Below are 278904 nucleotides of genomic sequence, written 5' to 3' on the forward strand. Positions count from 1 at the left end.
AACAACAGGGGAAGGCTTGGTTGTGGGCTTCCTGCAAGTGCCTGATGATCACTCTGGGAAACAGGATACTAGGCAGACCTTTGGTCTGATGTGCAGACCTTCAATTAGTTTCATTGTGTTGAAACGTAAGTGATTAATAACCTTAACTATATATTAGGAGGATGGGGTATGCAGAAGAGTCATAATTATACTCAATGTTAGTTTGTGGAGATAACCCAAAGTTCCCAACATTTTCAGAGGCAGCTAGAAGATCATCCAGTCCGATGCAATGGGCGGGATACTCCACATATGTTATCACTACAGATTGACTGATAAGACACCAACGGCCTCAGTGAGGTTTAGTTTGTTGAAAGCACAGAAAGTTCCACCGCTCACCCACATGGCAATGTGCTTGAGTACAACACTACTATAACTGGACTCCTTCCAGTTTGGCTGCAGTTACATTGCCAAGAAATTAATTTCTAATTGCTCAGATACAATGACCCAAATAATCAACAGATGCACGCATATTGTTATCTGAAGGCTTCATTTATTCTAGTGAAAATCTTTATATTTGTGCTAAGTTCAGAAACTGTTGGCAAAGTTGGAAACAAAGTAGGAGATGGGGGCTGCTTTTTTTAAACAGAAAAGCCTATGATCAGGATGAAGGTACATAACAGGGTGAATGCAGAGTGCTATGGATATAGGGGAACTGAAGCAGATTTAGAGTGAGGTTAAGCAATTGGTCACCGCTTTTTGTCTGAAGAGCACAGAGAGTGAGAGTAGTCCAGAAACTAAACATGGTAGAAAGAGGAACATGGTGTCAAGGTTATAGTGAGGATTAGAAGCCTCCTGGCCCCAAATTATCAGCAAACGCAAACATTAATGTCACTGTGAGCAAAGGATATCTCAGAGTTTTGCACATTATCTCAGATAATGGACACATACCGCACATATACATACTATTTCAACAATGCACGTTTCCTTACCTGCATGTTTCCATACACATGTAATGTGTCTTAAAGGAACTGCCTAAAAATGTGACTGATTGCCACACACATTGCACTTATATGCCTCCAGGAGTATGCTTTCTTGCATTTCACATGTAAAAAAATTGCAGGATTCTCATTGTTCACACATTTCTATAATATGCCCCAGTCGTGTATGCAAATAGACATTTACATTTGCCAAGAGTATCCGTGTGTTTTAAACACCACCACGCTGTATGGTTGCTGCATTATGTGCTTTGCACAAGTATCAATGCACGCGCGCACACATATATATATCACCAGTGTGTATCACATTTTAGTCCCATACAAGTAGCTCTGCAGTGCACTCACAGCACCCTTAAGTGCTACTAAACCTCCTTGATATAATAAGAGATTGCCCTTCCCTCCATGAAATTTCTGCTCAAAAATCCTTGGAATTGAAGTGTAATAATCTTGTGGACACAGAGGGAAAACAGATCAAAAGAGCTAAGCTGTAAAGAGCTCTCTAAGGTAGGAGTGTTATAGAGCTAGAGAAGAAACAGATGTTATACCACTCTGGGCGGTGGAGATCCATCCCATAGGAAGTCCTTTCTTGGGACTGGTCTCCTGATACAGCACCTGTTACAGAGAGAGAATAGAGGGTCCATAGGTTTTTGAGGAACAGGAAATGTTTTTTCAGTCCAATTCCAAGTCAGAGTCAGATGATAACCTCTCCTCAGATATCTGATGGACAGCATCCTCCAAGGAGGTTACATTGAGAGAGGTTAAATTGCCATCTGGATTGACCCCCATTGGTTGGATGACTCGTTGTCTGCAATGGAAAGGAGAAATAGCACAGTCAGAGAGGGGCTCCTCATGATAACATTCTTAGAGAAACCATCAAGGGGAAGCCTACATTAAGGACAGGCCAGTAGTATGCCCACTTTGAGAAATGTAATTCATTTGTTGATCCTAGCAGAAATAGTACAAAATAGCCATACATACCACCACCAGTAAAAACAGCCCCAACCCTTCCTCAGTTTGGCATCTGGTACATGTGCTGACACTGCTTTGCTCACATCCAGAATATAAATACTTGCACCATGGACAAATCCTATTTGCTCAACTACAGATGTTGCGCTATTAACATTTCTAGAAGAGAATTTGAAGCTTTTGGATGAGATTCAATTACTACTGGTTTTATATGACAATCTACAATAACCCAACAATCTACAGATCATCAGGTTGTTAGGCAGATTTCTTTTCAGGCACCTAAGATTGGAGATTGTAGGAACTGAATCTGGTGCCATTGGCAAAGCATGTGCTCAGTCACTGAGCTACCTTTAAGGAGCAAGTGGAATGACTTTTCCACTGCTTTTCTATCTCCCAGGGCCCTTTTAATCCATCAAGGGAACTTGGTCAGTAGATTCCAAATATGAAGAACATTTTTCAGTCATAAATATTCTTCAGGAGAAACTACTAAGCAACAACAAATGAATCCAATCAGAATGTAGATTTCTTAATCCCATTTAATCAAATGTAAATGAAATACTGTATAATCAGTGTGTCAAATCTAAGAGTTGTTTAGATTTCTTGGGTAGAGAGGATGTAATCATATTTGGCCAGAAAGCAGTTTTTCATGCTCAGAAACCTGAACAGAACTGCCTACATTCTGACTGAAATCATTTTATATGATGAACTATTTCCACTGAAAGGAAATGTGGAGACTAGCTTGCTAATGAAGGCTTTTCCTTCATTTTACGGTGCACTGGAGCTCTATTTTTGGCTTCATCACTAGTTAAAGGGCACATTAGCCATGCACCAAATGCTAATTATCAGCCTTTCTGAACCTTCATGACATACATCCTGGAAAAGTATATGGGTGTGATTTTCAGAGAAGTTAAGGTCCAAATGCAAGTTTGTAACAATGCTAAAATTACACTGGAAACCCAGGAAGCGATTGCTCCAAAATCTTTCTCCGCTAATCTAGCTGGAAAATGCCTCAGGGGTTCTTCTGATTAGGCCACGTCAGCAGCAAAAGAAAGTGACATTGTAGTGGAAATACCATTAATGAAATGCTCAGACTAGCATTTCCGTCTGTCTAATGCACACTGGAAACATGGGGCATCTGCATAAATAGACTGACGGCTGCTCAGCAAGATGTCATTTGAACTCCTTAGGTAGATCCTGGACTCCTGCCCGCACTACTCTTAAATGATGTATGAACAACTACTGTAGAGTGAATGCCTGCTGGGAAGGAGAATGGGTGGCATTAGCTGCCATCTGCCTTTGCAATAGTACTTCCTACTAGCAGCTAGCCAGAGTTATCACTACACAGCCTGCAGAATGAACTTTGTGGAGATGACATTCAAATGTATACTGTAGGTAAGTGGTGTGCAATCCCCCAGGGTGCAGATTTCCATTATTCCCAGTCATCACACCCAGTTTATCCAAGGTGTTCATTTCCCAGCACAGATGAACTGCCACCTAGAGCACTGATTTTGGGTTACACTTCCCCCTCAGGATTCTAGAAAATTTCTGCTTTAATATTAAAACAAATATTTCCAATCCTCATTGTTGAGGAAGAAACTTAATGATACATGGTCAACATTTTCCATGCCCTGCTACTCTAGTTCCAGTAGTCAAAAGGCCAGAATACCAGCACCCTTTTGGTATGGTCACCTAGCATTGCTTTCCTGTTGCTTGCCACTAAGTTCAATATAATACTTCTAGTCCACTAGCAGTTACAAAACAGTCTAAATGGTTTTTTAAAAATGAGATGCACACTATTTCATTCCAGCAACCACATCTGAAGCCAATGAGTAAAGCCCTACTGTCCCCAAATGATGGAGATCCAGTGTAGCTGTTGGTTACCATGAGAGAGGAGGGAAAGGCAACAGGGAGCTTGACACAGTGCATGGATTGGCACCCACACTGTGCTGAGCTCCCTGCTGCCATGCTCTTAGTAACTCGCAGTGATGCACAGCATTGGGAAGCCAAGAGAGCAATGCTACCCCATCAGCCACCACTGATGGCAGGGCAGTACTTCACTCCTTTCATTCTTTCAGACAATTGGTTCCACTTCATTCCCATTCAGTGACTGTTAACACATAATGGCTTAATGGACAAAATCATATTGATATCCTATGCTACCTAACAGGCTCATGGCTGTTTTCAATGGCCTTTCTCGATGTTAATAGTCCTCTTTCCTAGGAGCTCACAATCTAAGACAGTCCAATGATTTGGAGGATAAAAGAGGTCAAATGTAATTCAACAATTCAGAAACTATTTGTTTGAAGTCACAATGAGCTTGGAATTTCAGAACCTTCGATTTAAACTGGTTGACCTCTTTTAGCCTGCTCTTCAAACTGCTGACCCACTTCCAGATAAATCTATCTCATGGTACCTTGAGAGTTTGTCAAACATGTTCACCAGTTTCATTGCTTCAACCTCTTTCTGCTCATCTGTCATCCCCTCCATTGGGTTGGGAAGCTTCTCCTCCACACGTCCCGTTATAGGGTTAATGCTGTACGAGTCAATCAAAACAGCAACACACAGAAAGAAGGCAGAAGCATGTTCATTTAAAAGGCAGATATATTGACCACTGGCAGAATGACTGTTGACTGTACCAGAGATGTAGCAAACATTCTTCAACACTACATGCTACCTAAGACTAAATACTACTAAAAAATTGAAAATGGCACAGGATTCTTGCTAGGGCAAGTGGCAATCCACCTACTGACATGTATGCCAGTTTTGATCCCCATTTGGACTGGTTATCGTGGAAGCAGGGGAAGATGAGGAGGTTAGCAGTCCAGCAATCTAGTGCTATAATTTACATGCCTACCACAGACATACACCTTTAACTTGAGAATACAAGGTGCTTTTGTGTCTCTATCCCCAAAGTGTCCAGAATAGCACTCTTGACTCAGTTCAGTTCAATCCTATCCCTCTCACTGTCCAGGTTCTAATCTTCACCCCTTTCCCAGTAATGTTCACTTCTCCCTCCTCTGAATTGCAATAGTCCCTGCTTTAATAAATTTTCTATATGTGCAAATGCATTCACATGTAATGCATTCACATATAACTGATGAGCAGGGGGAAATGGGAAGGGGTAGCAGAAGGAAAGAACATTGACATGGGATTGTGAAGTTCGTGCTAATAAAACAGTTAACCAAAGAAATCCACAAGATGGATTTAATCATGAATGATGGAAATTCTGTATATATTTGGAATAGAAGGGAGAATCATCTGCTAATGAAGGGGATGGGACAAGGGATAGGAAGAGAGAAAGCTACCAAGATAAATGGGAGTGGGGAGGAGTCAGAACCTCTTTCATGACATAAAAGCTTTCGTACATACAGCCACCTATAAATGGAGTTCAAAACAAAGGTTTGTGATCCTCTGCAACAAATTATAGGGGAAAGCTGTTGGTCTAGACATGCAACTGTGAAGAAGTGGCAGGCAGTGAATAAGGCCATTAGGCATGGAAGCAGATAACCACAGTATTAAACACAGGGAAATGAACATCATGCCAATAAGAAAGCTGGAAAGAAAAAAATGAGTAATGGGTTGAGTGAGGAAAAGTTAACAAGAAAAGGACTTGTGCCAAAAGTAGAAGAAAAGGCAATACTTAAGGAAGCAATGCATACAAGAGGGTCCATACTTGGGTTTTGCCTCCTTGTATTCCTCTGTGTCAGTGTCTTCATCCTCAGAGTATTCTCCTTCTGTCCGACCTCCTGTCATGAGGCCCCGGGCTGCCAGGAGCCCCGCAGCATTCCCATATCCTGTGTACTTCACAAACCGTGACACTGTTGAGGAAAATAAAGGCAAAAGGGTCATGTTCTTCTGCTGCTACAAAAACAATTTGGGAAAGACTGCTGAATTCAAATGATCATAAAACCGACTCTTGCTTATCGGACCACCTTTCAAGGAAATGATTTCTTGCAAGCCTCTCAAGTCTGTAAGTCACATTCAGAGCTGTTTCACTTCACCTCTTTTGCCTCTCACTCTCCACTTGCTTTACAGGCCCAGGGAATCCCCTTACTCCTGTAGCAGCAGGGAACCCAGCTTCTTTGACCGTTAAAGATATTTGTATTACTTTTACCTCAAGCAAATATAATATCCACACTAGAAGAAATGTGTGAAATGTCATATGGGACTGGTTGTAGGCATCTATGGGCTGGTGCATATATTTGGAGGGAAACAGTCACTTTGCAAAGGAAAAATATGGAAAACTGTTGCCATTGTCCTAATATTCAGCAAAAGGAGTGATTTAATTGTGAAGCGAGGCCCTTTGATTCAACTTGAGAGAGAATATGTAAGTATGTGGCCATCAAAGCTTAAGTTTGGAATTTCTTCCTTTTTACAACAAATATTTTTCTTTCCTAAGTGTATCTCTAGTCAGTGAATGTTTAGGGTGAATTATTTGGTTCTGTTTCATTCCATCCTTACCCAGGCAATATGTAATTTTGCCTTATGACTCATAAGTGAATTGCCTCAGCTCTTAGCAGCCAAGCCACCATTAAAACATATTCTGTCTGTCTACCCCAGTGCTATGAATCTTTCAGCAGTTACGAAGATGGATGGATCAGTCTATTCACTCAATTGCTTTTTCAGACAGTCAATGTTACAAGACATTGTAACATACAATGTCAGACATACAATGTTACAAGACAACCTTCACTAGATGAAATAGAACATGGAAAGGCACACACCACTCTCCTTGCAGAGAACAAAGAGGAATTCCGCAGCACAGTGCTTGACATCAGTGTCAATGTGAGTCATGAGGCGCACAAGCTTATTTCTCAACAAGTTCCCCACCTCCGGTCTATTTTTCACATCCCGCAGTGGAGGGAGTACCTGCAATCCCATGGAAAGGGAAGAGTTATTTTAAAAGGCCTTCCTATTACGTTGGTAAGTATTGCTCCAAAAGTGCCACTACATCTTTGCAGAAGCTATCATGGTGACTTTTGCCACTTTTACATTAGGCAGACACATGCCCACTCACACTCATATAGCAAGGGAGCGCACAACTTCAAAGCATTTTTCAAAACAATAGGATCACACACAATCTTGGGAGACAATTTCAGTATTTCTGCAGTATATATTTCCAGAATGATGGCACAGGTGGGGCTTGCCTTACATTTTTTGCTGGATCAATGGAGGTATTATTGCTTAGGATCCTACGTAATTTAAATACAGTACCTTAGCTTTAAGGAATTTCCTGGTCTGCCGATGGGCTCGAGCACTCTCAGTCAGCAAGTTCAGCACAGGGGTCAGGCTCTCTTTAAGCTTGTGACCCTACAGAAGAGCCCACAAAAAGAAGAAGGTAATAAATCATCATCATCATCAACATCACAGCCATGTTGTTTCCCATGTAGGGAAAAAATACATCAGAGTACAATTTTTGTATGGAAGGATCTGAAACAGAGCAGGTAAATGGCAGCTCAGCTGCAGGCAACATCATAGTAAATCATCAGAGTAGATCAGGCATCCCCAACCTTCGGCCCTCCATATGTTTTGGACTACAATTCCCATCATCCCTGACCACTGGTCCTGTTAGCTAGGGATCATGGGAGTTGTAAGCCAAAACATCTGGAGGGCCGCAGGTTGGGGATGCCTGGAGTAGATCATAGGCAGAGCCAGAGAGGTGGGGGGGGGGGGCAGCTGCCCTCTCCAATCAAGTAAATAAATAGAAATACTTAACTAACTGACCAATTTCATTGCAGATATATCTGTTCTGTCCCCCCAACATAAAGTCTCTCCCCCCACAAAAAATAAATCCTGGCTCCACCCACGGAGTAGATATACCTTATAACTCATCCCTTTTCTCAGATGAAACTTTATGGTATAAGAAATTCAGGGTACCCACCAAAAACTGTAACACTCTGTAGTCCCCCCCCCCTTCCTCCCTAAGAAATATTACAGTGTATTTCATTGGCTGCAAGAAAAGAATCTGAAGTAAATGTGGGTGTGAGGCAATGAGGAACTTTTCACCCACCCTGTCAAGACGTCGGTCAAGGAAATCCAGCAGAACATTGACAGCATCCATGTTGACTCCCATATATTCAAGCGAGCCCGGATGCACCTTGGGGGCCAGCAGGACATCCAGACACTTGAGAGGCAGATTGCCCAGAAGGTTGACTGTGTGGCTGAAGATGCAATGCAAGACAAAATATGCAAAGGAAGTAGCCTCCACATCAACAAGGAACCATTTTGTTTTGTTGTTTAAAACCTGACAAAGATCTAGTTAATTTCCATTTTCAAGCACCACGCGAACAAAACCCAAAACTATCCTTTCCTTGGCATCGTGGCAAGACTATAAACACTCCTGAGAACATTTAACAATAGTATTTACTTCTCCCATGTACTGCCTCAATTTTCTCTTCCCTTCCTTTGCTGTTTTCTGATGTCCATTTTTAGATTATATCAAACTAATTCTTTATAAAGTGCCATGTACTATATCATCATCAACAACAACAATCAGTAGCCAGTGGCGAAGCAACATGCTGCAGCACCCGGAGTGGAGAACAGGCGGGGGCGTGGCGTGTCGCCTGTGGGGGCGTGGTGCACATCCCAGGGTTGCGCGTCCCAGGGGCAGCCACGATGGCACCCATTCCCCAAATGGTACCCGGTGTGGCACGCTCCCCTGCCCCCCCCCCGGTACAGAAGTGCAGGTAGCACTATATCAATCAGTATCAGCAACTAAAGTTCTTAGGTACTGTGTCAAATAGACCTGAACCCCAGATTCTTGAATACCCAAACTGTATGGCAGTCATGATAATGTTTTTGGTTTTCCCAGCCAATCCAAGTTTTTCACCAGGATAATCACCTGTGAAATTCTTCTGTCCGATCTTCACCATCTGCTGAAATCATCAGGCAGTGACGGAGGAGGGCACCCAGGCGTCGGTACAGAGCAGCATCTTCCTGGCCCCAAAACACAATGAAAAGCCTCCTTATGAGAAAGGAACACATCTCTCTTGTGCACAGTCTGTTTGTTGCAAAAAGCTACGCTTTACAGTACGTTCTCAAAATGGAATGGAATTCTAGTCCAAAGAAAAACTGTGCCCAAGGAAACTAAAAATGTCTGTAGCTGAATTACCCTGCTCAGAATACAGCCCTTAACAGAGAGTTCCTGGTACCATTTTGTGGATAAATGTGGGCATAGTAACCAAAGTAGGGCTGAATGAAGTAGTACGAGACTCCTTCATTCAGCATTTCTTTCTTCTCTTGACCCCTTATCCTTCTCTCTGGGTGTCTTGATTATGCTCCCACAATTTTGTCTAAGCTGTATTCTTCCTCCTCTTTCCCCACAATGTAAAATTATGCAAAACAATAATTAAATTAGGCAGCAAGAATATAACGGTTAAATTAAATTAATTCATACATACACAAACATGGCATATTGCAATTTTTTTTAAAAAAATCCAGTCATCGGATTGTCTGGTTGCTGAATCTGGAATATTTTCTTAATGCAGAACTCCAGATACAAATATCATTTCCCTACAGAGGTATCTATATTTCTTCTGTCACACTTTACCCTCTCTTCTGCTGCTTCATGTTTCATTTATTTATATTTTTAAAGGTTTATAAACTCACATCATAAAATATCAAAGCAGAATATATAAAACCCAAAGTAATTTTGTTGATGATTTCTACCATCAAGCAGTATATAAATTTGATGAAATAAATAAATAGTATAAAATAGACACCCAGAAATTTATTACTAATCCAGAAAGTGAGAGAGACTCTGGATATTTTAAATAGCTTGATCTGCTAGGTTTTCATCCCGATTTAGTTAGAAAACAGACACTGGCAGTACCTTGCCAACACTGCTGCTTACACCTCAACACCCACAATGCTAGGCTTTCTTTCTTGAGTTGCCATGCACTGCTGAAAAATAGATTCCACGAGATTGTAAGATATCTGATTTTACCATGTTTTAGATCAGGACTGTGGAAGCAAACACAACATAATTTTAGAAATGAATGTTTCCATTCATTTAGCCTTTCTTTTTTTATTGGCTTCGAGTGTGCAGGAATTTGTGCTTTTGTATGTTGATAAATAGGCCTGTTACAACAAGAGTCAGCCAGTGGGCATGAGCAGAATTGACCAAATATATAGGTGCTCCCACAGAACAAATGCAGGGAGGTGGGGTGAACTAAATCAGGCAACTTGCCCCCTACCTTTCTTAAATTGTGTCTATAAGCACAGGAATCATGGATGAAAGAAAAAGGTACATAAAAACAGAAACACATCACAAAATTGAGCTACCAAAAGCTCCCTCTGAGTATCTTACCTCATCTACCTCCCTCTTGCTGGTGTCAAATGTGATATTGAAGAGCACTTTCAGGATCTCCATGGCACGCTCCACCTCCTGCCGAGGTAAAGGAGCAGAAGGGTTCCCTTCAGCAGCTACCTCGTGAGGGTCTAGCCACTTGACTCCGAGGGTGAGTTCCAAGGTATCTGTCATCAGACCGATACCCCGGAGTTCCTGCGCAAGCTGCTGCCGGATGTCCACCCTCAATGCCGTCAGCAAGAAGAGAAGGCGCAAGTCAAAGAACTTTATATCGTGCGGGAGGTTTCTCTCGTTGTAGAGTTTGATGCGGTCTGTGAGGCCCACCACGAACCGGGCTTCGGAGGTCAGCTCCTGAGCCCGGGGACTGCTGAAGACAATGTTGCAGAGACACTTGAGCGCCTCCAGGATCACTTCAAGGTCTGGAACCTCCAGAATCTGCTCTTCTGCGTAATCAATCCCCGCGTGCCTGGCCAGCGTCTTCAGGCCTTCCATGGTTGTGAAAGGGCCAAGGCAGCTTTTGTCTCGGGACAGGATCCGTATGCTTTCCAAACAGGTGACCTGGCAGGATGGCTGCAGCACCCTCTCCAGAAACTTGATCAGAAGCGCAGCCAGTTTCTGAAGCATTACAGAGGTGGGGGGGGGGGTGGGAGAAGAAAACTAGTAGTGAAGCAATAAACGTCTATGTGAAGAAAGAAAATTATGTCTGCGCTAGTGGATTGCACAGGTTCAACAAGCTATGTTGTACCTCAAACCTGCACAACCCATCCAGTGCCTCGGGCCATATCCATCTTGGTCAGTCACTGCCAGTTTGGACCCCATTAGTACATCTGTGACATATGTTAATAATATACTGTACCACTTATTATTTGAATGTAGAACAGTTTATCATTTTTAAATAAATAAATATAGTTAAAATAAATGAGGCTTTTTTGCCCAAATGTGCACTGCTCTGCACTTGCTTATATTGGGCAGGTTAAAAATGTAATAATAAAAACAGCAGCAGCAGCAGCAACAACTGCATTTGCAATTTTAATGACAAGTTCCCTGCAATTTGCAGATATGCCTTTGGGACTCCTCTCAAAACCTCTGACGTTGTCGGCAAAAATCTAACTCTAGGTCATTAATGGGCAAGTTTAAAAAAGCAGGTTTAAAAATGATCCTTAAGAGGATTCCACTTTCTATACACACACCCTCATTGGTTTTAGTGATATGTAGTTCTTTGCTTTCTGCAGGCCACAATAAAGCAGCAAAATGATGCAAAAGTGAGTGGATGAGTGCCATGGTGGAGCTTCAGTGAAAACAGATACAGTATTTAAAAATTGACACATTTGTAGTTTCATAGGTTCTCTCTCTCTCTCTCTCTCTCTCTCTCTCTCTTGTCTTCTCTTTGTATCCTTTTATTCTGCAACAGGTAAGGTAAAGGGAGCCCTGTCCATTAGGTCCAGTCACGGACAACTCTAGGGTTGTGGCGCTCGTCTCGCTTTACTGGCTGAGGGAGCTGGCTGAGCTTCCGGGTCATGTGGCCAGCACGACTAAGACACTTCTGGCGAGCCAGAGCAGCGCACGGAAACACCGTTTACGTTCCTGCCAGAGCGGTACCTATTTATCTACTTGCACTTCATGCTTTTGAACTGCTAGGTTGGCAAGAGCAGGGACTGAGCAACAGAAGCTCAACCCGTCACGAGGGATTCTAACAGCTGACCTTCTGATTGGCAAGCCCTAGGCTCTGTGGTTTAACCCACAGCGCCACCTGCGTCCCTTTCTGCAGCAGACTATGGGCCAATTTAATCCAAATTCAGTAAAGGTACAGAGGTGTATCTAATTCTGGAGCATTATCAGCAAACACTTTTTAAATGCCTTTTTAACTGATGCTAGTGAACAGGACTGTTTATGCAAAGAACTACTGTTCTCCTCAAAGACTGGTGGCTTAATTATGTCAGAGTTAAAATCCAGAGAAGAGAAACTGAAAACAGCTGCAGGGCGGGGTGGGAGAAGAGAACAAGTCACAGTAGCTTTCTGCCCTGAAAGTGAATGCAATAAAGATACCAAGAACTAACTTAGTTGGTCTTTAAGGTGCTACTGGAAGGAATTTTTTTTGCAATAAAGATATCTGCATAGTCACTGTATGCAGTTACATCTTGGATGATCCCCCTTTTCTTTCTGCAATTTGGCTATGCAGTAAAACCCTAGAAGCTTCCTTGAAAAGATAAAATTATACTGGCTGGTGCACCTACTGAGAATGTGCTTGCCAATGTGTGACCCTATTTATTAAATTTATATCATGCCTTTCCACATAATGACCCCCAAGTTGCCCAATAACAAGTAAGATAAAAATATAACATAAAACAATCCCATACACATAAAATACTACTTATAAAGCAAGCAGGTAAAAAACATGTCAATAAAACTGCCCATTAAAAACTATCTAAAATAGTTAAATCAATATTTAATAATCAAATACTTACCTATCTATCATAATAGTATTAATAAGATTGGTTATACTTATCATTAGTAATTGTTCCTATTATTTTAACACTTAAATAAAAGTTAACTATATTATTTTAAATAGACCTTTTAGACCTATATCAACAGAAATGTTGATACAGAATGATCACAAACACTACAGCTTTACAGGACTTATGGTTTGATGTAATTGGCTTAGCACTGCTGGCTCATCAAGGAAACTTCATGAGGGAACTGAGCTCCCATTATTTATTGTGATTGTGCCTCCTCATAGAAAGGCCTTTCTGTATAAGCACACCACACAACCACTAGTCAAGTAGATTATTTGCTACTCATCTCACAGCTCCAAGACTGAGGTGGGGGGTGGGGTTAACAAAAGAAATGGGATCTGAATGCAACAGGTGCCTCGCTATCAAACTGTACTCTGCTTCTTACCCAGCATGTGGTTTTATGAGGCAGTACCATCAACCACCCTCTAGCTGCTACCAGCATGATTTCATACTTCTTGAGGACCATAATATACATGAAGCATGCTTTTGAACTAGACACTTTTGTTCAGAAGGAAAAGCTTCCATGCATGTAGGAGGAATTCCGTGCTTTCAATGTCTAGGGCAAGTCACCATCTCACAACCTCAGTGATCCTGATGGAGTAAGCAAAATAAGAAAATAAATACTTACCCTCCTTTCTTCCTGTTCCTCATCTTCAAAGGTGAAACACTGTGATTTCTGAGAATGAAACAGAGACAACAGATATGTACTAGGAAAATAAACTTACTCTAATAGCGCGAAAGGAATTTCTTCTGAACACCTAGTCCTACAGCATGCAACTCCAGTGAACACTATAAAGCAGTGAGAAGTTAAGCAAGAAACACGCTTAAACTGATAAATTCATACTGAGGAGCATATGAAAGCTATGATACAGTGGTACCTCAGGTTACAGATGCTTCAGGTTACAGACTCCACTAACCCAGAAATAGTACCTTGGGTTAAGAACTTTGCTTCAGGATGAGAACAGAAATCGTGCTCCAGCGGTGTGGCGGCAGCGGGAGGCCCCATTAGCTAAAGTGGTGCTTCAGGTTAAGAACAGTTTCAGGTTAAGAACGGACCTCCAGAATGAATTAAGATCTTAAACCGAGGTACCACTGTATAAGGAAACTGTGCAGCTCTGAACAATTCTACTGTTTCATATAAGGCTATGCTGAAGAAAACATCAAAAGATACATAGGAAGCAATTCTGAAGTAATACAAGACACAGAACAAAGCAACTTTGGGGTGCAGTCCTTAAAGTACTTGCATCTGGAAAGCCCTTTGAAGCCATTGAGGATGTGCTCATTTGAACAACACAAAAAAACCGGTTCTCCATTCTGATGTCTTCAAGAGAAAATAACAATCTAATTAGTTTCTCTTGACTTTAGAACAAGAAGTTTCAATATATTATTGTAGCCAATTTCTATTTAAGTAAAAATTCTTATGAGTCTGCAACATGGAAGACAGAAGAGACAATTTTCTCTAATTCTCCCTTCCTGCTGCAACCCCCTGCACTCTCTCTCATGCTTCTCTGGAGAGTCTTCCAACCTTCTAGAGCAGATTTTGTAAGGCATAAGGGACTGCAGGGGGAAAGTGAGGAAAGTTCCATCACCCATTCATGAGATGCTCCTGCCAGCAAAAGAGGAACTCTGCTCAAGGGATGCTCCCACAAACAAGCCTAGTTATGATCCAAGTTTTTGTTTTTGGAATGTGTATATATGTCACTTATGCAAATCCCTAGCTAGCCACTACTGATCATATTGTTCAAAAGCATGTTACATGATTTGTTTGATAATAAGGAGCTTAATAAACTAGAATGTACAGAACCTAGCATGTTAGGAATGCCTAGTAAGGGTCACATTAAATCCTACACAGAATTAGAGACACTGGGCACTGAAAATATCTAGAGTCCATTTTTAAAGTAGCGGGTGGCGCTGTGGGTTAAAGCCTCAGCGCCTAGGACTTGCCGATCGAAAGGTCGGCAGTTCGAATCCCTGCGGCAGGGTGCGCTCCCGCTGCTCGGTCCCAGCGCCTGCCAACCTAGCAGTTCGAAAGCACCTCCGGGTGCAAGTAGATAAATAGGGACCGCTTACCAGCGGGAAGGTAAACGGCGTTTCCGTGTGCGGCTCTGGCTCGCCAGATGCAGCTTTGTCACGCTGGCCACGTGACCCGGAAGTGTCTCCGGACAGCGCTGGCCCCTGGCCTCTTGAGTGAGATGGGCGCACAACCCCAGAGTCTGTCAAGACTGGCCCGTACGGGCGGGGGTACCTTTACCTTTACCTTTTATGCATACTTAAAAAGTTGGAAACTTTGAATTAAATTCATAGGGTCATTTCAAAGCATACCTATTCAGTCTTGAGGTACCAGGATACTGATATATCCAAACATCAGCAAAAGATTAATTGTTATGCTAAGGCAGGTAGACAGCTTCATCTCATACCACTATGTTTTTTCCCTTCCATTTACACTGTATGAATCTAAAATCTTTAATTCAGTCCTACACTCGCTACATCTTGTTCTACTGAAATTAACTGTCCTGAGATAACTGTACAATCATTTTAAGTGAGAGTAGATAGTGACATTTTTTCCACAATGAAGTGGTAGAGGAGCACACAGGGCTCTAATCTGAATTGCCAACTACCACTCAAAGATTACTACATTCAAGGGCAATCCTCAGTACAAGACAGTTCACACAGCCCAGCCAGCTTTCCTGAAGGAAGAACACATGTGAAATTGTAAATAAAGACCCAAAATTTGAGTTCATTTCAAGTCTTCTAGATTCTTTTTTAATTTTACACTACTATGTAAACATTTCATAATCACAATGTAATTTTTTTTTAGCAAATTCACTTTTGCTATATATGAAGATGATTCTCAAACAGACACAGGCAAATCACTGTTGACAGGCCTTGTTCACACTCATCTATGCACATTCCAAAATCATGTTCACCTCTCTCTCATTGCTATCATATAGAAATGAAATGGAATACTAAGATTCCAAATTTAGGAATGATTTAACAATGCATTTTGGCTGTATGAAGAGGATTTCTTTAATGATCAGGAGGCCTTATGCTTCAGATCTTGCAATATGTTTTATTAGCAGCAGCAATGGTTTCTGAAACTCTGTTCTATGGTACTCTGTGGTTCCTTGAAAACCTGTCAAGGGATCCACAATAGTTTTAATTTATTAGATATGTATTTCACTTTTGGACTGGAGTCCTCAGAGTGTCTCACATTCCATGTGGGAAGATATTGGGGGGGGGGGGGAGGATGAAGAACAACATTATCAATGAGAATACAGTGGTACCTCTGGTTATGAACTTAATTCGTTCCGGAGGTTCGTTCCGGAGGTCCGTTCTTAACCTGAAACTGTTCTTAACCTGAGGTACCACTTTAGCTAATGGGGCCTCCTGGAGCCCCGCTGCCACTGCGCCACCGGCGTGCAATTTCTGTTCTCATCCTGGGGCAAAGTTCTTAACCTGAGGTACTACTGTACTACTTCCGGGTTAGTAGAGTCTGTAACCCGAGGTGTTTGTAACCTTAGGTACCTCTGTATTGGTAATGATGGGCAAGTTTCTCTGAAAGACAGCCCTGCCCATTGAATCATACACTGTTTGCTATTGCAGACAAAGAACTAAACCATATTTTGTACCATCTTGATTTGCTGGGGTAAGGAGGAGGGAGAGATACAGGAAGAATGGCTTATTACTACCTGAGTAGCCATGTTGATTATGACTGTAGTTTTCAAATTTTCTACTTTCAGGGAAACCCACGCTAACTTTGCTGAAGGGAAACCCCTACAATGTAGAATATTATGATGCATGTCCTAAGATGGGCAGTCCATTCATGCAGCGCTCTAAGGCAGCCTACTGGATCTCATCATTGCCCTGTGGGAATTAAAAACACATTCTAGAACACACTAATGGTGGGCAAGCCATTCTTCAGGAAAGCTTGCCCACCATTCTTGATCTTCTGATTGCAGGATTCCTAATAAGTTTCCAAGGATCTCATGGGTTTCCCACACTACCGTTCAAAAACTCCTAGAAATATCTTGGTTTTGGTTTCATATTCTCCCAAGTATTCCTTCTCAACATTAGAGATCACTCATGTGTCGAAGAAACAAAGTTCTACAGCCTTTGCTGCTGCTTCTTATACTGTCTGATTTATATGCAAACATCATTAAGAAAAATAAAAATGAGCACAAATGTCACTGTTGGGTGTATAGCTTTTATATTCTTCTGTCACCATGCCTAATAAATTTTTTTGGTAAAAACTAAGAGGTTTTTGGGAAGCATGACTTTTGCTTTATCTGCTGTGCCTCCTCTTATGGAATTCCCTCTCATGAATTCTTAAAATATCTCAGCATTAAACTATTTCCATACTGAGAGACAACAGTGAAGCATTTCAGGGTGCTCAGAGAATGGCAGTCGCTCTTCCAAACACTGATGGAGAAACACCAAAAAGTGGCCTTTCTGTTTACAAAGCTCTTGTTCTCTAAACTTCCAGGTAGAATATTGATTTTCTCTATCCAAAATCGCTTACAAATGCATACATACAGTACATACACATATATCCTGAATGGAGTTCTAAACGTTTAAACCTTTTTCTCTGCTAATGAAGCTGATATTTTATCTACCAGTCTCTGCTTTATTCATGTTGTCATTGCTACAGCTGGAATCTTTGCCACAGCAAAACAAGGGGAAGGCTCAGCAGTGGAGCACAAGCTCTTAATGCAAAAGTTCCCAGATTCATTTCCCAGCATCTCTAATTAAAAAGCATCTCAGGTCAGGACTTGGAAAGACCTCTGGTCGAGGCCTCGTTGTGAGCTGAAGTAAACAAATGCTGGATTAAAGACCAATGATCTGACACAGTGTAAGACAATTTCGTATGCAAATAAATACATGCAGTTTGCCAACTCATTTATTTTTCCTCTGAGGAAATACCATTTGTGCTACATATAAAATATGCAGCTTTGCTTATTTCCCACCTAGTTTAAAGGTCTACCACAAGGGGAATCACATAGATATGTAAACCAAAAGTATTCCTGATGCAACTGCCTGTAAATTAATGACGCATTCACAGGAGTATCTGGTTCTTGTGTCATTTTGAAACAAATCTAATGGTTAGTGCCTTAGACTGCTTGTTCTCACCATGTTCATTGTTTTTCCTCTCTTCCCCATCAGTTTTCAAATGCCATATCTATGGCAATCCCTTCATTAAGAGATTTTTTTAAATTGCACACCGCACAGTAGTTCTATTCCACATACAGTTCCTCCTGGGGCTGCCTGTTTGTTAATACCACACATCTGCTTGCCACATAAAGCTCCTCCTTTCCCTTCTGCTCTCCAAAATCCGTCCTTCACTGCTAACATCGATTTTTCCAACACTGACTCTGGCCAAAGCAGCACAAGCTCCCCATTACATACAGGAAAAAAGGGAGAGTGCAGTCACAAACAATCAATATGCAAAAGACCTAGGCAAAAAGATACTTGCTTGCAGAGGTTAACAACATTTTGTTGAAGCAATGCAGGCAGATGAAACTGAAGGCAGCTTATGGGGAACAGCACCAAAGCACCAGCACAGATTCTCCAGCTGATCCTTCCGACTGACATCAGCCAAACAATTTCCAATGAATACTCACCTCCTGGTTGTAGATCTGCAGCACCTTGAGAATAGTATCTTGCTCCCCACTTTCGACAGTCTCTAGCACAGTCCGGAGCGCCATTGCTCCACGGTGTGGAGGTGGCCTGGAGTGCTGTAAAGTGTGGCAAGCGGCTTTGCAGTCTGGCTGGATAATTACAGATGCGCAGGGCCCTAATCACACAGCTGAGGAGGAGATGAGGAAAGCAAAGTGAGACTGCCCACTTCAATATGCCCAAAGCACAGAGCAGATGGATGATCCTAGTAAAACCAGCCAGCAGCTCACTCGCTCTCTCACACTAATCCTCTTCCCTCACTGAGCTTTGCAGCTTTTAAAAAATGCCCTCCCAGCAAAGCACCTACAAAAGCCTCCCCCTCCCCCAGTCTGAGGATTACCTCAGAAGGGATGCTGCAGCTCCCTGAAATAGCCTCCCTCCTCCAACTGTCCTGGTTTCTGTTACAGCACAGAAAAACCTAGAACCATCCCAGTGATATATTTAAAAAATGTACATAGCACAATATAGGCAAACACACACACACCCATCTAGGTTAAGGTGGCAAAATCATTTGTCAGGTTTCCACAGATCTGAGTACCTTTTAAATTGACTCCCATTAGATCCAAATACATGAACCTGGTTAAATGTATCATCTGCATTCAATTACCACAGAGTAACAAACATGGCAACTGTTTAAAGGATGTGTGGCCATGTTTGTTTCCCTCCAGTAGTCTTTCTAATCACAGCACATGATGTCAGCACACAGTGACAGGGTGAGGGAGATCAGTAGGCCATGCACACAAGCTGGGAGAGGCAACAAGAAGTCCATGCCTGTCCCATCTTGAGAGTGCTCAGCCTTATAATCAAGTGCATCCCATTTACATTATAGAATCCATCCTGGCCTTCAAAACTAAAATGCTAATCATGATGATATATGTCTCTTCCTGCAAGTTGCAAATTATGTGCAAGCCAGAATTACAGAAGCCTGATAACATTCCCAGAATGCCATGAGTTGTACTATCTAAGAGTCACGTCTCATTTTTAGAGGTGCCTGACCTTCACACTTTACATGTGTACTGAGGAAAACACTACCCAGCTGCCACAAAGTGTGAAATTGCTGTGAGCTACAGCTTACATGAACATAATTAAATACTTGCTATGAATTCTTTGCAAACCAGCAAAGAGTATGGCACAGAACAACATCCAAATAAAGAACTAAGAGATACGATGCTATATATTTATGACCAGATACAGGCAGGCATTGTCAATTCTGGCACAGCACCACCATTCTTGGATCCATAAATGCCTCATCTCATAAGAATTCAGCTGTCTTTTATACAAAATTTAATCAGCTCTCAGAGCTACAGGCATTGGAACAGTGGGGTATGTATGTGTGGAGACTGAGATGTAAACATAACCAGAGTATTAGAAACAAACTGCATGAAAATAAACAGCCTTCTGTACACATATTTAATGCACGTCCCCACCAAGGGCCAATCACTCAACTAGTTCCTCGCAACTGGAGCTGGATCAAGGTCTCTGTTGCTAAATCCCTGAAATCTTGTGGGGAATGTGGGCTTCTATGTTTTCCTGTATTCTCTTTTAAACACTGTACAAAAAGTTTTATGATAGTTCTCTAACAATAAAATTGTCCCTGATTTCTCCAAGCACCCTGGTGGATTTGTCTGGGGCCATTTGTCCCAAACTGGGACCATTTGTCTCAAGTACAAATTGCGATTTGGCATACTGTTATTCAACTGCTATTAGGAAGGTTTGCAATAGAGTGGCAACATGAGTTTTGTGTTTACAACAAATAATTCAGACCATCTTTTGCCATAAGGTGTAACCCATTTTCTAAGGGAACTAAAAAGGAAAATATAGAATCATTGCATAAATTAGCTCTTAATTGCATAACAGTTTTTTGACATCAAGCATTGTCAACAAGTGAAAGTTTATCAAAGAATGAGGCCAATAGCTCAACTGATTGTATGAGTTAGCTTGTAACAGCTTGCGAAACAGATCACTTCCTTTATCTTATACAGACTTGTGATAATCTGAAACAAAAGCAAAGCATTTTTAATAAGGTATATACCTTGAAATAGGAAACATCTGGCAGTACTTGCTACAATGATTGTAGTTAGCACTTCCACTACAGGTCCACACACATGCAAGGATTTTGTAATTTAGAAACAGCCATATCAGTTTATTTTTCACCCATTTCCAGTGCACAAACTGGAAAAAAAGATCAGCATCAAACAGAATATGCAAACCTTTGTATATGAATGAAAATGTAAAGCTGAAGTCAGACCTGTTTCTGTTTAGGCAAGCCATATATACATAGATTATGTTAATCATTTAAACTCCATCAAAGCCTACTGCCATCCACATCCCTCTGGAAAACATTCACAAGCTGGGGGAAATGGAAAATACAGTATCCCATTAACCTATATCCCAGCCTGTCATTCAACATGCAAGCTACATGACAGACTCCAAAATGGTTTAAAATAATATTGTTTAAAGAGCAAAAAAATCATTTTCACTATAAATTCATGCCTAGCTAGTCCTACTAACCTGAATTCAGAAATTTAAAAACCAAACTAATCAGAGGGTGAGGGGAAAATGTTACCTTCTTTTTAGTTAAGCTGCCTTTTGTGTGTGCGGTTTTCGATCAGACTTCCTGCTTCATTTCCTGAAAACAGCAACTCTCCCTCCTTCCCCCAACCCTACCAAATGCAGTTTTCAAGAGCAGGCAGCGGCTTTGTTGTCATTCTGCTGGAAATCCTGCTAGCAGAAAACAGAGGGCGCAGTGGGGAACCACAATGCTGGGCTGCTCATCCAGAGACTGTAGAAGAGAAAGAACAGGTCTCTTGGGAATTCCACCCCTTTCAGTAACTGTCTTCAGGCTGATGGGAAATGGTGAATGCAAAACCATACGGGAAGTGAGAAATCATGGCACAGAGCAGATGATTGGCTACAGTCAACTCTTGGCTTTGCTCCCCAGGCAGCAGTCAGAAATGGCAAACCAGCATCCACAGATTGGATATCCAAAGGGTAAAAAAGAAATCACCTGGATTTTGTTTTACTCTTGGAGATAACAGACTTATGGAAACCCTTAACCCAGCTTGTTATTTCAAAGTCCTACTTTGATTCTTCACTAACTAGATAGATAATACTTTAATCTTCTGTAATGGTACTTACAGAAGCTTGTGTATCCTCTTACTATTATTGTTTTAAGATTTTGGCGTTTGTCACCCTGGAGCCCTTTGAGATGAAGGCTGGGGTAGAAATTTAATAAATAATGACATAGATTAATGAGGTAGGAATAACTGCTACATCATTGTTCTAAATCTTTCTGGTCATTGACCGTATTAAAGATATTTGTTTTTATTTTTTGTTCTACATAAATATTGATCTAGATTCTAGACAAACATTTAAATGTATCACTCTTCTATGTATAAGCATAAAAAGTCAATTGTACCAATATTTAACTACCCTCGCTCCTGGGGGGCAACTTGTATAAAATATTGTGGGGGGGGGGAGGTAAGCCCTGCACCCCATAATCAATCACATGATACAGTGCATGCACACCATTTGAGGGCTGGCCCCCTCAAATATTTTATTGGGGTGGCCGAATACCCCTTGGCCTCTAGGGGTTTGTGCCTATGCCTCTCTCTATGATTATTACACTAAGGGAAAAGTAATCCATATTATCTGTTCCTATCTACGGTATGTAAGCACTGTCTTTAAACATATAAACCACACACCCTCAATCGTGTTCCGGTCAGTTAACATGTCATTTTAGACTACTTTCTTGAATGAGTTCACTAACTTCAGTTCCACAAGCGATTTACCTCTGAGTAACTCCCCTTTGGGGACGCAGGTGGCGCTGTGGGTTAAAGCCTCAGCGCCTAGGACTTGCCGATCGAAAGGTCGGCGGTTCGAATCCCTGCGGCGGGGTGCGCTCCCGCTGCTCGGTCCCAGCGCCTGCCAACCTAGCAGTTCGAAAGCACCTCTGGGTGCAAGTAGATAAATAGGGACCGCTTACCAGCGGGAAGGTAAACGGCGTTTCCGTGTGCGGCTCTGGCTCGCCAGAGCAGCGATGTCACGCTGGCCACGTGACCCGGAAGTGTCTCCGGACAGCGCTGGCCCCTGGCCTCTTGAGTGAGATGGGCGCACAACCCCAGAGTCTGTCAAGACTGGCCCATACGGGCAGGGGTACCTTTACCTTTACCTTTAACTCCCCTTTGTCCCAGCTCCTGCCAACCTAGCAGTTTGAAAGCACACCAGCACGAGTAGATACACTCTGGCACTCATCATGGTCTTCTGTGCGCCAGAAGCGGTTTAGTCATGCTTGCCACATGACCTGGGAAAGCTGTCTGCAGACAAACGCCGGGTCCTTCAGCCTGAAAGCAGAGATGAGCATCACACCCCATAGTCAAATTCAACTGGACTTAACTGTCCAGGGGTCCTTCACCGTTATCTTTACCTAAACATTTATTTATTTATAATAGTTGCAGGCTGCCTTTCTAGTAAAGAAACTGCTAATTTTATCAAATAAATGTCTTTGAGCACATGCAAGCAGAGCAAGTAAACATCTTGCTGGTGTGTTATTTTATGAATAATTACCGTAGGTGCACCAACTCTGCATGTGATTACACTGTAAGCAATCACAACACAAAGTTATCTGGCCCCTCAATATGAAAATCATCCTTGCTCCTGGTGTGTTGGTAAGTGCTTTTGGACAAGACTGGACTTGCCCCTTATAAATGTATTTGGGCTTTCAGCCAGAATCCCATTCCCTTCAAAGGAACTTAAGCAACTTGCATGCAGGATGCCAGCCTTAATTACCAATTATTCTTTTGGAGTTATATACCAGTTCTTGGCAATGTATTGTATCCAGTACAAGAAAATTAGTGTCCGGTATATTTAACCTGAAGAAAAACACATGAAGAAATTAGATGAACTGGAAGAACTAACATACTCATAAATTGTTTACATACACAAAAAGGTTTTTGTCAGCTGTTAGGTATAGGGACCCCTGACCATTAGGTCCAGTCGTGGATGACTCTGGGGTTGCGGCGCTTTACTGGCTCAGGGAGCCGGCGATGTGGCCAGCATGACTAAGCGAACCAAAGCAGCACATGGAAACGCCGTTTACCTTCCCGCCTGAGCGGTACCTATTTATCTACTTGCACTTTGACGTGCTTTCAAACTGCACAAAACCTGGAAGGTATGAGCGTGGTGGCATAAAAATGTCACACTTTAGCATTTGGTTTGCCAAACGCCCCAAGGCTCACTTGGAAGAATAAATAATCTTATAGACCTGCACTGCTCAGGAAAAAAGGGCGAGGAAGGAGTGCCACCTTTTCCTCCAAACGACTTCTTGCCCTTTTAACACCTGTGTGACAGGAATTCAGCCAACGAGCCTTTGTCGCAGCCCACTAGAAGCCAGAGCGGGCCCCTTACGTGGCGATCCTGCCCGAGAACGCGGACCATCCAAGTCGTTCCCGAATAACAAGGGCGACGAGGCCGCTCTCCTGAGGGAAGGAAGAGCAGGCGTTGCAGCGGCAGCCGAGGACAAGGCCTCCGCTCCCATTGCACCGCGCCCCCCCCCCCGCCTCCGCAAGAGCAGCCTGAGGCCGCCTCCCTCTCCAGCCGAGGGGAGGGCCGACAGAAGGGGACGCTGCGGCCGAGGAGAGTTTCCTCAGCTAACAGAGCCTTCGCCGCCGCTGCTCCTCCTCCTGCTCTCTGTGGGCGGAGCGGGACACGAAGGCAGGAAGCGGCCATGGCGGATTGGGGGCGAGGTGAGATCGCGGAAGAGGCTGGCGAGGGGGCGCCGGAGCGGGAGCGGGTGGTGGTGGCGGCGGCGCTGCCTTCCCTCAGGAGAACGGGGCTGGGGGCGCCGTTGGTCCGGCTCGTCGCGCTGCCTCAGTACCTTCGTGGCCTGTGCTGGGGGTGGGGGACGGGGAACAAAGGAGGCATTCTGATCTTCCCCAGGTCACAGTTGCCACCTTCCCCCCTGCTCGGGGCTCCTGTGTCTTCTGTAGTTGACTGACGGGCAAGGACGTGGCAGCTGTTTTGCCCATGCTTTGCCAGTGTGGCTTTCTGTTGTGGTGGTGGAATGGACTCTTCAGCCCACGCAGGGCATTTTTGTGTGTGTCTGCAGTGTGGGGTAACATCCCACACTAGCAAGTGGGGAGCCTGCTGTGCCCTGTGATGGTGAAAATAGGCTTTGGAGTGAGCTAGGCGATGGTCTGCAAAATAACCACGCATTTTACCATACTACCTTTTGTTTTAACAGCTGTTATGTTTTAGCTGCACTAAGTGGCATAATTATTTTATCTTAATTTCAGGTCAGAATGCCAATGCTGTGGATGATATGTTAGATGTGGAAAACAAGCGTATGACCGAAAACCTAGCCTCCAAAGTCACCCGGCTAAAATCGGTTTGTAGATTACTTACTTTACCTGGGACATCCACACCTACCTTTTGCCCTGTGCTTTCTAGGCACAGGGCTGTGCTTTGAAATGTCATCACTGAACATGTTTTCTTTGTTTTGCCCTGGCGTTTTCCCATCGAAAACTTGCTCTTTCACGCTGAATCAGAACAAATGGAAATTTGTGGCATTTGGGCAAAAAGGAAGTCTGGATGAGCCCTTCCTCTTTGATTGCTGTCTTGCTCTCCAGAAGACTTTGGTCTTTGAGGGTTTTTGTTTTTGTCCCCACCCCCCTTGTATTTAGTAATGTACAGAGAATTGTTGAAGAGCAAATGATATTCTTGTTTGCAGTTTTATTAGTTCTTGCCGAAAGTTGTCTAGGTGTCAATAACTGCTTCATTCTGTGTTTTCAATAGCTTGCACTGGACATTGACAAAGATGCTGAGGATCAAAATCATTACTTGGATGGCATGGTAAGCAACTGTTTGCACTCTTTAAGAATTACTGATGAAGCTCAGCATGAGCAAACAGGACAATTAGTTTGTATTGAAACATATTTCTGTACAGAGAAGAAATCACCCACAAGTCTATTGGTGTAAGTAGCTCTGTTCCAGAGAGTTAATGTGTTTTAGCCTGCCATTGTACTTCTGGAACATGCTCATGCACACGTATCTTTTTTTCCTTTCCAAGAGGGACCAAACTTGTTGGTCTTCTGTTGGTAGTGATCCCCTGAGAAACTGGTGCTCAGTGATCTGGTATCTAATGGCAAATATGCTGTGAAACGAAATTTTGTGCAGTAAGATTGAGGTTTGTGTCAAATATTCTGAATTTCTTACGCAAGAAGTACCTGAATGAACAATTGTGCAAACCTTGTGTGGACCTTGTACAGACTACCACGTTATAATGATCACATAGAAGTCTTATTTTCTCACTGGGTTATCGCAAGGATAAATGAGATCAAAATATGCACGCAGTAAAGTCATTTAAAATTGTTATTGACAAGATCAAATCTTGAATTTCACTAGAGTATTTTGCTGGTGTGGGATCTGAGCACATGTGTCTGTATTTGTTTGGGTTTTCTTTTTAAATATTAACAGTATTAAATTGGAATTCAATTAACTGAGTTAAATACGTTTCTCTCACTGATATATGCCATATGTATATATAATCATGTTGCTTCTTTCAGTAAGCAATGTCTTCTAAATACCTTATTATTTCTACTCTTTGCATTAGGATTCCGATTTCATGAGTGTGACAGGCCTTCTGACGGGGAGTGTGAAGCGTTTCTCCACTATGACCCGGTCGGGAAGAGACAATCGTAAACTTCTTTGCTACGTCTCTGCTGGACTGATTGTAGTCTTCTTCATCCTCTATTATTTGGTGACAAGAGCACGGACTTGAATAATTGTCAAGATTTTGTATTGGATAGTTGTTGAAGAGGGGGAAAAACTGATGAGGAAAATGGTTTTGGAAGATCTTCAGATCCTGAAAATATTTTTTCAAATGTTGACAGTGATCCAGAGGCACCTCTGTGGATTTCAGTATCATCTTTGGATTGTTTTGACGTGCTCTCTTAAAAAGAATATAATTTATTCTGTCACTGTTCCTTTGAAAATTTAAATGCAGCACAATTCACATCCTTGTTGAAACTAAGTCTCTATATAATAGCTTACTCTCTCTGCTGTCTGGGTGGGAAAGCATGCTGGTGATGCCACCTCTTATAATTTTGTGGTCAGCAGGAAAATCCTGACACCCATGTCAGAGATGTTCAAGTGCCCAATTTGAATGGAAAAATACTACCTGGAGGACTGTGATGCATCTCTTGAGAACTAATTGTGTTATGGACAACTTCTTCCTAGAAAAGTAACTTTGAATTTATTTCCACTTCTGTTAACACCAGCATTTATAAGTAGTCAAACAATCCTTTTTGCCTATTACTCTCAAGGACTTTATTAGTAAAACAGAGAATATTCCTAAACGAAGGAAGAGTGAGAACTTGCACAAATGATTCTATCTCATTTTTTTCCTTCTTGTTCTAGTCTGTCCTCTGACCAGATTATTTATATTTGTTTATTGTTATACAAACCTTACCTTATAGCAAGTTAATGTATATTCGCTTTTAAAAGCTTGTCCAAATCATCCTTTCTGTTAAAGAGTTTTATTGATTCATTGATTCTTGGTTAAGTCTTCTTTAGCTGGCTGCTGAATAATTATCCACTTCTCTCTGGAATCAAGTAGCATTTTGCAAAACTCCCCAGTTTTAATGTTTTTTACTAGGTTCTGACACCTGGAGTGCCAGAAAGGTATTAACAGCAAAACTGGAGTTAAGTTTGTGTGTGATTGAGATCTCTCTCTCTCTCTCTCTCTCTCTCTCTCTCTCTCTCTCTGTGTGTGTGTGTGTGTGTCCCATGCATGTATACTCACAACTTGTGTAAAGGCACATAGGACTGCAGCCTAGGTTTTTCATCTCTCGACTGGTGGTCTGACGTTCCAATTTCCCGGATATATCTTTCCATAATTTACTATGCCACAACTGAAATAATATAAAGAAGAAAGATTCTGGTACAGTTCTGCTGTGTATCATGGTCTAGTTGATACATTGCTGATCTTTGTCATTCAAAGCCTGACTTGATTTGGGTGAATCTTGCTTTTTTGTTTCTCATTTATTCTATAACATCTCACCATAGCAATAGTACCTTCACACTGGTTTTTAACTTAAAAATAAAATTAAAACAGGTTTTAAACACTTGCCAGTATTTTTCCCCCTGTATCCCTATCCCTAGTATAAATTCTGATATATACAGGTCCTGACCTAGTATTAGGCAAAGTGAGGCAGTTAGCTCAGCCAGTGCTAGGGAGATAGCAGCAACAATCCCACAATCTGTTTCTGAGCCTTTAGCCCTCACCTGTTAAAGCGCAGCTGTGCCACAGGATGTTACACACACCCCGCCCCACCAAAAAGAACAGCCTGCTGCCCTTAGGCACAGTAGAGGACACTCTCCTGTTGCTAGTAGTGAAGTAAGATTCAGCTGCATGGAATGGAAGGCGCATCATCATGTCTTTGCCTCAGGCAGCAAAACATGCCAGTCCTGGATATATATTAGGTAGTTTCTAAAGTCTTTCTTAGTAACCTTTGGCTGTTCTTATGAAAAGCAAATATTTGCTCCTGCATGTAAGACAATAGAGGCTGCTGCCCAAGGTTATAGTTGCTTCTTTAGATAGTTGCTTCTTTAGAACAAGTGAGCTAACTAGATCAGTATCAGGTTTTTGAGGGCAAGTCAAAAAATCTTCCAGGAGCCTGTCTTCTAAAACCTCTGAATGAGGGACAAGGCGGCAAGCTGCAGTTTGTGAACCCCTAAATGCATACTCCATAGAGACATGCAGGGAATCGTAGCTCTTAGACAAGTGTACCCATCCTGATACATGTGGTTGTAATAATGTTTGTCATATTCACCTCATCTCTAGGTGTACAGTACACCTAAAAATGCAATGGGCAAAATGAACCTGAGGTCACTGAAAAGCTAAGCAACCTTCAACTCAGGGATGCTGTCAAAAGATGCAGAATTCTTTAAAGTCACTATGATTTATTTATCATTTTTTAATGCCAGAAAATTAAAAGCACACTTCTCAGTTGGCTTCCAAGCCAGACAAACTTCGTAGCATGCCGTTCCTGTTCCAGACTTAAAAGTTGTTGGCAGGAGCCAGTGCAACTAGATCAGGGCAAAAATACTGCTCAAAAGCTTCCTCCCATAGCCGATAGCCTTGCTGCCTCAAAGCAGGGCTAACTGTTTCTGCGTCAAGGGAAAGGGTTAAATGCCCCTCCCCTTTTAAAGCTCTAAAAAGATTGGGAGATCTGATTGCAGATATTCCACATCATGTGCTAGGAGGCTTTTGAAAGATAAATCTAAATAAAGAAGTTTATTTTATTTGAAAGATATCTCAACTGACATTCTGTTGCTATAGCATGGTGAAAAATAGTTTATTTCCTCTTTGCAGCAAAAACAATCTTGTAGCACCTTTAAAGACTAACAGATTTTATGGACTGTAGACCATGAAAGCTTATGCCGTAATAAAGTTACTGTCTAAATTGTGGTCAAGTGGACAGAGTAGGGCTTGGAACAAGTTTCATCTGTGCTATGGGCTTATTGTGTAGCCTGGGGGGAAATAACAGGTGCAGCCTCATATACTCATCTGTGAAATGGCTTTCCTCACAGAATTGCTGTGAGGATGAACACAATAAATATAATGCACAAAGGATGATAAGGAGGGGGAACTGGCGAGATCCTGGTTCCCCCTCAACACATTTGTGCAGGAGGGGATGCAACCATTCGCAGTGTCAATTATTTCAGCTGCTGTACCAGTATTAATGGGTGAGAATCCTGACTGAGCTGCAAGACAGTATTGTTATCACTATTACTGCTAGTTCTCTATGAAAAAGCTTAACATTCTACTTTTCAAGTTCAGAATATTCCTACAGTTTTCGAGTAGTGAACTCTCTACAAAAGAACTGATGTTTTATTTTATAGCTAGGACATGAAATAAACATTTTATTCCTGATTTGTTTATTTATTTCAAAACACGTTTCTCAGCTGAAGATATGGAATATACAAAATACTTTTTATGTGAGTTATTGCAACAAACAAGTTCCATGAAATAATTCTGGATCAGGAACACAAGTAGCTTTTTACACAAATACATATATATATTTAATATATATTGGATCCTACTTTATGAAGAATGACACCGTTAATTGTATACTAGTTGTCAGAATGCCGACATGCATTTAGATATGTATTCCTTGGGCTCAAAGAGTAGGGCAAGTGTGAGCTGCGCTTTGTCTTCCTCACAAAAGGGGCTTATGGCCTATCCCTTCATCAGAGGACAGAACTTCAGTCTTGAATGGTAATCAGTTTCTGAATATTTTAAATGGTCCTTTAGCTCTGGTATTTGTAAAAAATGCAGTTAAACAGCTGGTGGTTAACTGTGTTAAAATGTGGAGGAACATGATATAGAAATATCAGTAGAAAAATCATTTTCTGTACAAGGGATGAATTCAGCAGACGTCCACAATCAGAGGTGTTGTGTAGTCGGAGTGTCTGATTCCAAAAGTGACAACTGGAGCACAAGATTTGAGCAATGATACCTAGAAGCAGAAGGAGTGTAAAATATATTAGGTGAAACAGGCTAGGCTTCTGCTAACAGATTCTTGATTTTGTTCTTTGATCTCTGTGTTCTGCTTAACAGAACAGGCTGCTTCCTGCTGGTTTACTGAGTAAGAAGCATTTTAAATGGAATGTTAAGTGGAAGAATTAAGTACAGATAATTAATAATTGCAGAGCACAACTGGGGCAGTGTTTCATGAAATACTGCTGGAGGAGCTAGATGAATATCCTGGGGATTGTGGACCCCTGGAGATAAACAGTAATTTCAACATCTTGTTTCTTCTGGTCTGAGTAACTTCATATGCAATTAAGTAGCACCATGGTTGATTCTGGAAATGGAGTGTATATAGTTTCAAGATCCAGCAGCACACACTTGCAAACAAAATTTCATGCGATTTTCATGTTCACCAGTTCACAAAACCCCCAAACTGGTTTGCACACACCTGTAGTAGTCTCAGGGGCTTACAAAGTGGGGGGCGGAGGGGGCGGATCACTCGGGGGGGGGTGTGACAAGATGGCCCCTGCCTCCCCCCAGCTGTAGAGCAGCTGAGGGCGCACGCAGTCAGTAAGGGTGCCGCTTGCGCAGCGTCCGTACGAGCTGCCGCTCTCTCACATCGTCCATATGATCGACCGTACGGGCTGCCTTTCACATGGCGACCATACACGCTGCATCGCATGTGCACTCTGCAAGGATGCCGCTGCATGAGAGCGGCAGCCCGTATGGACTGCACATGTGCGGCATCCTGTATGGTCGCCGCACATGCACAGTCTGTACAGATGTCGCATGTCTGTCGCTGGGCGGTTCGCCCCACCCCTCGGTGTCCTGCCCCGGGTGCTGGAGAGGGTTCCTCTGACACTGAGTAGTCTTACTATGTCTGTCAAACCATGTGTTTGGCAGCAGAAGAGACTGGTTTGTTAAACTATAGTTTGCATTACATCCAAAACAGGAAATTGGTCTAAGCACACCATGTAAACCAGGATTGCAAATCACTGGTTGTTCTCGGTTTACAATCCTGGCTTGTAGAGAGCTTTAAAGCTATACTTTAGACATCATGGCAAACTGTCATTCAACAATACAGAAAGTTTCTCTGACAGCCAGCTGCATAAGGAGAGGAGGGACTGCTCCAACCCATTGCTTGCTCCTGAGCCAACAAACCATGGTTTCTTGAAGCAGGAATGTGATGTCCCAATCAGACCCGTGTGACAAATGGACCAATCTAGATAAAGGATATCACTAGTAATTATTTGCGTGGGCCATAACAAGTTGATGGTTTGGTAATTACGTCAAACAAAAATGAACAGGGTTGCTAAGCTACTTATGACCAGCTTCTAACTTCTGTTTCTGTAATATTAGGACAAACATTTCCCTTTCCTCACATCCCACGATTTCAGGCTCTGTCGCCAGGAAAAGGAGAATATCCGTACATGGGAGTAATAATTGCTGAAAACAATTAAGAATGAAAGGAAGCTGCTTCTCACCTTTCCTACACTATAGTCTGCAGGCCCAGGTGTTTTCCCAGCTCTTAGACCCTTGCTTCGACTGCCCATAGAATACTTGGGCGCTCTCTTTTTGTAGATATCTGTATCAGGCTTATGATATGCAGCAGGACCAGGGGTCTGTAAGAGAAGGAACAGGATCCCCATAGATGAAGTAATAATACAATTCATATCTCCTAATTTCCCAGAAAAATTGAGGAGCTCCCTGTGTTACACCAAAAAACACATTGAATATAGTTCCTACCGAGGCAACACTTTACTTCTCTCACTAATTGTCTTCTGCTCCCCAATGATTTATCAGTGCAGTTGTAAAATAAAAAAGCAAATATGAAAATAGGACCTGCCATTGAGTTGTTGTTTTTTAAGGACACGTGGAAATTAGAGTAAAAGATGTTGCACAACTGAAGCTAAAAAGTAGGGGTAAAACAAGATTAAAGGCGTTGCAAAAAGTTTGGTAAAAAGACCATGGCAAGAGCGAACGGTGCATCACAGCCAGTTTTCTATCTGCTGCTGAATGAGTAATTTTAGCATTAAGACCCCCATGAAAGAGCACAAATTGGCTCTTTGGCACTAGCAACCAGCAATATGCATTAAACTGTTAAATCAAAATTAAAACAAATATCAGAAAAATGGACCAGAGCAGGCACAACTTTGACTATTGGTAACCAAGAGAGAAACAAGGCATGAAATGAAGCAGCAGTCTACCTTATGCAAGTCTTCATCGAAACGCCCAAGCTTACTCCTCCCTGTCATGGAGTAAGAAGGGCCGGCGGAGGTGGCCACTGTGTGCGGCCCAAGGACCTCAGGCATCGTGTAAGCGCTGGGACCTGAAAGAGGAACATGGGGACCATTGGGAGGAGCACCAGAGACTTCCAGCAGAGCCAGAGGAGGAGGGAGGTAATGGCTGGGATCCAAAGAGTTGGGAATACCACCTAGGAAACTTTTGACCATTTTCCTTCAAAGAGGTGTAGGGAACCATTGGTCCGCCAGATGTTGCTGAACTACTTATTTCTCATCATCGCTGGCCTTTGGCCATGCTGGAGTTGATGGTAGCTGTAGTTCAGCTACATCTGGAGGGCCAAAGGTTCCCCACACCTGTCTTAGAACATCGAACCATCGCAATACAGTATCTCAGAAATTGCTTTTCAGGGCCTCCTCCATTTCAAAAGAGTTTTCTTAATTTAATTTTCCTCCAGAGGCCATGTGCACATTCTCTCCAGCGCACAAGTTCAAAGGTCAAAACATAAAAAGCTGTTTCCCACTTCCACCATGTCTATCTTTTAACTGCAAAGGCTAGGCACTCTTCTTTTCATAATTTGTGAATGGTGATAGCTTAGCAATCTAATATTACTGGTTAGCATGATGCCAGCCACCCGCAGCCTTACCACCATGAGAGCAGATCTTTCTGAATGGCAGAAGCATAACACTACACCCCTAGGCTCAAACATGCACATGTAAGTCCTGCTGAACTTGCTTCCAAGTAAACATGCATAGACCTGAACTAATGTGCTGTGTTTCATCATTGATAAATTTCTTAAGACAATCTATCTTTGATGCCTTCCAACAACAACAGCAAAGCAAAAAACAAAACCATAAGGGATAAGCCTTACCTGGTGTGGCGTCTACTTTGTAACCACGAGTCCTGAATGACATAGAATGTGCAGGAGCATTTTGATAAATTATTTTCCGTGACTTCTCTGGTGAGTAAGAGGCTAGGTAGATGGGAAGGCAATGGATGCAATTAGGTTAAAGCTCATCTTTCACTATGCCAAAATCACTGCTATGTCCTAAAGCCTCTGAAGGGCTGTCTACAGTTTTGTTAATTAAAAAGTTAACATTCTGCGCGCAGGGAGGGTAAATCCCACATCACATTTTGACTAAGGCATGTGAATTAAAATGCAGGATGAATGTACATTTTGCATGATTTATTCTGATTGCAAATGAGACTGCAGTTGGATGAATATAAAACAGCAGATACAGAAGGAATAGAACGTAGTGTGGGAAGCAGGGATGCTGTTGGGAGTTGCAGAGACAACAGGTGTTTTCTGGATCTCCTGTTCTTAACTTTAATTCTTTGGCACTTGGGCCCTCTTCACCGTGTGGTGCTTGTAAGACCCCAGCCACTCACCATATAAATTACCTTATGCATATACATACCCACTGCCTTGTTTTCGGGAGAAGAAAAGGCTAAGGAGGAAACACTGAGGAAATCCTGAGTGGAGTCCCTAAGATGGTTGGACGGCGTCTTGTATGTCTCCTTCTGGCAATTCCTGCAGCCAAGCTGGTGCCAAACGTATTGCTCTGTTTTCCTTTGAACCACATCACTGAGGCTGAGAGGGGGGTCTTGTTTTCTGGGCAGCCCAGGACCTCCACACACACTGCCCAGGCTTGTACCCCAGGGAGGTCACTGTGGGGCTGCTAATGCAGCAAAAACAGCACAGGAGGCAGTAGTTACGAGTTACCGGTCTCTGCAACCACAGCAGGTGCTGTGATTCTCTGGCAGTTTGACTTCACCCCCTGAGGAGCATTCCATTGTCTCTCTAGACAGAAGGATGCCAAAAAAGTGTGTGTTTTGTGCAAATTTGTGCCACAGAACTGTCCCTGGTACAAAGGGTGTATGCACTGGTGTACGAAAAAGTATCTATGTCCCTGCGAGCTGGCAGGAAACTGGGTGTCCCTTCTGTGGCCAATGAGGTGAAGTGGCTGCCTCAGGTGGCTGAATTCGCCAGGGCAGCTGATGCTGATACCCCCCCCCCCCCGTTCTGGATCTAGATCTTCTCTCACCCCTTCTTCCCAGGCAGGGCAGGGGCACCATTTTGGGGCCTGTCTCAGATGCCAAAATGTTATGAGCCGGCCCTGGGAGGGTGCAGAGGCATGCAGGGAGAGGAGAGGGAGAAGTTCTGTTGCGCAAGTGGAAATCCTTAGGCTAGTTGAACTAGTTGAGTCACAACGGCTATCAGCCCCAGCAAAGCAGGGCCAAGTGACTAGAGACGATGCAAACTGTAGTTCAGCAATATATGGAGGGTCAATATATGGTCCCCACTCCTGCACTAGTGGAAAAACTTCTTTGGATTCTGCCCAAAGCAGCTTACCCAAAATTGACATGGCACAAAATAAAAAATACAACCAAAAAACAAGACAAAATGCAGCCTAAACTGAGAAATAAGACAAAATTCAACCTAAAGCCAACAGTAGCATACGAGATATGCCTGATGTTGTGGCAAGATTTGAGGACACTTTTGACAAACATCCAGATGCAGCCTTTGACAGAGCTTTTTTATTCTCTAAAAATAATCAGGCATGTTGAAACTTAACAAACTGTTGGATTACTATAAAAGATGCAGGAGGAAATTAACGATAGGACCCACAAAGGCGAGGAGGGAAGTCCAGGAGATTCTATGGAACCTTATGACGTATGTTGGATATGTCATTGTAAAACTTCAAATTGAAAAACCAAATAAATAAATTTACAAAAAGAAACTGAACAAACAGAATCAGTCCAGTCTCTGTCTGAGCAAGCAACTCATATGGATGATTTAATCTGAGGATGACACCGCATGTTTTTCAATGTAGCCATAAGAAATCATTCCAAAGGCCAGTTTTGGAACGATGCACCCAAATTCTACCTTAGTCTTGGGTTAGCAGATGCCGTCAACATATACCTTGGATGGGGGACTATTACTCACCAGGACCTGGGGTAACCTCCTTTTTCACTCTGAATCGACCACCCATTGTATAAGACGGAGCCGATTGCCTTCCTCTGTTTGTCATATAGCCCTGCACATCATAAGGGCCCGGAACTCTGTCTTTGCTGGATGGGGGCTTTGCGCCATACATACTGTAGGCAGGGGCTTTCCTTTTGGTAGGGATGTGCGAGATATAACCTGAAAAAGGACAGACACATTTCATGCCACAGAGCTCAGGAGTAAGGCGTTGCCTCTGACTGGTTGCAGTTCTACAGTATCTCAAAGACAAAGGACATTCCTGGCCCTGCTTCCTTAGATCATTTAGTCCGAGACACGAGGGATTGAAAGATATGTTCTCCTATGATGATGCAGCTGATCTCAGTCATTTCTAATTGTGGGGCACCAGGGCAGCTGAGAAGGACACGGTACAGAGGGGACTGGTGTCCCCGGCCAAGAGCCAGCAGTGGACCCAAGCTCTAAGAGTTTTCAAGTTTCTACATGCCCCCAAAGGGAAAATATGTACCGGAATATGGAGCTCCCCCACCCCTGATCAATTTCTGTGAGGTGGGCCAGCCTGGCAGACTGCTCCTGCTGCCAAGCACTTTTTTTTTGCATCAACTTTTTAAACCCCACTATACTTCTGTTTCTTTTGCTTACCTGTTGCTCCCGGTATGTTGTACTTGGGCCCAGGGCTGGAATACTGGGCCATGACTGGTCCTCGTGGACGATGGGGCCTCCATGTGCCCACCCAACATCCATTACTCATGATGGCAGTCTAGTTTAAAGCCTAAGAAATTAAGAACACAGAGCGAATTTGTGTAAAGGTTAGTTTGGATACATCCTCCTGGGGGAAAACTTAGTAACTCTATTGTACCCTGCACTGAGCTGGCAGGATCTATAGCTAGCTATTAACATGACTGTTACCAATTCAGTAGAGTCTCATTGTATTATCTGGGTTGTATTGGAGATAGAAGTACCAAGAATGGAAGAATTAGGCCTCCCCTGCATAAGAAGTGGCTACTGGATCATGCCAGCTGCTCATCTGGCCCAGCATCCTGTTCTCACAGTGGCCACCATTTATTGTGTGAAGGGGCTCTTCATGCATCCAAGATCTTTTGTAGAGTCCACATGGCATAGTTGTCGTCATCAAAATACCAGCCTGTATTTCTCCCTCTCTTTAATCTGGATTTACCTTTCCTGGGAGAAACCCAGTAAATAAATAAATAGAAAACCTTGTGTTGCTGATTACCAGTTTGCACTATCTAAGTGATCCGCTTACAGTATTAAACCCCCGCCCAGAATCAGCCATGGACTTCCAAAAGAGTCAGATAACTAACTACACATGAAACAGAGGAAAAAATGAATATAAACTAAAACAATTCTTAAATGGCCACTGAGTGCTAATTCACCTTCTTTTGCCCTTGGAGATTTAACTGATGTGGGCAACAGTGTTTTCTGCAGGATATTTCCTTGCTGTCTGTCAACAGGGCTGTGGACAGTTTAAGGAGAAGATGGAATTCTGAACAAGCAGAACCCATCTCCGTTTGCAGGGATTTATCCTCCCCTTCATGTGAAGAACCTTCATGAAATTGCCATAGAAACAGACAATTGCCCTTCATAGTACTTCTGGGTGTTCTAGAACACCAGGTATGACTCTTAGGAAAGCCTGGGCTGTGTGTGTGTCATGATGAGAATTAGAGTCAAATCACATAGCCTGTGGAAGATCCTTGGCTGGATCTCCAAATATATATTTCTTTTGCTAAAAGCAACCAGGGATTTTGATTGGCACACTGCATAGGAGGAGGGGAATTAATTCGCTCCTCTCCCATGCCAGCTACTCTAAGCAAGTTGTCTCTAATGATGCAGGCAGCCTTGTAAGTTAAAATTTCAGGTATGAAAATCTCTGAGAATGACTAGAATATCTGAAAATAGTGCACATTGAAAATACACAATCCTAATACAGGCATACCTGTCAGGGAGCCATAAATCAACAATAAATCACACAGAGTACGTAGCGTTTACTCTTTATTTGAAGAAGCAAGGCCTGCTCAGGGGAGCCAGGCCTAATGAGCACAGCAACTCTTCTCAGTAGGACTTGCCCTATGAGGCAGTTGTGGAGGCTGAAGGTCCCTGCCTTCCCACAGCTGTCTGAATCTCATCCTCTCCCTGGGTCCTTCCCAAGCAATCTGAAACTATGCAGGCATGCCTGTCTCTGCTCCTCTGTCTTCAGACCTCTTGTGGTCCTGGGAGACTGTGAGGAGGAGAGCTTGTTACAGCAGGAGAGGGAGACACCTGCGTTTCTTCACCAGCCTGACTCATCTCTGCCTCTTGGCCTCCCTCCTCTCCAGCTTCAGATTCTGATTTTGGACTTCCTCTGCCACAGCCTCTTCCTGCACAATAAACCATGTTACCTCTTCAGCTTCCGACACCCACTGGCAGAGGAAGGGGGTGGTGACATCGCCCTCCGCCCCCCAGGGACACTCACTGTGGGCGGCACCCCCGGGATGCTTGTCCCGCCCTCAGAGATGGGTAGCCCTGCCCCCACAGCTGGCTAGCCCCGCCCCTAGGTGCACAGCATGTGCGCCGCTCTGGGTGCCGGAGCAGCTAGCTCTGTCTCTGCCAACACCTCCTCCTCCCAGTCTGCTTCCTCTTCTCCCTCTGACCACTCATCATCATTCCACCACCAGTCCCCAGGCTCTGAGCCTTCTTCCCTTGGGGGTTCCCCAACTGGTGCCTCCCACCATTCCCGTGTCCAGCCAGTCCGCGACAATACCTCAAAGATCTTGTGGGTTCAGTTCTAGACCACCGTATTAAAGCGAATATCACAATAAAGCAAGCCACACATTTTTGTTTTGTTTCCCACTTTCAGTGGGGCCCCAGAACTCATGAGCAATTATGCCCCACGCAAAGTGAACATGATGGCATTGTTGACAAGATGGACACATAGCTTGCCTTTGGTTTCAGCAAATGCCTGTTGACCTGAAACCAGCCATGTTAGGATATTGGTTCCCCTTCATAATACTGATGGCTTTTGTTTCGTTTCAGGTTCACATGTAGTCATCAAGCCAAAATCACTGTCTCTGTCATTAGATTGCCCTACAGCTGCTCTGGATACATTGGAACATTGGATATGTGTCCAGGGCACCTGTTTATCAGCTCCATCTGGTATACAGGCTGAGACACTACCTGCCCGCGGACTGTCTCACCAAGAGAGGTGAATGCTCTAGTTATCTCTCGCTTGGACTACTGCAATGCGCTCTATGTGGGGTTACTTTTGAAGGTGATCCAGAAACTATAACTAATCCAGAACGCAGCAGCTAGACTGGTGACTGGGAGTGGCCGCCAAGACTACATAACACCAGTCTTGAAAGACCTAAACTGGTTCCCAGTACATTTCCGAGCACAATTCAAAGTTTTGGTGCTGACCTTTAAAGCCCTAAACGGCCTCGGTCCAGTATACCTGAAGGAGCGTCTCCACCCCCATTGTTCTGCCCGGACACTGAGGTCCAGCACCGAGGGCCTTCTGGCGGTTCCCTCGTTGCGAGAAGCCAAGTTACAGGGAACCAGGCAGAGGGCCTTCTCAGTAGTGGCACCCACTCTGTGGAACACCCTCCCACCAGATGTCAAAGAGAAAAACAACTACCAGACTTTTAGAAGACATCTGAAGGCAGCCCTGTTTAGGGAAGCTTTTAATGTTTAATAGACTATTCTATTTTAATATTCTGTTGGAAGCCGCCCAGAGTGGCTGGGGAAACCCAGCCAGATAGGTGGGGTATAAATAATAAATGATGACGATGATTATTGTGGAATGGATTCCATCACAAGTGCTATCATTGACATGTAGAAATAAATTGATTGACTTTCAATCGCCTTTCACCTTTTGGCACAGTAGGGAAACTGAGACAGCAGCACTTTCCCCCACGCTGAGGCACAAACAGAAGGCTCTCTCTTACCCCTGCCCCCCTTTCCCCCAGCTGGGGATGCCAACTGGCTGGGGAAAAAGACCTTTGCTGCTCCTCTGCTTTAGAAACACCTTCAGGGTCTGATATTGAGTTAGCTTCTGGTCCATCAGACGAGAGTCGAAAGAAGTTCCTGCTAATATTTATATGAGGCACTCATTTTTACAGTATTTTCCCATGAGATTATGTTTATCATAACTATGTTAATTAAACCTGTAAAATAACTACATTATTTAAACATGTAGAATTTTCACTGTAGTTTTTTTTTTGCAGTTGATTTTTATGCATTGGTTTTTTTGGCTGCTTCTGCTGTTTGCAAACCAGCATTCATGGGCAGTGGTCCAGACATGCAGGCTCTTCATTATGGGTACATCTGGGAAGCCACAATTGGTCAAATAAAAATAAACAATCATGAAAAAACCTGCACCTGCAGTTGTCACCACAAATGCAATTTCCATGCATGTTCCAAATCATTTCTCAAATTAAATTGAATGTGTTGATTCTGTGTGTTCATGCAGACAATTTCTGTATTTTACAAGGTTTGAACTGAAGTCTACTTTCACGTATTGCAGACTTAAGACAGAGCCAAGATGGTGAAGGAACAGTGGTCAGAATTCTCCTTTGTTACCTCCCCATGCTCCTGGAACTGGCAGAGTTACCCAGACTCACACCAATTACCCTCTTTTTCCATACTGAATTACTTGTAGTGGATAAGCCGTTGTATTGCCTCCGTTACTTGCAAGATTGAAAATGAAACTCCTTAAAAGTATTATCAGCCATACAGCACTACATGTTACAGAGACCCAAATTGCTGTTAAAGCTGCTGGAAAACACACAAAGATCGTTTGTAATTTACCTGAATGCAACAAAATAAGGAATTTTAATGAAACGTGAAGCTTGAATTATTCAGGAATATTATAAAGAGGTTTCTCATTGGTTTTATACAGCATGATGAATATACTCTAAAGGAAGGATAGGGCTTGATCAGTGAAAGCAGAAAGAGAAAAGGGTGCATCAATTAGTGAGCAGTACTGGGCAACTGCTGCTGGCAGATGGCCTGCAATGTTATTGAAGATTTCCTTCAAATTATCAGCACATCTTCAGTATATCAGCCTGAAATTAAAAGGGCAGAAGAAAATTCAGCATTAAGTCCTCTCAACATAGCAATATGGGATAAGTTCACATCTTCGCAGATTACCCTCACCATTGTTATGTTAGTCTTTTTAATGATTTTTTTATAATTTTCAATTTTCACAATTCAAAATAGACATTTTACAAACTTATTGATATCTAATGACTTCCCCTCTTCTCTTTCCGTGGTTCATTTTACATATCTTCCATTCCTGCATATTTTACTATAACCATTCAAATCAATTTTCCATTTTTACACCATTCAAACATTAATTACACTTTTGAATTTATCTTAACGCTGCCAGCGTTCCTGGGTTTTGGGACCAAAACTCACAATTTAAAAAAGAACTATTACAAAACAAGGATAAACTCTTGTTGAGAATGCATAACTTTCTATTGCAATGGGAAACAAAAGACGAACTAGTGAAAGCTTCAGTGACCCACTGGGCAATGGATATAGGACACAATATGGATTTAAACCTCTGGGAGAAACTCTGGAAAAGAGATTTGAAATTTACTGCATGTTACACATTGAAAGAGAACTATCTGAAAATGATTCATAGATGGTACCCAACTCCTAGTAGGTTGGCCAAGATGTATAAAGTAAAATCAGATATGTGTTGGAAATGTAAAGAAAAGGAGGGGACCATTTTTCATACGTGGTTGACATGTAAAAAGGCAAAAGAATATTGGGAAATGATTTATAACAAGTTGAAAAAAATGTTTAAAATTACCTTCCCCCAAAGACCAGAGTCCTTTTTATTAGGAATAACCCAGACAGAAATTCCTGGGTGTCAGAAAATCTTGTTTATGTATGCAACAAGAGCAGCCCATGTTTTGTTAGCCAAAAAATGGAAAATGAGCGAGGTCCCAGATAAAGAGGATTGGCAACTTAAGATGTTAGAATATGCAGAACTCGCAGGTTTAACACATAGAACAAGAGAGCAAGAAGAACATATGTTTAAAGAAGAGTGGAGAACATTGACTGAGTATACGGAAAATAATTGTACACCACTGTTGTGGTAGTTTTGATCTAGTGCTATTGGAGCACCATGCCTTGGGTCCAGTGGTGGAGCTTCTCTGCCACTGGGGGGCAGAGAGCCGGCGGGGGTGGGGCTGGCCACCTGCGAGCAGGCGGGGGGGGCAGCTGCGATGGCCGGGGCGGTGCGCTCGCCCCCCCCACTCCTCTTCCTCCGCTAGTGCTTATGTCTACATGACGGATGCTGGGATGGCCACACACCTGTTCACATGTTCCTTTACAAAAACTTGCTGATATTATATCTAACATAAGTGTGATACCTAGGCTGGCCAGATACAAAAGAGGACAGGCTTCCTGGCTCTTTAATAGTTGCGCAGATGAGGGGATTTCAGCTTGCTTGACAAGCCACCCCCGCTGGAGTACATATGCTCTTGGACCTCTGGTTACCCATGTTAAATCTAATATCAGTGAGCATCTGGGAGCCTAAGCTACCTTGGTGAGTGGTGCCACCTCATAAGCACCACTTTGTCTACCGAGACTGCCTCCACACAGCAATTTATTCCCTTTCCACATTTCCTTGACTGTTGATTTCTGCGTTATAAATGAGCTTTCACAGAATGTAAAAGCCACTTCTGGGAACGTAGCAGAATATAACGCAAGTTGAGTGCTCATTTCTGTGTTCATAGAAGAATAGAATTGCAGAGTTGGAAAGGATCCTGAGGGTGTTTCTAGCCCAACCACCTGCAATGCGGGTATCTTTACTTGATGTGGGGCTTGAACCCACAGCCCTGAAATTAAGAGTCTCATGCTCTAGCGACGGAGCGATCCTGTGTATTTGCGCCCAGATAAAGTCTATTTGCAAATACTGCAGAAATGAGCACTAAACTTGCACTGTGCAACTTGCAGGTGCAACCACAAACCAAAAAGAAAGAGAGGACTGAGAGAGGTTGAAGTTGTGGCAAACACAACTTCCAGTTTTCCTACCAGTTTTCCTGTTTTGAGCCTGGCACCAGCTCCTGCCAACGCCTAGGATGGCACTGCAGACCACATGGGGCTAGGTTGCACCCAGTCCAGTGGTCCAGGATTTCGCCATTCTCTAGTAGATAGAAAACTTGTTCTAATTTTTAAACATTACTCAAGTCCCTGGAAACCTGTGTGATTCTACGTTCTTTCATGTTCAGTATGTGGACATTAGCATGATTTTTCTTAATTGAATAGCATTTGTGAAAATGTTACGATGACCCGTCAGAGTTAAGGTTCAACTGCAAGAAAAGAAAGGACATTTTTAAAAAATAGAAAAAGAAGATTACCGCTAGATCCACCAGAGCCAGTTTGTGGAGCAAAGACAACTCGAATACACTTGCTCTCATTTTAAGTGCACCATTTATTGCATGGACGTCACTTGTGTACTTTGAAAGTTCTTCCTGAAACAGCGAATCCGATTTAAAAAGCCCTTTCTGCACAATGTTATTGACAGCAATACAAGAAATCAAGCCTAGGTTAAAAGAAAAAGAAGAGCTGAAGAGCAAGTGATTTGAAAATTACATTTTTTTACACATATTTTATTTCATACCTTAGGAGTGTAAAATTAATAACAGTGATGCAGTGGCTTAACAATTAATCCTTCTTCCCAAGGGACCTCTGCAAATTGCAGCTCTGTGCGGGATAATGGGGTCTCCTAATGACTCTCAGCACCTTTAATAAACTACAGCTCCCAGAATTCTTTGAGGAAAGCTGTGACTGTTTAAAGTGGTATCATAATGCTTGTATGGTGTGAATGTTGAGCCAGTCGCTTTCTCACACACTCTAATCTATCTCATAGGGTTGTCGAGAGAATAAAATGGTGGTTTTTCCTCAAGTTTTAAGGAAGGAAGAGGCTGGCTCTTCTTAAGGTTCTGTTTATTTTCACTGCCAATCTCTGGCTTTGATCACACACTTTTACCCAGCTGTCAAGCGTCCCTTATTTGACGGGACAGTCTCTTATCCCAGTGCCATGTCCTGCTGCTGTCCCTTATTGATGATGTCCCTTAAATAAGCTACTGAAGCTAATGGGGCCCTTTCTATGTCCAGCTGTCCTTTGTCAACAACAAATTGTTGCTGTTTTTTGTGTTGAATATATGCTATATGGTAATTTATGGATCTAATAGGTATCTAAAGCCATTTGCACACAACAAAATATGTATTTTATCAAAGTAATTGTTGATCCCTTATTTTGGCTGCTGATCCCTTATTTTCGAGGCTGCTGGTCCCTTATTTTCAAATCTGTAAGTTGACAGCTATGCTTTTACCTTCATCTTAAAGAGACATAAACATAAACTCTGGTGATACTTACCAGAGTTGCAGCCACATGGCAGGGAGAGGAGCAGAAAGACAATGGCTGCCTTCATAGCTGCAAGGACAAAGGAGTGCTCCCTGGGAATAGTCAAAATGCTCTGTGACTTTCTTCGGAACCTCAGACATGCAGCCGAGAGAAATATATAGGAGCCAGCCAGCAACACTGACTCCTCCCTCAATATGGCATGGCAGTTTACAAGGCTTCTTTGGCTGTTTTTGATTCTAAACAGCATGCACTCACTTTAAAAGACTGAAACCCATTGCTAACATGCAACGTAACATTTTGTTGCTTTGTAACAGTTATTGTTTAGAAACAGTTAATGCTTAGAAACCAAGTTCTGCAAGTAAAAATTTTTTTTTAAACTTATTTACTGTGGTGAAGAGGATTTATTTATACACAAGAGTCAGATCAGAGACTTTCTGCTGACGCTATGAAACAGGATCTTGGCCATCGGCTGATTAATGCAACACTATACTTTCCCTTCTAGCTATACTTTATATTTCACATGCAGCTAATCGTGGAAAAATAGTGCCTCAGCACTAGTAAAGGCTCTCGTGTTGAAGCAGCCAATATTATCAATTTTGTACTGCTCAGGTATGAAGCCTCTGAATTATTCCATTGCAGTACCTCAGGATAAAAATCAAAATAGTCGCATTTTTAATAATAATAATAATAATAATAATAATAATAATAATAATAATTTAAGACAATGCATTCAGCAGCTGGGCAGGATGACCCTCTGTTGTATGATATGATCCCGCAATGGTTCTTATATACTTAGCTCAGGGGTCGGCAAGGCTTACCGGGCATGGGCCGGATCACTCCCGTGGAGGTCCTCCGTGGGCTGGACCAGTGCATGACGCTGGAAATTGCGTCTGCGCATGTCCACGGCACCAGACCAGAAGTAGCTTCTGCACATGCCCAGATGCCTAAAATCGTGCCTTCACAGAAGCGATTTCCGGCGTCTGGGCATGCGCAGAAGCGATTTCTGGCGCCGCAGAAGAGAGTCCCTGCATCACGCCGTGCCAGTTTAGTGCAGCATGTGGGGACTCGCCAAGCAGACGGCTCGGTTCAGGGGCGGCTCGTGGGCTGGTTAAACAGCCTCCGTGGGCTGCTTCAGGCCGATGGGCTGCAGGTTGGGGACCCCTGATTTAGCTGGTGTTCAAGTCCCTGCTCAGTCCAAAAGGCTTACTGGATACCCTTGAATCAGTTGCTACAGCTCAGACAAACCTACCTTCCAGGGCCGTTGTGAGGGTCAACGGGGAGGAGAACCAAATATGTCACTTTCAGCTGCATGGAGGAAATTAATAAAAACAAGCACTTTTTGTTGTGTTCTCTGCAAGCGGAGGCCAAACAACGCATGTGCGCACATGTGCGAAGTGATGTCATGACATCATGTTGAGCACACCGCTGGGCACCCACAAACTGGGGCCCAAGTTGGTGCCTCTGCCTCAGAGATATTGTGGGTTCAGTTCCAGACCACCACAACAAAGTGAATGTTATAATAAAGACAGTTTTGTTTCCCAGTGCATCCAAAAGTCATGTTTACACTATACAGTGGTACCTCTGATTAAGAATTTAATTCGTTCCGGAGGTCTGTTCTTAACCTGAAACTGTTCTTAACCTGAGGTACCACTTTAGCTAATGGGGCCTCTCGCTGCCGCCACACGATTTCTGTTCTCATCCTGAAGCCAAGTTCTTAACCTGAGGTACTATTTCTGGGTTAGCGGAGTCTGTAACCTGAAGCGTCTGTAACCTGAAGTGTCTGTAACCTGAGGTACCACTGTACTATTAATTCAGGCCCTCCTGGCTGCAGAGGTGGGAGGGGAAAAAACAGCTCCAGCACCAACCCACTCCTCTACTGTGGCCAGAAAAGGGGCAGTGGTGGTGCAGAGGGGGGGGGATTTCCTTACCTTGGATGTGGCTGGGCTGCCTGCGGTTGCACCCCCATCCTCGTAAGGAGGACTAACTGTGACGTGCAATACAACGAGTCATGCCTGTACTTTGGCAACCACTTAATTGCCTGAGAAAAATTCATTTAAAGATGTTCAGAATAGATAAACTGAACTATGCATCTATGAAAATACCAGAAAACCTTTAAATGTATAGATATTGCATTGCAAAATGAGACAAGCTGGCTAGCAGATTGCATTTTTTGTTTTTAAGGGTCTTGTCCCCCCCCCACTCATATTGCAACATTGGAGAAAGAGAAGAGAAAAGTGTTTTTCTGGTTCTGTTTAGGTGGTGCTGGGGAGAGTGAAAACACAGCTATGTACCCCCCCCCCCAAGATGAAGAAAGGTGCACATGGTTTTTAAAGCGAAACGGGACTTTAACATTGTACTCAACATCCCATACGATCAGCACCCCATGCTTCTCCCACCATTTCTTTAAGGTAGAGAGGTTCCTTTATAGTCTGATTCAGGGCACGTCCCTATATTCCAAAGCTCTCAGCAGCAGGTGGGAGGAGCTTGACGGATTGCACAAGGTCCCAGAAACTTCACACAAGGCTTACACACATGACAAAATGGAGCTTAGCCTGACTCAGAACGGAGACCTTGAAGATGCATTCCTATTGGTCAAGTGCCTTGTGGTGATCTTGTAGAGGGGTCATACCATGTGGCCGTAGAGGGTCCATGTGGCCTTTAAACTCTTCCCAGCGACAAAAGAACAGCTGTTTCTGGAGAGGATGGTTGGAATTAGAGAAATGGCTGAAGGGAGGCTTTGAAGAAACACACCCACAGTCCCCAAATTGGGATGGTCTAGACATGAGCTAGACAAACAGTTGATAAGGAACAGTATGTTTTTGCCCTGGGTGACTGATGACAGGTTTCTCAACTTGCTTTTATCCAGCCCTTCTTATTTACTGAATGTAGTACAAAGCTGTTAAAATAAAAGAATTTTCCAGATTCAGCAGAATGGATAATTTAGTTTCCATGTTCAAAACAGTTTTTCCATTTCTATCATATGTAAAAGAAAATTTAAAAAATAATGCCTGAGAAAATAAAATGTATATTAACGTGGTACCTACAAAATAACAATGCAGAAGGCCCCAGATAAACTTCCCTGGAGATGGAATTCTAGAAACAATATTGACTACAAATCAATAGGAAAAAATATACTACTACTACTACTACTACTACTAATAATAATAATAATAATTTATTATTTGTACCCCGCCCATCTGGCTGGGTTTCCCCAGCCACTCTGGGCGGCTTCCATAGAAACCAAAAAACACTAAAATATCATACATTAAAAACCTCCCTGAACAGGGCTGCCTTAAGATGTCTTCTGAATGTCAGGTAGTTGTTTATCGTCTTGACATCTGATGGGAGGGCGTTCCACAGGACGGGCGCCACTACCGAGAAGGCCCTCTGCCTGGTTCCCTGTAGCTTTGCTTCTCACAATGAGGGAACCGCCAGAAGGCCCTCAGCGCTGGACCTCAGCGTCTGGGCAGAACGATGGGGGTGGAGACGCTCCTTCAGGTATACAGGACTGAGGCCGTTTAGGGCTTTAAAGGTCAGCACCAACACTTTGAATTGTGCTCGGAAATGTACTGGGAGCCAATACTTACAAATATTTTAATAACCTACATGATTTAGAAGCAGCATTTGTGTTAGCAATTCTAGACCTGTATTCAGAAACTCTATAAAACCCTAAGCTATACTGATTATTTGGATACAGGGCAAATTAACTGTGTTGTGGAATAACCTGCCTCTTTCCATCCCATTCCCCTACCTGCATGTGCTCTTTGTAACATTGAAAAACTTACAGTCACTGATCTGCAAAGTTTGCAGTCCTGTTGTGCAGCTCCTAACACAAACGCAGCCTGATCCAGCAATATTGTCAACATCACTCATTCAACTTCAAAATTGCACATATTGAGATGTATTGTCTTCAGATTTCATTTGTATATGCACATAATGAAGTACACATTTAGAATGTTACTACACTTAAAGAGAATTATGGAGGGAAAACTAATGAAAGACACCAAAGTGCAAAACTAAGGGCATCTGAATCAGGTTCCTCAGCTGCACAGAATGCACATTAAATTTGACTTGCGAAAGTGACATATTTCATTTCATTCTTTACGTGCGCATTTTCTCCTTCCACCAAGAAATACACAGTAACATTCCAGTCTCCTAAACCAGGCAGGCAGGCTATGCAAAGAGAGAGTTGTTTTCTCAGACTATCCAGTGAATAAATGGCCACGTAGGCATAGCCAAAGAAGAGAAAATGCATCAGAAGGTCAAAATAAGACACACAAAATTTGCACATAGTCATTTATATGTATAGATATATATTTAGAAATAAATGCAATTATTTAATGGGAAATATAATGCACTCCACCCTAGGGGTTAGACACTCACCAGGTGATCGGTGTGCTTGCTCTACAAGTGCTGTGTATTCACAGTGTGCTCTAGTGGTTAAAGTGCTGGACTAGGACCTGGGGGAGCTGGGTCAAAAAACCCCATTGAGCTATAAAGCTCACTGTGTGATCTGGGGCCAGTCACTGTTTCTCGGCTTAACCTACCTCACAGGGTTGTTGTGAGAATAAATGCAGATTGGGAGAAACATGTGTGCTGTCTTGAGTTCCTTGGAGGAAAAGGGAGCTTTCCCAACTGGATAAATGGCTCCTTACCATGAGTGTCCACTATGTTAAGGTTTTAGTTTTGTTTTAAATGTATTTTCTTTTGTGCTTTTAACTGGGTTTTTAAATGTGTAAATTGCCTTGAGATGGTGGTCTAGAAGGTGATTCATAAATCTACTGTAACAGCAGCAGCAGCAACAACAACATAAAATAAATGGATAAATAACTGTTGACAGGTGCTTCAAAACCCCTGCTTTCTCTTCTATGGCTTCTGCGGGTTTTATCTTTAAACTGGGAAACCCTTCAAACAGCAGACTGTCGTCTGGCAGTCTTTCAAATAGAAACAAGCAGTGCTACCAGAGAGCTCCATATGTGAGCAGGGATTTTCCACATTCAGATTAAACACTTCATAACACCATTTTTGCCCTCTTGCATTTTAAAACCCCATTTATATTCTGCACCTGACTCCACAGGGAGATGCACTTGCCTTGGCCTGGGGCGGGGAGGGAAATCTTTACTTATTTTGCAAGGAAATGCCTTACAGGGCATGCCACGGTGACCTACACATTAATTTTACAATGTTTGAAGCAGCCCCCTGTCTCCTTCAGATTTCATTCCCTGCCCCCTCCCTCAAGAGACATCAGACCGCCCATCTTTTCTCTCCCTCAGGATATCAGGAGAAAAACAAGGTGAATAAGGTCATATTTCCTCATTTGTCATTTTGTGGGCGGAGCCGGTCTTGCTACCAGGTGTATGTGTGTGTGTGTGTGTGTATACACACACATACATACATACCCGAGCTGTGCAGTCCAGGATCCCAAACAGCTTGCTGCTTATTGTAACCCATATTCAGAGTGTTCTTTGCCACCATGAAGCCAGTGCTTGTCCTTCTGCTCATCACCCTGGCATGTTGCTGTTCCTCTGGTAAGCATTACTAATGGCCTTCATTTCCTCAGCAAACTGAAGGAGCAAAAATAGAACAATTCAGTGTAGTGTCTTCAGAAGCAACATTTGTAAACAAAGTGCCAGAGAGCCTCAGTGAAATGAACTCCAAAACCAGGACCCTTCAGGCATCGGGCTCTTCAGGCAAACAGTACCACCTGCCCAAAGGTAGGTACACAGGTGGCCAAATGCAAAGAGTTGTATTCAGCTGAGTTCTACACAGACCCACTGAAATTCAGGAACCTAAATTCATCCTATCCATTAACTTCAATGGTTTTACTTTGAGTAGAGCTAGCGCTGAAAACCACCTGATATGTGGAAAGGGGTCAATTATGGATGGTTTATGAGGAGCAAGTTTATGAGCCTGGGTGGTTAGAGCGTGGGACAGCTGCATATTCCTGTATTGCAGGGGGTTGGATTAGTTGATCCTCAGATTCCCTTCCAATTCTCTGATTCCATGAAATTACTGGCTCTGACAGTGTTGATGCGGATTAACAAGGATTGCTTGTGCATCTGGAAGAACAGTTGGGTTCAGAGGAGTTGTGACAGCGGAAGGAGCGTGAAGAAAAGAAGTGTGTGGGTTCAGGGAGAAGAAAGAATAGTTTTCAAAAAGGCTGGTAGTAGTATTCTAGCACTATGACCCACCTACTTACTTCAGGAAAATGGGGTGGTCCTCTCAGTGCCCAGAACAAGGAGACAAGGAGTTCACCTGGACTAACTCTTGAGAGGGCCCTGCACTCAAGCACAACCCAACCCAAGGAGCAGATCCCATTGTGCTTCATGAGGCTTACTCCCTAGTAATTGTGTTTACTAATTGTGTTTAGTTGCTTTTGTGTTACTGCCTGGCTGCTCACAGGACAGAGCTCAGAAAGATCTGTGAAGGTGACAGTCAGTGAGTTACATGAGGCACCGCCAGTTTATGTTGGTTCTAGTAGTGACATCTGCATTCTGTGGTGTCATATTCAATGGCATCCAGTTTAGAAGTTACTCAGCTCACAGGAAAGCTGGGCCAAAGTGTTTTTTGTGTTTTCTGGGGGGAGGCAGTGCGACGTAGAGGAAGCTTAATGTTTGACTGTTCCTTCCTGAATACACCACTTCCAGTGAGTGTGCCACCCTTTCATCATGGCTTCATGTCCCTGGCATGCAAACATAGCAATGAGCGAGTAAGCATTACACTCTTCCCTCATGTAGTGTCAGCAGAAGGAATGTTTCTCCCACCACAACTCTACAGAGTTATAATTGGTATCCACATCATATCAGAGGTAGTGCATTCTCAGGTAAGCCACCACAAAGGGTTTAAATAAAGCATGCATTAAAAAAAAAAAATCTGTTTGGTTTTTATTTATTTTTTTCTTCCTAGCTTCTTTTTATCAGTGTGCAGTTGTTCAAGATATTATGTCTCTAATGCTTCATGGATCAGAGTCCGATGTGAAGAGTGCTCTTGAAAAATACTCTGCTTCAAAGCTTGCAATAACTGCTGTAACCACGTTGAAACAGACCGTCGACAAATTATCACAGGAGGAAAAAAATGGCTACAAGACACTGGTGGTAATTATTTTCTTGCTCGTTTTTCCCTCAGTTGAAGATTACAAACAGGTTCACAATTTTCAAACTTTATGTACAGTCTGCTTGTAAAAAACATTATGGTAGAGATCAAAAGTCAACAGCCCTCTCTGTACACAAATTCCTATGCATAATCTATCAATTTACACAGTATGCCTATAAAATTATGAGGAAAACCCACGTCTGCCACACTAAAGCTGGCCACCTGTTCCAATAGTTCAGGCAGGTGTCCCAAGTCACAAAGAGAAGGCAAAGCTATTAATTATTTCCACTTATCTGCCATGATACAATCTCATACATTTGGGGAAGATTATTAATACTTTTGTTCATCAAAAAGTACTCTGTGCTTTTGTCTCCTGCTTCTTTTACACTTCAGCACCTCTGTACTGACCTACATTTCATTTCAGGAAAAAGTGCTGGAAAAATGCTAAACTTTCTAGGAATTATGATCTTTGGATGAAGCCCAGATAATTCTACATCCTGACTGCCAGCATCAGTTGCGGAGAAATACTCCTCACCAATCTATTCTTTTCTTCCTCCTCTCTTGTATTGTCATTGATGAAGAAGTTTCATTTCCCCTGTGAGGCAATAATCATTATGCTACAGAAAACCTTGAGAAATCTTATGCCATGTTCTTGAATCTTTCATGCTCAAATCACTGCCTTGCATTCCTGTGCTCAGGAGTCATTTATAAATTTGTATGATGAATGCATTTTGTCACAGACAGTGCCGGATTTATGTATAAGCTAAACAAGCTATAGCTTAGGGCCCCACTCTCTTGGGGCCCAAAAAACTGTATACTTCTTCTTAATTGTATTTCACTATTAATATACTTCTTCTTGATTGTATTTCAGTTCAACAATTACTTTGATAAAATACATATTTTGTTATGTGCAAATGGCTTTAGATACCTATGAGGTCCATAAATTACCATATAGCATATATTCAACACAAAAAACAGTGACAATTTGTTGTTGACAAAGGACAGCTGGACATATAATGGGCCCTATTACCTTCAGTAGCTTAGGGCCTCATCAAACCTTACATGAGGCCCTGATTATGCTACAGAAAATCTTGAGAATTTTTATGCCATGTTCTTGAATCTTTCATGCTCGAATCACTGCCTTGCATTCCTGTGCTCAGGATTCATTTCTAAGTTTGTATGATGAATGCATTTTGTCACAGAGGCTACTTTTGGAGATCTAGAGCAGTGTTTCCCAACCTTGTGCCTCCAGATGTTTTTGGCCTACAACTCCCATCATCCCTAGCTAGCAAGACCAGTGGTCAGGGATGATGGGAGTTGTAGGCCAAAAACATCTGGAGGCACAAGGTTGGGAAACACTGATCTAGAGAACAAATCTAGAAGGGCAACATTCCCCCCGCCCCTTAATAGTAAGCGGCAATGGGTTCACATTGATGTACTAAAGGACACAAGCCCAGCTCCAGAGTATTGAGTGCCCAGAACAGACTGCCCTTGATAGATCCCACAGCAGCAATTGCTTCCTCAGTTCCCACCAGCATTTGGTGCTGTTGTGGGTGCAGCCACCAGCCTCTGCCTCCCCCTTGCATGCAAGCAGGCACATGCACAGTGACAGTGTTGCTGTTATGTGCTGGGCAGCCACGTAGCTCCCCCAGCCTCTGGAGGCAGCACAGCTCAAGCCAGGTAATCCCACGCCGGTGCTTTATGCATTAGCATGACAAGAACATGCAATGCAGCCCTGATGGGAGGGTGCTATTCTTGCTTGGAGTTGGGCAGGAAAGTAGGAACTTTAAAGTATTCTGCTTCCTCTGTGTAGCACTGGTCAAGCAAAGGTTCTTCTTACAACCACAAGGTCTCCACAAGGTTTGGCTGATATCTACTCTAAGTGCAATACCTGAAGTTGCCACAGGATCTAGATGGTCACTATGGAGCAAATAATAACTCCTCAAGTAAAATTGACCATCTGCGATGATTCTTAGAGCTCCATCTCGTGGCTTGCCAGAGAGATGCACAAAAGAAAATAAGGGAATTAGGGAATAAGCCCCGCGGAACACAACCCACAGCTGAGCAAATCTCCATGAGATTGTGCTGTGCTTGAGTGCAGCCGCACACACATACTCTTATGGCAGGCATGTACAAAGTCTGTTTCAGGGGCCTAATCTGATGGTCGGTCGGTTTAATGCAGCCCCAGCGGCAGCTTATTTCCCAGGATAAAATCATAAAAAAGCTCAACAACTTCAATCCTAAAAAAAGGTTAACAACTTTGGTTAGCCCCTCATGGTCCTTCACTTCATCAAATCTGGCCCTCTTTGAAAAGAAGTTTGGGCACCACTGCCTTTACATGTACATTTATGAATGAATTATTTTTATATATGAGACCTTAGAATTCCTATAACACCTTGTTCTGGGCAATGGGAGAACCATCACATTCTCTTGAAGAAAAGAGGCTGGTCATCACAATGCCAAAATATTTATACTAGAAATGAAGGAAGAGATGTTACATTCAGCTGCACAGGTGCATGTCCCAATGCAGGTGATACTATTCACATGGAGAGCCAGATGTCTGAAATGTCCTCATTTTGGAACCTGTTTTACTGTCGTTTACAAATGCTGTCTCTGAAAGCATGCACTGAATTGTTTTATTTTTGCTTTTTCAGTGACTTGCTGCGAAGAGCCATAAGTGATTCTTACCAAAGAAGTAGCAGCATGCTAGGGTGATGAACAGAAGGACAACTGTCAGTTTCGGGGGAGGGGGCAGACACTTTAGGAGGTGCAAAACTGGGCATGTAACTTATTTAATTACATAGTTCAGAAACAGGAAATAGCAACAGAGGTTCTACCCATCACATGAAAACGGAGGGCACTATAAACTTATTCACATCTGTTATCTTCCTTATTTTTTGAGGTGGGGGGAAGATGGATGGGAGGCGAATCCTTCCATTGGTGGAAGAAAAAGATGAAGAAATAAAGGCAATAAAAGGAAGGAAAGAAAAAGAATATATAAACAGCACTAACAAAAAAAATCATCAGTTCACAGGATGAATACAATAACCATCAGCACATCTTATTTTGATTTTTTCCTATCCCGTTCCTTTTCCTTCCCCTTTTTGTGAAATCTGCAGGTAAAAATTATTTAAATAATAATAATAATAATAATAATAATAATAATAATAATAAGTAAACCTTCCATTGGCTTGGAAAAGCAAATCTAGCAGAGATAGAGGGCTGTTTTAAACATTGCAAAATTTGTGGGCAACATGCTGAGTTTAGATATGGAAAATCCCATTCACATATGGACTTCACCAGCAGGTTTAGGGCAAAAAAATCACTCTCTATTTGCATAGCCAACTTCACAAGGTTATTGAGAAGCTGAGATGTGCCAGTTTTATGCGAATCAATGTTCTCTTTTGTCCTCATTTTTGGTAATGCATTTCCTCTAAGCAGTGATTTAATAAAGGCTGGATGTAAGGGTCAAAGTCCAGGTTCCTGCATCCCTAGGAAAATGAAAGGTAAAGGTAAAGGACCCCTGACAGTTAAGTCCAGTCACAAACAACTCTGGAGTTGCAGTGCTCACTTTACTGGCCAAGGGAGCCCACATTTGTCCGTAGACAGTTTTTACGGGTCATGTGGCCAGCACAACTAAGCTGCTTCTGGTGAACCACAGAAATGCTGCTTACCTTCCTGCCAGAGTGGTACCTATTTATCTACTTGCACTTTGATGTGCTTTCGAACTGCTAGGTGGGCAGGAGCTGGGACCAAACAACGGGAGCTCACCCCATTGCAGGGATTTGAACCGCCGACCTCCCAATTGGCAGGCCCTAGGCTCTGTAGTTTAGACCGCAGCGACAGTTCAGATGATGCAAGGAGAGGCAAACAGGCCTCACATCAGCACTTGGGTCAACAGGGGCATGTTGGAGCCCACCAAGGCTAACATCTTTTCCTTCTTATTTTTTAAAACATTCTATAGTTAGGGGGCAGCCAGCCAACCAGGCACGTGCATGGCTACAGATGTTCATTTTTAAATCCCCCCCATCACGTTTTATTCTTCTTCTTTTTTTTTTAGAACAAAATAGTGTTTATTCCCATTTATGTGTATTTAGCAACAGGGCAACAGACTCCATTTCATTCTTGTAGGCATGGTAGTGCTATGATTTTACATGATTTTAAAATGTGAAATTTCAGGTGCTCATAGTTGTTTTTACTTTTAAACCAGGGTTGACAAACAGTTTTAGTTTGTTTTTTGGCTTGCTTAAATTTATCATAAATGTAGAAACAGTTTTAAAGTGTGGAATTGGTGGTGGTGGTGGTGGTGGAGGAGGAGGAGATGGAGGAAATAAATGTTAACTGTGTGCTTCACAACTGAAGTAGTTCATGTGCTCATCGAAAGGGGGTGCTGTCGGACCACTAAGTCCAAAGCTTAACATTACTTAACTGTACCACTTTGCCACTCAGAGAAAACAACTCTGCCTTTGCATAATCTACTTCATAGGGTTATGGTGAGGATGGAACACTTAGAAACTCCTGCGAGTTGCTTAATGTATAAATCGAGCTATAACTGTCAGAAAAGCAATAATATCTATATCATCTGACATGTTTACATTTTTCATGAACATGGTTTGCAAGCGCTGTATCAGTTTCACATGCGCTCAGGCTTTAACGCCATGTCTCTGATTTCCTCCAAAACTCTGTATAAAGAAAATAACTATCTGAATATGTATTTGGTGGCATACACAAAAAAATCTGAGGACAATAGAAAATTAGGAATGAATGAAATTAAGTTAGTGATGCTGGAAAGATAGTGAGATCAGGGAGAGTTAGTGCTCATTAACAACAGCAGAATAGGATGTATAAAAATTTTAAAAAATTAAAAATTGTCCAGTAGCACCTTAGAGACCAACTAAGTTTGTTCTGGTGCATGCACACGAAAGCTCATACCAAGAACAAACTTAGTTGGTCTCTAAGGTGCTACTGGCGCTGTGGGTTAAAGCCTCAGCGCCTAGGGCTTGCCGATCGAAAGGTCGGCGGTTCGAATCCCTGCGGCGGGGTGCACTCCCGCTGCTCGGTCCCAGCGCCTGCCAACCTAGCAGTTCGAAAGCACCTCCGGGTGCAAGTAGATAAATAGGGACCGCTTACCAGCGGGAAGGTAAACGGCGTCTCCGTGTGCGGCTCTGGCTCGCCAGATGCAGCTTTGTCACGCTGGCCACGTGACCCGGAAGTGTCTCCGGACAGCGCTGGCCCCTGGCCTCTTAAGTGAGATGGGCGCACAACCCCAGAGTCTGTCAAGACTGGCCCGTACGGGCAGGGGTACCTTTACCTTTTTACCTTTAAGGTGCTACTGGACAATTTTTAATTTTTTTTAATATACCGTATATTTCGACTGCATCAGACCAACACAGCTACCTACCTGAATGCAGAATAGGATGGTAGATTTTGCAAAGATCAATAGCCATAAGGTTTTCATCATTATGATGTGGCAGTGGTGATGATGATGATGATGATGATGATGGGGAACAGAAAAGAACAGAGGGCAGACAAGCTAGAGCCTACTAGTAACCTTCTCCTGTGTTGGAGGTGACCAAGGGTGAGTGAGGAAAAAACCAAGCTTGAAGCCGAAGGTGGATAGGGGCAGAGGAAGGGCTTATCTGGACCCTCCAATATTTTATTCAAGTTGGCACCCCTGCCAAGATAACTAGTGGGTATAAATAGCAAGGAAGCATTTGTGTTAAGAACTGGTGAACAGGATCGTGAGGTTTGCAAAGATCAGTGGCTGTAAGATTTTCACAGTTACAAGGAGCAAATGGTTGGGGACTGGGCAGGGGAAGAGGCAAAGGCAGATTATTCCACAGCAAGGTACTGTAAATCGAAAATGATCAACATAATCCTAGGCATTGTAAACCGTCACAAATGTCTTGACTTTGGCAAGAACTGATAGAACAACTGCTGCTTTTAAATTATTCAGGTCATTAAGCGATTACCTAAATTAAAGGATTACCGGTAGTTTGTATACATGGATTTTTCTTCTTTGGGAATTGATTTGGATGGAGGCATGTGTGCTTTCACTCATTTATGCTTTATGGCCTCCACAGAAAATTAAACTAGCTGCCTCCATTTTGTTCATTGAGTGAGTGTGTGTGTGTGTGTGTGTGAGTGAGAGTGAGAGAGTGAGAGATATTAGGGGCTTCAGACTGGGCACTTCAATGATGGAGTAGCATTTGAAGGAAGAGGGGAATTAAGAGACAAAGCTTCTCCATCAGTCATCTACCAATAGGACAGATGCAAACATTCTTGCCCCCCCAACTAGGTGATCCTTCTGATGGGTGAGTCCAGCAACACTCTACACATCTTTTACTGTGGCAGGCAGGTAGCCAACAAGGTGGAGATGGAAAGAAATTTCTTTTCATGTTGGTGGAAATGCTGGAGAGAACAGCTCTCTCTCTCTCTCTCTCTCTCTCTCTCTCTCTCTCTCTCTGTGTGTGTGTGTGTGTTACAGGCCATAAGAACACAATTACACCTATTTGCATATAGGATGTTGTTCACCTTTGTATCTCCCAATGCAAACTTTTCTTTGAAATAATTAGAAATAAAAGCATTTGCAATGGTTGGAAAGCACTTTAACTTAGAACACACCCCGAATACCTAGGGTGGACAGCACAGGGCTCCTTTGCAGGAAGGGTGGAATATAATAGTAAATAACTAACTAACTAACTAGTGGTGCGGTAGTTTGGCACAATTAGCAACTGAATTTCAAAGCGTGCCAAAACCAGAAATAAAAGTAAAGCATGCCTGTGGCCAAATTAACTGCTCCTTCAGAAAAGAAAACGCATGCCAATATCAAGAGAAGAAATGTCAATAGCTAAGGAAATCCCTTAATGATAGAAACAAATCCCAAACAAAATCTGTATGAGGGGGTCTTTCCATAGGCATATTTTATTCCCTTAAGAACATTGATAACTTCTTAGATGGTAGTGGAGTCTGCTGGAGTCGTGGAACTGTTCTCCTGACACTGCTGAGAACCTGGATGGTGCAGCAGCAAGGCCATGGCAGCCCAATCACCTGCTGGGGCCAGCGCCATCAATGTGTGTCCTGGATTTCAGACAGAAAGCTTTTGTTTAAAGGCACACTAATGTTTAAAAGCCTTGAGATTGTTTTCTCTGTTCAGATTAGACAAGCTGCTACTGTGATTGTATTTTATAACAAAAATTGTCACCGAAAAAGTCCAGGTCTGAAAAATAATAGGAGACCTCCGCAAAAAATATAAGAACGCAACGATCTGGCAACCGCTTTGTATGAATCCCCATAGAAAGAGAGTAAACAAATGATGGCAGTTCCAGGAAAAAGAACACAGAGGTGACAACTGTAGTGTCTGTCACAACAAATTTCCCATTGCATACAGATTAGGGGTGTAAAAACAAATTACTCGGTTCAGAACCCACTTTGGAGCCTCAGGCTGAAGCCTAGTAATGTCCTCAAGCTTAATTTAAGATCTGAAGAGGAGCCTTGCTTCGGTTAGTTTTCCAAAGCTTCAGCTGTCTCCCCATAAATTATAATGGAGATATCAGCAAATGGGTTTAATGTGTCAAAACTGGATGAAATTTGCAGGCATAGTAGTCTTCTGAGTGGATGAAGCCTACTAAGTATCAGAGGAATGTGTGTAAGGTTTGGTATTGTCCTAGATGCTTTCCCAAGAAATTGTTTGAAATAAAACATTATCCTTTCTATGCTCCTGCTTTATTGTTGATGGAGTTAGTGGATGATGTTTTTTTGAAATATATCAGACACGAGGATTCTAGAGAAAACCCAACTCAGCAGATCTTGGTGTTGTTATTTCTCTTGGGGGATTTGAAACAGCTCTTGTTGTTAAAAAGGGGTTAGAAAATTCCAACTCATTCTATGCTGTGTGCAACTACGTCTGGTCATGGCTGTTGCCAGTGCAGTTGGCAGTCCTTGTGGCTGCTTGGTTTCCTCGAACTCTCCAACGTGTCATAGCTTCAGAGAACAGAACAGAGGCTTGCATATCTGAAACTGGCTGGAGGGCATATTTGCCTGTGCGTCCTTGCTAAGAAAATGCGCCAGGAAGACAAGAGCGAAGGAAGTCTGGTGACCTGCCATGCTCTGTTGAGGGAGGAGTCAGTCTTGTAGCCTCTTATATATCTCCTTCTTTCTCGGCTGTGCGCCTTAGGTTCCAAAGGAAGTCACAAAGCATTTTGACTATTTCTAGGAAGTGGTCCTTGCTGCTATGAAGCCAACCCTTCTCTTTCTGCTCCTCATCCTGGCATGCAGCTGCAACTCTGGTAAGCATCCGTAATGCCATGCACAACTCTCTGCCTGAAAACACTGTAGAGCAGGGTTTCTCAAGCCTTCTACCCCTCAAGGCCCACCTGACATGGCTGAAAATTACTGTCACAAAGTGGTGGTGCAGGGACAGAACCAGTCGCAAAAGGGTGGCAGGGAGACGCAGAGCTTAGCATAACCGACTGGCAATCATGGACGCCATTCTCTACTGATATGTAATTGATCTTTGGACATTTGCATTACATGCAATAGGTTTCAGTTTCAGTCTCCAGCACCTCTAGGCAGGGCTGGCAAAGACTCTTTGACTGAAATCCTGCAGAGCTACAGCCAGTCAGTGTAGCCACTACAGTGGTACCTCAGGTTAAGTACTTAATTTGTTCCGGAGGTCCGTTCTTAACCTGAAACTGTTCTTAACCTGAGGTACCACTTTAGCTAATGGGGCCTCCTGCTGCTGCCGAACCGCCGGAGCACGATTTCTGTTCTCATCCTGAAGCAAAGTTCTTAACCCGAGGTACTATTTCTGGGTTAGCGGAGTCTGTAACCTGAAGCGTATGTAACCTGAGGTAGCACTGTACTAAGTTAGTTAGTGGCTTGATTTGGTGTAACGCAGCTGCCTGTGTTCCTACTGAGATATTGCAACTCAGCCCCTGCATTTTAGGCAGAATTTGCTTATTAGGAAGCTATAAGCGGAAAAGGTTTTTTCTTTTATATTTCTTTCTTCTCATTCCCCGTTCCTGATAATATTCTACAGCCTTTTAAATGTGTTTGTGGGAGGTTTTGTTGTTTCTGTGTTAACTATTTATTTGTGCTTTTATTTAGTGTTTTTATCTTGTGAACTGCCCTGAGATCTTTTGAAGGACGGTATATAAATCTAACAAGGAATAAATAAAAATAATCAAGCCATACACTCTTCCCAGTTACCATTGTCATTATACATTTAAAACTCCAAAGATCTGAAATAAAATGTATGTGAAAAGTTATTTCTTAAATCGCCAGCTATTTAGTGTTTTTGTTTTCTTTGTTTGTTTTGCTTTAATGCAGCTTTCTCCATCTGTGAGCCTGTCAAGTCTTTCGTAAAAACGGTGCTTTTTAAATCAGATGATGAAGTTGAGAAAGAAGTTTCTAAGCACACAGAGGACAGTGATGCCAAGAATGCTGTATTTAAATTGAAAGAATGTGTCGGCGAATTAAGCCTTTTGCAAAAAGCAACTCTGCTTCCTGTGGTGGTAATTATATTTTGCTACAAAATTAAGCTAAGTCATTTGTGGGGAGTTGGGGAGAAGGAGAAATAGTTTTGTTCCCACTCTCTACCATGGGAAGCTGAGGTGAGGAGGGAGGCAGACGGACAGATGGAGGAGGAGGAAGGGAGGCACAGCAGACACACCCTAACCTTGATGTTCATGGGGGAAGTCAGCGGTGGGGGGTGAAAGGCAACAAAAGCAAACCTTTTGAGTTCGTGGTTCAGTTTCTCTCCTGGCCTCAGAGGCGCTGATGCATCTCCTTGCCAAAGGTGGAAGGGATTTGGTGGTGGGGATGAGGAGTCACTGATATAGCTCCTTGCCAAGGGTGCATGGGAGCCTAGGTATGTCTTTGCACGCATGCATGCAATCCTTTCACTTTTACATTCACATTTCAACTTTCATATTTCAGGTGGTGGACTACTTGTACAGCATAATTGTGTATCTATGAGATAACTGGCTAAGCCAGAGGTTCCACTGTTGAATTAATTCAACTAAATAGTTTTAACTGGATTTCAATAAGAATAGTAGTAGTAATAATGATAACAACAATATTTTTAATTTATATCCAACTCATCTGGGTGTTTTTCCCCAGCCACTCTGGGTGGCTTACAACATATAAAACACAACAAAATACCAAACATTAAAAAACAACTAAACATTTAACCAACACCAACCCAACAAAAATGAAGCAGAGCAACAAAAATTAGAACTATTTAAAACATTTTAACCAGTTGCCCCAACCCAAGAGTTGTTCCAGCAGTGTCCCAGGGTGTTCAGGGGGAATGTGGGCCCCACCCCCTAGGCCAGGTAGAAATGGGCCTTTCAGCAGGGAGCGGTCTGTTTTGAATAATTGTGCAATTAATTGTCACTGTTTTGAATTTTACTGCATTCTTATCTTCCTTAGTGGGTTGTGCAAAGCACTATTCTGAATGATGCTTTTTATACAGTAGGGGATGCTGGGAATGAGTTCATGGGACCAGGGTGTGTGTGCGACCCAAAAGTTTGATAACCACTGAGCTAAACAAAGATATTGAATTAATTATTGAATATTGAATTAATTATGACTGAAGGTTCTACCTCCATCTAATTCAATGGACAAAGTGCTGCTCATGAGGTGTAACCAGAGTGGCCACCAGGTGAAAAACAGGGGAGTGGCTCCTGCTCCTGTAATAATTGTTTAGATGAAGGAATTCCAGCAGTTGTCACTTGCTACACCTGCAGAAATTCTACTACACAACGGTTAAAGATACAGGAGTCCCGTCCTCTTTCCCAACTGATCAGCCTATTGACTCCCTTGTTTGGTATAACGCCATGAGTCTTTGGGTCGTATATAAGCTGCTGTTCAGCCCGTCCAGAAGACTTCCACTTGTGCAACAAAATTTCCCCTTCCCCTCCTCTCCCCTGTAGTCCACCATGCACGTGCCTTTAAAATCTTCTCCAGAGGATTGGAGGATCCTTCAGAAGAGATTTTGAGAGTGGGCTGGGAGGGGGAGGGGAAGCCCTGCTGCACAAACAGAATTCCATTGAAAAGTAACAGGTGGGTATCAGTGTGAGTAGTATTCTGGTTTCTAGTACGGTATATAAAGAAGAGGCACGGTGCTCCTATACCACTCAGATCAAGGCTAGCACCAGTATAGTAAGGATGTAAAAACTTTTATAAAAACTTAATCATCTTTCCAGACAATATATAGCCCATATTGTTAGGTTGGGATGACACTGGCACTTTATCCTGACCTTTCATCTGTTCTTTCAATTTCAGAGGAAGGTGATGAAGAATTGTGACTCAATCCAGTAGCTTCAGTTTTCAAAGGAAATCTACAGCAACCTACAGGTCAACAGCCAGACAAAGCCAACTGCAAGTTGCATCCCTTCCTTCTCGCTGATCAAGGAGCCCCATCTTTCCTTTAGAGTGCATCCATCATGATCTACAAAACTTGAAGAAACCTCCTATAATATTTCTAAATCACTCAAACTTCCTGTTTCATTAAAGTCATTGCCTTGCATTCAAACTCTGCTTCGTGTATTCTTGATGACAAGTGCTCTTTGCTCACCAGCTGAACTGCTGGGAAGGGCACAAACGTTTTGGTTGCAAAGCTGACTTTGTAGCAGTCACTTGGGTGTTTGTAATATGCCACACTACATGGCTGGTGATATTTGTAAGAGTTTCATCTTCAATCTGAAATAATTCTGCAGATCATTGGCCCAATGCAAGGGGTTATACTAACTAACCCAACACAAAGAAGTCAAAATAGAACAGAATAGTTGCTGGACTTCCCTAATTTCAGGGGCAGGATCAGTTGTGAGCTAAGCCTTCCATTCACTTACCACCTGATTTTGCAATATGTGAAACAGCTTCACTTCATGTGTTGTGAAATGTAGGAGTAATTAGAAACACATGGAGATTATAATTTGTGATATGCTATAGTACAGAGTCAGAGGTGTCCTCAGGTTTCCGGTAAGAACAGACAGTACTGCTAATGGAACTTGTTATGTACTGAAGTTCTCACCCTTGGCCAGCAGGGGGATACAGTAGATAGTTTTCACTCAGGTCCATATATGCAAATAAGGGATTGAAAGTGACATTCAGTGATTGGATAGTTACAGAAAGTGGTTACTGTTGCGTTGTACTGGAGCTCTATATAAGCAGGCTGGCTGAACCCTGCAGTTCAGTTCTGGCCTGGCCTGTGAATAAACAAGAGCTGTTTGAAGAATCGCTGTGTTGTCTGATATGTTCACCCACAACTTAACAGAACTTAGCCACCTTAGATATAAAATACTATTACACGCCATCCCAATCTCCACAGATTCCGGGGTTCCAGGCACTTACCCAGGGTTGTGTTTGCATTGGGCAGATGAAGGCACAGAGGAGGCTAGTGTCTTTAAGAAACATGCTTTAATAGCACATATTTACAACCTGAGCCTAGGATGGAGAAGTACACAGCATTACATCTCCAGGGTGTCTCTCCTTACTGCTCTCATAGCTTCAGCCATCTTGAGTCCAGAGCAGCCAGCCATCTTCCTCAGCCTCTGGGATACAGCCTCTCCAGCCAGCAGCCAAGATAGTTCTGCCTTTCAGCTCCTACATGAAGTTCTGACCCCTCCTTTCTCACTCCCCCAAGTCCCTGGAAACACAGCCCCTCCCCTTCTGCCTCAGGCATTCCAAGCCCAATTTTTAAAACCTGCCAATTCGCCTGTCTCTGTCCACTTCTCAGAGCCACATGGTTCCCCAGGTGATTCCTGGCCAGGAAGCTGGTTTAGCCTGCATTTTTACACTGCATTTATACTATTATTAAAAACCTTAAAATAAATCAGAAAGTTAAAAAGCCCAGTAAAAAAACAACTAACTTCAGCGTAGAACACAACAACTAAAACAATTAAACCCAGCATAAAACTTGGCGAATCCAATCGATCAGGAGTCGCCAGCATGGTGCCTCCAGATGTGCCCTCCGAGACAATTTGCTGCCTGAGGTGAAGCAGAAAATGGCAGCTCCCTGGGAACTGTATTTTGTTAAGGGTGCATAGATAGGGAATATTGGGCTCTGGGGACCAGATACAGCCATCCAAGCCTCTCTGTCGGGGCTCAGATCCCCCACCGCCAGAGTTGCTTTGCAGCTCCTTGAGGTTTTTGGTTTTTTTACTGACTGAATGTGTCTTTGGATGGTGAGAAGGCAGGGTGATGGTGGGAGAGTGTGCATCTTCCCTCCTTCCTCCCCCCCCCCAAAAAAAACATGCTTCATTTTTCCATTCCACAGAGTGGGCTGGACTAAGTTGTTTGCTATGTTCCCGCTTGCTGTGCCAACCATGAGCTGCACTGTAGAGGGTGCTGTTGCTTATGTAAGCAAACCAGAATGAATGCTTGATAAGCAGGTCATTTGCAGGATGTATAAGTCTGAATATGGTTACAAACTGTATATTAGAGTTGTGCACCACATTCAGACAGAATCCTTTGATACAGCAATGCTAGCCCTTTGCCATTTATTGTTTTTATTGTATTTTATCCTGTAAGGCAGATGCCTCAAGGTCTCAGGAAAAGCCACAGAGGCATGTTCTTGTCTGTTTTTCTGGTTAGACTAACTGATGCCATTTTGCTTCTGTAAAGAAACTGCCTGCTTTACAATTTCGGAGGGTGAGCCACAAATATGTGAAGACCAGATAACATTGCTAGGCAATTTTCCAGAAAACTTCCCTCTGCCAGGAAGCTTTTCCCTTCAAGGTCTCCAGGCAGGGTGTCCTGTTTTGATCAGCGCTAGGAACCTCAAAAGGGGGAAAGGCAGGGGGGATGCCTATAAAAAGTCTGAACAAAGGCTATTTGGGCATGGCTTCTCCATCACACTGGTGAGTGTGGATCACCCACTCTGTTTTACTCAGCTGAATAAACGAGTAATTATGGGACTCTGTCTATGGCATTTATTGGCCTTTCAGTGACCAAGGCAGCTTGCGCCCGATTAGCGAACCCCAACAATTCTTTAGTGTCCTTTTATCATCTGACCCATCTACTGCAATTATTAAGTTTGCAGATGACACCACCACAATGGGTTTAATAATAGGTGGAGACGAATCAGCGTATAGAGGGGAGGTCCTAAAAATATCTACATGGTGCCTAGGAACCACTTGCACCTTAATATCAGCAAGAATATTGGGCAGAAGATATAGAAGTATGATTAGTTGCACCAACAGGGTAAAGAACAGCTTCTATCCGTGGGCTGTTAGGCTGCTGAATGAAAAGATAACAACAGGGCAACTGACTTTTGGGTTTGGGGGGTGTGCGTCAGTAAACGAGGGGAATTAAGACTAAGAGTGCTGAGTGGGGGTTGCTCGTGTAATCTCACTGTATACAAGTTGTACAAGTGACAATAAACTATTTCATTTCATTTCATTTTATCTTTTGTTCTACCCTGCTTTGAGTTGGCGGTATATAAATATTTTTATAAATAAATATCGACAAAAATTAAATTCCCTTTCTAGAATTGTTCTCTAGATCCTTCAGGTAGTCTCTGGATTAACTGTGGCATTTATCATACACACTGAAAAATGAATCTTCAGCACAGAAATGCAAAGCACGGGTTTTAATAATGATTCAAGTAGGAATGATTGAAGAACATGGCAGGAGATTTCTCTAGCTTTTCTGCAGCATATGATTATTGCTTCAAAGGGAGGCAGGAGCTCCAACGTCAATGACAGGATCAAAGAAATAGAAGAATAGATCAATATTTTCCAGCAACCAATACCAGTAGTCAGCATGTGGAATTTGATTGACTTCTTCCGTAGATCAAAATTACTCGTCGCTGCTGCATTTGTCAACCATCTTTTTCTGAAATGAAATGAAACAAATGTAAGTACAGGCGATAAAGGAAATGAGGAAGGTTGTGGCTAGCTGGTTCTTGGTGAGCATTACTCAACAGCCGGCTTCCTGAACAGTAGAAGATCATGCCATGGTGAAAATGACTGAAAGTCAATAAAAGGCAACTTTGCCTCGATTCACTTGGCTGAACCATCAGAACAATTGGGCAGCTTTAGGGTTGGAAAATATGGGTCTTCCATATGATGGCACAGGCCTGCTGCATGCATATTAAACTAGAGTTATTACTGTATGACCTGAATTAGTCTCTGACATATGGAGAAGGCTCTGGTAATATAGATGGCAGGACAAAGAATTTAGATCCTTTTTAGATCATCAGATATTAACTTGTGGCCTTTGATATGCATGCTAAAATGATGTTTTTAAATAGCAGACTGCAAATAAAGTTTGACGGGATGAAATACAAGGTATAATAAATACCCAAACACAGGCAAGGAAAAAATGGCAAAATAGATAATTACCACAAGATCATATAACCCCTCTTTTTCCTTTTCTGTAAATTCATCCTGGGTACAACTTTGCACCTTCTGTGCATTGGTTATCCCATACTTTGAACGAGGTACGTGTTTTTTAAGCTCCTCTTTTAAGTCATCCGCTGTTCCAGAAAGGAATTCAGTCACTGAATTCTCGACAGAAGGACATAGCTCAGAATAAACTGGGATGGGGGGTGGGGGAGGAAACAAAACAAAAACAAAAACTGAATTTATAATACTTTATACATGTTTTATTTAAACTCTTTATTGTCATCTTAGAACAAAGAAATAATCACCTGATAACTGGATGGAAATAATATGATTCAGCTGAGCTCCAGCTCCAGCTTGGATGCCCATTTCTCTGCAAGAAAGCTCCATGGGAAAAGCACTTTCTTGTGCTGACACCACATGAGGATGGTTTAAATGTTCTTTCCTTACCATGTTTGTATGTCAGGGACACACAGCCCTGACCAGAGGGTGCTATGTTTCCTGGGGTCTGGAGATGCACGGGGGGGGGGGGGAATACTATACTTCCTCTGTGTAGCACTAACCAAAACTGACCTTTTCACAGCCAAGTAATTTCTAAATTGGAGGCCATAAATATGACCTCTTAACTTACCATAAAATTCACATGTCACTAGATCAAACTGAGTCCTGTTGTAGTCCACTTAAACTCACTGACTATCATCTTCAGTGATTTTTAGGGTGCCCAGGTTATATAAAAAAAGGACAGGGCTCTTGCACCTTTTAACAGCTGTGTAAAAGAGGAGATTTCTGCAGATGCACCTCCTATGCCAAACTATACCTGCTGAAATTTTTAAAGGTACAGGAGCCTTTTTTTCTTTTTTTTCCCTTTTGCATCTTGTTGCCATAATGATTTTTTAGAGCTCAGACTGTCACTAGGGATGTAAGAAAGCACCGTTTCTGTCAGAAACTATGTTACTCGTCTCACTGTCTGATGTGACAAATTTTACATAATCATGTAAATTATGTAATTACATTGCCATTGCATTATTCAACCTCATTCATTTCTATGTAATGGAAACATGGGGCAAATGCGGGGGGACGGGGACGACGACGACTCATCAGTCATGTATCATTTCCAGACTGAAAGTGACAACAGCTTATACCAATTGTGTTCAATCAACTGATTTTCATTCCAGACGTGGAACGAATAAGTGAACAGAGGCAATTTCTGCTTCTATTTCCGTCAGAATTCTCCAATATCCCTAACTATGGCCTGTGCAATCTTAAAGAAAGCATACTGGGAAGAAAGCCCCATTGGGCACAACAGGACTTACTTTTGAGTAAGCCTGCTTTGCATTGTGCTGCACTTGAGTGGAGGCCCTGCGGAGCTGGTCCAGGATGTCTCATTGCCTAAAATGTCCAGCTCTTGGAGTTCATTTCACTGAGATTCTACTGTATTTCATTTACAAATGGCATCTCTGGAAATGTTATGCCATACGACTAAATGTTTGCTTCTTGCGTCTATTGAAACCAAGAGCCAGAAGTCTCAGTAGTGATGCTTACCTGTAGAGCAGTAGCATGCTAGGGCGATGAGCAGGATGAGTGTCAGCTTCATGATGGAGAAAAATTCTCAGACGGGTTGCAGCCCACAGCAAAGCTATCTGGGATCCTGAGCTGCGCAGCTCAGGCATCTATATATATAGCTCTATGTGCCCACGAGCTGCTCCGCCTACAACACAACACATGCCCTAAATCTTATTGTTCTCCTCCTCATTTCTGATCATTTCTGATGGAGAGCTGCTGCGTGCATTTAAAATTCAGTGTGCACTGGGTTGGTTACTGCGGTGTGCCCTATTAGAGAGTTCCTTGAGGGGACAAAATCAATTTTTTGACTATTTGTCTGCACTGCAGATGGGGGAGAGAGCCAGTCTGTCAGCAAACTGATACGAAATATCATCTACCTGAATGTTTGTGGCAGCTTTTAAAAGAAAGAAAAAATCCTGTGGAAATGGGGTGAACTAAATTTAAGGTTGGCAAGATGAAAAGACCAAGATCAATTCCTACAGCACAAGGAGGGTCAGGTGTGGCTTCCTGTTGACCTATATGCAGAGTGTACGTAGGATTTAAGAAGACAAGAGAGCCAAGAGAGAGTTATGGCTGTACTCTTGAGTTTCGATGCATCAAATCCCTGCTCACATATGAAGCTCACTGGGTAGCCCTGGGAAAATCACTCTTTTTTGGTATAGCGTACTTCAAAGGGGTATTGTGAGGCTCAAGTGCTACACTGAGTTTCTGGGGACGAGAACGTAACAAAACAAAATTTCTCTCTCTCTCATGTGTTATACTTAATAGTCCCTGTGTGCAGTTGCTAAATCAATTACAAATACACTCATGTTTTCATTCTGTGACTTTGATTTGATTCCTGTACCCCAACCACTTTATAAATATATAGTAACCTTCCAAATGTGTATTCAATTATATGCAAATGAAATTTCAGGACAATAGATCAGTGGCTGTAAGATTTTCAAGGTTATAGAGAGCAAATGGTTGATGGAGGCAAAAAGGAAAGGGCAAGTTGTTCCATGGTGAGGTAAATGCAAATGATCCGTATAGCCTGAGGTTTTATAAACAGTCCAAACTATCTTGACTTTGCCAAGTATTGCTAATATGAATGTTGCTTTTAAATTCTTTAGGTCATTATGGGATTACCTAAATTGAAGGATGTGTATATATTGACATTTCTCCTTTGCGTATTGATTTGTGCCCAGGCCTGTGTGTTTTCTCTTATCCATGTCCTAATGGAACGGATTTAGGAGAGTGGCAATGCTGGGGACACCACAACTATGATTTAGAATGGAGCACAAATGCGGAGGGTGCTGAATTTTGAAGTTGCGCGGGGCTCCACTGAAATTTGAGACCCCAAGCTCCGCCACTGATGGAACTACTTCATTGGATACCACCTATTATCTTTGGGCTAGGCTAACTATGAATTCTGCTTTGAATTCTATTCACTCCCCCCAATTATCCAGATCTTCATTCATTCATTTCATAAGCAGACAGTATAGACAATATTGTCTTTACTAACCAGCTAGGTTTCTTCTGATTTCCTTCTTCTTTCCTTGTTATCTTTTCCTTGTGTGGAGGAATGTACTATAACTTTCTGTGGGCGAAAGGTCTGACACGGGCAGAAAGATTCCTTAGCTAAAAACAAAGTGAAAAGGGCCAAAGATTAAAAAGAAATAAATCACGAGACTTACGGTGAGAAGAAATCTGACCCATTTTAAAAATGCTGTATACTATTACAAGAGATCAAGAGCAGCTCACCTGGTTGGGTGGAGCTGCAACAACAACATTTGACAGAGGTAGCATCACTTCCATGTACTGGCAGGGGAAGGTGGTGGTGAGGTCAGGGCTGTACAGAGCCAATCTAGTGCTTACGCTAATACGTCTGTGTCGCCTAGATGGAAAATGATCTGAACCTGTGCAAAGCAGCTTTGTGTGTTTGGTATTAAGTGTCTGAGGCAAATTTTACACCTTCGTGGGCTGTAGAAGAGGAGTGCTCACAAGCATGCTATCAGGTGGATTAATGGATTGATCAACCCTTAAAACCTTTTCAGGAGATCTTGTCAAGGAACAAGAACTTATGGCCCTCCAGATGTTTCTGGAATACAACATTCCTATCCCCTGACTGTTGGTCATGCTAACTGAGTAGATCAGTAATATACGAGGTGGCTACAGCCACTTTACCCCAATGCTGCTGCTTGGAGGGTACATATTCCGCTTCTCTGGAGATAGGCACTGCTTTTTTCATGTACTCTTAAGAGAGATAGGCAGGCTGTTTGTACATCATCAAGAAGCAGAGCCAGCATGGCTTCTGCATGGACAAGCCCTTTCCGACGAAGCTATTAGATTTATTTTGGAGTGTCAACAAGCATATAGAACTGATCCAGTGATGTAGTGTACCTGGGCTTTCAAAAACCTTTAACAGGGTACCTCATGAAAGTTTAGTAAGGTTAGCAGTCATGGAATAAGAGGAGAAGTCTTCTTGTGGGTCAGATATTGGTTAAGAAAACAGAGAACAGGAATCAATGGACAGTCCTCCAAATGGAGACATGTGGAAAGTGGAATCCCACAAGGATTGGTATTGGGACTTGTGATCTTTGGCTTGTTCGAAAGTGATCTAGAGTTAGGGGTAAGCAGTGAGGTAGCCAAGTTTGTGGAAGATAAGAGATTGTTCAGAGTCATTAGCATGAAAAGATTTTGCAAAACTTTTCCCAAAAAGCCCTCTCCAAATTGAGGGAATGGGCAGTAAATGGGAAATGCAATTCAGGGTAAACAAGTGTAAAGTGATGCATAGTGTGCTGAAAAATAATCTTAATTTCACATATATACTCATAGGGTCTGAACTGGCAGTGACTGGTCAGGAATGAGACCTTGGGGTAGTAGCTGAAGGGATATTTGACCCAGAGTGTAGCAGCTGTGGAAAGGGCAAATCGCATGCTGAAGATGTAAGAAAAACACTAGGGCCTAATTTGAATAGTAGAGTGCTAGGTATCTGGTGGGAGGGGCTTGTGTGTTCTGCTTGGAATCAGCCCCTCCCTTCAGTGTGTTCCATTAAGTTTCAGTTAGGAGGGACCGACTGTCTCTTCTTGTTTCTTGCCTCAAACCTGCCTCATGTCGTCGTATTTGGTTTCTTTCATTATGTTATTTTGTTATAGTTTTCTTTATTATTAAAGCTGAGTTTACATATACGTAAGCTTTATTTTTCTCGGTGAACAAGAAACTCTACTGAGGAAAGGTGTGGAATGTCCTAAACTGCGTGAGTGAGGGGATATTCCCAGATATTGCCAGGAGGATTGATTTTGTTAATCACCCCCCACCTCCACAACAGAAGATACCTAAAAACAAAAAAAATTTCCTTCCAGTAGCACCTTAAAGACCAACTAAGTCAGTTCTTGGTATGAGCTTTCGTGTGCATGTTGGTCTTTAAGGTGCTACTGGAAGGAATTTTTTTTGTTTTGACTATGGCAGACCAACACGGCTACCTATCTGTAACTAGAAGATACCTAGAAAGGGAATTAAAAATAAAACTGCTGATATCATAAAAGCACCATTATACAAATCTATCAAGAAGGTGGAGTAATTTCTCTGTGAGGAAACACTGCAGAATTTTTGACATTTTAGTTCAGAGAAAAAAGGTGATGTGGCAGAAATTATGCATGACATGGAGAAAGTGTTTTTCTGCTTCTTTCATAACATTAGAACTCATGGGCATCCAATGAAGCGGAATGCTGGAAGATTCAGGGCAGATAGTTAAACTATGGAACTTGATCCCTCAAGAGGCTGTGATGGCCACCAACTTGAATGGCTTTCCAAAAGGATTAGACAAATTCATGGGGGATAAGACCATCAGTGGCTACTAGCAATGATACCTTTGTCCAGTGGCGTAGCGTGGGGGGTGCCAGGGGTGCCGGCTGCACCGGGCGCAACTTGGGCGGGGGGCGCACTCGCACTAGCAGCTCTCTGCCCCTACTAAAATCCACGGGTTAGGGAGCCCGCGCTCGCTCGGCTTGGTGAGGAGGTCGCAGAAGGGGGAGAGCAAAGCCTTCTGCCGCGGGCAAAAAAAGGAGAGGAAGCCGGGCTGGCGGGCTGGCTGGCTGGCGGGGGTCTGGCTGCGCCTGCTGCTGCCATTGCCGCTGCTGCCGGGCTTTGACAGCTTGGCGAAGTGGAGGGAGAGGAGCTGTATGGTAATTGCGGCTCTCTCTCCACTGGCCCCGCCGAGCAGGGAGTCTGGCAGGGGGCGGGAAGAGACTTTCCCCCCTTTTTTCCACCTCGCCTGGTCAGAAAGGAGAGCGGAGTCTCCTCAGGGCGCCCTCAGGCAGGGCAGGGCAAGGCAAGCAGAGCGAGGAGGAGAGAAGGGGAAGGGGGGAAGCAGCCAGGAAACGCCGCGGTGGGGAGGGGGAATCAATTAAGGAGAGAAAGCAAAAAGCCTTGGAGAAAGGGGAAAAAGGAAAGAAAAGAGGCAGCTCCGGGAGAGCGTGGGGAAAGAGAAGCCTCGCTGCTGCTGCTGCTTGGGAGAGCAAATTACTGTACTTGCCTTGCCCTGGGTTAGGGGGCGCAAATTACTTGCCTTGCCCCGGGTGCTGATAACCCACGCTACGCCGCTGCCTTTGTCCTCCTACCTTGGGAGCCAACATACATCTGAATCCCAGTTGCTGGGAGCTTCAGGTGAGCAGAGTGCTGTTGTCCAGCTCAAGTCCAACTTGCAGGCTTCCCATAGGCACCTGGTTGATCCCTGTGAGAACAGCAAGCTGGACTAGATGGGCCATTGGTCTGATCCAGCAGGATCATCTTATATTCTTACGTTATGTTAAGAGTCCTACCAGGTTCAGAGAAGTGCAGGATGCTGCTGTAAGACTTCTTAAACAAGAGTGCAAGCCTTGTGGGACTAAACTGAATCCATTTTTCTGCAATATCCAATTACAGTGGTTTGGCAAGAAAGAAGGTCTAGAGATGGGGGGCTGCTTGGAGGAAGGAGTGCCCAGCACCTTAATAAAGTATATTTCCCAGAATTCTTTGGGAGAAGCCACAACGGTTAAAGTGTTATGATAGTGCTATAATTGTATTGTGCAGATGAGGCCACTGACTAGAGTCACATGATACATTTGGCAGTCTTTGTTCCTTATTGAAATGTTTTGTTCATCATCCCTGGGCTAATCATATTGCCTGCTGAAAGGTCTTGTCTATTTTGAAAAAGTGGACAAATGAATGGTTTCCTCTAGCTTATCTTTGCTGCCTTCCTTTAACCTTGTAATATAAGCTCCTGACTGTCTAGCACATGTCAGTATCATGAGCGTGCGAGCGCATTTACTCACATTTGTGGAGTGTGTGTGTGTGTAGACATTTATTCACAGGTGAGCATATCAATTCTATCAGCTGCATTCCTGTTCCTTGGATCAAAGTTGGGGCCCATAAACTCTACCACCTGCTTCCATGACTTTCTGGAATCAATGTATCTGACTGATCATTATGGCAATTTGTCCCTAGTACTAGCCACTCTCCCCACCCCCCACAAAAAGGGTTTGGAAGTTAGGGAAGCACAACTGCCTGTCTCTCAAACTAGCAACACAAGGGCCCTCTCTAAGTTGTAGAGAAGGGCTGGGCCAGCAACTCGCTGTTCAGAACATTCCTTGTTCTGCTCTAACATAGTCTCTGGCTGGCTCTAGCAAATCTCAAGAGATCAGTGCAAATGGCACACATTTAACAGCCTAGAGGAATGAAACTTGAGCAAAGGAATGCAAGGCAGTAAGTTTAATAGCAAGTTGAATATGACTGATTGCAGAACAACACATGAGATTTCTCTAGGTTTTCCATCACATAAAGATTATTGTCCCACAGGGAGCTTCTTTGAACAAGGACAGTACAACCGAAATCGAAGAATGGACCAATCATATGATATTTCAGGAATTGGTAGTCAGCTTGTGGAATCAGCGTAGCATCATCCAAAGATCAGTTCTTCCAGTCTTTTTTGCATTTGTGCATTAAGTTTTTCTGAAATTAAATGAAATCCGGGTGAGTACAGAGTGCTGAATGACAAAGAGGAAGAAAATCACAGCTATGCAATGTAGCTCCAGTGACTTTATGTACATATTTTCATATACTCTTGTTCACCACTTAGATAATTTTTTTTATACAGGAGGGAAAGAAAGAAAGAAAGAAAGAAAGAAAGAAAGAAAGAAAGAAAGAAAGAAAGAAAGAAAGAAAGAAGGGCTGAAACTGTAGTAGGGTTAATCTGAAGGACCACCAAGGGCCGTACCACTGCCTTTCTCCTTGTCAGCAGGGCCTGCTGATGAAGAATGGCTGGGAGATTAGAAAGGTAATGTAAAGCTGGGAGAGGCACAGCTATTGGCCATGAGCTTCAGGGATCCTTATGAATGAGGAGGAAGGGAAGGGGTGAGGTAGACCGGGCTTGAGGGAGTTCTAGTTGAGCCAACTCAAGGGTGTTGGAAGAAAAAGTATTTGTGTCTTGGATTTAATCATCAGCCTGCTTCTCAAACAGTAGGAGATTGCCTCATGGGGTGGTATATTTGCCTCCTCTCTGTACCTCGGTTCGCATGTATGGCATAGGCAACCTCCGTAATGACCGCTCTCCCATCAACCGGAAGGCGCCCTTTGCATGGCCGCACGCAGTACCCTGATCCGTGAGACAATGGCAGAAGTTCCTGGTCCACCTCCCCACGTCACAGCTCTTTGAGGTTCCCACCAAACCTCAGTTCTAATAAATCTATCGGGGGGGGGGGGGAGGCAGAGCTCTTCACGTAGTTAAAAGGGGTGGAGCCTACCTGACAGCACACAGTCAGCTCCAGAGCTTCACCTTCCCTACCCTCCCTTTGTTTAATGCTCTTTTATTACAGGTTAACTTCTTTTACAGGTATTCAGGTGCTGCTATGGTCTTAGGATGGTTGCTGTTAAGGGACCGGGAAGGAATTTCCCTGCATTGGCAAGTTTAGCCTTCCCCGTAGCAGATGTCACAACTTTGGAGGTTTTAGGCCTTGGGTGGAATCCTTTAGTCTATCTTCCCTATATGGGGGGGGGGGTTAGCGGTGATGCTCCCCCTCTGCAGCGGCGATCCCAGGGTTCCCCGTTAAAGGGCCATAAGCTGAAAAGTTGTCAGGGCACTCCCCAGTGTTGCAGTGAAATGGTGGTGGACACTGCGTAAACAAATGTCTTCCAGAGCCAGCCCACTTCCCAGACAGATCTGATTACCAGGATGTGCTCCAGATCCCCAGCTGGGGACTGGGAGGGATAGATGCCCAATGCCTAAGCTAAGGTCTTCTTACATCTGAAAGTTTAAATAAAGTTGTGGTCAATTTAATCCCATAACACGTTGTCATGAGTCATTCATGAGTCATTCATGGCTCTTGGGGTCGGGAGTCTCTGCCTGGCCACGCAAACATTTATCTGGGATGAAAAGAGAATACAGATACGTGTGCTGTGGATGTAAATTAGTATGTGGAGAGTGCTGGGGTCAGGCAACGTATTTAAAACCGTTTTAGAGCACCAGATTTTGTCATATGACTTTCAATCTGCAGGGTAAGACACTCTCTTAAAACCAAGAGACTGTAATTGGTGGGATAGGTTAGAATATATACATCCCCGGGACGGAAGCCATTTGTAGACTACCTAAAAAACCATTGTAAAAATGTTAGAACTTTAGTCGGTTTGGAGTAAGCTCAGCAGTTATAGTTTATACTGGGAAGTATTTGAATGTTTAAATAGTTAGAAAAAATAGAATATGCAGCAGGAAAGGGAAACTTTAGGGAACCATGGAAGGATGGATGGGAAGTCGATGAAATAGAATTATGGGTTGATGTAATGTATCCCCCCCCTTTCTCCCCTTCCTTTTCTTTCACTTTTTTCTTTTATTTTTCAGTTCTGTATTTTGTACTCTTATAAATTCATAAATAAAAATGAAATTAAAAAATTAGATGGGGGGGGCGGAAACATATACATCCTGGGTTGGATTCAATTAACCCAGTGTGCTAGCAGACGTCAGTGCACAGGCTCCCACTAGTGCAATATGACTCCCCTTCTACCCCCCAATCCCTTCTGGGGTGTCAGGAGAACCCCCAGAACAGCCTGCGGCAGGAAGAGAGAGGAGAGCATTCTGTTTGACACTCACAATATCATATTCCTCCCCCTGTCTCTTGTTATGAGTTAGAAGCACAAAAAGCCAGCAAGAAAAAGGACAATGCTTAAAATTACCAGAAGTTTCAAGTATTCCGAACGTTTCTCATCTGAAAATGTTTCAATCAGCTCTTTTACTTCCATTGCAGCTTGGATGGCATCTTCATTGTCAGAATAACGTTCAAGTTCTTCCATATACTCAGAATCTGTTCCGGAAAACTTTGCACCTAGAAATTTCTCCATAGGTTTGCATGTTTTGTGGGAATCTAGGGAGAAGGAAAATAAAAACCCAAACAGGCTGTTAAAAACACTATTAAGAGCCATTAAGTGTCATGGTGATAGTTACCAGAAGAGTGATGCTTACCATGGTGATGCGCATCCAAGGGGCAGCATGCCAGGGCGAGGAGCAGAAGGACAAGTGTCAGCTTCATGGTGGAGAAGAAATCCCAGTATGGGTTCCAATATGCAGCAAAACTGTTTGGGGTGTGTGTTTATTTATACACACAGAGGAGGTAGCAAGAACCACTCCGCCCACAAGGAGCACACATGACCTTATTTACATTTCTCCTGGTATTTACTTACTTAATATATTTACTGATGGGGCAACCTAACCATGTCCTCTCATTAGTAAGTCCTACTGAATTCAGTGGTGCTTACTCCCAAGTCCCAGGTAAGTGGAGTTAGCATTGCAGTCATCCTTGCACATTTCTATACATGGCTGTCAACGTTTCCCTTTTTTAAAGGGAAATTCCCTTATTCTGAATAGGATTCCTCTTAAGAAAAGGGAAAAGTTGACAGCTATGTTTCTATACTGCCCAATAACCAAAGTTTTCTGAGCATTTTACATTAAAAATTATCTTCCGTGGGAGAGAAAATATAGACAAGAGAGGAATTCTCTTACTGATTAGTGTCTCTTGGAACATTTCAGTCCTAGAATCAGATCTGAAGGAGATGGAGAGTGGCTTCACATATTGCAAAATTAGTGGCCAGAGTATGGGCTGCTGTGATGTGCCCTATAAAGGACTTCCTTGAAAGACAGAAGCAGGTTTTTGACCCCTTCTGTGAACTGCAGGGGCCTAGCCCAGGTCAGCTCCTTGTAGGCATATATGCACACTGTATTCAGACCCTCCAAGTGTCCCTACTTTCCAGGGATGTCCCTGATTTAGAGAAGCCGACCCAGTTTTTGATTTGATCCCAGAATGTCCCACTTTTCCTTAGGATGTCCTTATTTTCATTGGAGAAATGTTGGGGGGTATGGAGTTATTTGACTCCCGAGTCATCTGAAGGCAATCCTGTACAGTGGTACCTCAGGATAAGTACTTAATTCGTTCTGGAGGTCTGTACTTAACCTGAAACTGTTCTTAACTTGAAGCACCACTTTAGCTTATGGGGCCTCCTGCTGCCGCTGTGCAGCTGGAGCACGATTTCTGTTCTCATCCTGAAGCAAAGTTCTTAACCTGAAGTACTATTTCTGGGTTAGCGGAGTCTGTAACCTGAAGCGTATGTAACCCGAGGTACCACTGTTTAGGGATTTTAAAAAAATGTTTAATGTTTTATTATGTTTTTATATATGTTGGAAGCTGCCCAGAGTGGCTGGGGCAACCCAGTAAGATGTGTGGGGTATAAAAAGTAAAATTATCATGGAATGGGACATCCCTATTTTCATCGGATAAAAGTTGGAGGGTATGCTGTACATAATAATTTTGAAAAGGCAGCTGGAATATTGAGATTGGATATGCAAAATTGCTATTGACATATGAAGCTCGCAGGTCAGTCCTGGGGAAATCACGCTTTTGGCATAGCTAACCTATTGTGAAGCTAGAAAGTGGCTCTGAGTTACTTGGGTGAAGAACAGGAGGCAAATGTGAAAAAAACCCTCACAACAGATCTCTTTTGGAAGTACAGTAATTCTTACATACAAGGTGTGTAGCTGCTACCTCTTTTTCAGATGCCCTGAGACTTGCACTCAGTGCCTTTAAAAATATGTATTTATTTAAGGGACAAAATATAACACATTTCATTTTACCAGGAACCATAAATTGTATACTTTAGTTATCAGGAATCATATTTATCCATTCCAAAGAGTTCCTTGTTGAAATACTACGTAAAAGAGAAGGATCTACCACATTTGTAGTTCTCTGTAGTTATTCTTGCCTCACATTTCTGCTTACATTCTCAACATGCATTACCAGTATTATTGGACTGAGTTCACTGTTCCAGTATGAAATAAATTTATACCAGATTTTCAGTTGATCATATTTACTGTACCTTACCACAATTATTCACAGGATATTTTGTTCCCTGGTATCCTGTGCCAGATTTTATGTGTGTGTGTGTTCCCACCTCCCATCCCAGTGCTTTGCTATTTATAATTGGTAAACTTTCCACTATTTTATAGCATGTTGGTATTATTATTATTTATTAAATTTCTATACCACCCTTCATCCTAAGATCACAGGGGCAGTTTACAATATAAAATCATAAAAATACATACCAGAACAACAACAACAGAATAATTACCCTCGCACACATAGATTGTTTAATTAGCCAAAGGCCTGGTGCCTAAAGATATGTAACAAAGCTGCCAGTTGAGTCTCCCTGAGGAGAGCATTCCACAAACGGGGAGCCAACACAGAAAAGGCCTGTTCTTGTGTTGCTGCTTTCTGGGCCACTCATGGAGGAGGTATGTGAAGGGCCTCAGATAACGACTGCAGGGTCTGGTCAGTTCATTTGTGGAGAGGAGGTCCTTGAGGTGGTACTACTTCTATGAAATTTCCTTTAAAAATAGCTATGGGATTCAGATTGAAATTGTGGTTTGAAATTTCACCAAGGCTTCTTTTAATATCATTCCAGAACACCCGTATTTTATTTTATTTTCACTCTCCTACCCTCTCTTGGATTAGATTTTCTCCAAAACTGTCTCTAAAGATAGCAATGTTCCAAATGTATAATGGGTGATTGGGTGATATTGCAAATGAAATTGAAGGCAATGGACATGCTTGAAAATAAACAAGTGGTGCGAAAAATCCTGCTGGATCAGGGAGCATTTTTTGTTAAGAATTGCAAGACACAATCATGGAATCTGCAAATATTAGTGACCAAAATATTTTCAAGGCATCCAAACAGCAAATGGTTGTTGTGTGGCAAGGAGGGGTGTAGGAAGGAAAAAGCAGGCTATTCCATAGCAGGCTAAATTCCAAATGACCAGTATAGCCTTGGGCTTTATTAACGGTCAAAAATGTCTTTGGCAGGAATCACTAATATAAATGCTACTTCTAAATAATTTAGGTCATTAAGGGATTACCTACCATATAGGATCTATTTGTATCTATTGACTTTTCTGATTTGGGGATTGATTTGGATTCAGGCATGTTTTCCCTTCTTCATGCTTGGATGGCATGCTTTGAAAACGAGTTGGCGATATCTCTGTGTTATTAAGATTGTCAGTTGAATGAAGGACCTGTATTAGGAGTGGGCGGGGGGGGGGGGAGATAAAGGGTTATATCCAGCACTGCATGCATGGAGTTCTACTAGGGCTGCCAAATGTCCGGATTTCCCCGGACATTACTGGGATTTCAAAGGCGGAATTGACATCCAAAAGGTGGCACTTTGTCCTGGATCTTAGGCAAGTCAATTGAAAATTCGCATTTTTTCAGTGTTTATGTAAATAGAAGAAGAAAAGTTTGGATTTGATATCCCACTTTATCACTACCCTAAGGAGTCTCAAAGCGGCTAACATTCTCCTTTCCCTTCCTCCCCCACAACAAACACTCTGTGAGGTGAGTGGGGCTGGGAGACTTCAGAGAAGTGTGACTGGCCCAAGGTCACCCAGCAGCTGCATGTGGAGGAGCGGAGACGCAAACCCGGTTCCTCAGATTACGAGACTACCGCTCTTAACCACTACACCACACTGGCTGAGAGACTTCAAAGAAGAAGAAGAAGTTCCTGGTTTTTCCTTTTGAAATATGGCAACCCAGGTTCTACTCACAGAGCAGGACTTCCCTTTCATTAACCTGTGCACCTTCAATATCTGCTGTAGAGGATCTTCCAACCCTCTGGAGCAGCTTATGATGGCGGTGGGCTGCAGGGAAGAGGAGAGGAAAGCTCTGCTGTGCTAGTGGAACAGCAGCATTGGATAGGGACCAAAGCTCCTTCCTCAGCCATCTAACAATATGGCACCTTCCAGTGACCATCTAGTGCCCTTTCTGCTTCTGAGGAGGCCTGTTGCCCAGAGATGGCATTTTCTACCAAGTGACACACCATTGTCCCCAAGTCCGGCAGCACATTGTGGCTTGCTCTTTCTTTCTTTCTTTCTTTCTTTCTTTCTTTCTTTCTTTCTTTCTTTTCTATACTACCCTTCAGATGCCACTTTACTCATTTCACTTAAGAATTGCTGCCCATGAAACATAGCTAGTGATTTAACAATCATAACATATAAGCTGTGGAAATCCCTGACCACAGAAGAGAGTCTGGCATCTTTGCTATACACGCAAAGGTTCTGCTATCCAAACACTTGTTATACAAAACATTATTCAAACATGAGTTATTAGTACCCAAACCTCGCTATAACACCACAGATTCAGATATCCCAACAGCCAGACCCTTGCGTTGTATTGTAAACAAAAAGAAGTCTTAAGTTTTTTTGTATGTCGCAACTGTTTTGCCATAAACCATGGGGCGAGGGGCAGAGATTGGACAAATAAGAGAGTATGTATTCTTTCCTTGTTTGTTCAGAGGGTTTTCTTGTTTTTTCCCATCAATTTGGGGTCAAAATTCCATAGTCACAAATTTCCCTGTAGGAATAATTGGAAATCATTGACCTTTTAAGTGAAAGCTCACATAACAAATGACTTCCTAAGAACACTTTGTGTTTGGATAGTGGGACCTGCATGTACAATTTTTGGTGAATGCTAACAACACATCTCTTTACCCTTTTGACATTTGATATGTATGTTTTCTGGGCTCACCCTATTCCTGCGACTGTGGTTTGATTTTAACTGTTTTTAATTATGAATTCTTAATTGTTGTGATTTTCTTCCTGCAGATATGCGCCTAACACCGTCGTTGTGTAGTTTCAGTCATATGCTGAAGACACATCAGTTTTCCTGACCTTTGATACCACACACACATACAGCTGTTTTTTGTTGTTTTTTTGGTACTCACTGATATGGAGTACTGTCACCAACTTTTTGCTGTTCATGGCAGCCATTTTTCTAAAGCAGCAATGCTGCAGCAAGCAAAGGCTCTAGCAGCTCGGTCTGCTGGTTGTGGCTGGAAAGCCAAACAGGAAGTATGTGACTGTTGCCATGGAAACGAAGGGGCAGTCCATTCTCCTTATTGAGCACCGGATGTTAGCTCAGTGTGTGTTATATGACCTGTACAGGATGTACATGGGTGGAGTTTGGAGTCTCTCTCTGTTTGTTGAAGAGAGCAGACATCTTTACTGTATGACTGCTAAAGACACAAATAAAGACATGTAGATACATTTCTGTCTGTGTCTGATTCCCCTCCCTGGGGATATGCAGGGAGGAGGAAAAGGAGAAGAAGCAGTTGGTGTGTTTTTCTCACAGCCTGAGGAAAATCGCCGGAACGGACCTCGTGTTGTTTCCTGCCGGGAGTCGCCGGAGGGAGGTCTAAGGAATTCAGCCGGTGCCTGAACAGATAGGCACATACCTCTGACCGGGCTAGAATTCCAACAGTGGTACCAGAGCTGATGGTTTCTTCGATCCATGGGAGTCTGCATCAATGAGTGGCAGAGCTGCTGTTTTCATTGCTCCATGGAGGCCTGAGGTGAGAAAGCTGATTCTCTGCAGCCAGAAGCTGACCAGAGGAGGCTGAAAGCCAAGCTACGGAGCCCAAGGTATGCGATTTTCGGGCTTAGAAGTGTGAATGCAGATTGATTCATTCTCTGCTTCGAGGGAGCAAGGTTTGGGAAAAACAGCTCCGAGAGACAAGAGCTCTGCATTCCAAACATTCCTGTGGTTAATCCTGTCCAAGGGAAGGAACGCTGTTGTTTAGCAACGTAGGCCAGTTTCACGAGAGAGCTGGAAAAGTCAGGCTTTGTCTCGGAGAGGCAAAAACAAGGTTTTGTTTTGACTTAGGCCCAAACAAACGACCTGTTGGAAAGGGACTTTCCAAAGCAGGTAGCGTTCAGAGCTGCCAGGTGCACAGAGTGTAAACAAGCCAGCTATTGGATTTTAGAGGCTTGTGTTTGAGAGTTAATGCAAGGACTTAAAATGGATGCCAAGAAGGGGGGAGGCCTCCCTTCTCCAAGCCTCCTGACCAGTGACAATTATGCATCTTGGTCTATTAAGATGAAGGCCTTGCTGCAGAATCAGAGACTGTTTGGGGTGATTGAGAACCCCATCCCTGCAGCACCAACGCGTGCTTGGGAGTCACAGAATGTGAAGGCCAGAACTGCTATAATTCTGTGCATGTCAGACTCTGAGCTTATCCATATACAGGATTTACAGCACGCGAAAGATGTTTGGGACACGCTGAGAAGGACACATCAGAGAGATGCAGGTTCTTCAGCGTTGCTGTATTTTGAGAAGCTGACCAACCTGAGGCTTGCACCTGATGGAGATGTTCAAGCGCACCTGACGGAAATGAAATTTCTGCGTCAACAGATGGTGGAACGCAATTTCTGTCTGCAGGAGGAAGTGTTTTGCTTCATGGTGATCAACAGCCTGAATCGGACTTACAAAACAGTTGCCAGTCAGCTGGGGTCTCTCCCAGCGCGAGATCTAACGTCGGAGAGGGTCTTTGCCGTCGTTCTGAATGAACATGACAGACTTGCCACCCTGGAAGTCAAGGACAGGGGGAGACAAGAACGGAGTTCTGACACCCCCACTGCTACTGGAGAAAATGCTGTAGCTTTGAACGTTGTCCGATGCTACAATTGTGGACAAACTGGGCATCTTCAGCGGTACTGTAAGAAGCCACGTCAGAACAAAGGAGCCAAGGGAAGCTCCGCAAGATCTGAGGCGTCAGACAAAAGTCATACCAAGCCAAAGGCAAAGACTGCAAAGGCTTTGATGTCGCTAAAAGCCACACCAGAAGCGGGGAATTTCTTTGTCATCGATACTGGAGCCACAGTTCACATGACAGGACACAGAGGACTATTTTCTACGTTAAAGAAGCAAAGCTTCGCGGTGCAACAAGCCAACGGTCAAGAGCTGGAAGCCACCGGAATTGGGACTGTGTATCTTGAAAGTCCACTTGACTATAAACAATGTTTATTTGGTTCCAGAGTTGAAGTACAATCTGCTCAGCGTTTCGCAGAGTGCCAAGAAGGGACTAAAACTGTCCTATGATGATCAACACTGCGAGATCTACAAAGATGGAGAGTTGTATCTTTCTGCCAAAGAGAAAGATGGACTGTATTTGTTGACTTTTGATCAAACAGATTACATGGAATGTAATTCTTGTGATTCTAACATGATTTCTTTTGCAGGTGTAGCCAAGAAGAACGCCAACCAGGTCACCTCGAGGGTCGACAAGACATTTCAGCGGGTGTATGCTGATGTGATTGGTCCTTTAGCACCATCTAGAGGCAATGCAAAGTATTACCTAATATGTGTTGATTCTTTCACAGGTTTGTCTGGATTTATCTTTTGGAGAGACCGAAGGAAGCCTTAGAAAGGTTTAAAGAGTTTTGTGACAAGGTTAAAAATATGCATGATGCTGACATAGATTGTCTTTGCACAGATAAGAAGCCAATTTTTATTTTACAGGAGTTCCAGAGGTTCCTGAAGAAGAAAGGGATAAGACACAAAGTTGCTAGTTCCGAAGAAGCTTGGAACAGATGTGTTTGTGTAAGGGTGAACAAAGAATTACAAAAGGGAATGGAAGCGCAATTGCTTAGTTCACATCTGCCACATGAGTACTGGGCTGAGTCGCTAATGTCATTTTGTTACACGTGGTTGAGAAAGTTTTCAAAAGAGTTGGGCAGTTCTACTTTTGAGAAACTGTTCCACAGAAAACCTTCTGTTGCCCATTTCAAGGTTTTTGGGTCTCATGTGAGAACAGAAGCTCCGGGTGGAGTAAAGAATGCCAGAGGCATTTTTGTGGGTTATGAAAAGGGTCTCTACAGAGTAATTTTGTCTGAATCTGGAAAGGTGATTCTCACAAAATTCCTAGAGAGTGCTCCTGAACAGGAGAGAGTGATTGTTCACATATTTCCCACAGGTGATGATGATGATGATGATGTTGATTTTATTGAGTTCAGTAGTACTGATGATGACAGCGATAGCTCAGACAGCTCAGTTGTCACAGTCATTGAGAGGAAATCTCAAATAATGACTAGACCCTCAGAAGAGGAGGATGAACCACTGTTTACAATTGGTACTGGTTCTCCAGAGAGTTCAAAGGTTGAACCAGAAAGCAGAGAAGAACAGCACCTCTTACGTAGATCTGAGAGAGCAACGAAGGGTGTACCACCCAAGAGGTATTCACAAGAGTTTGCTAACTTAGCTGTTGCTGTTGTAAACGACCAAGGTCAAATTGTAGCTGTGTCTGAGTCAGAGACAAAGGCACAACAGAGAGTTGTTAACCAAGGTAATGCAGAAGCACTCATTCCTTGGAAGTCACACAACCAGAGAGATACATTGGTAAAACCAGTGGCGGGTAGTTCCAAGGGTGGAACTGAAACAACAGGGGAGTGTTATAAGTATAACAACTGTTTGTTTTCTTCTCTGGATGACGCTTTGCTCGCAGCACACATTGATACTTTAGGGGGAGGTTGTTATTCTAAAGCAGCAATGCTGCAGCAAGCAAAGGCTCTAGCAGCTCGGTCTGCTGGTTGTGGCTGGAAAGCCAAACAGGAAGTATGTGACTGTTGCCATGGAAACGAAGGGGCAGTCCATTCTCCTTATTGAGCACCGGATGTTAGCTCAGTGTGTGTTATATGACCTGTACAGGATGTACATGGGTGGAGTTTGGAGTCTCTCTCTGTTTGTTGAAGAGAGCAGACATCTTTACTGTATGACTGCTAAAGACACAAATAAAGACATGTAGATACATTTCTGTCTGTGTCTGATTCCCCTCCCTGGGGATATGCAGGGAGGAGGAGAAGGAGGAGAAGCAGTTGGTGTGTTTTTCTCACAGCCTGAGGAAAATCGCCGGAACGGACCTCGTGTTGTTTCCTGCCGGGAGTCGCCGGAGGGAGGTCTAAGGAATTCAGCCGGTGCCTGAACAGATAGGCACATACCTCTGACCGGGCTAGAATTCCAACAATTTTGTACTGCCACCCACAGCATCTCATTTGTTACAACACACACACAGAGATTTATTTATTTCACATGATTTAAATACGACTTGATTGTCATAAAACTGGAAAGTGTTTTTGACACCCCCGCCCCCATTGAAGCGAGATGAGCATCTCACCCCATAGTCGCCTTTGACCGGACTTAATCATCCAGGGATCTTTTACTTTTACTTTTATTCTTGTGACTATTTTTTTAAAACTGTGTTTAACATTATGTTTTTAAATTGTATCCTGGGACATTGTGATAAAGGGCTGGTAAGAAATCAAATAAATATGAATAACTACTACTACTTCTTCTTCTTCTACTACTACTACTACTACTACAAGAATTTCAAATCCAATACAGATACAGATTGGGATAAAAAAATCTACTTCAGAGATTTAGGCTGGATCTACACTGATTTGTAAAATTGCTTAAAAAACCCCTCATAATATAGCTCTCAATGCAATTTTACATTGACAATGGATCAGTGCTCAGTGTGTCCTCTGATGTCTCATTTTTATAATGCATTTTTAATGTTTTAACTGATCAGTGTATATTAGAAAAGGAGGATCTTCAATCGTCGCCAAAAAGACAGTAACTTAAATCTAGATTGTGGTGGTTTTGTATTTGTTTTTTGTAATATTTAATTTATTCTGTGTTTGTTAAATGGTTGGCTTCTGACATTTTGAATTTATGGATACGCTTGTACTTTAATGTCTGTGTGGCTTGCTGAAATGGCCTCATGGCTCAAATGGGGAGACCTGGTGGGTATGCAGAAGCATATTGCCTCTGGTACAGGAGGTTGTGTTCAGCCAACATTAGTCACTATTGATCGCCTGCTGTCTAAATTAGTAACCGTCTCTGCTTCATTTTCATCAGTGAATTCCATTCTGTGAAGCAGTAGTTCTTGTCTTTTCAAAATCTTTTACCATTCTGCTTCATTGGATGACCCTAGTTCCAAAGGTGGGGGCTCCTCCTGCAAAAGACAAAGCCAGAGTTTGGGGTAGAGTTTTCAGGGCTGTGTTGTGAGCAGTGCAGCAAGCAGAGAGAGAGCGCCATGCCAGATCTCTGCTTCGATCCAAGGCTGATGCTATAGGAGAAACAAGTCCCTTTTGGGGTATTGATGCTGCAAATGCCTCCATCATAGGATCAGGCTGTATGTATGTGTAAATAAACCTTATAGCCTAAAGACACCGCAGTCTCCACTGTGCCTCATTCCAAAAGGAAACATGAACCCTGGGTAAGTGCTTGGAACCCCTGGAATCTCGTACCGCTCAGAGATTGGGGTGGTGTGCAACAATATTCTCCTTTAACTCCAGTTCCCTGAACTGGACACAGTATTCCAAGCTGAGGTCTGACCGAAGCAAAATGCAGCGGTACCATGATTTATTGCAGTTGGACACTACACTTCTGTTGATGCAGCCTAGAAATTTCATTGGCTTTTTTTAGCTGCCATATCACACAGCTGACTCTGGTGGTCTGTTAAAATCCCAGTCCTTTTCATATGTGCCTGAATGTTGCAGCAGACCGACTATTCAGAGTCTGCTCTGAATATTCAGAGAGATATAATACAACTCCCCCACCTCTAACCAACATGGTATTTTTTAATATAGCAATGCTGAATCTTTAGTGACCCTTTATTGACAAAAGTTATGTCACCCTTCTAGAATTCTAGATCTCCAATGAAGTCTCTGGATTAACTGTGACAAAAGTTAATACACACTCAAAAATTAATCTTGAGCACAGAAATGCAAGGCAGAGAGTTTATTGATTATGAATGATTCAAGAACAACAGGTGAGATTTCTCTAGGTTCTCAATAGTATTTGTTGAATACCATCCAGATTGAGAGAGAAATCTCAGGACGGAATAGTAACAGTACAGAAGAAGTAGAAGAATGGATCAATGAGTGTTGCTTTGCAGCAACTGATGCTAGTAGTCAGCCTGTGGAATCAGCTTGGATTCATCCATGGATCAATCAGTCCTCCTTCCAGCTTTCTTTGCATTTGGCCATTACTTTTTTCTGAAATGAAATGAAATCCCGGTCAATACAGAGTGTTGCGGGACGAAGAAGCAGGGGGTTATGGGTACACAGTGCAGCTCTGGTTACTTTTGGGTGATTCAGGTGTACTGGGAGCAGATGGCCCAATGGCATGTAAGCAATTGAACGGGAGAAAACTGGCTCATAGTTTAATTTAGGTCAGCTGACCTGACCTGACTGGCTTGCTTGCTTCAATTTTTATTTATATTGTAACCATATTCAGGTACAACACCATAACAATTGAGATACAGTTCTCTATGGGGAAGAAGGCAGGACAAGGTTTATGAGTGCTTCTTGGACCAGGATATTATATCTTATGACCTTTGATCTGTGTGTTAATATAACTTTTTTAAACAGAGAGGAAAACAAAGATTGACTGCAAATCCTGAATCTGCTTGTTGGCTTGTGCTGCAAAAAGCAAGAAAAGAAAATGGCAAAACTGATAATTACCGCCATTTCAACGTAAGCAGAATTTTGGTCGCTTGACAGTTTATCTGCACACTTTTTTATCTTCATTGAGGCTTCTACCCCATGGTCGTCCTCGGCATACTTTTCAGCTATCTCCTTAAATTCTTCATCTGATTTATTCAGCATTGCTTGCAGATACTCGTCAACAGGATCACACATATCAGCAGAAACTAGAAAAAAGCAAATAAAAATAAAAATGGATTTTTCAGTAAATTAAATGAATGTTTAAAAACTCTTTACATAAAAAACCTTGTGTGATAGCTGGCTAGAAGGAAAAGGACTCACCTGAGAATGCGCTAGCTCTGATCTAAACTGGATGCCATTTACTCAGACTATATAATCCTAAATATTTACAAGACACCAGGCCCCACTTCCCAGTTGTGTGGAACTACCACCACAGACTTGGTCTGTTGTTGTTCATAATTCAAAAATATTAATAGTAACAATTTTGAAGGTTCTTCCCTTGAGATATTGTTGGGTTGTTGTTTTTAACCTGAGTTGGAGTGGCAAATGATACCTTCACAGACTCAAGGGTGGATATTGTTCAAGGTTTGTTACATGATTTTGACCCATGAAGCAGGAAATCCCACAAGCCCCTCTCCAGTGCTTCCTTGGAGCCTAACTGTTCTTCCAAGCAGCTAGCAAATACTGAGCAACCTTCACAAGCTGTTGGGCATCAGCACTTTGACTTACTGAGACTTAGTCAACAAAGTGGTGAGTTTGCATCTCTGGGGATCAGTTTTCACCAAACATTGCCTTCAATACAGAAGCAATCCCTCACATTGACACAGCAAGTGAAGCCTACCTGAGGCTGGCAATGACGGAGCCAGGAATTTCCACAATCACAGCGGCTGGAAAATATTCCACTGAAGTCACATTAACATCTGCCAGATGTATCCACAATTGCCCCCTTTCTATATATTCAGCAACACGAGTACACACCTAAGTCAGATGCCTAAAGCCCAGATTTTTTAATTCTTTTCCCCTACTGTACTTCATTTGCAAATGCCATCTCTGAAAACACTGTGCTGAATGAGGTGATTTGTGCTTCTTCAGTGTGTTGAGGAAAAAAGAGCATTATTTTTTTGTTTGTTTGTTTAAAAGCATTTCATACCGCTTTTCATTTAAAAACAAATCCCAAAGCAGTTTACGACAATAAAAGTCCAACAATAGCAACGCTAATCATGAGTGATGCTTACCAGAGGAGCAGCAACATGCCAGGGTGATGAAGAGGACAACAAGTGCCAACTTCATGATTACGGAGAATGCTCTGTATGGATTGCCTTACCAGGGAAATTGTCTGTGATGGTGAGCTGCACAGTGCAGGTGCATATATATATACGGGAGGTAGCAAGAGCAGCACCACCCACAACAGGACCTAGGAGGACACTTGGCCTTCATCATATTTGTTCTCTTAATTATACCCTGAGGGAGGAATTAGATGGAATTAGATGGATGAGAGAGGAATTGTCCCGTTGGTTTGTATCTCTTCAAAAATTGAATCTGAGGGAGACAAAGAGATAATTCAGACATTCTCAAATTAGTTGGCACCAAGTGGGTCACTTTGGTTAGCTCTGTTAGTGATAAGCTTGAGTGAAAAATGCACTTTTTAAACCAATTTTGTTCAGTGGTGACTGGCTGATGCCTACCCATTAGAGCTGGTGAGGCAGAATAATGGAGACTTTGGTGGATGGGTGAGATTTCCCCCACCCCTCCAGCCATTTCTGAGGGTGCAGACATTCTCCCCTCTTCCCCATGCAAGTTAATGCAGTCTGTCACTTTGCCCCACAAAGACAGAGAAGGTGGACAGAGCCCTGTTCTCTTCCCTTCCACTACCACCTTTCCCTGCAACGTGACTTGGGCCCGTGGCTGCTGCCATTGGTCACCCACCTCCACAGCATCCTCACCAGAGGTGATGTCCTTCCTCATGGTGCCTAACAGGCAGCAGGATTGGCACCCGCTGCAGAGCTACTCTAAGGGACATGGGTGGCGCTGTGGATTAAACCACAGAGCCTAGGGCTTGCCGATCAGAAGGTTGGTGGTTTGAATCCCCTTGACGGGGTGAGCTCCCGTTGCTCGGTCCCTGCTCCTGCCAACCTAGAAGTTTGAAAGCACATCAAAGTGCAAGTAGATAAATAGATCCGCTGCGGCGGGAAGATAAACAACGTTTCCATGTGCTGTTCTGGTTCACCAGAAGCGGCTTAGTCATGCTGGCCACCGGACGCTGTACGCCGGCTCCCTCGGCCAATAAAGTGAGATGAGCGCCGCAACCCCAGAGTCAGTCACGACTGGACCTAATGGTCAGGGGTCCCTTTACCTTTACATAGCTATTCTACAGAATGTGAAAGTTTACAATTGCTCCTGTAGAGGGAACCTATATTCTCAAATGCATGTAGCTGCGATCAATATAAATTAGCTGGCACGTTTGAGAGGATATTTTTAATTTCTGCCTTCTCTGTGTTTTCTGTTCCTCTCACTTGGTTTTGGTTTTTTGGTTTTGCATGGCAAGAAATCTTTATTTCTCCGTCTAAATCTATAACTGAGGGCCTATTTCCTCAGCCTCAAAGCATCTTGTGCATTCACCCACAGAGTCCCATGCCAGCTCCCACAGTCTCCTCTAACTCTTCTCCTATAACCCCTTCTCTCACCAGATCAGGCTAACATCATCCTCCCCCCCACAGCTGCCGCTCCCATCTGTGCATATCTCACCCTGTGCATGAAGAACCTGCGGCTAGCAAAGTCACTGATTGTGTGCAGCCAAAAGGGGAAGAAGCTATGTAAAAATCACATAGAATTTTTTCTTGCTCTCTGGCACCACCTGATGTTGCATATTTATAATGCATTCAAAATGTGATTTTTTGACTAATGTAGCTGAGTCCCCTGGACACGTATTTTAACCAATTCCAATGAAAAACAGGGAGAACCTGAGCGTTCACAAGAATACGCTCACTGGAGGCAATTTCTATATGATTCACATGCTGCGTGTGTGGCTCCGAAGGAGGATGAGCCGCAAGAAATTGCAGCAGCCATGTTCTGTGCTGGCCAGAACCTACCCAGGAAAAGCAGATGAAGTAAATGACTATGTATACAGATTGGGGGGTTGTTGAGAAAGCAGGGCATAGCTGTGACAGTGTTTGGTTGTGGAAAACCCTGAGCTAGAAGGAGTGTGGCAGCCCCCTTGCCCAAAGGAATAAGGCTCTACCATTTGTGCACACTGCAAGGGTTTAGGACAAACCTGGTTCCCTGTGGGCTTCTATGGACAATGCTTAAAGGTAAGAGAACAGATGGAATGCCATGGCTTGAGGACTGAGTTTGGACATGTAGAATGAATCCCTGGTTCCACCCATATTAAGCTCCCTAGGTATCTCTGGAGAAACTGCACTCAGCACAGACCATCTCACACGATTATTGTGAAGCTAGAATGTCACTTTCAGTTTCTTGGGGAAGTAAAAGACAGGATACAAAACGTACAAAAAATAATAATGAAATATATCCATGTCATATGTTGTACACAGTGCTTTTTCTGGGGGGATGCAGGGGTACACATACTCCTAAACATTTTTTGAATCTTTGTACTCTTGTCGGTTTATTGTATTTATTTTTCCCAATTTGTACTATAAAATGGTGATTTTCTTGAGTCAAAATGAGAGTGCCCCTAAACATTTTTTTAAATGAAAAAAGCACTGGTTGTACTTAATGCACATGATTTGTAGTTGATAAATCTACTTCAGAATTGTATTTGCAATGACCACTGGCCATAAGTTTTTCAAGGCTACAAAGAAGAAAGGGCAGGTAATTCTAAGACAGGCTAAATTGCCTTTTATCCAAATGATCAGTATGGCCGCAGGTTTTCTAAACAGAAAAAAATATCTGGCAAGAATAACTAATATGAATTCTGTTTCTAAGCCATTGTGGTTATTAAGGAATTGCCTAAATTAGGGGACTTGTTTTGTATATATTGACTTTTCTACTTTGGGTACTGATTCAGGCTCTGGCATGATCATTATTTGATGGTGTGCTTTGCAAACTAGTTAGTAATGTTTTATGCACACACTGTATGTTATTAAGGGATCAAACTCCAGTGCTTTAAAACAAATATTTGCTTATGAGCACTTTGATGAAGGGCTTGCATCTGAAGTGGGGGAGTGAAAATAGAGCCACCTTCCTCAGGCATTCTCTAGGGGATTATCCTGCCAAGGCAAACTCTCTGTGCTCTTCTGAGGACCATTGCCCTGAGCTGCTATTTCCTATGAAATGATGCCGTGATCAGTGAGTCCAGCAGCACTTTGCCATTGGCGTGGAGGTGTGCATGCTGTCCAATATAACATCTTCGCATCTCAATGTATTGGTTTCTTCCAATCAATCTCCCATCAATACACTGAAAATTCCAAATCAAATGCTTACTCGTTACTCTTTTGTTTCTCAAAGCCTAGCCTAGAACTACCTCTGCTGTAGCTAAGGTGAATATGCAATGGTTGGCTCACCCATTAAGGCATCAGTGCCTGCATTCGTCGGGGAAGGACCACAGCTCATCTACACTGCATGAAGAAGGTGCCAGGTTCAATCCCTGGTGTCTCTGGGTACAGCTGGCAAAAGCTCCTGCCTGGAACCATGGAGAGCAGCTTCATATATTCATTGCCCCATCCCTCATGGTGCCACCTGAGGCTGGTCATCTGGCTACGAGGCAAGGCCAGTTCTGGCCAACCTGCTTAGCTTCAGCCAGGCACTGTCTCTGATTTAAACCATAGCTAAAATGAGAAGTTTTCTGCCATTCCTATGGTTATACTTCTGCTTGCTTTTGCCGCATGTCTCATAAAATATCACATATTGCATATATTTTAACTATATTTTTGAAGGAAAGTAGAAAGAAAGGTGCTACTATTTCACTTGTGCCATCAAGGGTAATCCTTTGGCTCTGTCACAGAAACGAGCAAGTAAGCTGTTGGTGCAGGCAGTGTGGTGTTTCTGAACTATCTGCCCAAGTTTTACTCCATTTTTTCTGTTATCGTTTTGGCAGTTTCGCTCTCGTTTCCCTTTTCCTCTCTGATAGCGTTTTGGTGTTTTGTAACAATAAACCAATTCAGCAATGCATTGGTGACTGCCCCAGAAACTGTAGCACAATGCAACATCCCTGCGGCATATCACAATCCTGGACCCATGATCTTGAAAATAACATGCATCCATGGTAATGTGTATTCATAAAGATTTAATGTGCCTGTAAAGTTCAAGTGTGACTAATGCATGATCTGGGCCACGTGTCGCCTTGCAAGGATTGGCTGCTCTTGGAAAGCATGAGAGGGAAGAATGGGTAGACATGGCAGGTTGCTGAATGAAAGGAAGGTGGATGGGGAGTGGGGTTGGCTAAAGACAAGTTGGGAAAAAATTCACAAAATGATTTTCAGGCAAGAAAGGCTTTGTCTATTGGAGGGAGGCAACACAAAGCACAACGTATGAACCTAAACCATAAATTAGAAAATCAAAGTTATTAAACTTAATGAATTGTTAGCGTGCACTATGGATACAGACTGGGGTGGAAACCCTGGAAGAGATGAGCTGTTATCAGTTGTTTCTTTTAAAAAAAAACAACACTCCAAACTACGCCACTGGTATGCTTTTTGTTTATTAAGGAAAGAAGTGACTAGAAAGAAGCCTGTGAAGATGCCTGATCTTCAAGAGCGGGATCATTTGAGAAAAGAACGGCTTTGAAGCAAATATACGTTTCAGCAGGATGAAGATCGGCGAAAGGGAAACACAGTCAACAGCTAGCGTGATCATCATGGGTTCCTGTCCTGGCTGGGGCTGGTGGACCAGGAGAATTCCTCAAAGCTTCAATTTTGCAGCAATTGCGGCTTTTCACATTCATGCAGGATATTTAACTGGAACAAAGATTACCAATAGAAAGGTATTCTGTAATTCACATGGAGAATAGGATAAAACCTAATCATATAAGCATATCTGTCTCTGATATGGTAGGTCATGTCTAAGCTGTCCTAATCCAGGGTTAGCCAATGTGGTGCTTGAGGGCACCAGTACCTCCTGTAGTGCCTGCAAAAGGGCTCAGTAAATAGCCCCTCAAAAATCTATAATGCATGAGAGACTGTTTGCTTTTCCTGCACAGTTCCTGTTTGCACTTACTCAGCCTCTCCAAGATGGACCATGCGTGCCCCTTTAAACATGCTACATTTCAGTGAATGCCAGGATTAGACACACACCCTCCCATCTGTGCTGAACAGGGGAGAGGTGCAAAGAGCTTCTCTCTGTGAGCGAGTGCAGTAGGGGCGAATATAGGTGATTTTTCCTCCTCCACTGATGGAGATGGCTGATGGGGAGGAGCTCTGCACCATTTTGTGTCCTCTCTCTTTTTCTGCTCTTCTACATGTGGCAGCCATTTTATAACTAGAACCCTGTGCTTTCTCAAAATTCTGAATGTGTCCTCTAGCCCAGAAAGGTTGACAACTCCTGCCCAAATCTCAGAGACTGAATGTGCTTCTTTAATGTGGGAGCTTTTGCCCTTCACTACCAATCCCCAGGGGCTGGAAACCCTCACTGGCATAGCTGTCAACTTTTCTCTTTACTTATAAGGAATCCTATTCGGAATAAGGGAATTTCCCTTTAAAAAGGGGAAACGTTGACAGCTATGCTCATTGGTTGTAAAATATTCTTTCCTAGCAGAGATACACTTTTGGTGCCAATTTTCTAATTTTTAGGCTACAGATGAAGACAGTTTGAATCTTCTGAACTTTTAATGGGTTGCTTTAATTCTTGGTGTTTCTCTGCTTTTATTACAACCTTTTTGCTATCTAATTAAACTTTCTCTGTGTGGTTCTTTTTTATTATCTGACTTTAGTATTTATTATTGAATGAAAAATAAACAATACAGTTAACTCATATAGACACCCAGACAGCTTATGCTGGAGTCATGATGTGATAAACAGCCATATCTGAACAAGGCCTCAGAGTCTACTTCCACTGAAACATATTGTGTCTGTGGTGACTTGAGGTAATCTGTCATAGCAGTTTTAGACCTTCAAGTCCTCAAATAATGAAATGTGCATTTGTGAATTTGCCCCAAACTGTGATTTAAGTGTTGGGTATATGTGTGTGAAAATAATTACCAGCACTTGGCTTTTTGCCATTAAAACGGATTCCGGAAGACCGACTGCACATTGTTTAAGCACAGAAGCAGCTTTCTTCATTTCTTCGGTGGTGGCAAAGCGATCAATTGCTTTCATGTAGTCATCATGCGAGGCAAAAAGGAAGTTTGTGAGGGTATCAACAAGAACGGGGCAAGTTTTGATAGCAGTAGCTGGAAAGGAATGGAAAATGCTTGAAAATTAGATTTTGAGTGAGGAAATCTGAATTGTGATATAAGTTAGCAGGCTTTGAACCAGTTAAACATCACATGCAAAACGCAGGTAGTGTAGCTTTGACTAGGGTATTCAAGTTAAGCAGAAACTATGAGTGCATGATAAAAACCAAATATATAACAGATAAAAATATTTTTAATTAATCTGTTACTTTTGTGAATCTGTCAGCTTTCTACTTTCTCACCTGCTAACTGGCTCCCTAGGGTGGTAAATGAAACAGCATGCCAGATTCCATGACCCTGAATGACAAGGTTTTTATTATTTCAGTCATGTCCATAAAATGGAACTTGGAGTGGGAGGCCAGGTGTCCAGGACACATTTGATCTTCTATTCCAGAAATAGATCCAGAAATAGATCCAGGCACCAGTCTTCTTAACCTCCTCACCATACCACAGAATTCACCTATTCTTTTTTTGGGTGTGCAAACATGGCATGATTATGTACATTCAGTGCTGGATACAGGTGCCATGTCATCCCTGTCCCAAATTATTCGTTGATCTAAAACACATTCTGCTGGAACAGTTATAATCCGTTCTGCACCGATAATGCACTTCTCAAGCGCTTGCTGCCCACATGCTTACAAAGAGAGCACTTTCTCAGCTCTCCTTCTCCTATTGGGGAAGCCCTATGGACATTGCAGGGCTGTGCCATTCGCCCTCATCATATTTAACTTGTCTTTGAATGAAATAGGCAAAATAAGAAACAGTGCGGTCATTTAGCCTCCTCTGTATACTAGAATATATCCACAGCATATCAACACACCGGTTTCCATCCCCTCTTTTGAAAGGCTATTATGTGTATATTGTATATACTCGAGTATAAGCCTTTGCATATAAACATAACAGTCTTACCCAGAATACCTGTGGGGTGAAATACTTTCCCCCCACATATGTCCAAAGAAAGCTGTATGAGCAAAAATGAGCACATAAGCCCAGATCCATTTACCCACAACACCGGATGCTAATAAGCAATTGTGAATTGTGAGTGGGGCAAAGCCATCCTCCTAACACTGGTGTCACTGCATCCTAGCTGGGCGAGGCTAGGATGAGGTAGAGTAGGGAGCGGCAAGGTCAGAGCCGCATGGGTATGCCAATGGAAGCTCTGGATTGGCTCTGCTGGTGCACCCATCCTGCCACAGAGCTATCAGGGTAAGCTGAAGCAAAGCTGACTTTGGAGGGTGGCTCCATCCAACCATACGGACGAGAGAGAGAGAGAGAGAGAGAGAGAGAGAGAGAGAGACTGGCCTATGAAATGCATTTGGGGGTAGTGTCAGGGACTGGACTGAGGAGGAATGGTGGGGACCGCCCCACCCTCTTCCTGAACCTTCCCGAGAAGAGGAGGAAAGTATAGATTTAGAATAGTGGTTTGCAGAAGGTCATAGTTCAGAGGCTGGAGAGGGGAGAAGCTGGGAAATATTGGGAGAGCAGCAGGAAGAAGAAGCACCAGGGGAGAGACAGCTGACAGACTCAGTGTCTTTAGACAGCATTCCTGACCCCTCCTCTCCCAGGACCTGGCGTGCATTGAGAGTAGGAGAACAGAAAGCACAGAGGCAGAAAGCACAGATCAGCCGGCGCAGGGATGATGTATAATAGGAGAGACGGAAGGGGTGGGACTTTACTTGGAGCAACGCCATTATCTGAGAGGCGGCATCCTCCGTCTCTCTCTGTGAATATTGAATAAAATACCATGGTAAGAACTTCTTGTTTTACCATTTCTGATTGCCAGCCAGGAGGGTGGGGGATCGGATTCCCTGAAGCCTGACAGCTAGGCAACTTTATACTGCTACTGAAAACTAATTTGAGCAGCAGGATAACAATGACTTACAAATTTTAGGTATTTAAGGAAAACTGTTTAGTATGAAATTGTCCAGTATGAAACTCTTTCCTATGGAAGCATCCATACTTACCCAAAAAGGTCCATTGAGACTAAAATGACTTGTTATAGGCAACTCACCTGAATAACAGCAAACCAACAGAGTGCCCAGGAGAAATACAGTTGTCAGCTTCATGGTGGAGATGGTTGTCTATTGTGTACCAGATGGCAACAGGCAATGGACTTCCTTTGGAAAGTTAAGGACCAAGCTTAAATATATATAGGAGACTGTTGGTTTTCCACCCAGCTGAATTTGTGCCAAATTACAGAAATAAATTCTTCAGAAATGTAATTCAAGCCATCTTTGTTCATGAAGTTGGTTCCCAGAGCAGGGGCGAGGGGAAAGTACAACTATAGCTCTTTGATCTTGTTCCCATGAGAATGAAGTGGCCCATAGAAGCCACTTGTTCCTGCTATGCACAAATGCAAAACGATAAAGGATATTTTGCAAACTGGAGAAGTGAAGCATGTGGTTACAAGAAGAATGAATTATGTAGGATCACATTAAAATGTAAAAGGAACTGAAAAGCTTATTAGTGCCAAAGAAGTTCATATCCAGTTCAGGTATGACCAATAACACAGAAACAAGCCTTAATCTCTGTTTTAGATAAAATTTGTCAGTAGTGACAGCTGAAGAAGCTATAAAACAACAAAACTGGTTTGGGCAATTTTGGAGAAGCAGGTGTAAAAGGGTAAAGGGACCCCTGACCATTAGGTCCAGTCGTGGCTGACTCTGGGGTTGCGGCGCTCATCTCGCTTTACTGGCAGAGGGAACCAGCGTACAGCTTCCGGGTCATGTGGCTAGCATGACTAAGCCGCTTCTGACGAACCAGAGCAGTGCACAGAAACACCGTTTACCTTCCCGCTGGAGCGGTACCTGTTTATCTACTTGCACTTTGACGTGCTTTCAGACTGCTAGGTTGGCAGGAGCAGGGACCAAGCAACGGGAGCTCACCCTGTCGCGGGGATTCAAACCGCCAACCTTCTGATCGGCAAGTCCTAGGCTCTATGGTTTAACCCACAGTGCCACCCACGTCCCAACTAGAAGCAGGTGACTTTCTATTAAATATATAAAAACCTTAAATTGTGGTTTTATCCATTAAAAGAATGACCTGGGGACAGTCACTTTTGAATCAGCCAAAATGGTGAGCATTCCAGAGTACAATAATCACAGCTGTTATTAAAAAATTAGGCTAAGTTGTTAAAGTACTGACTGTTACTAGCCAGAAATGTTATTACTATTGTTAGGTTAAGCGAATCTGGCAATAAACCTTTGGGGATATAAATTGACATTTCTAGCTCTGTCAAGCTCAGATTTATTCATTTGAAAGGTTACATTGTTCTTAATAGGAATTTGACCAATTCATTTCTAACCAATAACTCATGTTTTCAGTAATTATGAAATTATTAATACTGTTCTAGTGGACTACTCCCACCATTAAAGGGAAACTAAGATGACTTTAAACAAATAATTTATTGGCACTTGTTCAGCACTAATTCCTAATGGTATAAGAGCTTAGCACTTAGTGACGGTGTTGGCAGCAAAATGACCTGCCCTTTTAACATTTGGGTTTGACCTCCCGCCAAATCATAAACAGTCTTGGTTCAATAACTTTCTGCAACATTTATCTTCTTATTTTAACAAATATTGACAGGGAAATCTACTGAAATGAACAATGGAGTAAACCTTTCCCCCTATAATGCAACAGTATCCACCTGAGAGTTAGGAAGTATGCAGAAAAGATTTTATGGTCTGGTTGATGTACTTACCCAACCCACTTTCCCTCAAGCAAAGAGGACTGATGAGCTGAGTAAATATACAAACTGGCCTCAAATGAACTGACAGGAGTCACCCAATGCTGTGAATGCTGTGATCATGGATGCCTGGGCACCCACAAAGGCCTTCATTGGTGCCCCCAAGCAGGGGCCTCAGACTCAGAGCTTTCAGTAAAAATGTGTGGGGCAGCTTTACTTTTGCTGATAAGGTGCCAGAAGGGAACCTACTGTTCTGGGCTGAAAATAACTGGCATGCCTTCTACAAGGCTTGCAATATTCCTCTGATTTCAGGCAAAACTGCAGGCATGACTGAATGGAAGAAGGAAATCCTGTTGAGGGGCTGTACTATTCCTCTGAATGAAATGTATGGAACCTGAGGGGTCCCCTCTGCCCATTTTCTATTTTTTTTTATATATAATAATTTTTATTAGTTTTTTGACAAAAAGACAAACAAAACACAAAACAAAAACATATATAAACATTTAAAAACATGACTTCCCCATACCTCCCTTTCCCTGCATCCTTGCTTTACAACTCTTTAGCAACCCTTCAGTCAATCTCTTTAATAGTTTTCTTTAGATTTCCTTAATATTAAAATTTACAGCTGTAATTCTCTATTTCTTACCCCTAGACATCTTATCTGTCCTCAATTTTACAACAATTTTTAAGGTATATTTTAAATTTGTTCCAGTCCTCTTCCACTGTCTCTTTCCCCTGGTCACGAATTCTGCCGGTCATCTCTGCCAGTCCCATAAAGTCAATCACCTTTGTCTGCCATTCTTCCACAGTTGGTAGTTCTTGCATCTTCCAATACTTTGCCAACAGGATCCTTGCTGCTGTGGTCGCGTACATAAAAAAAGTCCTATCCTTCCTTGGCACCAACTGGCCGACCATGCCCAAGAGAAAAGCCTCCGGTTTCTTTATAAATGTCCACTTAAGGACTTTTTTAATTTCATTATAGATCATTTCCCAAAAGGCTTTGATCTTTGGGCAGGTCCACCAAAGGTGATAGAAAGTACCTTCAGACTCATTACATTTCCAACATTTATTATTGGGCAAATGGTAGATTTTTGCAAGCTTGACTGGGGTCATGTACCACCTATAAATCATTTTCATTATATTCTATTTTAAGGCACTACATGCCGTAAACTTAATACCGGTGGTCCATAACTGTTCCCAGTCAGCGAACATAATGTCATGACCGATGTCCTGTGCCCATTTAATCATAGCTGATTTAACCGTTTCCTCCTGTGTGTTCCATTTCAACAGCAAGTTATACATTCTAGATAAATTCTTAGTATTGGGTTCTAGCAGTTCTGTTTCTATCTTTGACCTCTCCTTCTGAAATCCTAATTTCCTGTCCTGCTTAAATGTCTCATTTATCTGATAGTAATGTAACCAATCTCGAACTTTAAACTTTAGCTTCTCAAAACTCTGAAGTTTAAATTTTTCACCATCTTGCTCTAGGATTTCACAATATTTTGGTCAGTTAGATTCCATGTTTAATTTTTTCACCACCTTGGCTTCCATTGGTGACAACCACCTAGGGGTTTTACTTTCCAACAAATCTTTGTATCGAATCCAAACATTATACAAAGCTTTCCTAATAATATGGTTTTTAAAGCCTTTATGCACCTTTACCTTGTCATACCATAGATATGCATGCCAACCAAAGTTGTTATCATACCCTTCTAGGTCCAAAATGTCTGTTTCTTCAAGGAGTAGCCAATGTTTCAACCAGCAGAAGGCCACTGATTCATAGTAAAGTCTTAAGTCCGGCAGGGCAAAGCCCCCTCTATCTTTTACATCAGTTAGGATCTTAAATTTTATTCTGGGCTTTTTGCCCTGCCAGACAAATTTTGATATATCTTTCTGCCACTTCCTGAAGCAGTCCACTTTGTCTAGAATCTGTAAGGTCTGAAATAAAAATAACATTCTAGGCAATACATTCATCTTTATAACAGCAATTCGGCCTAACAAGGAGAGTCTCAGCCTAGACCATATTTCTAGATCTTTCTTTACTTCTGTCCAACATTTTTCATAGTTATCTTTAAATAGATTCACATTCTTAGATGTTAAGTTTACTCCTAGGTATTTCACTTTTTTCGTTATTTCCAAACCTGTTTCACTCTGAAATCTCTCTCTTTCCTCAGCAGTTAAGTTTTTTTCTAACACTTTCGTTTTCTGTTTATTGAGTTTAAATCCTGCTACTTGACCAAAAATCTCGATTAACTCTAATACTCTTCTGGTACTAGTGACTGGCTGTTGCAATGTCAATACTAAGTCATCTGCGAATGCTCTTAATTTGTAGTATCTAACTCCGACCTGGACACCTTTAACCAACTGGTCCTTTCTAATCATGTTTAACAAAACCTCCAGGACCAATATAAAAAGCAAAGGGGATATTGGGCAGCCCTGTCGTGTACCTTTTTCTATAGGTATTTCTTCCGTTACCACATTGTTCACTATTAGCTTTGCTTTTTGTTTAGAATATATTGCACCTATACCGTTTTCAAAACCTTGGCCTACCCCCATCCCTTGGAGATACTTCTTCATGAAACTCCAACAAATGTTGTCGAAGGCTTTCTCCGCATCCACGAAAATCAAAACCGCCTTTCGGTTGATGTCAACTTCTAACAACTCCAAAATGTCTATAATGTTCCTCACATTGTCTGACATATGTCTCCCTGGGAGAAAGCCAGCTTGGTCTTTATGAATCTCCCCTATCAACACTTTTTTTAGTCTTTTTGCCAAAATGTCTGCAAAAATTTTATAATCCACATTAAGTAAGGATATAGGGCGGTAGTTTTTAACCTGGTTCTTTTCAGTCTCTGTTTTCGGTATAAGTGAGATGAAAGCCTCTTTCCACGATTCAGGTGCCTTTTTCCCCTCCATAATTTCATTACAAACTTCCTTCAATGGTTGTATTAACCATTCCTTCAATGCTTTGTAATATCTGGCAGCCCTCTGCCCATTTTCTAGATATCTCTTTCTTTGCTGTTATTTAGGAGAGGAAAAGGGGTCATCGGTGACTAACCTAGGACACTGCCTTGCCTTGGGTTTGCCATCAACCTCCCATGTGTGTGGAGGAGCTGAAATCCAGGCCTCCACACATGGAGAGCCAGAGGGCTGTTTGGAGAAGAACATAAGCAGTAAAGGCAAGAGGCAGGCAGCAATTTGGGGAGAGGGCTTTGGCAACACACTGTTTTCCTTCCCTCTTTCCTGCCTTGTAGCCCAACAAGGAGCAATTTGAGCTCGAGTTTTAATATAGCTGTTTTGCGCAACATCAGTTTGAGCTGGTAGAAGCAAGATGGCTTGGTTGTGCTTAAAGGTAAAGGGACCCCTGACCATTAGGTTCAGTCGTGGACTACTCTGGGGTTGTGGCGCTCATCTCGCTTTATTGGCCAAGGGAGCCTGCGTACAGCTTCTGGGTCATGTGGCCAGCATGACTAAACTGCTTCTGGCAAACCAGAGCTTTCTATTAAATATATGACTTTCTATTAAATATATAAAAACCTTAAATTGTGGTTTTATCCATTAAAAGAATGACCTGGGGACAGTCACTTTTGAATCAGCCAAAATGGTGAGCATTCCAGAGTACAATAATCACAGCTGTTATTAAAAAATTAGGCTAAGTTGTTAAAGTACTGACTGTTACTAGCCAGAAATGTTATTACTATTGTTAGGTTAAGCGAATCTGGCAATAAACCTTTGGGGATATAAATTGACATTTCTAGCTCTGTCAAGCTCAGATTTATTCATTTGAAAGGTTACATTGTTCTTAATAGGAATTTGACCAATTCATTTCTAACCAATAACTCATGTTTTCAGTAATTATGAAATTATTAATACTGTTCTAGTGGACTACTCCCACCATTAAAGGGAAACTAAGATGACTTTAAACAAATAATTTATTGGCACTTGTTCAGCACTAATTCCTAATGGTATAAGAGCTTAGCACTTAGTGACGGTGTTGGCAGCAAAATGACCTGCCCTTTTAACATTTGGGTTTGACCTCCCGCCAAATCATAAACAGTCTTGGTTCAATAACTTTCTGCAACATTTATCTTCTTATTTTAACAAATATTGACAGGGAAATCTACTGAAATGAACAATGGAGTAAACCTTTCCCCCTATAATGCAACAGTATCCACCTGAGAGTTAGGAAGTATGCAGAAAAGATTTTATGGTCTGGTTGATGTACTTACCCAACCCACTTTCCCTCAAGCAAAGAGGACTGATGAGCTGAGTAAATATACAAACTGGCCTCAAATGAACTGACAGGAGTCACCCAATGCTGTGAATGCTGTGATCATGGATGCCTGGGCACCCACAAAGGCCTTCATTGGTGCCCCCAAGCAGGGGCCTCAGACTCAGAGCTTTCAGTAAAAATGTGTGGGGCAGCTTTACTTTTGCTGATAAGGTGCCAGAAGGGAACCTACTGTTCTGGGCTGAAAATAACTGGCATGCCTTCTACAAGGCTTGCAATATTCCTCTGATTTCAGGCAAAACTGCAGGCATGACTGAATGGAAGAAGGAAATCCTGTTGAGGGGCTGTACTATTCCTCTGAATGAAATGTATGGAACCTGAGGGGTCCCCTCTGCCCATTTTCTAGATATATCTCTCTTTGCTGTTATTTAGGAGAGGAAAAGGGGTCATCGGTGACTAACCTAGGACACTGCCTTGCCTTGGGTTTGCCATCAACCTCCCATGTGTGTGGAGGAGCTGAAATCCAGGCCTCCACACATGGAGAGCCAGAGGGCTGTTTGGAGAAGAACATAAGCAGTAAAGGCAAGAGGCAGGCAGCAATTTGGGGAGAGGGCTTTGGCAACACACTGTTTTCCTTCCCTCTTTCCTGCCTTGTAGCCCAACAAGGAGCAATTTGAGCTCGAGTTTTAATATAGCTGTTTTGCGCAACATCAGTTTGAGCTGGTAGAAGCAAGATGGCTTGGTTGTGCTTAAAGGTAAAGGGACCCCTGACCATTAGGTTCAGTCGTGGACTACTCTGGGGTTGTGGCGCTCATCTCGCTTTATTGGCCAAGGGAGCCTGCGTACAGCTTCTGGGTCATGTGGCCAGCATGACTAAACTGCCTCTGGCAAACCAGAGCAGTGCACAGAAACGCCGTTTACCTTCCCGCCAGAGCGGTACCTATTTATCTACTTGCACTTTGATGTGCTTTAGAACTGCTAGGTTGGCAGGAGCAGGGACCAAGCAATGGGAGCTCACCCCATTGCGGGGATTCGAACCGCTGACCTTCTGATCGGCAAGCCCTAAGCTCTGCGGTTTAACCCACAGCGCCACCCGGGTCCCTGGTTGTGCTTAGGTGACTAGCAAATAGAAGCACAGGTGCCACCCAGCAAAATTTCACTACACACATTAAAACAACCACCACCCACCTGCAAAATACAGTTCTTTGTGTACACACTCGAGTGGCATGTGGTTTTATGCTGTTCTTTTCCTCTTAGGGTGTACACACATGGCAGTCTAAAATTGATTTGATGCATTTTGTGTGTGCATGTTTTACATGTTGTAAACAGAGCACCCAGGTGGAAGCCTGAAGTTTCTGCCTAATTAATTTGGATTTCCCCAGTCCATGGATTATTTGATTGGGGGGGGGGGGATCCCAGTACTGCACACATGGAGAGTGGAAAAAGAATCTCCCTGTTTCTTTAGCCCCCCCCCCCTCCTTTTTTGCCTAGGAAAGTTCTCTGGGCAGGAGCAGCAGGACTTGCCTGGTGAATCAGTTAACAGCAACATGGCTAGAAAAGAACAGAGCTGGAAGAATTTAGTGGCTCTTGAAACTTCTTTTTTATGCAAAAGTGGTAAATAAATAAAGAATTATTATTTTTTAATGAACATTTGGCTCTTTGTGGGACATTTTTGAAAGGTTTGCTTTGGTAAGATGTATTGCTGTGCAATTTCACAGACAAAACACATGCATCTGTGTGCATGCCCACAAAGGACCTCAGGTTCCTGGAACTTTCAGAAGCCAAGAGAGCAATAATTGAGGAGACAACAGGCACCGTGGGAACACACTCCATTAAGCAATTGCTACGTCGAAGAAGTAAAATTCACAGAATAGAGAAGTATTTTCTTTTTACTGAAACTGAGCACACACTGAAACAACGCTAAACAAGACACATATTCCCTTTGATATCAGTCAGACTGCATTTAGGGCAGTTCAGAAAACAGGAAAGATTTGGGTTTGACAGTTTTGCAACAATCAAGTATGATGTAAATGTTTCCTAGTTCCTCTTCAGGGGGTCTAAGGTAGGAATCTCCTCTGAATGCTCAGAAAGTGGATCCAAGTGAATCCAAGGCATAGCCAGATTTCTCACTCACAGCATTATCCTTGCTAACTAATGGTAAGTACATAATTTTCTTTATTATCTTCCAGTATTTGCCAGTTTTAATCATAGTGTTGATGAAAGGCCAACTGTCATCTATGAAGTTTGCTATTTGGAAACTTCTTCACAAGCGCCTTAAGAATGAGCTGTATCTATAACTTAATTCCCATATATTTCAATGGGGCTTTTGCAGATGACGTCCTAACTCTGGTGAAAAGTTTTGCTGTTGTTTTGTTTTTAAATGGAACAGCTACTTTGGCAAAATATCCTGAATGGGATTGAACATTGATAAATACCTGTAGATTTAGATTTACAGATGTTCAAGGTTAAGTATTAGAGTTAAGTATCAATAAATATTCTATTGCCTCACATTGTCATTAGTTTTTGTCTAGGTGAGACAGTTGCGTGTCGAGGTCCCCAAGGCCACCCCAATAACTCACACATCACACAGAATTTTTTGTTTAAGATTTTTGGCATAATTTTGGCCACAACTTTATTAAAATACAAATTTGTGAGTGGTTGCTTAGGCACTGGTTGCGACTATCTGCCCCCACCATGGGGGACAGACTGACATTCCGCATGATGCGAAAGTCAGAATAGGGGAATACACTTGGGGGTAGCGACGGAGCAGGGAACCTGCCCTCACTCCAAATGCAACCAGGAGCTCATTGCTATGGCCCAAGCCCCCTTGACAGAGTGGACAAGCAATAGTTAGCCCCCAATTCCTTTAACGGAATCCCTTGCAGCAGCAGCATTAGAGGGGCAGGCACTCAACCTACCAAGGGCAGGCACTCAACCACTGCCCCTCAACCAACCAAACCATAAACCAATGCCTAACCGCAACCTTACAAGTTGTGACGATTTGCTATGCAGTAGGCAAAAAACAAATGCCCACAGCCAATCAGCCAGATGGACAAAATTCCTACCGGGCCCCTGCCCCAAGAGCAGACGACCCCATGACAGGCATAGCAAGGTCAAAGCGAACAACCCTAATTCTAGGGAGGGGGGGACGGGCAATCCGATGCACGGTCAAAAAGAGGAAGCTCTAGCCTCGTGCAAGGAGTTTTAGCATTTCTGGCTGTCAATCAACAAATGGCAACATTAACTTCTTCCCAACAACAAGGGAAGCCCCAATCGCATCAGTGGCCAACGATCAATTAGCCCGCCCCCAACTTTGGAGTGTCCTGGCAGCCCCCACCGCAACACGTGCTCTCCATGAAGGAGAACACGTTTTTCTGGAAAAGTAAAGAACACATATATAGTAGGCATAATGGAAACTTTGTGGAAGGAAGAGAACCAGTGGAACATAGTTATCTCTCTAAAGACAAACTCCACAGGAGGGACTGGAAAGAGCATACTGGGAGTGGTTTCACACTGTAGGTCAAAGACAACATAGAATCCACCATGTTAGAAATCCCAAAAGGGGTAGATTCCCCCATGGAATCCTTGTGGGTGTTGATATCAAGCCACAAGGGTAATTTAGGAGTGGGGGTGTACTATTGTCTGCCTGTCCAAAATCCCCAGGGTGATTGTGAGATGGAGAATGAAATTAGGGAGGCATCTAAAGGAGGAAGTGCTGTAGGCAGCGCTTTTCCTGGGGGTACGCATACCTCTAAACATTTTGTGAATCTAAGTTTGGCCTCATTGAGGGGCAGTATTTCAACATGAATAGGAAAATGAGAGTACTCCTAAACATTTGGGGGGGGGGGGGAACACTGGCTGTAGGAATGGGTGACTTCAGTTACTCTCACACAAGCTGAGTAGGTGTGGGTTCCAGTTATGACAAAGATATAACATTTCTAGATATCCTAAATGACTTAGACCAGTGGTTCCCAATTAGCTAAGTACTGTGCCCTCTCCCGCCTCCCCCCCCCATTTTTCAAAAGCCAAGCCATGGACCCCTTTTGAAAATGTTGATATCTCTATGGTAGTTTTTGTTATGTGGATGGTGCCACAGACCCCTTGGGTGGGTTACCCAATTGGAAACCGCTGCCCTAGACAATTGGTCATGAAACTATCCAGAGGGGCAATGACTCTGGGCCCCAGTGGGGTAGCACCCAGGGCCTGATGCAAGATGTAAGTGTAACTGAACCAATTACTGGACAATTGCTGAGGAAGTTGAAAGGCAATGGCAGTGCTTCTCTTCTAGAAGAAAATTTGCAGGTGCTCATCATGTACAGTGGTACCTCGGGTTAAGAACTTAATTAGTTCCGGAGGTCTGTTCTTAACCTGAAACTGTTCTTAACCTGAGGCACCACTTTAGCTAATGGGGCCTCCCGCTGCTGCCGCCCGATTTCTGTTCTCATCCTGAAGCAAAATTCTTAACCCGATACTTAACAGACATGGCTCTTTATTTTTATGTTTCCATTGTTTAATTATACTTTGGTTTCAGCAGAGGGTTGTTGCTTGTCTTGTTTTGTCTCTGCTTTGTGGACTTGTGCGCAGCAGGTTGGAGGCCACTGGGGAGTGAGGAAGGGGGGTGGGAAGTATAAATGCAGTAAAGAAAGACACTGAATTAGGATTGAAATGGGTGGACCAGGAGTGCCTCTTGATTAATGCCAATTGTCCAAGTTATAGAGGAATCAACCACAAGCCATGCCGAAGATGGAGGTTCGTCCATGGCAGGGACACACTCCCAGGGCACACCCGCTCTGCCTTTCAGGTTGGCAGAAACGGGCTTGCACGGCACAGTGGGATGCAGTGAACTCCCCAGACTCTGGGGAACATTGCCAGCAGGGCTTATATCTCATAAATCCTGGTTTTCTCCTGCCTGAACCTCCTCACAGCCCATGGAGGGCTACCAGGAGTGACCACCATTGACTCGTGATGTGAACTGAAACCTCTAAGGCCATTACTGACGTCAGCCAGCAGTGCAGCTGATCCTCAGCACCCTGGCACTTTGGTGGCCACAACTACCGCTACTGCTTGAAGACTGTAAGCAGTTTTTCTTGCATCACTGTCCTGCTGATGTTCTTAGTTTAAACATCTTCCTTTAAATTTCCTGTTTCTATTCTATTTTTAAGCATTTTAAAAAACTACATTGTGTCAGAGCTGGGTAGAGCCTTCATAGTAGCCCCTTTCACTTCCTTGCAGTGTTTAACGCATTTTCAAACACCACAATCCTCATTAGTTGTAGTAGTAGCAGCGTTCAAGGCATAGGTATGCAACTTTGTGAGCACTGCATTTTATAAACTGATTCATATTAAAATAAACATTCCAAAAAATAACTCTGATGCCTCAAAACTAACAGAGACAGTGCACACATAGACAAGTATACATGCACACATTAGTACAGAGTGAGTTTCCCCAGTTTGAAAGTTTAGCACTTGCCATAGTCAAGCAACCTGGATATGCAGCCATTTATTTTCCTTTCTGTAGGCAACTAATCACACCCACCATGTTTATTTTAAATTTCCCTTTTAAATTATGTAATTAAACTCGTACTTTGCTTCTTCTTTATATTTCAGTTTAGTTCTTTGATTCTTAACGATGGGAAACAAAAGCAGCCGAATCAGTGACCTGCTCTTACTTGTGCTCGATGACCTTACTCAGGAAGACTTCAAAAGGTTTAAAGACAAGCTCTCCTATTCAGACCTCGAAGGAAAGCGTTTCATAATTCCCCGAAGTCGGCTAGAGAACGCGGACAGGGTAGATACCAAGAATCTCCTGCTCAAGTGTTATGGTGGAGATGATGCAATAGATGTAACCATACAAGTGCTCTCGGATATTAATCAGAAACAGTCTGCTGCTAAACTCAGAAAAGAGAAAGAGAAAGGTAAGGGACTCTGAGAAAACCTGCGACTCATTTCCCTCCATGCATCTCCAGCTGGACCAAAAATAGCCATGAACAAGCTGTGCTTAACACAGGTGATCCAACTAGCTCTACTTACCACTTCTGTCCAGAGTGCAAGTATCTTCTAGAAAAGAGTTATGAAATGATTATGTACAAAGAGTTTACACTTATCGAGTCTGGCAAACTTGCTCAGAATTATCTACTACAGCACACCACTGCAATGGTTGCAACATAGAATTTGTATGTGAGAAACTCAGTTGGATTCAACTATTACATTTGGGGAATACACTGTATTTTAGCCTAAGCTGGGGGGCAGAGAAAGGAAGAAACTCCAGATGCTTGAAGAAAGATTTATTTCAAGCCCAATGCATTTTGGGATAATCCTTCTTTGGGCCACCAGGTGTCCCTCTGTGAATAATACACATGTGTCAGATTACACTAAACTAAACAGGTATTCTAAGAACAATTTCAATTCTCCTTTCAGGTTTGGTGTCTGGTCAGAAAGCAATGGAGATATCACCAAAAGGTACATAAAACCCATAGCAGGTCATTCCTCTTATCAAAGCCTTAGAAGTTTGGGTTTAACACCTTAGCAAATCTGATTCACTTGAAAGTATTTTGAGGGAGCTGCTGAGTGCACATGATTTTGGGTGTTGGATCTGGGTGGTTGCTATTCCATTAAAGTGGTGAACATGGTCTTGAACTATATATATATATACAGGGCAGCATCACTCCTTTCTATGGAAATGATCTAGAGTCCTGTTTGCATATGGAGGGTAGAGTGCTGAGGCCTTCCTCCCTGTGTACAAGCGGACCATAGAAATATTAGGGCAGGGCAGGCCTTCTCTGAACCAAAGCAAAAGCCCACCTAGTCCAGCAGTCCATTTCAATAATGGGTCACACCCTTGCCACACCTACATGCAGCCTCTCAGAACTTGCCTGTCTGCCACTGCAATCCAGGTAAACAAGGCATCTAACCCCACCTTCTAGCCCTGTACAGAGACTCCAGCCACAGTATGGTATTAGGGCTAGAGTGGAGAATCTGTGGCCCTCCAGATGATGGATCACAGTTCTCATCATCCCTGACAATTAGCTGTGCTGGCAACAGCATCAGGAAGGTAATATGTTGGCAATTCCTTTGTTAGGGCTTGAGCGCCCAAGCGTCTTGGATCTGAGTCCAGTATCTAGCCCAGCATCCACAGGCCTCAGTAGGGTCCCAATTTGTTTTCTACCTGCCCCACACCTGACATCATATATGATGTCAGGTGTGGGACAGGCACAGATGCAGCTACAAAGGAATGATCAAGAACTTAATGCTCCTGAGTAGCTGACATTCCTGAGTAGCTGATCAGTGATTACAGGGAGACTCTTCAAAATCTGTTTTAATTCAAACCACTTCATCCAAATGGAGCATTTTACCTCTGCGGATGTCTGTGTCTGCAGAGGAGGGGGAGAACTCCATTTGCAGGAAGCCCAAACCAAGATCAAAAGTCTACTCCTGGGAACTATATCATTAAATATTTCGTTTGCATTGTGGTGAATACAGCACATATCATGGGCTGTCCCTTGAGTCCACTAGATGACATCGTAAGGGATCATTGCCTTAGGAGAGCGAGAAAAATTCTCAGGGAAGACTCACACCCCGGCCAGCACTTCTTTATACTTCTATATCTCCTGCCCAAGGGTAGAAGATTAATCAGCCATACCAACAGGCTAAAAAACAGCTTCTATCCATGGGCTGTTAGGCTGTTGAACGGAAAATAACATAGAGAAATTGACTTGTGAGGTGGTGTGTTGTTCGATCAGAGATTGAGTGTTTGGGGGGAGGCTCGTTTAATTTCATTGTACACAAGTTGTACAATGACAATAAAGGTATTATTAGTATTGTTGTTTCATGTACTCTCCCCCAGTGCTTTCTTTCTTGTTATTAGATTACAGGATTAAATACAGAGAATATGTATGGGAAGAATATCAAGTAATTCAAGACAAAAATGCCCTCCTTGGTCAATGGGTGAACCTAAACAGAAGATACACCCAACTCTTGATCATTCAGAAACATTGCCTGCTGGAAGAGAAGCAGCACGAAATTATGTCCACAGGAAGGAAACATGCCAACATGATGGGCAAACAAGCCAGTCCAGGCAGTATTGGGGCTTTATTTGATCCCGACGATAACAGAGTGAACCCTAGAACTGTCGTGCTCCAAGGGCCTGCTGGGATTGGAAAAACAATGACAGCGAGGAAGATTATGTTGGACTGGGCAGTTGGCAAACTCTACCAAGGCAAGTTTGATTATGCATTCTACATAAACTGCAGAGAAATTAACTTGATGACTGAGCAGAAGAGTCTGATTGATTTAATCTTTTGGAACTGTCCTGAGAGAAATGCTCCCCTGGAAGATATTTTTGCAAACCCAGAGAGGCTCCTGTTCATAATCGACGGTCTTGATGAACTGAAATTTTCCTTAGAATCCAATGAGGAACATCTGTGTTTCGATCCTAGTCAAAAGAAGCCGGTGAAAGTTGTACTGAGAAGTTTAGTCAGGAAAAGCATTCTTCCCAAATCATATTTAATCATCACTACAAGGCCAATTGCTCTGGAGCAACTGCAGAAGTGTCTGAAGTATCCCCGCTACATAGAGATCCTGGGGTTTTCTGAGAAGGACAGGGAAGAGTATTTCCACAAGTATTTTGGGAATGAGAGGCAAGCGGTACAAGCTTTTGGGGTTGTGAAAGCAAATGAGATGCTCTTCACCATGTGCTTTGTCCCCATTGTGTGTTGGATCATCTGCACTGTGATGAAGCAACAGATGGATAGAGGGGAAGATCTTGTGCAGACTTCAAAAACAACTACCTGTGTATACATGTTTTATTTAACTAGCTTACTCAGAGATCACAGTCCAGTGTTGGAAAGAGGTAAACAGAAACATTTCCAAAACCTTTGTCTCTTAGCCAGAGAAGGAGTCTTGACAAGGAAAATACTCTTTGAGGATGATGACCTACAAAAACATGGCTTAAAGGAGGCTGACATCCGGTCACTCTTCCTTCACAAGAAACTTTTCCAGCAAGATATTGATTGCCAATCTGCCTACAGCTTCATCCACTTAAGTTTCCAAGAGTTTTTTGCGGCCTTGTCCTACGTGCTAGAAGAAATACCAGAAATGGCCGACAAATCAGATAGTTGTTATGAAGACGTGAGAAAGTTGCTAAAAGATTTTGGAGAGGGTAGAAATGAGTACTTAGTGTTGACAGTCCGCTTTCTGTTTGGTCTTTTAAATGAGAAAAGTAGGAAAACCATAGAGAAAAGTTTAGGTTGCAAAATTTGTTCAGAAACAAAACAAGTGCTTTTGGACTGGATCGAAGCTGAGGTGGCATCAAAGAGCTGTCAAAAGCAATCTGAGATATTCTGTTGCTTATATGAAATTCAAGAAGAGGAGTTTGTGGGAAGAGCAATGGACTGTATCCCTGAGATTAAGCTGTATGATAAGTGCCTAGGGAACGCATTCAACTCTCTGGTTATTTCATTTTGCCTGAGACACTGTCGTAAAGAACAGTCCTTCCATCTTGGATACCTACTTTTTTTGTCAAGGTATGTGAACCCATCAGAAGACACTGTTCAGATCAGTTCAGGGTTTTTGTTTTTTTGTTTTTAGCTAAAGTGCAAACCAAAACTTTGGTCCATTTAATTATGTCCTTTCCTGGGATATTCTGACCACTATGGCCCATGCAATGGCAACCTCATAGTTAGATTATGATCAAATATATAGGTGGTTTAAAAAAAAAACAATTAAGAAAAGGTGTAATTCTCTGAAAGCCAAATAATGTTCCAGGTTTAAGATTCTATGTTGTATGTAGGTATGTTCAAAGGTACTAGCGCATGGGTAGCAGTGAATCTAGGGCACAGATTTTTCCAGAGAGCCCATTTTGTTAAGCCAGGGCACATAAAATTTTAGTTGCTAAAGCTCAAACTGAATGCAACAAACACGTATTTGCAAACATTTATATTGTACATGTTCATTCATGGCCATCACTCCCTTTTGAGCATATATTTGGTGGCAAACCCAGCTTTGCTGGTGCATACTTCATGAAAGAGTCCAGTTTTGGTTATCAAGGGAAAGTTTCGCTCAATGTGAATTTGACTTTTCATATTCTAAAATGTGCCTTTCTGTTGCTTATGGCTATGCCAACTCTTTCAGAAGTGATTTCACCCAGAATGAGCACATATGTCAGCATTTATCCTCTAGGGCTAAAAATTACTCTTGATCAACAATCTTGTCTCTGTGCCCTGGAGGAGTTGTGTAAAACATAACCTACAACTTCACAGGTCATGATGCAACGTTGTCTGCTGCAGCTGTATGATCCAATTGCATAGCATAGCCAACACAGTTTTCTATTTTGTTTAGCTTATATTTTAATGGAAGAGTGGATGAAAACCTGCCTCTCCTATTTGAAGGACTGAAGGATCCAAGGTGCAACGTAAGAGAGATCTGGTAGGTAGCTGGCAATGATACTTTTGTTCTTTCATGTCCTGTGCAACTCTGCCTTAGTTCATCTCACGCAGCTTTCCATTGGCATGCCCAGGGCCCAGATGCCCTCAGCCCTGTCAGGGGCTCAGCCAAATGCCCGAGGGCACAAACTGGGTAGGGACTGGGAGGGCTGTGCACACTACTCCCACCCCAGCATCTCTCCACAGGACTGTATGGAGATTCTAAGCCTGTTCAGCTGGAAGCCTCCTCAGGATCTGGAAGCTTGTATTACTAGGGTTCCCACCTTTCAGTATGTTCTGCTGAATGCAATTGGAATGTTCCTTCAGCCCTTCATCTTCAACGGACAGAGTCTGAGAGTGGAGGGAGGCATTGAAGGTGGTGTACATGGCTCTCTATTTTACACCATTAAGGCAGGAAATAAATGCAATTTTAAAAATAATATGTATGAGACCATATAGAAGTCTAGGGTTGCTGTAGGCAACTGTTACCTTGGATATAAATAGTTTTACTTAGGTTTGCAGCTTTAGGTGATTTAAAGTAGCATCCATTGTAAAGGCCTTTTTATTGTTTGGAGATAGCAGCAGCCAACTTTTTGGACAAATGTGCAGCAAGTCAAATCTAGAGGACTGGAAGGTGTGACATTCTGGTATATGAAGGCAGTGGGAAGTTGGAGTAGAAGAGTCTTTTGAGGAGGGAGGGGGAAAGCCAGCTCCCTGCAGCTGCCCCCTCTCTGGCTAATGGATAGGGCTATGCAGCCTGGCCTTTTCCCTTGATGTGCAAGGAGATTCTGTTGATGATCACATGAATAGTTAAAGTCACTACTGAAGTGAGTAGACTGCATTTCCAAAGCTGATTTTAAAAAGGAGAAGTCTGTTATCAGGGGCCGCCAATCCATGTCAAACTAGTTAAAAGTCAAAAGTATAGGCATGGGCACTTCCTGTTGGCACCCATCTGTCTCGGGAGACAATGGAGGAGTGTACTTTTGGGGGAGAGGTCAAGCTGTTGGATGGTTGCAGTGCCTGCTGTGGAGAGACCAATGCAGAAGAGATGTGCTTTGTTGCAGCAGATGAAGGCATCCAGTTGCGCTGCTGCAGATGCACCATGGTGTTTCTTCACTTTGGCTCCTACAGTCTAAAAGCTTATCCCAAAGAAGTTGCAAAGAGTTGGGAAAGGGAAGACTGACTCCCTATTTCTTCCTCAGTTTTAAGCGATGTAATCTCAGAGCTGCTTCCTTTGAGATTCTTACCTCTGTCCTCACCGTAAATCAACACATCAGAGAATTCAACTTACAGCAAAGCGACCTAGGAGAAATGGGAGTGATCAAACTCTGTCAAGCACTCAAGCATCCCAACTGCAACCTGCAGACACTGAGGTGAGTGCTCATAAGTGCCTTTTATCAAAAGGGCAGAACCTGGGTTACACTTGCCAGGGTTGCTATCCAAAATGGCTGCCTTGTGCCAAAGGTTACCCAGCCTGGTTGGAAGACATAATTGTAGTCTGTGATGCTCTGCCCCGAGTCCTGACACTGCAAATCTCCATGCCACTGATCTATATTTCTGAGTCACTGGAGGGTAAGTGGATAGTCAATGTGATGGCAAACTCAGTGGTTGGAATAAGAAATAAATTAAAACACATTAGTAAATATGTACACTGTTATATAAGTATTTGGCATAGCAACCACATCTAGAATATTGTTCACTGTGCTAGTCAGCCCATCTCTAATGCACTTTCTGAGGACAAAGGAAACAAAGCACTACGGATAAGGAAAATGCCAAAGATAATGGGACTTCTACTTTGGTGTTTTTTTAAAAAAATGTGACCTACTTTTGAAACACAGTCAATTTACTGAATACATTGTTATCATTAATTCCTCTTGAACACTTAAACCTTTCAGATTACGTTGCTGTAACCTCAGCCCCAAGTCATGTGAGAAACTAGCCTCTATTGTTCCTAAAAACCAGAACCTGAGAATGCTTTATTTGGACTTTAACAATATAGGGGATGCTGGACTAATAGAGCTCTGCCAAATGTTGGTGCATCCAGACTGCCAACTGCAGGTACTCAGGTAAGTGACCAATGGCTTATTGCAATCATAGGCAAATTGTGGTTCTCCATGTACTGTTGGGCTTCAGCTCCCATCTGCACTGGCTAGCATGGCCAATGCCCAGGAATGTGGGAGTTGTAGTCCAACAGCTTCTGGAGGCCACAGCCCCCCACTGGCTTTTTTAAAAAAAACTTAGCATCATCTGAATTGCCTGGCTCGGTATAGATTTTCTCCTAAGCACAGTACACATTGCCCCAACTCAATTTTGACAAAAATACCAAATATTACTAAATAAATTATTGTTTGTTGCCTGAAATTAATGCTACTGAAGATTTTTGATGATACACTGTAAATGTATTGTCAAAAGAATTGGTCTTCTATATGATGGCAGCATGAAATAGTAATTGCAACTCAATAGAAAACAACCCAACTCTTACACTGGACACTTGGTACTGCTCACTCTGGAATATAGCTGTAATGGAGAAAATCACACACCATTTGAGTTTTTGTCAAAGACTAGGACCTCCAGACACTTGATTTGGCATTCCTAGGACATAATACAGTAGAACCATATAGAGACTATCTTGGCTGTCTCTTAGTGCAGACCCAAGTCAGCAAGCCTGAGCTTCTACAGCCACCACCTGCCCTGGCAGGATTGGCAGCAACAGGATGTTCAATGCTTGAGATTTCATTCTCTTGTTAATTATGCCGTTTTAAATGTGCATTTTGTATTTGACTTCCTTTAGTTATGTTTTCTTTTGAAATGTTTAAGGTTTTTTTTGGTTGTTTGTTATGTTAAATATGCATCCTGTTGTTGACCTTTGTAATGCTTTATTTTGACATCTTTAGGTAATATTTTAGTATCCTGTTAATTATGTTGTTTTGAATGTATACTTTATATTTGACTTTCTCCAGTAATGCTTTATCTGATGTTTTAATGTGTTGCAAACCAGATTGTTTTCTTTAAAATATAAAGTGGTATAGAAATGAAATGAATAATTAACTATCAGAGACAATACACCCCATCAGCAGGCTCAAATTTCTAAGCAGACTCGCTTTGCAGATGGCATAAATGTCATATTCCATTATAACAAAGAGACAGCACATTGGGGGCAAGATTCTGCTACATCTCTTCTTCCTAACAGGCTAGTTGAGAAGGTGCAGTAGTAGCTCTGTCAACATGGGACCATTTAATCAGGTAGCCTAGCGTAATCATGACTGTGGCAAAACCAGGGAGAGGTGCACATCTTGCAAGCAGAGACATTTCCATCATAAGCCACCACTGATAGGGAATGTCAGCCAAACTAGTCAGATTGGGAAATGGATGCAAATTCTCAAATCTTGGGTGGGGGCTGTCCTCAATGAGTACATAAAGTGACCTTTCTTCTAAAGGACTCATTTTATTTTCGTTGCAATAAGTTATAGACCCTGCAAAGGCAGATATTGTAAAAATATTCTGCCGCTGGACTTAAAGCCTGTTAAAGCTACCTCCATGTAAATAACTTTGTAATGGATTTTTCATCTCTTTGAACAGCTTGCTTGGTTGCAATCTCACTGCTGCTTGCTGTGTGAATCTTGCTTCTGTTCTCTATAAAAACCAGTCCCTGCTAGAGCTGTCTCTAGGCCATAATGAAGAAATAGGAGAGGCTGGTGTGCAGCTCTTATGCGAAGGCCTTCAACATCCAAACTGCAAAATAGTTTCGCTAAGGTACTTGTTTCAAAGTATTTGAAATATCATAGGGATGTTAAAAGCAAATTGAACAGTGATGGGAACCTTTGACAAAGCGGTTCATAACTACATTGGGAATAAGGTACTAATTATCAGCTGTACACAGAGTTTGGATAAGAATTGCTTCCAACAGATTTTAGGAGATTTGGGGCATGGTGCCATCAGTATGCTAAAGCACCCAGCTCTATTTGTCCATAGTATCAGGAGAACAATGCAGATCCTGGCCATACCTGGATACTGTGGTGGTGTGAATGGGAGAAAAGAAACCAAGCTTGAATGGAGGGGCTGTGGGTGAATGGTTTGTGTCTGAAAACGTAGACCAATTGCCTTAGACAAAGCTGCACTCTCCATAAACGAGCAGATATACCGTATTTTTCGCTCTATAACACACACCCGACCATAACACGCACATAGTTTTTAGAGGAGGAAAATCCTTAGGCATGCCACCCGTAGGCATTCCCTCCATAACACGCACAGACATTTCCCCTTACTTTTTAGGAGGAAAAAAAGTGAGTGTTATGGTGCAAAAAATACGGTAATCTGGTGTACTTCTGGATCAACATTTTTCATCAAACTGCAGTTAGCAGTCATGCTATTATGCTTTTATACGTGTTGGCAGCCTCCCAGGATGGCTGGGGCAACCCAGCCAGATGGGCAGGGTATAAATAATAAAATTACTACTACTACTGCATTCTGCACTAACAAGATTGACACCCTGTCATCATATTACATTTCTGTTTGGAGAGCTGCACTGGCTGCTACTTTATTACTGGGGCAGATTGTAAGTATATGAAGCCCTCAAGAACTTGGAACCATTTTCTTGAAGGATTTTAACATGTATTTTTATTGTTATTCTTTAACTGATTCTGTTATTGCATTTTATGTTCATTTGTTTTTAACACTTGATTTTTAAGTGACTAGTTTCAAGGAAACCATTACAGTGGGAAGAGCGATCATCTTGGATATCTTTGCAGACATTTTGGGGGGAGGGGGAGGGTCTCACATTTAGATAGCAAAGGTGGACATAAACAATAGGCCAATAGCTTATGAGAAGCTTCCTTACAATAGAAGCAAATCAGTCAAAACTTCAGTTAGAAGAATGCAAAGTCATCTAGGACAACTGTCTTTCTGAGAGTTATTTACAGCAACCCTTTCCTTATGAACTTTTATCTAGGTTGGATTCATGTGGCCTGACAGAGGCATGTTGGGAAGCCTTTTTGGCAGCTCTCAAAACAAACCAGTCTTTGCGAGAGCTTGATCTACAAAATAATGATGATTTGAAGAGGTACCTGGAAGCTGATAAACGAAGCAGGATTAGAAAACTGAAGCAGCATAACTTTAGAATACAAATAAGCTTATAGGCCTACAACATGGGGAACGTGGGTTTGCTTTTTTTCTAATAAAGTTAATTAGTGGTTGTCTAATCTGTTAAAATGGTAGTTTGATTATCTGTATTTGATTTAAATTTTGTTTAGAGATTTATGATTAGTATATGGGCACATGTTCACATTTCTTCAACCTTGTTTCCTAAAAGAAAAAAGCAGCTTTTTCATTGCTGCTGGTGACAAACAGAATTCTCCTTTCCAGTCTGTTGTCTTCTCCATCTTTAGCCTCATGCAGTAAGAAAATCTCAATTATCGTTAAATACATAAGTGTGATCATATTTACAAAAAGGTGTAATTAAATTGTGACACGGGAAAGCTAAAAAGGAGTACGTCCAGAATTTACGTCAATTCCACATCAGTTTCTTCTGATAAGATAACCTGTTCTTCATTCCACCTTTTCAATTTTTTACTTTTTCAGGTACTTTTAAAATAGTAACAAGGCCTTGCACAGAATGCAATAATGGCTGTCAAAATTTGTCAAGTGGAACTTATGTAGATAATAATCTCCTTTGGTAAATGCCTCAGAGCATCATCTATCATGGTATCAGCAGCTTGATTCTATCTAGCTTGGGCCATTAGACTTAGGAGTTTCCTTTAAATTATAAACTGGCATTCAGAGATCTGAACCTATAATTCCTCACTCTCAGCATGACATATTAACTACTATACCACATAGACTCTTACTAGCAGTTCAGTAAGTTAAATATAGGCCAAATGATTTTCACTCATCCTTGCCAATTTCAGCTGGCAATCTGTACTCTCTTCTCCCCATCACAGAGACAAAAACTGCCTTAGAAGTGCAACATTTATTAATATAAACAAGAAAAAAGGGACTCAACATTTAGAAATACATTTCTTGAACAAAAATACCACACATCCATGAGATCTAGAAAACATCATATCTTTAAAGCATATGGTACATTTCTGCCACCTGGGAATGGTGGAGAGTTCCACACTGCAGAACTGGTGCGTTTGAAGTAACGTGGCTTGCTCTTCTTGAATATTTCTTCTAGTTTAGGGCTCTTCACAACTCCAAAGAGGGCAGTGGTGTCAACTGGTTTGTAATACTGATGTATAATTGCCTGGCTTAGTAGATTTCCTAAGGGAAAGAAGAACAGCGTACAGTCAGTTGAAGCCAATTAACCAAGTTTTATGTGCCATTAATAATGCTCATGAAGAACTCAACTCAAAGATAATAGGTTGCATCCAATGAACCTAAGAGCCCGCTGGATCAGGCTAATGGCCCATCTAGTCCAACATTTTGTTTTCACAGTGAACAGATGCCTATGAGAAACCAGCAAATAGGATTCAAGCACTATGGTTTCTCGCAACTGGGGACGTTCCACTGTTCTTGTGAAAGACTTTCCATTAGCACAGTCCATTTTTTAAAAAAAAAGGCCAGCATGGACTGAATAGTCTTTTTTTAAAAAAAAAGAAAGGTGCCCTTTCATTATATCCCAGACTCAGCTTTACAGAACAGAAATACTGGGCATCAATACAGGGGTGTAATTTTTATAATGTGTTCTACTTTTCTATACAGTAAGCCCACAACTTATGCAAGGGTTACATCCCTAAAGCCAAAATTGCATCTAGTCAAAACACATTGGGTTAAATGCCGGGTGGGATTGCCAATTTCATTTCCCTAGAACCCTGCCCCCTTTCTAATTTTTTTAAATTGTGATGTGTATAAAGCTGAATGCACTTAAGTTAAATGTGCATAAATAGTGAGCTTATTGTATTAATAAAAAGATAGATAAATAAATAAATAAATAGATAAATAAGACGATGATGTACTATATATTCTCAAACGACTTGGAAGTATCAACACCTGATTCCTAGCACTTTCCTAAGTTGCAGGCTGGAAGTTTGAAAAAAGTTATCCCCCCCTCCCGAGAACAAAGATATTAATAAACACTCAAGTACTTGAGCATAAACATTAAGTAGACAGCATTGCAAGCTTGGTCAGACTAAAGGTTCGTCTATCCCAGCATCCAGTGGCCAGCTAAATGCCTCTTCCTCCTTTAAACCTAGTATTCAGGGGCATGCTGCTTCTGAACACACAAGTTCCATTCAGCTGTCATGACTAATAGCAGCAGATAGACAAATTCATGGAGGAAAAGCTAGTGGTTTTCGCACCTTCACCATCACACCTTGAAGCAGCCCATCCCATACAGTAATATAAGGAAAGATCAGCTATAAAGGATTCAAACAAACCAGTAGCCCAAGCAGGTATGGGCTTGCGGGGTTGACTCTCATCATCTGTTGAATCATCACTGTTCAAATCCATTCCATAATTATTCACATCAATCTTGGGCTGTTTAGGGCCTTGTGGTGTCATCGGGTAGGAATTACAGCTAGTAGAGTTCTGGAAAGAAGATGAGGAGAGAGCTAAGTCACTGGGTATAGAACCAGATTTTGCTGGCAAAGTTACAATCACGGAATTGTAGAGTTGGAAGGACCCACAAGGGTCATCTAGTCCAAACCCCTGCAATGCAGGAATCTTTTGCCCAACATGAAGCTTGAACCCACAACCTTGAGATTAAGAGTCTCATGCTTTACCAACTTAGTGTTGTTGCACTGCGCTAGAATCTCAATACAGCCTTTTAGGAAAGAACTTATTCTATCAGAAGAGCATGATGAATCACCACCACCTGACAAACTACAAGTCAATATGGCTAGCTTCACCCAGCAGCATGCCCCCCTCAATCAAAACACACTGCAACCAATCATGCCCTAGGCCCTCTGATCTCTCGCTCCACCAGCAACAAATCTCTTTTCAAAGTTAAAGAAGCACAACTTTTCTGACAATGGCCACATCATTACTCTTTAAAGGCCCCTTCTTTTATACAGTACAGCTTTCTCCGTTGAGATAACCAGCTGTCAACCAGCAAGAAGCTGATGGTCCAAAGCAAAAATTCCAAATTCCAGTTAGCGTTAACAGTTTATTTTCACACCAACTATAGCAAACCCCACTTGCCAACAGATCTGTACGTATTCTCCAATGTGTAACATGTGTCTAAATATTCTTCCTCATTCACAACTTCCTCCTTTTATTGGAGTGTGTGTTTTAAATTCTGCCACTGCACTTTCATGTTATGTCTCTGCCTACGAAATCCAAGGGGGTGAGGGAGAAGAGATGGTAAGACTCTCAAAATTCTGACATGTATGCAGTAAGTTTACCAAGAAGGGGAAACAGGGTCAGCAACAAAAGAACCCCCCACACAAACACATACAAAGTGGGGAGCAGCACCTCAATATTCTGCAATAATTTTTTACAGAAAAGTATATGATTTTGGCCTGCTGCCCTTTTCAGGGTTTAAGATATATTGCTCCATTTAATGTAGCTGTTCACATAAGAGCAGCCTTCCCCAATCTTGTGCCCTCCAGGTGTTTGGACTACAACTCCTATCATGGGAGCTGCAGTCAATCTAGTGCTCCAGGTTGCAGAAGGCAGACTTGGAAATAACTGGGTCAGAAAAACATATGTGGGACTTTACGTTCAAAGCCTTTATTAAGTGGCCTCAAGGCACACTGAAGGTAATGTGCTTCTGTGGGTAGGCCTGTGCATTGCAGCACATGCTCTCTTATAGAGCAAGTCAACAGGGCCATCATTACTCCTTTCAACGCCTGATCTGTGGTTTGTAGCTCACCTCGATAACCACTGTTGTATTCAGTTGTTTGCTGGAAGCCTTGGCCTCAGCCTCAGAAGCTGCTTTCTCTCGCTTCTCTTCTTGTTGCCGCTGTTCCTGCTAAAACACAAAAAGGCCACACAGTGCTGTTGATAGGTCACTGCTCCCACCCTACACTTGATGACACAGTGCACTCCAGGAAGAAGCATACAGGGTCTGCCAATTTAAATTTCCCCTAAAGCAACCGGACCCAGACTTGGGGAGCTGAAAACATACCTTTTAGTATAAGGAATATATTCATGTGATAGAAACATGAGAACCACTTACCAATTTCCTCTCCTTTTCCTCTAACTCTTTTCTGAGTCGCTCCTTCTCTTTGGCTGCTGCTAAAACCTCTTTATGCAGCCGAGCAGCCTTCTCCTTCTCTTTCTGTTCATGCTCCCTTGCAGACAAAAGACACTTCATTACCATCCAAAGAAAGAAGGGGATCATGACCTTAAGCATGACCTGTACACCCAGCATTAGCTTGGGCAGCACTCCCAATAGCCTGTGGCATACACCTTGAGGCTCAAATCATTCCCCCCCCCCCACAGCTTCATCCATAGCCATATTTTTTAGATGGGTGAAAAGAACACCTACCCTTTCATGGGGTGGGCGATTGTTGCAGCCCGGCCCAGCTCCCTGGGGGTGGGAGAGCAGCCCCATCCTCCCTTTGGTGCTAGCTGCTGGCTTCAGCTATGACTGGCAGTGGGGGATGATGGGATCGTCTGCCATTTTTTAAAATTTAAACTGGCCAGTATTAGCCTTTGAAGGGGGCAGGGCATCAGCGGCAGACCAGGAGGAGCAAGTCTTCACTCTGCCCTATATGGGCTGGCTGTGCTGAGTGACTGGAAGCCTTCTCAAGTAGGTTGCTCAGTCATTCTGTTCTTACCGCTGTGCTTGGAGCCTCTCCTGTTCTCGCCTCTTCTCTAGTTCTCTCTCAGCAAACAGCCTTTTCTCCCTTTCTAGTTCCAATTGATGCTGCTCTGCAATCTTTCTAGCCTTTTCTTGTTCCTCTTCTTCCCTTTTTTTCTGCATTTGCTCCTTGTGCCTTCGCTCTTCCTCCTGAAAAGATAAACACAGCAGGCTAGTGCTATTGCACTCATGCCCTGCTTTGGGACTAATAATAATAATTTAAAAAAAAATAAATTTATTATTTATACCCCGCCCATTTGGCTGGCCACTGGGATGAAAGGATACTGGATTAGACAGGCCTTTGATCTGACCCAGCAGGGCCCTCCTTATAAAACAAAAAAACTTTTGCCAACTCCTCTTAGCATAATGACCTAAAGAGCTGTAGTGAAGTCATATAGATTATGCATAAACATCTGCATGGCATGAATCAAATCCTCAAGTCAACCTGGGAAAACCACCCTAAAGTATTCAGTTGCTATTCACCTATGTTTCAAAGGTGAATAGCAACAGTGAATACTTCAGGCAAGACAAACTTATGAATTAGACTTAGATTTCTAGTAAAGTTTCCCCTTCAAGTTGTCAACCTCTGAAGCTTGATGAAGAGGCAGACATTTATTTATTTTTTAAAGATCCTTAACTGGAGCTATATACTATGCTAAAGTAGCAGTTACCTTAAAAATCACTACAGATTTTGTGGCCATGAAAGACATAGAAATACTTGAAAGAGTAGCCTCTTCAAGTCCTGCAGCTACATGGCTTTGAATTTAGCCTCAACAGGGGTGTGCCTACTGTCCTACATGGCCAGCCATCCCCACACCCCTGCCCTTACCAGCTGCAGAGCTCTTTTTTTACGGGCATCTTCTTCTTGTTTCCGCCGGGCTTCAAGTTCTTCCAACTTCTTGGCAGCTACCTTCTTCTTAACTTTGTCCTCTGCCAGTTTTTCCTCACGCACCTACAATAGGTTGTGTATATCATGTTTCTTTTAAAAACAAGATAAGCCTAACACAGTAATGTAAGAGATGTGTCCTTTATAACCTACCAAACACTCTAAGCCCTTCACTGTTTTCACAAGACAAACACACGGAGGGAGGGACTTGTTGGGTTGATAAGACTCTCAGCACAATCCTAACCAGGTTTACTCAGAAACTAAGTCCTACTGAATACAATGGGGCATATTTCCCTGATGAGAGTAGTTAGGATTTCAAAATAGATAATTAAACTCTGAAGAACACACATTTTCAAAATGCTCTCTGGCCATATTCATGTTCACCTTCTCATTTTTCTCCTCATGCTGAGCAAGCTTTTGCTCAAGCCGCCTTCTCTTCTCTTCTTCCATCTGCTCTACCCGTTCCCGAGCCTGCAACACCTTGCGAAGGCGATCTTCGCGCTTCCTGATGGCACACAGGAGTTCAGTTAGAAAAAGCTCCAAGGCAGAACTAGGAAAGGAGTAACTGGAAGGATGTCTATGGATGCATACCGCTTTATCTCCTCCAGCCGCTGCTTTTTCCCCTCCTCCAGTTTCTGCCTCCTTAGTTGTTCTGCTTCCTCCCTCTTTCTTTGAGACTCTAACCGTTCTCTTTCCTTTTGCTAGGTAGGGACAGAAGTTCATTAGCACACATGAAAAGAATGATGTGTCTGTTAACAGTTACTGTAATATGGAAACCCACCCCCGGTAGAAGACAGGCAACAGAACTGGAAGGAACTATTCTCTCCACTGTGGCAAATGTTCCTAACAGTGAAAACATCCTTTGTAGTGAAAGTGTAGTAGCTACAAAAAGAGAGCACAAATTGAGCCACCAATTTTTCCCAAGAGCAAGCTAGGCAAGAACTTCTCAATCCCTCACAATGCCTGTTCTACACTTCTTCCCTCCCGCCCCCCACAGCTAAATCACAGCAAACAGTTAGTGATAAGACAACACTCTCTATAGTACTTGAATGCATTGTTAGACCTAGAGCATGCATCTTTTACTTATTTCAGAAAGGCTTTGATGCACCTTATGGTGGATTGGGTAGGAAGAATCACATAGCAACACCACACTGGTAATTTCTGTCTACCTTCTTGAAATATTGCGCCCTACATGCAGTCTAGAAATGCCCAGACCTCAGACAAGCCATCAAGTGATTTGACAGGTAGATCCAGCACAAGACAGGGCTCCTTTGCCTTCAGTTACATAGAAGCAGATGCTATTTCCACTATCACCATCACACAATATTGACAGAAGCAACACACCTGCAAAAATTCTTTCATTTTGGGTACTTCTGTCAATATCCATGCATTAATAGAACTTGTAAGGAGTATAAAAATGCAGCAGCCAATATGATTGGGCTAGCTCATGGTTAAAAAAAAAAGTTTGATCTACTGCCTTAGATGAAAAAACGAAGCTGATAGCTAACCTTAGCCTTTTAATCTGCCCAAATTAAGCTATGTAGTTACTTTCTAACAAACGTAAGGAAGGAGGAAAATAGGCATCCCTGTTTAGAAGGAAGTCTCCCTGAATTCAATGATCACACCATGTAAGTGTGCATAATGGAAGTGAAAAAGCTCTGGACCACCAGAGCCAAGGCCAAGTCCACCAGTGCAAACTGAACCAAGATCTTAAGAATGCATCTAGTTTCTTTTTGCACTTTATTCTAAACTTAAAATAATTAAACAGAAAAAATGTTAAGACATTCAAGAGAAGAAATGGCAGTTATTGATTATCGTGTTTTGAAATGGTTGTGGCTTTCTTACTACAGGGAAAATAGCACAATGCTACTACCCATTATCTACTTTTTAGTAAGATTACCCTAATAAACACTAAATAAAATGCTATAATTCCATCTTAAAAAGAGGAAGCAATGTTAAGTCACTATGCAGGTTAAGAATGCCATTAGATAACACACCATGTTAATGATATACAAATACAGCTACTGTGAGACCAAATGTTGTTACTTACAACAAACCCCCGCTGTATGAAGAGAAGATTGAGAAATAATTAATGCCTTTGGAAGTTAGCACCCAAATTATCAGTATTTCATTGCCAACAATACAAATGGACTAGACCACTAGTTGATATAGGATTTGCCCTATTCAACTCTCTTCACCAAATGACAGCAATCTGCCATGCTTCACCAGTCAAGCCCTGTTTAACCCAAGAAGAAGTAATGGATTTAACCAAATGGCATGCAATAAACTTATGCTAAAAGATCACTGAAAAGCTAAGCTATGGAGTGGGGATGGAGTAATTCACAACCTGCAGTCAAAGACATAAGCTGGTTAGCTCAACGCAAAGGAGAAATGTTGCTCTCATCCAATCCAATGCCAGTCCTTTCAGTCTCTTAAGCCCTCTTACTCTTACAGCTCCTCCTTCCCTTAAGCCCGTGTGAAGTTTTTGTACAATTTATTTCTTACATTTACATCCATCCTTTCATCCTAGGAACTCAAGGTGGTATACAAAACAAAACAAAACAAAACAAAACAAAACAAAACAAAACAAAACAAAACAGGACTTCACTCTACCTGGGGAGTGGCCTGGATAGGAGTGTTTTGTTTGATGAATGATTTCATGGTTGCACTTCGACTCAAAGAGCCAGGGGTCATCATGAGCACTCGGTTCTTATGCACTGTATGCAAGAATGTCTTGAAAGGACGGACAACCTGAAAAATACAGGAAGTGATCAGTCCTTGGAAGGCAAATGATGGGACCTGGTTCGCTCCCAAAGATGGAATTCTCGACTTACTTTGCTGGCAGGGCACTGAGGAGATACAGCCCTTTTCCTTGCAGGGGAGAAGTCCTCCTCTGAGTGCTGTCCTTCATCTTGCTCATAAACTGCTCTTTTATAGCTTGGCTTCCTCCTGTAAACATTAAGTATTAATACAGGGCTCATTTCATAGGATGCACCAGCAGAGAAATCAACCACCTCCTTGTCTCAGAATTACCATGGGAAGTACAGGACTCTGGCTCCATTCTCTGTTGCTTAGGGTTCTTTGAGGCCAGAAGAAATATAGCTGCTCAGTTAAGTATTTTAATTAACTATCCTCTCACATAGGAGCTACCCATCAACCAGCCAATGGACCTGCTCTCCTATTCTCATGATGCTTACAGTCTTCTCTGAAAATCCTCTCTCCTCACAGGAGAAAAAAACTGTAAGAATACCCATCTTGTATCTTCCCTTCACTACCTCTCCTTCCATTCTTCCACTGTTTAGATCCTAGCACCTTCAACCTGCATACAGGTGTCAACCAAATAGAACAACTAAGCACTTAATCCTCAGATATCATCATCTTGTTTTGCTCCATGGAGGTTTTGTCCAAAGAAAACATACCTAGCACTCTGGGGCTGCTTTTGCACCTCATCAGTCCTTTCAGAACTTCCCCCTGCATACAGAGAAAGAGAGCTACAATTAGTGATGGTGAAAGTGTTTTATGTAGCAAAGGCCTGAAGCCAAAGTTGTTTAGTCAACAAATGGATGAATACTTATGATTGTCAGGGCAGAGTTATTATTATTATGATTATTAGACCTATACCATAGATCTCAGGGCAGTTCACACCATAAAGTTACAATATAAAAAAGGCAAAATACATAATAAAAATAAGAACAGAAACAAACCAATAACCCCCCTTTCCACAAAACATTTAAAAGGGAATCGGTGGTAATCAGCCAAAGGCCAGGTTAAGGAGAAACATTTTCGCCTGGCACCTAAAGGTGTATAATAAAGGTGCCAACTGTACCTCCTTGGGGAGAACATTTCACAAATGTGGAGTACAGTACTGTAGAAAAGGACCGTTCTCATGTTGTAACCCTCTGGACCTCTTGTGGAGGCACATAAAGAAGGGCCTCAGAGGATGATCTCAGGGTCTAGGTAGGTTCATATGGAGACAGGCAGTCCTTGAGGTATTGCTGTTCTGAGCTGCTGAAGGCTTTATAGGTCAAAACCAGCACTTTGAATGGGGCCCAGAAACTAAATGGCAGCCAATGCCACTGAATTCTGCATTAGCTGAAGTTTCCGAACCATCTTCAGACAGTCCAGCACTGCAATAATCTAACCTAGAGGTTTACCAGAGCATAGACAACAGTAGTTAGGCAGTCCCTGTCCAGATAGGGGCACAGCTGGGCCACCAGCAGAAGCTTATGGAAGGCACTCCGCATCACTAAGGCCAACTGAGTCTCAAGAGATAGGAATGGATCCAGAAGCACCCTCAAGCTCCATACCCACTCCTTCAAAGGAAGTGTAACCCCATCAAGAGCAGGCAACATCCTAGTCATTTGATCTAGGGAACTGCCCACTAGCAGTGTCTCAGTCTTATTTGGATTGAGCTTCAGTTTGTTGCCTCTCATCTAGTCCATTACTAAGGCAAGACAACAGTCCAGCACATCCACTACCTCTCCTCCAGATGTAAAGGAGAAGTAGAGCTGTGTATCACCAGGATATTGCTGACAATGTACTCCAACCCTCTGGATAACTCCACTCAGTGGTTTCATGTAGATGTTGAACAGCTGAACAGGGGATAAAATCAAACCTTGAGAAGGCTCCCACACATTGAAGGCTCCATGGAACTGATGAACACTCCCAAAGCAACGCCCTCTGGGAACAACCATCCAAGCAGGACCAAAACCTCCGCAAAATGCTTTGCAAACAGGTCACTGTCACCTACTGTTGGTTCCACCACCTCCTTTGGGCCAGAATGTAAAAGGTCCTGCACTACCCAGAAGAGGATGCAATGGAGGCAGCAAATTATGTTGTCTTTGCTGCCTTCACTGTCACTAGGTAGGCTTGACGATGAACCCTCAGCACTGTTTGGTTGCATTCAGCTGGATCTTTCCTCCACTTACATTTGAGTTGTCCCCCAGCTTGCTTCCTTGCCCTAAGCTCTGGAGTATACTATTTACTTCCCTTATAGACATAATTCTGATTTCTAGAATTTCAATATGTAGCAAATCAAGCTTGTGTAGACTCAGTACATTGGGCTGTGTATTAATGAAATGTTTCTTTAAAAACAGAATACTACTAATTGGATTTTGCAGAAGTGACTTGGTGGAGCACTTCTTGGGTATGCCTGTCTTATGCATATTAATGGAAGCCCAGATGGGTTTCTTCACTTGCTTTCCAAGTTTATACTGAACAGCAAGAGGTGAAACCTACTTTAGACTAAGCATATTGCCAATACATGATGAGATTTCATCCTTATTCAGCAAATATGCAGGAATACATTCTGTGAGTCTCTTGGGACCTGGCACCTGCCTAGCAGGCAGGCATCTTCCAACATACGCAAGACCATTTTTCAGTTGGGCAGGAAGAGGTTGATCTGAAAGTTGGGCATATTGACATTAGTCCCTTGTCATGACTTCCGGTTGAGATTTATGAGGATGGTTTGGCCTTGGAAGCTGATGGATCCAGTAGGTTTCCAGCTTGCTCCAAGGGATTTTCTGGCTGATATGACGTGTGCTCCTGTCAAAGCTCTGGCTGACCTCTGGAAATCTGAATGGCTCAGGCTCTTAACATGATCACCCCTGAGCGCCACTTCATGGAGCTCGTTTGGCTCCTTAGTATACTCCAGAGCTAAGGGCAAGGAAACAAGCTGGGGGACAACTCAAACGTAAGTGGAGAAAAGAACCAGCTGAATTCCTGTGTATGTGACATAGCCAAGTTTGCTATGAATTTTTATAGGACCCTTCCTTTCCAAGACCTCATGGCAGCATACAGTGCTTCCTCACAACAATTTTTCAATGTAGATTAGTTCAAGAGAAAACTGGCTGAAGCTCACCTCATTAACTTCATGGCCAAACTAGGATTTGAACCTGGACTTCTCAGTCAAACACTAATACACCATCTACTATACCACATTGGCCAGTCAAGTCATTATTTTTGCTTGAGCAACTGAGCATCTTGCAAATAATAGGCTTGTAAACTTGCTTTTCCTCAAAATACATTCTATCCAACTCACCGTTGACCTTCTCCGCTACTTAGCCAAGGAGTATACTGACCTTTGTCATCTCCATCTTGTTCCACAGGTTTGATAACTGCTTGCAGACTGGCCTTGTGAGAACGAAGGGACATGCGAGGGTTCTCATCAACCTGCAGCAAAGGCAAATTCCTTCTCAGTACCAGCCCCTCCCATAGATGTGTGATCACTAGACAACTAAGTGGGTCCTTTAACGATTTAGCACAAATAATGTTAGGCAGACTAAGCCCCTTTGAGTATCTCTAAAAATGATGTTGGCACTTCAGTGAGAGCCATAGGAAAGAAGGCATTCCAGGACAGCACTCAGGTTCACTAATGTGGAATCCAACATGCACAGGCTCAAATGATGCAATCATGAACTTCAAAGGATTGACTGCAGATTAAGTCTGTGTGTGTTTAACTCTGAACGTGCAGTTTCTGTCAAAACATCTCATCCAGCATGTCAGTGTTGAGCAGGTCTGGAGGCAGGACAGATGTACCCTGAAGATGCACCATGGAATGCCATCCAACTCTTCCATGCACATTACACTCCCCTTTGCTTGAGTCTGGATGGTTGCTAACCACACAGTTCTACCCAAAAATGAGTCACATAGAGTTGAGTGGGGCTTACTGCTGGGTAAATGGGTATTGGATTGTGGCCTTAAACTTCTTTTAGTCTTCTTTAGAACTTACCTTCTGAGATGGTGGCTCTATCATCAATCTAAGAGAGAAAAGGTATGCATATTTTTAAAAGTAAAAACTTTGCAAATTCCTTTCATGCTTCTATCTTGCAGCATGAATTTTAATTGGTCTTATCATTTCATTGTATCTTTAAATGCATTGAAGTAATGAAATGAAGTTATCAACCTATCAGCTGAACTCTAGCCTCAGCTCATACTAGACTTACAGAAAGCCCATACAACACCTCACTGCTGCCATGCTTTCAAAAAGATTCACCATTTCCTTTCTCTTCTGTCTGGGTACAAGTCTAGTTATTTAATACAATTTCCGCAAAAAATACATTGTGTATGTGGTGTCACTGACAACTTGAAACCTGTGCAGAGGAGGGTGGCCAAGATGATAAATGGTCTGGAAACCAAGCCTTATGAGGAACAGTTAAGGGAGATGGGTATGTTGTATTGAAGGCCTTAAAGGCATCCAGGGAAAGTAACAATACTGGCATTTCTTTAGATTGCAATTCATAAATTATATCAAGAAACCTTCTTACCGATCCTGCAATGCTTCAAAATGGCATGAAGCATGTCCGGTCAGGGGAGATGTAGGAGGTTATAAAAACATTCAAGTACTTCACTATAATGGCAGCGAAAAGCTTAGCGTCCACATTTATAAGTGCTATTGGTCTGTACAAGTCCACTTTTGTGGAATCTTTACCCAGCTTCAGAGTTTCCTAAAGCATAATGTCCGTTCCTTCCTTTTGCAAGATAGAGTCTACCTCTGCTCTTTTAACAGCAGCACCTGAACCTTTTACATTAAGCGATCACACTTTCACCAATCTATAAGGTTCGACCATAATGTGGAGGGAAGTTCAGTAGGGCAGAAAAGAAAAGAAAAGAAAAGGAAGGAAAAGACAGAACTACCATGAGGGGCTGTTAATAGGGTTGAGAATAGTAAGACTTGTACTGTCAGAATAAGTACCTAGACTTTGACCAGATCTATAAATAAAATAGTGAACTCCGTAAACATAATTTGCCAAGAATACAGGCTTGGAGTCTCTTGGAGTTTCACCTGCTCAGGAGTCTATGAGCCCACTCTAAATCCACTGGAGACAGTGAGATTCATGGTCCGGTTGATTATAAATGCATCCATACCTCCCCCTCCCTCTTTTTCAGGTAAATAATGAAGGTTAAGGTTTTTCCACCTATTCTCCTAGCCTAAGTGATAGATAATCAGTTGTCATTTGGAGCAATTGAATTTCAGACTGGTTTTCAAGGGCTGTATTCACAGCTTCATTAGTTGTTTTGGAAATTTCTTTAAGGTTCCTGATAGCGTGTCAAACCATCTTTCAAAGGGGGCTAGAGTAGTTCCCCAGTCTGAAGCTAGCACTTGCTGGATTTAGGTTATATAAGCATATGACACTCTATCATCCCAAATTTAGAAAGCTGAGCTCCTGCCTTTTTGTTGATGTGCCATTTGAGAGTCTGAGGCCTTGTCCAAGCCCTCAGAACAGATGCTTCCTCCCTTAAATCAAGTTTTAGCATTTTGCTTTTTGGACTTTGTAGTCCCCGGAGCATTACCTTATTGGAGCTGTACACTGCTGTATGTTAAATCGCTTTTTAAAAGCCCACTTGATGTGTTTATCTTCTTGTGGTAGTTATGCTACCATTTAGCTCCTCAGTTAGCCACGTCTCCTAAATTCATCACTTTAAAAAATAATAATCTAAGATTCTAATTCCAACTCACCCAGATTCAGTAATTTCTTCAGCCACAGCAACATGACCTGAATGAGAAGAGACATGAGGTTACATCTCCAACAAAGTCAAACATCCGCAGAAGCATCCTGGCTCTTACACTGCACCTCACAATAGATAACAGCATCCTGGACCTCCTTAAGCACCACTGGGATCTACCATTGGCTAAGGGACAAGTGCTCAAATTTTAAAATCTTCAGTACTGGAAAAATCATTTGCTGTGACTGGAAAAGTTTTCGCCAATTCCGCCTGGTAAGGAGTCTGAAACACATTCTCAGACAGACACCTGACAATGGTTAATTTATACTCCAGGTCTACTTTCTGTAGCATATACAGAATGCATTAGCTTCCCTACATCACAAAATTGTCAGCAAGCAATAAGCAGAATGCAGGTGCTCCTTTTGTAGCTGGAGGATGAGAGTAGGATGTTGTGATGTGCTTTGTGAGGCAGTGTATACAGATCTCCTGGTGGCCACTATTTTTCTTTTATTTAAAATGTTTATTGCCCATTATTCACTGCACATGCTAATTCCAAATAAGGTTACAAATTAACACAAATCTACACACATCACTGGCAGGCATCCCAAACATTTTATGACCATGCCTCTTCTCATTGGAGAGCCAGTGTGGTGTAGTGGTTAGGAGCGGTAGTCTCGTAATCTGGGGAACCGGGTTCACGTCTCCGCTCCTCCACATGCAGCTGCTGGGTGACCTTGGGCCAGTCCCACTTCTCTGAAGTCTCCCAGCCCCACTCACCTCACACAGTGTTTGTTGTGGGGGAGGAAGGGAAAGGAGATTGTTAGCTGCTTTGAGACTCCTTCGGGTAGTGATAAAGCGGGATATAAAATCCAAACTCCTCTTCTTCTTCTTCATTGGAGCCTCTGGCTATGCACACATTTATGTAAGCACTTGGCAGTGATTGTTCCACAGCAGCTTCATGTCTCTGGATCACTTTCCTCTGAGATACAAAGTTGATGCATCGCCCCAAACTGGCAGAAGACCTACCTTCTCAGCTGGCAACTGATGGGCAGCAAGTATGGGGCATTTTGGCAGCATCCACCTATCCCAAGAACCAACTATTGCTAAGTGCTCCCAAAGCTAAATGATAGCAGTAGGTTTCCCCTAGATGTACTTAAGGCCTGCACCACATGACTTAGGATAGATTTAAAAAATAGAAAGCAGGTGTTTCAAGACAAAGTCTCACTGAGTATAGAGTAAAATTAGTCCAATACATCACCTTCAATTATAAACCTTACTTTTGCCTTGAGTTATTGGAAACTACAAAGGAAGTTATCAAGAGTGGAAAGAAGCCTAACCAAAATAATAAATAAAGAAATAAATCTTAAATATTGGAAGCATTTTGCAGTTCATATCAAGCAAGCCTGCTACAAGGTAAAAACAGCAACACTTTTTTTTTGTACTCTTATCTCACATTATTGAAACTTACAACTTTCATGCCTAGCAGATAATGACTGCTGGGATGTTTTCCGCTTTGACAAAGACTTCCGACTAGATCTCCGGATCATTCTTTCCCTTTTAGTACTGAGTGAGTATCTCTCAGCCATAGAGGCTCTGGAGGTCCTGCTTAGGCGGACTGAGCGACGGTTTGCTTTTGAAGTAGTGGGTGCTTGTGAGCTCTGGTTTAACTTCTGAGCAGCCTCTGATTCAGAAGCCCAGCGGTCCTCTTGGTTCTGGGCACTTGGTTCTTGGTTCTGAGTGCCGGATTCTTTGTTTTCAGCGGCACCGGGTACTTCTGCTATTTTCATCTTGCATATTCCCCGTCCCTCTTTTATTTCGGCTTCAGAAGTTTCTTTCGCCACAAGGCAAGTTTTGGTCAAAGGTGATCTCTTTATAGGAGACCCCTCCTCAGATAATTTAAGAGTCAAATCAGCTGTATCTGTCTGAGGTAGCACTTTTTTTGCCTGCAGTTCTGCACTACGCCTCTCATTAGCACTGATTACTACTAGTGGTAACCGATCTTTGGCTAAATTGAAAGATAGTTTCTTAAGAGGAGCATCTGAGACGCTGGCAGATGAGGCAGCCCGAGATCTAGTAACACGATGACAAGGCGAGGCATTCTCTACATTGATTTCCAAGTTTTTCCGACTTCGGGTAATACGTTTGGAAAATAACCGAGTACTCTCTCTTCTTGACAACCTGATAAAAGAAACACATTGTAAGGAAAGCAATGGGGACTAAGCTCACTGCATGCCAAAGCTGGCAGAAATGGAGTCATAAAACCAATTTGGTGTTGCAAGGGACAATAGCGTAGCTGAACTGAAAAATCCTAGACAAACTGAGTGAGAAATGTTACATCAACAATTTACCACTTATATATCATTCAAACCTTGGGCTGATGAAATTACTGTGAATCAATATTTATTTTAAAGATTTATACCTTGTCTTTTGATTCAGGGTAACTATGTTGCTTACATCAGACAACAGACTAAGAGACTGGCTGATGGACAGGGACAGACAAAGGGATTCCTTTCAGATTTGCAGTCCTAGGACACCTGGTAGATGGAGTTAGGAAAGCCCTATCCTTGTTGTGATGTGCTTTGTGAGGTAGTGTGTGGAGATCTCCTGGCGGTAATTATTTTTAATTTTAAAAAACATTTACAATCCATCCCTCATTACAAAAGCACAAAAGCACACATTTTTAAATCTTCAAAATATATTTAGCTAATCAAATAAACACTGCAACCCAATCTAGTCATTTTCCTGAAGTAACAACTAGGAATTTTAAACATTATCTTCCAGATTATTCCCTGCTACGTAGCCCACAAATACATTCCCTACCTCTTTGTAGCAAAGTGATCATTCTTAACAGAAGAAAAACGCTTCTTTTTCCTATGACTCTTCTGTGATGGTGTTTTTGGCATCAGCTCAGGTTCATCACTGGAGCCACTATTTTGAGATAAGAGCAGCAGTTTAAATTCTGGTCTGCCAAGTGCCTTTACCTAGGAATATTGCCAACTACTCACTGAATTTCTTATTTCAGACCAATTCACAAAATTCATGCTGTAGGATTGGAACAATCAAGGTATCGATTCCTACAGAGGTCAAGCTATTGGAGACCGAGAATGTCAACATTTTCCTCAGAAACAATGGCTTGATGACAGGCTAAAATTGAAGGTATCCCACTTTCATTCAAAGTTCATCTTTCAAGTTCTCATTTTGGTAAAGACTAGGAAAAAACATTGTTTGAAGTTCAGGATATTGTTTGCAGCTTGGGATTCTTTTACCAAAGCCAGTCTGGTTTCTGACCCTGGCACAGCATCAAACTTCCTGAAACCCAGAGACTAATGACACTGAATAAGATGGTAGCCTGATACAATAAAATTCTGTACTGTACTACATCTGACGGAGTAATCACTTTGTTGTATACTCCCACATGAGAAAACACATTAATACTGTAACATATTCTCTAATAATATAGCATATGAGAATTATATGCCCTACAATTGTAGCTTTAGCTTCCAAGTATGTAATCTCGCTTTGGGGTAAAACCAAAAAGCTCAACAACTTCAATCCTAAAAAAACTTTGGTCGGCCCTCACGGCCCTTCACTTCATCAAATCTTTTCGAAAAAAGTTTGGACACCACTGACTTATGGCAACCAGCTAACATCCAACCAGAAGCATTCATTCTGACAGTCTTGCCAGAGTAGTGCAGGCTCTGGTTATCTCCCGCTTGGACTACTGCAATGTGCTCTATGTTGGGCTACCTTTGACGGTGACTTGGAAACTACAACCAATCCAGAATGCGGCAGCTAGAATGGTGACTGGGAGTGGCTGCCGGGACCATATAACACTGGTCCTAAAGGATCTTCACTGGTTCCCAGTACGTTTCCAAGCACAATTCAAAGTGTTGGTGCTGACCTTTAAAGCCCTAAATGGCCTTGTCCCAATAATAATAATAATAATAATAATAATAATAATAATAATAATAATAATTTGAATTTATATACCGCCCTATACCCAAGGGTCTCAGGGTGGTTCAATATACCTGGAGCATTTCTACCCCCATTGCTCAGCCCAGACACCAAAATCCTCCTCTGAGGGTCTGCTGCTGGTTCCTTCACTACGAGAAGCGAAGTTACAGGGAAACAGGCAGAGGGCCTGCTCGGTAGTGGCACTGTCCCTGTGAAATGCCCTCCCTTCAGATGTCAAGGAGATAAAAAACTACACAACTTTTAGAAGATATCTGAAGGCAGCCCTGTATTGGGAAGTTTTTAATATGTGATGTTTTATTATGTTTTTAGATATGCTGTAAGACACCCAGATGGGTGGGCTGTAAAATAAATAAAGTAAATATCTTTTCCTTGCAGATTTACCGTTGCCTTGATTTAAAATTAATCTAGCATGGGTAACAAACCTAGTCTTAACCTATGGTTATGGGCTGTTGTGATTTCAATGGATTCATAGAACAAAAAACTCATGCTTTGGGGCACCATTTCTAGATCTCTTGCTCATACCTCGTAAACATCTTTTTAGCCTCTTCAATAATCTCATCCATCCACACACAGTCATTGTTGTCAATATTTTGTAGAAATTCAGCAAGTTTCTTCCTTGCACGTTCTTCCGGCATCACTGGGTTCCCCATCTTCCACATGGCTTGGCCTGCAAAAATGAAAGAGACTTCTTGCTCAAGGCACACAAAAAAAACAAAAATCCATTCATCTCCCCACAAATGGTAGGAAGTATATTGCAACAATGTAAAACAGCATCATGCTGCAAAACTCAAATGGTTTTCTCAACCTTCTGCCTGCCTCCTATACCTCAAGGCCACTCTACATCTTAAAAACAGAAGTGAGCAAAAGGCAGCAGGATCTGTGGCTTTCACTACACATCTCTTGCAAAAAATATAACCAGACAGCCAATGTCAATTGCTGCAACCTCTCACATGTTCCCATTAAATATTGTTATAGTGGTGGGGGGAAAACTATACCCTAGAGATTATTAAATGGCTGGATTTTGATTACTGGAATGTGAAGGGAGAAATATAAGCTGCAGAGAAATTCCTGAGCTAGCCTATGCAAAATGACCTGGCCAAGCTAGGGCTAACTAAAAAACACACCTGTCCAGACAGGTATTTGGAAGGTTGCCACGGTAACTATGTTTGAGGCAACAGGAAAAGGGAACCTGGTAGCAATGTGTACTGGGAAAAAGAAGCAGGAAGAGGGCTGGGATCTATCTTTGGGTGGGCTATCTGCAGAGTTGGGTTGGAGAGATGCCTTGGACTCCAGGGCTGCACTGCTGTGGGGTACAAGTTCCTTTTGAAATGACCATGCTGTAAGGTCTGGAATCCCTCCATGCAGACTAAAAGTGTAAATAGGTGAATAAACCATATTTCTTAAAGCTACAACAGCCTCTGCCGTGTCTCAATTTTCGAAAGAAACACAGACACTGGGTGAGTGCCTGGAGCCCAATTGACTCTTGCCACCATTCGGCAGAGAGAAGGGTAGGCACCCAACTATATGCCATTTTAATTTTTTAAAAAATACATGTTGTCACATACGCATTGGGACAGGAGGAACGCCTACTTCTGTAATGTGTGACACAGCCCTGAGGCTGCAATCCCATGTCCCGGGAGCCAGTGCAGCTATTAAGGCCCTCACTGAACACAGAACTACTGCTGAATAAGGACACACATGATTGTAGTGCAAAGTTGTAAACTTACATACAAGATACATGCAGTAACAATCTCAGTTTTTACCTAGCATTGGTTTGTGCAAATATCTTTTTCATAAATAATGCTCCTCCTGATGTTAATATCCAGTGGATATTAAGCAAGCACTCAACCTATTTTTTGCACTACGCTTTTACACCTCCTTCAATCGCTAGCTTTGCTTCCCCTCCCTATGGCCATTTTGCATGCTTCTCCTCCACCCACCTCCTTCCTGCCATTTCCGCTTTCCCAGAGATTCAAAAACATCACACACATGCCCACAAATTTATATTTTAAATAGATAAAATCTATTCCACAGTTGAAATGGGAGCAGTTAATAGTAATCAAAGGAAAAATTCAAGTGCTACCATATTGAACTGGGGAACAGGTACCTCCCAATAAAAAAACAGTCAGAAAAGACAGGAGTCCCCATTCTTCCTAGTCTGAATCTTATTTAGTATGCAAACTTTTTTAAAGAACAATTTTTGAAAAGCACAATCACTCTGTATGCAAATCAAAGGAATACAAGCCTTGGCATGAAGCTGAGTGCTGGATATGACTTGAGAGATGTTTTCTTAACAGAAAGTATGTTAATCTTCACCAAGCCATAGGAAAATGCTACAGAATTGTTGCAAAACTACCTTACCTCAGACAACCAACTGAGTATTCAGAATGAAGTACACTACAGGGCTTTTAAAATTCAATTCCCTCTCTCTCAGCAGCAGCCACAGACTCTTCCAAACTGCAGTATGGAATGACAAACTACTTTACCTTGAATTTGCACTGACAAACAATTGTGGTTTTTTTTAAATGCAAAAACAAGCTATTTCACATTTCACAGCAGAGTCACAAGCAGCATTGACACCTGTCTTTGCTGCCACCTTTTGCTTGGAGCACACAACTTAAAATCTTAGCTTTCTCTATTTCTGTGGATGATTCCAATTTCCCCAGGAAAGGGAGACTTAATAATGGTTTATACAGAAGCGACTTTTTCTAACTTCAAATTCACTCTGCCTTTTTGATATCTCCATTTTTCTCCTCCCATTCCTCCTGTTCGGGCTTGCCCTGCTAAATTCAAAGGGTACCTGGCAGCCGAATACGGAAACGAAGAGACTCTCTTGTTACTGAGAACGAGCTGATGGAGAGTAAATACCCCTGAACTTGTGTATGCTTACAATACCTCCCAGCCTGACCCTCAGCCCACCAGTTCCCGAAAGAGTCGCCAAGCAGCCTGGCATCCCCTCCGAATAGTTCCCAGGCTGCAACCCTATAAAAGACCCGCTTACCCATGAGCAAGTTCCGCTGCACTGGGTGGAGCTTACTTCTGAGTAGACATACTAAAGCCTCGCAGGATATTATTTTTTTATTATTTCTATACCGATATATATATCAAAGCGGATAACCACTTGATGCTTCTGCCTTGCAGCCCCCTCTGGGGAAACACCACGTCCTATAAAGAGGTGGGGGTGAGGAAACCTACTGAAGCCCAAGGAGAGCATCCTGCTGCGAGCAGAGGAAAAAGGAGGCGGAGCACCAGCAGCAGCTACGACCTCTTCGCGCACCAATTTGCATTCGAGCCATGCAAAAAGAATCGTTTTTTGTAAGCTCCTGTCCATTCCCAAACACAAGCCCTGGTCAGTAACACATGGTGTTAGGCATAAAGGCCATGGACGAGAGCCAGTGAGAGGGGCGGAATGGATGACGCCTGGAGGGCCGGGTAGAGATGCCTGGAGGGCCGCATTTGAACACCCCCCCACCCGCGCAAAGCTCTGTAAGGCTCCTCAGGCGCCCCCTCCGCTCCAGACACCCACCACGCCCGCCGAGACGCCACCTACACCCTCTCCCCGGCTCTCTGTCGCAGCCGGCCGAGCAACGGCCGGTGTCCCCATGAGACCGACCTCCGAAAGCCTCCCCTCGTGCCCGCTTTCCCCCCTCCACGGCTTGTAAACTCACTTGGGTGGGTTGGGCCCCCGTCGCTCCGCCGCAGGTCCCGTTTGTCCGGCCGCCGCACGAGCCGGAGAGCACCTCACGCCAAACGAGTAAAACCGCCCAGGGTTTGGTACGTCAGGCACGCCGCCCGCTCCTATTTTCAAAGAGCGTCACCGCCGCCGCGCTCCAATGGGAAGCGCGGTTTTTCAGAGCGGCGCCTGCTATTGGCTCAGACGCGACTGGGCAAGACAGGAGGGGAAGGGCTCGGAAGTCTTTCCGCCGGCTCACTGTCTGGCTTTGAGTTTCCGCTTCGTGCTGGAGGGACGGCGGGTGGGCGGGCGGGCGGAGGTGACTGGCGCTTTCAAACTTGGGGGATTTAAACATCAGCGCGGGTAAACCGGAGGTAGCCGTTCGTTCATGCTGCAACCTGAGGCTGTTGGCCTTCGGGGGGGTTTTCAGCAGAAAATAACAAAAAATGGGGCAGGTCTGGGAAGAAAACCTTCACCGCTGCACTTTAAAAGGGCTTTAACAGCCCCGACATATTTACGTTTGCATTGGTAGGACAACGTTCTCGTTTCCTTTCCATCGCGCACGGACACAAATGTGAGCTTACAAGAGCACGACCGCCTTTCTTTGTTGGTCCAGTTGCCCAGTCCCAGCTCCCATAAAGTCCCAGATTTCTCCTTTGTCTCCAATAAGTAGCTGTGCCCTCATTCCTCCCCCGCCCCCCGCATCAAAATTCAAAAATAAGCAAATGGTCCCGTCATCGAACAAAGGAATGGTCTGGTCTGTACTATTTTTAAAAATCTCGAATTCGGGGCTTGACAAACTAGAAAAGAATCCGTCTCCTTGTTCATCTCGGTCCGGCTGATGTTCAAAGGGGTGGGGATGCAACGTCCTCTTTAAGATTTAACTTACAAAGGCTGCAGCCAATAGGCGTCGTCTATTCGTATAATCCGCCCTCTCTGCGCGTGAGCCGCGATGTAGCTGCGCGGCGGAAGGGGTGAGAAGGCGCGCGAGGGGGCGGGCGCTCGCTTCGAATGCTGAGGCGGGCGGAGGGCGTTCTGCTGTGTTGTTTTTAAGAATTCAGGCACTTACCGTGCAAGTTTTAGGTGTGCTCCCTGCAGGGTGCAGGGTTTGCAGTTTGCCTCTTTCTGGGCAACCGACGGAGAACTTAAGTTTGTTTCCTTGGATTTGCTATTAACTAGCAGGTTCTGAGCTTTGCTCGACTCCTTTATCTTGGTAGGGAGGGAGCGGCTTGCGCTCATCCTCTTTTCCCTTTCTTACATTACCCAGGAAGCTCTCTCCCCATTCAGCCCCTGGCAAGCAGCAAAGGAGTTAAACAATTTGCAAACGTAATGGCGCTTAATCTAACTCTTCTAAAAGCAAAATCTAATCAGGCTAGTTGAAAAGTAACCGTTCCTAACCGTATTGAAAACCCGGGCAGCGTTGGCTTCCTAGTTTCTCCCTATTACTGATTTTGCATGATGTAAGTTGTTTAACATTACATATGTATAAGTTGATGGTTACTCTTCATTTGTCTTTCTGGCCTGTTAGCTTTCTCGCTCAACTTCAGTTTCCATGGTAGACTCAGACAAGCACGTTTGTAAGAAAATTGGTTGGTTGTCAATATTATCTGCTGCTAGGAGGAAATCACTATGCAATCAAATGCAGAATACAATGATTAATGTATTTTTCTCCTGTTTTAACCAGTGCCATGGCAGAGGCAGGAGGCCCCACTCATCTTCTAGATGTTTGTAGCCGGAAGTTCACAGAATTCTTGTTCAATGCTGAACATAAATGCTTGGTGTGGTTGCGGGAAATCGAGGACGAAGCCCTGAAGATGTTTGATAGGTAGGCTTAGGCTTTGACCCTTGAATCCCAGGCATCTTATAAAAGGGGAATATGACTTTTTCCACCAGTGCCATAATTTCTGCACTATTCTTAAGAGATTTAAAAAATGCAGAGTACCAGTCTGATGGAAATCAAGGCTGTCTCTCTGGCATGTGGGTTTTGTTTTTTGTTTTGCTTTATTCTGCTCCTGGCATAAGCTGGGTATTTGCATCAGAAGTTTAGGACTGACTGTTTGAGGGGCTTTTCTGCATGTGGATTCAGTGGCTGTCACTGTGATAAATACATATGAATATATTATTCTTTTACTATCAACTGGCTGGTATTGCAACATGTTCTGGCCTGCTAGAATGGCAGTATAATATTTAAGATTTTCTTCTGAAATAGGGACCAGCGTATTGTATTGAATCCAGCTAAACTTTGCTGAGGCTAGACTAGACCTATTGGGAGCAATGGATTGGTAATGTCCATTAATTTCAGTGGGTTTCCTCTGAATATGCCAAACATTGAATGCAACTTGCAATCTTTATTTTTTTATTTTGGTTCAGTTCATTTATTCAGTAGATTGTTTTTAATAGCAACTTCAGTGCTGAGCCTGAGCTGATGCCCAGAACGCCTTCTCAAAAGAAGTATCGAAAGAAGAAACGATCTTCATGTTTTAAGGATGAATATAAGGAAATAACTAGAAAAAGGTATTGCAGTCAGAGGTCACAGAGATATAATATTTTTAGATGTTCATCTATGTGTATTTAAAAGAGCTATATCAATTCTGTACTTGCCCAGGACTGAATTATAACTTGCTAAAGTGGTTGTCCCCAGGTTTTGCTAATATCATGTTCCTCTCTCTGTTTCAAGATTATACTTGTCAGCCAGCACCATGCAGTGCTTAAATCAAGCCTTAGTTTTACCCTGCGCTGGGCACCTAATAAGGACAATGACTATTCAGTGGAGTAACCTATTGTTACAAAAGCCCAGTGCCTGCCCCTCTCTCTGCAAAGCAGTGGCAAGAGCGTATGGGGCCACAGGCACACATGCAAGGTCTGTGTCCCTTTGGAGAATGGAAGACACGGCAGACACTGTCATGCTTTAAGAAATAGGGTTTATTTGCCTATTTACACCTTCAACCTGCATAGAGGGAGTCTAGATCGTACAGCATGGCCCATGGCATTGCAGATGACCTTTCGTCTCCTTCTCTAAGGTGGATCTCAGCCTTACTTCCTCCTCCTTCTGCCCAGAAGCCCCTGTTTCAAAACTCCCCTTTCCTGGCCCCTCACAGTTACCCTGGCAACCATTGTGACATCTGACTCCCCAGGCCAAAGGATCCTTCTGTGGCCCCTCAACACCTTTTTGTAATGCTAGCAGGTCTCCTCTTCTCACAGCCAGGCTGGCTTGCATAAGCCAGCCCAGGAATTCCTTTGCAGCTTGCATTCTCCCTTCATACCACAAATAACCAAAATCCTAGCATTCATTAATTTCTAGGTTTATCCTGTCTATAACACTACAAAGAAAATGGAGGGATTTGGTGTGGTCACACTCAATTCTAGTGGAGAAAAGCTTTGTGGAATATCTGAAATTTGTATCCCAGTATCTGGTGCCACCCTGTGGCTTAACATAGAATATTTTTTTTTTTAGATTTTAAAAAACTTTAACAATAAGTTTATTTGCTTGTTTCTCTTTTAAGACTGTCTAGAAGACGAAGCAGTGTAAAGATAGTACCTTCTCAGTGTCTGTCCCCATGTGAAGAGAAACTGAAAAAAATTGATGTGGGGATGGCAAGATCCATGTCTGGTTTTGCGGCCTGCTCTGTTGCTAAACCAACTTCAGAAGTACAGTGTGACAAGTTGACTATGTATCCAGCAGGTGGTGGAACATTTGGTACTGACTGTAGCCAAAATAGTGAATTATCAGGAAAACTGAATGAGGAGATGAATGGAGACCCTGAAATCATCACTGTGGGTTCTAGTGGCTGTTCAGTTGCTAGGCCTGGGGCTACAGAGGCTGCAGGTGTAGCAAATAGCTCTGCGTTGGTGCTGACAGACACAACTGATCCGGGAAACACAGAAAAAGATGCTGTCAGATCAATGCGTACATCCACTCCAAACACTTCTTTGAATGAAAAAGCAATGTGTGAAATTGAAGACTTTCCTGCCCAAGAACTAGTCACTAATATGGTGCCCGAGGGAGAGTTTTCCCGAGGGTTAAAGAACAACACTGGAACTTCTGCAGACTCTCAGTCAAGCCACCCCCCTCCAAATAGACCTCGCAAGAGCAGGCGGGTGTCACTCGCGGAGAAATACTCACTAGCCAACAAAAGGAAAAGCATGATTCGGAAATCCATCCACAAGAGCGTTGCTCAGAAGAAAGCAGTTTGGGACTCCTCATCTACCTCTAGCCAAGTAAGCTGTAAGTAAAGACAATTCAGTTCACTTCTGGGATGTAAGGCTCTACAAGCTGTCAATATGTAGCCTTAAGTTTGTGACATATGGGAAAGAAATTGGCATCTCCAATATGCTGCTTATATAGAAAGTGCGGGGTCACTTCCTAATTGGAGGGCCTTCAAAACTTGATATCTAACCCTGGTACACACAGTGTATTTGCCTTCTTTTTTCAGGCTAGGAACTACGCTGAAAAGTACACTGGTATTCCTTAATAGTTCACGCCTCACATCTCCCCTTAACTAACACTGATTTAATAAAACCTGTGGCATACTATGCTCTTTGTCATGCACAGTGAAAGTGCTGAATGAAGACAAGTAGCAAATGGGCTGGTATGTTAATTCTGTGCATGTGTATGTGCACACACCAGAGAGAATACACACACATACACCCTTCACTGTAGCAGAACTTGTTGATATGTTTAAAGTTCTGCCTCTTAGACTGACAGAGTTGCTAATGGGAGGAATAGAAGCAAACCACACTTTTACCCTTCAAGCATTTGTTCAACTAATGGTTTTCTTTAACTTTTTTATTCTCCAGGCCACAATTCCATTGATATATTCATGGATGATGAAACCAGCAAACATAGGTGAGCAAGCTTTAGCAAACAGACAGAAATCAAAGCCCTTTGGAAGATTCTGCTATAACTTTAACTTTAAATTTAAAAAAAGAGTTTTTTTAAAAAAAATCTGACCAGTGCCATTATAAAGGTTGCTAATATGGAAATAAGAGAAATATGTTTTCCTTTTAATTCATTTTAAATGTTAACAGTATAGCATAGTGATGTGTTAGCACTATATCTCTTTCATTATAAAAAAGTACCAAACCCAAAATACCCCTACCTGGAAAATTGTCTTAGTGGCAGTTAAAACAAAACAAACAAACAGGATCATAAAATGGCACCTATCACAAGTGTTTTGCTAATGTGTGTTGAGCATCAAACACCCTACCCACAGCATCTATGTCATGCCTTCTAGTGTGGATGGATCCTAGTGGAATGTACACTGAAGAAAAATACTCATAATGTGGAAAATGAGTTGCGGTTCCGTCTGTAGTTTACAGTGGAAGAGCAAAGACTGGGAGTCGCCTCAGTCTCAAGGCTCTGTTGCACTTTGGTTCTTGACTAAGGTCACAAGTGGCAGAGGGAGCTTTTGGTCCTAATTGACAAGAAAGCCCTAGTTGTCTGGCCTATACTCCTCACCTTCCCAGATTTATGTGGCGATCTGCTCCTCAGCTCAGGAATCTACTGGTAAAATGTCCCCAGGGTATAAAGAGATTCATTGCATACATATGTGTTGTGATATATGCTTGAATGGTGCTTATTTAACACTTTGGATGTGTTTCTGGCACACTTGACCAAAGGATTGGTCATTGTTCCCTTGGCAACTATGAGGCTCCTAATAAACGTATAGCTTAAAGTCATTTTACGCCAGGACTGGGGAACCTGTGGGCCTCCTAATGTCATTGCAACATCAATTGCAACCAGCATTGCCAGCAGTCAGGGATGATGGGAGCCAGAGTCCAACAACATGTGGAGGTCTACATGCTCTCCATTCCTGTTTTCTACTGTCCACTTTAAGACCAGTGGCTCTGCAAAAAGTCTTTACCTTTCCTTGGAGCCTTATGTTCAGTTTAAACTTCTGAAGTTGCACCCTGAAGGGCATAAAAAAGTAGATTGCTAGACCTGGGGACACAATATGCTGTTCTTTCAGCTTTGTTCTATCAGAAGATTCAACTTCTGTTCAAGTAGCCCGTCAGTTGTTCTTTGGAAGTGCCTTAAGGTTTTAATCTGCTCATTCAGCCATTGTTTTGATCTCTGTTGGGATGGGTAACGCTTTGTCAAATGCCTCTCCTTAGGCCTTTTTTGGCACAGAATGCTGAAACCAGTGAGGTAAGGTATTGATAAGCTATCCACTGGGTTACAACTGGTGAATTGCCTGCTCTTTCCTTGCACCTGCTTTAGTTCAGATCACTTTCCCTCATAATCTTGTACGAATCTGTCGGTTGGATCAGAGGACCGGCCAGTTAGTTCTGTCAGAATGGCTAGTGATAGATGCTCCATGTTAAAAGGCATCCAAACAAAACTTGGAGACTTGTGCAAAATGCAGAGGAAAACTAAGTGTTGTATCTGTCGGGTAGAGAAGTAAATTAGGGCCTTAGACATGAGCCTCTTGGAGGTTCCGAGTCTTAACACTTGTGTGTGGTCTTGGGAAGAAGTTTTATTTGCCACCCCTGTTTCCTGTTTTGGGTGTCAGATTAGACTTGTAAAAGTATCTCATTGCAGGGACATAGTTTCTTGTGTCAAGATAGAACTATCACCCCTTGTGCAACTGAACAGACATTATCCATCTTAACTAATGCAAGTAATTAAGTCTGTACTGCCGGCTGCTACTGTGTTGGGATATTTTTCACCTTAATTTGCCAAAACAAGACACCACCCCTGCTTTGTCAGTGGAGCATGAGACTCTGGATCTCAGGGTTTTGGGTTAGAACCCCATGTTGGGTGAAAGATTCCTGCATTGCAGGGGGTTAGACTAGATGACCCTTGTGGTCCCTTTCAACTTTACATATCTCTGACTGTGTCTTTTCTAAGCCAGGTAGGCCCAACCTACATGACCATACCACTGAAGCCTTTGCCCAGATATTGGAGGAAGGCTTTGTTTAGGAGAGCAATTGAATAAGCATGCCTTCTCTTCTTAGTCCCCCATGACACCACTGCCTGTAGTGCTAGTCTAAGAAAGTTTTATTTGATCTTTTAATAGTATAAACTGATCCCAAGACTCCTGCTTCTGGTGTTTGAATATTTCCTTGACTTCAGTTGGGTTCCCTCACTGGGTGCTATATAGCTGCTTTCTTGGAAATAGCCTTTTAATATTTCTCTCTCTTTCATCTTTCTATGTAAAAAAATGGCATGTGCTTATTTTACTGTTTGTGTGAGTTGCTCTGGTTTCAGTGTTCCATTGCGCCAGAAGCGGCTTAGTCATGCTGGCCGCAGGACCTGGAAAAAACTGTCTGCGGACAAATGCCAGCTTCCTTGGCCTGTAAAGCAAGATGAGCACCACAACCCAGAGTCGTTCGCGACTGGACTTAACTGTCAGGGGTCCTTTACCTTTTAATAAAAGTTATGCATGTGCTTCATCTAGGATTCAGCTTGCTCAACCTTGTGGAAAGACTGTCACTGTATAAACATTGTTTTTTCCTATAGACTTTGAACACACTACGAAGTATGACTTGTGCTCTGGGTGCACCTAGTCTGAATATTTGTTGCACTCTGCAAAGTCCAGTTCTGCTTGAGATGCAACAAGGGGAATCATTCAGTAAAGGTAAACAGCTTCAGGCAATCAAAGCTGCCTGCGCAGCACAGGACTTTGTGAAACAAATGAAAGAAGTTGCCATCAGCCCACTATAGCATTGTTTGAATCATTTCCTTTTTATTTTAAAAATCTATATTTGTTTCTTTAGAATTTTAATTATATGGGTTGTGTTTCCAAGTTTAGAATAAAGGGGAACTGTCATATAAGTTAACCTGCATAAATGCTTAGCATCTTGTCTTTCCAATGGAAAGGATTGAGGCACACGAGACCTGAATCTTGGCATACTGTTACTATGCCTAGGTTAGCATTGTCTAGAGTACACGTTGTGCCCATGGTACGATTTCCACCTAACCTTAGCTGCCATCAGTTGAGGGTGGCTTTTGTGATACTGTTTCAGGAAAATACCCTTCATTGAACTAATTGTGCCTTCTCCACAGAAACAGCTGAAACTAAAATTACTGACACCCAGGTCTGTGGAGCTGACTATTCAGCCCAGAGCTGTCCCCATGAGCAATTGCAGAATATACGGTATGTTTTCTTTTGGGAGCATAATCTGGTGTGGCCTCTCTTTTTTCTTTTCAGCTTTGATTTAATCCACCTCAGTTTCCAATCAGTGCAGTTACCAAAAGTTGTTTCAGGTAGAAAGAGTTCTCCTGGAAGGTATCATGATGCCTTGTGTTAGGGATTGGTTACACAAGTATATCTGATGAAAGCTTATCTTTGTTCTGGGACATGAGTTCTTCCAGGATAGGTCCAGCCAGTGAGCCTTATTCTTCTCTCTTTTCTTATCCCCCCCATCTCCCCACTCAGTGGGTCACCGTTGGCAGGTGGGTGGACTTAGAAATAGTATGCAGTCCATTATCTTTACTGGTAAAAGCTCTATAATGAAAATCTCCTACTACAACAGATCAGAGGAAATTTGGATAACTGGGTAAGCTTAACACGTGTTATGTACATTGACACAAAATTGGAAGTGTCAGGCAAAATTGGCTGTCATGAAACCATGTGGCATAACAGTATACCAGTCGTACCTTGGATCCCGAATGCCTTGGTACTCAGATGTTTTGGCTTCCGAACGCCACAAACCCAGAAGTGAGTATTCCGGTTTGCGAACTGACGGGGCTTCCACAGCTTCTAATTTGCTGCAGGAGCTTCCTGCAGCCAATCAGAAGCCACGCTTTGGTTTCCGAACGTTTTGGAAGTTGGAACAGACTCCGTTCTACTTCCAAGGACAACTGTATATTCTTGAACATGTTACTATATCAAAGTGTTATTTTACTCTAATCTGAAGGGTCCGAAATTTTGGATTCAAAAATATATAGAAGGTTTTTTTGTTTCTTGTGCTTGCTAGGCTTTTGTTTTGTTTTTGTGGTTTCCTCTGTAATCTCCTCCCCAGTTTTCTTTGAGCTTCACTGGAGAGCTTATAGGGCACCTTGACCTCTAAAAGGACATTGAGTAAGAGGCCCCAAACCTTTTGATCCTGCTGAATCGTTGGGAGTCTTCAGATCTCTGACAGCAAGGATAATTTATGTAATCGGGATTGCTATGTATACATTTCATGCTCTTTTCAGGAGCCAGAGTTATAAACAAGCAATGGATGAGCTGCCTGCTGCCCAGCACACACAGGATGGAGGCGCTTCTCTTCCTAGTCACAAACCCACATCTCCTGCAAACAAGCCCTTATCTGGCCCAGGCAAGGTAAATAAATGCCAAGGACAACATAATGGCCCTTTTCTGATGCCACATCACTGGCCAGCCACTAAGAACATCCATACTCTTCCGACAGATCACACGGCCTTTCAAAAACTTCTTCCAGACAATACAGAAGAGCCAACTACTCAAATCCCCAGGGTCTGCAGGCCACAATAGTGTCATGAAAAATCTCATCAAACGTGGCACCCCCAGTAAGCCTACCTCCAAGGTAAGTGTCAAGGATGCTGCTCAAGTTAAAAGTCTGCTACACATTGAGCTCCTGGCAGCTGCAGTTACCTTGCGTAGCAGGGCTAAGGGACCTCTGCATGAGACCTTGCAGAACTGCTGCCAGCTGGATTGGGCTTGGTGAACTAATAGTGTGGGCTTATGCATCCTTTTATCTCACTGAGAGATGTGAGGTTGGGGCTAGCACTGTCATTTTGTAGGTGGCCTCGTGGGAAATTTCCAGCGCATACCAGCAAGAGAATTTTCTTCCTCCACTTGTGCATGTGGGTTCGATCGGTCTGCCTTACTCTTGGGGAAACCAATTTGGGAGGTCACCGGTCAGACCAAGCCATCATCTTCTGCCCTTTGTCCTATCTGAAGCATGGCTGAAGTCTCTTCAAAATTAAGCTTCTTGGACTTCCCAGCTTTGGTTTAGTTTAATTTAATTCCCATTCCTTCTGTGGAACTTGGGATCTTTGATAGCCTTAAGGCAGCAAATTGGGATTTGTTTGCCTCATCTCTCCTCTGTTATTACTGATAAGGTAAAGAGGTTACTTGCTGGGCCCCAGGGCCATTTTGCATCTTCTCACAAGCCTTTCCTTTACTAAGGCAGGAGGAACTGCTATTGAATCACTCTAATGAACTGGTTAGTTAGCTTTTAGACTTGGAAACTAAGTAACTTGTCTTTCCTTTCCTTTTCATATTCATCCTACCAAAGGGAGAGTTTGTTGTAAGTAACTACTTTTCTCATTTTGTGGTCTGGGAATTTATTTATTTTTTAAAAGACTTAACTGCCCTAAATGCACCACCCATTTTAGCTGCATATGGATCTTTTTGGAAGGTTTTGGTGTTTCACGTACCTAAGTACAGCTACACGTACTGATCTGGCCTTAACTCGTGGTAGTGAGGTTGGAGAAAACATTGCTTTTGTTGGCTAGTGGGTCGGTAATAAATAAAAATAGTAAATAATAATAATAATAAATGGTTGCCACAACCGGAAGTAATCTAAACTTTCTACACATCATAGGCAAAGGAGCGACAGCGTCTTGAGAGTTTGCGGAAAAAGCAAGAAGCTGAGCAGCAGAGGAAGCAGAAAGTTGAGGAAGAAAAAAAGCGGCGGCTAGAAGAGATAAGGCTGTAGGTAGCTGTTCACCCTCAGTCCCGTTTGGATAACTGGGGGCCATTCACCTAGATAAGTCCAGCCTGCAGTCTAAGCTAGGCATGGCAGGCCATTTATACAAATTACACCACCTTTCCCAAGCCTGGCATATGATGTCCATCTTGCGGAAGTTCATGTTGCAGCTAAAAGGAAGGAGGTGACTCAGGAGTGCACTCTCAGCAAGGACCTGATTCTTCCTTTGCATCGCCAGCTTGAATGCAAGCTAGGGAAGAATCAGCAGCCTGCCGGCATCAGGTGATGGGCAGGCGGACCATAGGTGGCCTGTGGGGGGAGGTCATGCCAAAGGAAGAGAGAACTCTCTTCAAATATGGCAGGACGTACGGGTGTAAACTCTTCATAGCACTGAAAATATATTTCATCTATATTTATTGGGGTGGGGGAAACTCAATCACCTGAGATCACTATGATGTCAGATGAACCATTTTTCCTTGGTGGTACAGCATGCTAACAAAGGAAAATTGAAGTCAAGCAAGGCTTGCTGCCTTTTTGTATTATGTTGGAAACTGCCCAGAGTGGCTGGGGCAATCCAGTCAAGATGGGCAGGATATAAGTAAGTAATAATAAAAGTAATAGTAATAATAATAAAATTACCACTGATCAACTGGTTCAAGCCCTGCTTTCTACAAGGATTGGCAGCACTACCAAGTTCCCCATGGGGAGCTCTGTACTGCAGCCAGTTCCAGTGGGCTGATTGGCCATGATACCATCCTTCCTTGCTAATGAACAATTGGGAGTGCATGTTAAGGTTCCCTGTGGCGCGTTCCCTGCCTGCCCCATACCTGATACCACATATCATGTCAGGTATGGGCTTGGTGGATGTGGTTTGGGGAAGCATCATTGCTTGCCAAATTGGGGCTTTGTGCCAGGCCTAAGGTTCCCCAGCCTCTACTATAAACACACCTATTTCTCTATATCTCACAGAAAGCGGGAAGAACGGCTAAGAAAGACCCTGCAAGCTCGAGAACGGGTGGAGCAGATGGGGGAAGAAAAGAGAAGGAGAATGGAGCAGAAGTTATCTCAACATGAAGAAAGGAGCGAGAAGGTGGGAGTTGGTCCCATTTTCTTCCTAGCCTTTTAATGACAGTAGTCAGAGCATGTAAGCGGATTCCTATTGGTATGTTGTGTCATCCATTCTGAGAGATGTGGTTTTATGTTTTATTAAATAGGCTACCAATCCCAACGTTAATTCTTTGTATACAGTGGTACCTCGGGTTACATACGCTTCAGGTTACAGACTCCGCTAACCCAGAAATACTACCTCGGGTTAAGAACTTTGCTTCAGGATGAGAACAGAAATCGTGCTCCCGCAGTGCGGCAGCAGCAGGAGGCCCCATTAGCTAAAGTGGTATCTCAGGTTAAGAACAGTTTCAGGTTAAGAACGGACCTCTGGAACGAATTAAGTACGTAACCAGAGGTACCACTGTATATGTAATCCAGGGGTCACTAATGTGGTACCCTCCAGATGTTGCTGGAATACAGCTTCCATTATCCCTGACTATTGGCCATGCTGACTGAGGCTGATGGGAGTTGCAGTCCAACAATATCCAGAAAGCACCACATTGGCTACTCTTGGTTTGGCCTTTTAACAAGAGCTGAAGAACCTTTGCCCAGATGTTGCTGGACTCTGACTCACATCAGCCCCAGCCTGTGTGACCCAAGGTAATGATGATGGGAGTTACAGTCCAAGAACATATGGAGGGCACTTGGTTCCCTAGCCTTGCTCCTGGCAATCCTGCGAGGCCAGGGAGGCTGAGAGGCTACAACTAGCTCAAGGTCACCTCATGAGCTGCACCCAGTGGGGATTTGAACCTGGGTCTCTTCAGTTCTGGTCTGGCACTGACTACAGGATCGCACTTAGTACTCGGCACTGAGATCATAAACTCAAATTGGTACTTGACAGGCATATAGGGTTGACAATTCTTGACTGGATTCTGTTCTCCCCCACCTCCCCAGATACTATATGAATTGTTATTCAGTATGGTCTTGAGGTCTGAAATATGAAAACTAAAATATGAAAGGATCTTTCACACAGGTGCGGGAAGAGAAAGTAGCAGAGGAAAAGACCAAGAAAAGAATATCTACTAAGAAAATGGGGGAAGCAGAAGCGCGAAAACAGAAGGTGCTTCAGATGGTGAGCACTGTATTGAATGTCAAGTGAAAGGGTGTACAGAAGAGAATGAAACGGAGGCGGAGGATTAAGCCCTGCATGCTGGAGACTGAAATAGTCCAATTCCTGAGCAACGTCTTCTTGTAATCCTGAAAAGTGCATTTGCCGTTGCCTGAAGTATCAAACCCTGGAGGTCCCCTTGGAAAGAGGAAGATGCATTTAAATCTCCACTGACCTGCTGGTTCCTATTAACAAAGCCAGGCCATAAGGAGTTGTCAGAAGGGGTGAGGAGTGAGCAAAATGTGGAAGGACTCTTGGTGGTGAGAATATGTAGGTTTTTAAAACCTACCCAAATGTCTTTGCATCTAGCTTCCTAGCATTCATGGGGATAAGAGGTAATACCATTGCCACATGCCCTCAGAGATATTAAATGCAAAATCTGCTAGCTCAGGCATTACCTTCTGTATCTTCTGGGGAGCCATGAAAAAAGCACGCGTCCCACTGTGGTTTTTGTTGCACGTATGGGTGAGAATTGAGAAGTATTGTCTGAACTGCTTGGTTTGTTTCTAAAGCATTCTGCTTGGCTGTTTAGTTTTTTAATAAATGTTGTTGTTACAATAAAACCTCTCTTAATACAATTCCTGTTGTGTACATAAGGAGCAGTTAAATATAATGGGGCAGAGTTCTCTATGTTGCACTACAGCAGCCTTTCTCAACCTTGGGTTGTTGAACTACAACTCCCATCATCCCTAGCTAGCAAGGCCAGAGTTCAGGGATGATGGAAGGTGTAGTCCAACAACATCTGGGGACCCAAGGTTGAGAAACACTTCACTACAGGAATTTGGCATTTCCCTGCCTGCTCTTCATGTTTGTGGTAGGTGCTGATTCTGTACTCCTTGTTTCAGGAAGAAGGGCACAAAAATCGAGAGTGGAAGACCGTTGGAGAAATTAAGAAAATGCTGGAGCACAATTGCACAAAACAGGGGAAAGGGTGAGGACTTTGCTCCCTTGGTTACAAGGTTGGATGACCCTAGGAACACTTGATGGAATGGTGTAGATGCAATTCTGACGACTTCCCAAAATTGTATGTAAAAGGGCCAGTTCTAAAACCATATGGTTTTCTTTGGGGTAATATATGCATTTTGTAATTAAGAGAAAGTGCTTAAAGCTGCAGTCCTAACACAGACTTGCTAGTAATCCAGTCACAAGTAAACATGTTTATGTATGCTCTCCTTTCACTTTTTAGACACCATGGACAGCATGATAAAGAGAAATTGGTGAGACCCCAGGAGCTAGCAGTAGTTACAGAAGAGGAAGAAAATCTGAAGGTACGCCAAGGAATTGGAAAGCCAGGATTTGAAGTGGGGATGGGCATAAAGCCCCACTTGCCAGCAGCTATGTAAACAAAGCCCCCTAATTTTAGCAGATGCATTTTGAAAATGCAGGACATCAACTTGTCCCTTGTACTGCTGATGGGAACTGCTTGAATTGAGTATTTTCTTGTCTGACACCATTTAAATTCTGTAAAGTGCTGTGTTAATCTTGTGCAGCTATGTATCCCACCATACTGAACCAGATTGTAAGTTTGTGCACATTTTTTGCACGATATGCTCTACAAGAGAACTGAGTTTACACTTATATTTGTTCTTTGGGGAATGGGATGGGTGTCTGGGGAGTCACCCAGGGGAAAGGTAGCATTCATAATTATGCTTCACTGATGATGGGGGAGCAGGTGGGAAGAGTTAATGGACTTATTAGTGGAGCATCTTAATGGATTTTTCCGAAAAGAAACTTGTTTTTTGAAGACCCTCTGCATCTTTACAAAAAAAATAGCTGCTGGTGCCTTCTGGTGAAGAGGCTACCCTACTAAATTTCAATGGTGTCTGGGTGAAGTAGATGGAATCAAAGACCATTGTAGAATGGTCAGCTAATAAATCTGATCTTGCCAATAGGATGAACAGAATTCTACCCGCCTAGACGAGCTGCAGCAAGAAAAGAAAGCTGTTCAGGTGGACACAGTTCCTGCTGCTAATAAATGGTTGAATATAACTGCCCAGGTAAGTGATAGATAGTTGAGGCCTGTGGTCAGATACTTGGGCTTTGAATTGGAAAGTGACTTGGATGTCCGTTGATATCTCACAAACTTGTGATACCTTTTCAGTAACTGAAATTAAAAGCAGTCCTCCGTTTTATGCTTGGAGATATATTTACTCTGTCTATGCCCTGAGCAGTGGGGAGACGCAGCCCAAAATTGCCTTCTGTTGCCCCTCCCTTCCCTTTGCCTGTTAAGTAAGCACTTGGGGATGGGGCAGTGTCTATGTTTCTGCAGTTCCCCTCACTTGTTGGCTATAGAGCATGCAGTTGTCCTTGCTATGTAGTGTACCTCAAAGCATCATTAGGGCCTACACTGGGATTAAAGCAGATCAAGAACAGCCAGGCTGTATATTGCTGAATGTGTTAAATGCCTCCAACTTGGGGACCTTTTATTTCTCTTCTCTCCTTACCTTACCAACACCTTCTAGCACAGCCGCTTGGCTGTCACTGGCATGGGGTTTTGAGTGAGTTTTGTGAGCCAGATGCTGCATTATTAAGCATTTCCTGAGGCTGTACACTTCCTTCCTTTTTGAAGGAGGCAAGGCATTGAAAATAACACTCTTTTGAATACATATTGGAAGAAACCTGCAGCTGTTTATGCTGCAATAAGCAGACATGAATTCTAAAGGTGCTGCAGTTCTGACAAATGAGCACAAGGGGGCATGAGAATATGAAGAACTAAGCTGTTTGATTGCCGTTATCAAAGAAGACTGGGAATATTTGTAAAGGGCAGCCCTTCCATGGCTGTTGTCAGTGCTTTTTTTTCTGGGGGGACGCATACCCCTAAATATTTTGTGAATCTTTGTACTTTTGTCCATTTACTGTATCTATTTTTCCCAATTTGAACTATAAAATGGTGATTTTCTTGAGTCAAAATGAGAGAACCCCTAAACATTTTTTAAGGAAAAAAGTACCGGCTGTAGCACCACCATAGGAAGGACTTAGAAGAAGCAGTACTTCCTAATACTGAGGGGGTTACTTTGGAGCAATGGTGTCTCGCACCCTACACACACACACACACACACACACACACACACACACACACTTACCGGTATGCTATTCCATTTAGCCTGGCAGCAACCAGAATGAGGGAGGTGAAACTTCAAAATTCTCCCATGTTGCCTTGTGAGTATCTGGTGTGCAGCTCCAATAACTCACAAAAGCGCAGGAGAAGGATTGATTACTAGAAGCCAGCAAAAATGCAGTTCAGCATTGTTCTGGTTAGAGCTGGAGTTATTTTCTTTCAGCCAGTGAAGGAGGAAGCTGTGAGTGCTATATATAGCAATGCCCTTGTGTGTCTATGAAGTCCTAGACTTCATGGTGTTTCAAAGTGTCAGCATGTTGGAACAAGCTCAGTTCCGACGTATAATGTAACTGGCCGCTTTTGCATTATGTACATTCATGTATTCATTCTTGAAGTAGCCACTCCCTGGTGGCATATCGTGATAGACAAACTGGAACTACCAATCTCAAGCCTTAATTTTTAGGAACTTGCATAGCTGGTGCCATTTAGTTCTGTGACGCAGTCACCAGCATCTCCCTAGCTATTTACCTTTTGGACCATACCACCAATGGCTCAGGCCCGCAATAGCTCAAGGCCCGCCTCTCCCTTTATAAACCAACCTGGCCTCTGCAATCATCATCTGAGGCCCTTTTTCGTGTGCCTCCTCTGCAAGAGGCCTGGAGGGTGGCAACACAAGAACAGGCCTTTTCTGTAGTGGCTCCCTGCTTTTGGAATGCTTCTCCCAGGGAAGCTCACCTGGCAATGTCATTATATATCTTTAGGTTCCAGACAAAAATGTTTCTCTTCAACCAGGTCTTGGGCTGATTAATATTCTATGGCCTTTTAAATGTGTTTGGGATGGGTGTTTTTGTTTTGCTTTGTTTCTAACTATTTATTTGTGATTGTATTCTGTTTTTTTATCTTGTGAACCACCCTGAGATCTTTGGATGACACGCAGTATATAAATTTAATAAACAATAATAATATACACACATTACAGAAAATAAAATAAAAAACTTCAAGCACATTAGAGCATCCATATTCCATCTTCTAGGTATGGTAATCATAAGCTTTCCATAGTGATTAATGATCCCAGAGGACATATCCACAGTGTCATTTGAGGTGCTTGCATAATAAGAAACTTAAAAAGGCACAGGTCGAAACATTGGAACTGGAAGATGTATAGCCAAAGAGCCCTGTTGGCAAATTGCTGCACCTGTAACATTAACCAATCCATTCAGGTCTCGTCTTTATTACAGAAATCTCCTGCTGGCTGCTCTAGTCAAATGAGCCCCCAAGGTCTGAAAGGTACCAAGTCCCTCAAAGTCAACCACAATGACTATGGAATGGACTTGAATAGCGATGACTCCACGGATGACGAAAGCGAGCCCAGGAAACCCATCCCTGCATGGGCCACTGGTAAGAGTGAGTTTTCAGTGGCTGCAAAATGGTATCACTGAAATTACAGGGTTCTTGCTTCAGATTCTGACGGTCCTCTCAGTTTTCGCTGGATCTGTCCTAATACATAAATACATAAACAAATCTCTCAGAGCTCAGTTCTGCTGCAAGACCCTGATGGTAACACAAGAGCCTTTACACAACCTTACGGAGAGAGCAAAGTCAGTGTAGGCTGCATTGCTCTCTATGAGATGCTCTTTCTGGATGGTGGATGGTTGGTCGAAGGACCCTGATTGAGATGCAAGGAAGGGAAGATCTCCCGGGGTGAGAGACAGGGAGAAGAAAGGCAAACCCCCAGGTGAGAGCTGGGAGGGTCCCCCGCTTTCTGTGAGTGGCAAGGGTTAAGAACTACCTTTGAGAGAAGACTCTGCACTTTCTTCTTTCTTCCTCTGTTTTTGTTTTTATTTAGTTTCTTGTATTGTGAAAAAGCTTTAATAAAATCTTACGGGGGGGGGGGGGGAGATTCATCGTGTAGCCAACTTGCCCAGCTTGAAATATAATTTCTGTTCTACAGGCCTGCCTCTATTTGGTCATCTGACAAACTTGCTTTTTAATTCCTTTGGGGTTTTTTGAATCAAAATGATAAGTCTGCTTGTGTGGTGGAGACTATTGGATAATTACAGTGAGGTATTCCGTATGTAGGCCGAGCCATACCTAGATCCGTTGAGTGCTGCAGCTGAATTGAGCTGCTGGCTAGAGTCCACTCATAGATTGGGTTTCACATTTTCCCCCCTACGTAGAAGTGCTTCAAGTGGAGATGTGTTGCTACTTGAAGGATTACTCACAGAATAACTGCTTGTTTCCTCAGGTCTTCAGCTTAATGAAGCTGTTACATACCAATACTACAACCCTCCAGACATCAACAAGTTCTTTGGAGTAATCTTAAGTCCTAAACTAGAAGCTATCTTCTACAAAAGTAAGCCGAGGTATTTCAAGCGCACAAGTTCAGCTGTTTGGCAGTCTCCACCTCTTCCGGGTACCAAAGCAGCATTGCGTGCCTCTAACAGTATGAAGAAGCACTGAAGCTGTGTAGAACCACTTATGGCGCTCAGCTGTTTTTTGTCTGTCATGTCTATGTAAAATGCATCTGTAAGGTATTTTAATGTTTTATATCTTGTGCAATAAAGGTTTAAATGCTGAAACTGTCAATAACTTTAAAAAAAATAAATCAAATCACCAGGGCAATTTTGCTTTGCTGATTTTGGATGCAGGTGTTTACCGAATCTTCCAACTAAGATGAAGAAAGAGGTTGTAGTAGACTTCAATACTGCTGGGTTTATCTCTTCCCATTGTGCCTTCAGGTCATAATAGACTGTTTATAACTGTTTCTTACTTCACACCAGCACAAATGGTACTTCCAAGCTAATGGTGAGACAGAAAGAGGGCAGTTGAAAAACCAATCTGACAGTAGTTGGAATAACTGAACAAGTAAACAAATTGGCAAGAATGATGTGAACTAAATTCTTACTCAGTATGAACCAAAGGGATCATTGCCAGACTACACTATATTAATACTTTATGGGACTTCCTCTGCCTTTCTTTAAAAAAGTGGGTTTGGTCTTATGTAACTACTACCAGCCTTTAGTTTTAGCACACAGTTCCCAAATGTTATCCTCTCAGATTTTCAGTAGCTTGGGGACAAGCCTTTTTTATCTGCCCAGATCAGAACGCAGATTCACTTCTTCAGAAAATTACAGTGTGACATACAAAGGTTACATGCATTTGCAGTCAAGTAAATAAAATATATTTTGATGACTTTCCTAGAAAGGCAGTAAAACCAAGGGATGTTACAGCTCACACGGTTATTTCTGAAATTTTGAGGAGGATGAAATCTGTCATCTTGACAAAGGCAGTACATAAACTCACTTTTCATGGCTCCGTCTAATGGGACTATTGCAGTGACCTTGGCTTTATTTACATGAAGGTAGCTAGCTTTAGGGTTTTAAAGTGATAATTGCAACAAATGTGTTTTTTCTTATTTGAAACCGCCTCTGGGGACTGCTGTATCAAAGGACAAGAAGTAATGCCCTTGTCTTGGTAGCTAAGATTATCTGACATGAGGATGCCAAGTCCGTTTCCTTGGAAGAGACAAGCCCAGATCTGTCCTAGCAGGCGTGTTCAGTTTCAATGTCCAAAACAGCAGTTAGGCACAGAAGGTAGCTAAACACGATTTGTGTTGCTAGGCAAACCTTGATGAAAAGTTGTGAATCCAGACTAATATCATATTACTGGTCATGCTATAAAAGTGAGCCTTGAGATTAATCAATCAGTTGGTAGCTACTGTATTTTTCGCTCCATAAGACGCACCTGACCATAAGATGCACCTAGTTTTTAGAGGGGGAATGCAAGAAAAAAAATCTTTAAAGGGAGCTCTGAGCAGAGCTGCCCTTCTTCCTCCTTGGGGAAAAGCCCCCAAAAGCTGCACACACGCTCCACACGGCTCTTTAAAGGGAGCGCTGAGCAGAGCCTCTCACCTGCATTCGCTCCATAAGACGCACACACATTTCCCCTTACTTTTTAGGAGGGAAAAAGTGTGCCTTATGGAGCGAAAAATACGGTAATTTTCATTGATTTATTTGTTTTGGAAGTAGGGGAGTCTATTGGAATTGTAAGTTCTCCAGCATTCTCTATTATGCATGCCTCACCTCTGCCTAAAAAAACAGTAGCCTACTGTACAGATTGTGGTTGCTGCCTGTCACAGACTCCTCTTGCACTAGCAACTATGTGATACTAGTAGGCAAAAGGAGCCAGGTGGTCCTTGTGTTGCATTGGCAAACATACTTCTATCCCCCTCCGGGGCAAATGCTTGCAAGCCACCCTATGCTACCAGGGATATCTGCTGGCATAGGGAAATGTACACATGTACATCCCTGTCCTGGAGCAGATTTTTGGTGTTTTGAAGAGCAGGTGGTCTCAACCCAAAGAAGAGATCTTCCTTTTTCCAGCTCCTCAATTTGCTACACTCTGTATCTGCATGTGGACTTAGAAAATTGAAGGTATGGCTATCAAATTGGCCTTGGAGCAACAACCCACTCATTCATAACAATTCCTTGTTTGTCAAAGTAATGTTCATGTCTTGTGTCAGAGGAATCTTGTCCCGTCAGCTGAAATCTGAATTGGCATAATGACATAGCCAGAAGAACAGGAAGGAAAAAGATGAATCAGTCGCTATGGATTTTGAAAGAACGACCCTTTGTCAGGTGACTGGAAACATATTTTTGTACAGTGTGTTTTTTTTAATCCCATGAATCTCCTTTAACATCAGCAAAACAAAACAAAAACCTTTCATTCCTTTTGTCTGCATAAATTGGACCACAGAGGCTCCCATGTAATTTGTACTTAATCTGCATTAAGACTGCAGATGTTGAGTCAAGGCTGTTGATGGGAATGTGTTTCCTTATTCTCTACTACTTACACAATTTTGGGTGAATAACAAGTGCTTAGTTGTAATGCACTTGAAATACTGGCTCTTTTGGAAGTCATTGGTAATGACACAGGATTGAAGGTGCTTTGCTCCTTTTCCTAGAGCTGATTTGAAAGGATGTGCACAGCAATTATCTACAGGAGCACTGCCTCCTGAGCAATGAGTATCCTTTTGACAACCTTTGCATTTCCAAAGAACTCTGTAATGATTCTACCGTTTACCCCCTAGACTGGTGTGTTTGTGTGTGTGTGTGTGTGCACGCCTTGCACCAACCCAGTCATGAAGGATCTGCCGCTCACTCAAATGAGTTTCTGAAGAGTGAGATGTAGCTCTTTCCATCAGCAACCGCTTGCTAAACTGTGATGACTGAATCTGCAGCTCTTGTTCTCCCAAGCTGTGCTCCTTTGTGATTCTGTCTCCTAGTGATAATTACAGAGGGTTAGTATTGCTTCTGTGCACATGACTTGAGGAAGTGCTACAGCATGAATGCCTGCCAGCCTAAGAGGGCCTTGGCAAGATGGTAATTACCGTATGTCTGCCGGCTCCATAATATGATGAATGACTAATATCACCTGGAAAAAAAATGATTTGATACCTAGCTAAAGTTTGTAATATATGCTGACATGTTCAGAAATGCATATGAAGATGCACACAGATGGAACAGTCAGTCCCTAAGGGGCCTAGTGCAACCACCCAGAAGCTCTCTCATTACAAACTGGCCAAGTGTGCAATAAGTCAGATTTGAATTCCCTACTGTATCCTCCTATGAAAGCTAGTGAAACTACACATTTATTCGGAATATACCTAAGAGTGGAATAATGATTTTTGGTGAAAGATAGAGAGTAGTGGCTTTCTAACTCTATTCCTAGGTCCCTTGACATTTTTCTGAAGCTTATTGCTTTTGCTTGAAATCGTTTTATTTGGCTTTTATAATATTATATAAACTGTTTTACTTGTTTGCATGAATGTACTGCAGTTACCACCCTGGAACCATACAGTGAAGAGCTAATAAGAAATCTAATAAAAAAAACTTGGGGGGGATCTCTGACCATCAGCAGATTTGTGGGGCTTGCAAAACACTCAAACCCAAGTATCAGTGGATCCTTGGGGCTTGCATTGTGCTGTGAATGGAGGATTTAGAGGCCAGTACCAGTTCTTTCAGTTGAGCCTGGGAATGAGTAACTAAAGTGTCTGATGCAAAATTGGTGTAATATGATCAAACTGCGTGGCACCGGTTGAAGTTCCATGCTATAGTTCCACTCTGTTGAACCCTCTATAACTGGAGTCTTCAATCCTCCCAGTTATTTATGAACAGCGTTGTGTCTGTTTTTGTTTGGGGAAGTTACGTGTTTCTTGGGGGGGGGGGTTCTCTTCCTCTTTTGTCTCTTACTTGCTTTGGATGTGTAGGTGTTTTGTCTGCTACATAGGAGTTCTGAACATCACGTTTTTCTTCTGCAAAGTGGGTATCTTCTTGTGTCCTCAACAGTTTATTAGATTTTCAAATTGCCCCCTGACTCCAAAAGTTAGGGGACTCGACAATATGTAAGGGCTTTAAGGACAAGGCACCCAAGTCTTTCAGCTGATGATAGACTGGGGAAGAAAGGGTGCTGCAAATGCAGTAGATTGCCTGCCATAAGTCTAATACTTTTTGTTCTTGTTGTTCTACTCATCTCCCACCCCTGCTTTTGTGTATCATCCAACTTAACAAAGTGTTCCAAGCTAGGTTACTCGAAAGCTTGTTCAAGCCTCAGCCCTGTATACCTGAAGGAGCGTCTCCATTCTCATCGTTCAGCCAGGACACTGATGTCCAGTTCCAAGGGCCTTCTGGCAATTGTATGTGGTATTGGGTATATTATGTGGAACAGTGTTTTCAAAATGGTGAAACAAGATTCATCAATAGATTCTATTCTGACAGAGTTAGTGTTATGAGGAGATAATCCAGCGCAAGAGCCCTACCACCAGGGAAGTTCTAAAATGTTGTAGCGTAAAGGCTTTTCGTGAGAGTAAAACTTTGTTTTGTTAAGTATGTCAAACCTAGAGCAAACTGAATAAATAGGTCTTGCTAGAATGTCCTGTAGTCTCGACCCCTATCAATCAGTTACTATAGAAATGTCCTTTTATTCCTTACTAGAAATCTTTGTCTTCAGACTGTACACCAAAAATTAACTTGGATTTAGCACACAACTTTACATTTCAGTGAGGAGTGATGATGTCCCTTTTCTCCCCCTCACTTTGCGTCACCCCTTCCCAAAGAGGACTGCTGGCAATCTTCCCATAAACAAAACAAAAAATGGCTCCTGCTCTCCAGATGTTGCTGAACTCACAACTCTCCTTATCCCTAAGCATTGTCCACACGGTTGAGAGCTGTAGCTCAGCAACATCTGAAGGGCACGCCGTTGGCAATTCCTGCATGACAGCTTATGCCAAAATAAAGGGACAAAGAACTCAGTTACTTTTTTTAATGTGAGAGCCAGACTTTTTTTTATAGATTTGAGCTCTGTTAACCAAATTGTGCTCTTTGGTGTGACGAAGCTATCTAGACTCTGCCTTGTGAAGAGTGTGTAATAATAAAATTTAAGGTCTTATATATATAATAAATTTTCATAAATGTACCAGCCAAGCACGTACATAGATCAGCACAGGAAGACTGACCTGAAACCATTTTGACTCCCAAACTGCAAGGAGGGAGGGGGTCAGGGAGCCTTCCCATTGTCTCAGGAATTGGGAAATCACCAACTCAAGGAATGGGCAGACTACCAGGAAAGGCAATCAGGTAAGGCATTATCAGATAACCTGACAGACAGGAAAAACAACAACATTCAAATTTCTGTTGTAGACCACCTTTTCTGTGATGTAGGTATGATGTTTGTGGGGGGTGGTCTTGGGTTACACCCCTTCTGTGATTTATGTATGATGCATGGTGAGGTGGTCTTGAGCTCCAGGGCAGGGAATTTAAAATGTCTATATAAGGGCAGGCACACTTTGGTTCTGGGTCCTCCCCCTTTCCTGCTGTGAGGGGAGCACCCTGTTGCAACAGATAAAGATCAGGCTTACTAGCTGCTTTGTTTCTCAATATTCTCTGGTTGGCCTCAGTTATTTTCTCCTACCAATAGGGAACCCATGTAAGGACTCTCTGCGGGCTCTTGGATACCCCATAAGGGAAAAAGGGCAGATTTTGTTTACAAGAAGCATATTTCTCTTTTCTCCTGATAAGTGGGGGCTTTTTCTGCTCAACTGATGCTGGTCCCCCCCTTGCATATTCTACAGCTGTTTCAATCCCATTTGTGTAACTTTTTTAAAAAAAAAATCCCACATGCCCAAGTTGCAACATGCTGGCTTTCCCCTCATCATATGAAGAGCATAAGTGTGGACTCCTGAATGAGCAGAATGTGGAATGGCCACTGTGAGCTCAGCTTTTGGGCATGGTTGTAGGACAAAATAGGGACTGACAGCACACATGAGGGATTGGGGGCAGGAGAAGGGACATGGATGGGGATTAGGAAACGACTGAGTAGGAGGAGGACTCCCGGCTGTTTTTATTGTCTCTGCTTGTCTTTTGGAACTGCTGATATTTAACTAGACCTGAGGTTAAATGCCCCTGGTTCTGGCGCCAAAGGAGGGGGGGTTTCCTCCCTATGCAAATAGCTTCAAAGGACTTCAGCAAGGGAGGGGGAAAGCTCCCTACTTCTGCCTTCTGGACAATTCCCCAGCCCTGCTGCAGCTTACATTTAAAAATCATAATAAATTACCTGGGAAGGGCAGAGACATATGGTATTTAATGACACTGCCTAGTTCGGCCCCTGTTTAAAAACAAGCAGCGCTCTCTCACTTACTTGCAGCGAAGGGCAGGGCTAGACTTCCACAGCCATCAGACCTACCAGTCAGCCTCATTGTTTACCAGTTGTGTTTGCACAGTAGCTGGAAGGGGGCTGAAGTGGTTATAGGGAGTGGAAAGTCTCCGTAATTGCATTTCAACAGAGATATCTTTCCCCCTCATTTGCCTTCTTGTGTTTAGCTTCTGGAATTTTTTCCTCTGACACCTCAGCTCAGTGCCTGAGGGACATCTGCTTCTCGTCTTGGGACTGAACCCTCAACAGTGTTCTCTCTGTTGTGTAGGGTGGTCTGGTCCTTGTGAGGTGGTGCCTACATACGTTGAAATACTTTTGAGGCAGCAAATCAGCACCAAGGTGACTGCTTTCCAATCTCCCTGCCTGCAGACAGCCCAGGAGGCTAAGGGAACTGGTAGATGAAGAACAAAAGGAGGGAGTGGCTCAAGCTGGCTGGTGTGAGAACAGCATTCTGGACTAGATGGGCCTTTGGCCTGACCCAGCAAGGCTCTTGCATTCTGGCAAATAAGAGTGTCAGCATTTCCAGCGGGATCTGTGGCCTGGAGAACAAAAAAATGGCTCGGCAAATCAATACAGGTTTTGGACATTACAGACACTTCCAACAAGTGGCCCAGTATTTCTCAGCAGTACAGTACCTTGACCACTGTATACAGCAGCTTATGTATTGGGGTTTATGGAGTTGCAGCAATAGCTTCTCATTCACAGTACAGGGCAGTGGCAGGCATTACCTTTCCTAATTCTGACCTATGCCAAAGGGACTGGTGCAAGAAAATGTACAAATTATTACCAGCACCCCTGTGAGTCATGTGAGATGAGTAATTGACCAACGCTACTTGGTTCATCTTCCAGTGGGGTTCTGTGGCACTTCCCACTGTGGTTTTAATTCTGCATTGTGTAGCTCTGCTTTCTTAATATTTACTACTCTGATTGGCTTTAACGTGACATAGCATTTTCCTGTGATTTGGCTTTCTTAAAGGCATTTTCAAAACCCAGGTTTTGCTCTCCTAATCTCTTAAGTACTTTGTAGACTAACCACAAGGTGAAATTTCTGTAGTTTGTTTTTCCTCATTGTTGCACAAAGTTCCTTACAGGGCATTGCATAGTTTGCCTGACGTAATTGGGTTTCTACAAGTGATAGCCCGGATAGTTACCCAATGGAACTTTTACACTCATTTCCTGTCTGGGTGACATGTCAGATTCAAAACAAACAGCTAAAGAAACTAAAAAAAAGTTACTCTGCCTAAAAGCTTCTTCTCAAAACACACTGTAAGGTCAGATCCATAAAGTGCTCTGCTGATCAAAGCTATTCTGTGAGAACTGCAGACAAACGTATGGGTGGCTAATTCAAACAATTACTCTGGCATCTCTTACCACAGCCCCTTAGCATCCAAAGCTCCTTTGCTTACTTATCCCTTCCTGCCATCCATTGGCCTCTCCTTCTAGAAGAATCCTTACAAACACCCTTCCCACATGTTGAGCAGGAGACCAGGGTGTCACCGGGTAAGCAGGGACATCTGCTGCTGACAGATGCCTGGACTGCATCCCTTGCCAGCTGTGCATTTGGTGCATATAAGGAGAGCTCCTACAAGTGTACCAAATGTCTAGAACTCCCAAATGTCAGGAGGGCAGACAAAGTGATGTACTAGTGAATTGTATGGATGGCAGATACTACAGCAAGGGGGCATGGCTTTAAAGTTGTTGTTGTTGTTGTTGTTGTTATATTTATACCTCACCTTTTCCCCTGATGCAACTCAAAGTGGCTTACAATTAAAAATAATAATGGCTAAAAAGACAGAAAAAACAAAACTATATACATATATAAAATCCATTAAAAACAAACATATAATTACAATAAAAACAGCATAGCACCAGCTCTTTCATTAAAAGCAATCAGTTCCTCAAAGCCTGTTGGAACAAGAACTTCTTCAACTGCCTGCGGAAGGGCAACAAGGAGAGAGAGCCAGTCTAGCTTCTCTAGGGAGGGAGTTCCAAAATCTGGGGGCAGCCACCAAAAAGGCTCTGTCCACAAGTTATCCTGTGAGGGTGGAAAGATCAAGAGAAGGGCCTTCCCTGAAGATCTCAAATGTTAGGGAGCTTCGTATGAGGGAATAAGGCTTTCAAATAGGTGGCACTGTGGGTTAAGCCACAGAGCCTAGTGCTTGCCAATCAGAAGGTTGGCAGTTCGAATCCCCATGACGGGGTGAGCTCCCGTTGCTCGGTCCCTGCTCCTGCCAACCCAGCAGTTCGAAAGCACGAAGTGCAAGTAGATAAATAAGTACCGCTCTGGCGGGAAGGTAAACAGCGTTTTCGTGCGCTGCTCTGGTTTGTCAGAAGCGGCTTAGTCATGCTGGCCAAATGACCCGGAAGCTGTACGCTGGCTCCCTTGACCAATAAAGTGAGATGAGCGCCGCAACCCCAGAGTCGTCTGCGACTGGACCTAATGGTCACGGGCCCCTTTACCTTTACCCTTTTAAGCCGTGTAGGGCTTTATAGGTCATAACCAGCACTTTGAATTGAGCCTGAAAATAGCTTGCCAGTAGAGCTGTTGTAGAAGGGGGTCCCATGGGGGACTAGGCTGTATGTCACATGTTTCAAAAGGCACAAGAGGACCATGCGGCTGCACAGACTAGCTTGTCCCATTTGCCATGCCTGTAGCCGCTCCTCCCCATATGTGAGATGGAGCCCTTCGTGCAAACTGATAAATACATATAGAGCTTCTCAGTGAATGGAAGCCCATGAGGAGTTTTGTCTCTTATTTGCCTTTCTTTGAGGTCTCTGCCTCCTTTACCTAATCTCTCCATTGTTGTTGTTGTTTTGTCTCTTAACCCACTGCCGACACTGTCCAATAAAGTTCCTTCCACTATCTCCCCTCCTGTCCTGGCTCTCTTAGCTTGGCTGCCTATTGGTTCTAACTCTTCTTCTTTTGATGGGCTATCTTTGAGGACAGAGGAATCTCCTGGGACATGTTATTTGACCATATTATATATTACTTAATTAACAAAAACCTCTGAGCAGTTTACAATGTAAAATAATTGATTTAGAATCAAGTGCTAGACACAAATATAAAATTTATCAACATACAAATAAAACCAGCAGCTATAAACCAAATATACATAATAGTATTGCATGTTGAAAGTGCATGCTAATTATTGCCCCCAAGGAAGAGCTGTAGCTTGAAACAGGTTAGATGCCACGACATTTCTAAACAATCAATATTTAACTGCCCTGTGATCTTCAGATGGTGGTATACAAATTTTAATCATCATCATCATTTGTACTCAGCATGTTGCGAGTTGCTTTCCTTTTTTGAATATCAAATCGCATCACCCTGACCAAGCTGCTATTGAAATCCTTTAGTTATCCTGTTACTCTCTTTGACAAGAATAAACCTTTTAAATTCGTAACAGTTTGAAGTCTGCTGCTTCTTTCCGACTTTCAGTCTACAAGTTATGGGCTGAAACAATAAGCCTTTGACAATGCGCCCTGGTAATACAAGAGTTTAAAGAGAATCCACAGCCACTAAGGGCATCTATTTTATAATCACTGCACAGTGTTTTTCTACTCTCCGAATCATCTCTGAATACATACCTGATTCTGCAGCTTCCCTTCCCACTAGTACGTTACTGGGGCTGATTCAGGACTTTCTCACTTGGGAACTAAATTTCACAATTCTGCCAGTGTTCTGAAATTCTGAAAATGTGAAGGATGCTGAAGATGACGCAATGATAAAAAAAGAAGTACAGTTATATAGTGCATCATTGTGAAAAGGTGTTTCCTGGCACATTCAAGAAAATGTATACTTGGAGGTTTGTTTGTTAAAAAATCATTTGGCAGAACATATCACCAGACCTCACAGAAGAGCCTTATTGATTTTGGCTTGACGCCTATTTTATGTACAATGAGCACTGTGTATGTACACAGCTATATTTTCTCCTGTCAAGGAGTGAAGTATGTGTGCAATGTATACAGTGCTATAAAGCAGTTTTTTCCAACTCTCTTTTTGATTGAGGAACCCCTGAAAAGCACTGCTGTAAAAGAAGGTGCTACATTTACAGGAACTGTGATTGCACATTAAAACAGAAGAATAAGTGTTTTCTCTCTCTAGAAGCTGCGACCTGGCCATCAGCTGCTCTGAGAGACCAGTTGTCTCTGGGCTCTCTCTGAACACCATCCTAGCCTTGCCTGTTCCATCAGGTTACAGTAGTGAAAAAGAAAAGGCAACAGGGCTATTTCAGCGGCTCTGCTAGGAGACCAGCTACCTTTGGCTAGTCTTCTCCTCCTTCATGGGTCACCTAGCAATAGCTATTCCTTCAGGCTACCAGGCCTGTTATAATTGACCTGTTAAAAGAACTGTAACTTTAAGAACTGGTGTCTTGAGTTTCCTTTTCCCCCTTCTCCCACTCTTCTTCTTCTGAAGAGTGGGATTAAAAACAGTTTAAATAAATAAATAAAAATTTAATTGCAAGAAGGCAGTTGCCCCTCTACCTTGCATTGAACCTCCCCTTGCATTGAACGAACACACTGATTCAACAGCTAGTTGCTTGGGTACTCTGCTTTCAAGCTGGTAAGATGCCCACCACCCAGAGAAGGCTGGAGATGATCTTTGCACTGCCAACACTGGCTTGCAAGCCACTTTTAGAACCATTGCACTACATCACGATGATTCTTCTCTCAGAAGAGATGAAGTTTGTGTGTCACTATTTTTCCAGTCTCTTGAGGTTACTGGGGATGCCAACTTGGAATAAAATATTGGGGGCGGGGCGGACACGTAAGCCCCGCCCTGCATAATCGATCACATGATGCGGCGCACGCACACTATCTAAAGGGTCCCCTTAAAGTTTTTATTGGGGGGTGGGCCCCCTAGAAATTGGCTCCTATGGATGTTACACTCCCAGAAGTATATGTGCGCGCTCTCACGTACACACTGTTTTGGGTTATGCGTTAACTGGCTTCCTTCTCTATGGGGTACCACTGCCTTCGGATCTTTCATTCCCATATTTCAGCATGCAACTTTTATTTGAATTTCGAATAACACCACGACTCAGCGATTTCTCCCTGGAGCTGGAGCCTCCTCCTCGCTCCCGCCGCCTGCCCCCTTTGCCGCGGAAAAAACTGCTGCGTCACGCTTACTCCTCAGGCGCGAGATCGGAGCGCAGCTCTCCTGCCTTCCCTCCGCCCCCCTCCTCGCGCGGCGGTGGGCGTGGCTTTCCCCGCCTCGGATTGTGACGCAGCCTCGGGGTCCGGGTATATACGGCAGCTACGTAAGGCGCAGGGCTTTAGAACGTTCCGACAGACCCGGCCGAGGAGGTTCCTGCTTCAACAGTGATTGGACGGAACCCACCCCTGCTCGGGCCCACCCGACCTCCGCGCCTCCGCCTGCCCGACCCAGCTGCACCACCTACAGCCGCGCTGCCATGGCTTCGTCTCCCTCCCAGGTGCGCCAGAACTACCACCAGGACTGCGAAGCCGCTATCAACCGGCAGATCAACCTGGAGCTCTACGCCTCCTACGTGTATCTCAGCATGGTGAGCTCCGACCTGGGCAGGCAGGCGGGCGGGCGGCGGGGGGGGGGGGGAGCCCTGAACTGGAGCGGGGAATGGTGCTTTGGTGGAGGCGGGGGCGAAGGAAAGGGAAGCAGCGGCGGCTGGTTCTCCCTCCCCTCCCCGGGGGCGCCGCCTCCGTCTCTGTTTACTAGCCGTGCATTGGCTTGTCCTTGGAGGGCGAGCGAGGCCTGCGTGCTCCTGCAGGCGGATCCCTTCGGGATTCCTCGCTGTAAACAACCGAGCGGTTTCCTTTCCCGAGGAGATCGCGGCGCCCTTCGAGCCGCTCCGCTGCCCTTCTGCAGACGGTGCAGAGAGGCTTGCCCTCTGCCCGTTGGAGCATAAAACGGCAACGTCTTGTGACGCCTTAAAAGGCCCAACAGGTTTTTTTTCAGCCGCGGGCTACTTCGCTACTCATGTCGTAATAAATCTGGTGGTTTGTTATTTTCCGAGGAGCCGCAAGGCGCTCCGTTCCTTTTTCTTTTCCTCCCCCTGGAGCAGCCAGCCTCTTGCGCAACGCGTTCCGAGCGTGAATCGGCTCGGGAGTCGAAGAACCGCCATAAAAAACAGATCCTTGACGCTTGCATTTCTATGCTGTTTGTTTGGCCGCTGCTGGGAGCCCAGTGCTAAGACAGGAGGCTTGATCCGCTCCCGCTGCGCTGTAGCGGTTTTCTTGGTTCTCCGTTCCTGCTGAGCGGCAGTTTTGCTGCGCGCACCTGCGGCGGGAGCGAGAAGCACATCGCGGCGCGCCCTGCCTCGCGCCCAGCGGGGCCTTCCGTGATGCTCCGTGCTCGGCTTAAAGGTCAATGCAGCTTCTGCGCCGCTGGCTGGGGTTGGCAGGCCCGGCCCGCTGGGGTTTGGCAAACATTTGGGCACTGCGCTGCCGGGACCGGCGAGGAGGGCAGAAAGCAGCTTTGGGGGGCACCTTTTGACACAGCCCTGCTAGGAGGCAACATGGGGTGGACTCACAAATAAGCAGTTGGTTGTATGCTTGCCTCTGAAGAAAAGGGGATTGCATTTTAAAAGTTAATCTTTAACCAGTCCTTCCACATATACGTTTGGTATAAACAGGCTTCCACTGTAATGTTTGTACTAGCCTATGTGAACGTGGAGAACAGTAGGACTTCAAGATGGCTATCTTAAACTTGCCAGGAGGAGGGTGGGTGGGACGCTTGGGCTTGTTAACGCCAATAATCTTCAATGAAGCTTCAAACACTATGTCGTTTGGGGTGTAGGTGTAGTTACAAGCCATTTCTCTGACCCTAGCTTGAAAATGTTTGCCTTTCACTTGGTGCCCACTGTTTTGAGTGCTAGAATGTACTGTAATGTGCTGAGAACTTAGATAAGTGGACCACGTGTGAGCAATCTACTGCTCGTTGCTTGGTATAGTAAAACAAGCTTTATTACTTGTCTGGCAGCATCTAATAAGCAAATAACAGATTGGCCTGCCTATTTCAACATGCATTAACAGTTCAATTTGCATTAATTAAAGCAGGCTGCCATATTACAAACTCCGCTAAAGGACTAGGATCACTCCTTCAACCCTAAAGCTTTTATCAGCGTTAGTTGGAAAGTAGAACGGAACATATAACTAGCTTGTAAGCAAATGAATAGTACTGCTTTAAACAACCAAATTACACAATTGAGCAAGCTAGAACCTATAAAGTTGCTGTTGGAGCTTCCAGAGACCTGTTAAAACTAATTTATTCACCTGGACTATGTTTTACAAGTGTATTAGACAGATTAGATTTAGACTTTCAAAACTGACTACAAGGGCCTGGATTCTTGAGACAACATGGTCTCAAAGAAGCCACAGGTTTCTGATCCTGCTTCGGAGTGTCATGATTTGTTTCATAACTAACCTTATCAATAATGGTCACTTTGATAGTTATTTTCTTACTCCTAGACCACAAGTTGATCATTTTAAGTGTTCAGCAAGCACCATTGTGCTGTTAAGGGCCAGGTTTTCACCACTACTACTAAATAATAAAATCAACTAGATTTTCCACATCGAGGTCACTTTAGCTTGTTGTGGCTTGACTGAGGCTGGAGCTCCAGTGCTGCTATACCAGAAACAAGTAATAATGGAAACCTTTAATGTGGCCAAGTTTGATAGATTTGTTGATCAGTAGTTTCAAGAACTGCCCTGTAGGAAAATAAATTTGCCAACCAGTAGCAGCAAGTTCCTGCCTGCATATGTCAAGTGATATGGACATTGATGGTTGAAATACATGGTTCCCTGATTCTAATGAATGAATCTGAACTTTATTTGCAGTCCTACTATTTTGACCGTGATGATGTGGCCCTGAAGAACTTTGCCAAGTACTTCCTTCACCAGTCCCACGAGGAGCGTGAGCATGCAGAGAAACTTATGAAGTTGCAGAACCAGAGAGGCGGCCGCATCTTCTTGCAGGACATCAAAGTGAGTTGTAAAAGTGTGGTAAATACAGTGCTGTTGCTTCCTGGACTGGGATCCAGATTAAAATTATGAAAGGAACTAAAATGTGCTTTCCAAAGACTGAATGTATCATTAGATGCAAAATCCACAGCTAGTCTAGAGGTTACAGAAGCGAAATCTGCTTAAGAAGAGTTCATGAATAACGGACCTCATAGGATGTAGCGTTGCTAGATTATACCTGTACACCAGGGTGGGGTTGAGGGAGGGGAAATATCCCTTTGTGTAAACAAATTCCTTGCTTCCTGTACAAAACTACTTGGGGGTAATTTGAAACTAGAACACCCTCACCAACATTCACATTTTAATTATGCATGGAGTTATGAGGGCAATTCAAAACTGGATTCCCTCCCCATGACCAATCTGAAGTGGTACAGTCCGGCAGTAGATAAACTGCAGCACTACGTGTAGTTGCTGATCACGTCTTGCTTTGAAGTATTGGTTTTCAGACTGTGTGACAAGGAGCCATAGGGGGGTTATTGTGGTGGCTTCTCTGATAAATTCTAACTGTAGGGCCAGCTTTTCTGAAATACAGCTTTACCACCTCTGCATGAAAAAGGAAAGTTAAGGTCAGTTCACACAGGCCAAAAGTGGGTCCCATCAGGCCTAGCCTGAACACTATGAAGTGTTAGCTACCTAGGATTTCCTACAGTCCTTTGCAACTTGCAGGTGGTCTTGCTGGCCAAGCTGACCAGGAAAGAGTTCCTTCAAGCTTAAAGTGGCTTGAGGTGTCTTGAGTTACTAGTGCTTGGCTGAAAGATATGTGCAAAATGGAACGTGCCCTTCGTTCTGCAGTGAAAATGCAGCTTGAGAATAGTTGCCATGGAAATTGCAACATGAACCAATCTTCTGGTGATTATGTAATAAACAGGGAACAGCTCTAATCTGCAGATAAATATGTGGCGTTCCATATAACTTCAGTATTCAGTGATAAAGCAAGTGGCTTGTGTCAAAGGAAAAAATACTGACCGCGGGGCAGGGGAAGTGAGAGGAAAGTCTGATCACAAGTAACTTGAAGTGTAATCAAGAGCAGTTTAAATCTGCATTTGGCTCTTTCAGAGCATTTGGGTTTTTATCGGCGTCTTAGCTAGCTGCTGTCGTTTTTGTTGCTCTTTCCTTGCTATTAGGGATGAGAGGAGAGGTAGATGGAATCTGGCAGTGCCTGGAGCCGGGTTAGAAGCAGCCAGTTAGTTTCAGGAGCTGGAGGACATTGCAATAGACACATTTTGCGCTGGAACATGCCCTGTAATGAAGTATTTAATCTAAAGCGTATTCATAGATAAAGGGCCCTAAATTTGTCCTGTAAATACTTGCCAGTTATTCTGATAGGTGTATGCTGTACTAATAATCCTTGTTATTCAGTGGTTCAGCTTTGAGTGTAGTTTCCTTTGCTTCTATTAGAAACCAGATCGTGATGACTGGGAGAGTGGATTGACAGCAATGGAGTGTGCTTTGCACTTGGAAAAGAATGTGAACCAGTCACTTTTGGAACTGCACAAGCTGGCAACTGACAAAAATGACCCCCATGTAAGTTGGAAATTAACGGAAATAGCATGTTTGTCTTTGTAAATGATATGCTCAAATACTTGCTGCGATTGAAAAAAAGCAAGAGGTAAATGAAATTTGAAACAGTAAAAGAACTGGGCTGAATTGGAATTCCACGCTGGTAGGTGGAACTGTGTGTTCAGAGAAGCTGTGGGACTACAGAATGTGTTTGTGTGGGTAGAGAACTCGACACCATGAGATTTTTTGCTATTTTTATTTAAAGAGACCATTTCTAGCCTTTATGCCTGCCCACACATTTCCAGGTATTTTTGCACTACATACTAAGATTGCAGAAGTGAGAAGCTTTCAGATATTTTTCTTTTGTTTTAGAGGCTGGGTGGGGCTTTAGAGTCCTTACTTCTTTAGTAGCTAGCAAAAACTGCAGAACACATTGCAAAATCTGCATAGTCTATACATGCAACAGAATTTGGTCTTCATTGATACAGATTTTTCATTTTTAGCATGGAGTACATCCCTGCCTGGATCAAGTAGTAGATCGTGCTCTAATTCTTGAGCAGCTCTCCTTTAATGGGAGTTGGTAAAAACAAAAACCCTACACGCTACTTGTGTGCTACATCTGTTCAAAGAGAATCTGAAGGCAGAGCTGCATTTTAAGGTCAAACCAGGCTTTAAGTACTGGCAGTACCTTGACTGTTTGACTTTGCTCATGGTTTCATCAGGAAACCTTGACTTCTTGATGATAGTTTTGAAGGCTGTTTTGCTTTGCTGGCAGGATCGATAGTGTGGTGTGCCTAATACATCGTTTTATTTTCCAGTTATGCGACTTCATTGAGACCCACTACTTGGATGAGCAAGTCAAATCCATCAAAGAACTGGGTGACCATGTGACCAACTTGCGCAAGATGGGGGCACCAAAATCTGGAATGGCAGAGTATCTCTTTGACAAGCACACCCTGGGAGAAAGTGACAGTGAAAACTAAACCTCCCGTGAATGCTTCAGCAGGGACTCTTACCTTCTTACTCAGCTGTGCATGTTTGTTTGTTTTTTGTTTATCCATACTATTGTCCATAACTGTATAAAACCATCTATTGTTCTTTTTGTGTTGTAACTCAAATGCCCAATAAAAGTGATTTGGTTCCACTAAATTTCAGTTGTCCTGTAGTATGTATATAGGTCAAGTGTTGGCAAAGTAGTGAGAGCAGGGTTTCTTCCAAACTTAATAAATCTTTTATACCACCTTTTTTAGGAATACCACCCAGTTCTCTCCCCCAAGCTCCACCACAAGGCCTACACATTTATCCCACTAGTCTTTTAAGTGAGGTGGAGGGGCTTAAACTTCTAAAAATTGCTCCATTGCCCACACTGGGACTTGCACAACCCTGCAATCCTATATGCTCTCATAAAATTGTAAAGTTTGGAAACCCCAAGGGTCATCTAGCCCAACCCCCTGGGATACAGAAATATGTGAAGAGTATGCTCCATTTAACTCAGTGGTACTTCTAAATAGACATGCTGTGCATGTTTTCAGACTTCTTGAACGTTCTGTTCTCTGTGCTGGATTCTCATCCTGTGTCTTCCTTATAAAAGCACTTAAATGTGACCTCTACATCAGAGAAATTAAATTATACATGTAGCTTAAATCTTTCAAAGTCATGCCATTGTGGAAATGAGCTACGTTTTCATAAGGGGGCAGGGTCAGTTTTAACAAGTGGGATGTTTGTTTTTAAAGTTCATGGAGGAGTGTTGAACTGTGAGCCTAGCGACATGTCTGGGTAAATTATTTTCTAAAAATTGATTCTTCAGTGAGGCTTGGCAAGTTAATCACTACTTGAAATGCTGCTCTGCCACCTTATAACGAAGATGGTTGAGAATGCTAAGGAAGGGTGGGATAAGACCCCACTGCGGATATTAGTATGGTATTTCTGGGCCTTAGCCCTCAAAATATGCATATGCACACACACATGAATGTCTCTGGTACAAAATTGCCACACAACCAATTGGATGTGAGCTGCTGCTGTCGGCCATTTTCAAGCCCATTCCTTTTCCAGTAAGTTCAGTGAAGGATGTGAACTCATGCTTTAGGATCTATAAACTGTTTAAGGCACTCCAATAAACTATATAGAGATACACAAGATCTGCTCTAGCCACTGTCCTAAGATCCTTTGAAATCATGTCACAGCTAATGAATTAGTTTGGATCTTAACTTTCTCTTTGGAGCAGTTCTGGGTAAAGGATTGATAGCTGCCATGAAATGTACCTTTCCACAATGAGGTTTTGAAACTGGTTCATTCTAGAGTAATTTTCCCGTTTGTTTCATGCACTCCATACTGTTGAGGGGCAGCTCTGAGTTTGTTAACCTTTGACATGAGTCTAGAATTTAAGAATGATGCAAGTGTAGTTAAGCATATCTGGAGGGAAACAGTTAACAACCATTGGATTTGTACTAGTTATGGGGGAAGTTTGAGGAACCACGACAGGACCCTGCTTGGGATTTTCTGTCTTAATCTTGTGTCCTCAGTACAATATTTGGGAGAGGTTTAGAAGGTTTAGAAACTTGGTTTTTTCCTCTTTCCTTTAATGATAGCTGATGTCAGGTTATGTTGAAATCTTTTTTGTGTGGAATGTAGGCAGCCTTGCTTATACCTAAAGCATGCCTGAAGCCTCTCCACCCTTAATGGAAAGAAATTACACTCTCTTGAAGTCAGTCTGCTGCTTTACTAATAACTGCTTTTACAGTTGGTATGTTTCTGACCCATCTTAATCCCTCCTGTAAACTGGAAAAAAGGTTAATCTTCCTCAAAGAACAGATTAAATCAGGGATGAGGAACCTGGGGCCCTCCAGATGTTGGGCTACAGTCATGTCTGACCACTGGCATTCTTGGCTGTGACTCATACGAGCAGTCGGTACAGCGTGAGACTCTTAATCTGGAAAACCACAGTTTCCCTATCTGTGGATTAGATTGTGTGTCTACGAGAGGATGAATGACTGCTTGGAGAAGTGCCAAAAGAAACCCCATGGTGCACCTGTAAGTAACTAAACCGGATGCCTTCATTTGCCCCAGCTGCAACAAAACATGTCCCTTCCATTATCAGTCTCTGCAACCACAGCAACCACAACTCCAACCATTTGACTTCACCCTCGAAGGCGTACTCTCCTACTGTCTACCGAGACAGACGGATGCCAAAACCAATGGATTAGATCCAATGAAGGGATTTCTTCCTTGGAACTTCCAACAATGACCCCAAATGGGTTTCCTGTGCTTTGTGGTGCGCTAGGTCAAAACGGCAGAGCAGTAGCAGAAAATAAAAAGTGGAGGTGGTTTTCATTTGATACCCTGAGAAGTGTAGGTGTTTTTCAAGGTTTCCAGTTTAGTGAGCATGAGATTCTGCAAATGCTGACACCCAAACTTGTAAGTGATTCTCTTCCTGCCCCCCGTGAATGTTGCTACAGCAATTGCTGTATCCTGACAGGAGCCGTTTATTGGACCTGTAAATGGCTCAAGATCCTGTGTTAAAACATAGCCAGATCAAAACATCCAACTGCCTGTAATTTAACAGGGGCATTGTCTAGCTGTGCTTTCTGTTCGTGCTATTTGAAGCTGCAAGGAACTGAAACTTTTTCTTCAGTTGACTTGTCACCTGCTTTTTAGAAATAGATTGTAGGCAAATAAAAGCTGTGATGCTCTCTATTGCTAATGTGTGTTTAGTAAAGGGATACAGCGCAAATGACGGTGCTCTGTATATAGTGTAATCAAGCTATGGCCACTCAGCAAAACTGCTTCTTCATTATCTGTCCTACAGTTGACTTAGGCAGCCAGCAAAAAACTCTTAATGCTTATCAAGCAAGTGGTTTTTAACCACAGCCTTAATCTTTCCATAAGTGCTGTTGTGTGTGTGCTCCCCAAATTTTTGAGACCTGACACCTTTTTTTCCTGCAGTGTCAGAAGTGGAAGCAAACTTCACTCTCATTCTCAAAAAGATTATATCACTATTGTCTCAGAACATTGGGCGGGCCTCTTCCTTGCAATGGCGGGACTGACCAATTAGTACTGCTTTCTGATGCTTGTTGATCCTCCGCTCAGGGATGGGATTGTGCTTTGGGAGCAACTAGGATATTTCTGGGACTCCCACACTCTCCTTGGCTTTCTGGAATGAGAACTGGTTTCATAATCATGTGGTGCTCAAGTGCCCTGAATGACTCTTAACCAGCATGTAAGCAAAAGCCTATGCATTGTCTATGGTGTGATCTGTTCAACCCAATGTTTTTGCCTTCTCAGCTGTTCTGTAGCTCATTGTATGTGATTCCGGTGTCTCTTAAGAGGCTGTGCACCCATGAACCTTCATTTTTTAAAAAACCATGCCATCCTAAATGAAACGCATCTGTGAGCCCATTTCATTTAGTTATCTCTGCCTCCTTCCCTTCATCAGCTGTGCTCTCGCTGGTTTCCATGATCACTTCCATTAGCCCGACAAAGTCTCCTTCTGCTAGGGAGATGCCCGAGTCATTGGGAGAAGAGCTGGCTGCCTTTCTCTGATCCTTGGTATGATAAGTGTTGGTGACTCCACTTCCTGCATCTCTGGCAGCCCCCGGCGCTGTTGGCGAATCCTGCTCCATGCCTCCAGGAGAAGCCTCCGAGGCAGAGCCAACAGCAGCGTTTGCTTTGCCCAGACGGGATCTCTCAAGCACTGGGGATGTCAAGGGTGTGAAGGGAAAGCAGGTGGGAGGGCCATTGCTGCTAGGGGTCTTGATACCGTAGGAGTGGAGGTAGGTGGGGTAGTCTGGGTTTGGAGTTGCTGAGCGGTCTGGTGTAAACCAGGGCTGCCGGTGGCCTTTCAGACCCTTGACATTTGCCTGCATTTCAGGATCCGGGGACTCCGCAAAGAAAGGAAACTTGGGACTTGCCGAGCTCGCTGAGGACAGAGGCCCTCCTGGGCTTCCCAAAGGGGCAATCTCCTTCGATCCATTGGTCAAGTTTTTTGCCACCTCTTCAATGGTCACTGCCAAGGAGTCTGAAGCCTGGCCTTTCTCCGTTGGCCAAACAAAAGTTTCTCTAGTTCCCGATCCAAGAGAGTTCTCACTTCTGTCCATGTCGCTGGCTCTGCCAGGAGATTGGCTGGTGGAGTTGTCCCTCAAAGAAGAAGAGCAGGCGGCGATGCTGGAGAGAGCAGGCGGCTTCTTGCGGCCTTGACGTCTGGATGGGAAGATCATGGGGATGGAGCTGATGGGCGTCTGTGGGGCGCTGTAGAAGCCAGGCCTCTCGTAGAACGGAGTGGACATGAAGGCGTCAAATTCTCTCAGCTTGCTGGCCGCCTTGTCCCATTGGTCCTGGGAGGTGAAGCTTGCCGGGGAGCAGTCTCCCCTTTGCTGGTTGATACTGGTTGGGCTGCCGGGTTTGCCCACATCTGGGTAGGCGTAATAAGGGGAAGAAGGCACACTGTCATTCCTCCGGCGCATCAGGTTCATTCTGGACGACCTGGGGAAGGTGGGGGACTGGACGTTCAGGAATCGGCTGATGTGGCCCAGCAATGGGGTGGAGTGGTTTGCTTCCTCGTTCTCTTTAATCTGTTCCAGGGGTTGGAATTCCATCTCTTCTTTCTGCATGCTGGAGAAGGGAAACAGGCAGTTGCACTCAGTGACTGGAGAGATTAGAACATGTAGGGTGGCTCTAAACTCCTATGTTGGGTGCACTCTGAACAGTGCCATCTCCATGTTCTGGAGAGCCCTTGGAGAGAAAACAGCCTCAGTGCCCCTTTACCACCTCTCTCCAACTTACGTCAGGGGTCCCACTTCCAGCCCCTGTTGCTGCTGCTTCCCCTGACCATTGCTGTCACCTGTTCAGTGTTCACCAGGCAGAGAAGAACCAGTGAGCAAGCAAATGTGGCACAGATTGCGACTCCTCACTAACATGGCTCTTCACTTGCTCAACCCCTTGTGGGAGAGAGAGAGGGAGGGGGGGAAGAGGTGAGCAAGTGGGCAGCAGCAGCAAGGAAGAGGAGAAGGGGTGGGACCAGGGGGCTCTCAACTATTGACGTATGGGACTTGGAAGGTGCTTGACCATGCCAGTCAATGATTCTTGTGCCCAGTAGGAATACTTCTGTGTTTGTACTAGCATGTCTACTCATGCCTGTTTGTTACTTCCAGGTTTGGCCCAAGACATTTTGCTGCAAAATTCCTCCTCGTCAAGGGGTGCAATATCCAAAGCTGATCAAGTTAGTTTGGCACCTGAGGCAAAAAAAAATTCCACAAGCAGCTCTCCCCACTCCTTGGCAGTAAAAAAAATCAATAATAAATCACTAACAATTTGCTGCCTTCTTATGATATCTAAAATCAGCTGCCTGGGGTGGCTGCCTCACTCTGCCCAATGATAGGGCCGGCTCTTTGTGTGCTTACAAAACAAAAATATGAAAATCCTGCACCAGGAGAAGCTGACCTATGAGACAAGTTGCTCAGACATGACATATAGCACAGTCCTATTTATTCAAACACCTCAGAGGATGAAGATGTTCATAAACAGCTTATTTGGCAGTGTGTGCCTTGATTACTTTGGCCAGTGGTATTCACTTGATTACCTGCAGGCCACAAGGTGAGGTGTGGCAGAGCTAAAGAGGTGAGTCTTGGCAACATATCACAAAGAATTTGGCTATTTGTGGTTTGGGTGACTGAGGTTCTGCTGGGAGCCATAGCAACAGCAAAAACAAGCTCCACAGCACCTCAAAACAGCCAAATGACACGTTCTGGTAGAAGCTGATGTACAAAGAGTGGTGTGAGCATTGGAGGAATGTCAAATTATATGCTAACTGCAAACTCATTCTCCTTACGTAGCCCAAATGGCATCATCTATGCACAAGAGCAGGCTTGCGGAAGTACAAAATGTTTTAAGCTTTTTTTTTAATACGTTCTGTTGAACACTGTCCTCTTCTGGTTTAATACTTTGTGTGCAGGAAGAGGGCATGGCTGGCTGGCTGGAACCCTGAACAGGAGCACTCCCCACTGCAACATGTTGTTTTATCTCCTCCTTGGGTTTTCTGCTAGTAATTCTCAAAACTCTTGTGGAACTATAACGACAAACACGTGTATAATGTCATGAGCTTCCATAGGCAAACGCCTACTTCATCTCCTGTGTCGGGAAAGGGTTGCTTTAGGTAGCTTCACTTGCCTGATGTCAAAGGTCGAGCCCAGGAAAGATGTCCGCTTATAATCCGCAGTTGCTGCTGTGTAGGGTGGCTGTGGGTCTGGTTCGTTCCAATATGGGTCCTTCTGCAGAGTGGGCAGGTCCTGGTGCATTTCATCCACTGCCATAAGGGAGACCTGCGTAGACAAGACATACACGTCAGGCACAATGGGGTCAAAACTCAATGGCACTGTGAATGCGTTTGCTCTTATTCTTCCATTTCTGAGAAAACATCCATTTCTAATAATTTGGGGGCGGTTGCAATTTAAGAATGGTTGAGGCGATGACTGTGTTCAGTTGAGAGTGCTGGAGAGCTTATGATAATAGAGCAGCTCACTAAGATAACTATGTTATTGTGGCTTGCTGGAGTCTTGAAAACCCTCTCCTTTTTTGAGTGGGCGAGTCCCAGGCAGACAAAAAAAAAAAGCTGGAGGTTTATGGCGTCTGTAGTAGGCTCAGCTCATGGCTGAGTGGGGCTATGCTCAGCTTGGAGGACCACAACTTGTGCAGGCGTGCCTAGGAGGAAAGGTTGATTATGAGCTGCCTTTGATGTACAGGAAGCAGCATGAGATCATGAGTAGCAAGCAAATGATCAAAGTGCAGTAAAGAGTAAAAGCTCAAGGAGGGGAGAGTATGGGAAGCCTCCTTCCAAATTTTGATATAGAAACATCTTGAAATGTCATACGTTAAGTTAGAAGCACACTAGGCCTTCTGATAACAAAGCCACACACCAAGAAAGTCATGCTTGGCTCAGAGACCTGCTAATGCTCTATGAAGCTTTTTCTCAGAGCCATGATTTCATCTTATTGAATGCTGGGTGTCTAATGAATCGCTGAAAAGGAGTGTTGAGCCTCAAAGGGGAAAGAGCTGCCCTGTGGGAAGCATAAAAAAGGGCCTTCTCTGAGTGCTGTAATAGCCAGGCCTCAGACTCACCTGGAGATTCCTATCAATGAGCCAGTTGGTTTCAAAGTCATCGTCATCCTCCCCAAATGGATTAATGAGCTGTTCAGCTACCTGTGAAATGTGTGCAATGAAAGCATTGCTGATCAGCACTGGACATGAAATTTCATCCATCAGTTGTTTCAGATGTCTTGTGAAGACATAGGTTGGTAGTTAACGAAGCTTTACTCAGAGTACACCCACTGAAATTAATGGACATGACTAAGTCAAGTAAAGCTTAGTTGAATACCACCCATACCTGTTAGCCTAGGCTTTCTTTGACTCAGAAGGTTGGTCTGTTTTTGCTGAAATCCTGTTTATGTTTTCATAATGCTGTTTTACTGGTTTATATGTTGTATTTTTAGCTTTATGATAATGTTTCATTGCTTTTGTTTTGGACGCTTACATACTGGTTAGAGATTGTTACATATTACGCCGTTTAGAAATGCTTTTAAATGAAATGAAAATAGCTCCTTAGTTGTGGAACTAAGGATGGTCCAGATTGCTTTTAAAAATGGGCTTCACTATTATATTTAAGACAATATTATCTTGTCCAGTCAGCAGGATTAAAAGGCAAGGTTAACAGACCAAAAGGATCTGGCACTTTGTAAAAAAAAGAAAAAAGTGAGATGTTGATGTATTTGCTTGCTATGCACTGCCTTACCAATACAATTTGCCAGCTCCAGCAGCTTAATAATATATTTTTTAAGCTAGCTCACTAGAAAGAAAACTTCTTGATGGGATGGACTGCAGAGGTAAGGGTGGTGGCTAGAACAGAAGGCACAGGACCTCGCACTTGCATGCCCCTTTGGTCCTTTAAATCACCCACCATCTTCCAGTTACCCGTGGATGCACAGACCTATGTTTGAAGATCTAGGTCTGCCGCCATCACGTGGACTTTGGGCCACTCTATAAATCCTGGATTTGCCTCTGTCTAAAGTGGCTTCAGGGTGTATCTCAGCTACTCAAAAAATAACTTCAGAAGTTCTATCCTGATGGGCAGAAGTTCCTGGGGGAATCCACACTCTCTCCTTTGAACTGACCTTTAGCCAACCAGCATAGAAGAAAAACTGCAGGAAGGTGAAGATGGGCACAAAGAGATCCATCTCGTGGCCAGGATACTCCTTTGCAGGGTCCAGGAACTGTCGACCAATTAAACAAGCTAGGAAAAAGCTGTAAACAGCCACTGTGACCACCTTAGAGAAAAAGACACAGTGTGTTAGGGCCTTTTAAGACACCGTAGCTTATTGGGGTGGGGGTTGCACAGCCATTACTGAGCTATGGTTCACAAAAGGAAGTGCTTCTGCAGGGGTAGTATCATTATGACCCAGACTAAAGTCACTAACCCAAGAAAGCAAGCTTCTTGCCCTCAACAAGCACAACTGTGTTCTTTTGCTGTGGTTTCACTGATGCCACATGTACCCATGGAGTCTGAAATGCCTATGAGACTGCTACAATACACATCACCTGCCCCTCACCCACCTGCCTACCATATTGGTAAGCACCACCATTCTAAACCCCTTCCATTGGTTCTTTTCATTCCTTTTTTTCTTCTTCCAGAAACTTCAGCCACATCTTCCAGTACTTGAGTGAATCCCTCGTACAGTTTCAATACAAAAAAACAACAACAATCCATGTTATCTTCTTGCAGCAAGTTCAGGCCCATTTGCTTCCACACTGGGAAGATCTATGGGGATTTTTAAAATGTGGCTAGTATTAGAAAAGCCCTAAGTGAAAACATGGTTATATTTCCATGAAAAAAGACCTTTGTCTGGAAAGCCCCAAAGATTTTGAAGAACTCGGTTATTGTCTCACTTCCTCATCCCTTTTGCCTTAAAAGAACTGCTCTGGCCCTAAATTCTCTACTAATTCTTTAGTTTTTTTGAGTTTTACAATTCACTATTTGATCTTTCCAATATACGGGACCGCTAAAGGCACCATGGTTAATGTCCCATATCATTTCTACATCATTTGAAATCCAAAATCTGGCTCAGAATGCCGCCTGTCATTATTTAAGTCCCTATGGCTATGCAGAAAACAAATTCATGGAAATAGACTGTGCATGTACAGCCTTGACCTTTATCTGCCTTTCATCCTGGCTTGCAGGGTTCGATATATACCTTCCATTAACCTGAAATCCCTTTTCTCTGCACAAAAGAGTTTGGCAGAATGCACTATTTAAGCAACAGGGTTGCATAAGACATGCGAGGAAGCTGGCACCATAACGTCTACCCCGAGGCTGCAGTTTGGGCGGTGGTGAGCAGTTAACATGCCTGGTGTCCAATGTAGATAACAGCCTTCCTTTTGCACAGAGGGCAGGAACAGCATGCCAAGAGCTGTGAAGCTGTGTTTGTAGGGCTCAGGCAAAAACATGATTCAGTGGATGGGAGTGAGCTAGTAGGGCAAGTTTTGATATGCTCAAGGAGAAAAAGAGCATATACTCAGAGAAAATAAGGACCCAAAATCATTGGTCATGAAAATTCCCTGTCATTGTATGGGGAGTTATTATGTGCTATGTGCTATGTGTTTGACTGCAACCGCATAAGACTTTGTGACTTGAGCATACAATGTCTGGCACACTAGAGTTGTGTGTATGGGATTCATAAACAAAGGTTACATGAGAAGGTGATGCAAGGATTGGGTGTGAAGGCTACAGAAGATCATGCGTGCAGTATGCATATCTGTGGTTGTGGTGGGGAAAGCTAACAATTTTATTTATTTCTTAAATTTGTATACCGCCCTTCATCTGTAGATTCTAGGGCGGTTCACAACATAAAGAATACAAGATAAAAACACAAAATGCACAATAAAAATGAAAGCAAAGGGAACAACCACAAACCAGTAACCTCCCTCCCACTTGGAGATTCAAGTGGAAGGGGTTTAAGTGCAGGTACATATTTGTACATGAGGACTTTGGATGTATTCCGAGGCTAGTAATAGAAGAGCCCTGTTGGGTCAGACCAAAGGCTGATCTAGCCCAGCTTTCCATTTCCCACAGTGGTGAACCAGATGCCTATGCTGACAAGCAGGGCATGCAGAAACAGCCTTCTACTGCGGCCATTGCCAAGTGACTGGTATTCGGAAGCTTGCTGTCTCTACTCCTGGAAGTAGCAACAGCCACCATGACTACCAGCAGCCACTGACAGCCTTATCCTACACGGATTTTTAATATCCCCCTTCAAAGCTACCTTACATCGGTGGCCTTCATCATATCTGGTGGGAGCAAATTCCATAGTACACTGTGTGAAGGAATACATCCTTTTGTCTGCTCTGAAACTCCAATGATCTAGCTTTTTTTGCATAACCCCAGATATTCTAATATTAGGAGAAAGAAAGTGGGGGGGGGACCCACTCTATTCATGTCCCCTCTCCCCCTGGCGGAGGAAGAGGAGTGCGGGGGGAACGCACCACCCCCGGCAGCGCAATCCCGGTGGGGTGCCATCGTGGCTGCGCCCTCGCAGGCAGCGTGCCACACCTCCAGGACACGTGCCACACCCCTGCGGGCGGTGCACCACGCCCTGGGGACGTGACCAGCCCTGCCCCCGCCTGCTCTCCACCCCTCCCCCTCGGTGCCGGAGCATGAAGCTCGGCCAATGCCCTCTCAACTCACCCCTTTTTTTCTAAACTAAAAAGCCCCAAAAGTTGTTGCGCTTCCTTGTATGGGAGTTGCTCCAGCTTGCTTTGCATTTTGATATCAAGTTTGATTATTTTAAATCCCATTGAAATAAATGAGTGTTAAGTGAGCTAGCTTGATTTTAAGTGGGACCAAGACGCATTTAGTTTTGTCTGGAGAATATATACCAGTTCTCACCTGTGTGTAGACCAATGGAATGCTGATCCAATCATACCCATAGAGTCTCCCACACTGACTGCGCAAAGTGTTCATTTCCTGTTTGTGGGAAGGACAAGTACTGATAAAGGTACAGATTATCCACCACAGAGTCATCCCCTCCCCATTTTGCCTATATTATTTGTTTCTTTGCAAATATTTGTATACTGCCAAACATTTTAAAAATATTGAGGCGGTGAACAACATAAAATAATAAATAAAATCAAATTACAAATAATGCATCAATGAATCAGATTAATAACTCAGTTTAACTGGATTGCCTCTCAAGGAAAGCCTGGATGAACAAGTGCGTTTTAAGGAGATGCTTAAATGCTAGTACTATATGCACCTGTCTGATGATTACTGGGAGCACATTCCAGAGGGCAGATGCCGCAACACGAAAAGTCCTGTTTTTGTAGACATAAGAGGAAACTTGGGAGAATGCAAAAATATTAAGAGTGTTTCTTTCACAATGTCCTCATCAAATTGCCATCCCACTGTATTTTCCCATTTAATCAGGATTTATTGTTTCTATGGAAAACCCATTAAGTTAAAAAGAAATAAATCCAGAACTGGTAAATCCAGATTAAATGGGGAGGCAGGGGTGGTGTTTTAACGAGGATGAAATTGTGTGGACACTGAAAAACTTGCGTTCATGAGCAGCACTGAGTCACAATCAGCTGCTGTGTGGAAGCACCCAGTGAAGCAGGTCTCCCTCCTTTTCTCATCCTTCTGCTCTTTGCGAGGGGTTCCTCCTTGGGGTCCTTGAAGCACATCACAGACTCACATGACCCTGCTTTATCCTTTCTATTGACTTGCCATTTCTGAGCCCAAAGTGAGCACTGCCAATTGCAATATTGTTTTGTTATTTTGTCAGTAGGGACACAGAAGGTTTTGGGTCCGCAGCTCCCCGCATACCACTGTCCTGTCTGGTCTTAAGATGCCTATCATCATATCCCATCCTTGATGGCCTGCAGCAATTATTCTGCCTCTACTCCTTCCTGGAGAGAGACCTGATGTTCTCTGTTCAGGAGACTACAGCATGGTTGGCTGACACCCACTTGCATATCATGAACTCACATTCAAGATGCCTTGCAGGAGCACGCTGTCACGGATCCTTCCATCATTACGTGCCTTCACTGCCAGGTTCGAGAACCACACGCAGGGGATCCAGAACTTGTTATGGGGTGAATTTAAACTGTCAAACTTCTTGTGTTCTTCTGGAGTCATCAGGCCTATGCAGACAAGAAGATGGGGGAGAGGAGGAGGACAGTTTACAGGAATCCTGTCACGCAGGTTGTATTTTGGAGAGGAAATAAACCTGTTGATCTCAAAAACAATTTTTGGGACCTCAAAATATTGAAGCGCCTTAAAAATAAACAGCAAAAATTAATAACACAATAGACAGCACAAATTCAAATATATATTTGTAAATAAACACAGATGTTACCATATTGGCCCAAATATAAGCCGTACCCGAATATAAGCAGCACCTTTAAAATTCAAGGGGGAAAAGGAAAAAAAATACAGTACTGTACTCGAATATAAGTCGCTCACTTAAAATTCCACAGGCACTCACACCTGTTCCATTTTACCGTATGTCTGTTTCAGCAGCGATATCGTAAAACCCAATTTTTGTAAGGTCACAAATTTAAGCTGCAGTTTAACTTTTCATGGTTGGAATTTGGAAAAAAAGTGTGGCATATATTCGGGCCAATACCGTACAAAACACCAAAAGCTTCCAATGACCACCTTCCAAAGGAAACCAAACCTGGATATGTGCTGTACCCCTAGAACTGCTAACCACTTGGAGAAGTGGGAAGAGCTTAACGGTAGCTCCAGAGTGGGTCCCATAACAATTATAACTTGCCCAGTTGTTCTGAACCCTTAGATTTGATAGGCTGAAGGCATCAAAGATTGAGGGCCAGTGTAGCGTGGGAGATTAAATCTCAGGCTAAAAAAGGGGAGACCCAAGTTCAAATCAATGCTCAGTCCTAAAGCTCACTGAGTCACCGTGGGCCAGTCACAGTCTCTCAATCCAACCTATCTCACACGACTGTTGTAGGGATAAAAAGCAACGTAGATAACCCTGTACGCTGCCTATTAGTTTCCTTGGAGGAAAAAAAAGCAGGATATAAATGTAATTAACAAGCAAGATTGCCTTCCTCCCTCCTCTAACCAACTCTTGGCATCTCAAAAAGGGTCCCCCTGGACGTCTTCATTTGTGGCATGGAGGATGGGAATCACTTTTAAGCACATTTTGTCTTAGTTGGTCATCACTGCGATGGATAGTACCTGCTGTCACAATATGTTCGATGCTGGGAAATCGCTTGAAGACAGCAGTGCTGACTGAGCGCAAGATCAGCACACCCAGCAGATTGATGTAGCGCATGAGCGTGCGCCGAAGGAGGCGGCCGTACTCATCCTTCCCATCCACGCTACTTGAGACCAGGTTCATAATACGGTCAGGCCATGGGATGCTCTCGTACTGTCCCCACCATCGAGACACCACTAAGGTGACATAAAAGCCTAACGTGAAAACAAAGAGATGGTTAGTGAGGATGATAGGAACGAAAAGGAAAGGGCTGCAGGAACAGATCCAATTTGAGCAAAATTGGGACACACACACAAGCTCTGAGCCACAAACCTTTTCCATTTTGAGCTTTCACAAGACATCACTTGTGCATGTTCAATTTTTTGTCTCACAAAACTGAAGAAAGCTGAAAATCTTTGGAATACAAATTACGTTTGCTTGACTCTGGGTGGCCTCATTATATGCTCAGCACCCTGGCTGTAATGCCTGATCTTGAGAGATCTTTATCTGCAGTATATGCAGTTGATCCTGTGAGAAAGATCCCTCAGCCCTGCTCTTCTCTCATTTAGCAGAATGGGCACTACCACACTGTTCCTCATAGTCTTATGAGCCCAGAGTAGGGAGAATGCTTTGTCAAAGCTTGACATGAAACTGTCAGTAAGAATGATACTCTTGGCAGAGTGCCATCTTGCCTCTCAGAGAAGACATATTTATGCGAACTTCTGTATGGTGTTTCTTAAGGGGTGTGAGAAATTCTCCAGCAGCCTTCAGATTTCATGCCAGGCAGGAACAGCTGTCATAGCCCAATTATGTCCTCCTTTGTGAAGAAGTACTTTATTTTGTGTGTTCCAAATTTTCCAACATTCAGCTTCAAAAGGATGTTATAAGAGAGGGAGAAAAATATTTCCCTATTGTTATAATTGAAAAAAAAACAGAGTCTGTGATTCTCAGCTGAAGTGCATTGCTACTGATCATTCTAGGTACAGATAGAGAGATATTAGGGATGGGTGGGGCACCATTTTGGATTTTCTGCCTCAAGCACCAAAATGTTTTTGCTGGCCCTGGCTATACATGTTACAAATAAGCAAATAAATAATGTACCGTATTTTTCGCCCTATAGGATGCACTTTTCCTCCTCCAAAAATGAAGGGGAAATGTGTGTGCGTCTTATGGGGCGAATGCAGGCTTTCACTGAAGCCTGGAGAGCGAGAGGGGTTGGTGCGGAGAGCTGCCTGTTCTGGGGGCTGGGGTCGGGGGAAGCTCGGGCTTCCCCCCCCCCTTATTCCCCCCCCCCAAAAACCTAGATGCGTCCTATGGGCCGGTGCGCCCTATGGGACGAAAAATACGGTAAGGGTTTCGCACCATTCTTTCCCCATTTTTAAATGCCTTACCTAGTACAAAGGACACCGGGATCAGTTCGGCATAGCTATTGCAGTACATAGCCAATTTCTCAAACATCAGCCTTTGGCTCTCATTCAGAACCAGCCTGTAATAGAAGCACAGGGGAATATTTCCAGTTTCAAAACTACAAAGGGGATTTCTCAATAATGAGTTCTGAGAAAAGCAAAAAGGAAGGAAAAAAGCTTCCTGCAGAATCATGGGCTCTTGTTGCTATTTGGACAATACCGTACAACAAATTCACTTTTGTTTTCATTTGTTGTGTGCAGTAAGATGTTGTCCCTCAATGTTGCAATGTAATGCTTTGCTTATATAAGAACCTCACGTTTCTCTGAGCATTCAGAACACTCAAATCTAGGGGAAATATAATCTTTAGAATAAATTTTTCTTTGTGGTTCCATGTTTCCTCATTGCACAGCTCTAGTACAAGACTGAACACAACCCCCCCACCGTTGGGTCTGTTTTCAGATTTTATAAATAAAAATTTAGGTGCTATGTTTCCGATCCCCTGCGGATCACATGGAAAAACACCCTCCCCACTGACTTCTGAGGGTGCTGCCTCCTTGGTTGAGTCAGGCAACTGTGCCCGGCCTCAGGCCTCCTCTCTGGAGAGCTGCCTCCTTCCTACAGCTCAACAGACTCCTGTTTGTTGGTTTTGGAGTTTGGGGAGAGGAGGAGGGAAACATTCTTTCCTTAAAAGCACCCACTGCCTTTCCAAAGAATGAGCTCAAAACGAAGGCCCAAATCTACTGTGGTGTTTTTTTTTTGACAATTAGTTTGCTGTGGTTCATATTAAGCTGTGCTGTTTTTCTGGCTCTACTTAAGTGGGAGCAGAAAGCGTAGCGGGAAGCATTTTTGACGGGACACCCACTATCCCCTTTCTTACCCTCTGGAGTTATTCCTGGATGGAATGCAGATTAAAAGGAGGAGGAGGAGGAGGAGGCAGACCCTGAAGTACAGGCTCCTCCTTCCCTGTCTCTCAAAAGGAAGACTGATCGGCTACAAGTGAATGAGATATTGAGCCGTCCTCTACCAATTATTCCCCTGCAGAAGTCTTGTGCCAAATCTAAAACGTGCTTGCATGATGCATGCAGAAAGACCGCAGAGTAACCAACCGAGCTTAAAAGAAATGCCTGCGCTCACCTGTAGATGAGGCTGATGCCGAAGTAGAAAGAGATGAAGATTAAGAACTCGCAATAGAGGAGTTTGTAGATGCTCCCTTTCCATCGGAGCAGGAGCTGTGAGAAGGTGCCCAGGCGTGCATCAGCTACACGGTAGGTGTATGTCACTGTCATCACAAGGCCTGCTAAGAAAGAAACAACGACATGATGGGGGTTGAGGCCCATTACGGGAGAGCGGGTCCTGTAGAAAGACAAAACCAGCTTTGCCAGGTTGGGGAATTGGATAACCTGGATAAAATCAGTGCTTTTTTGTGGGTGAAGGTTCTTACCAGGGCAGGGAACCATCACCTGTTTTTTTTTTTGCTGCCCGTGGCAGCCATTTTGTGCTGACACCCACAGCACTTTTATTGAGAAGAATACAGTACTGGCACCTCTTTTTTACACACCAACACCCACGGAAGCAAGGAAGCACTGGGCAAAACTATATGCAATTTCATTGTGTTTGTGTGAGAGAGGGGGAAGGTAGCCTTGCAGTAACTCGGAGCAGAGCTTTTTGAGTGACTGCCCCTGTTCCGTGCAATACAGTGGTACCTCTGGTTACGTACTTAATTTGTCCTGGAGGTCCGTTCTTAACCTGAAACTGTTCTTAACCTGAAGACCACTTTAGCTAATGGGACCTTGCACCGCCCCCACCCGATTTCTGTTCTTATCCTGAAGCAAAGTTCTTAACCCAAGATAATATTTCTAGGTTAGCGGAGTATGTAACCTGAAGCGTATGTAACTTGAAGCGTATGTAACTTGAAGCGTATGTAACCCGAGGTACCACTGTAATAGAATTCCTATCAAGATATGACAGCCATCCACTTTTAGGAAACAAATGAAGACATTTTTGTTCTGACAGGCTTTCCCAGCCGGATAAATGGGCCCTTCTGTTTGGTTTTGGTTTTGTTTGGAATGTATTGGCTTTTTTGTATTTTTAACTGTTTTTAATGTACACGGTCTTGAGACTATTGTGTAGAAACCTATTAGTAAATTGATGATAATTATTAGAATAATAGCCCCAATGAATCAATCTCAATTTGACAACAAATGCTGATGGAAATATACTGTGAAAACCATATATAGATTGCTATGGCTAGTGGCTAATGCAAATAAAGTTTCTATCTATCTAACCATATATCAATGATCGGATATACAGGTCAGCAGAATAAATGTCCATCATCGTACATGATAAGCTGCATTTGTTGCATACTTTTTTCTTGCATGGACATATTTTCCATGTTGGAAAAAAGTATGTGATAGGATCTCAGTGGGTGGATCCTTGATGTCACAAACACGATTTGTTCCAGAAAGTAAGGATGTTAGATTATATTGGATACACATATACAAGGCATTTTAAGGCAACCACAGCCAAACACTTTAAATAGTGTCCCGAGGCTCCCCCAACCATCATGCGCAGATATTGAGGGAGCACAGGGGCCTACAGAGGAGAGGAGAGAAGCAGGAAGTTCCATTGTGCAATTTGGAAAGAAACAGAATGCATCTTCCCATGATGGAGAAGGCTGGGGCCAGATGTCCTCTGTGCCTGCTCTGTCTGCTGCCCATGTGCTAAGGTGGGCAACTTCAAGACCCCTGCTCTCTCTTCTTAAGATTATTTGTCTTTACATCAGACTTGGATTGGATGGTTCGTTGAATAAAGGATGCCTTAAAACAGAAGACTTTCCTCTATGATAGTCCTTCAAATAGAAAACTTTTCCTCCTGAGGCAAGAAGTGAGCAGGAATAAAGAAGCAACACTGGAAAATAAGGAGAAGGAAATTGGGAAACATCTAAAGGAACCGAAAGTTGGAGTATGGGAAAAGAAAAGGCGAGATGTAAGAAAAAGTTTATTCAGTAGTACTAACAACTCAGGTTTGGACTGCTGCCCAGGAGATAGTTTACACATTAAAGAGAGCACCAAAGTATGTTGCTTCTCAGAAGGGCCTTCCCCAAAAACCATCAATAACAACATTTGGTTTGGACTGTTGTGTTTGGATAGGGGTGAGCAGGAGGGATGATTGTATAGTATGGTGCAGAAATAAGGTACAGTAAAAGGTGGGAGAGACTTTCTGCACGTACTATGCATGTTTCACAGAAATGCACAAACTTATCCTCTAAACGAGTTTGTCCAAGCAGGCAGAAACACAACAAAATATTTTCTATGGAATATTTTTTCCCCTGACCATGTAGGTTTAACAGTATCTTGATGATGTGGATTTCCTGGCTCAGTCATGTCATCGCCTGGAGTTGCTCAATGTGATGGATGAACCTTTCACAAGGTCCCAGTGTTTATATTATTGTGTTCCTAGCCACGTGTTTGCCAGAGGCAGCTTGAAGATTATTCCAATATGTAATGCCAAATACATAACACAGAAATGTTGTATGGTAGCCAGTCTAGCTGTAAGAATAGCTCAGCCCCCAAATAAGCATATTGTCTGCTGCATTGTCCGTCTTGCTGTGCCTCTTTCTCTCTCTCAAACCCTCCCCTCCCCCAAGATGATTATGCACCTGACTGCATTGGTAGCAAGAAAATGCCAGGGCTTATCCACACTTACCTTTCCTCAACGCTTTCCAGGCATGGTCTGTGCCTTAAAACTCCATGTCCAAACGCCTTTTTTTCCCCATTGCTGCAGAGTTTCTCTGTGTAGACCCACTCTTTATAGTTCAGTTGGAGCAAACAGCAATCTGTGGGAAACCCAAATTGATGTTTGCTCCAACTGAGTCTTAAAGAGCAGGTTCTCATGGGGAAAGCTCAGGCCCCCCCCAAAAAAACCCCACACTCAACAAAAAGTGAGTGTAGATAAACCCCCAGTCTAGTCTGGGGCTGCTATTTGGTAATTTTACAGCTAGATACTTTTGTTTTAAAAATTGTCATCAATCCTAGCAATGCTGCTGAAGACCTTTTAAAATTGTGTATTCTAATGAATAACCACATAAACAATGCCCCCTTCACCTCTTTCCTAGATGGGTGGTAAACATGTCAGTCAGATAATGTTCACCAATGCTGATTTCATTTTCTAATCTACAGTCATCTGCATTCTCCCATAACCACATTAGATTCCAGCAGAAATCAAGCATGGCTGTGTCCAGGCAGCTGTCCAGCCTGCTTTTAGCCTCTAGCTCACACACAACTTTGTCCTTCACACTAACAGCCTGGTGGCAGTGGGGGCCCCATCCCTTTCCTCTCTGGCACAGAGCCACTTCCTTCGTTACCCTAAGGACCCATACTTAGGTGCCATTACCAAGAAACTTGCCTGGCTATTCCAGCATTTGAATCTTCATTGGACCCTGGAATTAGAAGGGATTTAGGCATACAGCTTACCCCCACCCCCACCTCACCCTCCAAAACTCACAACACAACAAATCCACAAATGTGGAAAAGATAAAGGAAATGACCACACACACACACACATACTTGAATCACTTGAAGATATTCCTTGATTGTGTGTGTGTGTGTGTGTGTTTTGTTATGGCAACTTCCTTTGCGCCTCCACCGCACCCAGGTAGAATTTTTCTCATGCAATTCAAATGCGGAGTGCATTTTTACCAAAGATGGAAAACTCCAAGCCTTGCCTGTGTAAATAATGCCCGTGAATTCTTCAGCAGTATATAGAAAGTCCTGTGCCTTTCCCTTTCCCTCGTAGCCTAGAATGCCCCCCTGCCCTGGTATATTGCTTACTGTGGGAGGAAACTGGAAGGTTAACCATGCCAAATCAAATTTCTAGAAGCAGAGGAGTTAATGTACTGATCACCAAAGAAGAAGAGAAGAAAGTTGTAATCTTCCTCTTGTGGGATTCGGTGGAGCGAAAGAGCCAATTCTATATTATATGATGCTAGGCTGCTTTGAATTAGGTGTTGGGTGGGCTCTTCTTCGCTAGAGATATTAAAAAAGAGCCTGGATGGCTGCTTTTCAGAGATGCTATAGCACCAGGTTTTCTGCCTCAGCAGTGGGGTTGGAAAAAATGGTGTTTTAGGTCTCTTACAATACTATGATTCGATATATCCTTGTACTGCACCTGGAATACCTATGGAGAAACAAAAACACTAATTCCTCCTTATTCTTAATCTGAGAATAAGCGAATACATCTTCTGATATCCTACGGTTAGAGATATCTTCATTGTTTTCCCCAGTCAAACTTCTCCCTGGTACTCACCAGTTAAGGCTCCCTTGGCTCAAGAGCTGGTAGAGTGACAAACACTAAACAGTCCTATAAACTCTATATGTGCAGACAAGCGTACACTGTTAAAGTAAGGAAGGATCCATATCCTAAGTCACATAACATGGAGGAACTACCTTGTAACACACTTTAAACAGCTTTCGTCCTTACTGTTAGACTGGCTGATGCTAACATCCTATGTAAACCTACTTGGGAGAGTTAAGTCCCATTGAAGACAGTGGGACCTACAGCAGAGCAAACATGCACAGGCTTGGAAAACACAGCTGATGGTGGCATTTCCTACTATTTTACAGTTCACGGATGGAACTTGTAATCCCCCTGCAATAATTGTGAGTATGGTAGTTGCTATTTCAGGTGAATTGTTCTAAAATACAAAGCTGTGACACCCACCCACCGGGGGGCCTTTATAATGCAAATACTTTGTGGATCTCATAGAAGAGTAGATCACTGGATTTTGTACATTGAGGAAAAAAGAGTTTGCCAATGTGCTTTTTTTAGGGGGGGAAGGGGAACAGCTTTCAATAATTAAATCATTTTAAACGTCAACATTGGAATGCCCAACGTGAGAATGCCATTTTTTTGCATGTTAAAGTGCATCCTTAGACCCCATGGCCAAGACCAAGTTTATGCAAGAGGAAATTGTGGCAAGAGTTGCTTGACCTTCAGGAACAAGAGAGGCTGCACCTGCTGCTGCTGCTGCTGCTGCTGCACCCCCCTCCTCTCCTGTGAAAGATGCAAGAACCCCAGGTGGTTCCTCCTTTGCATCTGTATACGCAGTATTCTCGTGATGGCCAAATGTACAGAACAAGCAGCCTCCCTCTGCCCCAATTAAACTAAATAAGGTGCCTTGTTTTTAAAAAAGTGGAAACATATATATCCCTAAGCAAAAAGAAAATCTGTCCCATTCTAGGACAGCGCCACAGCAGCCCTCGGGGAGCTACTTACCAAAGCAGGCTCCGGCCCTGCAGCTGGGACTGGAGACGTTTGGCCTCGCATGTGTCCTGGCGAGGTTCTTTGTCGGCACACGCCACACTCCACCTCCTCCCACCTCTGTGGCTTGTGGGTGATTGAACCTGACAGTGACACGGTGCTCTAAGAAGCCTGAAACCCACTTGGGAGTTGCAACCGGTCACTTGATTCCTTAATCCCACCCCCATTACAAAAGGAACTCTGTTGTCTTTTGCTGTGTTCTCTCCTAATCTTCCAAGTAAGCTCTGCGTGTTTAGAGAGAGGCAGGCCGGGGGGGGGAGCGGGGGGTGGCCCCTCAGCTGCTGCTGCCGCCCGCCCGCTCCTGCTTGCACTCACTCCTGGCACAGCCGTGGCAGCCGCAATAAGAAAGGCATTTCTCCTGCTAATTCTTTCCTGTTTGGATCTTTTCTGAATGTCACCGTTTTTCAGAAGCCCTGGGGATTAAGTGGGGCTGGAATTTTCCACACAGTTTATAAGGGTTTTGTCATGCTGCGCTGAGCACAACCCACCCACAGGCCTTCTTCTGGGGCTCCAAATGATGGCTTCCTGTGAGCTGGGATGCTCTCTGGCCTCCAGGCACCTGAACCTGGGCCCAGTTCACACATTCAAGGCTCATCACTCCATGGGTTGTTTCCTCACCTGGCGGCTCAGTATTTGGTGGCTTGAAATTGAACATGTGGGCTTCTCCACTGGGAAGCATAGGTGGAGATATGGACACTCTCTCTTGTGGGACTTGATCTGCAATGGCTCTTCTTGTATATGCTTGCCACCATCAACTTAGACCTGCCAACTGACCTGAGGGGCAGGGGGGAATTCACACTGCTTTGTTCTTGCGGCTGCTACTCCATGTCCTTAGAGATGGAGGTGGAGTCTTGCTGTCAGATTTATCCCCAAGTGCTTCCTTAGGAGAGGGTGGATCTGCGCTGATAGGGAGGCGCCTGAGTCTTCTCAACTGGCAGTGATGTTGCATGCGGAAGTGAGCCATTCTCATGACTTACCCGCTCAGCCCTTCCCCTAGATCCATGTGTCTCTGGGATCAGACTCCTCCTGGAATCTGGAGGTCGCCAACCCACTAGGGCCTTCCCCTTGGTTAGACTCCTCCAGTTCCCCAATCTCCTCCCATTCCTTGTCATCTGACTGCCCTCTCCATGATGTCTCCACAAGACTCATGACCATTTCTCATATTCTAACCCTCAAATCTTGTCCTTGCTTTGCAGCCATTCTCCTTTCTCCCACCAATTCATCCACATAAAATCAGCCTTGCTCAACCTGGTGCCCTCCATATGTTGTCGGACTACAGCTCCCATCATCATTGGCCACACTGGATGGGGCTCCTGTGAGCTGGAGTCCAACAACATCTGGAGGGCACCAGGTTGGGGAAGACCTGCATAAACTCACTCTCCCTCTGATGATGAGGATAACTATTTCCTAATGGTTTGATTCCATTTCATCTAGTAGGACAGGGGGAGGGGGCAGAAGGCGGGGTTTCTAGTTAAAAGTGCAGCATATAAAAGCTATAATGACCTTGTCAGCAACCTTCATCCCTTCCTCCCAAAACTTGTTGAGCCTGCTGAACTAAGCACCCAAATCTTGGTTTTTCACTGGGGTCAGCTCCCCCTGCTCCTCAATAGGTTTTTAAATATTGCCAGTGGGACTAACCAAAGAGCTCAGTCATCTGCTTGTGTTGCCCACAAAGTGCCTCTCTTGGTCAGTCACACTTAATTCTTTAAACTATAGTTGGCAGGTGCTTTATCTGAGGGAGGATTCTTGTCCCTGCCTTCAAACATACCCTTCTTTCACATCCAGTCAATGTGGCCAGGAAGGGCCCGTTCCCAACTTCTCCTTCTTGGGTATCACTGCCTCAAACTCTCAGAGGCAGTTTCATTTTTTTGTCTTCACCTCAGGAGCTTAACCTCAGGGAGTCAAAACACTTTTGCCCCATTTCCTTCAGGGGGCAACTGATTAAACTTTGCAAACTGCCTTCTGCTGGGCAATCCAAGTTAGGCAGAAGTTCCTGTCCATCGTTTCATCCTCAGACCCTATGTCAGCCTCTTGCCACTTGGTGCCATCCAGATATTTTGAGCTGCCTGGGGCTGATGGGAGCTGGAGTCAAAAGCAGGACACCAGGTTGACATTTATGGGGTCAGGGAGGGCCCCTTGAACAGGTGGTACACCACAACCACCTCCTTCAAGGCAGGTGGCACCCCCTCCCCTACAACAAGGCACTGGTGATTCCTTGGACCCACCTAGTGATTCCCTCTCAGCTAGACTGAATAAGCCAAGATGGGCAAGAGTTGAGAGGACAAGTCCCTTCAAGCAGTGTGTCCACAACCTCCTGCCATTAATAACTGAAACCAGGACAGCTGGACCTGATGGTGTGCTGAACAGCTCCTCTGGACTTCCTCTGTGTCGTCTAAATTTGTCTGGATAGGTGTGTTAGTCTCTTGCAGCAGAAATAGAAAAGATTCTTCTGGCACCTTAAAGACTAACACATTTATTACAGCATAAGCTCTCCTAGACCACAGTCCAATGAATGTCCATCTGATGAAGTGGACAGTAGTCCATGAAACCTTATACCATAATAAATCTGTTGAGGCTGGATTCAACTAAGTTGCGCTAGCAGAAGCCAGTCCAAAAAGACATGCCTGTGCAATGGGGTTCCCCCCTTGTCCACCTGTGCGCCCCCAAAGGCCTCCACAGATCTGCTCAGGAGAGTCAGAAGAAACCCCAGAAGAGCATGCATGTCCAGAAATGCTTGTGCTCATGACAATCTTGTGGAATGATGTTGAATTCCACTCTCCATCTTTAAGGTGCCAAAGTCTCCTTGTCGTTTTCACATTTGAACTAACTAGCAGGTAGGTACAGCTGAATCTGTCAGTTTTGGTTTATCTCAGTTTCTCATCCTTCCACTCTTCAACTCAGTGCTCCACATTTCCACAGCAACCTGCAATTCTTTATTCTTTTTTTTTAACCCTCATGGAAATTCATTAGCGTTTTAGTGTGAATTTCTCCTAATAAACACATTTCTGTATGAAGTTTTAACTTGACATACACATTTTTGAAAGTGATTCCTCCCTCCTGGTGTAAAGCATTTTTGCATCTTCTTTCCATGCCTTTTTGCATTTTGGTACATGTCATTTGGTTGCATCGCAAAATTCAGAGATGTACAAATTTCAAAAGATAGCTGTGTTTTAGTTCTCATATTAGTTCGAAAAGTGTTTCTTATTAAAATGCAAACAAAATCGAATTTCTTCCCCATCCCTGCCAGTAGGCTATGTTCTAGAAACATGACTTAGCACCATCTAGTGGTATCAAGTGGAATTGGCTTCTTTATCACCCCAATAACAGAGGTGCCTCTGGTCAATCACTATTTTGCTGGAGGGATTCAAGCGCATGTTGGGAATGTAGGTTTGTTCAATAAAAATGCATTAAAAGGCATTGTTGACCTAGTGCAGGGGTCTGCAACCTTTAAGACAAAAAGAGCCACTTGGACCTGTTTCCGAAGGAAAAAAAACTGGGAACCGCAAAACTCGTCATTATAAAAATATCTTTTTTGTCACTTTTTAATTATTTCTTTGTTTGACTGCTCCTCATAGAAATAAGCGTTAAATTAACAAGTTACCTTTTTTTTGGTTTGTGTTCTTCACTCCCCTTCAAAACTGTGACCAGCATACATGCCCCTTACAATGTAGTGGGCGGGCGGGCGGGAAGGTGACGTCGGGACGGTGCGTGACTAACACACGCACCGCCCCCATGCGACGTCACAGCCAGTACAGCGCCCGCCACAGTGGGGAGTGTCGGGGCGCACAATGCGCCTCCTCCCCTCGCTAGTATCCGCCCTGGAGCCGCGGCAAAGGCGTAAAAGAGCCACATGCGGCTCCGGAGCCGTGGGTTGCTGACCCCTGACCTAGTGCAACAAATCCATAATAAAAAAAGGATTTTTATGGTCAGGGAAGTGAAAGGGAAATGCACTGAAAAGTGTGGGATGGACGAATGACTAACAGGAAGACAGACACATAAACACTGCTAATCAGGACAAATGTTCATTGTCATATAACCACCACACAAACAAATGAGAATGAAAACCAAATAAAGACCGGATATAAGCTGACCTCCATGTAAGCTTTGGACAAGCAAATCAGGATGGATCCTCAATGATCTCCATACAGTGGTACCTCGGGTTACAGATGCTTCAGGTTGCAGACACTTCAGGTTACAGACTCTGATAACCTGGAAGTAGTACCTCAGGTTAAGAACTTTACCTCAGGATGAGAACAGAAATCGCGCGGCGGCATCAGGAGGCCCCATTAGCTAAAGTGGTACCTCAGGTTAAGAACAGTTTCAGGTTAAGAACGGAACTCCGGAACGAATTAAGTTCTTAACCCGAGGTACCACTGTATAGGGAAAAATTAATGTGAAATAACTTTCCTTTAAAGTTTTCATTTTTAAAGAGAGGGGATGGAGAGAGAATATTTCTAATCTACACAACTGGAAAAGAAGCGAATTCAAGTATGGAAAGCTGGTCTCAGAAGCATTTTGCTTTGAAGAGGTTCTGTAGATAAAAACCTGGGAATTTGTAGATAAAAGATAAATAAACTATAATGGGTATTGATGCAGTATTGATCTATGACAGGGGCTTTTTTGGTCTTCTGTTGTGAGTGCAAATATGAAGAACTGATCCAGTTTACCCATGCTCCAAGTTATAAGCCAAATCTAGCCCCCAGAAGTTTCCACATGTCCAGCGTTGGTGGAGTGTAATGTTGTTTTTTGTGTGTGTGTGTTTGGCTTTCCTGGGTGTATAACCCTGAAGCAGTTTTGGAACATTTTGATTTTAAAATTTATTTCTTATTTTCTGTTGTTACGTGAAATGAGGGGTGTGTGACACCATATCTCCACTGTGGGGCAGTGAGGGGGGAAATAAAGCTTTCCTTATGAATAAAATTGACTGGATGAAAAAAGAGGCTTGTAAAAAAGAGAATTGTATGCATATTAATTTGTATAAGGCTGGTCTGCAACTAAAGATGAAAAGAAAACAGAATAAGCAGCATTTCCCTATCCCTTCAATGAGTCTTTTTAATCTCTGTTACACATACTGTACATGGCATTTGATCTACTTAGCTGTAGCAGTGCCAAAGTGGCAGAAAAGGGGAATTTCTCCCATTGCTTTATTGAAACTGTGGCCTGAGCTCAGCCCAAGTACCACACACTTTCACATAGGTTGCATGCACAAGATCCGCCACTAGGAGGCTCCAGAGCATGGCCCATGATGGCTGTAACATTTCATTGCCACTCCTCATTGCAGCACTAGCCTTTGAAGAAGCTGGAAGTTTCTTGCGCTGCTCTCTTCCTTTCGGCCCACTAGGAAAGAGGCTGTAAATTGTAATCTAGAATTATTCTGGCTCCATGTGAACTCAGACTCACACCTCAGCCTGCTCCCCCAAGGTGCCAGAGTGAAACTACAGATACTACATTACAGCTTGCAAACTCTCAGTCCTCCTTTCCCACATGGGGCATTTCTGGAGTTAGAGCAAGAAGGAAAGAGGGAAGCAATATCCACACCTCTTTGCCTTGCCTTCCCGCTCTACTGAATTTTCAATTGCACAGCTTCTGAATTATCAACTAGTGGCCACCCTCTGGACTGGTTGCAGATAGGAAGGCAGGCAGGGGGCAATATGCTGAGAGCAGGCTAGGCTAGGTGGGGCAGTGCCACATTTGCTCCTATGGGTCAGCCTCCATAGAATATCTTCCTATGTTCCTAATGCAGTATCTGAAAATCTGGCTGCCATACGTGGTTTCCATAGGGGAAGTGTGCTTTGTGGATGCAGTTCCTGTGATGTGCAAATAGCATATTGCCGTGCGAGGAAAAAGTGTGATACACACTTATTATGTTTTCTTTTCTCACTGTTCCAAAGCTTTTTGGCATAAGTGGCATGGCTCCATACATACCAGTTTTGCCTTTATTTCCCTGAAAGACTGTCAGCATTTTGCAGGAGGGATTCAATCATATACTGTGAAATTTAGGTTTTGCACAATTAAATTTAGGTTTGCACAATTAAAGTGGATCAAAGCATTCTGTTGCCCTAGAACAACAAATCTAATTTTAAAAAGAAACACACCTTTTCGTAGTTAGGAATTTGATGGGGAAATGAATTGAATTGGGGAATGAACAACTGATTAATGCAAAGCTGTATAAACATGCAGTCCAGAGGCATGCAGGATGAATACTCATTGTCGGATAATCTTCCTGCAAACAAATCAGAACAATCTAACCTCTGTATAAGCTTAGTGCAAACAAATCAGAGCAAATGCTCAATAAATAGGTTCATCTGGAAGAGCCCACAACTGGGCTTTAACCAACGCTTTGGAAGACTCTTTTCTACTTGTTCCCACTGGGATGGTTTCCTCTTCCATCTCTGCTTTCTGCACACCGGACGGGGCCATATCCCATCTGCTTTCACCTCTCTCCACTCCTTGGTTCTAGCATGTCTCTTTCCCCTGCCGCAGTTGTTTTGTAGCAAAAAACGAATTCTTTAATGCTGACTGGGACATAATGTTGTCTTCCTTCCCTTGAACTGGAGATCTTTGAAACCGGAGATCTTAGATTCAACGGATCCCAGGGGGATCTTCTGTGCAAACATTCCATCCAGTTGTGCAAACATTCCACACAGCTGGATGAGGGGGACATGTGGGCGGCTAGAGCCTGTGTTTCCAAAGCCCTTGTTTTTCTTTTCCTAATTTTTAGGCAATCACACCATCTCTTAAAAAACAACAACCAACAACAACTTCCAGGATACATGTCACATCATATTTTCATTCCTTTGCACCTGACTTTCCTGTAAACCTCAGTTTGGAAGCAAGGCAGGAAAAAAATGCTGCAAATTCTGGAGGCCACATTCTCTCACTGGCTTCAGATCAGCAGCTGGTATTCAGCAGTTTGTCTCCTGGCGCAGGCAGCTGCTCTCTGTCCTGCTAGAATGAAAAGCAAGGATCTCAGATGATTGTCTCCTGCAGCAAGTCATAGATCTTGACTCGCCGTCTGTCTCCTCAGAGGGTGGGGTGCTGGAAACCTCACACTGTACTATGGAGGAATTAGAGTAAGCACATTTTTATAAACACAGGCTGCAGACTTTGGCTCGGGGTGTTTAAAAGAGCTGAAATATGGAAAGCGAGAAGCAACAACGAAAGAGGCGCCAAGGCTCTGTTTTACATCAGCCATTTCTCTGCTTTGCTAGGGTACGTGTGTGCTTGCACAGGCACTCAAGGTCAGAATTCCATATTATGAGGCTGGGCATAGGTTCTGTATTGGGAGGGGGGGCAAAAATGGTGGATGGGAGGGCTATTTAACCCTTTCTCTGTCTGATTATTCCCTCCTGCAAATGGCACCAGACCTTTTTTCTGCCTTTTCTCCTCCCCAAATGAAAGCAGCCTCACATGTCCTGGCCACCAAATACCCATCAGCCTTGCATTTGTGTTGCCTCAAGTTTCGGAACACGTGGCAAAGTGCAATTCCACTGTAAGATAAAGCAGACTTTACCATATGTGTGGGCTAGTGCCCAAGAGTGTCTCTCAGCTTCCAACAGCAGGATGGGGGGGGTGGGGGACATTTTTCAGGAATTCTCCCTTCCCCTCCCCCCCATCAATTCTCTAAACTAGGACTTTCCAGGCCTCTAGAATAGCTTTATGGAGGAAGGAATGGCCAGACATTGCTTCCCTCCCCTGATCCCCTGACAATAGTCTTACCATCAACTGATGGACACTGTTGAAGTCAACCCCTGGTGTATTCCACAGTACAAGAGGGTAGATGGCATATCTCTGATACTGCAGGTAGTACACAGCCGTTATGACTAAGAGCCATTGATAACATCCTCTGCAAATTGACCCAATCCCTAGGTGAACTCTTCCAAGTTGATGCCCATCACTACATCTTGTGATCACTACGTCACTCTAGGAAGCTGCTTGATATTAAGTCAGACCATTGGGCCATAAAGCTCAGGATTGTCTACACTGGCTAATAGTGATTCTCCAGGTTTCAGACAAGGGAGATACTGGGGACTGAACCTGGGACCTCCTGCATGCAACGCAGATGCTCTCCCAATGAGCTACAGCTATGATTGCGCACGTGCGCACCCACCCACCCACACAGTTCATCCACACTTTGCTTTGCTCCCCTGCTTTCCCCCAGGAAAACCCACAGTTTAGTGCTGAATCACAACAAACAGCAACTGGGTTTTCTGTGGATTGCTGTTTGTGCCAAAGAGCAGGTTTTCTGGGGGAAGCAGCAGGGCGAAGGCGAAACTGCTTGGACCCATGCTTTCTAAGCACGGGTCAAGCAGAAATGTAGCCCAGCCCTTAGGCTCATTCTCTTTCACCGGCTGTTGAAGATTTTTTGATTCTAGCAGACTTTTGTTCTGTGAGGCAGATAGTGTTTGTAGGTGGTGAATTTGGTTTTAAATGTTATGGTAGCAAATCCCATAATTTATGCACTGTGGGGAGGACTTCATTACCTCTGTCCTGCATCTTCCAACATAGAGTGGTACCTTGGTTTAAGAACAGCTTAGTTTATGAACAGCTTGAATTAAGAACGCTGCAAACCCGGAAGTAGGTGTTTTGGTTTGTGAACTTTGCCTTGGAAGCAGAACATATTCCTCTTCCTGTGGAGTGTGTTCCATTTGTAAATTGAGTCCCACACTGCTATAGGAAAGCACGCCTTGGTTTAAGAATGCTTTGGTTTAAGAACGGACTTCTGGAACGAATTAAGTTCGTAAACCAAGGTACCACTGTATAACTCTATTGAATGCCCCAGGTTCTAGCATGAGGAAGGGGAAAAAAGATGTCACTGCCCACTTTCTCTGCACCAGACCTAATTTGATACACTTCTGATATGGCCCTCCTTATGCATCTTGAATGCTAGTTCTCTCCCACAGATCCCCCATCAGATCTTCAAATAATTCACCTGGATGTTTTCATTTCTACACTTCCATAGTTTCCATCCTCAATGATGACTTTGTGAGACCCCAGTTGTCACCAGCATTTCTGTGAAAGCAGAACAACCTGAGCATTCTGCAGAGCTTTCACTCTTTTGGTTCTCACTTTGCTAATTTTTAATTTTCTGCTCTTCTGAACTTGTGGATCTTCTACTCTGATGGCTTAAGATCTGGGAGTTAATTATTACATGGACTAATAAGTTACCAGAGCACCCTCTGTGCTGATGATTCATTTCCTTTTTTCTGGTCCTTGGAGGTAGCAAAGATTGGAGTTATGTGTTCTCCTGAGCCAGCAAGGGAGATATGTGGGGAAGCAAGGTCACACGCGTGCCCCTAATAAGAGCTCTGTATTTTGATCTGCATCATGACGTTCCCCTAGCCCTGTTAAACCTGGAGGTTCCTCCTCATTCATTGCTGCTAGCTTTGTTCTCCACTCTCGAAACAGGGCAGTGTTCTGAGCCAGAACCAACTAGAGGCATGGTGTGTGTATGGACAAGGATTAAGGAAAGCAAAAGGCAACACGGAGAAAGGAGGGGTAGGCAGGATTATAGCTAGAACTTTAGAGGAGGCAAAATGGTATGAGAGGGAAATAAAGTGCTCTTTCCAAGTGTCTTTGTGTGTGAATCTTGGCAGGGGCACTGGTGGAGAGACCATGCCTTTCTTTATTCATCCGTTCATGTTTATTTAAAATATTTATTACCTGCTCTTTATCGCAATAGCAATCCCAGAGTGGCTTGCATAAAGAATTTAAAATACAAGCCGTACAGGAGAACATCATAAATAAATTTACCTCATCACTTTCAGCAACCAGAAGACTAAAATAGGAGGGACAATCGGGCACAGGTATACATCAAACAGCTGTGGTCCTGGCAGTTTGACTCTGGAGGATGATGCACTGGCATGATGCCTTTGCCAAGCTGGTTCCCATCGCACATTTTGGACTATGACTCCCATCAGCCCCAGCCAAAATGGCCAAGCTGGCTGAGGCTGATGGGAGGGCACTAGCCGGGCAAAAGATAGACTAGCCTATCTTCATCATCAGCTCATGAAAGTCCTAGCAGTCTATCTGCTAGGGAAGTTTTTAATGTTTGAAGTTTTATTCAGTTTTTAATATTCTGTTGAAAGCCGCCCACAGCCAGATGGGCGGGGTAGAAATAATCATCATCATCATCATCATCATCATCATCATCATCTTCACACTTTACAATTTCTCGTTGCCTTACAAACCTTGCCGCCATTTAAGATGGTTGCCATGGGAGTAATCAAGTAATAAGCTTATCACATCCTAGCTTGCCTTTCATCAGTGGCTATTGTGTTTAACAAATATGGAGCCTCTATCTGCCATAGTTGCTGTTTGACAGACAGTTTCGCATAACTAAGCTGCCAGAGATAATCTGGTTGCTGACAAGTTGTTATTGCTTCCCAGCCATTATTTTAAATATTAGCTTCAACGGTGTCCATCAATGGATGCTTACATGCAAAGGCAGCAATATCTGCAAACCACAAAACAACGGGGTGCCAAACTTATATGATGTGTAAGAAACATGGAAACTGTTTCCACTGGCAGATTTCTGGGCACCAAATAAATTCCTGAATTGCTCCGGATTCATGCAGATGCTAGCTTAGAATTGAGGTGATGACCTTTAGGGGTTGTTAATCAAAGACACAAAGTATGCACCTTTTTTTTTTTAACCCCATAATAAAACAGGTGAGGAGAGAGAGAATTTCAGTAGGGCAGTGATGGGATGGTGACTTGTGGATAGCTGTTAACTGCTTGTCAAAACACACTAGCAGAGTTGGATAATCTGTGTCCTGGGGGCTGTATCCACCCCCCTGGAGGTTGTTTTTTTGTGGTTCACCAAATCCCCCTAAAATCTGCCATTTTAACTTTAAAAATGTGTTTTAGTTTGGTGGCTGGGAGCAAGAGTGGAGAACAGTGAGCTGGGTTAGACCTCCTTTCTCTCCCCCAGGCTGCAGAGAAGACCAATATAATACAAACATCTTTCCAGGAGCTCAAAGAGACCTCCGCAAGTAGCCTCTCACACAGACACCATGCAGGGCTGCAAAGATAGCTTGAGCACATGACCCTTATCATGTGCCTACAGGCCACGAGGGCTACAGTTCAGGCCCCTCTGCCACATGAGGATAAACTTCCCAGTGGTAAGAGCTCTCTGATGGTGGAAGAAGAGACTCTCTCAGAAGGAGGTGGCTTCTCCTTCAGCTGGAATTACTTAAGTGCAGGCTAGATGGCCATCTGCCCAGGGGTGGAACATAAAAATACATAGCAAGCTGCCTTGTGCCAAGTCAGACCACAGATCCATTTGCACTGACTGGCTCTCCAGGATTTCAGACGGGGGCATCTGCTTCCAGCCCTACCTTGAGATGTCAGGGGTAGAACATGAAACCTTCTATATGCCAAAGAGATGCTCTGCTACTGAGCCGCAGCCCTTCCTAGGATGCTGCCTTGGCCTGGGCCACATACGCAATTTGGCTTCACCTACCAATTTCTCGACCTCATGCTTGCAGGCTTTCCAGCTTTCTTGAAAGCTCATGTGTCACAAAGGCTTCAAATCACAACCATCTAACCTCCATTTGAAACCCCTCTCCCCCCACCCCTCGGCTGCTGTCCATGTTTATTTCCTGTGCGGTATTATTTCTCTAAACTCCAGTCTTTCCTGCTGAGCCAATTAAAGCTGTCTCAGCACTCGTCTGAGGGGATCCTGCATTCCAGACCGTTATGCATTTCAGAAGGGAAGGAGCCACAGTCAGGATCTGGTGCCAATTTAAATCCCCAGCCATATGTTATTGCAATCGATTGGCTCCTCCAGCTGCACAGCTGAAACTGCTCCGGAGTTGGTTTTGGCAAAATGGCCTGCACAGTGAAGGGACTTTTCCTTTCCCCCCCTGATACAGGCAACTGAGAAGTATTTTTTTCCATTAGTGTTTGATGAAGTGGACTCTAGTTCATTAATGCTATATATCTGAGTCTTAAGTCGCTGTTTGATTCATGTTTAAATTATATAGGCGATGCCTTAGTTTCTATGCTGACATTTTAGCATTGTTTGGGCCTCCTTGCATTTCACATCTTTCATTACTGTATGTTGTTGTTCTCTAAACTGCCTTGTTAGGGCCATGACTTAAAAGGTAGTGAAGAAATACGTAAATAAATAAAATGCTTGTAATAGATGTGCTGGAAGATGCTTTGTGGTTTTTGCTAGAGCAGACTCACCCAGCTATCCCTCTGGAACTTCTTTCATTAGCACATTTCTTCTCCCTCAGGTATCATTTCCTTGCTTTCGTTTTGAAGCCAATTTGTGTGGGGGTGGGGGTGTTGCTATTCCTAAGGCTTCAATTTAAATAATGTTGTTGTTGTTGTTGTTGATGATGATGATGATAAAGTGATTTGTAGACTATTAGGTGCTGACTCAGGATGCATGGCACATACTAAAATGAGGCTGCATTTTAAGCTGCATGTTAAGCCATATTTTAATTGTTTGTTTGTTTGTTGTTTTTCTATTACGTTTTATTGTAATTCATATTTGGTGTTAGCCGCCCTGAGCCCAATCCTGGCTAGGGTTTACTACTTTACTACTACTTGCTGCTGCTACTACTACTACTACTACTATTTTGCTTCCATGAACTGGGTCTGTAAAACAACCGGCTATTGGCTAGATTGCTCTGTCTGTTTGTCTGTCTCTGAATTCTTTCCATCCTGCATTAGCAACATTCTTTTCTTTTTAACCTGAGGACATATGCCTTGTCTTTGATAGCCAGACTCACCCTGCTGTCACCATTTTAAAGCATTAATATATGCATGAATACAAATAAAGTTATATAAACTCTTGTCAGGTGTTTCCCACTTTTGTCAGTTTGTACTGGGTTAAACCACAGAGCCTAGGGCTTGCCAATCAGAAGGTCGGCGGTTCGAATCCCCATAATGGGGTGAGCTCCCATTGCTCGGTCCCAGCTCCTGCCAACCTAGCAGTTCAAAAGCACAAAGTGCAAGTAGATAAATAGGTACCACTCCAGTGGGAAGGTAAACGGCGTTTCCGTGCGCTGCTCTGGTTCACCAGAAGCGGCTTAGTCATGCTGGCCACATGACCCGGAAGCTGTACGCCGGCTCCCTTGGCCAATAAAGCGAGATGAGCGCCACAATCCCAGTGTCTTCCATGACTGGACCTAATGGTCAGGGGTCCCTTTATCTTTTACTGGGTCACTAACAAGGCTGTAGTCTGTACTTTCCCATTTTAAAACATGGCTCCTGGTGGACATTTCACATAAAGCTGACAGTTCATTATATGGAGTAGAGCAAAACTATGTACTCGTGATTGCCACTCTGCACAGCAAGTAGTGATGCTACCAAATTTTGTACATACTGGAATTAGTTAGCAGATTCCTCAACAAATTGGCTATGGAATCTGGTGGTGGTTCCAGAAAATCGCCTGGAAGGGGAAGAAGCACACATGCTTTTGGGCTTTCTTTGTATAAGAGACTTTGTGCATATGGAAAGATCTCTTGTGATGATTCAGGTCAAGGATACCAGCCAGTCCTAAGCTAAGCATGAGGCTTCCGTACATTAGAAAAAAGGCCAGCAGCTGTTCTGAGCTGTGCTTTTATTCTGGAATCTGAAATGATTATTTGTCAGACTCTGGATAGAAAAATTCCCATTGTCCTAGTGAACTAACTTGAATGAAACAGAACAGTTCCACTCACATTTAGTTGATGTGATTTGAGGGCATATGGGCACACTTATACAATGTCCAAATTTTCATAACTCTTTCACCTCAACATGGAAAATGGGCTTATATTTGTGTAAATGCCGAATTTGCATGTCAGTTCCTACATACAGCAGTAATTTCATGTGTGAGTCTCACTGAACATATCGGAATTGCTAGATTTGCCAACCTGTGAACTGGCTGCAACACACTCTACATTTGTTCCTTTTCCCCAAGCTAGTTAAACAATGCATTTTTACTTGGCTCAAGTTGCCATTGCACAACGTCGAACAACCTCATACGCTCACAGTGGAAAGACCTTATCTGGAGGATGATGTTCAGTTCCAGGAATTACAATTTAAGAAGGATGTTGACAAACTGGAAAGGATTCTGGGCAGAGTTACGAGGATAATAAAAGGACTTAGAGACAAACCATAGGAGCAAACATTACACAAACTTGGTATGTTTTGCCTACCGAAAAGGACTTTGGGGAGAAACCAGTTTATAGCTTTCAAAATGTTTATAAGGGTGGAGAAACAGTTGTTTGTCATGCCCGCTTATCATTAGTGACTAATGGTAGGATAAGAAGCAGGGCCCCTAATATGGAGAACACCCATACAATCAGCAAGAGATTTTTTTTACCCCCATGTAACACTGTGAATGGCTTTGTAAATTCCTCTTGTGGAATTTGTTTGGGAAATAAAGGGAAACACACCACTCACATACTGTACATCCATGTAATCGGCATAAAAGGGCTTGCGGAATTACGGTCATCATCCTGGATGCTACCAAGAGGATAAGGACTGCAATCCTATCCATGCTTGTTGGGCCAAGGAGTAAGATTTGGTAGCTGGAACTTCTGGGCTTTATAATAATGAGTTCACATGCATGAGACAAGAAGCAAGAAACATAGAAATCTGCCACTTTCTTCAGACCTGTTAACAGCTTTGGACATCTTTTTTTTTCTTTTGTCCTAAAATGTAGAAAGTTAGTGGAGGTTGGGGCAGGAAAATTGGAGCCCCCATGCTGCTAAAAGCTGCTATCTAAAATTACCATTCAAGATGGGACTGGATGGCCCAGTAAGTCTGGTCTTACTTTAAAAGTTAAATGAACTTGCATTTGAGTGTAGCAGGTGTTGCTGACCCTCTGAAGTACTATATAGTTTTAATGCATTAGAATGAAATGAGATTTTGATATTAATATATGAACATGAAAGCTTCAGAACCCTCCTGGATCAGACCAAAGGTGTATCTAGTTCAGAATCCTGATGGTTCATTTTATTTTTTAATTTTTACCACTTTTGCCATGGATGGGCTGCTGCTGTTTCACCTGATATTTACGCAACAGCAATTGGAACCTTGTTTTTGAAGAGCATAGGATTAAGGGGGCAGCATGTCTTTTTTGGGGGGGGGGACGCAGGTGGCGCAGTGGGTTAAAGCCTCAGCACCTAGGACTTGCCGATCAAAAGGTCGGCGGTTCGAATCCCTGCGGCGGGGTGCGTTCCCGCTGCTCGGTCCCAGCGCCTGCCAACCTAGCAGTTCGAAAGCACCTCCGGGTGCAAGTAGATAAATAGGGACCGCTTACCAGCGGGAAGGTAAACGGCGTTTCCGTGTGCGGCTCTGGCTCGCCAGATGCAGCTTTGTCACGCTGGCCACGTGACCCGGAAGTGTCTCCGGACAGCGCTGGCCCCTGGCCTCTTGAGTGAGATGGGCGCACAACCCCAGAGTCTGTCAAGACTGGCCCGTACGGGCAGGGGTACCTTTACCTTTACCTTTATGTCTTTTTTTTATCAATAACTCTGAATTTGTCCAATGGGAGTGACATGCTGCAGGAAGAAGGTATGACAATCAGCTATGAGTTAAATGCAAGAGAGAGAAACACAGTCCCTTGCATAAAAAACCTGACATTTTCATTTGCTTCTGGTTTTCCATGAAACTACATCTAGACAAGACATCAGCATTACCCAGCCTCAAGGACATCTTGATATGCCAAAGACAGTCTGTTGCTTACATAGCATATCTGTCTCTTCTTCCCTCCCTACTTGCTTCTCTTTATTACCACAATATTCAAGGGCAACAGAGGGAACACTTAAAAAAATTATTATACATCATCAGTGTGTGTGGTGTTTATATTTTTTTATATATAAATATTTATTAAGATTTTTATAAGAGAAAAGCATAAGTAACAAACAACATTGCTTATATCATACACAAAATTTCATAACTTGTTTGGACTTCCTCACGTCTCCCGCTCCCACTTACATTGTTAAAAAGTTTTTTCAAGCAAATTATCATCTTGTTTACAATCTTATATCCACTCGTTTAAATATAATCTAATAGTTCTCCCAAAGAGTTTGTCTTTTCCTTAATCTCACTTATCATCTAATTCCAATCTAGTTTAGTGGTGGCCAATTATTTATGATCAAGCATCCTTCTTAACATTCAGTCAAATTACAATATTTTTGTAAATAAGTTTTAAATTTCTTCCAATCTTCTTCCATCCTTTCTTCTCCCAGGTCTCGGATTCTGCCGGTCATCTCTGCCAGTTGCATATAGTCTATCAGCTGCATCTGCCATTCTTCCAGTGTGGGTAAATCTTGAGTCTTCCAATTCTTGGCAATGAGTATCCTTGCTGCTGTTGTTGCATACATAAAAAATGTTCGGTCCTTCTTTAACACCCTCTGGCCGACAATACCCAGGAGGAAGGCCTCTGGTTTCTTAGTGAAGGTATACTTAAATACCTTTTTCAACTCATTATATATCATTTCCCAGAAGGCCTTCACTTTAGGGCAAGTCCACCAGAGGTGAAAGAATGTTCCTTCATTTTCTTTACATTTCCAACATTTATTATCAGACGAATGGTGTATTTTGGCAAGTTTAACTGGGGTCATGTACCATCTGTATATCATTTTCATTACATTTTCCTTCAAAGCATTACATGCAGTGAAGTTCAGCCCGGTGGTCCACAACCTTTCCCAGTCCTCAAACATAATGTTATGCCCAATATCCTGTGCCCACTTTATCATAGCAGATTTAACCATTTCGTCTTGTGTGTTCCATTTTAACAGCAAGTTATACATTCTTGATAGTGCCTTAGTCTTTGGTTCTAACAGTTCTGTCTCCAACTTCGATTTCTCCACCTGGAACCCTAGTTTTTTGTCATTTTTAAAAACTTCTTTAATCTGGGCGTAATGTAACCAGTCTCGCACTTTACCCTCCATTTTCTCCAAACTCTGCATGTGTGGTGTTTATATAGGGGAAACAAATGTCATTTTTGCTGTTAAGGAGGCCAGGAAAATAATGTGCCTTTACATTAAAGTCCTGTGGAAATGCATGAAAAATACATGGTTCTGATCCAACGCATTATTACAGCCACTCTTTTCCTGAATTCTAGTATGTTTCAGGAGCGAAAGAAAGGCTATGCCACCTTAGAAGACTTTTCAAATGTACGGTACTTTCGGCAAGAGCTTTTATAGGTAACTTCCTCTTTAAATACTTGTGAAGCATAATTCCAGGGAAACAGACCCTTTCCTCTATTAGGTCTGGGGAAGAAGGGGAAGAAGTTGCTCTATAACATCAATTTCTTGTCACATTTCAGTAGGGCTTTAATATAAAGGTGTATTATTTTTCTAACAGCAACATATCTCGCCTACATAAACCTGAAAATCCATGCATAGTGATGGTGGATGACAATAACAATGTGTTCCTTTGAGCAGTGGCGTAGCGTGGGTTGTCAGCACCCGGGGCAAGGCAAGTAATTTGCGCCCCCTAACCCGTGGATTTTAGTAGGGGCAGAGCTGTGAGTGTGAGCGCCCCCCCCCCCAGATGTTGCGCCCGGTGCGGCCGGCACCCCCTGCACCCCCCACGCTATGCCACTGCCTTTGAGTGCTTCCCCTCACCTGAGACCTTGAACATTTTGAATCAGGTATAGCAAGCCTGTCATGCTTTGCTGACACGCTGTTGAACTGCCTCCCCGCTGAAGCAGGGGCTGTAAGACTACCTGTCACATTGCACATTTCCTTGAAAGCTCTTCCCAATGAACTCAAGCTGACTTCCAAGTCAAAATGTGAGGGATGGGCCCCTGACCTTCAGAGTCTTGAAATCCAATTACATAGATGTATTTGTTCAGATTGCTTTAATGCGCACTTGAGCAATTGCTCTTGATGTCAGGGGGAGCTTTCTTCGGAGTAAACAGGCACAGCCCAAGATTGGTAAGCCACGCTGCCCTTAAAGGCTCAGGGTTTGGCAACACTGAAAAGCAATTTGTCATCATATAAAAACTGCTCAAATTATGATGTCAGTGGAGAGAGACTGGCCCCTTTCCTTTGGTGACCCCCCTCCCAATGTATTTATAAGGCTATGTGAGGGCAGTTTGCCTAAAATTGGGGAGAGGAGAGGGGGGGTGTAGGTCCATGAATTATTTCTACCCATAATTCCAGCCATGGGCTTAGCCCAGATTTTTGTTAGTGGGGCAGGCTTATGTTGGTGGGGGACCTCAGATTTGTATTGATTTTGATTGATTTAAGGTGGGTAGCTGCAGCCCCTTGGCTATGCCAATGTTTCCAGCCAGGGGTGCCAACCTGAATAAAATATTGGGGGGCAGGTAAGCCCCACCCTGAATAAGTGATCAGAAGACGTGGCACATGCATGCCATTTGAATGGCAATGCCCATCAACTCCGGCACCAGGCTAGTAAGTAGGAGCTGCCTTATAGGGAGTCACCACTGGTCCTTCTAGGGTCTTCACTGACTGGCAGATCTGCAGGCAGGGGTCCCTCCCAGCCCCACCAGAGACTGGACCCGGGACCTTCGTTGCGCAAAGCAGGCACTCTGCCACTGAGCCACACAGCCTCTCCCAAGTGTCCGGGCAGAGTTTGTATAAGGACTTCGGTTGCGCCCAGTATCTCCGTCTCAACAGCAATCCTCTAGAGCCGCGCAGCTAGCGTTATGCGATCCACGTCTCCTCCCTCCGTTGCTCTGGTCCTGCGTCGAGGGCGAGACGCTTGAAGAGCGGAGGCGGCGGGGGGGGGGGGCGCATCTTGGCGAGAATGCCTGAATCCGGGAAGAAAGCCCAAGCTGGCAGCTGGCAGGGCTGGCGTGGAAAGAAGGAATTGGGGGTTGTGCAGAGAGTCACGCCGGCCCCGTCACTCGAATGAAACGCAGAGGAGGCGCACGCGAAGGGAGGGGCAGCCCGCGCTGGGGGGCCGCGCAGAACCCGAGTGAATGGATGGGGGCGTGTTGTGGGGGCGGTCACGTGACTCGCCGGCGAGCTGGATGTGCACGTGCATCTTGGCGCTGTGGAAGTGGGGGGGGGCCGAGGAGGAGAGCCTCCCGAGAGGTCACGTGACCCCTCCCGCCGGCTGACTCCCCCCGCCCTGCAGAGACGCGCCGGCGAGCAGTTGCCTGGAAGGGCTTCTCCGCCACTGCAGCAGCGGAGCTGGCAGGGAAGGAGCGCAGGCAGAGGCGGATCGATCGCCGTCTCCCCGAGACTTCAATGGCTGCGCCCGCCTCCCCTTCCTCCTCCTCCTCCTCCTCCTCCTCCTCCTCGTGAGCCTCTTTCTCTCTCTCTCTCCGGGCCACGTCCTTGGAAGCGCAGCGGAGGCAGCATGTGGAGAGGGTAGGTGGGGAGCCCTCCTGCGGGGACCCGTTTCCAGCCGGGATGCGGAGGCTGGGAGAGGCGGCCCTGGCACTTGCCCTGGCCTTTTGTCCTCTGTCTGTTTCAGCTGCACCTCGGGGAAGGAATGCGCCGCTTGCTTTTGCAGCCGGGTCTTGCTTCTTCTGGGAAGGGAAGGAGCGGCGGGAGGCAGCGGGGGAAAGTGGCGGGATCCGGGAGGGAGAGAGAGACGGGGTCCCGAGTCCTGGCGCCGCCGCCTGAGGGAAGACGCGGCTGTCTGGGCGGGCGGCGAGGTGACTCCCTGGACCTTCCGGGTGCCGTCGAGACTCTGCGCGGCCTCCCTCCCGCTCGCCTTCCCCCGTTGCCGGTCGCAAACTTTCTCCCGGACGCTTGGGATGCCGCTGCCAGGAACGAGGCAATGCCGCCGGGTGCGGGTTGCCGTCTAGTTCCCGCAACGCCGGAGAGCGTCAATAACCCTGTCTCTAGAAGTTTTAGCGTCCAAACTCCCTTTTAAAAACCCAGCCTTCCCGCCAACCCTGCAAGGTAGGCTACTGTCACCCCCATTTTACAGACAGAGGCTCCCGTTTACTTTGCATGCAATGCGGTTCCACAGCTAGTTTGGGAAGTGGTGTAGGCAGGACACAAGCCGCAAATCATTTCGGTTCCTAATACTACGTGCCCCACCCCATAAAAAAACAAAACAATCCAGCTTCAGACCGAATTGAGAAAAACAAAGGACCTGGCCGCATTTTAAGCAGGTAGTGTGTACACAGCCAAGGGAGAAAGGACTGTCCCAGGTGGAACTTTGACTCACCTGTACTTGGAATAACTTCATGTTTTGCCACTAAGGGCAGATATACAGGACAGAGGATGGGTTTAAGATGCAGGGCAGCACAGTTTGCTTGAGCGTTAGGAAGATGTTTCTTATGAGCCTCCTGTTTGATTAAATTCCTAGTTAGATGTGCTGCCTATTTCCCCCTGAGGGCATTTCTACTCATTTAAGCATTAAAACCAATCCACACTGTGAATAGAAAGCCTAAATTGGCTGGGATATACGTTGGATTCCTCTTTTGTGTTTTCTCATAAATTCACAAAGTTGGAAAGCAGAACAACTGGAGCATCTTAGAGGGTCAAAATCACCTTTTAAGTGCCAGTGTGTAGCAATAGACTCAGTCCCCAGGATTTTATTGGAATTCTTAGGGGCTCTATTCAAGAGCAGTTTGGTACTCTCTTGGTGTTTGGCTTGAGAGGAGGACCATGAGTTTTACAATAAACAGTAAGCTGTTTGCTCCTGGGAAGAAACAGCTTTGGCACTCTCATGCCCTCATGCTCAGGATTGCAAAGGGAGGCTTAAAGTAAGTGATTTTGCTTCTAGGAAGGAAATGGAAAATTCTGAATATCCAGTTCTTCATCTCTGGATGCCAGTGGCTTGTCTGATCACTGCTGATGAATAGGGGACAGTGACCTCAGGTTTCTTGCAGAAATATTAAACACAGAGAAGGGAATTGCACCCCCACCCCCATGCTGAAACATTTTCTGATTGGCAAAACGAGATAAATGAAGCACATCAAAACCCTGCAGTGACCTTGGTTTAAATGTTGACATGCTGTCAAAGTCTCTAGGACATCAGAGATGCTGCCTGCATCATGTGACAACCAGATACTGTGGGCTCTCGTGGCAAGGCTTATTTGAAGAATTATGTGCAAGGGGATCCAGTCTGAAGCAGTGGCTATTAAGAAGCATAGTAATTTCAAACCTTTGGGTACATTTGTTGCAAAGTGTGCACATTTTACCTGTGCCTGAAAAAAATCATGTGGGTTTACATCAAAATTTGTCTAGGCATCCATCCATTCATTCTTGCACCACAGTGCTAGCTTTAGTTAAGGATGTCAAATGAGGCTAGAGAAACTCTGGCCTGTGCCTTTCCTTCTTGCAGCCTCCCCTGCACAACAATTATGCTTAAAAAGCAGGTTCCTTAGTTGTCAATGGGAGCTGACTTTTAAGCCTATTTGCTGCAGGGGGTATTTTCGCTGTATGTCTCATAGGTGAGGTGGGAAGAGTTAACCTTTTGTTCCTGCATGTTGTGGGGTCCCCCCATTTTTGTTCACCCCTGCTGCACAGCAATTAGGCTAGGAAAAAAACAGCTTTGCACTGGTGCAGAAGATTCCTGTTTTTGTTCTAAGCTTTAGAATCAAATGGGGGGGGGTGTATATAACATCTGTGCAAGACAGGCTCTTGATCTGTAAAAGCAGAAGTTTGAGGAATAACATGATTTGCTAATTAAAGTACAGCAGTGAGCCCCCCAAAACAAACCTGTCAGCATTGTTCCCCTACTAATACTTGGTGCTACTGTAATACAATCCTGTATTCAGAAAGCCGGAGTGAAACTTTGTCAGTTTGTATAGCAAACTTTATGATGCTGTATAGTTTTCCAGCTGCTAACTACCTCTCCACATTAGTAAAAGAAGGCAAGACTTTGTACAGTGAAACATAGGTAAAGGTAAAGGTACCCCTGCCCATACGGGCCAGTCGTGTCCGACTCTAGGGTTGTGCGCCCATCTCAATTAAGAGGCTGGGGGCTGGCGCTGTCCGGAGACACTTCCGGGTCACGAGGCCAGCGTGACGAAGCTGCTCTGGCGAGCTAGCACCAGCGCAGCACATGGAAACACCGTTTACCTTCCCGCTATAAAGCGGTACCTATTTATCTACTTGCACTTAGGGGTGCTTTCGAACTGCTAGGTGGGCAGGAGCTGGGACCGAAAGACGGGAGCTCACCCCGCCACGGGGATTCGAACCGCCTGGAGTGCAAGGATTAGTAGAATGGCAAAGAGAGGCTTATCCTTGCATCGGCAAGGGAATATTTTTGTTCTCTTGGTGACAGAGCATATTCCTAGCAGATTTGGGAGTGGATGATGAGAATCATTGGGACACGCTCTGATGTGTGTGCTCCCTGCAGAATTGTGCTGAAAGTGTCCCACAGGCTTTTTGTACAGGAAACAGCCCTGTCTGATCAGTTCTGCAGGAAACCGCCAGGGCCTCCTGTTAAAAATGCAGATCTTGCACGTTTACACCCACCCTGCTTCATTTTGGCAGAATCTGACTTAATACTTCCCATTGTGAAGACACTTGATGATATGCATTGGACTCCTGAACTAGATTTGCAGGATGAAGTCCACATCCAGCTTAGGGTTGCTACCTGAAGGGCTCCCAAACAGAGACTGCATTTGTGAAACAATTAAGAGAACAAAGTTATTACTTGTGTCAGAACACTGACAGCACTTCTGTCCTTTTAAACAATGTAGCAGATGTAATACACTTAGGGAGAATCGTCTTCAAAGGGAAGATGTACTATATCTTAAAACTTAATCAGGGACAGTTCATTGAGATAAGCAGCAGGGGGCAATTCTAATCCAGTCTAACAGTAGCCACAGCACAGTGTGTGTGAATCTGGGTCCTCTGTCTTGATGTCCATAGTTTCCAACTGGTCAGCCAATTCAAACAATGTGTGATAAATGAGCGGGGCAGAAATAGGAGTAAAATGACAAGCTGCCATTCATGGGCATCTATCTGGAGATATATGTTGCATGGTGCGTTTGCAGCTGAGAGGCAGCACAGCAGGATGGAAGAGAATAATAATAATAATAATAATAATAATAATAATAATAATAATAATAATATATTTGTATCCCACCCTCCCCGGCCGAGTCCAGGCTCAGAGCGGCTAACATCATGAAAACAACAGAAAAGATGGGGATGGGCTTGAAGGAAGATGGGGGGAATAATCAGAAAGGGAAGAGAAGAAGCGAAAACTTGTTCCCGAAAGAATAAGAACACTGCTTGAAAGTATTGCTGGGGCTGCTCCTTTTTTATATAAAGAGCCATTTACTCCCATGTGCAGTGGTGAGCTGGGAAAGCTGCTCATAAAGTTTGCACTGGGTTCTCTTACATATGTTACAGGATAAAATCATCTTCAGCTTTCCACCTTAACCTGAATGAGAGTCCACAACTTTGGGTTTTATGAGCACCTGAGGAAAGTCTTGTCTTTAGAAGATGCTTGCAATGAGGGAAATGCTTTCTTGCTCCCCACCCGCCTTTCTTGAGTTTGTTAGAAAGTGTTCCTTCCAAAATAAAAACTCATCATTTGCACGTTTTGTGAAGCAGCGCCTGAATTCTATTTGAGAGAATAGACATGTTGCTGCCAACAACTCTTGGAGGGGGACAGGAGGAGAAGGAGAGAGCAGCCGCTTTCTGCCATTTAAAAGCAACTCTTAAGTATTCCCAGAGAGCTGGCAGTGGACTTCATGTGGGGTGAGAAGAAAGGCTTTTGATATGCAGTACCCCTTTCCTAGCTTTGCTGTAGGAAACGATTTGGACCTTAGCTATTTTGTTCAGCTGGCAGTTTCCTTTGCTGGAAAACTGTTGCTGACTGAAGCCCTTTCAAACTAGGCTACTCCAATTATGTTGTGCTTCGCCTTCCTTCTTTTGGTGACGAATGTTTTTGTACTTTTGTATCTTTAAAGGGTATATGTCAAACGTGAATCAAGTTTAAAAGTGCTTTGTTGCCCATTTGGCAAAAAGGCCCTTTGAAATAGCCCCTGGGTTCACAATAAAATGACGTATGGAAGGAAAGCAGTAGTCATTCTTGGCAGTTTGAGCCAGGAATTAGGAATCTACTCCGTAGAGCAGGGGTGAGGAACTTCTGGGCTGTGGATAGACTCTGACTGCCCATCAGCCCCCAGCCAGTGTGGCTAATGGTCAGGGGATGGTGGGAACTGTAGTCCAGCAAGAAGATCAAACCTATCCATTCTGGAGGAAATCAGCCCTGAGTGCTCACTGGAAGGACAGATCCTGAAGCTTAGGCTCCAATACTTTGGCCACCTCATGAGAAGAGAAGAATCCCTGGAAAAGACCCTGATGTTGGGAAAGATTGAGAGCACAAGGAGAAGGGGATGACAGAGGACAAGATGATTGGACAGTGTTCTCGAAGCTACGAACGTGAGTTTGACCAAGCTGCGGGAGGCAGTGGAAGACAGGAGTGCCTGGCGTGCTCTTGTCCATGGGGTCACGAAGAGTCGGACATGACTAAACAACAGCAACAAAACATTAGGAGAGCATGGGCTCCCCATCCCTGGAGTAGGGAATTGCTGCTGCATTAGACACAAGACTGAAACATAGGTGTACCCAACCTACAACACTGGTAGGAGAAACAGAAATAAGGCAGAATGCCCTATAGGGCATTTGAACTTGAACCTGGGATTCCTAGGCATGTCATCCAACCTTACTGTGGACTAGCTGCATGATTTTGGCCGTGCTTCATTGCAAACTCTGTTGTTCCATCCTAATACTGGAATAATGATACCTCAAGGGCGTTTACAAAAGGGATAATGCTTTTCTTTATTTTAGCATTGGGTTTGCTGACTGAGCATGTCTGGTATCTGGGAGCCACGCTTTCCTGCTGGTTCTTCTCTAGTTGTCCAGAGGGCAAGTCAAGAGTGTAACAGAATCATGTGGCATCATCCAAAGTGGGGACTATTGTAGGAAGAAACCATTGCAGTGCTTCTTTGGTGCCTTTCCCCTCACTTTTGTTTCTGTTTGCCTTTAACACAGCAGTATTAGACTTTGCATGGGGAAACCTGCCTGAATAAAGACAATTTTGCAGGGTTTTTAGAATGAAGGATAATTAGGTGCCTGACCCAATTTATCAGCATTGCCTCTTTCCTCCTCAGCATGCTCCATTCAGGAGGATCCTTCAGAAGGGCAGAGGAGGAAGGAGCATAAAAATAACATTTTGCTGAGCACTCTGCTTCTTCCGACACTTCTTTGGAATCCAAGTCATCAAGTTTACTGAAAGATGTTTTAAAGTTTTTATTGTTCTATCTCTTGCTGTTTGCTGCCCTGGGCTCCTTTGGGGGGACGTGTGGGATGAAAATGAATTAATTAATGACCCCATAAGGGAAGTTTGGGGGGCAACAGTTGGCAAGTTACCTTTGCTCCTTGGTCTTTGAGAGCCAGTGTGATGTAGTGGTTAAGAGTGGTGGACTCGTAATCTGGGGAACCAGGTTCGCGTCTCCGCTCCTCCGCATGCAGCTGCTGGGTGACCTTGGGCCAGTCACACTTCTTTGAAGTCTCTCAGCCCCACTCACCTCACAGAGTGTTTGTTGTGGGGGAGGAAGGGAAAGGAGAATGTTAGCTGCCTTGAGACTCCTTAAAGGGAGTGAAAGGCGGGATATCAAATCCAAACACCTCCTCCTCCTCCTCCTCCTCCTCCGCTTCTTCTTCTTCTTCTTCTTCTTCTTCTTCTTCTTCTTCTTTGGCACCGTTATACCTTGTTTCCACAGAGTTATACTCTTGCCAATTTTGCCATACACATTCTAAATTTGGAATAATCCTGGTTCTTTTAGTTTTCAGTTAAGATAGCATCCTGTGAAACCATACATTCCAATAAAAAGTTGTGTGTTACATCTATATTTTGAAATATCCCAGTTGTTGATCAGGGTTAAACCTAGTGTGGGGGTAAGACTGGCCTAGTTTTCACTAAACTGGTAAACCAGAGTTTAGTCTATACCACTTCAGATTACAGTTAGGTAATTGCACGATCAAGTGCTCCTTCATACAAAAAAGTCCCCAGAATATAGAAAACTAGATGTAAGGGAGAAGGTTGGACTAGAATCTCTCTTTTCAACATACGGTTTTCTACCTGCAAGCAGTTTGAACCCCCATCTACAGGTTGGTTCAAGATGGTTCAGAGCAGGTTTATTTGTTCACTAAGAGTTAGATATTTGCACCCTAATTCTGCTGCTGTGTAAACAGTTAGTGCCTCATTGGTAGTTTCCAGATGACTTGTTTGTTGAGCATCTGCCTTGAATTATTTGCAAAGTTTTCAGGGTGGTTAGATGAACTTAGCTATTTATTAAACATCGATTCTGATTTGTTTGCAGGGAGGTTAGATGACATTGTGTCAAACAGGTGTTATCCCACACTTTCCAGTGCATTTCACAGTCAATAAGCTTATTGCAAAAGGCCCAGATTTTTAAGGAAATGGTTTTGTTGTGCAAGAGCACCAAATGCACTTTTAAGTGTGCAACCTACGGTATATTTGCTGGTATGTGATTGAATCCCACCTAAAGATACTGACTGTCTCAGTGTGCCCCATTAATATTCCCCTTGTGCCTGATCCAAAGTATACTTTCCAAATATGTGGCTTCTCTCTGTGTCAGCATTCATCCTTCACTGTTTCTAACAGACTTGCACTTTTTTTAAACCATTCTCCCCACATACTTCCCCTTTTTTAACCTGATGTTTTCAGCAGTTCCTGGTTTATTTGATTTGCAGAGTGAGAGAGAGAAAAGAAGAGAACAAATGGGCTTGTTGTCACTGCTCAGTTATTATCCCCACTCCCTCATTTTTAGCTCTGCTTTGCAAATGCATGCCAAAGCAGAATTGTCCAAATGTGAACTTGAGATGGAAGACTTAGAACAGGGGTCAGCAAACTTTGCTACCAGCAGGCTGGCTCACTGTCCCTCAAATCTTCTGGTGGGCTGGACCACACACACGCACACATACACACACACATGCACACACATACCAGCAGAGGGGGGCTTTTCTCTCTCCCCTAGCCTCTCCCCCTCCCCCTGCTTTCTTCACTCCTCCAGCATTGGCTAGGAGCCGGCGGCAGCTGAGAGCCAGTGGTGGCACCTCTCATTTCTGGTCCATGGTCCGAAGCCGCCTGCGCACCCATCGTGGAAGTCAGTCCCCACGCGGCAAGGCACTGCCACGCCACACCAGTTTAGCATGGGGACTGACCGGGTGGGCGGCAGGGTCCTCGGGCCGGATTAAAGAGCCCCTTGGGCCTTATCCAGCCCGCAGACCTTAGTTTGCTGACTCCTGACTTAGAAAGTATATGAGATGAAACACAGGTTGAAGCAGGGAACAAAGTCTGTTAGGATTGGGGGAGGGTGCAGAGAGACCTTACCTGCCTTTTGATAGCTGCAGTTCGAAAGTGCTATTTTTTGTAATATGAAGATCTGCAATTCTGCTTCATAATTTATCAACTTGGCTGTAAATAAGAGAGATGGGCTAGGCTAGCTGCTCAAGACTTCTGCCTTCTTCATGCAGACCAAGGTTTCTCATTTCTGCAAAGGAAATGGGGCCAGCCTGTATGAATCGTGACTTTCCTCATAAGCTTAAGGAATGGATGGAGTTATCTTTATCCTAAACTTTCATTCTTAAAACTTTTATTACTTTGTTTTCTTGTAGATTCCTATTCATCATTTGTTCCCAGTGTAGATCTTGTTCCTGATGTAGATCTTCACTCACCCTTTTCCTGATATAAATCTTTATTCTCCACCCCTCCCGTTGTGATGTAGATCTTTACACACACACCCCGCCCTGCTTGGTCCTGATGTAGATCTTCACTCATCCCTTCTTCCCTGGCAGGGCCCCTTTGTAGATATTCTGTTCCAAACTCTAGTTACAAATCCTGGTTATCTTGGGTTAAAATTTGTGCCAATGTACCCTTTAAGAGCCTTTAAGGCAGAGAGAGGGATTTGCTTCAGGAAACAGAGGCATCACTGGATCTTTTACAGAGGGAGCTCCTGGTCTTTTAACCACAATTGATTAGCACTGTTAAGAGTGTGCCAATTTATTGATACATGGGGCTAATATCCATCTGTGTTCCTTGTATCTTTTTGTTTTTGTAATGGCTCATAAGTGTTGAGCCTAAATTTCTGGATGCCTTCCATCGCTTCTCCTACTCATGCTGCTTGGCTGCCCAGTGTGCTATTTTACTTGGAGTCAAAATTGGAATTGTAAGGGGAAGAGCTGCCAGATTAAATATCATATTCCTTTCTGCAGAACTGGTTCCCTGTTGATTGTTCTTTCTGTTAATCTTAAAATACAATTGCCATTGCTCAGCCGCTCTCTTTGGTGCATCTCAGCTCACCCAGATCCATCTCTTGTCTTCTAAGGTGCCTGTTTCTTTACTTCTTTCTAAAAAAGCAACACCTGCTTTGATATGTCAGAGTTGATGCACCAGCACCTGTTAAAAATGTAGGTCACATGACTCTGAATTGGCAAATTTAGAGATTTCTCTGATCTGGGTATGAAATACTTTGAGATCATATAGTTGGTTATATCAATTGCACGTCCTTTCCCCCTCCAGACCTCTTTTTCAGGGTCTGATCTAATAAGATATTGACTATAATTCAACAAAAGCACAGCCTGCATTTTCTTATCATTGGTTTTTGAATGATTTCTATCCCATTGTTAACCCACATGGCTCTCTGAATAGCAGCCATGACCATGATACTCTCCAAACTCTTCCCTGGAGAGGTTTCTTCCTAGTCGAAAGGCTTTGCAATAAGTGTATTGCTCTTAATTATTTATGCTTGGGGAATTCCTTTTTTAAAAGAAACCTTCAAATGGCTTTGCAAAATCTCTGGTGTGTGCCTCTGTAGTCATCCTGTGAAATATACTATTATTATTTCCATTTTGTTGGTGGAAATTTGAAGCAGAGAGAGAGGTTTGGTATCCAGGGCCAAGGTAGAATTTCATTTCAGGCCTCTCTGGCCAAATCCAACATTCCACCCCTGTAGCCATCTTGCTGTCTCTCTGCTGATCTGGGATCAAATTTTGGCTTCTTCCACATATGCACAAAAGATCTTTCTTGCTACGTGAGATTAACACACACACACACACACACACACACACACACACACACTGAGATTAGCACCTCTGTTTGCAAGCTGATAGCAGCAAGAGTTCTTCTAAGACTCTAAGACTGAACTCCCATGCAGGGTGCCAGTACCATTGCAGGAAGGGACACTTTATTCTGAGTGAATATGCACATTTACTTGGCTGTCTTTATCTATTCCTTGCAAACCTGGCAAAGGCCATGTCTTCTTTATCTGCTTCTGCACCCCCTCTCCTAAACAGTACATATATTCTGTTTTGTTTTTTAAAAAACTAGGATCCAACTCCTAGACTTTACCAAGCTATTTGTGTCTCTTCCCCATATGCCATTTCTACCTACTTACGGTGATTTTTGTTTGTGTGTGTCTTTTTTCCTCTCCTTCAACTCATTTCCCCCAAAGCCCAAGGACATACCTTCTAAATTTAGTATAGCATCGTTCTCACAATCAGCAGATGGGATGACAAATGTTTGCATGAACTGCACCACTTCAAATTACAATTGGGAGTTCATAGGACTGAATACTCCTCCACATATATTCCCTGTAGTAATAAGAGCTCCCGCTTTCATTGTGGTTAAAGCTCAGGCACAGACTTCTTAGCCCATCTGGTGTCATCGTCCCCACCTGAGGATTAGCTCCAAAGGACTGAGAATTACTTTTAGAGAACTGACTATACCAACAATTCAGAAGTATCTTCCTTCCACAGACTGCCTCTGGCTTTTGTGTGCCATCCCATTGAGATAACCAGGACTGTCCTACCCACTGGAGAAAATAGGGGCATTTCTCCCAGGCAGGGATGGGGAATCTGCGGCCCTTCAGATAACATTGGACAGCAACTCCCATCATTTCTGACCATTGGCCATGCTGGCTGGGGCTGATGAGAGCTGGAGTCTAGCCATATTTTGGGGGAGCCACAGGCATTGGACTAAGCAAACCTGAATGTTGTCCCTTAGTTCACTTGCAGCTTGATTGATTGCCCGTTGTTTCTTCTTTTCTCCCCAACAAAAACAATGTTAGAAAGCTATCTTTTATTCCCTAGAAAGGAGGAGTAGATGCAACATGTTGGATGGACCTTCCAAGATTTATTCGTAAACTTTTGGCACTTGTTTGGAACTGCAAACTCTTCAGAATTTGGATCATTTCCAGCTTTAAAGAGAGTATTGGAAACTCTTAGGGAAACACCCATCCTGTCTTGTATGTGTGTTTGTGTGCTCTGCTTCTCTCCCTTTCTCTCCCCCACTCCCCACCATGCACACACCCACTTTTATGGAACATAGGAATCTTCCTTACATCAAGCCAGAATATTGGTCCCTCTTGCTCAGTCTACCCAGGCTGACAGCAGAATTCCAGGGTTTCAGGCAGAGATCTTTCCTAGCCCTGACTACATATGCCAGGGATTGATCCTGGGATCTTCTGAAACGTGTTCATGTACTCTGCCATTGCACCCTGACCTTTCCTTGGAAGTTCTCTGCACTATTCTGAACTGGGCAACAGAGCGGGAAGGAAGCAGTGTTCTGTGATGTCGTAAGGCTCAAAAGCTTGTTAACAGACACTGGCTCGCCAGTAGTTCACAGGGTGAGGAAATAATGCAGCATTCTGACCTAGAGGCCCCTCTGTGGCCAGGTGTGCAGGCATTCGGAGCATGCAGGCTCCTGTAGAACAACATCTGGAATCCCTAATGGAATTTGGCTCCTGAATAGCTTTTGCAGATGTTCACCTTTTTGATGCAATGAGCGTGACTTCCTCCTGTAGAGCTGTAGTGGTGCTAGTTTTTATTATTGTCAGTGTAGTGTGGTAACTACAAAATCTAATGTGTGCATTGCTGCTGTGGCGATAACCTTGGACAAGGGAAAGATGGTGGTGGAACCTATTTGTTTCTATCAGAAGTAGAAAGGAGATTTATACCCTTAATATAGGAAACTAGGTTATACCAGATGGTGCTTATTTGCCCATTGAGCCTCTTTCTAAACTACGCACTTTGTACCTTTCAAAAACAAGTGCTAAAATACAATTCAATTGGAGTTCAAAGCAATAATGCATTCATTGTGGACTCCCCTAGAACTGATGAGAAAAACATAACCCTTCCTCTCCACTTACCTGCAATCCATGAGAAATTGACTTCAATGAAAGTAATAAGCATATTACAAACCTACACCAAAAAGGTACAAAACCAAGAGCTGGTAAAAACAGGGAAAATGGCAATTAGGGAAAATTGTCAGAAATTAAAAAAACCAAAAACAAATTCTCAATCAAATATAAGTCAGTATAGAGTAGACAGGCAAAGCCAAAGGTTCACACATTCCAAATTCTAACATAATGGGATGCTGGATTTTGATTGTCTTATATCAACGTAAGCCAATACCAAGTTGGAATCAATTTGTTGAATTTTGAGGTACCCCAAAGTGTTGTCAACTTAGGTGTCAACTTCTTCTTAAATGTTAAGTGCCACACCTTGTGAAACTGGTAGCCCCGCATTGCACCCAGTAAGTCCTTCCTGCGTTTTGCTGGGGTTCTTTGTTGTTGACACTTGACAGCAGCATCTCTCAGAGTATAAGGCAGGTGTCTTCCCTCTCGTCGGCTAACCTGATCCATATAATCTCTGAGCACATCTCTCTCTCTCTTTCTCTCGGCAGAGGGCCACTCCTGTGTTTCCCATTTCCCAGTCTTTTGTATTGTGGTGGGGAAATGGGAGCATATCTTCCATGTGTTGAGAGCCCTTTTTAACCACCCAAAGCTCATTGGTTTCTTTCTAACAGCCAGGCCCAGTTTGAGGAGACCCGGCAGCATCTCCAAAAGCAGCCAGTGGTGGGACAATGGAAGCCCCTTGCACCAAGCAACAGGGGCCCGGAGCTGCAGCAGCCAGAGCCTTCTGCCAAGGACTCAGCAGGTGGGGATGAGAACCAATCCGTGGCGCAACTCAACGTCTCCCGCTTGCGCAGCTCCTCTGTGGAGATCCGTGAGAAGGGATCTGAATTCCTGAAAGAAGAGCTCCACAGAGCTCAGAAGGTAAGAGGTTTGGTCAAGATGGGAGAACAGGATGGCCACATCCAAATGCCATGGGTAAGCTCTAAACATATATTGGTGAGCACAAGCCACAGGCACAGGGCAGCGCCTTCTGGGTCAGAGCTTGGGTCCATGTAGCTCAGTGTAGTTCACACTGACTGGCAGCAGCTCCTGGGACTTCTTCCTTTCCCAGAGATGCAAGGGACCTTTTTGGTGCAGAGCAGATCCTCTGCAATTGAGCTGTGGCCCATCCCCACATATCTGTGACTATGTGAAGCTTCTTCTGCATTGCTCACTAAGGGGCATTCTGGGTCTCTTATTAGCATGCAGTGGGAAGCTGCTTCAAGGAACAATTGACATTTTGGGTTGTATCCAGTGGTGTCTGTGCATGAGTGGAATGAATGCTGATGCAACGGGACTTCACCTTCACCCCCTCCCCACTGCACCATGCAGGGAGTGTAGGGGGCTGGGGGCGGGGCGGAAATGAAGGAGAAATCTTGTTGAGTGAGTAGAATGCAGCTTGCACAGTGTTGGGTTCACTCCACAGTAAGGCTAACCTGCTTGCCTTCTGTATTGATTCTGTTCTGTCAAAAGCAGGCTCATGCTGCTTTGTGAGTAAGACAGGTGCTGAGTGGGCAAAACACCAGAATCCAATTGCAGAAAAAGAGCATCTGCCTTTATCTCTCAGTCTCAATTAAAGATGCCACTGCATAATGTGTGGTTTGCATTATAAATGCATGTGTGCACCTTCAAGCATTATAGGAATACATTTTATATTCCTGGTCATTCGTGGTGGCCTGATACCTTGGACTTGTGCACATTGCTTATCCTTTTTCATGCTGTTCTTCCAGTTACAATTGCACTCTTTAATTAAAGAAGTGTGATTTGCTTTAAAGGAAATTGGAGAAATAAATTGATATTATTCTTTCAATGTCTGTTGGGCAATGGACAGCTTGTATGTCCTTAGGTTGCAGAGCAGGCAGACCACAGCACTGGTAGTTTTTTCATAACCAAACATCCAAACTGGTGTTGAGGGTGTGACAGTTTGGTGTAGTGGTTAAGAGCGGTAGACTCGTAATCTGAACCAGGTTCGCGTCTCCACTCCTCCACATGCAGCTGCTGGGTGACCTTGGGCTAATCACACTCTCAGCCCCACTCACCTCACAGAGTGTTTGTTGTGGGGGAGGAAGAGAAAGGAGATTGTTAGCCACTTTGAGACTCCTTAGGGCAGTGATAAAGCGGGATATCAAATCCAAACTCTTCTTCTTCTCTAAGAAGATACAATACGTGCTGGCCTAAGGGAGACATAGATTCTAACCTAACTCCCCTTTCCCACCCACCAAATATTTGCCTGTAGGCCAGAGATAATGCTGACAGTTAAGTACCGGTATCTTTGTTCAATCTTTTGTGACATATATGGAAGCCCAAGGTAGGAAAACACGCTGTTTTTCATTACGGTGTCTTAGAAACCCTTGATCAGTAGCTGTGGGGATGAGGGGTGATGCCTTAGTTTCACCAGCATGAGAAGGTCTTTTCTTAGCATGCCCATGGAGAGGCTTTTGGCTAAGGCCTTGGAAAGCCACTGTTTATGAGGTGTGACTTGGTGCCTGCCGACTCCTTATATCTGTGACTGTGGCCAAGGAGCCTTTGCCCCAGGTGTGCGGTTTCGCTTACTTGCATGTTCTGCTCTGCAGGAGTTGAAGTTGAAGGATGAAGAATGCGAGAGACTTTCAAAAGTCAGAGAGCAGCTGGAGCAGGAGCTGGAGGAGTTAACCGCAAGCTTGTTTGAGGTACCGTCTCGTGCCTGGCCTGAAATGAATCCCAGAGCCTCCAAGATCATAGAATCATAGAATCATAGAATTGGAAGAGACCACAAGGGCCATCGAGTCCAACCCCCTGCCAAGCAGGAAACACCATCAGAGCACTCCTGACATATGGTTGTCAAGCCTCTGCTTAAAGACCTCCAAAGAAGGAGACTCCACCACACTCCTTGGCAGCAAATTCCACTGTCGAACAGCTCTTACTGTCAGGAAGTTCTTCCTAATGTTTAGGTGGAATCTTCTTTCTTGTAGTTTGGATCCATTGCTCCGTGTCCGCTTCTCTGGAGCAGCAGAAACCAACCTTTCTCCCTCCTCTATGTGACATCCTTTTATATATTTGAACATGGCTATCATATCACCCCTTAACCTCCTCTTCTCCAGGCTAAACATGCCCAGCTCCCTTAGCCGTTCCTCATAAGGCATTGTTTCCAGGCCTTTGACCATTTTGGTTGCCCTCCTCTGGACACGTTCCAGTTTGTCAGTGTCCTTCTTGAACTGTGGTGCCCAGAACTGGACACAGTACTCCAGGTGAGGCCTGACCAGAGCAGAATACAGTGGCACTATTACTTCCCTTGATCTAGATGCTATACTCCTATTGATGCAGCCCAGAATTGCATTGGCTTTTTTAGCTGCCGCGTCACACTGTTGGCTCATGTCAAGTTTGTGGTCAACCAAGACTCCTAGATCCTTTTCACATGTACTGCTCTTGAGCCAGGTGCCACCCATCTTGTATTTGTGCCTCTCATTTTTTTTGCCCAAGTGCAATACTTTACATTACTCCCTGTTAAAATTCATCTTGTTTGTTTTGGCCCAGTTCTCTAATCTGTCACGTTTTGAAGTGTGATCCTGTCCTCTGGGGTGTTAGCCACCCCTCCCAGTTTGGTGTCATCTGCAAATTTGATCAGGTGCTGTTCACCTTTAGGAACCACTTTCAAGGCCTTCCTTATGTAATCGGAACAGGCATGTGGTGTGTGTCTGTATGAGTGCGCATATTTAAACCCTTATCACCTTCACATCCTCTTCTGAGGCACTTTTGAGCAGTCACAGTGTGTGGGATGGGGTGCTGTCCTCTCTTTTGTGGCTGTGCTTCTGTTTGCCAAGATCTGGAGCAGGCAGGGTAGTGGCAAGGGTGGGAGAAACACTTGGTTGTGGGGATGGGACGGTTGCCTGTGCTTGGGCCTGCTGCCAGCCCAGTGCTTCCCCTGCCCTCACTGCTGCCCTGCTCCCTCCAGATCTTTGCAAACAGAAGCACTGCCAGAAGGGTGGCACAGTAGCACTACCCCATCAAACATGCCACAGCTGCTTTTGAGAAACAAGTTTACACACACAAAGCAGTAGAATTACCAGGTGTGGCTCACTGAAAACTAGCAAGTCAATGAAACGCTTGTAACCTAGATGTCTTCCTGCATCACAGTTGTCTCTGTCCAGGGCACTTAATATGCAGGAACATTAAAAGGTTATTCTCTCCTGTCCTCCACCCCCTTCAACCATCACCAGAAGTGAAGAACTGCATCATGTTGTTTTGATGATCATGTGCCTCAGCTCTGACAGGAACTTCCTTTTAAAAAAAGAAAGGTTCTATGTAATTTTCTGTAGATCCTTCCCCAGGCCTAGGAGGAAACTTGTATATTACAGTGTCATTTCCCAAATGCGGTTGCTTTGTATACAGGTGTGTTTTCCCTTGTTTCTTGTTCTCTCTGCTATAGGAAGCCCATAAGATGGTGCGGGAGGCAAACACCAAGCAAGCAGCATCCGAGAAGCAGCTGAGGGAAGCCCGAGGGAAGGTGAGCCCTGTTCTGCCACAGAGAGCCATGTCCCCCTTACATATACTCATGTCATGGGAGGAAGGGCAACCATGCCTGCTGGCTCTGCCCCAGAAGTCCACATAATGTCCAGTAAAGAAAACCTTCATGCATTGGCTCTTCATGAGATTGGGTTTCCTGATTACATGGGGAACCTTTAGCATGCCTCTAAGTGTGTGTGTGGGGGGGTGCCAGCTCTCCTTTTCAGATTTTGCACTGAATGTGCAGAGGTTGGCATCCAGCAGAATGTGGGGGGCAGTTTGAAAGAAGGGCTAATATGCGGCAAGGAGCAGGTAAAGGTGACTTTCTCATTGGTCCAACTCACCTTCCATGAAAAGAGAAACAAAGCAAGTTTGGGACACACTGCTCTAGACCTTTTTGAGTTTGGAAAAGACATACAGCAGGATGGGAAACCTCAGGCCCAGGCAGCAAACCCAGCTCCCTAAGTCTTTCTTCCCTGTCTAGGCCTCAAACCTTCTGCAGCTCACACCCGTTCAGCCCAAGCCTTGCCTCTCCCTGGCCCTGCTCCCCATGTGCTTTTGCCTGGCTGGATCATGTCCTTGAGCTGTGGAACCCCTCTTAACTTGCCTGTAAAGGAGAGATTTTGGGGGTGTTTGTGTGTGTGGAAACCTCTGCATTCTTGGCTGGAATATGGCCTACTGTTGCTCCACCCTCTCTTGCCTCTGACCCTGCTCACCTCTCAAGTTTGGCCCCCTTGAAAGCTTCCCAGAATGCCTAGAAAAAAGAGTTTCCCACCCTGATACACAATGTCTTAACTTGGGTCCTCCACCATGAGAAAATTTCTTCAGATGACTCTGCACTCCTCCGTTTTTGGCCCAGGATTCTGTGCCTGCTCTTTATCCGAAGGCTTCTGGCATTACTTGGCAGTGGCTGCTCATGTTGTGACTGTTTTGGATGAATGCTCAATTCAGTCACAGTTCCAAGTGGCTTTTTGGGAACAAGGATGCAAGGCATTTAATAAATATGCAAGCAAGATCAAGGACAGAGGTGCATCTCTGTGCCGGGACACAGGGAACACTTGTGAGGCTAAGAGCAGATATGGCCAAACGTTCTGTTGTTAGCTGAAAGGGCAAGAGATTTGCAGAGCGCACTGTGTGGAGAGGACAGATAATTAATGCCTAGAGCAGTGCAGTTCCACTCCAGCAAGCTTGCAAGGTCCCTGTCTCAAATTTCGCCTGCCCATATAACTGCTCCCAGCAAAAAGCAAGGGAATGCAGTGGTAGGTGGCCCCACCTAACCAGTCCGTCTGCCAGGGAGGCCATTGAAGGTTAGTTGTTCCTCGCTAATGCAGTGGTCCCTGTAATCCCTTTCTTGATAAACTCTGTAGAACCAGCTTCTCTAGAACTACTTGAATGTTCAAAACTCTGAGACAATGCCTGAGGGTTTCTGAAAAGGATCTGTAGCCAGCAGTCCAGAATGTAGTCATAAAAAAATATCATTACCATATGGCTGCAGTGCCACCTGTTGACAGGCCCAAGCAAAGCATACAAATGCTTTCTGTCTCTTCACACAAGCTGGATTCTTGGGTGTATTTTTTTATTAGATTCCTGAGAAGTGCTGAGTTTCAAATCCAAATATTTTGACATTTTAACCTTCCCATTTTAGAAGTGGGGCTGGGGGTGGGGGTGGGGTAGGCAACTGTGGCTAGGACTGTACCAGCTTGCATATGTTCAACACAGAAGTGACTAGATTTTTTGAAAGTGCACTCCTGACAGACAGCCAAGGCTGGTGAGGGGCAGGTGACAATACTCACAGCACAGCATCCCAGATATAAGTGTCTGGGGACCACGTTAGCATACTGTGCAAATAAAAATTCTGAATCAGTGAGAGCTGAATTTGGCAACCCATATCCATAATAAAATACGCTTAGTTTTTCATATTTCATGATTCTGTTAAGTTGTGGTGTTCCTCCTCATAGATGTGCATCAGGCATCTTCATTGTGCAGCTTTCAGCAAATGCAGAAATTGCACCTCTTTATCCTTGCCCTGATGGAACGATCACATTAGCATGACATGAGGGTGAATAACTTTGTGGAGTACTGCGGCCCATGCCTCCTGACCTCTGGGCATCTGACCCACCACTGGCTTCTGAGATTTCACCAGGCATTACTCATGCACTTCCAGTCTTACCTTTGTGCTCTTAAGCACTAGATATTTTTTAATATTTTAGGTAGGTTTCTGCACCTGCACGGAACAAGGAGCACATGCAGCTTCAGCTGCACAGCTTGATGCTCTAGACTTCATCAGACTCCCTTTTTCTTTTTAGAGAACAGAACTGAGTGGGTTTGGGTGAGCCATTACATGTTCTGCAGGAAGCAGGCAGGCAGGTCCCTGGATCGCATTCAGAGCTCCTGCTTCCTACGTGGAACTAGGTCCTGTGATGAATGGGGAACATGGCACCAGTGATCCCTTTTTGTCTCCTGTCACCCAGATTGACATGCTGCAGGCGGAGGTGACCGCACTGAAGACTCTGGTAATCACATCTACACCTTCTTCTCCCAACCGGGAGTTGCACCCCCAGCTCCAAAGCCCCTCCAAGGCAGTCTTCAGAAAAGGGCACGGGCGGAATAAGAGCACCAGCAGTGCGGGCGCTGCCACTGCCGCCAGCCAAGGCCTGCCTGTGGAGCCTGTCAGCAGTGAGTTCAAAGAGGTGGGTCAAGTTTATGGGTCAGCATTCTTGCTTGAGGTTTTGGGAGGAGGGGCTACTTAGCATCCGTCACATTGGGGGGTGGACACATGAGTGGGGTGTGTGGTGAGATTAGGGTTCAGAGGGGAAAGGTCCTTTTTATCTTGAAACTTGCAGACCCTTCTCTGCTCCACTACAGAAAGCAATTGAATAGCCTTAAAATGACCTCTTCTCATTGCATAAGCCTGGCCAGGTTCTTTAGCTGCCCCGGGCCAGAGCCAACAGTTGCACTAGGAATGTAGTTGAGGGGGACCTTAAAAGCAGGTGTAGGCAAGGACCTGAAAAATTCCTTGAGTTGCTTTGACTACCACCTTTATGCAGCTTCCTGGGGCTTTGTGCTTTCTTATGAACGGAGTCTTCCTCTTCCAAATCTTTTCTCCCTCTCACACCGTTTTGCTTTCTCTCCTTGTCTTTCTGTCTCCTGTTCCTTCCTGACCCTGCTACCTTGCCTACCTATCTGTCTGACCCTCCCATTCCTCAAAGTCTGGGGTGCCCACCCTCCTCTCCCTCCTTCTCTGTATCGTCCCTGCGAAGGCTATCCACATCACCTATGAGCCAGGCTGGCAGTCCCTGGCATCAGACTCTTCCTTCTCCTCTTCTCTCTCATGGCAGGTAATCTCTCTCTCCGTTTGGGGTGGCAGCAGGGTGACCCGATGGGGAGGAGGAGGACGGGGCTCGCCGCCTTTCTAGTCTCTCTGGCAAAGAGATGGTTTTGGCAGGCAAAGCCTTTTCAGCAAGCTTGAGGTGAAATCTCTTCTACAAAACCACTCAAGGGCACAAGAGCCTCGTTCTCCTTGACATCGGTTTGTCCTGCTTGGGGAAAGCAGGAAGGCTTGGATGCAGTAGCCTCTTACAGCTCCCCATCGCTTTCCGTTCTTTCTTTAATACTAACACCCATTTTTGTTCTGTTTTCTCTTTAATTGTTTCCTCCCTTCCCTCACCCCATATTGTGGCTCTGAAGTTGCCTCCCGGTATCAGGTGAGCAGTCTCTGTAACATAGCGCTTGTATGCTGTTGGTTGAGACCTTTCCCTGGGGGGCCAGGAGGAACTTTTGTCATGGTTATATCATGCCTGTGTTGTAGCTGTTTCTTCTCTTCAGCTTGGCGGGGGCAGGCGAGGGAACAAATTCTTCTTAAATATTCAGCTTGGGAAGCAGCTAACTCGTTTAAAGATACGACTGGACACAGCATAGTACAGTTGTTTCTGCTCAGGGCATTTTTTCAGGTGGGCACCATTGCCATTATAAGAGAACAAGGGAGGCTTTCATTGTGAGTTCTGGCACCTCCTCCTCTAGAAAAATAGCGCCACTTTTGCTGATAGGCCTTGAATCCCAGGGTGCCCTAAACTCTGGTGTATGTCTTTTAGAGCAAGGCATGCTGGGAGTGGTTGGGGAATCCCATCAGTGACTTTCTGGCTGAAGAGGGAGAATCTGGAGTCACTTCTGGATTTTAAAACTGAGTATTAGAAAAAGCAGAAGTATTCTTGCCTTTGGATATGATTGATTGATTGATTGATTGATTGATTGGTTGAATGTATATACCGCCCTATACCCAGGGGTCTCAGAGCGGTTCACAGAATAAAATCAAGATATAAAACCACAAAATACCTAATAAAAATAACAACAACAACCCAATAGTGCCCCCCTCCCACAAAAAAAACCACAATTTGGAAGGGCGTAGGATGTAATATGTGACAGTGCCACAGTGTGGAAACCCAAGAGCTCAGAAACTAGAAAGTAATTGTGGAGAAAGAGGTGACCAGAATCTTCAAGGAATCAGGGCTTACCTGTCCCCTTGCAAGTTTAAGCTATGGGTGTCTTTTGTCTTGTGAGCCTGCTCCCTGGAGTATTTTTGCCTTTCTGCAGTGTCCCATAAAAGACCTTCAATGGTGGGCTCCTTATGCTGATTTCCCCTCCCAACACGCTTGTTTCTGGGTTCTGGAATTGGGCCCAAGATCAGCACAATAAAATTTGCCTGTCCTCCCCCCCACCCTGGACTTAGGGTGACCCTTGTTTGCTTGGATGGGAAGTGAGTTCTCTCCAGCAAAGCAAGGTGGCAGCTAAGCTCACAGCAGACAGGCACCACATGGGATGGCAGTGGAATAAACCCGCTTAGTGGCTGCTGTTCTTCTATCTCCCCTTGGCACAGGGCTGGGGAACCTGTGGCCTTCCATATGTCAATGGCCTCCAACTCCCTGGCCATTGGCCATGCTGACTGATGGGAGTCGGGAATCCAAAACATCTGGGTGGCAACAGTAAGCATTCATCCTGAAGAAGAAATTAATCTTCCACAGCTCCTGCGGTGGGTGGGTGGACACATACTGGCTTGGGCATTTTGCAGCTAAAGGTAAACGCTCCCATTGCTTAAATTTATCTGGTATTAGGATGGATAGAAAGTATGCTGTCTCCTAATGCTGTTTCCCTTGGCATGGCCCTCTTTTTCTTCTTGTAGACATTGCTTTGTGTCTGGAGTCTTACAGATTCCAAGGCAACGAAGTCTGCTGTTTTGACCCACAGGCCACACTTATTCTGCTTGTTTGCCTCACAGGTTGCACACCAAATACTGCTTAGTCTGAGGTAACCTCTTGGTTCTTGTACGCTAAACCCTGCTGACTTCTTTGTCTCTCCCCTCACCCCATTGTCTGCTCTTCTGTGTTTCTTTGTCACCGTAGGTGGATTCCATCTTGTTTGCCGAATTCCAGGCTTGGAAAGAGTCTCCAACTTTAGATAAATCATCTTCTTTCCTCGAAAGGATTTACCAGGAAGATGTAGGCCCATGTCTGGACTTTACTAAGCATGAGGTGAGATTAAAAAAGGTTTGGACTGAGGGTTTGAGCAACTGCTCCCTCCTTGGAACCTTGCCTTGACTTCCCTGCCTTTATTTGTTGCAGCTCTCGGAGCTGATTCAGGCAGCTGTGGAGCAGAACACGCTCACCATTGAACCCGTGGCTACCCAGGCGCTGCCTGTGGTGAAGGTGTCAGCCATTGAATGCGGCGGACCAAAGTAAGGAAACATTGGCCGCCTCTGCTGCCTCCCCTCCCTCCTCACACAGATACACATCTGGCCTCCTTCACTGCTCCAGGAGCAGTTGCCTAGCAGAGAGAAATGCTAGTTAGCTGTTCATGGTTTATTCCTTCCTTTTATATCCCACTTTTCAGCATGCCCCATGTGACTCACAAGATAGGAAGGAGAAATCAAAGCAGGGAAGGAATCAATGACAGCAGAAGTGGGGAGGGGAATGAAATCTTGAACGGGCACAAAAATAAAGTTGCATTGCAATGAAATAGGCAAACCAGAAGGGAGTTGTAAAGCAGAGGAAGGGAACCTCTGGCTCTGATGTTGGACTAGAAACTCCCATTATTGCTATTGGCCATTCTGACTGGGACTGATGGGAGCTGGAATTCAACAGCCTCTGGAGGGCCACAGATTCCCCATAAGGGTTTGCAGATATTTTTGTTTTTAGAATTTTTGTTTTTTGCATTATTACTTAATATTTATCTTGGACACTGCTTTCATAGCCTCAGGTGATGAAGTCGTTTATAAATATGTAAAACAATAATACCCAATACTAATAAATATGGTGCCACCATCAGGAAATCCCTGTGCTTAATAACTGCTGCCCCAGAAGGTTGTTGCGGGGGTGGGGGGCATTTTGGTACATTTGGAACAGTGTAGTTATAAATTCACCCAAGTATGCAGGGATGGTTTTTGAGTGCAAAGAGCCTTCTGTGAAAGGAGGAACAACAAAGGAATACACCTCATAGAATAAAGCTAGAATTACATATCAAGCTAAAAAGGCAGCAAGCCATGAAAACAAGAGAATATTGACCATTAGAAACTTGTTCAAATGAAAAGCTCTTTATTGCATACTTAAAAGCAGAAAGCAATGGAGCGTGGAGGCATTCCAGTCTTTGTGCCATGACTAAAATGGTCCTGACTTATGTCCCCACTTGTCTGGTCTCAACAGGATGGAGAGCAGAGCCTTTGATGGGCAGGTTAACCTCAAGGTTCTCCTTTTCTGAGCAACAGCTCATGTAGGTGAAGACTTCGCTTCCATAGTATCAGAAGCCAAGGTCATGACTGAAATCACATGGATTTTCTCTCTCCCCTCTTTAAAAAAAATCTTTCTCCACGTTTTCTGGGGCATGCCAAACAGAACACCTTCTGTATTTTCATCCTGATTTTGGTTTCCTCCTCTTGTTTCTTCCCACAGTGGCTTCCGGTCCCAAATTGTAACGTAAGTTACTTATTTTAAGGCAACGATGAAAGGATGCCTTTCTCCACTAATAAGTTACTAACTTGCCTACTTACTAATGGCCTTGAAATTGGAACTAGAAAGTAACACTTTAAAATTCCTGGTGGTTAACCCACTGAAAGCATATCAGTCATCCTTGCTTGGAATTCTCTTTGAAGCTGATGGCCTGACTTTCTGTGGTGCTGGGTATGAAAGCCTAGAGAGACCTCTGGCCAATAATTTTCAATGTTATTCTGGAATATTAAACCCACTTGGCTTTCAGAACTGCCAAAAATGTACCTAATGCTTCACTAACATTTTTCACTTTCAAACACAGATGCAAGAAAGTTTGCCTGCCTGCAAGTAGCCTGGGAAGCCTCCATTTCACACATGACCCAATCCTAAGCATGCTTACTCACAAGCAGTGCTTTTTTTTCTAAAAAAATAAATAAATGTTTAGAGGTACTCTAAATGTTTAGGGGTATGCATCCCCCCGAAAAAAGCGCTGCTGATAAGTAAGCCCTACTGAGTTCAGTGGGGCTTCTTCCCTTAGAAATATGCTTAGGATTGCAGCCTTCATCACTGTATCCCCTGTTTGCTAAGGGTAGCAAATAACTGAAAGTGATGAAACAAGAATATGGTGTACAGTGGTGCCTCGCAAGACGAAATTAATTCGTTCCGCAAGTCTTTTCGTCTTGCGAGTTTTTCGTCTTGCGAAGCACGGTTTCCCATAGGAATGCATTAAAAATCAATTAATGCATTCCTATGGAAACCGCCTTCAGACCAGGTCCGGGGACAGTCTGTCCCCCAACCTCTTCTGAAGGCCGGCGGGGGGGTGAAAGTCTTTGCTTCCCCCCCCGCCTGCCTTCCCGCCCGCCAGCATTTTAAAATCGCCCCGGGACAGCGGAGGAATTCTCCGCTGTCCCGGGGCGATTTAAAAGCCCCCGGGAAGGCAGGCAGGGGGGACAAAGACTTTTGCCCCCCGCCCGCCTTCGGAAGAGGTCCAGGACCTCTTCTGAAGGTGGGCGGGGGGCAAAAGTCTTTGCTCCCCTGGCTGCCTTCAAAAGCCGTCCGGGATAGCGGGAAGCGCTTCCCTGCTATCCCGGACTGCTTTTAAAATGCTGGCGGTGGGGAGCAAAGCCTTTCGGCCCCCGCCGGCCTTCCTGGACCGCTTCTGAAGGCCGGAGGGGGGGGAAGGCTTTGCTCCCCACCGCTAGCATTTAAAAGAGGTCCCCGGAGATTTCCCTATGGGCTTTCTTCTTGCGAAGCAAGCCCATAGGGAAATTCGTTTTGCGAAGCGCCTCCAAAACGGAAAACCCTTTCGTCTAGCGGGTTTTTCGTCTTGCGAGGCGTTCGTCTTGCGGGGCACCACTGTACAGTATCTTGAAGAATATGTCTCTCAAATTCCATATACCAACGTTCTCAATAACATCATGCATTAAACTGGTGCTCTTGGTTTGGCTTTCACTAATCACCAGCATAGTTTGGCTTCTCTTTTTCTTCTTCATTCCTTTGATGATCTGCCTTTTGAGGACAACCTGCTTTTTCTTTCTCCCCTTTTGCAGGAAATGTGCTCTAAGTGGCCTGTCTCGGGCCTGTAGGCATCGCATCAAGCTGGGAGACTCTGGGAATTACTACTACATCTCCCCTTCCTGCAGGGCCAGGGTAAGTCTCCCAAGAAGCCCTGAGATTATCTGCACAGGGGCAGGGGCAACAACCATCACATGGAACTGTCTGGTCCTCAGCATGATCCTGTGGAAGTTAGCACTTGCACTACAAATGTCTGCAGTCTTTTCTTTTGCTGAGAACATGATGTCCTTCTGCCATTTCTGAAGCACCCAGTGCTCTTGTACATACTGCCCATGTACAAAACTAACTGTGTTTTTAAGTCGATAACATGTATTCTTCAGGCTCAACCAGAGCTGAATTCATCAGATGCATTAAGTAAGCTGTGAAGTGGTGGATATTACACAAGTGGGACCTGTTCCCAGCTGAGGTTCTCCTCTTCATGGACCCAGTCAGTCATCTGATCCTCCAAGATGCTAAAGGGTTCTAGCAAGGCATTCACTTCTTGCTACCCCCCTCACCCAAAATAAAAACCTGGTTCCATTTTGCTTTCCCAACTGACACACAGCATTCTTTTGCTGTTGGTCAGGCTCAGTCTGCATTGGGCTGTTCTATGTGGGTTTTTCCTCAGTAGGTTTTTTTAATATATTGCACTTCTATAAACTTTGGGGTTTGGCTCCAATCTATCAGCACTCACCAACAGAGTTTGCTGTTAAACTGAAGATATCCACATAACACTGTTCCATTTTTCATTTAAGGAATTCATTATGGGTTCCAAGTAATAAAATGCTGCCTTACTTTTTCAGTGGAAGTCTGCGAATGGTTCTGAGGAGTTACCTCTCTTCATTCTATTCCCCCCATATAGTAATCAAAGTAGTACCACCAAATACATATTCAAATCTCTCACTGGAATATTTGATATTCTGTAAGTCATATGTTTGCATAAAGCACAATCATTAGAACACATTATTGCTCACAGTGTGCAGAAAAGACCTGAAACACACACACACAAATGTTCTTTGCCAAATCTGCTATGTTTATCCTTATAAACATACCTGAGCCTCTTTTTTTCCATTTTTTTAAAAACTTCATGAAACTCTCTTAGTCATATTGGATTTGCCTCTCCTTCTCTAGTGTGGCTTCTGTTCCTTTGTAGGATACCAAAATAATCCTGTAGCGAATCCAAAGACCCATTGTTTCCTCCTGTTGAGACATGTTTTCCCTCTTCTATTGAGCCCATTCTTTGCAAAGGCTGCATAAATATGTAACTTATAAATGTATATGAATATACTGTATTGTAAATATTTTTGTTATCACTATGTCAATTGTTGTTGTTACTAATAATATTTTATTATATTTATATCCCACATTTCCTCCATGGAGCCCACGGTGGTATACATGGTCTGTCCCCCCCTTTTCATTTTATCCTCACAACAATCTTGTGGGGTAGGTTAGGCTTAAGAGGCAGTGCCTGGCCCAAAATCATCCAGTGAGCCTCATGGCTGAGTGTGGATTTGAACTCTGGTCTCCCTGGTCCTAGTCCAAAATTCTAACCAGTATTCCCTCCCTCTTTCTTTTTCCAGATTACAGCAGTATGCAACTTCTTCACCTATATCCGTTACATCCAGCAGGGACTGGTGAGGCAGGATGGTAAGTGATGTGTTGGCCTTTGCTATTTTAGATGTGAAGTCTTGGCTTGTTGCTTACTGGCTAGTTCCTAAGACTGTGCAACCACTTCCTAGCATGGAGGAACTGCTGACTCAGAGCTCAGCTTTTCATTCAGAGACTTGGCTAGGAGCTCCCAAGAGGGAGGGATCGATTCTTCTCCACTCCATCTGCACAGCTTGTCATTTTTACCCAAGGCAGGCTGAAGATGAATGACATTTCCACACTAGCCAAATGAAGTGTGAGGCAGAATGCAAAGCGAGGGGCAGGGAAACCAGATAAAACGAGATGAGCAAGGTGAAGCTGAAGTTAGGATGGCTGCAAGTCCAGCTTTGATCCTGGTAGAATTTGGCCCGTTTGAAACCAAGCTCTGGTCCACAGATACTTGCCAGATCAGTGAATGGGGAAAGATGCAGTGGCCGAAATGTCAAAGCATGTGCTTAAAAAGAGTATCCTAACACCATGCCTCTAACCCACAAGGGAAGTAGCTTTGCCAATCCTTAGCCTTCATTAGCTATATTAGTGGCATTCAGAAGGTGCTGCTTCTAATGTTAATGGATGATGGGTGGTATGCACATTTAATCAATGTATTTTTTAAGAAAAGACAAGCTGAACATCAGCCTGCTGTGTTGCTCTCCTAGACACTAGATGGGTTGGCTTTTCCAAAAGGAGGATGTAGAATCTATTAGATACCAGCTCCCATTAGCCCTAGCCAGCACAATCAGTGGTTCGGGGTGATGGAAGTTGTCATCCAACAACATCTGGAGGGCCACAGCTTCTCCACCCCAGTGTAGAGCAAAGAGGCGTACTTGTCTTCTACTTTATGGCTGTCTCTGGTGCTTCACTCTCCTCTCTCTCTCTCTCTCCCTCTCTCCCCTTGCAGTGGAATTGATGTACTGGGAAATCATGCGTCTCAGAAAGGAAATGTCCATAGCTAAGCTGGGGTTCTTCCCCAGTGAGATGTAGCTGCGGACTGGCACTCTGGAAGGGCATCACCTTACCACTACTCCGCCAGGCAGCTAGAGGGCTTGACCCAGCACATCTCCTGGTGCTGGCAGGATATAAACTGAAGCTGCCTGATGTAAACTGAAGAGATAAGAAGCACAGATTTCCCCATTGCATTATCTGCAGAGCTTCCTGACAGTGCTTAGCCTGATGCGGAGTGGCCAAGGGACCAGTCCTTCTGTGGCTCAACTGAATGAAGTCGTCTCTGGACTCCTCCCTTCCCCTATCTCTATGCATTCCACAGCCATTATATATCAAGTCTTCTTCAAAGATCTGCTTCTGCAGGTTCTGAGGCCAAGGCTGGCCCTTGGGCTCATTATCTGCTTGCTGCTCTGCAATGCAAATGTAGCTGGGCATTCCCACACAACAGAAAGAGAGAGAGAGATTTGGACTCTTCCACGCAGCTGCCAACTCCAACCGTGACTGGGCACGAGGGTGTTAGTGCTGTATGGTGGCCTTGTTTGATGGCCTCTACGTGTGTGTTCTTCCAGTTGTTTCCCAGGCAGCTCTCCTCCTGAGGAGCCCGCAAGAGTCAGCCGGGGGCTGGTTTCTATTTATAGCTCAGGGTTTGCCGTTTGGTTGTGTGACAGATCCGATACCTTGCTCTGTGTAGGCAGGCATCTGTTCTAGGTCAAAACTCTGGCTGGAGCCTCGCTTGTGCTGTAAAAGTGGGGAAATTGCATAACAGGCAGTGGCCCACAACCACATTGAGGTCAGCTGTGCGAGACCGCAGATGCTTTTGCTCCCACTCTACAGGCCAGAGAGTTGGCTGCTGCCACATTAGTTTTCTAGGGAGCAGCTGTCCTCAGCTGACACCCTCCTCCCCACAGGCTCCTTCACTGTGCTTTGTTGCAGTCCAAACGACACTCTTGTGGTATTTTGTGCAACACATTTCAGCTCCGCTCCAGCTTCCCATTTGGTGCTTGCGTCTGCCTTGACAGTATTATAGACTCTTGTGTGAAACATTCTCTCTTTTGCTTCATTCACGTTGGAGCTTAAGGAGGACTTCACATATTGAATATTCTGGCACAATTTTGGGGTTTGTACAGCTCAGCCTTCCCCAACCTAGCACCCTCCAGAGGTTTTGGGCTGCACCTCTCATCATCCCTAGGAAACACAGCCTATGGTGAAGGATGATGGGAGTTGGAGTCCAACAACAGACTGGGGGACACCACGTTCGCCACCCCTCATGTACATCCTGCATTTATATTTTTTTAAAGGGGGGAGGATGGGGATAATATTTGGATTCAAGTGATACAAATAAATCTTGGCCCCTGAATTGTTTTGGTACTGTAAAAAAAAAGAACCAAACTTGATTCTGAATTTGTAAATCAGAGTTGGAAGACCTGTTGAATGTTGACAGAAGTGAAAAGTCTTCCTCACTTAGCTTTTGATACGAATTTTTTTTTAATGGGAAGGGGAAAATGAGGCTTATCTTTTGGATGCTGTGCCTGATTTCTAAAATGGGAGCAGCTAGGGTTGTGCTCTAGCTGGAAGCAGCATCCTCTGCCCTGAGAGCCATTTCCTCCTATTCCCAGGCAAATGGGAGGCTGGCTGGTGGCTGCTCAGTAGTGAAGGGGAGGCGCTCTGCCCATGCTGGAAAGCACCCACTATGCTATATTCCACAGATGAGCTCTGGCACTGAGAACGGGGCTTCAACGGTGAACCCTGGTATCCGTGAAGCCCTGACAGCATCCATGGCCAAAGCATCTCACTATAAATACAATGAAGTACATTTAAATCATCTTGCCATAGCGAGCGGTTGCATCATCACCTCTGGTTCCATTAGGCAGAAACTACTGGCTGGTGCTAAAACGTCTTGAACACCCCAGTGCTGCTGGTTGCCCCATGATGCCTGCACTGTACGCCTGGCTTTGTGTGATCTTGTGACTGGCAATCCCAATTCCACTCCCTGGAGGAGGAGCACCATATCTGCTTTCATAGGAAAGAATCGCCTGCCTTTTGGGATTGTGTGCAATGGAGAGCACTTTTTGGTATCATTGAAGTAAATGCCTTTTCTTTCTTTTCTTTCCTTTTGAGTGCAGTATCTCCTTAGTATTGCAGGTAACCTCGATGGCTGGAGGAGAATTGTGGGTTCCCTGCCACTTGGCTGCTCAGTGGTCCAGGGCTTGGTTTCATCTTGATCACATGTAGTAGCACTTGCATGCTAAGGATTATAGTAAATATATATATAAATATAAATATATATATGTAACTTAAAAAGCTATTCTCCCCAAAGAGGTATCTGGGAGAAAATATTATTGGAATTTATGCTTACAGGAGAAAACGTTGCAACAACACTTGCCTCTTCCTGCTTTAGACAAGGCTTGCCATAAGTGAAAGGACAGCTTCTCAAGGGATCCTCTTGACCTTGCTCTCAGCCGTGGGGCATTCTGCTCCTCACCTCTGCAGGGATGGTGAACTGCCCAGCAGGTTTACATCCAGCAAATCTTGAAATGGCAGAATTCCTAGTACCATGGCCTGCTTCCCATTTCCTTGCCTGCGTTTGTGTTTGTGGAGGGGTTTAGCCCTTATTTCCTACAGCTAATTTCACTGTGAACATTAAATCCTTGATTCAGTAAGAGAGGATTCCCATACTATGCTCCACAGGGCAAGCTGTGACCCTCCAGATATTGCTGGACTACAGCACCCATCATTCTTGCCTATTGGCCATGCTGGCTGGAGCTAATGGGAGTTGGAGTCTTCTACAAATGATCAAACCAGGCCAGCTCCTGGTTAATGACAGTCTGCATGCTGCTTTGCACATTATGGCAAGCCACAGACTTACCATGACCACTTGAACGTGATGGCTCCCTAAGAAGAGCTCGCACCTGCTTTGCTCCTCCCTAGACTGCTTAGGTCAACATGTGACAGCAGTTAAGCCAAGGTTTGGCCTTCATGGGATCCTGAGTAAGGTCTCATGCCCTTAACTGCAATCTGTAATCGTAGCACAAAACTTGGCTTCTGAGCTAGGCGAAGAGCCCAGGATCTGATGACATGCTAAGCCAGACTCTGGCTTAGCTCCATGCAACAGTGACCTAAAAAAACAACCCAGGAAGGAGCAAAGCGGCTGCACTCTTCTTCCTAAGCACCAGCATGTTGATGTTAAGTCATGGTTTTGCTTAGTGTGATGGGCAAGCTCTCAGTGCCTCTCCAAGAAAGAGTTCTGCTGCAGGAGAAGCATTCAGTCGCTCATCATCTCCACGCCTTGATAAGCATAATTATTAGTTGCCATATTTCTTCTATCGTAGAAAGACTTCCCATACTATCTACCTGGTTTTTGCTGCAGCAAATTAGGAGTGCTATCTGGAAATTCCTTACAGTAAACAGACACTACTCTACTGGAAGCAGGTAATGACATTGGAAGCTGCCTTCTATTGAGTCCAGCCTTTGCTCCACCTGGCTCAGAGTTGTTTGCACGTCGCTCTCCTTGCTCTCCATTTAATGGGTCAGATGCTGTAAGTGGGAGTCCCGATGATGATAAATTTATTGAAGAGCCTGGCTTTCTAAATTCATCCACCACTCACAGCCACTCTCTCCAAACTGCTGGAGGAAGCACCTGTTTTGCTTCCTATCTCTTACGGGAAGGGGCAACTGCTGAGCTGTTCTCTTGGCTGCATTATTATCTCCTTACTCACATGTTCATATTTTAATAAAATATACTGATCTCTATTTAATAAATAGACTGCAGTACTGACAGTGAGGCTGGTTCTTATTGCCTTTGGGCTGTTTTATTCTTTTTGAAGCCTGCATGTATTCCAGCTGCAAAATAAACAGCACATTTTCAAAGCAGAGTTCATTGTATTTCTCTCCTCAACCCCTAAGAAGATTAATTCTTAAGTATGAGATGATTTTAGCTTCCTGTAGTGAAGAGGTGTGCCCAGAATTAACTCTAGTACACACTAAGCTTGGATCACCATCAGTTTGTGTCAGGATTACCTGCCACCTGGGCCTTGAATAGATTAAGCGGTAATTAACCAAGGATAGGAACTGCCAAGCTCAGGCTGAGACTTCAAAGGCCTGTTGGGTCCAGCTGGCAAACGAACACAGATACTTCTGTCTTGCCTTCTTCGTGGCTAGACAAACAGCCAAGGGGCAAAGTAGACGAATGGACATTTGCAATGCAACATTGACAGTATAAAAATAAGTAGTCTCAGGTGTTTGCTTTTGGAACAGAGGAATGACACCAACAGATGTGGCACTGCTTAACTCTTGAGATGGGACATGTGGTTCTCCAGATGGCATTGGACTTCACCCCCCATCAGCCCCAACCAGTATGGCCAACTGTTAGGGATGATGGGAGTTGTAGTCCAACAGCATTGGGAATGTCACAAGTTCCCCACCAACCATTTCCTCTGCTTCAAGTTTCCTCCTGGACATAACTCTACTGCACGTGCATTGGAACCCTGATGGGGATAAGCAAACTCGTGTCTGGGTGAGATAAAATTGCTTCCTTTCATAACCACCCCCCTCCTGATATGATCCCAATCTATTTGCAGGTATTTTCTAACTTGCCACCTCTGGCTGTCCCTTTATTGGCTGAGGATCCATTAGGCTTTCTTTGCCTTACTGTTTTGAAAGGCTATGTTAGAATCCTAAGAGTTGGAGTGGTGCTACGGAGGCAGGCGAGAGCAGGGATCATCAAGTGTTGTCAGTATAGGCTTCTCCCTAGGGCCAGTCTGAGAGGGCTACCTGCCTCCCCCTCCTCCAATCACGCCATGGGCTGTGCCCAGAGCACCCAGCAAAGCCCCTAAGTTTGACCAATCTTCAGTGGTCAAATCTTCTTTGCAACTCTCTAGAAAGATGGGGAGGAAGGGCATTCTCTAGAAATTATTGGGCAAGAATGATGTGAGAAATCTTTAAACTTGGAAATAATACTAATTCAGAGCCACAGTGGTTTGGGTTCCTGAGATGCAAGGCCTGGAAGAGAACTTGGGGAGAGCTAACTTGAGTCAGGATTCTGGCCTTCTTTGGAACAATCCTGGGGACAGCGACTATCTCTAGAAAGGGAGGCCTCCTCCTTGCTCCTGAAGCACCTAGGAAGCAAAGAGCAAAACAAATGGTCATGAGTGCTGACGGGGCAGGGCAGGCTCTTCAAGCAGCATGGGGCTGGAGGCTAGAGAACAGGGGCCATCTTCAGTTCTTGAATCAGCTACACATTTGGAGCAGCTCAGTCTGCAGGAAGTTGTTGTGAAAGAAGAGATCTTTACCAAAGGAGGAAAGACACACTTGTGAGTCAGAGGTGCAGACTCTGTTGCCCTTGGGATGCTGCTGGAGTCCAGCTCCCATCATTCCAGGCTGCTGGCTAGGGCTTTTGGGAGTTGGATCACAGCTTTCCTGCCCCTGCTGTAAGTGCTGGCATGGAGAGATAATAGATGTGGGTGTCACTAACGCACACAGAGGTGAAGGCATGGGACAACACACTCTGGGCTGAAGGTGGTATAGGCTGTTGGGCTTGGCCCTTAATGTTTCAAAGGGGAAACTAAGAATCATAACAGTACGTTTCATAGTTGTGCTATTAAGGCAGGGCACTAGGTGTTGGATTTCCAACCCATAGCAGCCCCAACCAGCATAACTAATGGTCAGGGGTGATGGGAGTTGCAGCTTGGCAATGTTTGGAGAGCCACAGGGGCCCCACCACTGACTTGGTGGGGCAAATAAGCCTATAGCTGCAGTGCAATCCTGCATTTCAGAAGAGAACACTTGCAGTTAATCCAAAATGTACAGGACTAAAACATTTTGCAGTGGTAAAGCTCTTTGTAAATAGTAAAAACCAAAACAAAACCCAAATAAACAGCAAATGTCAATAGGAGTCCCCACCTCCGGATAGCTGTAGTTGTATAGTGAGCCACTCTGCATTTCACAACTTAAATGTGTGAAGAATGAGCTGTGATGTGTCTTAATACTTGTTTTTCTGATTTCCACACAAAGCTGCTTTACTCCACTCTAGCTCTTAGGAGTGAACATCTCCATATTAGGAGAAATATACAGGTGTTGTTCCACACAGAAGTCAGCCTATATCTCCATGTGTCTCTCCAGAAACATCTGAGGACACATGATGTGGATTATATTGTGCTCTGGTTCCCTACCTCTTTGCAGGAGACAGCCAATGAGATGCAGCAGGGATTTTTAAAACCCTCCTCTTTAAGTAAAAGTGACCAAAGTGTGTGTGGGGAGGAGAGATGTGGCAATCAGATGGCAACCAGACATATAGCTTTGTACCTCAGGTTGCACTATATAAACACACTTCTGTAACTAGGAATTTAGTTCCACTGACATGCATGGAGAAAAACAAGAATAATATTGGATGTAAGTACATGCAAGCTGCAGCAATATTCAATGACTTTCCCATCTTCTTCCCTGGCCTTCAAGAAGGATTCATCTAAACTAGGGAGAATGTACATCCCCAACACATGGAGAGGGGAAGCACAAACCCCTCGTGCCAGCAGAAGAGGCCAGAGGTCCATTTGTGGCACTTGGAAAAGTTACGTGAGCAGAGAATTGAAAAGACAAGAAACCCAAAGGCCACAAGAAACCTTCACAGGGCCAACCAAAAATTACCAAGTTGGTCCTACTGAATCTATTACTTCACTTTGGCTTTTTTCCTCTAAGTGGGCCAATGCGACTACATACATTTTTTTTAAGGAAGAAAACATTTCCAGAGGTGTAATTCAGCCATACCTTCTATGCAGTGCCACAGCTATAGCGATGAGAGAAATAGCTCCGGCCACAATAGCTGCAGCTGCAGCCAATGAAGTAACAGTGACTCCTTGGCCCCCTAGGACAGAAAACAGCAGCGCTTTTAGGGCAGATCTCACGTGCCTTGCAAAACCTGTGGTGCCTTTGGAAAACTGTACGGTTCTGGTCACCTCGCCTCAAAAAGGATATTATAGAGTTGAAAGAGGTTCAGAAAAGGGCAACCAAAAGGACCAAGGGGATGGGGCGACTCCCCTTGTGAGGAAAGGTTGCAGCGTTTGGGACTTTTTAGTTTAGAGGAAAGAAGAAGAAGAGTTTGGATTTGATATCCCGCTTTATCTCTACCCGAAGGAGTCTCAAAGCGGCTAACATTCTCCTTTCCCTTCCTCCCCCACAACAAACACTCTGTGAGGTGAGTGGGGCTGAGAGACTTCAGAGAAGTGTGACTGGCCCAAGGTCACCCAGCAGCTGCATGTGGAGGAGCGGAGACGCGAACCCGGTTCCCCAGATTACAAGACTACCACTCTTAACCACTACACCACACTGCGACATGACGGAAGTTTAAAGAATTATGCATGTCATGAAGAGAGTGGATAGAGAAAAGGTCTTCTCTCATAACACTAGATCTCATGGGCATCCAATGAGGCTGAAGGTTGGAAGATTTGAGAAATATAAAAGTACTTAATTCATGCAGCGGGACGCAGGTGGCGCTGTGGGTTAAAGCCTCAGTGCCTAGGACTTGCCGATCGAAAGGTCGGTGGTTCGAATCCCTGCAGCGGGGTGTGCTCCCGCTGCTCGGTCCCAGCGCCTGCCAACCTAGCAGTTCGAAAGCACCTCCGGGTGCAAGTAGATAAATAGGGACCGCTTACCAGCGGGAAGGTAAACGGTGTTTCCGTGTGCGGCTCTGGCTCGCCAGAGCAGCGATGTCACGCTGGCCATGTGACCCGGAAGTGTCTCCGGACAGCGCTGGCCCCTGGCCTCTTAAGTGAGATGGGCGCACAACTCCAGAGTCTGTCAAGACTGGCCCGTACGGGCAGGGGTACCTTTACCTTTACCTTTAATTCATGCAGCACATAGTTAAACTACTTCCCACAGGAGGCAACGATAGTCACCAACCTAGATGGATTTAAAAGAAGATTAGACAAATTCATGGAAGAGAGAGGGCTATTGGCGCCATGATGGCTCTGCTGGGCCTCCGCAGTTGGAGGCAGGAATGCTTCTGAATGCCAGTTCTGGAAACTGCAGGAGAGGAGATGCTCTTGGGCTCAGGTCCTGCTTGTGGGTTTCCCAAAGGCATCTGGTTGGCCACTGTGAGAACAGGATGCTGCACTAGGTGGGACATTGGTCTGATCCAGCAGCCCCATCTAACCTTCTTAAAAGTGGGCAGAGCAACAAAAGTAAAAAAACCCCTGTTTCTGCACACACTAATGCATACCTTTCTATCCTTCAGACAAGCAAAAGGCATTATCAGCGTTCAAGGGGAGACGTGTGGTGTGGGGAGAGTCTTGAGGGCTAGAAAGAGAAGCTGCCCCCCCCCCAGGCCTACAGTTTACCACCCCTATGATGGAGGAAGACTCCAGGAATGACTCTTTTAGTTCCAAGTATAAGATTGCTCTGAGCGATCAAAGCCATGAGATAAGGGAGAAACGCAGCTGGAATAAGGATGCAGACATCTCCCAAACCCTTCCAATTGGCTTCTCCCAGTGAGGAAATGAGGTCAAGGGCTTTGCTAGACCTTCCGGCTTCCTCACAGCCTGGTCCCTTGACCCAACCTACCAATGCAGGTGGTGCCATCCTGAGACGGAATCAAGGAGCCCTGACAGGCACATTTGAAGCTCCCAGGTATGTTCACGCAAATCTGCAGAGAGGGGCAGGGATTCTCTTGGCTGTGCTCACATTCATCAATGTCTAAAATGACAAGAAGGGGGTGGGGGGCAAAGAGAAAGAAAGGAAATGCTTAGAGCAGTCCCTGCAGCATGAATGAGGAAAATGAAACGGGAAGAAAAAGTCCAAAATTTCTGATTTCCTGACATAGGACTAGCATCTCTGGAGCCTCCTTATTTGAGCCTCTCATCAAAGATAGACTTCTGTACTTCTTAATAAATAATAATAATAATAATAATAATAATTTATTGTGTGGCTCCCAACAGAATATTAAAAATACGATAAAACATCAAACACTAAAAACTTCCCTAAACAGGGTTGCCTTCAGATGTCTAAAGTCAGATAGTTCTTTATTTCCTTGACATCTGATGGGAGGGTGTTCCACAGGGCGGGCACCACTACTGAGAAAGCCCTCTGCCTGGTTCCCTGTAACCTCACTTCTCACAGTGAGGGAACCGCCTGAAGGCCCTTGGAGCTGGACCTTAGTGTCCAGGCTGAACAATGGGGGTGGAGATGCTCCTTTTCACAGTTGCAGTGCTGGATTGACACACAAACTAAGTAAGCCACTGTTTAGGGCCTCAGATTACTAGGGGCCTCTAAGCACACACAAAATACTAAAGTTCAAGTTTCACATAATTGGCTAATAATAATAGAACATTACACTTTTTAAAAGCATTGCTATAGGGCCTCTTAAATGCAACAAGGCATTGGGTCTCTTGACCTGGGCGTGAATAGCAGTGTGATCTGAAGGAACTGGACAGCAGTTTCTGTGACCACCACCGCAACACACAAGCGTCAGAGGCGCAAGCCAAGCATGTGTATGGATACACTTGTAAGGCCAAGTCTTACAAGTGTATCCATACAGACTTGACAAGAAATCTGCCTGCAATGTATGTCACACATCTAGGTGGGAAGGGGATAGCAAAGCTATAAATAAAAGTGGGAAAGGGGCATGAGGTAAAAAGTGGCAAGGAGTGAGGCTGAAGAGGGGTGGCGCCATTGTTTTTAAAAAAGAAAGCAGGACATACTTTATACATACAAGGCTCTTATTGTGGTCGGTCTTACCTCGGCAAACAGGCAACACAGTGCTCCACTCTCTGTCCTCAACATTGCAGGTTATAGAGGAAGGACCCTCCCGAATGTAGCCAGGCCAACACTCAAAGAACACCGAGGCTTTACACTGGACGTAGTGGGCTCCTTCAACCAGAGGGACCGGCCCACAAGGTGTGTCTGTGGAGAGAGAAGAAGAACACAGCAGAAGGACTTCCTAGGAAATGCACCAGTTTGAAAGCTGCACTGCACTGGAACCAATTCCCAGATGCAGGCCTCTTAACGTTCCATGTTCCCAAATGGGAATGAGTGAATATTGCAGGAGGGGAGGAGAAGGGAAACAAAGAGAGAACTTTTTCTGGATAGGGCAGGGCAGTGTGTGCATAGTTGGTTGTGAACACACAGAACGCAACAGATAATGACTGCCTTTGTGTGAAATTAACAATTTTTCAAAACCCAGCTTTTCCAAGTTACAGTTTACACAGGGACAGTGACAAATGTCTGGGCTGTGGCAGATGTATTACAAATTTATTACTAGCTTTATTATAAAGGTACTAACTGTAATAAATTTATATTTATTATCAGCACTTTTTTCTGGGGGTACTCAAGTGTATGGAGTACTGGCACATTTTTTTTTTGAAATGTTAAAAGTGTGGCATTTACTGTAACAACATGGTGAGTACCACCCTTCCGTAAAAAAAATCCTACAGCAATTTACATAAAGGAAAGCATGCAATATACTGGTATATATAAAAGTTATACACCCTCCTCCCATCCCTGAGACTCCTGAAGGTGGCTGAGAACAGGCTTTCAAACCCTCTGTGAACTGTGTTCTGTGTTGTGGGCACTCCAGGTGTTCTGTGTTGTGGGCACTCTACCTGCTGAATCTTCCCTCCATGCGGCCAGGTCCACTCTTGGAATCTGGGAGCTCTTGCAAGACACAAAGTCACTTGGGAAGTGACTGGTTGAGAAGACGTCTGCAGGGAGGTGGTGGAGGTGGGTGTTGTCGCAGAGGATCTGGAACAAAGTCACCTTTGCTAGCTCTTCCCTCTGGCGAGGGGTGAACACTCCTTCATTCTCCCACCAGAACCTGCAAAAGAAAAGAGGGAGAGAGGGGGAGCAAAAGCCTGTTCATGGATACCTTATCTGGCTGAATTCATTTATTTCCTGCAGTGCTTCGTGCTACTGAATGTAGCCAGAAGATAAGGAAATGTATAGGAAGGAAGGAATCTTTCCCTCACCCTGCACCCTGCCCCAAGTTTGAAATCGAGAAGTCAGTCATGTGGATTGTGTAGATGGCATTAATGCCACAGTGAACCCTATTTGTGGAATGGTCTGCCAGGAACAGGCAGCAAACCAGTCCAGCAACAAACCCATTAACTCCAAGCATATATCCCACACCTCTCACCATCTCCAGTCTAGTTTTGTACTTCTCACAGACGGGGCTAAAGAGCTGTGCTTCGGGCTTGGCTGTACCATTGAAGGCTGCGAGGGTGTTCATACAGCTGAATAATCATCCCACTACACTTAGAAAACTAGGTGCCAGGAATAAGGAAAAGGTAGAAAAACACTGCTAATAACAAGGCCCATGGAAGTGATTATATTCCAGCTGAACTATTTAAAATTTTAAAAGATGATGCTGTTAAGGTGCTACACTCAATATGCCAGCAAGTTTGGAAAACTCAGCAGTGGTCAGAGGATTGGAGAAGATTAGTCTACATCCCAATCCCAAAGAAGGGCAGTGCCAAAGAATGCTCCAACTACCGCACAATTGCGCTCATTTCACACGCTAGCAAGGTTATGCTTAAAATCCTACAAGGCAGGCTTAAGCAGTATGTGGACTGAGAACTCCCAGAAGTGCAAGCTGGATTTCAAAGGGGCAGAGGAACCAGAGACCAAATTGCAAACATGCACTGGATTATGGAGAAAGCTAGAGAGTTCCAGAAAAATGTCTACTTCTGCTTCATTGACTACACAAAAGCATTTGACTGTGTCAACCACAACACACTATGGCAAGTTCTTAAAGAAATGGGAGTGCCTGATCACCTCATCTGTCTCCTGAGAAATCTCTATGTGGGACAAGAAGCTACAGTTAAAACTGGATATGGAACAACTGATTGGTTCAAAATTGGGAAAGGAGTACAACAAGGCTGTATATTGTCTCCCTGCTTATTTAACTTATATGCAGAATTCATCATGCGAAAGGCTGGACTGGATGAATCCCAAACTGGAATTAACATTGCCGGAAGAAATATCAACAACCTCAGATATGCAGATGACACAACCTTGATGGCAGAAATTAAAGAACCCTTTAATGAGGGTGAAAGAGGAGAGCGCAAAATATGGTCTGAAGCTCAACATCAAAAAAACGAAGATCATGGCCACTGGTCCCATCACCTCCTGGCAAATAGAAGGGGAAGAAATGGAGGCAGTGAGAGATTTTACTTTCTTGGGCTCCATGATCACTGCAGATGGTGACAGCAGTCACAAAATTAAAAGACGCCTGCTCCTTGGGAGAAAAGCAAGGCAAACCTAGACAGCATCTTAAAAAGCAGAGACATCACCTTGCCAACAAAGGCCCATATAGTTAAAGCTATGGTTTTCCCAGTAAAGAAGGCTGATCACTGAAGAATTGATGCTTTTGAATTATGGTGCTGGAGGAGACTCTTGAGAGTCCCATGGACTGCAAGAAGATCAAACCTCTCCATTCTGAAGGAAATCAGCCCTCAGTGCTCACTGGAAGGACAGATTGTGAAGCTAAGGCTCCAATACTTTGGCCACCTCATGAGAAGAGAAGACTCCCTGGAAAAGACCCTGATGTTGGGAAAGATGGAGGGCACAAGGAGAAGGGGATGACAGAGGACAAGATGGCTGGACAGTGTTCTCGAAGCTACCAGCATGAGTTTGACCAAACTGTGGGAGGTAGTGGAAGACAGGAGTGCCTGGCGTGCTCTGGTCCATGGGGTCGGTCACGAAGAGTCGGACATGGCTAAACGACTAAACAACAAAGAACCCTTCATCCTTCTGCAGATTTTAAATTGTAAGCTCATTGAGGGTAAGGATCTATTTATTTTCTGTTTATGTAGGCTGAACTTTAACCCTGTACTACCTGCTGTGGTCCTGATATGGTTGGCTACCACCCTCCCCGTGCTTGTTAATTTGCACTGAACATGTGGGGTGGGGGTGCATTATTCAGTGATTGCATCTTTCGTTTTCATTTGCTAGGAATAACTGAATCAGTCTGTTTCTGATCCATGTCACTTCCACATGTGTTCACCCAAAAATCCTTTCTATTCCATTTCCTCATTATTCTGTGGCTTTTTGTAAACGAAAGCCCACTCCAAATTTGCAATTAAATACACACTTGAGCATGCATTTCTAACTTATTTTGACTCTTATAGCTGACAATGGTGTCAAAACAACTGAGAAGTGTCACAATAAGCAGATAACCTGACCTGCACATTAGTCTGGGAGGTACAGATCAGGCAAGTTTCTATCTTGGAATTTGCAAAGACTACATTCCTCAAAGATTCCCTACCTGTCACCATCTCGCAGGGCCTGGAACTGCCTTCCCAGCAAGCAGGCAAGCAGTTCCCCCACTCGGGCACTAGGCAGGAGAGGTTCTGCGATGGCCCCAATCCAGACATCAATGTTCTCAGGCGTCCCATACAGCTTGAGTAGTTTGTGAGCCAGGTAGCTGCTGTTGAGGATATGCTGCAAGTCAGAGAAAGTGTGGGCCTCTGGGAGACCGCAGAACCTCCTCCAGGAGTTGTAACCTGGAGGGAACACCAGAAAATGGCATTTGAAGAGAACATCAAGTGTTAGTTCTAGAAGGAGGTACCCTCTGCTTCTGATAACCTCTCTCTCTTTTTTCCTCTCTCTCTCCTGCCTCTACCCCTGCAGCAGTGTTACACACCTGGCAGTCCATGGTCCCGGCCTCTTTGCAGGTTCAGAGCTGCCAGGTCAAGGGACAGGGCCTTCTTGGGATGAAACAACTTCTCTGTCAGCTCCTCTGGCATCATCTGAGTGGCTGTCTGGAGCTTTGCAAGGGTGAAGATCTCTCCACGTAGGATAGGATCGATCCCTCCTAAAGTTTGTGACAGAACTTCAAAGCCAGCGAAAACAAACCAGCATTCAGTCTTTATGGCAAAGCTCTAGGGCAACTTCTCACACAATCTTTGGCATTCTGAAGCAGATGATTCAGTAGAAAGCACTGTTATTAATAATCCATGTGCACAGCCTTCTCAGCACCAGACACAATATGCAGGTGTTTTGTGGGCAAGACATTCATGATGATCAGCTTAGCAGGGTCCCTTTTCATGTGTTACACCCAGAAGCTGTGTTACATTTGCCCCAGTTTCTAGGACAAGCAATGGTGATATGGGGTGGTGCCACAGGATGGCTGAAAGATGGCCTCCTCCCACAAGGCCCAGGGAGACACAGAAACAAGCTGCACTCTACTGACATGGCAAAGCACCGTAGGTTGAACCCTGCGGCTGACTATATTCACATAACTCGGAAGTGGAATGGCTATAAGCAGAAACCCTGGGGATTTTTAAGCCTAACAGAAATGGCACACATTTCCTTCCAGCATCTCTGAATGTTGTAACCCTGCAAACAATTCTCTTTCGCTGCTCTCCACAGAACCATTCCTGGCCATATGTAAAGGATGCCACTCAGTCTCACATTCCCTCAAATTCCTCAACAACAGCAGAGGCTTAAAAAGAAAAAGAAAAAGTACAGACACTTTATTTAAATAACATGTTGTTTCAGGCTGTTTTTAGAATGAATAAAGGTGGTAACCTTATGACAGCCCTGTCACTCCCTTACAAGATTCCTGTCACCAGGAGGATCTCAAAGCCCCCAAACACATTGTGACAGGCTTCCCTAGGCCTGTTTTATCGCATACATTCAATGAAGGCTCAAGCCACAATAAAAATATTAAGGTCCTACTGCAGGAACTTCTAGTTGATTTTGCTGCAACTGATTAATAAGGCAGCCACACTTCTGGAATTCAGACACTCAAAAACATGATTTACTCAGCACAATCTGAGTACAATAGTTCTTAGATGAAGAATGGGGAACCATTGGTCCTCCAGATGTTGCTGGACTTCATCTCCCACCATCCCTGACCACTGGCCATGCTGGCTGTGGCTGATGAGAGTTGGGAAAACATCTGGAGGGCCACAGGTTTCCCACCCTTGCCCTAAACGTTGCTGGTCTCTGGGGCAGATTTGGGTTCAGTGGGACTAACACTGTGTAACTTGATAAATGACGTCACCAAAAACAACATGCCCTTTCCACCCGCTCCTATCTCATGTGTTGCCAGTTCTGTACCTTCCTCGATGATCCTCCATGGGGAGAAGAATGACTGATGAAGAGATATGCTGGGGTGACTGGGATTCTCCTCAAAGTTTTCATCCAGACGGGAGAGGAAAGGATTGATGGTGACGTGGGCAAAGCGAAATGCAGCTGTGGCAAAGACATTGGAGATACGGGGGTCAACAGACTCGTCGTAACCAGAGTATGGAGGAAGGTAGGCCTCAGTGGCTTCTGGGCCAAGGATCTTTGGGACATAATCCCTCCAGTTTATAATCTACATCAAGTGAACAAACATAAAAAGGAGACATATACTTGAGTTCAATGGGCTTGATTGAGCATCTATTGAAACCAATGGATTTCTATTTCTATCTGCTTTGTACCAGGCTAAGTCCAGTAGATATGAACACTGAAAAACAAGGTGAGAGCACACCACATGGAGAAGGTAAGAGGAAAAGAGCCTTGCTCTTCCATTAGAGATGGCCATTTATGAACGGCTAATTTCCTAATTTACATATATGTAACCTATATCATACATGGTAACTGGCTGGCTGCATTATCCTGCCGAGTAGTAAAGAGAATTTCACCACACAACAAGTGCATTCTGAGGTAAAATGGTTGGTGTGTCTCCATTTTGAGTCCCTTCCTGAGCAGTGCCACTGCTACTCACTAGATGGATGGTTGCCAGAGGAGGAATCTCAATCAAGCAGGGGACCATGGAGATGTGCAACAGGAGCAACAAACGAAAAGCATTATTTCATTTGTGCTCAGGCTAAAGTGGAGAGAAGCAGTCAAAATGGCAGCACATTCACAGAATTGTACCATGGAAGATACAGATTTGTTGGGAAGAAATTGCTCATTGGGCCTCAACCACTGCAGTGCAATAGATAAAAGTGTTGGGATGCATGCAAGAGGCTTGGCCATGAAGCTCACCAGTGGCTTATTCCCAGGCAATAGCTTTCATGTTCATCCATCTCACAGGTTGGCTGTGAGGATAAACATGCTAAAATAACATTCCCTTTCCTCTGAGACTGCAAAAACATTCTGTGAGCTCTGTTCCCTAAACAACTGGGATGTCTCTGAATATTCTGTGCCACCACACTGGGTCAGCCAAACTGCTGTCAGGTGCTTCATTGCCTGTTATGATAGCATAATATGGATGACCTTTTAAAAATGAATTTGTAAAAAACCATCTGGATTTATGAGAAAAAAAATTCCAATAATGTCAGCGTTTCTTCTCAGGGACTTTCATATCTGGTGAAACTGAACCATGCCTCAGAGAAAACACTTGAATGGGATTCCCCCCCCCCTTTCCATCCCTTGCATCAAGCAACTGCAGACGCTCTAGAAGGGAGCTTGACTCCCAGGAGGGAGATCAGTGTTCTGCAAGTTAAAGAGTTTTTCTATTTCACTGCCAGCTGCACTTTGACCCTGGTGTTAGTTTTGCGGTTCTTGCATTTCTTCACAAGAGGCCTGGTAAGATTAGAGCGCCTCTTGTGCAAACATATCCGCCTGCATTAACATGGCTTGTTGAGTGTTTTCAGAATTATCGGCTCTTATCTGACATAAGAGCAGGTTCCGCAAAGCAAGCAAGGTGGAGCAGCGTGTGAGTGATTGGCAATAGCAGCGTATTCGGAGCCAAACTGACACAGAATGCAAAGCTGCTGTAGAAAACACCAGCTGCATGTTTAGATCCCCTCCATCTTCCCCATAATATCTAGTAAAATTTAGCCATGTCCTGACATCACAGCAACCGTGGTGCATTACATTGTAGAACCATAGAGTTGGAGGGAGGGGGCCTCATTATAGCCCAACCCTCCTAGTCCCCAAACACGACTGCCATTTTCCACGGCAGATCTACACATACTTTTCAAGTAGTTCGAAGGATTTTGTTCCAAGTAAACAAATAGGAGCATAGCCTAAAATCCATTGAACTCAGTGGGAATTGATCACTGATTCAGCATACGCATTGAAAATCAATCATCTTGCATTTACTTACCGATCATTTATCTGCATGCATAAAAATTGTAATTTTGGATAGAAACTGGGACATAATTATTTTTAAAAATCAAGTGCACATGCTAGCCTGTGTTGCAAAACACAGATACAAAATTGTTATGCTGTGTGATTTTATGACTGTTTACCCAGAAACATTCTACTTGGCAAATGTGCTTAGGATGACTGTGGACCACTTGTGATGCCATAGAAGCTGTTGGCAGCTGAATGGATATAAATGAGGACCAAGGGAAAGGCCCTATTAACCAGCAAATCTTTTCTGTGAACCGCCCTGAGACCTTCGGGTATAGGGCGGTATATAAATTCTAATAATAATAATAATAATAATAATAATAATAATAATAATACATACATACATACATACATACAATCAATCTGGATGTTATGTATAATCTGCCCCTCAATGGGAACTGTATCCAGCCCTCTGTTGAAGGAACTAAGCAACGACATGCCTGAGGCCCTCACCTGGAGGTAGGCCCCAATGACTTTGCGAGTCTCCTGATACAGAATTTCCCCACTCCAGTGGGGGTTGAGCTGGTGGAGGGTGGTAGCGATCCTGTTGCTCTCCCTCAGGAACACTGTGTGCAGGACTTGAATGCCTAAATGTTCATTGGACCGCGAGTCTCCTGGCAAGGAAGAGACCAATGCACACAGTAAATGAGATAGAAGTTACACAGCCTTTGGCAGGCTTTAAGCAGCCTGCAAAAAGGAGAAAAAAGAGATGTTACATACATGTTTTGAGTGGCGGTAGCCCTGTTTTAGTATTTTCACCATTCACTTCCATCAGTGGAGATCCCACTGATGAAATTTTGGCTCCAGATGTTTTCCCCTGATACCTCAAGGTAGAAGCCACCCATCTCCTCAGTCCCTTTTCACCTTGTTCCCAGCATCCAACAGGACTGGCATCCCTCTGAAAACTCACCCACGAAGCTCCCATATATGGACCAAGCACACAGGTCAGTTATGGAGGGGAAGAACCCTACAGCCTATAGGTGGTGCTATTGGACTTGTTAAACCACAAGTCAGACAAAGCAGATCCCATTAATCCTGAAAGGCCCTGCAAACATTCAGGGGACTCCTGTACAAAGCTAGGAGACCCACTGCAAAGGAGAACAGGGCTCTAATTACTTTAACAGCTGCACAGAAGATGGCATTTTGGCATCTTGTCTTGCAGGGCTGAGAAGGCTGCCCGTGATAAAAAATCACCTCCGTTAAAGAAACGAAAGTCCTCTCTTCCTTTTCATCTGGCCCACTGTTCAGCAGAGATGGGAGCCTGTGCCATGAGTCCCCAGTCAGCATGGCCAACAGACAAATATGCTAGGAGTTGGAGTCCGTCCATGCCTGCAGGGCCACAGGTCCCCCATCCCAGCTGTATTCTTAATAACTGAGAAGCCTTCCTCTTACCTGCCACAAAGCAAGGAACGTCAGACGCATTGGCAAGGCAGGAGTCCCGCGTCAAGGCACAAGGGTTTGGGGATTTCTTCTCAGCAAAGGGCAGGAGCGGAAGGCCACCGTCGGAGAACTCCTGGTTGACGGCCAGAAGCCCCAGTGCCTGGGTGAAGTTGCGGAGCTTCCTGGCCAGCGAAGCCGTGCTGCCATAGATCATGCTGCCGTCCACAAAGGAGGTGAGGCTGTTCAGCTGCTCCCGGGGCTGCAGCTGCCCCTGAAGGAAGCTGGATTGTCCACTGCCACAAGCTGGCGAAGAGCGGATGAAAGGCATGCACTTCGTTGTCCCCCCACCCAGGCGGAGGTCGCCAGCAGGGATCTGGCACAGGAGAAGCAGAGTGGTCAAGAAGCCCTGGGTCTGATTGACAGGCGGCCAGGAAGAATGGAGAGCTCACATTCTTTATCGAGTTTCCACAGCGTCCCACACAGAACCAGAGTCTAAAGACAGAGGTGGTTCTCCCCATGCCACACTGCACCCCGAGACAGGGACATAGCTACAGAGTGACCCAGGGGGATCTGAGCCCCCAAAATCTACTTCCCCTTCCCGGCCTTTAAAAACTATTCCTTCATTATTTATTTCCTAAACTTTGCCTTCTTGCTGAAAGACAGCAAGCTGAAATTGGCATCTCTGCATATGTATTAGCATATATAAATGATCTTAACTAGTGTGCACTCTGAGCTTTTTTTAAAAAGGACCTAGCAATGGATGGATTAATTTCAAAACGGTAGGCCTCATTTTTTTTGCTTTCATGCTCAACGTGGCTATAAAGTCACCTCATGGAATGAATTACATTGTACAGATTTCACGTCTGGTTTTGTATTTTAAAAAGCTCTATAAGCAAGCCCTGTGGACCTGTATGGATATGACAGTGGGGGAAAGTATTTGTGAATCCATGTACTTCTGAAACACTCTCATGGGGGTTGTGACATATATAAACCAGCTCTACTTCACATTTTGGTAAAAGGTAAAGGTGATGGTCCTTACTATTAAGAGGACTACGGTGAGTTTTCTTCTTCCTAAGTTTTTTGTTGTTCATCAGTGTCTTTACCTGGATGGGGAAGCACGGATTCCGGTTGATGCAACCATGGGAGCAGTCTGCTCCATCCGTGAAAGAAACGGTGCTGGCACTCTGGGGGGTGAGATCCATGTCGTGATCAATCCACTGGCCCCACTCCACCAGCATGTGGGTGTAGGAGCTGTCTAGTGAGATGTTCTCATTCCGTGTATGCAGGATTTCATGGGACACCTGGCGCACCTGGGAGAACAATTCATTTCAAATATGAACACTGTTGGTGTTTGTGAATAACGCAGTATATTTTTCTACTTTCTGTGGAAATGCAGTCCAAACTAGTCATGCTTTTTGTGGAAATTCTAAAAAGTTACATTTCGAGTGCATACTTTTTGACAGTATTACGAGACATGGAATCTGCAATTGTCATGGAGTGTCTAACTTGTCCATGGGAAACTATGAAAATGTCATGTGCTCCTCACCCTTTCATGCCTTCACAGATACACCTTCCAACATTTCTGTGTAAAGACCCAGTAATGTTGGCATGTCATGCAAACCAAAGGGTGCTTTTTTTAACATCTTAACATTTATTTCAAAGCTAAGAAGGAAAGCTTTGGAGTTGTCTTATAAACCCTGTGTGAACTCTGCCATCTCCATTCATAAGAGATTCCAAGTCTTGCCTGCTGCCGCATACCAAAGGCAATGAGAAGCCGTTGTAAGTCTTGGATTGATTCCATCCTTTGGGTGCAGAGAAGCCATCCTCATAGTCTGCGGGCAACCAGCGGGCATAGGCTGTGTTTGCTGCTCCCCAAAGTGGGTTCTTCCTGCAAAGGAGAATGAAATCTATTAAAATGCAGGAAATGGGCAGGTGGCATTGGGCTCACATAAGTAGAAGGTGGAGAGGGAAAATGGCTCCTGAATGATACTACTTGAGAGTGCAGATGAGGAAATCAGGGGACTGTATGGTCTTCCATATCCAAGATACTAGCTCATTGAAAGCAATAGATGTTAGGGAGAAAAAGATGTCAGCCTTTCCCTGGGTGTGCCCATTCTGTATCTGCAAGTTTTTGTTTCAGTGGGAAAATTTCAGCCAAGATATCCCTTACTCACCAGAGGATTTACCAAGTGGAAACATTTTACTACCTCATCTGTGCAAACTAAAGAAGCACGGGGGATGCTTTATTTGATACAGAGGATTTCCTAAATAACAGCAAACAGGCAGCTTTCTGTGGTGTATTGATTCATAGCCTAGGATACCCATGGGGGTGGTCTGTACTGTGTGTTGGGCAGAGGTTTGTGAGCAGATAATTTTTGTGTGGTTTTAAAACTTTATTATTAAAACAACAACATTCAGTATTGGTTTAGCACTGTATATAATATATATTGAAATAATCAATATACTGCTATTTAGTTTTATGGAGGTATGATTGATGTTTATGTTATGTTATGATGTTTATGGAGGTATGATTCCTCACGAGTATGTGACTAAATATATATAAAAGATTACTAGCCATGTTCAAAATAAAGATGAAATTTTATGGAGGGTTGAAATTGTTAAAGGACAACTTTAAAAGGAAGGGCTGGGCTGAGGTTGGGTAGTTAAATAAAGATGGTAAAATATACAGATATCGTTTGCTTCCATTCGGCAAAGGGACAATTCCCCACAGTTGGTGTTTTAAATTGTTATGAAACAAAAATAGATATGTTAAGGGTTCTGCTGGCAATATAATTGTTTTCTCTGCCTTTCCCCATTCTTCTTCCTCTACCTTTCTTGATTGTTTTATAGAATATGGCAGTATTTAGCTGATTCCAGCCTGGCTACCAGTTGCTCAGTTTGCCCTGTGTATGCTAGATGTGGGGCCTATGGATCAAAAACAAAATGATTCCTTTGGAGGTCTTCTGTGGATTTTGTGTTCAACTGCTGTATCCCATGTCTTACAGCAGTATTCGCACAGGGTTGTTTAACTTCCCAGCAAACGTCATGCAAGCAAGTCAGAATGAAAAAAAGTTTTCTGGAATCACTCTGTATTTGCATACAAACAAGAATTACAAAAATAAAAATCAGGAATCCCCAGTATTCTGTTTTCAAAAGAAAAGGCGACTCTGTAAAAATGCCCTGGGGGAACATCCTACTATCAGCAGAAAGTGGGGAGTGTAAAATCATCTCTGATTTTCCCTACTACCTGCAAGACCTGTTGCAAAAAGGCACAGCTAAATATAGCTGACTTTCTTCACAGTTTATGTTATTTATTAAAAAAAATATATAGACTGTCCTGTCATATAAATCATCAGCAACAAAATACAGCAACATTTACAAGTACAATAAAACATAAAATGTCATAAAAACAAGACAAAAGGGTCATAAAAAAGACAGGCTTGTCCTGAAAAAAATGAAGCAACTGAAGAGGCCTCCTGGCTTTAAAAGGTCTTCAGGAGTTACTTGAAATTAGTAGCGGGTCAAAGGGTATTTTGAAAAGTGCAATTTTGCATTTAATAATATGGCCAGTGCTTTTGCAGGTTGCAGGCCTAAGGGCTGGGCCAGCAGAATTACCTGTTGTTGCACGTCCCATCTATGGATCTGTACTTTTCAGTCAAACAGTTGTCTGAGCACTGGATGGGCCGCAGTTGAGCAGCACAGCCAGTTACTTCTGCCAAGGTGGAGAGATCATGGCCGCTTAAGACTCCTTGCAGAAGAAAAGGGAGAAAGAAGATTCTCAAGAAGGTCAGGAGGTGAAGACTGGTACTTCGCGGCCTGGGTGGTGGTTGCAAGACACACCTGACATGTTGGCATAACGCTTCTCCCGCGTGTACACAAGCTGCCGAATGAGCTCCACTGTTGTGTCCATCAGCTCAGCCGCATGAACCGCCGCGTTGGTCTCTGCCTCGGGGTGCTTGAACAAGCTCAGCAGGTCGCTGGCACTGAGGGATCCCTTGGTCAGCACTGCTTTCCCTCTAGGATTTCACAGAATGAGGCATGGCTGAACAAAGAAGACCAGAAACCCCCACAAGGCCTGGGGTGTAGGCACAGCTGGGGGGGGGGCAGGAGCAGAGAGCATGACAAGTAGGGAAAGAAAGATGCTCTCTGCCACCTGCGTCACCTGGAAATTCATACCTGCTTCTAGAGCGATGATACGCCAAGGAGACCAGCTGCTTTGCCCGTGCCAGGGCCTCTCTCACCAATGGCCTTTCAAGTTTGCTGTCGTTTTCTGAGTGAGGCAAAATAGTAGCCCCAGAATGAAAAGAAATACAAGGGTCCACCTTGGTTTCCATGGCTGAGTACAAACCTATTTGTTTCTAGGCCCAAATCAAGGTGCTTATGATTACATTTTAAGTCCTTAATGGCCAGGGGTCAGGATACCTGAAGAGCTGCTTTCTTCCTTATGTCTCTGCCCTGCTTAGGAGATCATCTCATGAGACTCTGCTTTGTATCCCATCCCAAACTGAAGTGCGACTGGTGAGTTTGCAGACTGCTTCTTCTCTCACCATTTTCAGATGACTACTGAAAATAACTTTATTATTCCACTGAGCTTTGAACAATTACTTGAGCCTCTCAATCCCAATGGATTTTAACCATCTGCATTTGACCTTGTGTTTACATCTGAGCTCTGGGAGCGTTTGACTGGTGCCCATTCCTGATTTCTGCTTTTTAGGACTGGTCTTAAAAAATGGAAAGGATTTTATTTGCCAGTTTTGTAATTTTGCTTCTGACGGCTTTACAGTAAACTGAAAACTATAACCGATTGGAGCTGAAAGTGCACAGTATAGGTTACCTGCATGGGCCAGATTGGCATGAGTGCTGAATAGGGATATGACCACAATTGGCACAAGTCCAGGGAGCATCACTTGGGTTGGAAAAGCCGCCACAGAGTGCTGAGGATTGAACACATACACGGATTAATAATTGCTACAGTGCTGTGAATAAATTATCAGCAACCCCCTTTCAGACAAAATTGGTGTTTATGTAGATGATTTAAAACTTAAACATTATGCATACATGGAAATAAGTAAGTAAAAATCAATATATGTCATCGAAAGATCCACATGCAGGTATATGCCCTCCAGTGTGCTCTCATTGCTGTGTACAAAAAACATGAGCCATGTTTACCCTACTGTTTCTTATGAAATATTTCATTTCGATGCATTTCTGTCCCAAACTAGCTTCAGTCTGAACTGCAAAAAATAGTTTTAAGCCAGTAATGCGCTCACACAGTCTAAGGACAGAAACTGATCTCTGCAATCAGTAGGCTTTCTGCCTAAGAGCACTCTGGGAAAAAGTTTGTTGCAGCTGGCAAGTGATATGCCTTATCCTCAGCAGGGGATCAGAGAAAAGATGAGCAGCCTGACTCTCCTTCTGCCTCCCAGCTCCACCCTCCAGAGAGGAAGAAGGGATCCGATTAGAGAAAGGAAATATGGTGAGATCCCTGCCTGCTGCTTTAAAAGTATGGTGGTGTACGCAGCCTGCCTGAACTGCTTGTGCCCCTGCTTTTCTCTCCCTGTAACCTTTCCATATCCATTTGTGGTCCTGGTTTCATTCCCTGTAACAGTTTTCTTATCTGTTCTCTCCTGTGTAATTTGCTAGGTCAGATTGCGTTAAGGAGAGTGGATTCAGAGATCCGCACACATCACTCTTTGAAGTGCAAGGCCATCTGATTTTGTTGGAATAGATTTCATTGCATCACCCTTACGAAGTTGCCCAAATATCCAGCCCTTTATCAGTGAGGTTCCCTGTCATCACCTGTTTTCAGTTGAAAAAGAAGAGATTAGCAGGTGAGCTGAGGAAGCGAAAGGCAAAGGCAACAGGAGGGCTATGTGTCCATTAGCCACTATCAGAAAGTGTTCCTATTTGCTTGAGAGATATGATAATCTTTATATAATGTTCATCGCAGACGGGTTTTCCAAAGAACAGTCAGTCAACCTATTTATTCTCCTCGAAGCCTGATTTATTAGTGGGAATTAAGGTTGCCAAGTGACCCAACAACAACAACAAAAACCAGTTAGGCCTCCTGCTCTTGTGCCTTTATAGAGGAATGTCAGCTCCAGAAATCAGCAGCTGAACACAGCACAGAGAAGCATTATTCACCCGCCAGTGTGTGCAGATCAAAGCACTGTTGAAAGCACAGGAGCAGTTTGAAAAGTTAGCAGCACTATTAGGAATAATTAATTAGGCACATATGGAAATTAGGGTACTGCATTTTATTTTATTTTATATTTTTAATGGCCTTGTCTTGAAACTTGCAATTTAATAAGCAGCACCCAAGGAATGTTATACCTTCCATACAGGCGGGATACAGATCGCACACACAGAAGCTATGCATGAGCTAAGAAAAGAAAGGGAATAATATATATTTTTAAAGCGCACCCACAATTCCAGCAGGAGAAATACCAGGATACAGAGAAAGCAGGAACAGAAGGCAGAATGAGAAACTTTAGCTAAATAAAGACTGAGATAGTGCACAGATAATGAGGTGTCCAAGTGATGTCACATCCACCCCACACTTTTAAAGCACATAGCTTAGCTGCAATTCCCAGCATCCTTTAACAAACTACAGTTCCCAGGATTCCTTTGGGGAGAAGCCATGCGTATTAAATGTAACAAAGAGGACAGGGCTCTTGCACCCTCCCCACTTGTGCAGCAGAAGGCATTTCAGCATGGCAAGCTACACCTGCTACTATTCCCGCTTCTGCACAACTATTAAAGTCGTCCTCGCTCTGGCCACTTTACTTTTGGTGACCTTATCCAAAGGAAACAAACAGCAGACATGCAGGAAGGCTGTGAGAGGCAGAAGGTGAAAGATCAGGGGCAGAAAAATACAAATGAATGTCCTCAACCAAGAAGCAATATAATCTATACCAAAAGAACAAATAAAAGGACCATGAACTGAGTAATCTGGGCTGGATTGGTATTATATGCAATGCTGACAAAATACAGATCAGGCTGGTGGGGAAGGGAGGATACAACAAAATGCAGCCTTTAAAGAACCGCACAGGCAGAAATTCAAAAGGTACAGCTTTCCCCAACACACAGAGCAGATCCACCCAATTATTTCCACCTCTGCCCCTGTCCAGCTGGCCCATGTGTGGAGAGGTGTACACCAGTGTGTATACAATTTTGTGGCACACAGTGATCATAACTTCTGCACAGAAGCAGACCCAGGGGCACCTCAACATGCATTGACGTCTGTATCTTCCGTTTTTGCAGCGCACAGACTGCCCACACTTAGGAGCCTATGTGAGCTGAAATGTACACATGTGCAGCTTTCTTTGCAGAAGTCCCAACCAAACTGTACCCTGCAAAAATTGAGAGTACAAATGGTTGGTTGAGAGTGTTTAGTCCCTTGAAGTAAGGATCAATGCACAGAGGTCAGAGATGAAGCCAGCAGATCCCACCCCAATTTCCCCTCCAAGCATAAATATTTAGATTATTAGCACACACTATTGCGTCCATGGAAAGGAGGCATAATTTCTGCACATAACAAATGTGGGTGCTCTCACCCTATAGTTAGTCAGGCTTCTGGGGGGGCACCTCAATGAAGCCCCTGGACTTACCACTGCTTGGTGTCCTATCGTCCAAATGTCCCCCAAAGCCCCCCAAAGGCCTTGCAAGGTTTGAGTCTTTTCTCCAGCTGCCTTCCTTTTATTTGCTGGCTTCTAAGGAGGCATTTCCAGAATGTTATTATCACCTTGCCAGAACAAAGCCCTTTCAAGGTAACTTCAAAGAAACCTAATTAGTTTTACAGAGCATGAGGATATTTTATCTTCTTGATATGGTCTTCTCTCTCTCTCTCTCTCTCTCGAAAACAAAGATAATCTCTTTGGATATAGGATAAAACAATTCAAGTTAAAACAGGAGGTCCAGAAAACAGCTTCATATTTGGAAAATGTCGAACACTTTTTAACACAGTTGCAGTGATCAAATGGAAGAGGACCTCTGTGCATCCAATGCTATTTTTGCAGTGCCCTTAGTCAGCCAGCAGGGGGAGTTTTAGCCAACACAAAGGCAAACAATTACAGTGGTACCTTGGGTTAAGAACTTAATTCGTTCTGGAGGTCCGTTCTTAATCTGAAACTGTTCTTAACCCGAGGTACCACTTTAGCTAATGGGCATCGCGCTGCCGCAGTGCAATTTCTGTTCTCAACCTGAAGCCAAGTTCTTAACCCGAGGTACTATTTCTGGGTTAGCGGAGCCTGTAACCTGAAGCGTATGTAACCTGAGGTACCACTGTATTGTTTCCTAAATACATTAGGTCTCATCCTTAAGTAATGGATGACAACAGAGGATTGCACACACTCAGGTTCTGCTTCCAAATTTCCCATAGGCATCCAGATGGCCACTGTGAGAACAGGATGCTGGCTTTTGGTCTTATCCAGGAGAGCTTTTTAATGTTCTTATATAGCTTAGTGCCTCCAGCATAACTCCCCCCAGCTGCCCAGGCCATACAGTGACACCCCAGAGGGCTCCAAAGTTGGCACTAGGCAGTTCTTGCACTTAATAATGCTAAGCAGAAATTGGTTTTTATGCTACAAGAATCTGAGGTGCAGCCTGGCTAGGAGTGGAGATCAGAAATATGCCAACTGGGGTTCTGGAAAATTCAGAAACGGGAATAACGTTTGCAACACAGTGCTCAGTTCGAGAAGATACCTCAGAGGAAAGCCTCGAAGCCAAAAGATTGGGTGATTATTTACAAGTGTGGACAGCTCCATGAGCATGTTTGAAAGATAATGCAAGCCCAAAATATGTGGACTGGATCCAGATTAAAGGGTAAAGGCCCATTGGCACATCTTTCTCAAGCAGGAAGCCAAACACAGGTATTATGCTCAGATGAATTGCTCCACTCTTTCCCCAAACCAATTTTTTTTCCTTGCAAAAGTATTCAGCAGGCATCCTCATCTGCTCCAGTTCCTGATGCTGCAGTGATATTAGGGGGCAGGGCGGTTTTGCAGACAGCCTTAGCTCAAGGCAAGGCACTGGGGGCTAGTGTGGGAGCTAAAATGGTCTCATGCAAAAGAAGGCATGGTTCCTGTCCCCTACAGCCTCTAATATCAGAGCAGAGGGCTCTTGGTAGCTCCACTATCCTTAGACTTTTTTGTGGGGTAAAGGTAAAGGTACCCCTGCCCATACGGGCCAGTCGTGTCTGACTCTGGGGTTGCGTGCTCATCTCGCTTAAGAGGCCGGGAACCAGCGCTGTCCAAAGACACTTCCGGGTCACGTGGCCAGCGTGACAAAGCTGCTCTGGCGAGCCAGCACCAGCACAGTGCACAGAAACGCCATTACCTTCCCACTATACAGCGGTACCTATTTATCTACTTGCACTTGGGGGTGCTTTCGAACTGCTAGGTGGGCAGGAGCTGGGACCGAATGACGGGAGCTCACCCCGCCGCGGGGATTCGAACCGCCAACCATGCGATCGGCAAGTCCTAGGCACTGAGGTTTTACCCACAGCGCCACCCACGTCCCTTTTTTGTGGGGTAGGGTGGCCCAAACTCTGGAACTGTGGGATTTTCTTCCCACAGAAGGGCACTTTCATTATATACCAGGCATGTCCAAAGTCAGGCCCAGGGGCCTAATCAACAACTTTGGGGTAAAATCCTGGGACGGGGGGAGCTAAACAACTTCAATCCTAAAAAAAAAGGTCAACAACTATGGTCGGCTCTCACGCATGTTCACGTCTTCAAACCTGGCCCTCTTTGAAAAAAGATTGGACACCCCTGTATACTTCCCACCATATGCTGAAGAGAGTGAACCTGAGCATTCATTCCAAACACATGATCAATGCTTGTAACAATTGAAACCATTTTCATTTACCAAATTTGAGAAGTTTAAGCCATCTAGAGTTTTAAGCATGAAAATTCAACTTTGGCAGTTGAAGTTTCTGCATGAAAGGATGCTGTTAAAGACACAAGAGCAGGGACCATTAATGTTTGGTGACCCTCACTCGGTAATGATAACAAGCTCCCCTAGATGACGTAGTTCAGGGGTCAGCAACATGGGCCAGATGCGGCCTACAAAGACCATTTTATCAGCCCACGAGCCACCCTTGAACCAAGCTGCCCGCTCAGCGAGTCCCCCAAGTGCTGCGCTAAACTGGGCATGCGCAGAAGCAATTTCTGGTGCCACACTGCCCCAGTCCGGCCCATGGACGATCGCCATGGGAGTGATCCGGCCCATGGCCGGTAAACCTTGCTGACCCCTGACGTAGTTTGATTGCATAAAGCTTACATGCAGGTTAGACTACGCCCAGTCTTTACTAAGCATTTGTTCTAAGTGATTTGTGAGGTGGTTATACAACAATGAACATCCATTCTGATTTGCTTGTGGGGTATTCACCATTGATTCAACACATTGTTTAAAGCACATTGAAACTGCTGCTGTCCTCAGAACTAGTTTGGTGCTTTAAAAAAGCCAAACCTCCTGCAATGTAAGAGTGAAACATGCCTCCAACTGTCCAGTGGTACCTCGGGTTACATACGCTTCTGGTTAAATATGCTTCATGTTACACACTCCACTAACCCAGAAATAGTGCTTCAGGTTAAGAACTTTGCTTCAGGATGAGAACAGAAATCGTGCTGCGATGGCGCGACAGCAGCAGGAGGCCCCATTAGCTAAAGTGGTGCTTCAGGTTAAGAACAGTTTCAGGTTAAGTACAGACCTCCGGAACGAATTAAATAATTAATCCAAGGTACCACTGTATTTGAGAACCAAAGTGTGCCAGGAGTTTGAGAAGCAGGGTTCTATCTCCATAAAAGAGTTTATTTACTTTACTCAATGTCTAGCAAGCAAAACAGGCAAAAACAACTGCTTTGTTTTCCCCGCTCTCACAGACTAATCTTCTTTGCCTGTCATAAAGAACATTCTTATCAAGATTTACCATTAAGATTTGAATTGTTATTGCATGTTATAAACACATTTTATGCCACCTAGCCTGCTCAGCACTGAGCCTCTTGATAAGAAGAAAGGTAATGGCAGGTGGTTTTTCTTCTTTTTCAATATCGCATCTTCATCTTTGTCATCAATGTACTGTGCTTAAAACGTGGACTCTATAAGCCAAGGTTTGTGTGTTTGTCACTAAGTTTCTATTTCTGCTGACAATGTTCAATGAAAATGATTTATTTGTTGTTGTTTTTTAATGCAGCAAAACAAGTGCATGCAACCTGAGGTAACTAACCTTTCCCTCCTGGTAGAAATTTTCATACTTATTTTTAAAAACATTTTTAGCCTGCCCTTGCCTCAGGAAGCAGTTTAGAGAGAAACGGGGGCAGTTTAGAAAGCAATGACAACAGGCAGAAATTCAGTAAGTGAAGTCACATTGCTGCTTCTCCCCCACCTGTTAAATGTCTTTCTTTCACACAGATGCTAAAAATTGGTGTATGAGGAGCAACCTTAGTTCAACATCCCCAGCCTATTAAGGTTATTTCCCCTAGAAAGGAAGAGACAGCCTTACACACGCTGAAGTGGAGACTTAGAAAAGTGATTCCAGCAGCTGATATGTACATTTAGTTTTGGGTGGCTGTGGTGGAACTGCACCTGATTTGCATGTTGGAAGCCCCAGGTTTAAGGCCTGGTAAGGTAAAGGTACCCCTGACCATTAGGTCCAGTCGTGGCTGACTCTGGGGTTGCGGCGCTTTATTGGCCGAGGGAGCCGGCGTACAGCTTCCGGGTTATGTGGCCAGCATGACTAAGCTGCTTCTGGAGAACCAGAGCAGTGCATGGAAACACCGTTTACCTTCCCACCGGAGCGGTATCTACTTGCACTTTGATGTGCTTTCGAACTGCTATGTGTGCAGGAGCTGGGCCCAAGCAACGGGAGCTCATCCTGTCGCGGGGATTTGAACCGCCGACCTTCTGATCGGCAAGTCCTAGGCTCTGTGGTTTAACCCACAGCGCCACATGTGTCCCCTTAAGGGACCTGGTAAGGCCCCCTAAGGCCTGGTACCTCCAGCTACAAAAGGAGTTCAGAAGAAGAAGGAGTGACTTGCCCTCAGAATGAGACTCCTGGGTCAGATGGTCTCTGACTGTGTATATGGCTGGCTATATTATGAGAATAGTCACTCCTTTATTTTGAAATTAGCAAGATGCAGACTTCATCTTAGAACATTTACCTTTGAATGACCCTTGTAGGCTGCCAGCTTCATAAAACCGTCTACTGCTTGTTTTTATTGCCTGATTTACTTGATAATTGTGGTGAAACCCGGGAGAGTCACTGCTAGTCAATATAGATAATACTCAATTGGGTCAATCAATAGTCTGACTCTATAGACTGCAGGCAGCTTCCTATGTTCCTGCTAATTAGTACCTGAGCCTTGAAGAACTGATCTCACCTGCCTCGGCTTTTTGCCTCCTCTGGTGATCTGGCTTGCAACCAGGGAGTAGTTGATCCCCTTTCTTGTGAAATCAAGCAGCTGAACAAAATGGGTGAAACACAAAGGCAGCCATTTTCAGTCTCAAGGCAGTAATTTATTTCCCAAAGGAAACAAAAATAGCAATTCTGGATGTGAAGGAGGTTTTACTAGTTTAAAATATGGCTTTCTCTGCATCCTGTTTTTGGGTGATATTTAAATATGCTACAGTGATTGATTTATGAAACTGAAATAAATAAAAGCAAATTTCTGCTGATTAAGTTGCAGCTAAATATTATATTGTGAGGGATGCTGAGGCCTGGATTCAGAGGGCGTTTGAGATTACAATCTCCTTCTTTTTACAGTCCCAGGATCCTCTTGCTGAACATATATTAGCAGGTGCAAATGCTTATCTCCCAGATTGTGAAAACTTCACCTGCTGTTTTATGTCAAACTATCTGGAGTTCAAGGTAAAAGGTTGCTGGGTTTGTTCCTTTTTATTATTGTTGCATGTTGAGGTCCCCAAGCCACCCCCCAAATAACTCACAACGCACACTTAATTTTTGTTTAAGGTTTTTGGCATAATTTTGGCCACAACTTTATTTAAATACAAAACCGTGAGTGGTTGTTTAGGCATTGGTTAAGACTATCTGTCCCCCTGCCTGGGGACAGAACTGACCTCCGGGCACCACTGAAAGACAGTGCGGGGGAAAGCAAGTCGGGGAAGAATTGGAGCTGAGACACAGACCCTCAACTCTCACCCGCCTGCTCCCCGAAGGCTTGCCGGCCCTAGTCCCATTCCAGGGATTGGACGAAAAGATGGCAAGCCCCAGGATTCCTTTAACGGAATTCCCTTTCCGCAGCAACCATGGAGGGGCAGGCCCAGCCTATCCTAACCCCTCCATGGAGGGGCAGGCCCAGCCTATCCTAACCCCTCCTCCACCAATTTATAACCAATGCCTAACCGCAACCTTACAAGTTGTGACTATTTGCTACGCAGTAGGCAAAAACCAAATGGCCCAGCCAATCAGCCAGATGGACAAAATTCCTACCAGGCCCCCACTCCAAAGCAGACGACCCCATGACAGGCATAGCAAGGTCAAAGCAACAACCCCTTACTTTAGGGCGGGTGGGCGGGTGATCCGTTGCACACAGCAAAGAGAAAGCTCCAGGCTGCATGCAGAGTATTTAAACATCTTACCCCTCCCACCAAAATTGCAACTTAACTTTTACCCCAGCAACCCAGTGAACCAATCACTGCCCCAGGCCATCTTTAGAGACCCTGCCTGGCAACAGAGGGGTGGCTCAGCAGACCCCACCGCAACACGTGCTCTCCATGAGGGAGAACACGCCTTGTTGTTGGCAATCCTAGGTGAGTCATTCCTAAATCCCATGGATTTGTCTCTCTGGATTGGGCATCCTACTATTTTCTGTTTATTTGGGAAATCTACTATTCTAACAGAATTATCTGAAACAGATAGCATTTACATTTAGGCAATGGAACTCATGGGATGTGATTTGTGTTGCATTTGAAAAAATTAGACACATTCATGGACAACAAAATGGCCTCTCAGTCAGCAATCCTATAGCCTACTTTTCTGGGGACTAAGCCCTAATGTAACCCAACATTATTTATTTATTTTACTAAATATATTATCTCACCCTTTCACCCAAAGAAACTTAATATGCAAGTAAAAAGGTAAAGGGACCCCTGACTGTTAAGTCCACTGACGGATGACTCTGGGGTTGCGGCACTCATCTTGGTTTTACAGGCTAAGGGAGCTGGCGTTTGTCCGCAGACAGTTTTTCCGGATCATGTGGCCAGCATGACTAAGCCGCTTCTGGCAAACCAGAGCAGATAAAAGAATAGGAGTATCCATCCAAATTTATTTGCACAAAGTTTGTGGGGAGGTTAGACAATGCTGGCTATTTAATAAGCATTCATTCTGATTTGTCTGAGGGGAGGTTAGATGATGTTGCTGACTTTTAAGCTCAATAATACGGATTTTAAAAAAAAATCAAAATCCCACAATCCATACAAACACACATTCTTTTTTTGCCACGAAATAAAATAGTTCTCAAATTGCAAATAAAGTTTAAGTAACTGGACACAGAAGATGAAGTAGTATCAGGGTTAAATTTATAAATGCTTTTCTTGCCATTCCTATTTCATACCTGTAGATTCAGTTTGGGAGGGTCTCTCCCCCCCCCCCCCCAGTGTCATCTCTGTTATGCCAATGTTGGGCTTCTTCACCTTTGGCTGTGGTTGCAGGGGAGCCACAGTAGGTCACAGCCACAGGATGAAATTCACCTGTGCTTATTCGTGCAGGCTGAGAAGAGATGCTGTTGATTTGTTTTTGACCTATGTGTGATAATATTGTATCTGAAGAGATTTGCTTTGTATTGTGTGAACATAATATATATTTGTGTCTCTGTGTGTATTCACACATGCGTACTTAATGTCAGTTCTAAGTGGGATTTCAGGTCTGGATGTAATTACTGACACTTATCTTCCAGAACTGCCTGGTGCGACCCGGGCCTCCCTGTCTCAGTGAGGTGGAAGACTTGAATAGATTTGAAAGAAGGCAAGCTTTGTAAAAATAGGTCAGGTTGCCCCTGGAGACGCAGAGCAGAGATTTGCATTACAAGGAAGTAACAGGGAAGTAAAGCTTGAAGTTTAACATATGGTGACGGGTGGGAGGGGTCTGAGGAAGGAAAGAGAACTCTGAAGTGTTTGGTTGAGCAGTAGCTACTGCTAAAAAATTAAGTCCAGCTCCAGGATTGTTTCTGCATTTGGAAAAATATGTAAGTGTAGCATTTCCTAGCTCAGTCTAGAGCAGACTTCTCCAGCCTTTGCTACTGACTGGGACGGATGGGTTGGAGTCCACAACATCTGGGAGGCTCCAAGCTGGCAAAAACTGGTCGAGGAGAAATTCAGTTTAGGTTGCATTTTAATGAAAATGTATGTAATTTTTACTTCCTGAAACAATATGGGAACTGAAACAGAGTTATCCTTTGAAATTCACACTTCTCCAAAATTTGCAAAGCTGTTTTCCAACATTGTGTACAAAAATGTGTCGTTTAGGAGAAATTGTGCATGAAATACATACATTAGTGAGAAAAGCATACACAGATGGATTTTATTAGGGGGAAGGGCTGGCAAAAAAAAGTGTAGAGTAGGCAGTCACTGATGAAGTTTCACAATTTATTTGTTGATGTTTTTGTTGAAAAATTCAGCAAACTGATGCAGCAATGTGAAGAACTGAACTTAAACTTGGGGGAAATGAGGAACTGAGAGAAACCAAAATTGTTTCCCCGTAGACTCCCCAATGGCCATCTTTGATACAGAGGCATGGGTGCTGCTATTTAGGGTGAACTGAAGGCCAAGACAGGTGTACATGTTAAAAAAGACCAAACCTTGAATGTGTGTTTTAGTTCTCTTTTGGATATACGTGTGCCTGTAGCGTATCAGAGCAAATTGACACAGGTACATTCATGAAGGAACAATGAGTGTTCAAAACCTGTGAGTCTTTTTTTATGTATGCCTTGTCTTGGCCCTCAACTAAGATTCTGTTTGCAGAAAAGAACATTCATTTATGAATGGAGATGGCACAAAGTGTGGCATTTTATTCCAAAGCTGAGCAAAACCCAGTTTTCAGTCCAGAACAAAAGGTGATTGGCCCTTTTGAATGATTTATCTTTTCCTTGAACATAACACCCGAGCACTTTGACCCACTCCCCACAAGAGGCCCAAAAGCAATGCAATCCACACCTTTGGCAGCTGTGGCAGCTCTTGAGGGAAATGCAACCTCTTGAGGGAAACGGCATAATAAATAACGAACTGCTTGAAAACAAAGACAAAGAACAATTAAATGAGATCCATTGTTCATTCTCTCATAGGAAAAGAATGGAAGTAAATGAACTTCCTTTTCCAGGGCCGGCCCTGCCACTGGGCAGAATGAGGTAGCCACCTCAGGCAGCTGATATTGAGTGCTATGAAAGGGGAATAATAGATTCAGAATTGTAGAGTTGGAAGGGCAAATCGTTAGTCAGTTTATTACTATTGTGCAAGGGGAAAGTAATATGGATGCAGCTGTGCAGCACAGGAAGTAATTGAAATGTGCCTTGTAAGCCAATCTACCTCTTGTGTCTCTTCACAGTGCACAGGGAGGATGACCAGCTATTGACTCAGAGACGGCACCTTTGGCTTTAACACTAGACCTAGGGCATGGCCCAGCAGCAGCGTCTCTCGTCCTAGTGCCTTAGTACTTCACTGTAACCCTCCTCCTTTCTCCTACCTGCAAACAGCATTCTAGTTTTGTTCCTCGTGAGGTCAGCCTGGCAAATACTGCATTGTCTCTAGTGGTGCCATAGAACGTGAGTGCTGCCCCTGGGGTCAACAGCAGGGTACCTTATGTCCTCCAAGCTGGGGAACTCTGATAGATGGGACAGCTCAATGTTAATTACAACGGTAAGGGAAAGAGGAAGCAAGTTTCTGTGTGGATGGAAGATAGGAGAAGAAATAAGCTCCATGTTCTGCCATGTTCAGTGGTGCAGTTGCGGGGACATATGATGGGGCTTTTTCAGTTCTGGCACCCAGGTTGTGGAACTCCAACTCTAGGGAGATTCCTTTTCTTACAGCTTTTAGATGTTCTGTGAAAACCATTCTATGTTGCCATGTGTTTTGTGCCTATTTTCTCCCTGCTGTGCTTCTGATGGTTTTCAATGTGCTGTTTACATGCTCTTGGATTTTTAAATATTCTCTAAATTGCTTGCTTTGTTTGTAAGTGGAAGCCACCTCAGACCCTTTTAAGGGCTGAAAGGTGCTATCTAAAAACAGCTTTAGAAGGAAGTAAATAATTCAAAACATGTGTGAGCTTGGAGGCTGGGAAGATACAAAACCAGGCCAACGCTTGAGATGTTCAAGGATCTGCTGGTGGTGGTTCCAATGGCACTGTCCCTTGTACCATCATTATCTGTTGGAGCAGGAGATCAATTTTCCTTGACCGTGCCTGGGCATGATTTCAGTTGTTAGGTGTTTAAACAAGGCCTATTGGGTTATTTATCTGGCTGATAAAGAGCAGATAATAACCACTGAAATGGAGCGGTCACCCCAGCTGTCAAGGCAGCTGGACTTTGTGCTGTCACATAACTGTTTCTCCAAACGGCAGGAGGGTTAAAGTCAACCCCTGTGAACTGGGACTTATGTAAATGTGCAGTCACCCCACCAAAGCCAGCCAATAGCTGCACCCACCGGGTTGCAGCTGGTTCCCAAGAAGCCATGGGATTCAGGTTTGGAAAATTTCTTTGCCTTTTCCGATTTTCTTCTGCCTTTTTCTCACATGAAAGCTCAAGGTGGGTTACATTAGTAAAATAAATGCAATAAAACCAATAAAGCCACAATGACAATTCCAATCATCATTCAAACCACTGTTCACCCTAATTCAAACGCATTTAGCAGCTGCACCATCCCATGCATGCCTACTCCGAAGTAAGCCCCACTGGGTTTACTTC

At 43.9% G+C, this 278904-nt stretch overlaps 13 protein-coding genes and 5 long non-coding RNA genes across 48 annotated transcripts; 7 read left to right on the forward strand and 11 right to left on the reverse strand.

Moving 5' to 3' along the window:
- Nucleotides 1-509: 509 nt before the first annotated feature.
- On the reverse strand, nt 510-24099 carry RIC8A (RIC8 guanine nucleotide exchange factor A). 5 transcript variants are annotated; one of them, XM_083729090.1, is made up of 13 exons: nt 23999-24099; nt 23841-23911; nt 21001-21216; nt 18380-18564; nt 13390-13437; nt 10249-10863; nt 8782-8876; nt 7951-8101; nt 7155-7250; nt 6665-6809; nt 5614-5758; nt 4354-4473; nt 510-1779 (listed from the first exon to the last, which is right to left on the reverse strand). In XM_083729090.1, exons 4-13 carry the CDS (start codon nt 18461-18463, stop codon nt 1644-1646), a joined length of 1635 nt encoding a protein of 544 aa, XP_083585216.1. In that variant the 5' UTR covers nt 18464-18564; nt 21001-21216; nt 23841-23911; nt 23999-24099; the 3' UTR covers nt 510-1643. The 5 variants fall into 5 exon arrangements, with proteins under 5 accessions (XP_083585216.1, XP_083585217.1, XP_083585219.1 ...); XM_083729091.1 differs by lacking the exon at nt 23999-24099 and adding an exon at nt 20356-20428 and having other exon boundaries at nt 23841-23973; XM_083729093.1 differs by lacking the exons at nt 18380-18564; nt 23999-24099 and having other exon boundaries at nt 23841-23973.
- BET1L (Bet1 golgi vesicular membrane trafficking protein like) lies at nt 24078-26935 on the forward strand. The gene is made up of 4 exons (XM_083729177.1): nt 24078-24178; nt 24728-24819; nt 25227-25283; nt 26044-26935. Exons 1-4 carry the CDS (start codon nt 24160-24162, stop codon nt 26209-26211), a joined length of 336 nt encoding a protein of 111 aa, XP_083585303.1. The 5' UTR covers nt 24078-24159; the 3' UTR covers nt 26212-26935.
- Nucleotides 26936-29355: 2420 nt separating this feature from the next.
- CIMAP1A (ciliary microtubule associated protein 1A) lies at nt 29356-36909 on the reverse strand. The gene is made up of 7 exons (XM_083729172.1): nt 36565-36909; nt 35813-35942; nt 35156-35353; nt 33080-33181; nt 32175-32296; nt 31452-31589; nt 29356-29953 (listed from the first exon to the last, which is right to left on the reverse strand). The coding sequence occupies exons 2-7, from the start codon at nt 35919-35921 to the stop codon at nt 29864-29866; spliced, it is 759 nt and encodes a 252-aa protein (XP_083585298.1). The 5' UTR covers nt 35922-35942; nt 36565-36909; the 3' UTR covers nt 29356-29863.
- Nucleotides 36910-39381: 2472 nt separating this feature from the next.
- LOC310840051 lies at nt 39382-45054 on the reverse strand. Of its 3 annotated transcripts, none has more exons than XR_014561776.1 (3): nt 44363-45054; nt 42535-42719; nt 39382-40227 (listed from the first exon to the last, which is right to left on the reverse strand). It is a non-coding gene; the product is annotated as an uncharacterized lncRNA (long non-coding RNA). The 3 variants fall into 3 exon arrangements; XR_014561777.1 differs by lacking the exon at nt 44363-45054 and adding an exon at nt 43557-43792; XR_014561778.1 differs by lacking the exon at nt 44363-45054 and adding an exon at nt 42840-42866.
- Nucleotides 45055-58783: 13729 nt separating this feature from the next.
- Nucleotides 58784-62175, forward strand: LOC310839630. The gene is made up of 3 exons (XR_014561555.1): nt 58784-58924; nt 59967-60151; nt 61926-62175. It is a non-coding gene; the product is annotated as an uncharacterized lncRNA (long non-coding RNA).
- Nucleotides 62176-65217: 3042 nt separating this feature from the next.
- LOC310837480 (uncharacterized protein) lies at nt 65218-72643 on the reverse strand. 3 transcript variants are annotated; one of them, XM_083724124.1, is made up of 5 exons: nt 72349-72643; nt 69051-69166; nt 67529-67694; nt 65987-66180; nt 65218-65477 (listed from the first exon to the last, which is right to left on the reverse strand). In XM_083724124.1, the coding sequence occupies exons 3-5, from the start codon at nt 67578-67580 to the stop codon at nt 65442-65444; spliced, it is 282 nt and encodes a 93-aa protein (XP_083580250.1). In that variant the 5' UTR covers nt 67581-67694; nt 69051-69166; nt 72349-72643; the 3' UTR covers nt 65218-65441. The 3 variants fall into 3 exon arrangements, with proteins under 3 accessions (XP_083580250.1, XP_083580249.1, XP_083580251.1); XM_083724123.1 differs by having other exon boundaries at nt 72148-72643; XM_083724125.1 differs by lacking the exon at nt 72349-72643 and adding an exon at nt 69290-69341.
- A 638-nt stretch (nt 72644-73281) lies between these two features.
- On the reverse strand, nt 73282-76132 carry LOC310839813. Its single transcript, XR_014561666.1, has 3 exons — nt 76017-76132; nt 75731-75918; nt 73282-73516 (listed from the first exon to the last, which is right to left on the reverse strand). It is a non-coding gene; the product is annotated as an uncharacterized lncRNA (long non-coding RNA).
- Nucleotides 76133-86652: 10520 nt separating this feature from the next.
- LOC310852220 (uteroglobin-like) lies at nt 86653-88743 on the reverse strand. Its single transcript, XM_083755263.1, has 3 exons — nt 88610-88743; nt 87393-87580; nt 86653-86924 (listed from the first exon to the last, which is right to left on the reverse strand). The coding sequence occupies exons 1-3, from the start codon at nt 88662-88664 to the stop codon at nt 86880-86882; spliced, it is 288 nt and encodes a 95-aa protein (XP_083611389.1). The 5' UTR covers nt 88665-88743; the 3' UTR covers nt 86653-86879.
- A 4271-nt stretch (nt 88744-93014) lies between these two features.
- On the reverse strand, nt 93015-96893 carry LOC310840045 (secretoglobin family 1D member 2-like). The gene is made up of 3 exons (XM_083729191.1): nt 96731-96893; nt 94526-94716; nt 93015-93286 (listed from the first exon to the last, which is right to left on the reverse strand). Exons 1-3 carry the CDS (start codon nt 96783-96785, stop codon nt 93239-93241), a joined length of 294 nt encoding a protein of 97 aa, XP_083585317.1. The 5' UTR covers nt 96786-96893; the 3' UTR covers nt 93015-93238.
- NLRP6 (NLR family pyrin domain containing 6) lies at nt 95605-118534 on the forward strand. Of its 7 annotated transcripts, none has more exons than XR_014561702.1 (10): nt 95605-95925; nt 104677-104792; nt 108242-108549; nt 109052-109093; nt 110499-112155; nt 112970-113056; nt 114255-114425; nt 115052-115118; nt 116632-116805; nt 118001-118140. XR_014561702.1 is itself a non-coding variant. In XM_083728928.1 (10 exons), exons 3-10 carry the CDS (start codon nt 108264-108266, stop codon nt 118185-118187), a joined length of 2775 nt encoding a protein of 924 aa, XP_083585054.1. In that variant the 5' UTR covers nt 95605-95925; nt 104677-104792; nt 108242-108263; the 3' UTR covers nt 118188-118534. The 7 variants fall into 7 exon arrangements, 6 of the variants coding, with proteins under 6 accessions (XP_083585054.1, XP_083585055.1, XP_083585058.1 ...); XM_083728928.1 differs by having other exon boundaries at nt 114948-115118; nt 118001-118534; XM_083728929.1 differs by having other exon boundaries at nt 104688-104792; nt 114948-115118; nt 118001-118534.
- Nucleotides 118535-118998: 464 nt separating this feature from the next.
- On the reverse strand, nt 118999-140650 carry INCENP (inner centromere protein). 5 transcript variants are annotated; one of them, XM_083729006.1, is made up of 18 exons: nt 139769-140650; nt 136623-136767; nt 134946-135053; nt 133594-134303; nt 132139-132175; nt 130411-130438; nt 129761-129851; nt 127100-127151; nt 126515-126629; nt 126294-126431; nt 124272-124381; nt 124065-124185; nt 123624-123746; nt 122772-122944; nt 122168-122282; nt 121862-121960; nt 120426-120576; nt 118999-119310 (listed from the first exon to the last, which is right to left on the reverse strand). In XM_083729006.1, exons 2-18 carry the CDS (start codon nt 136757-136759, stop codon nt 119108-119110), a joined length of 2511 nt encoding a protein of 836 aa, XP_083585132.1. In that variant the 5' UTR covers nt 136760-136767; nt 139769-140650; the 3' UTR covers nt 118999-119107. The 5 variants fall into 5 exon arrangements, with proteins under 5 accessions (XP_083585132.1, XP_083585131.1, XP_083585130.1 ...); XM_083729005.1 differs by having other exon boundaries at nt 140539-140643; XM_083729004.1 differs by lacking the exon at nt 139769-140650 and adding an exon at nt 139102-139573.
- Nucleotides 140651-140692: 42 nt separating this feature from the next.
- LOC310839941 (inner centromere protein B-like) lies at nt 140693-158245 on the forward strand. 4 transcript variants are annotated; one of them, XM_083729051.1, is made up of 19 exons: nt 140693-141233; nt 141458-141598; nt 142174-142287; nt 143277-143998; nt 144571-144619; nt 145888-145921; nt 147236-147353; nt 147782-147872; nt 148916-149042; nt 149131-149265; nt 149980-149991; nt 150289-150398; nt 151363-151483; nt 152474-152572; nt 153454-153539; nt 153795-153876; nt 154501-154605; nt 156905-157064; nt 157912-158245. In XM_083729051.1, exons 1-19 carry the CDS (start codon nt 141229-141231, stop codon nt 158124-158126), a joined length of 2526 nt encoding a protein of 841 aa, XP_083585177.1. In that variant the 5' UTR covers nt 140693-141228; the 3' UTR covers nt 158127-158245. The 4 variants fall into 4 exon arrangements, with proteins under 4 accessions (XP_083585177.1, XP_083585178.1, XP_083585175.1 ...); XM_083729052.1 differs by having other exon boundaries at nt 140955-141237; XM_083729049.1 differs by lacking the exon at nt 140693-141233 and having other exon boundaries at nt 141295-141598.
- Nucleotides 158246-164285: 6040 nt separating this feature from the next.
- LOC310846527 lies at nt 164286-168707 on the reverse strand. Its single transcript, XR_014565385.1, has 2 exons — nt 167964-168707; nt 164286-164914 (listed from the first exon to the last, which is right to left on the reverse strand). It is a non-coding gene; the product is annotated as an uncharacterized lncRNA (long non-coding RNA).
- Nucleotides 168708-169592: 885 nt separating this feature from the next.
- On the forward strand, nt 169593-175022 carry FTH1 (ferritin heavy chain 1). The gene is made up of 4 exons (XM_083743162.1): nt 169593-169900; nt 172191-172337; nt 173772-173897; nt 174692-175022. Exons 1-4 carry the CDS (start codon nt 169790-169792, stop codon nt 174854-174856), a joined length of 549 nt encoding a protein of 182 aa, XP_083599288.1. The 5' UTR covers nt 169593-169789; the 3' UTR covers nt 174857-175022.
- A 2826-nt stretch (nt 175023-177848) lies between these two features.
- BEST1 (bestrophin 1) lies at nt 177849-196069 on the reverse strand. Of its 5 annotated transcripts, none has more exons than XM_083743140.1 (10): nt 195812-196069; nt 190673-190891; nt 189523-189617; nt 188113-188346; nt 186898-187052; nt 185800-185877; nt 183032-183184; nt 181983-182063; nt 181035-181186; nt 177849-179480 (listed from the first exon to the last, which is right to left on the reverse strand). In XM_083743140.1, the coding sequence occupies exons 1-10, from the start codon at nt 196021-196023 to the stop codon at nt 178271-178273; spliced, it is 2589 nt and encodes an 862-aa protein (XP_083599266.1). In that variant the 5' UTR covers nt 196024-196069; the 3' UTR covers nt 177849-178270. The 5 variants fall into 5 exon arrangements, with proteins under 5 accessions (XP_083599266.1, XP_083599268.1, XP_083599269.1 ...); XM_083743142.1 differs by having other exon boundaries at nt 190673-190835; nt 195812-196063; XM_083743143.1 differs by having other exon boundaries at nt 190673-190832; nt 195812-195923.
- LOC310846529 lies at nt 190721-195162 on the forward strand. Its single transcript, XR_014565386.1, has 3 exons — nt 190721-190803; nt 192321-192523; nt 192879-195162. It is a non-coding gene; the product is annotated as an uncharacterized lncRNA (long non-coding RNA).
- An 18460-nt stretch (nt 196070-214529) lies between the features above and the next one.
- On the forward strand, nt 214530-246424 carry RAB3IL1 (RAB3A interacting protein like 1). 5 transcript variants are annotated; one of them, XM_083699566.1, is made up of 12 exons: nt 214536-215148; nt 227591-227840; nt 229532-229627; nt 231364-231441; nt 233912-234130; nt 234650-234778; nt 236837-236965; nt 237056-237168; nt 238379-238402; nt 239965-240064; nt 241549-241615; nt 242514-246424. In XM_083699566.1, the coding sequence occupies exons 1-12, from the start codon at nt 215138-215140 to the stop codon at nt 242594-242596; spliced, it is 1299 nt and encodes a 432-aa protein (XP_083555692.1). In that variant the 5' UTR covers nt 214536-215137; the 3' UTR covers nt 242597-246424. The 5 variants fall into 5 exon arrangements, with proteins under 5 accessions (XP_083555693.1, XP_083555695.1, XP_083555692.1 ...); XM_083699568.1 differs by having other exon boundaries at nt 214539-215148; nt 234701-234778; XM_083699567.1 differs by lacking the exon at nt 238379-238402 and having other exon boundaries at nt 214530-215148.
- LOC310825522 (eosinophil peroxidase-like) lies at nt 246345-268638 on the reverse strand. Of its 2 annotated transcripts, XM_083699269.1 has the most exons (18): nt 268603-268638; nt 265827-265926; nt 265169-265262; nt 264833-265008; nt 264608-264740; nt 262751-262880; nt 262096-262302; nt 261005-261365; nt 260066-260226; nt 257603-257861; nt 256182-256352; nt 255804-256041; nt 253144-253355; nt 252281-252445; nt 251108-251239; nt 249317-249413; nt 247563-247671; nt 246345-247519 (listed from the first exon to the last, which is right to left on the reverse strand). In XM_083699269.1, exons 2-17 carry the CDS (start codon nt 265894-265896, stop codon nt 247578-247580), a joined length of 2700 nt encoding a protein of 899 aa, XP_083555395.1. In that variant the 5' UTR covers nt 265897-265926; nt 268603-268638; the 3' UTR covers nt 246345-247519; nt 247563-247577. The 2 variants fall into 2 exon arrangements, with proteins under 2 accessions (XP_083555395.1, XP_083555394.1); XM_083699268.1 differs by having other exon boundaries at nt 246345-247671.
- Between the last annotated feature and the right edge of the window lie 10266 nt (nt 268639-278904).

Source organism: Podarcis gaigeae (genome assembly GCF_964106915.1).
Source record: "Podarcis gaigeae genome assembly, chromosome: 1".
NCBI classification, from domain to species: domain Eukaryota; kingdom Metazoa; phylum Chordata; class Lepidosauria; order Squamata; family Lacertidae; genus Podarcis; species Podarcis gaigeae.

Excerpts from the sequence above, each read along its gene's own strand:
- RIC8A (XM_083729090.1), bottom strand. The coding sequence starts at position 18,463 with ATGGCGCTCCGGACTGTGCTAGAGACTGTCGAAAGTGGGGAGCAAGAT. Across the intron at positions 8,877-10,248 it reads GCAAGAGGGAGGTAGATGAG|GAAGATGCTGCTCTGTACCG; the intron begins GTAAGATACTCA and ends TTTTGGGGCCAG. Across the intron at positions 8,102-8,781 it reads CGGACAGAAGAATTTCACAG|CCACACAGTCAACCTTCTGG; the intron begins GTGATTATCCTG and ends TTGCATCTTCAG.
- BET1L (XM_083729177.1), top strand. Across the intron at positions 24,820-25,226 it reads AAGTCACCCGGCTAAAATCG|CTTGCACTGGACATTGACAA; the intron begins GTTTGTAGATTA and ends TGTTTTCAATAG. Across the intron at positions 25,284-26,043 it reads ATCATTACTTGGATGGCATG|GATTCCGATTTCATGAGTGT; the intron begins GTAAGCAACTGT and ends TCTTTGCATTAG.
- CIMAP1A (XM_083729172.1), bottom strand. The coding sequence starts at position 35,921 with ATGAGTAATGGATGTTGGGTGGGCACATGGAGGCCCCATCGTCCACGA. Across the intron at positions 33,182-35,155 it reads GGAGGTTACCCCAGGTCCTG|CCTCTTACTCACCAGAGAAG; the intron begins GTGAGTAATAGT and ends CCATCTACCTAG. Across the intron at positions 32,297-33,079 it reads CAAAGTAGACGCCACACCAG|GTCCCAGCGCTTACACGATG; the intron begins GTAAGGCTTATC and ends TTCCTCTTTCAG.
- LOC310837480 (XM_083724124.1), bottom strand. The coding sequence starts at position 67,580 with ATGAAGCTGACACTCATCCTGCTCATCGCCCTAGCATGCTACTGCTCT. Across the intron at positions 66,181-67,528 it reads AGCATGCTACTGCTCTACAG|TTTATTCTGAGCTATGTCCT; the intron begins GTAAGCATCACT and ends CCCCCATCCCAG. Across the intron at positions 65,478-65,986 it reads AGGGGTTATATGATCTTGTG|AAAAAGATGGTTGACAAATG; the intron begins GTAATTATCTAT and ends ATTTCATTTCAG.
- LOC310852220 (XM_083755263.1), bottom strand. The coding sequence starts at position 88,664 with ATGAAGTTGGCACTTGTTGTCCTCTTCATCACCCTGGCATGTTGCTGC. Across the intron at positions 87,581-88,609 it reads GGCATGTTGCTGCTCCTCTG|TTTCTGCTGATATGTGTGAT; the intron begins GTAAGCATCACT and ends GCTTTTTTCTAG. Across the intron at positions 86,925-87,392 it reads CTGCTTACGTTGAAATGGCG|AAAAAAGTAATGGCCAAATG; the intron begins GTAATTATCAGT and ends ATTTCATTTCAG.
- LOC310840045 (XM_083729191.1), bottom strand. The coding sequence starts at position 96,785 with ATGAAGCTGACAACTGTATTTCTCCTGGGCACTCTGTTGGTTTGCTGT. Across the intron at positions 94,717-96,730 it reads GTTGGTTTGCTGTTATTCAG|CTACTGCTATCAAAACTTGC; the intron begins GTGAGTTGCCTA and ends ATTCCTTTCCAG. Across the intron at positions 93,287-94,525 it reads TGGCAAAAAGCCAAGTGCTG|TTAAATATCCTGCATGAATG; the intron begins GTAATTATTTTC and ends TCTTTGTTCCAG.
- NLRP6 (XM_083728928.1), top strand. The coding sequence starts at position 108,264 with ATGGGAAACAAAAGCAGCCGAATCAGTGACCTGCTCTTACTTGTGCTC. Across the intron at positions 109,094-110,498 it reads AATGGAGATATCACCAAAAG|ATTACAGGATTAAATACAGA; the intron begins GTACATAAAACC and ends TCTTGTTATTAG. Across the intron at positions 114,426-114,947 it reads TGCAACCTGCAGACACTGAG|ATTACGTTGCTGTAACCTCA; the intron begins GTGAGTGCTCAT and ends TAAACCTTTCAG.
- INCENP (XM_083729002.1), bottom strand. The coding sequence starts at position 139,431 with ATGGACAGGAGCTTACAAAAAACGATTCTTTTTGCATGGCTCGAATGC. Across the intron at positions 123,747-124,064 it reads ATGAGGAGAAAAATGAGAAG|GTGCGTGAGGAAAAACTGGC; the intron begins GTGAACATGAAT and ends AACCTATTGTAG. Across the intron at positions 119,311-120,425 it reads CATACCTGCTTGGGCTACTG|GAAATCTACTAAGCCAGGCA; the intron begins GTTTGTTTGAAT and ends TCTTTCCCTTAG.
- LOC310839941 (XM_083729049.1), top strand. The coding sequence starts at position 141,432 with ATGTATTTTTCTCCTGTTTTAACCAGTGCCATGGCAGAGGCAGGAGGC. Across the intron at positions 150,399-151,362 it reads CGGCTAGAAGAGATAAGGCT|AAAGCGGGAAGAACGGCTAA; the intron begins GTAGGTAGCTGT and ends TATATCTCACAG. Across the intron at positions 151,484-152,473 it reads ATGAAGAAAGGAGCGAGAAG|GTGCGGGAAGAGAAAGTAGC; the intron begins GTGGGAGTTGGT and ends TCTTTCACACAG.
- FTH1 (XM_083743162.1), top strand. The coding sequence starts at position 169,790 with ATGGCTTCGTCTCCCTCCCAGGTGCGCCAGAACTACCACCAGGACTGC. Across the intron at positions 169,901-172,190 it reads CCTACGTGTATCTCAGCATG|TCCTACTATTTTGACCGTGA; the intron begins GTGAGCTCCGAC and ends CTTTATTTGCAG. Across the intron at positions 172,338-173,771 it reads TCTTCTTGCAGGACATCAAA|AAACCAGATCGTGATGACTG; the intron begins GTGAGTTGTAAA and ends TGCTTCTATTAG.
- BEST1 (XM_083743140.1), bottom strand. The coding sequence starts at position 196,023 with ATGGGGGTGGGATTAAGGAATCAAGTGACCGGTTGCAACTCCCAAGTG. Across the intron at positions 185,878-186,897 it reads TCCTGCAAGGCATCTTGAAT|GAAATGAACACTTTGCGCAG; the intron begins GTGAGTTCATGA and ends TCCCACAAACAG. Across the intron at positions 181,187-181,982 it reads TCATTGATAGGAATCTCCAG|GTCTCCCTTATGGCAGTGGA; the intron begins GTGAGTCTGAGG and ends TTGTCTACGCAG.
- RAB3IL1 (XM_083699566.1), top strand. Across the intron at positions 231,442-233,911 it reads TGAGGGAAGCCCGAGGGAAG|ATTGACATGCTGCAGGCGGA; the intron begins GTGAGCCCTGTT and ends CCTGTCACCCAG. Across the intron at positions 241,616-242,513 it reads GGGACTGGTGAGGCAGGATG|TGGAATTGATGTACTGGGAA; the intron begins GTAAGTGATGTG and ends CTCCCCTTGCAG.
- LOC310825522 (XM_083699269.1), bottom strand. The coding sequence starts at position 265,896 with ATGCTCCCTGGACTTGTGCCAATTGTGGTCATATCCCTATTCAGCACT. Across the intron at positions 262,303-262,750 it reads ACGGCTTCTCATTGCCTTTG|GTGCGCCAGGTGTCCCATGA; the intron begins GTATGCGGCAGC and ends TTGTTCTCCCAG. Across the intron at positions 253,356-255,803 it reads GCCCTGCGAGATGGTGACAG|GTTCTGGTGGGAGAATGAAG; the intron begins GTAGGGAATCTT and ends TTTCTTTTGCAG.